This window comes from Scyliorhinus canicula, chromosome 2 (assembly GCF_902713615.1).
Source record: "Scyliorhinus canicula chromosome 2, sScyCan1.1, whole genome shotgun sequence".
In the NCBI taxonomy this organism is placed as follows: Eukaryota; Metazoa; Chordata; class Chondrichthyes; order Carcharhiniformes; family Scyliorhinidae; genus Scyliorhinus; species Scyliorhinus canicula.
The window spans coordinates 95,946,132-96,172,269 of record NC_052147.1 but is presented as its reverse complement, the minus strand read 5'-3'; the positions used below and the strand labels follow the sequence as shown (position 1 = coordinate 96,172,269).

At 48.0% G+C, this 226,138-nt stretch overlaps 1 protein-coding gene across 1 annotated transcript; it reads right to left on the bottom strand.

Annotated features, from left to right (window-relative positions):
• Positions 1–287: 287 nt before the first annotated feature.
• On the bottom strand, positions 288–212,683 carry LOC119956427 (metastasis-associated protein MTA1-like). Its single transcript, XM_038783640.1, has 19 exons — positions 212,561–212,683; positions 187,393–187,486; positions 145,451–145,577; positions 133,804–133,867; positions 125,188–125,305; positions 115,784–115,886; positions 114,744–114,843; positions 98,506–98,694; positions 86,768–86,842; positions 86,030–86,088; positions 76,621–76,751; positions 75,983–76,134; positions 74,845–75,028; positions 71,500–71,589; positions 58,807–58,953; positions 53,936–53,971; positions 52,252–52,283; positions 13,746–13,897; positions 288–2,972 (listed from the first exon to the last, which is right to left on the bottom strand). The coding sequence occupies exons 3-19, from the start codon at positions 145,558–145,560 to the stop codon at positions 2,825–2,827; spliced, it is 1,890 nt and encodes a 629-aa protein (XP_038639568.1). The 5' UTR covers positions 145,561–145,577; positions 187,393–187,486; positions 212,561–212,683; the 3' UTR covers positions 288–2,824.
• Between the last annotated feature and the right edge of the window lie 13,455 nt (positions 212,684–226,138).

The following is a 226,138-nucleotide window of genomic DNA, read 5'->3' as shown; positions in this document are numbered from 1 at the left end:
TTTCAGGACTGTCCCTTAAATCCCACATAAAAGAGACTGCAATGCTAGATTATCCTATGCTCTTTTTTTTCGGAGCTCGTCATAATATCTCAGTCAGTGCCTTTGTGAAAGGATAATTGGCACAGGAAGGACCCTTCCCCATCAAAGCAGCTGCTGGCGGCACACGTGAATCAGGCACTAACTCATCCATTATTCAAATCATATCAATTCCTCTCATAAAATGATACACCCAATTATAGTGCTAATTCCTGCAAATTGTGTTACACAGTAATTGAAGGAGCTCATACTTAACATAAATTCCATCTTTATTCACAAACAGGAAGTTACGCAGTCTTCATTTTCTTGTGGTCAAACTAAAACCTTCTTTAAAAAAAAACAAGAGACAAACACATTTTAAAAACAAACTGCATCCTCTAAGGATAAGACACTTATTGGGGGTTATTGTAATGTGGTGCTGAGCTCTGTCAAACCTTCAGGGTCTTTTTACAAGTAGCCATGTTGTTAGAGATGGAGACTATGATTCAGGGAAAGGTCAGGGGTGAGATTTAGGATTAAAACGATAAAGAGAGATCATAAACTCACTGAGTGAGAAGGAAAGAGGGAAATTAAAACCAGCCAACAGGATGGGAAGGTGAGTGTCTGTAGAGCTTTTTGAACAGGATGAGAAGGTAATACACAATTACACAATAAAATTATCCTCGATCACATTCAAATCCACTGGTCCTGATCTGGGAACCATTTCTAAGACATCTGTATAACACAGGCAGGTGAACAGAGAAGGAACAGGTAGTTGGGTGAGAATTAAATTTGACAGAGAGAGAATGTCAATTATTTTTGTTGCAACACACTCCCCTATACTTTCCTTAGTATTGAGGTTCCCTTTGAGGAAATTTTTTTTTTTTGGTAAAGGTTTAAATTTTTGACCTGCTTTAATCACAGAGTTACTACTGGCTTAGGGTCCCAGACCAGGACCTGGAAAATAACCAGCATGTATTCCTGTCTTGTTCACTATCCTGTTGGAAAGTGCAAGTGCATGGGTGTTGAATGAGGACAGGATCAGGCTTGGCTATGATTCCACCCATGGTCAAATAGGTCGTCACCACGCATTAATTAAGTACACAGGCCATTTCCGTGAGATACATAGAATTTACAGTGCAGAAGGAGGCCATTCGGCCCATCGAGTCTGCACCGGCTCCTGGAAAGAGCACCCTACGCAAGGTTAACACCTATCCCCAGAACCCAGTAACCCCACCCAACACTAAGGGCAATTTTGGACACTAAGGGCAATTTATCATGGCCAATCCACCTAACCTGCACATCTTTGGACTGTGGGAGGAAACCGGAGCACCCGGAGGAAACCCACGCACACACGGGGAGGACGTGCAGACTCCGCACAGAGAGTGACCCAATCCGGAATCGAACCTGGGACCCTGGAGCTGTGAAGCGATTGTGCTATCCGCAATGCTACCGTGCTGCCCGATACTTGAGGATTGCTGGCTTTTGTGGAACTATACCCAGGAAAAGTCCAAAGATGTGAACGTTAGGTGGGTGTTATAACCCTCATGAAGATCCCTGCATCAGGACTATCCGATTCCCATGACCTCCACTGAATATAAACTCCCCTGGTAACGAGGGGGCGAGGTTTCCCCTTAACAGGGGGTTAGACCACTAATATAAAAAACCCAACATTGATGTAGGTTGAAGAGGGTGACTCTTCGGGGAGTGGAGAACTTGTATATCATGTGACCTAACCTTTGTTTCATACCTGCTTGGTTAATGCGTGCTGTTTTAGCGGATTTTACAGTGGGGTTGCGGGGATAGGGTGGAGTGGCCTAGTTAGGATGCTCTTTCAGAGGATCGGTGCAGATTTGATGGACCGAATGGCCTCCTTCAGCACTGTAGGGATTCTATGGAAAAAGCACCTTCAGGAAAAGACTCGCTCCCCCCACCCTTCCTTTCATAACATGAATGTTGGAAATAACCAACTCAGTCAACGTGTGGAACAGGAAAGCATGTCAATGTCTCAGGTGGGACTCTGCACTGTGTCTCAGCTCTGATGTGAAGGAGGGGGATGAGCGCGTGACTGCACATTTTAGCCAGGTCTCCCTGAAACTGTGAGGCAGCATCAGTGAGGAGAAAATGACAAATTCTTGGCTTCCTTCCCCTCTTGAATTGAGCAGGAAGGTGTGAGAGGCTGGCATTTCCAAGTGTACAAAACATTGTCAGGAATACCAAAACACACTGTGTGATGGGTTCAGAGGGCTCATTCCAGTACAATAGACCTCTGCTTTCAGACCAAGTTCTCAGAACCACCCAAAACTGAAAATATAATTTTTGCTTTCTCTCTTGTACCGTGATAATTTAAATTGACGTTATAGCTGGTTAAACAGGTGCTGGGAATTCTCCCTCTCAATATTTATCCCTCAACCAACATCTTCAAAAGCAGAATATCTGGTCACTTAATTAATTTCTCTTTGTGGGGATTCCTTGTGTATTTGGTTACTACATTTCCCTACATACAACAGTGACCACACTTCAAAAAGTAATTCATCGGCTGTAAAACACTTTGAGACATCCTGAGGTCGTGAAAGTTTTATAACTGCAAGTCTTTCTTACTGAAGTTCCATGACAAAAAACAAATAATGGAAGGGCAGATAACCATCAAGTACCATTTGGCCTCAGACTAAGATGAGGGCACTGTTACAAAGATAAAGATCGTTTTAAATATTTAAAAAAAACAGAAAATTCAGTTCCCTTTCTTCCAGGCGAAGCCAACACCGTCAGGATGCTGAGCAGGCGGATGGCTGATGTTGACTTTTCTCAGTTAGTCTTCGATCACAATGGGTTCGTCATTGGGGGGAGGCTTCGGACCTTTTGCAGGGTCTGGGGGACACTGTTCAATGGCGATCTGTGCTTGAGGCCGCCTCCCGCTCCGTCTCCTTTCAAAGGAAGTAAGTAACCTGCGGATCTTCCTGTAAAACAATAAATGGGTGTTTATTCAATATGCCTTTTATATGTATATCCTGACTGAGATGCGCTCAAAATTTAACCTCTGAGTGTTATTGTTTCCCGCACCTTTTCAAATGTGATGCAAGTTCAAGGAAAAAAGGAATTTGCATTTAAATATCACTTTTCATATCCTCAGCAAGTTCAAAAGTGCTTCATTACCATCGGCTTACACAGAGGCAGAATTTTCCAGCTCTTCCAGCCGGTGACATCTTCCAGTCCCGCTGATGTAAATGGAGATTTCAATAGCTCGCTGGCCCGACTGCAGGGGTGGCTGGAAAATTACGGCCACAAAAATAACACCGAAACACACTATTGCCTCAACTTGGTTGAGATGCACTGTAGTATCTCACCCAAGGTTCCTTTGACAGAATCTTCCAAACCCACGACCCCACTACCATCTAGAAGGACAAGAGCAGCAGATACCTGGGTGTGGCTTATGCTCCATACAAGCTTCCTTCAGCTATACTTCATCTAACCTATCAAAGCCCTTCATCATTTTCAAGACTGTTATTAATTTACTGAAGAGCCCAAACCCATTCAGTCTTCCATGATTGTTTTGAAACACAATCACTGCTGGTAATGTGGGCAAACATGGCAACCAATTTGCACATAGGAAACTGCAGTAAACTGCAAGAGAGAAGCATGAAGAGAAGAACTCGGGCGACTCAATGTGCTTTACATAGATTTACATAGAATTTACAGTGCAGAAGGAGGCCATTCGGCCCATCGAGTCTGCACCAGCTCTTGGAAAGAGCATCCTACCCAAAGTCAACACCTCCACCCTATCCCCATAACCCAGTAACCCCACCCAACACTAAGGGCAATTTTGGACACTAAGGGCAATTTAGCATGGCCAATCCACCTAACCTGCACATCTTTGGACTGTGGGAGGAAACCGGAGTACCCGGAGGAAACCCACGCACACACGGGGAGGATGTGCAGACTCCGCACAGACAGTGACCCAAGCCGGAATCGAACCTGGGACCCTGGAGCTGTGAAGCGATTGTGCTATCCACAATGCTACCGTGCTGCCCCTTTACATCCATGAATTACTTTTTGAAATGTAGTCACTGCAGTCATGCAAGAATTATAAAATAGTCTGTTTCAGGGACGTCCAACTGAGGATAAATATTGGACAGGACATTGAAGAAGTTCTCTGCTTTTCTTTGAATGCTGCCGCGGTATCTTTTACACCCACCTGCGAGAACAGAAGGTACTTAGGTTTTACGTCGGCTGGGATTTTCCAGCCCATCCGGATGGATTTTCTGGCGGTGAAGGCGGCACACCATTGGCCCCCGATGGGCTCTTCCGTCCCACCAAAGCCAATGGCCATTTGCTTTGTTCGCTGGCCACGCTGTCAAGGAACCCACCGTGGGGGTCACCTTCAATGGGACTGGAAGATCCCGCCAGTGGGAAGATCTGGAAAATCCTGCCCATCAAATTAGGAGTTCCAGTGCAGAAACAGGCCATTTGGCTTCCACGCCTGTGTATTTTGCTCCACAGAAACCACCTCCCATCTTACTTTAGATCACATTCACAACATACCCTTTATTCCTTCCACCCTCATATGTTAGGGCTCAAAATAGAAGGGCAGTTTAATTTGCTCTTGAAAGCTTCAAAAAGCTCACGAGAAATCAAAGACGAGGCAAAAAATTCAAAATATTGAGATAAAAGTCACCACTGGGACAATTTCCCCCTGAACTTAATATATTTTTATTTTCACAGGGTCTGTCAATTAGGAACTTACCTGAATAGCGTTGCCTGCATTTTTGCTTGTGTGTGGTTCCTGGCACATGCTCAGGGTATCCTTCAAACACTAGAACCTCCTGATTCCACCCCAGGCACCCCCCACTCACCTGTCCTCCTACTTGCCATCTCTTGCGCCCCACCTGCTAGCCCACCCAACCCCCTCCCACTTGCCAGTCCTGTCAACCTCTAGACGCCTATCTGACAACCAGTCCATCCAACCTCTTCCCGTTCAACACTCTCCTGTTCTCTCTCCCATTCACCACCCTTTTTGCTCCCTCCTGCTATTTGCCCCTCATAGAAAGAGTTTGGGAGAAAAGCCTGATCAGAAATTCAGAATGTAACAAGTGGATTGGTGAGCGTGAGGGGTTCTAGTTTCCCCTTTAATGCTTCCATGATATTCAACAACTTATATTTACATTGCATCTTTAATGCAATAAAATGCCCCAAGGCAGCTCAAAGAGACAGTATAGATACATTTTCATTCCTGAGGCGGGATAGTAGGAGTCAGGAAAATTCCTTGCTCTCAAGGGAAAGTGTCCTTAAGGATAGGATTTTCATTGTGGGGACATGAGTGCAGGCTACAGCTGGGCCAGTGGACCTGGGAAAAGAGTCATCCACAGGGACTGCTGGGGGATGGAGGCAGGCTATTTAAAAGGTCTGTCTCGATGCTGTAGGACACAGCAGTTAAAATAAAAACTGAAAGGTCATCCAATCCTCACACACTCATGCTTCGTCGATGCCAACTCATGGCCCTCACTTACCCCCGATAGTTCCTGATGCCCCATGCCAACCCTTTCCCTTCAAACAAGCTCTTTGGCTCCACATGTTCTCCGTGTCAAGCCAGGTTCACTCCAAACACACTCTATGGCCCTTCATCCTCCCAACCACCCAATGCTAGACTACGGAACTTCCATACCCATTCACCGACTGTACACTGTATAGGAGCAATGAACTGTAAAATGACAGTAGGATATATTTTAAAAAAACTATTTGAAAAGGCCATTCATTGATAACGTTCCAATTTCTTAAAAAAGCTATTTTTTACATAGCCTGATACAAGTGTCAATCATCCAGACCCTTTGAAGTAGCAATAGCTGAGTATCAAAAGTATTAATGATATAAACAGGCTAATGGATTTCTGGATGCTCAGCCGAGCCTCATTATGTTTCCTCGGCTGAAAGCCAGACATCCATTAGAGTACTAAACATCTGAGCCCCAGAGAAAACATTGCTTGACTGATAGCTCTGGCTCCCCGATCGCTTATCAATTTCACAATGTTTATTTAGACAAGATTTCATGTGCTTGGAGTTTCAGCTACCAATACTTTAAAGGGTCTGGATGGTTGTCACTAACCAGGTAGATGAGGGTAGAACAGGTGCATGGAAAGACCAACAAGAGGGGGTAGAAAAGAGTGGCATCAAACCAGAAGTCTCACACTGAATCTCCTGATCACGATTCATTTCTTTCATACATGTGAAAGGTTTAGGTACGATAATAGAGTGTACTTATAAATTGCCTTTAACGTGGTAAAATGTCCCGAGCATTTCACAGGAAAAAAAATCTGACATAGAGCCACATAAGGGGATATTAGGACACTGTAGCTGAAATCTTGGTTAGATAGGTTTAAAGGTGTGTCTTAAAGGACTGAGATAGAGAATCAGAGAATTCTAGAGCTTAGAAGCTAGCCATGATGGCTAGTGACAGTGACGGTGATCGATCCTGATAAGATTTATAGTAAGAAGTCTTACAACACCAGGTTAAAGTCCAACAAGTTTGTTTCTAATCACTAGCTTTCGGAGCACAACTCCTTCCTCAGGTGAATTCATACGTGTGAAATTCAACCTGGTGTTGTAAGACTTCTTACTGTGCTCACCCCAGTCCGACGCTGGCATCTCCACGTCATGGGTAAGATTTATGGAAGGCTACAGTACAGAAGGCCACCATTTTGCCCATACCTCCTGAGCTAGCTCTTTCAAACTGCTATTCAATTAGTCCTAATTCACAATAGCCTTGGAAAATATCCCCCTTCAAATATGCATCCAATTCCCTTTTGAAAGTTAATATTGGATCTGCTTCCAGATCCTGTTTCTCAGAATGCAACAATTCACTGTGTAAAAGAAAATTAATTCTCATCTCACCTCTTGTTGCTTTGCCAATTACCGTATATATGTGTCACCTGCTTCCTGATGCTTCTGGCACTGGGAAACATTCCTTCTTATTGATTTTATCAACACCTTTCATAATTTTGAGCACCTCCATTAAATCTTCATTGCTCCATGGAGAATAACCCCAGCTTCTCTAAACAATTGAAGTACGCATGTGCAAGAGGCTAGAATTAGATGAGCAATGAGCGCAGAGATGTCAGAGGGGTGTACAGCCGGAAGAGGTTCCAGAGACAGGAAGGGACAAGACCATGGAGAAACTTGAACACAAGGATGAGAGTATTAAAATCAAGGCATACTGGATCAGACGTTAATGAAGGTCAGCAAGCAGAGGGATGATAGGAGAATGGGATTTGGGAGTTAGAATACGGGGAGAGAAAATGGGGAGAGGGCGGCAAGGTGTCGCAGTGGTTAGCAGATCTGGGTTCGATCCTGGCCTTGGGTCACTGTCCCTGTGGAGCTTGCACATTCTCCCTGTGTCTACGCGGGTCTCACCCCCACAACTCAAAGATGTGCAGGGTAGGTGGATTGGCCACACTAAAATGCCCCTTAATTGGAAAAAAAGAATTGGGTATTCTAAATTTATTTTTTAAAAAGGCTGCAGGTCCAGAGGTTTTGATGACCACAAACCTTTGGATGGTGAAAGATGGGAGCCTACTGGAGGCAATAAAAGCATGGATGAAGGTTTTGGCAAATGTTGAGCTGAGAAGAAACTGAAAATAGGCAATGTTATGGAGGTGGAAGCAGACAGTCTTGGTGCTGTGGAGAATTTGGGATCAGACGCTAAGACCAGGGTCAAATAGGACTGCCTCAGTCAGTGACCAGGGAGTAGGATGGAGTCGGTGGTTAAGGAATAGAGTTTGTGATGAGGATCAGAGACAATGGCTTCATTCATCCCTGTGTTTCACTGGAGGATATTTCTGCTTCCATAATGGATGTGGAATAGGATTGTGAGAAATCAAAAACAATGGAAGGATTGAGAGAAGTGGTGGAGACAGCTGGGTATCATTACTGTAAGTGTGAAAAGTGACAAGTATGTTTATGGATGATGTTGCCGATGGGCAGCCTGTCGGGGACAAATAGGAGGGAGCCAAGAAAAGATACATCAGAGGTAACAGTGTGGGAGCTGGAGGAGAAGACATTAAAGATGATTCTCTGGTTACAACTAGATTGACAGGCATACGTACATCACCAGGTTGCAAAAAAGGTGGTGAATAGTGGGTTTCTAACGTAGAAGACAATTCTCTCAAATAACCGCTGGCAAAAATGAGATTCCTTTATTTCCAAATAATACATGGTAATGTAATCAGTACTGATATCAGCCTGGCAGTGGTAGAAGGGAGTCACTATTACTTCCCCAAATGTTTTTGAAGCTGAAGATACTGAAGTTTAGTGCTGAGCATTTCCCCATTGTATAACGTTACCAATCTCTGTGTTAGACTATGTATGATGTGGAGATGCCGGCGTTGGACTGGGGTGAGCACAGTAAGAAGTCTTACAACACCAGGTTAAAGTCCAACAGGTTTGTTTCAAACACGAGCTTTCGGAGCACGGCTCCTTCTTCAGGTGAATGGAAAGGCTTGTTCCAGAAATGTTTATATAGACACAGTCAGAGATGCCCGGAATGCGAGCACCTGCAGGCAATCAAATCATCAAAGATGCAGAGAGAGAGGTAACTCCAGGTTAAAGAGGTGTGAATTGTCCCAAGCCAGTTCAGTCGGTAGGCCTCTGCAAGTCCAGGCTTGTTGGTGGGGGCCGAATGTAATGCGACATGAATCCCAGATCCCGGTTGAGTCCGCATTCATGCGTGCGGAACTTAGCTATAAGTTTTTGCTCAGCAATTTTGCGTTGTCGCGTCTCCTGAAGGCCTCCTTGTAGAATGCTGACCCGGAGATCAGAGGCTGAATGTCCTTGACTGCTGAAGTGTTCCCCAACTGGAAGGGAACAGTCCTGCCTGTTGATAGTCGCACGATGCCCGTTTATTCGGTGCGACTATCAACAGGCAGGACTGTTCCCTTCCAGTTGGGGAACACTTCAGCAGTCAAGGACATTCAGCCTCTGATCTCCAGCATTCTACAAGGAGGCCTTCAGGAGACGCGACAACGCAAAATTGCTGAGCAAAAACTTATAGCTAAGTTCCGCACGCATGAATGCGGACTCAACCGGGATCTGGGATTCATGTCGCATTACATTCGGCCCCCACCAACAAGCCTGGACTTGCAGAGGCCTACCGACTGAACTGGCTTGGGACAATTCACACCTCTTTAACCTGGAGTTACCTCTCTCTCTGCATCTTTGATGATTTGATTGCCTGCAGGTGCGCGCATTCCGGGCATCTCTGACTGTGTCTATATAAACATTTCTGGAACAAGCCTTTCCATTCACCTGAAGAAGGAGCCGTGCTCCGAAAGCTCGTGTTTGAAACAAACCTGTTGGACTTTAACCTGGTGTTGTAAGACTTCTTACTATTAGACTATGTAGACACACCTATTTGTGTATGAAACTGCATAACTGCACCAATCTGTCCGTTACACTGCATTACTGCAGAACTCTGGAGATGAAACTGCGCAACAGCACCAATATATGTACGACACTGTATAACTGCACCAATATGTGTATGACATTGTGGGCACGATTCAATTAATTGGGAATAAAGTCCCATAGCAAACGCATTTAGCTGTGTGTTCCCGGCGCTCGCAGCGACTTGTGTTGTATAAGCGTCCTCAGCGGGGAACGTGCCCACACATTGCTTTGTTTTGAACATTGAGGAGCTCAGGAACACCCCAGTGTAGTGAGAGATCGGGACGCCATTTTTAAATGGCATCCTGATCTCCAAGGCCTCCAAAGCACCCACTACCTGCGCACATCAGCCCGAACGCACTATGGGAGGTTAGTTCCCCCCCTCCCCAAACCCCCACACAGGACACCGCCGACCGGATGGCGCGCAAAAGTATAAAATGACAGCTTGGTGCCTTGGTCGTGTCAACCTGGCACCGTGGCAGTGCACATGCCAGCTTGCAATGCCTCCTGGGCACCTTGACAGAGCCAGGCAGGCACCCAGGTGGCACTGCAATGGTGCCAGACTGGCAGTGCCAGGGTGCCACCAGCAGTGCCAGGGCACCACCCTGCCATGCAGATGGGGGCCTCCGATCCCTGGGTACCCGTTGTGAAGACCAGTACCAAACAACACTCGCCCAAGGTCCTCAAGACGAAGGGGAGGAATTCTAAAGCCTCAAGTACCTCAGGAATCTGCACATCAAAGGGAGACTAAAGTGAGTCTCGCTTTAATATGCAGATTTGCCAAAACGTATTCCTGCCCACAATGAGTGGAATTTACATCTCAAGGTCTTGTGAGATGGTGTTAGATCGTGCAAGGAGTTGCGAGCCGAGTACCTCCCGGTAGTGGAGTCTCCCGGCTTTATCGGCCCTGCTGCACCGGGGTGAGCTGCACTTCGTGCTCAGTGTGGGCATTGGATCGTGTCCAGTATAATTGCAGCACTCTGTGTATGACACTGTTCAACTGCATCAATCTGTGGATCATACTGTGTAACCGCACCATGCTGTGTATCACACTGTGTAACCTCACCATGCTGTGTATGACACTGTGTAACCGCACCAAGCTGTGTATCACACTGTGTAACCGCACCAAGCTGTGTATCACACTGTGTAACCTCACCAAGCTGTGTATCACACTGTGTAACCTCACCAAGCTGTGTATCACACTGTGTAACTGCACCAAGCTGTGTATCACACTGTGTAACCTCACCATGCTGTGTATCACACTGTGTAACCTCACCATGCTGTGTATCACACTGTGTAACCTCACCAAGCTGTGTATCACACTGTGTAACCTCACCATGCTGTGTATCACACTGTGTAACTGCACCATGCTGTGTATCACACTGTGTAACCTCACCATGCTGTGTATCACACTGTGTAACTGCACCATGCTGTGTATCACACTGTGTAACTGCACCATGCTGTGTATCACACTGTGTAACTGCACCATGCTGTGTATCACACTGTGTAACCTCACCATGCTGTGTATCACACTGTGTAACCGCACCAAGCTGTGTATCACACTGTGTAACCGCACCAAGCTGTGTATCACACTGTGTAACCGCACCAAGCTGTGTATCACACTGTGTAACCTCACCATGCTGTGTATCACACTGTGTAACCTCACCATGCTGTGTATCACACTGTGTAACTGCACCATGCTGTGTATCACACTGTGTAACTGCACCAAGCTGTGTATCACACTGTGTAACCGCACCAAGCTGTGTATCACACTGTGTAACCGCACCAAGCTGTGTATCACACTGTGTAACCTCACCATGCTGTGTATCACACTGTGTAACCGCACCAAGCTGTGTATCACACTGTGTAACCGCACCAAGCTGTGTATCACACTGTGTAACCGCACCAAGCTGTGTATCACACTGTGTAACCTCACCATGCTGTGTATCACACTGTGTAACTGCACCAAGCTGTGTATCACACTGTGTAACCTCACCATGCTGTGTATCACACTGTGTAACCGCACCAAACTGTGTATCACACTGTGTAACCGCACCAAGCTGTGTATCACACTGTGTAACCGCACCATGCTGTGTATCACACTGTGTAACTGCACCAAGCTGTAAATCACACTGTAACGGCACCAAGCTGTGTATCACACTGTGTAACCACCCCAAGCTGTGTATCACACTGTAACGGCACCAAGCTGTGTATCACACTGTGTAACGGCACCAATCTGTATATTGCACTATGTAGCCGCCCCAATCTCTGTATCACACTGTGTAACCACCCCAAGCTGTGTATCACACTGTGTAACTGCACCAAGCTGTGTATCACACTGTGTAACCACCCCAAGCTGTGTATCACACTGTGTAACTGCACCAAGCTGTGTATCACACTGTGTAACGGCACCAAGCTGTGTATCACACTGTGTATCACACTGTGTAACTGCGCCATGCTGTGTATCACACTGTGTAACCACCCCAATCTGTGTATCATACTGTGTTACCGCACCAATTTGTGTATCAGAATGTGTAGCCGCACCAGTGTACCACAATGCATAACCTCACCAATCTGTTGATCACATTGTGTAACTACAACAATTGGCGGGTCACTTTTCATGATTGCATCAATCTATAACTGTTGGAGCAGTGTGGGCCTGTCGCAGCAGATGACACTCTGTTCACACTGATCTTATGCCTCTAAGCATGCATGTTCCCAGTACTTAAAATACAGTCGTACTTTGTGCAAATGCACTCACAGTTAGCTCTGTTCTGTGTTTGCGTACTCATACAGTCAACTACCTGCATCCTGATCTGTGCATTCTTACATGCCACCCTGCCATGTGCAAACTGGAGTACAGTATTACTGGCTATATGATTGCACGAGTAATCCAGAGGCCTGGATCCATTGACGACGGCCTGGTAATTGAAATGAAATATATCGGGAATAAAAAGCTAGCATCAGTAATGGTGACCTTGAAATTGCCAGATTGTGAAATAAAAACATCTAGTTCATTAATATCCTTTAAGAAATAAAATCTGCCATTCTTACCTGGCATGGCTTATCTGTGACTCCATATAGACAACAATGTGGTTGATTCTTAACTGCCCTCTGAAATGATCGAGCAATCCAATCCGGTTTGGGATGGGTACTACATGCTGTCTTTCCCAGTGATGCACCATTCCCATAAATGGATTAAAATAAATAACTTTACACGCAGTCTTCTTCAGTGCACACACTTACGCACAGTCCCATTCATACAGCTCGTCCATGCTGCCCCACTCTGTGCATTCATATGTACAGACAACTCACTCATATAGCTGTTGCATTCTGTTCCTACACACCCACGGAGAGATCCAATTTCCGCTCTCTCATTCCTGTTGACAATTTTTAATGTTAGGGAAAAAGGCAATAACTGAACCCTTTTTAACCTTGTAAATTAGACGCAAGCTTCTCAGCCACTGCAGTTCAGAAGCAGCACAGGTTTTTCGCATCTCCACTATTAGGCCTTTCCCCCGATTCGCGAAGTCATGTTTACGCCACTTCTATCCAGAGTTGATCTCACATTAATTCCAATGTAAACTTTCAATGCAAATCAATTTGATTCTGATTAGCACAGAAATGGCATTAAAGTAGTTCAAGCTCCTTGGGACACTCGACTCATGACTGGCGAATGACGTCGTGAGGTTTTTGTGATGTAGGTTTCATGGTGGATTACATCACAACACCATGTCAGTGGAGAGCTCCAAGTATGTAACAACTCCACCCAGGAATAAACTGCATGAAAGTATCCAAACCCCACTCATGTTATCTTGTGAATGGTTACAATACGAAGGGGTACTGGCCCCCTTAACCACGCCGGAGGTATCTCAATATGACAGCACTCAAATACTAAGTATTATGAACATAACTATCCTCAACCAGCTCAACCATAATTGTGGCAGTTTGAAGTTACTGACCACAGGATGAGGAGCAGAGGTTCATAGCAGGAAGGCAGAGAGAATGAAGAGTTGCACAGTTTGCAGGTCCTGGACCGGATATCAATGTAGTGAGGATAGTGAGCATGTAGGCTGTGTATTTACTGATTTTCACTGCGCTTCCTGATTTATCTCCTCTTCTCTCCTACTCTATTCAATCTTAATGGTGTCTTCACCTTGGTTTCTTAATGAACAAGCCTTATTGTGCCTTTTAAGGGAGAGGGCATGATGGCATTGAAGACTTGACACTGAGACTCTCGTGAAACTTATGGCATCAAGAGTCTATGTTGATCTGCTTAGGGCTGGAAACCTTTAGCAGTCTTACCTGGTTTCATCAGTTGCCATGAAAAAGACGTCGCCAGGGGCATCGATCCAGTTTAGCCGCATACGCTTCACTGGTGGCACCGAGCCTGCTCGTGGAGCTCTGACACTGGCTGGGTAAGACCTCCCATTGACCACAGAGTTTCGAGCAGGTCCCTGCAGGAGGGCAGAGGACAATAATATGGTAACTGGGAAAAAAATAAAATGGCCGTGTGTAGATGGCATTCTTCAGCTAGCCATAATACTATATCCTGCAACAAATTAAAATACCATTAGATGGATCAGAACGGGTCAGAACCATTTCAAATCCAAACCAAGGGCTCCTCATAACTGAGTTAAGATGTTGGAAGATGTAGCACTTCTGCCCTCCAAGAGGATATCTAGCTCTCCATTGGAAAGCTCGGGGCAGACTTCAACATGTTACCCTCATTATCTACCTCTCCCCACCCACCAATGCCACCAGTTAGCATGAAAAGGGACCCTTATCCTCTACTTTCAGATGCATTTCTTTCTCTGGCTGAAGCAGTTATTGATCACAGTTACAGTTGAATTGATGTGAAACTAAAAGGCAAATTCCAATTGGATCTCACTTTACTGATTAGGAAAATGGCAGTCTGATGAAATTCACCAAATTCTGTTGAAAGTTACTCAATTCCACTCAATTTAATCAATTTTCCTAAAGTTCATCAGGTCCTGCTGAAATGCATCAGATTCTTTGGAAAATCAATTGATTCTGCTGAAATTCATTGATTAGCCTGAAATTCACGAGAATCTACTGAAATGAATTACTAAAATATACTGGATTCTCCTGAAATTCACTGGATTCTGGTAAAACATATTGGATTCTGCTGAAATTCACTGGATTCTACTGAAATTCACTGGATCCTGCTGACATTTTACAGATTCTGTCACTACTGAAAGTCACTAGGTTCTGCTAAAATAACCGTAAGACCATAACATAAGAAATAGGTAATTTGAGTCTTCTAGTTGTCACCGAGATCACGGCTGATCTGCTCCCTTAACTCCACCTTCCTACAATCTACCCATATTTCTTGATTCCCCCAGTATCCAAACATTTATTGATCTCTGCCTTGAACATACTGAGCATCCTTCACACTCTGGGGTACAGAATTCCACAGATTCACACCCTTTGAGTGAAGACATTTCTCATCTCGCTCTTAAATGGCCAACCCCTTATTCTGAGATTATGGTCCTTCATTCTTGAATCCTCAACCAGGGCCGCATTTCTCTCATCTATCCCTTAAAGCCTTTTAAGAACTTTGCATGTTTCAATGAGGTCAACTCTACTTTTTCTAAATTCTAGGAAACATTGGCCATGTTGGTTTAAACTCTTCCCAAAGCACAACCCACTCATTCCAGAAATAATTGTATTGAACCTTCAAGGCAAGAATATCCTTCTTTATGTAAGGAGACTGAACTGCAAAGGTACTCCTGGTGTGGTTTCACCCAAGGCACCATATAAATGCAGTTCGACTTCTTAACTCTTGTACTCTTTGTAATCAATACTCATGTACCATCTTCTTTCCTAATCTGCATATTACCGTTGTGATTTATGTACAAGGATAGCCAAGTCCCTCTGAATACCAGGAGTTCACGGTTTCTTACTTTTCAAAAATATTCTGCTTTTCTATGTTTCCTACCAAAGTGAACAATGTAACCTACCATGTTCATACACAATCACTGAACCATCCTATATCCCTTTACAGCCTCATTGCAGCTCCTCATATCTTGCTTTCCCTCCTAACTTTCCATCATCAGCAAACTTGAATGCATTACACACAGTCCCTTCATCTCATCAAAATCACTGATATAGATTGTAAATAGCTGAAGACCAAGCACTAATCCTTGCTGTAGCCCACTCGATATAGCCTGCCAACCCAAAAATGATCCACTTTTTCCCTGCTCTCTGTTTTCTGTCCATCAACCAATCCTCAATCCATGCTAATATATTACTCCCAGTTCCACGAGTTCTGGGTTTGTGCAATCAGCTCATGTGTGGAGCTTTTTGGAATGTGTTTCAAAAGTCCAAATACATTCCATCCGCTGATTCTTTCTCATCTACCTTGCCATTTGCAATCTCAAAAAACTTAACAGATTTTAGAATCATTATTCCCTTTTCATAAATCTGTGTTGACTCTGCCCAATCATATCATAATTTTATAAGTGCCCTATTACCATGTCCCGACAATGTATCCCAACATTTTCGCTTTTCCTGATGTCAGACTAATGAGTCTATATATAGTTCCCATTTTTTAATACCCTTCCTTTCTTGAATTGCAGGTTCTGTTTGCTGCCTTCCAATCCAAGGGATCGGAAGGAAATGCTTATTCATTGTGAATTGAATTAATGCTTTAAACAGTTGTTGATTACCTTATTTTATTGTTTTAAATCCAGTTTCCCAATCCACCTTAGTTATCCTGCCCCCATACTGACTTAGTTCATTTTTGTTCAGATTTTTTAATTTAAATTTTGGAAGTAAATAATTCTCATACTCAATAAATAATTCTATCATGTTATGATCACTCTTTGCCATAAAGTATCCTTTACCAAACTGTTATGAATTAACCATATTGCATTTCACAAAACTAAATCTAAAATAGCCTATAACCTAGTTGGTTCCTCAAAATAATCATGAACTCGTCCTCCATATCAGTATTGCAAATTTGGCTTGGCCAGTGACAGGAGAAGGCCTTTTAGCCCCTCAACCTGCTGCATCATTCAATGGCTGATCTGTGATCCAACTTCATATAAACTTCTTTTCCTTATATCCTTTAATTTCTTTGGTATCAATCTTTAAAACTAACAATTGATCCAGTATCAATTGCTGTTTGCAAAAATAAGTTTGAAACGTGTACCACACTTTGTGTGTGCAGAAGTGTTCCCTAATTTCATTTATGAAAGATTTGGCTCTAATTTTTACACTATTCCACTGAATTCTAGACTCCCCAACTTGCAGAAATAGTTCCTTTCTGTTTATCCTCTGTTTCCCGTAGTATCTTGAAAACTTTGGTCAGGGCCAGATGAAATGTACGAAGCTGTTGCCAGGGAGGACATTATGGACGGTCTGATCATCATTTTTCAATCCTCACTGGATACAAACAAGTCAGGCACTGGAGGATCAGAGGTCTGCTAACATTGCAACCTATTCAAAAAGGAAGCAAGGGACAGACCAAATTATTACAGACCAGTCGGCCTGACCTCAGTAGTGGACAAAGTATTGGAATCAATACTGAGGAACAAGATAAACTGCCACTTAGAAATTAATCAAGGACAGTCAGCATGGATTTATTCGGGAAAAGTCATGTCTGACTAATTTTTTGGGGGGGAAATTTTTTATTATAATTTTAAGTTTTTATGCAAAGCATACAATAACAGAGAATATCAACAAACCAGTAAGAACCTCCACACAACAATATAACATCACCCCGAAACCCCTGCTTACCCACCCTATCCCCCCCCCCCCCCCCCCCCCAAACAGGTAACAGTGACCAAGTCTTAGTCCATTATAAACATCTGCCATCTACGGTAAAACCTTTCCACGACTCTGTCACGGTAAACTTGACTTTCGCGAAGTGCAAAAAACTATATCAAGTCATCCAGCCACGCCGAGGCACCTGGCAGTGTAGCTGACCTCCAAGAAGATCTGCCTCCTTGCCACAAGCAAGGCAAAGGCCAGGACGTCTGCTCCAGCCCCCAGCCGGATGCGAAGGACCTATTTACTTTAGCAGAGAGGTCAGTGACTAGGGGGGGCACAGATTTAAAGTGACTGAAGGAAAAACTTTTTTCTCAAGAGGGTTGTGGGGGTTCTGGAATTCACTGCTTGAAAGAATAATAGAGACAGAAACCCTCAACTGGTTTAAAAGGTGTCTGGATGTGTCACTCAAGTGCTGCAATTTGCAGGGCTACGGACCAAATGCTGGAAAGTGAGATTAGGCTGTGTGGCTCATTTTTCAGCTGGCGCACACATGATGGGCCGAATGGCCTCGACCTGTGCTGTAAAATTTCTGATATTACTTTTTACTGTTTTAAATTCGAGGGAACACAACCCCAGTTTGTGTAATATCTCCTGGTAATCCTCAGAGTCCAGACATCATTCTGCTAAATCTACACTGCAATCGATGTTGAGCTATGATACTCAAAACTGCTCACAGTACTCTACGCATGGTCTAACCAGGACATTATATCATTCAAACACTTCTACCCTTTGTATTGTCCTCTAGATATAAAGGCCAGCATTCCAGTAGCCTTTTGGACTATTTTGTGTATCTTTTTGATCTGACATTTTAAGAATCTGTGCCCCTGAACTCTCAAATCTCTTTGAAAGACAAATATTTCTTGCTTGTCACCATTTAAAAGCATCCTCTTCGATCCCTTTTAGATCCACAGTGGAAGACTTCATATTTGTTTATAATGATATCAATTTGCCACAGTTTTGCCCAATTACTTAATCTATCATTCTGTTGTAACGTTAAGCTTCCATCCCCGGACAGGCGCCGGAATGTGGCGACTAGGGGCTTTTCACAGTAACTTCATTGAAGCCTACTTGTGACAATAAGCGATTTTCATTTTTCATTTCATCTATACTGCTCACAGTGCCTCCTGCCTTTGCGCCATCAGCAAATTCAAATTATGTGACAATTACCCCATTAAATAAGTAATTAATAAATATGGTGAATAGTTGAGGTTTAAACACAGATCCATGTTGGCGCACTCTGATCAGCTGAAAATTTTCATGGTGTTCCGTCATTCTATCCTTAATTGTAGATTCTACTAATTTCCTGGCAACAGTTGTTAGGCTAATTATAGGCCTATACTTCCCTGGAGTCCCTCTCTCACCTTTCTTAAATATCAAAGTGACATGCACAATTGTCTAACCTAAAGCAATCGTTCCTGAATCAAGAGAACGATGAAAGATAATAATTAGAACATCGGAAATGCTCTCACCAATTTCCTTCAAAGTCCCTGAGGTAGAAACCATCCAGTCTCGAAGGCTCGTCACCAATGTCTGTCTAATTTTATTTGGAATGCATGGGTAATTTATTTAAGTGCACAACCCTTGGTTGCGCACATGTGGTAACTTAAAGGGACCAATTTGTGCAGGGCTGCGCAGAAACTCTCTCTTGCCACGCCCCCCCCCCCCCCCCCCCCCCCGCCTCCCCCCTACCACCCACCCCCGCCGCTCAAACTCACTTATTTCCATCCCTATAATAATGCATCTATTTTGTGTTAATGCTTTAGTTTGAACAATGTACTCCCCCACCCTCCCCATCTGAAGTCTTTAATTCCCTATTATGTTTGTTAAGCTCTCTGTTCCTTCCTGGTGCACTCTGCTTACTTTTACGCAAATCGCAACTTTGTTCTAAATCCTTGACATTTCTCTTCTTGGCTTTAATACAACTTCCTGGATCCAGGCAGACAGGTTATTTCATTTAAAGGCCTATTTGCTGCCCTGGATACTTGATTCTCGAGGAACATAGAACAGTTGTCCGACGGTAGTCTCAACTCAGTTTAAGTGGACTCTCTCCCAGCAGAAAAGCTCCCTCTTTCCCCAGTATAAGTGCCAGTGGCCCAACAAATCAACACCCTGCCTCCCTGGTTCTCTTTTCGCCACGCATTTAACTTTCTAATCTGTTTATTTCTCTGGTTCAGTTCATTTTCTTACTGTTCAGGTAAAGAATTGCTCAGATTGTAAGGTTCTGGATCTAAATTTCAACCCCATTGTCCCAAACACTCTCAGCAGAACCTCACTCTTAGTTCTACCCATGTCCTTGGTTCCTGTGGGGATTATGACATCTGGACCCTCCCCCTCCCATTTCAAGTTCTTCCCCAGCCATGGGAAGATGTCCTGAACCTTCAAAGGTCCCAGTCACGTCTGCAGAGAACAGTGTTGATACTCCATAACTATACGGACCCCACCATGACCACATTCTTTTTCACTCTCCCCTTTGAATATTCGCTTGTACCACAGAACCATAGTCAGTTTGCTCAGCCACTCGGCAGACTTTGCTCTCATCCATACAGGTAGCAAGACTCTTGTCCTTATTGGAAAGGGGAAAGGCTGAGGCTATTCCAGCACCGCAAACCTTACCTGCCTGACTGGCAGTTACATCCACCTGTCCCTGGCCTCTAACCACATCTGCATGGTGACCTTACCTACAGGATGTAGCTACCTCCGGGATCAAAGTGTCCAGATAACTCTCATTCCCTGATGCATTGCATTAGATTCTTCTAAATTCTGCTCAGATGGGTTATTGAGCAACTATTCGAAAATATTATTAGCATTAATCCTCTTTTTGTTGCAATTTTGCTGTCTCTCTGATTTATTTACACCAGCATGTATATGGCTATCTGAGCACACTTTTCTAGTTTCTCTTCAGCTGTAACTACCCCGATCCACAGACTCTTTCTCCTTCCAACATCACCATTATGTTGAAGCCAGTTTTTCTTGCACTGTCTGCAACTCTGAAGGAGCTTCAACCCTGGATGTGTCATCTCTCAACACTATCCTCTCATAGAGTCGTAAAGTTTGACAGCACAGAAAGAGCCTTTCGGCCCATCATGTCTGAACCTGCCATCAAGCACCCTTCCATTCTAATCCTATTTTCCAGCACTTGGTCCATAGCCATGTATGCTATGGCATTTCAAATGCTCATTTAAATGCTTCTGAAGTGTTATGAGAGTTCCTGCCTCTATCACCCTTTCAGGTAGTGAGTTCCAGATTCCTGTTATCCCCTGGGTGAAAAGGTTTTTCCTCAAATCCCCTCTAAATCTGCAGCTCCTTATCTATGCTCCTCTACTAAGGGGACAAGTTCCTGCCTATTTATGTCCCTCATAATTTGCTCAGCCTTCTCTGCTTTAAGGTGAACAACCTCAGCCGAACCCGACTCTCTTCATAGCTGAAATGCTCAAGACCAGGCAGCATCCTGGTGAATCTCCTCTGCACCCTCTCTAGTGCAATTACACCCTTCCTGTGGCGGCCAGAACTGCGGGTAGTACTCTAGCTGTGGCCTCACGAGCATTTTATACAGCTCCGTCATAACTCCCCTGTACAATCTCTACGAGGTGCTGATGGATCAGCTGCACTTCATTTTTAAAAAAAACATTGTATTAAGGTATTTATAATTTTGTAATAATAACAGTTAATAATGACACAAATACAGATATAAACATAGTGCCTATGTCCCACCTACCCTAAACAATAATCTAACTCCCCCCCCCCCCCCCCCCCACCACCCCGGACTCTCTCACCTCCTGGACTCCAGGATCTTCCAACACTCCGAATATCGCCACCTCTGGACTCGGCACCACCCTTGTTTTTCGCACTGTGGACATGACGTCTGTAAAACCCTGCCAAAATCCCCTGAGCTTAGGATATGCACCCCCCCCCCCCCCCCCCCCCCGCTCATCTTCCCATTTGCGCTTTAGCTCCGACTCCATGAGTTTCCTCCGACTCCACGAGTTCTTTAGAAATATCCAAAACCTTCCCCTCTCCCACCCCCGTTCTGGAAACTACCCTGTCCTGTATCCCCCATGGCAATAGGAGCGGAAAGGTCGAAACCTGCCTTCACATAAAATCCCGCACCTGCAGATACCCGAATCCATTTCCGGCTGGCAATTCAAATTTCTCCTCTAAATCCTTCAAACAGGGGAAGCTCCCATCTATAAATAGATCCCCCATCTTCACAATCCCTATTCTTTGCCATCTCTGAAACCCCCATCCAGCCTTCCCGGTACAAACTGATGGTTACTGCAAATCGGGGCTCAGACCGATGCTCTCTCCACTCTTATATACTTCCTCCACTGCCCCCAGACTCTCAGGGCCACCTTTACCACCGGGCTTGTGGAGTACCGGGCTGGCGAGAACGTCAGAGGTGCCATTACCAATGCCCCCAAATTTGTGTCCTTACATGATGCCGCCTCTACTCGCTCCCATACCGACCCTCCCCCCACCACTACCCATTTCCTAATCATGGCTATATTTGCCACCCAGTAACATTTGCTGAAGTTCGGCAGCGCCAACCCACCCTTCCCTTGGCCACGCTCCAGCAACACTTTCTTCACTCGTGGGGTTTTACCCGCCCACACAAAACCCCAAATCACCTTCTTTACTCGTTGAAAAAAGGCCTTTGGGATAAAGATAGGGAGGCACTGAAAAACAAACAGAAACCTCGGGAGGACCATCATTTTCACAGTCTGTATCCTCCCCGCCAGTGACAGCGGGAGAATGTCCCACCTTCGAAAGTCCTCCTTCATCTGTTCTACTAGCCGGGTCAAATTTAGTTTATGTAACAGCCTCTAGTCCCGTGCCACCCGAATTTCCAAATAACGAAAGCTCCCTCCCACCACTCTGAACGGCAGCTCCCCCAGTCTCCTCTCCTGCCCCCTTGCCTGGATCACAAACATCTCGCTTTTCCCCATATTCAATTCGTAACCCGAAAACTCCCTTAAATCCTCATAATCTCTCCCATCCCCCCCGAACGGGTCGGAAATATACAGGAGCAGGTCGTCGGCGTACAGCGAGACCCCGTGTTCTGTCCCCCGTCGGACCAACCCTGTCCAGTCCCTTGAAACTCTTAGCGCCATTGCTACTGGCTTTATGGCCAGAGCGAACAGCAGTGGGGAGAGGGGGCATCCCTGTCTAATCCCCAGGTGAAATTTAAAATAGTCCGACGTCAACCGATTCGTTCGGACACGCACCACTGGTGCCTGGTACAACAACCAGACCCAATCAATAAAGCCCCGCCCAACCCCAAACCGCCCCAACACCTCCCACAAATAGTTCCATTCCACCCAGTCGAAGGTCTTTTCTGCGTCCATCATGATCACTACTTCCACTTCCCTCCCCTCTGGGGGCATCATGATCATCTTTAAGAGCCTTCTAACGTTAGCCGTTTGCCCGTAACAAGCCCCGTCTGGTCCTCCCCTATCACCTCTGGGACACAGTCTTCTGTCCTTGAGGCCAAGAATTTAGCCAATAGTTAAGCATCAACATTCAACAGGGAGATTGGCCTGCATGACCCGCAACGCTCAGGGTCCTTCTCCCGCTTCAGGATCAATGAGATTGATGCCTATGACATTGTCGGGGGAAGAGCCCCCCCCCCCCCCGCTCCCTGGCATCATTAAATGTCTTCCCCAGCAGTGGGCCCAGCATTTCTCGAGAACGTATTGTAAAATTCCACTGGGTAGCTATCCGGTCCCATCCACCAACCCTTCCTCCGTCCTCGGAAATTCCAGCCTTCCCAGAAACTGCCTCATCTCTTCCAACCCAGCTGGGGGTTCCGACTCATGTAGCCGGCTGTAAAACTCCTTAAATGCCCCGTTACCCCTGCTGGGTCCAAGACCGTGTTCCCAGCTCTGACCTTCACTCTACCTATCTACCTGGCTGCATCCTTTTTCCTTAGCTGGTGTGCAAGCATTCTGCTGGCCTTCTCTCCATACTCATATATCATCCCCCTCGCCTTCCTCAGCTGCAGACAACAGACCAAACTCCATCTGTAGCTTCCGCCGTTCCTTCAATAACCCTGCCTCCGGGGCCTCCGCATATCTCCTGTCGACCTGGAGTATTTCCCCAACCAACCTATCTATCTCTGCTCTCTCCACCTTCCTCCTGTGAGCCTGTATCGATATTAGCTCCCCTCTAACCACTGCCTTCAGCGCTTCCCAAAACATTGCTGCCGAGACATCCCCCGTGTCGTTTATTTCTAGATAGTTCTGGATGGACTCCCTCACAGGTCCGCACACCCCCTCGTCCGCTAACAGTACTACATCCAATCTCCATTGTGGTCTCTGGCCCCCCCTCCTTGCACACTTGTAAATCCACCCAATGTGGGGCATGGTCTGACACAGCATTGCCGAATACCCGGTATGAACCACCACCACCAGTAGAGCCCTGTTCAGGTTTTTTTTTTGTAAATCGATCCGGGAGTACACTTTATGTACATGTGAAATGAAAGAAAACTCTTTCGCGCTTGGCCGACCAAACCTCCATGGGTCTACCCCACACATCTGCTCCATGAACCCCTTCAGTTCACAAAGCAAAGTGCTGCATTATTCATCACTAATTTTCACCAATTTAAAACAATACCAAATGCAGAGCAGAAGAGCACAGGTGCAGCATACGATAATAGTGATGCAGGAGGGCTGATAGCAACAATATATGAGCACATGAGCTGAACACTCAAAGCCCAAACACAAACCACATGAGTGGCTGGAGAGAGTGGGAAAATTCAAAGCTGCAAGTGGAGGATCACATTGCTCCAATAGTGTGTCAGATACTAACAAGGTACGAGCAGTCACCTACCCATTAGCAGCTGTAACACGCAAAGGGAGGAGGTCACAGAAAGTGGCCTGCAGGACGTTAACATGCCATCATTGTCATTGTCACCCACCACCATTTGACTGGGGTCTTCAAAAGGCCCTGGCCCTGCAGAGGCCACCTGTGCAGGTTGTCAAGTAGCAAGTCACAGGATCAGTACAGCCCTCCCTCATTGCAAAAGGACTCCAGATAGCAATCAGCTTGGAAACCCAATGAACAAAAAATAAAACTGAAACCACATTCTGCTGGGAGGGATCCAGAATTAGGTACAATCCCATGCGAGACAAGAAAAAGGAATACCTCAGGGGATACCACCAATCCTGAGATATATGACTTACTTGGTTCACTGCCTGGTGCAAATCCTTTGAGTCTCCGATTTATAGGTTTCACTGTAGCTTCAACAGCAATCCAATCCTATAACATGTCCACTTAATGCAACAATATCCTCTTACGCAGGCCTGTGCTACACTCAAGGCCAGAAGAGGGTGTGCACAAGGTGCAAAACACAGGGGGTGTGAGGATGAGAGAGAGATAGAGAAAACCCTAAGAATGCAAAAGAGCTAGACACACATGCACACACATATACAGGCTGTTTGGTGTGGACACATATGCTTGGCGGGTGGCGGACACGGACACACACAGACTCCCCCCTCCCCTCATCCCAAAAACCTATCCACACGCCAGGAGAGGAGGAAAACCCACGCGGAAAGGCTTCCAACTTACCACTTTCATATGAATTCCACTGAGCTTAGATCAGAGGGGTGGATGCAAGGTCAGTGTTAGTTAACCCTGTGATGATATGATCTGCATACTCGTCTGCCATTGGGCCAGGACGTCGGCTTACCATTGGCCCTGGTCGGTCATGTGCCTCTCGACCGATTGGCCGAGAGGCTGAGTTAACCACGCCTCTATCAACGAGGTATAAATGCTCAGAAGCCTGACGATCGTCCCTTTCCACTGTAGACGATCGCCAGGCTGTGTTCTAGTTAATTAAAGCCTGACATTGGTAAATCACTCGCCTCACGTGCAATCGATGGTGCATCAAACCCCAACTCCTCAAATTGGTCCCAGTCTCTCTCCCTTTTGTGGTGACCAGAATTTGCAGCCTGGTCTGTCTCTCTCTAGTCCTACTCCTTCAGTTCTACTGTTTGACATTTTATGATTGTCATTTTTGTTAATTACTCATTTAAAAAAGATCAATTCACTGCTTTGGCATTGATTTTTTTCGCTCAATTTTGTTTTCATACTGTCATGCTAAGACAGCATGAAAGGAAATATACACATCAATATCACCCTGGCTATTTTCTAAAACTTAAAAAAAAAAATACATAATGGAGAAAGGCAGAAGCTGTGACTGGCTACAATTTGCACAAAATTAATTTCTAGCCTTCAAAAAACTACAGCAACACCGCTATCTCTAAAGAGGCAATATGTCCCCTGTGACTGCAGAAATCAAATTCCAAGGAAATGCACAAAGGTCTCTTTACATTTCTGAGGAAAAATCCTGGCCTTCGGAGACGAACCATCTGAGAGGGCAAAGGATTTTCAAATCTCTGGTAAACTTATTAATGGGTAAAATATTAACCATCGCAAGAATCCAGACCAGGGCTAGACAGTCTTTGTCTAAACTTAGGTGAAGAAGTGAGAGTTATGTCATGTGACCCTCCTTCCCAAGCTGCTAGAACCAGTAATATTGCCTTGCAAAGCTAAAGGAGGCAGTCTGCTATCTTGCATCAACAAAACAGCAGCAGACCGAGGTAAATTGTCTGGCCCTCACCTACACTGTTACTACTGGAACCTCTCTACCAGTGCCAACTACAGGACTAATTCATCTCTATGTGCTTCTCTCATCATGAAAATCAGTGTTGCTGGAAAAGTAGATTACTCCATATCAGCTTCAGCCTGCTAACCTCTCTAAAGGAACATCCATTGGACCTTTGATTCTAGACTCACATAAAACAATAATTCTGATGCTGTCTGTGGTCTTTGCCCTGTATCTCTTTCTTTCCTTTATCCCCTTGTATTGTATAAACCCAGGTTTGGCCGGGGTGCTGGTGAAGGTTGAAGGCTGGTGAGGGGCAAAATTAGGGTTGTTTTAAATTAAACCACCTCCTCTCTGTCACAATGGGCGCAATCTACTGGCCGCATTATGCCCGAAAGGCAGCATGGTGCAATGCGGCCGGTAGATGCTGGAAGGTCCCTCTTCCAGGATCTACCTGACACGCCACACCTTGCGAGACGTTGCGATGTGAATCCCGTCCATTGTGGGCGGTTCACTTTTTGGCAAATCTGCATATTAGGGTGACATAGCTAGTCTACCCAAGGGTCACGATCTACCCAAGGGTCACGTTGGGCAGTCAGGAGATCGTGACACCATTTGTTCCGGCGGCGGAGCCTCTCAGTGCGGAAAACAGCACTAAGTGTGGCCTCAAAGGGACATTCTCCACTGAGGCCGTGTATCTACGCGAATGACCATTCTAGCGTGGTGTGTCTCGGTGCTCCGAGCGCCGGGAAACACACGGCTAAATACCCTCACTACGGGACTCTTCCCATTTGGGTAGATCGCACCCAATATCTTAACTTTAAGAAAAATTAATGTTGAATGTTGTGCCAAACCAGATTTCAGGAAGCTGCTGCTGAGGTTCTTGCTGAAGGGGAAGGAGAGGCTCACAAGGCGTTTGACTGCTTTTTGGAGGCCTGGCAAATAAAAGGGTTATTTTTGTTGCGATAGAAACGGGAAGTGTTGAATATGTTCAGCACGTCTGGTGGTATCTGTGCAGAGAGAAACAAAAGTCAGCAACCCGTTGTCAGAACTAGTGCAGATTGTGGACCTGAAGCAATGACACTGTTTTTCTCTCTCCACAGATCCTGCCTGGTCTGCTCAGTATTTCCGGCATTTTTTGTTTTCTTGCAGATTTCCAGCACCTGCAGTACTTTACTCTCCTATTTTATGCTCGATGCTGGACATTTGTAAGTGTGGTTAGTTTCAATTTAAAATGAGCAAATATTTATCACTCAATTGAAACTGTATTTTTTTCTGTTAACAAAGAACGAAGAACAAAGAAAATTACAGCACAGGAACAGGCCCTTCGGCCCTCCCAGCCTGCGCCGATCCAGATCCTTTATCTAAACCTGTCTCCTATTTTCCAAGGTCTACTTCCCTCTGTTCCCGCCCATTCATATATCTGTCCAGATGCATCTTAAATGATGCTATCGTGCCCGCCTCTACCACCTCCGCTGGTAAAGCGTTCCAGGCACCCACCACCCTCTGCGTAAAAACTTTCCACGCACATCTCCCTTAAACTTTCCCCCTCTCACCTTGAAATCGTGACCCCTTGTAACTGACACCCCCCACTCTTGGGAAAAGCTTGTTGCTATCCACCCTGTCCATACCTCTCATAATTTTGTAGACCTCAATCAGGTCCCCCCTCAACCTCGGTCTTTCCAACGAAAACAATCTTAATCTACTCAACCTTTCTTCATAGCTAGCACCTTCCATACCAGGCAACATCCTGGTGAACCTCCTCTGAACCCTCTCCAAGGCATCCACATCCTCCTGGTAATGTGGCGACCAGAACTGCACGCAGTATTCCAAATGTGGCCGAACCAAAGTCCTATACAACTGTAACATGACCTGCCAACTCCTGTACTCAGTACCCCGTCCGATGAAGGCAAGCATGCTGTATGCCTTCTTGACCACTCTATTAACCTGCGTTGCCACCTTTTGGGTACAATGGGCCTCAACTCCCAGATCTCTCTGCACATCAATTTTCCCCAAGACCCTTCCATTGACCATATAGTCCGTTCTTGAATTTGATCTTCCAAAATGCATCACCTCGCATTTGCCTGGATTGAACTCCATCTGCCATTTCTCTGCCCAACTCTCCAATCTATCTATATTTTGTTGTATTCTCTGACATTCCTCCTCGCTATCTGCAACTCCACCAATCTTAGTATCATCTGCAAACTTGCTAATCAGACCACCTATACCGTCCTCATTTATGTAGATCACAAACATCAGTGGTCCGAGCACGGATCCCTGTGGAACACCACTAGTCACCCTTCTCCATTTTGAGACACTCCCTTCCACCACTACTCTCTATCTCCTGTTGCCCAGCCAGTTCTTTATCCATCTAGCTAGTACACCCTGAACCCCATACGACTTCACTTTTTCCATCAACCTGCCATGAGAAACCTTTTCATCGCCTTACTAAAGTCCATGTATATGACATCTACAGCCCTTCCCTCATCAATTAACTTTGTCACTTCCTCAAAGAATTCTATTAGGTTTGTAAGACATGACCTTCCCTGCACAAAACCATGCTGCCTATCACTGATAAGTCTATTTTCTTCCAGATGTGAATAGATCCTATCCCTCAGTATCTTCTCCAACAGTTTGCCTACCACTGACGTCAAGCTCACAGGTCTATAATTCCCTGGATTATCCCTGCTACCCTTCTTAAACAAAGGGACAACATTAGCAATTCTCCAGTCCTCCGGGACCTCACCCGTGCTCAAGGATGCTGCAAAGATATCTGTTAAGGCCCCAGCTATTTCGACCCTCGCTTCCCTCAGTAACCTGGGATAGATCCCATCCGGTCCTGGGGACTTGTCCACCTTAATGTCTTTCAGAATACCCAAAACTTCCCCCTTCCGTATGACAACTTGACCGAGAGTATTTAAACATCCATCCCTAGTCTCAACATCCATCTTGTCCCTCTCCTTTGTGAATACCGATGCAAAGTACTCATTAAGAATCTCACCCATTTCCTTTGAGTCCACGCATAAATTCCCTCTTTTGTCTTTAAGTGGGCCAATCCTTTCTCTAGTTACCCTCTTGCTCCTTACATACGAATAAAATGCTTTGGGATTTTCCTTAAGATATTTCATGACCCCTTTTAGCCCTCTTTATTGCGCGTTTGAGATTCGTCCTACTTTCCTGATATTCCTCCAAAGCTTCATCAGTTTTGAGTTGCCTCGATCCTATGTATGCTTCCTTTTTCATCTTAGCTAGTCTCACAATTTCACCCGTCATCCATGGTTCCCTAATCTTGCCATTTCTATCTTTCATTTTCACAGGAACATGTCTGTCCTGCACTCTAATCAACCTTTCCTTAAAAGACTTCCACATTTCAAATGTGGATTTACCCTTAAACAGCTGCTCCCAATCCACATTCCCTAGCTCCTGCCGAATTTTGTTATACTCTGCCTTTCCCCAATTTAGTACTCTTCCTTTCGGACCCCTCTTGTCCTTGTCCATGAGTATTCTAAAACTTACGGAATTGTGATCGCTATTCCCAAAGTAATCACCGACTGAAACATCAACCACCTGTCCGGGATCATTCCCCAATACCACGTCCAGTATGGCCCCTTCCCGAGTTGGACTATTTACATGCTGCTCTAAAAAACTCTCCTGGATGCTCCTTACAAACTCTGCTCCATCTACGCCTCCAACACTACACGAATCCCATTCAATGTTGGGGAAGTTAAAATCTCCCATCACAACCACCCTATTGTTCCTACATTTTTCTATAATCTGTCTGCATATTTGTACCTCTACTTCATGCTCGCTTTTGGGAGTAGTAAAGTCCTGTAGTAAAGTCCCAACAATGTTACTGCACCCTTCCTATTTCTCAGCTCCACCCATATTGCCTCAGTGCTTGAATCCTCCATCGTGCCCTCCTTAATCACAGCTGTGATATCATCTCTGACGAGTAATGCAACTCCTCCACCCCTTCTACCTCCCTCTCTATCCCTCCTGAAGCATCTATACCCTGGGATATTCAGTTGCCAGTCCTGCCCTTCCCTCAACCAAGTCTCAGTAATACCAATAGCATCATATTCCCAGGTACTGATCCAAGCCCTAAGTTCATCTTCCTTACCTGCTACACTTCTCGCATTAAAAGAAATGCACCTTAGACCACCTTTGCGTTCATCATCTCTTCCCTGTCTACTCTTCCCCTTAGTCACATTGTGTTTATTGTCTCGTACCTTACTGGCTTTAGTTGCTGCTTCTTTACTGACCTCTAACTTCCTAATCTGGTTCCCATCCCCCTGCCGCATTAGTTTAAAACAAAGCCCACGTGAGTTGATAAATTGTACTTTATTGCAGGTGCCAATTTACGGAAGGGTTTGACATTTTAAAACTTGGAAGTGAAACCAAAATTCATGCACCAATAGAAAATGTCACCGTTAGTTCAAAATATTCTCATTTGTACGTGGGGTGGTGCTTGTGAGGTTCAAGTCTTTTGGATGTTGCTGTCCAGACATTGTATCGGGCCACGTTCAAAGAAGCAGAATTGGTTACACAATATGAACAACCAAGTTGTGTGTAGTTGCATGACAAAAGTAATTGTTCTGAAGTGTCTCACACTGAAACCTGAGCTTTCGCTGTTTGACCCACATGTGACTATAGTTCTCAATTCTGGGCATCCTGTGAAGAAGAGGGTGAAAGTCTGGGCTGCAGAAACATGAGAAACATCAGTTCCCATGATTTCTCTCACTGGCTCTGGTTATGATCTTACAATATCCCCAGTCACCAGTGTTGTATTATGGAATTTGGAATAACACAAGCTGCCACTTGATGCAGTTATGAGTAAAAGATATGCTCCAGACTTTGAAGTGAGTTCAATGTGTTTTATTGAACTATTAGCACAGTTCTCAATGAGTTTGACTCTCTGCTAATCGAAATGTAGTAACTCAGTCTAACTGAACCAGCCTTGCTCTAAGCCATGTGCTGGGGTGTGATGCTGAGGATACATCCTGTCTCACTCTGTAGATGTTGGTCTGTGGAAAGAGGCGGGGTGTGAGTGCCTCATCCCTTTTATAGTGAGATACCACCCCTGAGTGTCCTGACTGCTCATTGGTCGTGTCCTATTCTATGTGTTCATTAGCTGCATGTTTGCATATCATGACAACCAGCTCATGTTACAATTCAATAATGACACCCATAACACCAGCCTATATTATAGTGCTAAATTATCCATTGGCACCATCCCGTTACTGACTCCTATATTATTGTCTCCTTCAACACTCGTACACATAATAATAATAATTAGTATCTTGATTGTCACAAGTCGGCTTACATTAGCACAATGGGCTAAACAGCTGGCTTGCAATGCAGAACAGTGCCAGCAGCATAGGTTAAATTCCCGTACCGGCCTCCCCGAACAGGCGGACGAATGTGGCGACGAGAGGCTTTTCACAGTAACTTAATTGAAGCCAACTTGTGACAATAAGCAATTATTATTATTATTAACACTGCAATGAAGTTACTGTGAAAAGCCCCTCGTCGCCACATTCCGTTGCCCGTTCCGGTACACAGAGGGAGAATTTAGAATATCCAATTCACGTAACAGCATGTCTTTCGGGACTCGTGGGAGGAAACCCATGCAGACACAGGGAGAACGTGCAGACTCCACACAGAGCGTGACCCAAGCTGGTAATCGAACCTGGGACCCTGGAGCTGTGAAGCAACAGTGCTACCCACTGTGCGACCATGCTGCCCATTGACTGTATTTTAGAGATTAGGAGCCAGGGTGGTGTGATGGTGATGATGAAAAGTCTCAGGTTACAGAACAAGGCTGGCACGTGTTCACAGCCAAATGATTGGTGCATGAGAAAGCCTGTGCACGAGGTAAAAGGGATATAGAGTAGTCTGGCTTCAACTTGGCACAGGGTCTTGGGCAGAGTATGTTTCCAACACGGAACAGGTGGTCACCTCCATCAACACACCTTTGGAACCGAGCAAGATGCAGCATTTGATGGTCTATATCATAGATTCCTTTTCAGCATAAAGAGTTCTGTGGGAAGCCCTGAAGGTGGTCCTTAGGCCGTAAATTATCTCCCATAATGAGCATTTGGTGAGGCCATCGAGAGTGGAGCAGCAGAAGCTGGTGGACTCTACTCTTGAGGTGGACCACTAGTACTCACTTGATCCTACCCCAGAGTTGCTGGCAAGTAGGAAAAAACTGCTGACACAATTCAAACTATTGTCGATCGACTGGGCGGTAAGTCAGTTGCGACGCTCAAGGGGCACATTTTAAGATTACGGGGAGAAGGTTAGTCGTTCTTTGTTTATAAATTTAAAGTACCCAATTCTTTTCCCCCCCAATTAGGTTACATTGTTTCCGCCTGTAGTCAGGTTAATGAGGCTTTTGAATCTTTTTACTGTGATCTTTATAGTCGGAACCTCCTATGAATGGATCCGCCTTGTCGGACTTTTTAGAACGCCAACACATCCAAACTGTGAGGTGGAGAGGAGCGGTGGGTTGGAATCCCCGTTACAATCTGAAGAAAGTTAAAAATGCATTGACTGATGCAATCTGACAAAGCCCCTAGTCCCGATGGCTTTCCGATTGAATTCTATAAAAAGTTCTCAGAATAGCTTGTGTCTTTGATTCTGGACATTTCAATTACTCCTTATCCCGGGGATCATTATCCTCTCCCTTCGCACAGACCTCTATCTCTTTGATTCTTAAGAAGGATAAAGACCCGGCAGGGTATGGTTTGTACTGTCCTATCTCACTGCTGATCACGGACATCAAGCTACTTGCCAAGGTGCTGGCGCTTCGGCTGGAGCCTTGCCTCCCAAATATAATCTCAGAGGATCAGATAGGCTTCGCGAAGGGTTGACAATTGTCGGCCAATATACGTTGCCTGTAAATGTTGTCCTTTCCCCTCCTTGGTGCCCAAACCAGAGACGACTGTTCCTCTGGATGTCAAAAAGGCATTTGGTAGAGTTGATTGAGTGTACTTACTTTAGACTCTTGGGAGGTTTGGCTTCAGCCACAAATTTATTTATTGGATTTGCCTATTGTATAAGGCCCCCACTGCAAGTGTTCATATGAACTGAGGTGGAGCTGCCCATTGACCCCCCTCTTGTTTCCTTTGGCAAGAGAGCCACTTACTATAGCGCTGAGGTCCTCTGTTAAGTGGAGGTGGATAGATCAGGGAGAGATGGAGCATCAGGTTCCCTTTACATGGATGACTCTATATTATAGACCCAGTACCCTCCATGACATAATAAAGATGCTGAGTGCTTTTGATTCCTTTTCTGGATGTAAGCTGAACTTAGACAAGAGTGAACGTTTCCCGATCAAACCCCTGAGGAGAGCCCAACTGGAGAGGTTATCTTTTTGTCTTGCCAAGACTCGCTTTTGTTATCTTGGGGTCCAGGTGACCCACATCTGGGCCTCACTTCATAAATTAAGCTACACCAGTTTGGTGAGCAGTATTAAAACAGACTTTCAAAGGTGGAACAACCTCCCCCTATCCTTGGCGGGTAGGGTTTAGACAATTCAAGTGAATGTGCTCCTGAGATTTTTTTTTTCTCTTTCAGTGTCTCCCCATTTTCTCCTCAAACCTTTTTTTGTGAAGGTCAACAAAGTGATGTCTTCTTTCATTCGGGTCGGTAGGACTCCCAGAATCGGTGGCATTCTGCTCCAAATTGGGGGGCCTGGACCTCCCCAATTTTTTGTTTTACTATTGGGCAGCCAATATTTAGGGCGGCATGGTGGCACAGTGGTTAGCGCTGCTACCTCACAGCACCAGGAACCCAGGTTAGATTCTGACCTTGGGTGTCTGTGTGGAGTTTACACGTTCTCCCTGTGTCTATGTGAGATTCCTCCGGGTGCTCCGGTTTCCATCCACAGTACAAAGATGTGCAGGTTAGGTGGATTGGCTATGATAAATTGCCCCAAGATTGTTAATGCCACAAGGTTAAGTGGGGTTATGGGGTTACAGTATATTGGGTCTCAGTTGGGTGCACGTTTGGAGGGTCAGTGCAAACTCAAAGGGCTAAATGGCCTCCTTCTTCACTGGGCAGATTCCAAATAACATTCAGAAGATATTGTTATGGTTTAGCAATCCGGGTTCCATATGGGGACAAATGGAAGTGAGCTCCTGCACTACTTCTAGACTTCATGCAATAGCACCGCACCAATGTTTTTTTTCCCTATAGATTTCCCTTGAATCCAGTGGTGGCCTCCCTGAGAATTTGGAAGCAGTTTAGGCAACATTTCAAGCTCCTTTCCCCGTCTTCGCCAGCCCCCAATTGCAATAATCACCTTTTCCTACCAGCTGGTTTGGACTCGACATTTAAGTTTTGGGAGGGAAAGGGTCTGGAGAGGTTTCGAGACATGGTCGTGGAGGGGAGGTTTGCTCATTTTGAAGAATTAGCTGAGAAATTCCAACTGCCCTGTTTCAGTCTTTTCAGGTTTTTCAAATTCACAATTTTTTGCGCAAAGCTTTTCTCTCCTTTTTCTCTTCCGGTGGCGTCTGCGAGCTGAGCGGCCGCGTTTGGAAGAAGCTCCCTCCGGTCCGCGATATCGCGGTCTTTTTCGGGGGTTCTCTGCAAAGTTTTTGGGGGGTAAAAAAATAATTAAACCTCTCCAGGGTCGGCCCTGCCTCCCTCGCCCTGTGACAGCATCAAAGTTCCGTTTCACGGAGCTGGGAGGTTGAAAAGGCAGAGGGGAGAGACTGGTCCCGGTGGGTTCAGCGGGGGCGGCTGCACGTGGAGGAGGAGCGGGGATTGTGACTCGTTTCCCCAAGAAGCATCCTGAGAGCTGAAGGCCTCAAAGACCACGAGCAGAAAAGAGAAAGATTTTTCTTTTTCTGTTTTTTACTCTCCTCTGAAAACTGGAAGGTAGCGGTGGGGGCGGAGCCAAGCGGAGGCCAAGGCGGCAGGCCTGAAGCCAGGGCGTGACGTAGGTGAGATGTCCCACTTCGGATGGCTCCCGCCTAGAATGTGGTAAGAAGACTGAGCCTGGTCCCAGGGAAATTCTGGAGGTATACAAAAAAAAGAGAAGCTTTAAAGAAATTGGCGATTGAAGGAGGAAGGAAGAGCGAGAAAAAGGAAAAATAATAAGCCGGTAAAGGATGAGAAAAGCAGCGCGAGGAAGGGAGGAAACGCGGGCTCGTCGTTGAATGAGAAGACGGGCAAAAGGGCTGACAAGATGGCGGAGACCGCATGGTGGGGCTGCACTACTTACAGTGGAGAAGATGACCGAGGTGATGGCTGTGGAGCTGGAAAAGCAGTTTGCGAGGCTTTGAGAAAGGAGATGGCGGTCACATTGAAGTCATTAGTTGAAGAGGCAATCGCCCCGGTGAGAGTAGCTGTGGCAAAGACATCGGCCAAGGTGAGAGAACTGGGCGAGAAGATGAAGGAAGTGGAGGAAGCCGTGTCGCAGCACAGCAACCAGTTCACCTCGATGGGGGACGAGCTGTGGAGAGTGGGGGAGGCCAACAGAGGACTCCGAGCAAAGCTTGAGGATTTGGAGAACTGCTCGAGGCGGCACAATCTGAGAATTGTGGGCTTGCCCGAAGGGACAGAGGGCCCAAGGCCAACAGAATACTTCGCTAAGAAGTTGGCGGAGCTGATGGGGGAGGGGGAGAACCCCTCTCGATACGAACTGGACCGAGCTAATCGGTCGTTAAGGCCGAAGCTCAGAGTGAATGAGCCGCCAAGAGCAGTAATCATCTGTTTCCATAAGTACTGCATGAAAGAGAAGGGGTTAAGCTGGGCGAAGCAGAAGCGCGAGGTGCAGTGGGGTGGTGCCGGAGTTCAGATCTACCAGGACTTGACTGTGGAGCTGGCAGAGAGACGAACGGCGTTCAAGCGAGTGAAGGCGGCACTGTAGAAAAAGGGTGTGTGATTTGGTATGGTGTACCCGGCGAAGCTGAGGGTGACGTATGAGGCCAAAGACTTTTATTTCGAAACAGCGGAGGCGCTGAGGCGTTCGTGAGGGCAGAAGGCTTGGTGAGGAGCGGAGCTGGAAGAGAGACTGTGGACTGTGATTAGGGAGCTGGAAAATGCACAAATGTTATCACTTTCTTTTTATTGACGTGTACTGTAATTTACTTCTCTTCACATTGTTACAGAGTTCAAGTTATTAGTCGGGTTGATTGGCATTCTGTGTTGCGACGGTTATATCTTAGTTTAGTGAATTGTATGGGTTGGATTGTTGTTTTGGTTTTTTCTTTCTCTGGGACTGTGTGGGAGGGGACGGTATAGCATGGCGGGGGAGCCACCCACGCTAGCTAACTGAAGTTGGCTAGTGAACGGAGGTGAGGTGAGAGGAGGGCTGTGGACATTGGAGCCTGATTGGCAGGTTTCGATGGGACTACAAGGCGAGCGAGGGGTGGGGGGAAGGGATTGATGCTGAGAGATGTTTTGTCTAGAGGAAATGTAGGGGGGATTTTTGGGAGGGGGGGGGGAAGGGGTTCGATGTTAATAATGGATAGGGGCGGGTCAGGCTCATGGGGCAGGACCCGGTGGTATGATGATGGTGGATAAGAAGGGTGGGGGGGGGGGGGGGGTGAGAGACCCCCAGTTAGGATAGTCATGTGGAACGTGAGGGGGTTAGGAGGTCCGGTCAAGAGGTCAAGGGTGCTTGCGCATCTTTAAAGTTTGAAAGCCGATGTGGCAATGCTACAGGAGACTCAATTGAGGGTGAAGGACCAGGTGAGACTTAAAAAGGGCTGGGTTAGTCAAGTGTTTCACTCTGGGCTTGATGGAAGGGCTCGAGGGGTAGTGGTGCTGGTCAGCAAAAGAGTACGCTTCCAGATGGAGAAGGTGGTGGCAGATCAGGGGGGTAGATATGTGATTGTGACAGGGGAGATGGAGGGGGGATTAGTGGCGCTGGTAAGTGTATACGGCCCCAATTGGGACGATGTGGGATTCGCAAAGAAGGTGTTTGGGGCTATCCCCGATTTGGACACACACAAACCGATTGTGGGGGGGGGGGGGACTAGAACTTGGTGCAGGAGCCAAGGTTGGACAGATCATGGCCGCGCTCGTTGGTCCAATCGGGGGGGGGGGGGGCAAAGGCGCTGGCTGGGCTAATGGTGGAAATGGGAGGAGTGGACCCTTGGAGGCTCCTGCACCCAAGGGAACGGGAGTACTCGTTTTTCTCAGCAGTCCATAAGGTATACTCGCGGATTGACTATTTTGTGGTGGGGAAGGCTTTGCTGGCTGGAGTCAAGGGGTCGGAATACTCGGCAATTACAGTGTCAGATCACGCTCCACATTGGGTGGATATGGTACTGGAGAAGAGGGTAGCGCAGAGGCCGGGGTGGAAACTGGATGTGGGGCTTTTGGGGGAACCAAGTGTTCTGTGACAAAATTGAAAAGGTAATTAAGTAATATGTTGGTTTCAACTGTATGGGTGAGGTGTCGAAGGCGGTCGTCTGGGAGGCTCTAAAGGCTGTTGTGATGGGGGAGGTGATCTCGTTTAAGGCCAGGGTGGACAAAGAGGAGAGGTTGGAGCGGCAGAGGCTAATAGATGAGATGTTGGAGGTAGATAAGGAATTATGCAGAGGATGGGGACCCAGCAAAGCTGAAAAAGAGGAAGGAGCTACATGCCAGCTTTGACCGACCGAAGGCGGTGCGCCAACTGAGGCGAGCAAGGGGTGCAGTTTACGAACATGGAGATAAGGCTGTCTGTTAGCAGGTCAGCTCCGGGGGGAAGCAGCGGCAAGGGAAATTGTTCAGGTGAGGGATAGGGCAGGGAAGTTGGTGGTGGCGCCAGATCTGATTAAGAAGATTTTTGAGGCATTTTATGAGAGGTTGTTCAGGTCAGAGCCACCTGGCGGGGATTGTGAGATGCAGGAATTTTTAGATGTGTTGGGAGTTCCCGAGGTTAGGGGAGGGGGACAGGGCTACATTAGAAGGAGCGATAGTGGAGCAGGAGATAAAGGATGCGATTGGGAGGATGCAGTTGGAGAAGGTGGCAGGGCCGGATGGGTTCCGGTGGAATATTATGAAAAATTCAAGGATAAGCTGCCACCCCTGATGGTGAGGATGTTTGGAGAGGCGATAGGGAAGGGGGTGTTGCCACAAACCTTGGGGCAGACAGCGATCTCCCTGTTGCTAAAAAAAGATAAGGATCCGACGGAGCGTGGGTCATAGAGCCCCATATCACTTCTGAATGTGGACGCAAAAATATTGGCGAAGGTACTGGCGGGTAGGCTGGAGGAGTGCCTCCCGAAGGTGATAGGTGAAGATCCGACGGGGTTCGGTGAGAGAGAAGCAGATCTTTTCAAACATTAGAAGGGTATTGAACGTCATTATGGCACCGGCAGAGGGGAAGGAAACAGAGGTGGTTGTGGCACTGGACACTGAGAAGGCATTCGACCAGGTAGAATGGGGTACTTGATGGCAGTTCTGGAGTGGTTTGGGATTGGATCAAGATTTGTGAATTGGGTAAAGTTATACAAGGAGCTGAAGGCGAGTGCCCACACAAACAACAGCAGCTTGAGATACTTTTCTCTCCACCGTGGGACTAGGCAGGGATGTCCTATGCCCCCCCTGCTGTTTGCACTCGCGATTGAGCCGTTGGCCATCGCATGAAGAAGTTCGGAGATATGGAAAGGAATAGTGCGGGGAGGGGGGGGGGAGGATAGAGCATAGGGTGTCTTTATATGCCGATGACTTGCTGTTATACATGTCGAAACCAAGTGTGTCGATAGATGGAATATTGGAGCTGCTTCAAGTGTTTGGGTCTTTCTCGGGGTACAAGCTGAATTTAGACAAGAGTGAGTATTTTGTGGTATCTCGGCCGGGGGGGGGGGGGTTATTTAAGCCATACATGATCACAATGGATCAAATACAAGTGGAACAGAGGGCCACCTTCGAATGCAGGAATCATGACTGTTGCCAAGATGGCAGACATGCATATGACATGCTGCCAGTGTTTGCACACCACCTGCACAGTAAGTGAGTAGATAGTGCAAAAGATTTTTAAGCAGAACGTTTCACTGTAACAAATGGCAATTGTGCTTTAATTTGCTTGGCTGCAGGGTGACCAACCAAACCAGATTTAACGGGATTGTCCTGTAATGGAGACAATTGTCCCTTTTGTATGCTGCTGGGCTGCTCGCTACCCTGTATTTCAGGCCGTTTAATCTCGCGCGTGCGCAGCATAGTTCTGCACGTCAGCAGCTTTCGCGGTAGTATGATCTGACAGGTGTGCCAGCACCACCCTCGCCACTCTCTGCTGCATGCTCATATGGACCCCCAAATCAAAATGCCCCCTCAATACTACCTCCCCAACCGAAAGTTTGCCACCAAGCTTGGCAGCCATTTTGAGTGATGGGAGACATTTCAGCAAGCTTACTGGAGCGAGCAAGCCTGACAAAAGATTTTGGTTTAACAACCAGTGTCAAGATCGTATGCACCCATGTCTTGAGCAGCTCACACGTCAGTTAAACAGTTTAAAGCTTTCTCCACTCTGCCTCAACCTGACCTCAGCAGGTCATCAGCTTCCACAGCACTTTCCATTTAATGTGTCAGCCATTGTTTTTTTCTTTAATATTTTTTATTCTCATACTTTTTTACATTTTCTCCCAAATTTACACCCAACAATAAACAATAATGAATGTAATGTCAATTCACATATCAATAACAACGATCCCATCCTCCCACCAAACCCCAGACATTAATCTGCATGTTAACATAAACAAATGACAAAAAGGAATCAGGAATCACCCATAATCACCATTAACACATACAGTCGTCCCCCCCACCAATGCTCGATGTGATCCAATTCTTGAAAGTGCATAATGAATAACGCCCATAAATTGTAGAACCCCTCCATCCTTCCTCTCCGTTCAAATTTGACCTTTTCAAGCGTCAAGAATTCCAGCAGGTCCCCCTGCATAGGGTGGAGAGGTTGATCTCCACCCTAACAGGGATCCACCTTCGGGCGATCAACAAGGCAAAGGCTACAACATCTGCCTCCGCGCCAGTTTCCAACCCCGGCTGGTTGGACACTCCGAATATGGCCTCCCGAGGGCCTGGGTCCAGTTTCACGTGCACCACTTTAGAGATTACCCTAGAAACCTCCTTCCAGTGATCCTCCAGCTTTGGACAGGACCAAAACATATGAACTTGGTTTTTGAGGGGCCCCCCGCAACGTTCACACACATCTTCTACCCCCTCAAAGAGCCGGCTCATCCTCGCCCTTGTAAAGTGCGCTACACCACCTTCAGCTGTATCAGCCCTAACCTCGCACACGAGGTGGAGGCGTTCTCCCTCTCAAGCACCTCACACCAGAACCCCTCCTCCATACCCTCTCCCAACTCTTCCTCCCACTTTGCCTTGATCTCTTCTAGCGGCGCCTTCTCCTCCTCCAAAATAGCCTTGTAAACCGCCGATATTACCACCTTCTCCAGTCCCCCTGTCATCATCTGCACCTCCTCCAGCAATGTGGAAGCCGGCTCTACTGGGAAGCTCTGTATCTCCTTTCTGGTAAAGTCTCGAACCTGTATGTATCTAAATATTTCCCCCTGCTCCAGCCCATACTTCGCTCCCAGCTCCTTCAAACCCGCAAAACGACCACCAAGAAACAAATCTTTTATTGTCCTAATTCCTTTCACCTCCCATCTCCGAAAATTTCCATCCCACTTCCCCGGAATCGGCATTATGTCAGCCATTGCCAAGATTTTGACTGAACAGTTCTGTCTGTACCCTTTGACACAGGTCACCATGTCATCCACCTCCAATGCCTCCCCACTGTTTTCCAGCTGGGGTGATGGATGGCGTTGGGAGACGGGGAGAACTGCATTCACCTGGTTCTATTCCCATCTGAAATGAAATGAAATGAAAATCGCTTATTGTCACGAGTAGGCTTCAATGAAGTTACTGTGAAAAGCCCCTAGTCGCCACATTCCGGCGCCTGTCTGGGAATCGAACCGTGCTGCTGGCCTGCTTGGTCTGCTTTCAAAGCCAGCGATTTAGCCCAGTGAGCTAAACCAGCCCCTGTTTAGGGGACGAAAACCAAAATCTATCCAGTCATAGTGAGAGAATCACCTGCAATTTATTCTGTTCCTGTTCGTGCACCATTACCTCTGGAGTTTCTGGGGAATCCTTGGCCTCCCCCTATTTCTCATTTACATGCATACCTTTGGCGACAACATATGAAAACACAATATCGGATTTCACATGATACTGAAGACACCCAGTTCTACCTCCCCACCTCCTCTCTCGACCCTCATCTCTCGCCAGACTGTCAGACAGTTTGTCTGGAATTCGGTACTGGATGAGAAGAAATTTCCTTCAAGTGCTTATTGGGAAGACCAAAGCTATTGTCTTCTGACCCCACCACAAACTTTGCTCCCGAGCCACTGTCCCCAGCCCTCTCCTGACTTTTATCTGAGGCTGAACCAGATTGTTTACAATCTCAACATCCTAACTGACTTTGAGAGAAACTTCCAACCAAATTCTTCATCACCAAGGCCACCTACCTCTACAACTTTATCTGTGACCACACCTCCAGCCTCATCACAGGTGCTGCTGGAAGTCTCATCCATGTATTTGTTCCCTCTTGACTATACCAACATCCTGGCTGGTCTCCACCGTTCACCATAAACTTGGGGTCACCCAAAACTCTGCTCCGTGTAACCGAACTTGCACGTGTCCTGTTCACCTTCCCTGTGCTCGCTGACCTACACTGGCTCCCAGTCCAGCAACACCTTAATTTTAAAATTGGTATCAAATCCTCCGTGACCTTGTCCCAACCTATCTCTGTAACCTCCTCCTGACTTACGACCCTCTAAGATCTCTGTGCAGTATCCAATCCACACTCATGAATAGCCCGGATTTTCATTGTACCATGCCTTCAGTGCCTAGGTGCCAAGCTCGGGAATCCCCTCCCTAAAGCTCTATAACTTTGACTCTTTCCTCCTTTACCTGAACCCCGACAGTGCAGAAAGAGGCCATTCTGTACTCGCTCGGTACCCCCGCCCCCACCCCCAAATGACCCGCCACACGCAACCCCACCTAACCTTCACATCTTTCGACTGTGGGAGGAAACCTGAGCACCCGGAGGAAACCCACGCAGGCACAGGGAGAATGTGCAAACTCCACAGTCACCCAAGGCCAGAATTGAACCCGGGTACTTGCACTGTGAGACAGCAGTGCTGACTACTGTGCCACAATGCTTCTTAAAACCTACCTCTATGACTATGTTTTTGGTCACCTTTCCTAATATCGGCTTCTGTGCCTCATTTCACAATGTTCCTGTGAAAGCCACTTGGGATGTTTTACTGTGTTAAAGATGCTATGTCAGTGCAAGGTGCTTCTGTTGTTAGTTCCACACCAACTTCACATTATGGAGAGATTACATCATTCTGAGCTGCATTTAAACTAAGGTCTGAGAGGTGGCACGTCAATTTGAAAACCCTGAATTTTCGCAAATACGATCTGAGTCTGAAAATACAACTTGACCTGAACTCTTGATACAATCATAGGTTTGTGCATTGAAGAAATTAATGGGAGTAATCTCAAGTGAATAATGAGGGAAACATTTCCTCATTGTCAGAAATGATTGAAGAAGGGGCAGCACGGTGCACAGTGGTTAGCAATGCTGCCTACGGCGCCGAGGACCTGGGTTCGATCCCGGCCCTGGGTCACTGTCCATGTGGAATTTGCACAGTCTCCCCGTGTCTGTGTGGGTCCAACCCCCATAACCCAAAGATGTGCAGGGTAGGGGATTGGTCACGCTAAATTGCCCTTAATTGGAGAAAAAATTATCGGGTACTCTAAATTTTAATTTTTAAAAAATGATTGAAGAATGCCAACTGCATATTGTGTCAAAGAGCTAAAAGCTAGTAGACACTGCACAATACAAACTGAGGAACTAATCAACAGGAGCAATACTTCATCACATCTGAAAATTAAAATCTCTTCAGTAACAGTTCACTTATCATTCTTTGGCCCATGTCAACATGTTGTTGCCAATGACGAATAAAGATTCATTCTGGATAAATAAAGCAAAACATCCCAGCCTCCATTATCCTTTGACAAAAACATTGTTTGGTGTTTCCTTTTGGCACTTGAAGGGGGAAGTGAATTAAATGTCTGTGTGGAGTCTGCACGTTCTCCCCGTGTGGATGTGGGTTTCCTCCGGGTGCTCCGGTTTCCTCCCACAGACCAAAGATGTGCAGGTCAGGTGGATTGGCCATTCTAAATTGCCCTTAATGTCCAAAAAGGTTAGGTTGGGTTACGGGGATAAAAAGGGGATGGGGTGGAGGCTTGAGTAGGGTGCTCTTTCCAAGACTCGATGGGCTGAATGGCCTCTTTCTGTACCCTAAATTCTATGATTCCATGATAAGACAGTGCATCCTCCACAAGCCTCTTTCTAATCATTGAATATGTATCAACACCGACCAATGGCTGGACACACATATTCCTGAAATCTAATGGTGATCCAGGGAAAATCCTCCACCTTCAGATGGCCCAAACTCAGGTTTAGCTAGCCAACAGACTCTGTTACATAATCACTTTTCACAACACAGTTTGGAAAACAGCATCTTGCATTTCTCACACATTCTGTTTAATCAAGAGGGCCGATTTGAAGAAATTAAAAATGCCACCCCACATCTGGGCATTGACAATCGCACACAAGACCAGATGTTCTGCATAATGAATTGACCACTTTGTCATTTCTATCCTTCAATTTTTTAGACTACTCAATTATTTTTTCCAATTAAGGGCTAAATTAGTGTGGCCAATCCATCTACACTGCACATCTCTATGGGTTGTGGGGGTGACCCACAGACACAGGAAGAATTTGCAAACTCCACGCGGACAGTGACCCAGGGTCGGGATTGAACCCGGGTCTTTGGCGGCATGAGGCAGCAGTGCTAACCACTGCTCCATGGTGTTTCCTTCTCTATCCTTTAAATTAAGCAGACTTTGGGCAGCACGGTGGCACTGTGGTAGCACTGCAGTCTCACAGCGCCGAGGTCCCATGTTCGATCCCAGCTCTGGGTCACCGTCCGTCTGGAGTTTGCACATTCTCCCCGTGTTTGCGTGGGTTTCACCCCCACAACCCAAAGATGTGCAGGGTAGGTGGATTGAACACACTAAATTGCCCCTTAATTGAAAAAAATGGATTGGGTACTCTAAATCTATATTTAAAAAAATTAAGCAGACTCCTTTATTATTTTAAATATGAACTAATTAACAATTCTGTGATTTGAATGATACCGTAGTTATTTTGGAAAGTGGCCTTTTGTTTTAAAGAATCGGTTTTCATGAAGTTTGTGATTAAAAGTCGCCGCTCATTTGAATTGTCCTCCTGGTAATAAGTATTTAATTATGTCCCCCCCCCAAAAAAGAAATAACTCACATTTATACAGCGCCTTCCCTAATTTAAGGCACAACGTAAAACCTACCTCTTTGGCCAGCTGACCGAACATCTTCTTATGTAACCAAGTGTCAGCCATCGTTTAATAATGCTCTGTGAAGCACCTTGGGATGTTTTATTGAATTTAAGTTGTAATTGTTGCTCCCAGTCCTCTCCAATGCCCAATAGGAAAAAATAGTTGGGATCAGTACTGTCATTCTCCAGTTTTTAGTGGTGTTCCATTTGAAGGAATACAAGAACAGTTCAGACCAGTATTCCCATTTCCCAGTTTTTACTGTTTTGTTTTGTTCTGGGAAACAGGATTTCTGCCCAATGGCGTTAGTCCCAACATGGACCACAATTGGATCCTCTCCCTTTCTCTCAAATATCTTTTCAAACTAGTTTGAGATGTCCCTTACCTTGACACCAGGTAGGCAACATTCCACATGGGATTCTTGGTCCTGCTTACAAAGGTTGCTGTCTCCCCAATTATTGAATGCCTACAATTATCACATTACATTTCCCATCTGCTCCCTCACCCCTTTGGACAGCTTTCTTCTCCAAAGCGCCATGATCAAAATTCTGGTTGTACTTCCGGCTGACAGACTATACCCTCATCTTCAAGGGTAGTAAGTGCATTCTACCTGTTGGAATAGAATCAAACTGCAGATCCTTGCTCTCACTTTCCCCTACGTACCCCTGACTCTGCACAATATCAGTCTCACAAATCCTGATCTGAACCTGCACCTCTCTACAACGTGTGACCAAGGTCTGTAATAAACTGGCCGGATGCTGCTTCACATCCCTTATGTGTCAGAGTGTTTCCAATTGGCATCCTCTCAATGGCCCGAATCTTGTAGAGCCAGCAGGGGTTTGCCCTAGAACACCACTTTTCAGGAAGGCTGGTCAGATCCTGTGCCATTTAGACACTTGACAGCCAAGAGACAGGCCTTCTCCTGGGATCATGGACCTTGGAGCTGAATCTCCAGCCACTGAGGGCTGCCAGCTAATCAGAGGTCAGCAGCTCTATTGAATGACAATGCCGCTGGGCAGGCAGGAGCTGCAACCGATATGACACCCACTTGAGGCATAGAATCATACTTGTTCCTAGAGCAGAGGTGACAAATGGCAGAAGGTAGGTTGTTGCATGGGAGTGAAAGAAGGGTTGGCAACAAGAGTGGGGTGGCTCTCAGTAGGCCTCCCATCTTCCTGATGGCAGTTCCCTCAATCATGCATTGATTTGCTTGTCATGGTCCATGCTTAGCGAGCCTCCCCCGCTTTCTGTTGGGTTGATATCAGCAGCTGTGGGATGAGGTTTTTAAATTGGCATTAATTGCCCACTTAAGGGCAATACCCGTCAGCAAGACAGTTCATGGATTTCCAGCCATACATTAATTAGGTGGAGGTGGCAAAGTGGCAGGGTCCCATCTGCCATCCTCCCGCTTGATTTAATGCACCCTTGCCACCAAACATGCCAACGGGAAGGGGACAAGATTTTGTCCACTTGTCTGTGACCTGGAGTGATTGGAGTCAGAGCAACTACTACAGATGTATTCCGTCCGGATAGTCTTGTGGCCACAAAGTCTGACATACTCCAGTAAATGTGGATTCCTCCACAGAATCAAAGGAATACAACATTACAAAAGAAAGACAGACTGCTGAGACACAACTGCTGCCATCAATGTAGTAAACCCAAGCTGCTTCACATAGATGAAATAAAAAAAGATGTCGAGCCAATGACGAATGTATTAGAAGGACTGACTAAAATTGTGGCCAAATGTGTGGGTTATAGGAAGGTTCAAAGGTAGATAATGAAGGGGTTTGGAGAGAGAATTCCAGAGCGTTGTGGGGGGCTAGGTGGCTGAAGACATGACTGGTGAAAGGAGGGGCCAGATGCACCAGAGGTCAGATTGAGATTAATGGAGAGTTGTGAAGAGGATAAGGGTTTGTTAAGTTTACAGAGACAGACAGGGACAAGGCAGAATCCGCTGCTCTCACTTGTGGTAAGCTTGGAAATGGGATAGGCATGTAATTAGGTGGGGTGTTGATGTACCTGAACTTTGTCGCCTTTCTGCCTCCACCTGAATTAAGTTCTGGATGGGAAGGCTCATGATCAACCAACCCAGCCCATCGCCAATTGAGGCCTTTAAGTGCGGAATTAATGACCACTTAAGGGCCTAAACCAGTTGGCGGTGGGCCTGTTGTCATGCGGCGTGCACAACAGGTGAAACTGTGCAGGCTGTTTCACATCTCTGGGGGAAGGGGGGGTCGGTCTTGATCAAAGGCAATCAGTGCCTTATGGAGGGACTGGACATTGGGAAGGGGGGGTGCCGACTGAGAGCCACCCCCTGCCCTTGCTTCTGAATCTCCTGCCCCCTCTCGCCACAACCGCACCCCACAAAATCCTCACAGGACCAACAATGGCATAATAAAATTCTGCTCATGAAAGGATTTAGACATGTGTATAGGAAGTTTAAATTTGAGACAATGGTTGAGTGGGAGCCAATGTAGATCAGTGATGAAGGGGTGATGGATCAGCTGGACGTGATACATGACACAATTATTGCAGCAGAGTTTTGAACGAGTTTATGTAAAGTGGAGGCTGGGGGTTTGGGCAAGTACTGCGATCTTGGAGTCTGGAAGTGACTAAGATATATATGAGATTTCAGCAGTAGGTGTGCAGAGGCAAGGGCAAATGAGATTACGGAGATGGAAGCGATCAATAGGACATCAATTTGGAAAATCAGTCCTTGGTCCAATAGGAGGAGGCCAACAAAGGAAATTGGTAGCAAGAGTACAGTCTCTAGGAGAACTGAAAATAATGGGTTTGACTGTTGTAATCTTTAGCTAAACAGCTACTGTTCCTAGGTCTTGGGTTCTGCAACAGGACATGGGTTTTCTGTGACAGACAACCACGAGGGGAATAGCTATACAGTTAAACAACAAGTTTCACAATTTCAAGTCAAGAGTTTATTCATATGGCTGTATTTTCATGAAATGCCAGCAGATTTGTCGCATAGATCACCTCACGTGAAGCTCAACAGTTAGTTTAAAGGCCCACGGAATTACCTGAATAATCTGACCCTGATCTGCACAGCTGCTCCTCTTCCAGGCTTATTCAGCTGCATCTCAACGTTATCACGATCATCGCTGGAACTTGGGTAAAGTTTATGCAATAAAGATAACAGATCCTCAAGGATAATTGTTCAAAGTTGGGGAAATAGGTCCCAATGAATTACTGAAAGGTGGAGGCTATCCTCAGAATAAGGTTTCTGCTGGTGGGAAGACAGAGAAATGCTTAGATCATGAAAACCTGGAAAGGCTTGTTCATGAGGAACAAGAGAACTGGGTGCTCAATAGAGACTGGACATTGCTTTGAAATAGATGGAAATTCTCTGGCAAGGGCAAGGAAGGTCAAGGATTGCTGTGAAGCTAAGTTGATGAAAAGCAGCTACTTCCTGAACTTCAAAAATCAATGTGAAAGTGGGAGTACTTCTATTTCCTTGTGAAAGACAAAAAGAAATTGCTGGAAAGGTGGATCAGCATTTTGATAGCACCTTTCACAACCGCAGAGTATCCCAAAGCACTTAACAATCAGCGAAAAGCTTTTGAAGCGTAGTCATTTTTGTAAATTAGGCAACACGGCAGTCAATTTACAATTTGCACAGAGCAGGCTCCCACAGATTGCAATTAAATAAATGGCCAAATGTTTGAGGAAATATTGAACCTGCTCTACTGTAAAATAATGCTTTGAGATCTTTTACTTCCAACTGACACAGTAATTGGGTCCTCAGTTCAGCACGTGATCTGAAAACATGGTAACTCAGAGTGCAGCACTCCCATAGTGCTGCACTGGTGTGTCAGCTGACACTTGGCGCTCAAGCTTCTGGTGTTGTATTTGAACCGATGACCTACTGACTCAGATGAAAGAATGAGTCATGGCTAATATAGAAACATAGAAAAATAGGTGCAGGAGTTGGCCATTCAGCCCTTCGATCCTGCACCACCATTCAATATGATCATGGCTGATCATGCAAATTCAGTATCCCACTCCCGCTTTCTCTCCATGCTCCTTGATCCCTTTATCCGCAAGGGTCACGCCAGCTCCCTCTTGAATATATCCAACAAACTGGCCCCAACAGCTTTCTGTGGTACAGAATTCCACAAGTTCACAACTCTCAGAGAAGAAGTTCTTGCTGATCTCAGTCCTGAATGGCTTACCCCTTATTGTTAGGTTATGACCCCGAGTACTGGACATACCCAACATCGGGAACATTCTTAAGGTTAACATCTGAAGTAGTAAAGTAGTGAGCAGTGGAGGAGTCCTATTGACGGTGAACGGGAATCTTGTGACATAAAGCATGGTGTTCAAAATCTTAAAGGGAGCATTTTCCTTTGCTCTAACAGAAAACTGAATAGAAAACCACAACCTTGGAGAGTCAGACAAGAAAAAAATTTGGAAGTCAAACATTAAGTAAACATTTTGCATAGCTCTGCACAGAATAACAAACACACATTTGAGAAACAAAGTAGTCAGATTTTCTGGTGTGTTTTCTTCCCCTCGGTGATGCAAGAGCTGGTGAATAGAACAGCCGGGGCAGTCAGTACCCAGTGTCGGGCATTTCTAGGACAAGGAATGGGCTGATGGGCTTCCGGTGTGGACCATGGAGTAAGTGGTCACACACAAGGCAGCTCCTGCCCAAGGTTACAGAAAAGAGCTCTTTTTTAATCAATACAGGGTGGAATTTTGATGAAAAGACGTAGGTGAATGTTGGAGGAGTACTTTCCCCCAGGAATGGTATGTTTCTTGGTTACCAGACCCGGCAGAAACAGTGAAAGATTTGGCTGAAGCTGCAGCAAAGACAAAAGCCTTTTGCAGCATGCAGGCGGGGGAAGGGCGAGCTTAAGGGCCTAAAGCTGACTTGAGGGCCTTTATTAAAGCTGAATTCTAGCAGCAGAGGGAACAACTGTGAAAATATCTCTCCAAGGCCATTGAAGAAGTGGTGACGAGACTTCTGGAGGAGGCCATGGAGGAGTAGGTCGCGCATTCGGCAGCTCCCATCTGGAACCGACTCTCGGACCTTTCTCAGGAGTTTCCACGGACTTTTTGGGGCAGATTGGTGAAGCGAACACTGCCAAAAGGATTCCCTCTCTGTTGTACGGATTGCTGGACCAGGAGTGGCCGGGTGAAGCGTTTAAGTCCCAACAGACAGAAGCGTGCGGAGCAGGCGCCAAGGTACGTCATGGCGGCTGGTATAGACCAAGATGCATGGGCGCAGTGGGTACAGGAGTTCCTTAGGGGCTGTTTTGCTGATCTTAAAAAGGACATGCTGGCCCCGATGAAGGCATCAATAGACCAAATGATCGCAACTCAGGCAACACAAGGGAAAGCGATTAAGGAGATGGAGAAAAAGCTATCCGACCATGAGGACGAGTTAGTTGTATTGGCCCTTAAGGTGGAGGCGCAGGATGACCTCCACAAGAAGTGGCAGGAGAGGCTGGAGTTCCTAGAAAACAGGTCCAGGAGACAGAACTTGAGAATTGTGGGCCTCCCCGAAGGTGTGGAGGGGTCGGATGCGGGAGCAGTGCACACAGAGCCCTCGCAAGGAAGCCCAAGGCGAATTAACTGCCGAGGGCTATGGTGGTGAGATTTCATCTCGGACAAGGAACTTGTCTTGAGGTGGACAAAAAAAGAACGGAGCAGCAGATGGGAGAACAGCGTGATACGCATCTACCAGGACCTGGGTGCTGCCGAACTTTCGCAACTACTACTGGGCGGCCAATATAGCTATGATTAGGAAGTTGGCGATGGGGAGGGGGGCGGCGTGGGAGCAGCTGGAGGTGGCCTCATGCAAAGGTACTAGTCTAGGAGCTTTGATAACAGCTCCTTTGCCGTTCTCGCCGACTCGTTACTCCACAAGTCCGGTGGTAGTGGCGACACCGTGGATCTGGGGACAGTGGAGGAGGTACAAGAGGGTGGAGGGAGCGTCGGTCTGGACCCCGATATGCAACAGTCACAGGTTTGTCCCGGGTAGGATGGATGGTGGGTTCCAAAGCTGGCAGAGGGCAGGAATCAGAAGGATGGGAGATCTGTTCATAGACGGAAGCTTTCCCAGTTTGAATGCGCTAGAGGACAAATTTAATCTGCCGCCAGGAAACGCCTTTAAATATCTACAAGTAGGAGCCTTCCTGAAAAAACAGGCAGAGGCCTTTCCGACACTGCCACCACTGAGGATACAGGACAGGGTGGTCTCCGACACCTGAGTGGGGGAGGGGAGGGTGTCGGATAGCTACCAGGAACTACAGGAGGTGGAGGAAACCCCGGTGGAGGAGCTCAAGGGCAAGTGGGATGAGAAGCTAGGTGAGGAGTTGGAAGTAGGTCTGTGGGCAGAGGTCCTGGGCAGGGTTAATTCCTCCTCATCATGTGCCAGGCTAAGTCTAATTCAATTTAAGGTGGTCCACCGGGCACACATGATGGCAGAGAGAATGAGCACGTTTTTCAGGGTAGAAGACAGTTGTATGAGGTGCAAGGGAAGCCCTGCAAACCATGTCCACATGTTTTGGGCATGCCCGGAGCTTAGAGAGTTCTGGCAAAGGTTCGTGAGGGCAATGTCCAAGGTGCTTAACACACGGGTGGTGCCGAGTCCAGAGATAGCGATCTTTGGAGTGTCAGAAGACCCGGGAGTTCAGGGAGCGAAAGAGGCCGACGTCGTGGCCTTTGCCTCCCTAGTAGCCCGGAGACCGATTTTATTAATGTGGAGAGACTCGAAGCCCTCGAGTGTAGAGACTTGGGCTACCCACATGGCTGGGTTTCTCAGCTTCGAGAAAATAAAGTAAGAGGGCCTACCCGAGGGTTCTCTCGGAGGTGGCAGCCGTTCATCGACTTTCTCGGGGAAAATGAAAATGTCAGCAGCAGCAGCAATACGTGGCGTTGCTGGGGGGGGGGGGGGAGAGAGGACTGGGTCGCGTGGGGTACTGTCTATTTAATTGTTAATGTATATTCTCTTTTTGCACTATGTTAATGTTCACTCTAGGTTGTTTTGTTGTTATGGTTACTACTGTTTTATTATGAAAAATTCTGTAAAACCTTAATAAAAATACTTTTAAAAAAGGAATGGGCTGATGCAGAGTGAAGCCCACCTCCCCCCTTCCCTATCAAGATACCGCAAACCCAACCCACAAGGAAAGAAAGATTGTCACTCATGTAGTGTCTTCCACCTCCTCATGATGTCCCAAAATATTTTACAGCCGATGGACTACTTTTGCAGTGTAATCATTACTGTAGGAAACATTTGTGCACAACAAGTTCCCACACACTGTAATAAGGGCTGGAATTCTCTGGCTGTTGGGATTTTCTTTTCCTGCCAGTGGCAGCGCACCCCCGCTCATCTATGAAACAGTTTCAGGGGATCTTTTACTTCCATCTGAGGAAGCAGACAGCCCCGGTATTTCTGACAGGGCAACACTCCCTTAACATTGGCAATGGAAAGTCAGCCCAGGTTTGCATGCTCAAATTTCTGCACTGGCACTTGAACACACAACCTTCTGACTCAGCAGTGAATGTGGAATTCATTGAGCTCCAGCTGATACCGATCCAAGTAACCTTCATGAATGAGATTCATTGGCAGGTTTTCCACACTCACTGGGAGCTGGGTAATTTTGCAGAGGGCCCTTACAGCTGACGAGGAGATTTTTCAACCATCAGTTTTCCCTGGACTCAAACATAGAAACTAGCAGTGAATGGACACTATGCCATCCATTGCTCGAGCTCATCTTCCAGAAAGGAATGGCATTATCATGTGTTCTGAACATAAAATAACTTTTAAGATTAAAAAAACTGAACATTATTTTCAAGAGTGACTGAGTAGAAGGACCAACATATTCTCAAGAAAGGTCCCACCATCCTTTCATTTACATTGGGTTGAATAAAATTTTGTTTCAAATGTTTAACGACTGAGTAGTCTGGAGCAATCAGCAAATCACAGTGCATTCCACAGGAAACTATCTCACCACGGTTACCAGTTTCCCAAAGTAAAGTCCCTTACCATCTGTCTCCCTTGTGCGTGGTTCGACATACCTGCAGCAAATAGAAGGATTTATTAACATAAGCCAATGATTATTATTTACTCTCCTTTGCAAGTCCAATGGTACATTTCCCTCTAGCATCCCCAAATAATCACAAGTAGAAAAAATGCATCATCGACACACAAGACAATATCCACCATACCCAGCTGAAAATGAAATGCAACGACCGTTGCTTAACAGGAAGTGTAACTTGCTTATTGTGATATAGATCAATGATTTTGACTTAAATGTAGGGAGCATTTAAATGGCAGACAATACAAAAATTGTCCTTCGTGTCCAGAAAGATTAAATGGGGCTACTGGGTCACGGGGTTAGGGTGGAGGTGTAGGCTTAAGTAGGGTCGGCATGGGGGCGGATGAAGGCGGCTTCGTGTAGGGAAACGAGCTTGAGGCCATTGTTAACAGCACCTGTGCCATTCTCGCTTATCAGGTACTTTGTGAGCCCAGTGGAGGTGTTGACCATGGGGTATGGAGGCAGTGGAGGCAGCATTTGGGACTGGAGGATGATCTGTGATAATCACTGGTTTGCACTGGGAGGGCTAGATGCGAGGTTGAGGGTGGTAGCAAGCAGGGATTGAGCGATTTGCGGATCTGTTTGTCGGGGGCAGTTTTGTGAAATTAGAGGACCTAGAGGAAAAGTATGAGCTGCCCAGTGGAGATGGCTTCAGGTACTTGCAGGTTCGGGATTTTGTGAAGACAGAGGTGCCATCCTTTCCCTGGTTGCTGCCCTTGTGGTTGCAAGACAAGGTGCTGTCGAAGGAGGAGATAGGGGAGGGCAATGTGTCTGAGGTCTACAAGGAGGGGGTGGATTGGGAGGGGGTCCCGGTGGGGGATATAAAACGGAAGTAGGAGGTGGAGCTGGGTGGGGAGGTGGAGGCCGGGATGTGGGCTATGGCCCTGCAGAGGGTGAATGCATCCTCATCGTGTGCAAGGCTAAGCCCTATTCAGTTTAAAGTAATTCACAGGGCACATATGACAGCTGCGCGGGTGAGGATGTTTTTTGAGGGGGTAGAGAATAGGTGTGGGTGGTGTGCGGGGTTAGGGTTAGGGTCATCCACGTGTTTTGGAAATGTCCGAAGCTGAAAGGGTTCTGGCAGAGGTTTGCGGATGTAATTTCTGAGATGTTGGGTATAAAGGTGGCCCCGAGGTAGGAATATTTTGGGTGTCGGAAGACCCGGGAATCCAGGGGACGAGAGAGGACAATGTCTTGGCCTTTGCCTCCCTGATTGGCCAGAGACAGATCTTTCTTGGGTGGAGGGACTCGGAGCTGCCGAAAGCAGGTGTGTGGGTGAGTGACCTGGTGGAATTCCTGAGGCTGGAGAAGGTTAAGTTCGTCTTGAGGGGGTCGGTTGATGGGTTCATCCGGAGGCGGAAGCCGTTCATTTGACTTATTTAAGGAGAATAGAGGTGTCAGCGAAAGAGGGTGAAAATTAGGAAGGCAGGACAGGACGAGGGGGCATGATCCAGGGATTTGGGGGGGGGGGGGGGGGGGGGTGTTGATTATTAAATTTACTTCTGCTTCGGGTTGTTTTTTATGAATATGCCTGAATAAAATATTTGAAAGAAAAGAGAGACCGGGATTGAGAGACTAGTAGATTCACAAAGAGCACATGGTATCACTTTCACTGTAATTCAGATCTCTTACCCCGACAAGGCATCAGCAGGCGTTTCTTTGTGCTGCCTGCAAAGGACAGAAAAGGAAATGTCAATCACGCCATTCCCAGCAATATTATCTTCTGAGACAAAGATCTCTCAACAGTTAACCTTGGTGACAAGGCTTAGTAAATTCACAACACAATGGCAAAATAAAAGGTTCAGCATAGTAAAATTGACTTCTTATCTGTTTCCACATTTGATTCATGGTTTTATTTTGGCATTAAATATGACCAGATTGTCACATGAGACGGTCAAGCTGGTAAAATGACTGGGCCATTCCCTAGAAATTCTCATCTTGTTTTTCAAACCCTCCATGGCCACTTCCCTCTTTATTTCTGTAACATCCCCCAGCCTTACAATCCTCAAGATTTCTACTTTTTCCCATTTCTGACCTCCTGCAAATCCACATCTGCTATTACCCCAGCATTGGAGATCTTGCCTTAAGCTGCCCAGCTCCTAAGTTTTGGAATCTCCTTTCTAAACCTTTCTGCTTCTGTCCTCCTTTAAGAAGCCCTTTTAAAATAACAATAATAATCTTTATTAGTGTCACAAGTAGGCTTACATTAACACTGCAATGAAGCTACTGTGAAAATCCACCACACTCCGGCATCTGTTCGGGTACACTGAGGGAGAATTCAGAATGTCCAATTCACCTAACAAGCACGTCTTTCGGGACTTGTGGGAGGAAACCGGAACATCCGGAGGAAACCCAGGCAGACACAGGGAGAACGTACAGGCTCCGCACAGACAGTGACCCAAGCCAGGAATCGAACCCAGGGCCCTGGCGCTGTGAAGCAACAATACTAACCACTGTGCTAGTTGAAGATCATCTCATGTCTGCACTGTAGGGATTCTATGTCTTAATATCCCCTGATGTGGCTTGTGTCAAATTTTGCTTGATAATGTTCCTGTGAAATAACTTGGGACATAAAATGCACTACATAAATTAAACTTGTCGAAAGGTTAAGCCTGGTAAATGGGACATTACATGAAAGTGTCACAGAAACAAAGAAACACAAGTGGGACAGTTAGCCCCTCAAGCCTGTGGTATAATTTAACTCGATCATTGCTGATCTGCATCTTAATGCCATCTTCCTGCCTTACTTCCATACCACTTAATATCACTGTTGGGTCATTCTTTAATCTTCTATATTATGTATTCAGATACACAGCCAAGCCTATGCAATCTCATGAGTACCCCAATTATTTTTTTTCCAATTAAGGGGCAATTTAGATAGGCCAATCCATCTAATCTGCACAACTTTTGGATTGTTGGGGCAAAACTCACGCAAACACGGAGAGAATGCGTAAACTCCACACGGACAGTGACCAAGGGCCGGGATTTGAACCCGGATTCTCAGCGCCATAGTCCCAGTGCTAACCACTGTGTCACATGTCGCCCTTCAACCTCATAATTTAAGCCTTTTAAACACATTACAATTCCTTCATTTTATAGAACAAAGTAGTTTGCACGAAGGCGCACATTGAGACCGAGTAGAACAAGACCAAGTGCTTAACTCTAGCATTTTGGTAAGTGAGGGAGACGGTACTGTTTTGGCCTTTTACAAAAAGGAATTGCCCAAGAGGGGTTCAATTGCCACCTCAAAAAGCAGGGGGGACAAAGGACACTCTTGCCTCGTCCCTCGGTATAACCGAAAATACCCCGACCTCCTCCTATTCGTGGCCACGCTCGCCATCGGGGCCTCATATAACAGCCTCACCCACCTGACAAACACCTCCCACAAGTACCCCCACTCAACCCTGTCAAAGGCCTTCTCCGCGTCCAACGCCACCCTATCTCCGCCTCCCCTTCTACCGCCGGCATCATTATAACATTCAAGAGCCTCCGTATGTTAGTGTTCAGCTGCCTCCCTTTCACGATCCCCGTTTGATCCTCGTGGATAACCTGCGGCACAGTCCTCTATCCTCGTGGCTAAAATCTTCGCCAACAGCTTGGTGTCTATATTTAAGACTGAGATCGGCCTGTATGACCCACACTGCAGGGGATCCTTGTCCCGCTTAAGGATCAAGGAAATCAGCGCCCGAGACATCGTCGGAGGCAGACTCCCCACTTCCTTGCCTCGTCGAAGGTCCTAACCAACAGGGGGCCCAACAGGTCTGCATACATCTTATAGAATTCGACCGGGAACCCATCCGGCCCCGGCACCTTCCCCGACTGCATGCTCCCTATCCCTTTGACCAGCTCCTCCAGCTCAACCGACGCCCCCAGTCCCTCCACCTGTCCCTCCTCCACCCTCGGGAATCTCAGCCGGTCTAAAAAGCACCCCATCCCCCCCTCCTCCGCTGGGGGTTCGGACCGTATACATTGACCAGCACCACCCGCTCCCCTTGCAGCTTGCCACTTATCATCACATACCTCCCGCCTCATACCTCCCATTCGACACCTCAAACGACACCCTCTTCCCCACCAGGATCGCCACCCCCCGATTTTTTGCACCCAGCCCCGAATGAAACACCTGGCCTACCCATCCCTTCCTCAATCTAACCTGATCCGCCATCTTCAGGTGCGTCTCCTGAAGCATGGCCACATCCGCCTTCAGCCCCTTCAGGTGCTCAAACACGCGGGCCCGTTTGACCAGCCCATTCAGTCCCCTCACATTCCAGGTTATCAGCTGGATCAGAGGGCTACCTGCCCCCCTCCCCCGCTGACGAGCCATTACCCTTCCTCAGCCCGCCACGTGCCTGCGCCCCCCGCTCAGCCCGTTCCCCACGGCGGCAGACCCTCATCCCGACCCCCTCTACATACTCCAGCTCTTTCTTGGCCATTCCAGCAGCAACCCGGTACCCCCCCCCCCCCACCCCCCCCCCCCCCCGGCTAGGACCCCCCCTAGGTGCGTTGCTCCCTCCATTGCACTCCCGCAAGTCAGCTGACTCCTGCTGACCCCGGCCACTCCCGCCACTCCTCCGACCCCTCCCAGCGTGGGGCTTCCCCTCCTTCCCAGCGTCCACCAGCAGGCTTTCCTCCTCCCCCTCTGAAGCAGGAAAAAGCCCGGGCTTCCCAGCTCCGGCCCCGCCCCCTTGAACCCTCAGCGCTGGAAAAAGCCCGCGCTTTCCACCTGCCCCGACCCCACCTCCTCTAAAGCAACTCCCTTTACCGGCCCGGTCCCCTCACGGGGCCCCAACCCCCCTTCACACCATCAGCCCCCCACACTGCAGGTCTGCCCCCCTCCTCGAGCCCATCCAACAAACCCAAGCAGAAAACAGTGCCCCACCCGCCCTGAAAACAACAAAGAACCAACATTAAACAGAGAACCCCCTCCTCAAAATAAAACACAGTTACATGCAGACCCCCGCACCCAACCCTCAGTTTAAGTCCAACTTCTCGGCCTGCACAAAGGCCCACGCCTCCTCCGGGGACTCAAAGTAAAAGTGTTGGTCCTTGTAGATGACCCACAAACGCGCCGGCTGCAGCATGCCGAACTTCACTCCCTTCCTGTGCAGCACCGCCTTCGTCCGATTGTACCCGGCCCTCTTCTTTGCCACCTCCGCACTCCAGTCCTGGTAGATTTTCCTTCTTCTCCAAATATCAAGTATTGGTGTCCAGCCCCGAATGAAAGACCTGACTGACCCAACCCTTCCTTAGCCTGACTTGATCCACCACTTTCAGGTGTGCCTCCTGTAACATTACCACGTCTGCCTTCAGAGCCCTCAGATGCCCTCTTGACTGGCCCATTCAACCCTCTGACATTCCAGGTGTCTAGTTGGGGGGGCACCATGCTTCCCCCCCCTGTCAGCCACCTCCTTTCCTGGGCCCGCGTCCAGCCTGTGCGCCGCGCCTCCATCGCTCCGCCTCCTGGCAGCCCCCACCCCCGACCTCCTCTCTGTCGAAACCTAAGTCCCTCCCTCGTCAGCAGAGTAACTCTCCCCTAACCCCCACCCAGCAACAACACTTTCTAACCTAACCACTGCCAGAGATTCCCTCATAGTTCCCTCACTTCCCTCCCCCCCCCCCCGCCCATCAAAACCACTTCCCTCATCAAACCGACCCCAAACAATCGGCCAATTAACATAAGAGGCAACCCAAAAAGAAAAACACACAGCAAACCCCCCCCCCCCCCCAATAGTGCAAATCAAAGCAATAGAAAGTAAAAAGCCCCACCAGCCACCCCTACCAGAACACCGAAGCCCCACAGAAACCGAATAACATTTACTTCCCCCATCTTCAACTTAAGCAGGATTGCCTTAACTTGATTAAAGCATGCCCTCCTTCTGGCCACCTCCACACTCAGTCCTGATAGACACGCAAAATGCTATTGTCCCATTTGCAGCTCCACGTTCAGGGGGTGGGAGACACTGATGTCTTGGTCTTGGCCTTTGCCTCCCTGATAGCCCGGAGATGGATTTTGCTTGGGTGGAGTGGCTCGGAGCCGCCGAAAGCAGGGGGGTGTGGGTGAGCGACCTGGAAAAATTCCTGAGGCTGGAGAAGGTTAAGTTCGTCCTGAGGGGGTCGGTCGATGGGTTCACTCGGGGGAGCGGGTGTTGGTTGTTTATAATGTTGTTTGGTTGTTCTGCTTTTGCTTGTTTTCATGAAAATGCCTTGAATAAAATATTTTTAAAGAAAAGAATTGGGAGCATGGAAGTCAAATAATTCAAATAAAAAGGGTTAAAGACCAGTAAAAATGTAACCTGTCCTTTTCTCTTCACAGACTTGCTGTATACATCTGTGGAACTCCATTCCAGCACGAGTCAGAAATGTGAGAGAAGGGACGGGCGAGGGGAGAGAAGTCTCAGTGAATACTGCTGAAGCATCAACCACATGAACAAAGTAACAGATATTGTATATGAACATATTTCCCCCGAAACAATAAGGAATTGCACTCTCCCATCTGAAATACTAACCATCTATGCCATTGTGCTGTTCGTAGCTGCGCTTGCCCAGGATGGTTGGAGAGCTGTGATTCAAGATGGGCATCCGCTTGGCAGGTGTCACATTGCTGATGTGCAAACTGGTGTTTGGACGCTCTTGCTTCGGGCATGGATGGGCCTCTGTGAACAAGGACAAGAAGGTCAACATTCAAAAGACTGGCATTTATATAGTGCGTTTCACAACCTCAGGATATTTTGAACTGTTTCACAGCCAATGCAGTATCTTTGAAAAGTAGTCAGTCTTCTTTACAAGAACCCGATGGATCTCCTACGGGGCTGACGTTTGTGAAGGTAAACTTCCATGCAGTACACTGCAAGCAAAGCCGTTCTTCAATCTATACCCAGTTAAATGTGTGCTGACACACTGTGTTGGGTTTGAGCCTTCCCTCAAACATCATCCAGAAACGCATACCTTCGAGCCTGGCTTGCTGGATGGTGCTCAGGACCAGATGCATTGGTCAATACATTAGTGGAACTTCAGTGAGTATAGCCACAGATTACACCACGAGCAAAGTGGGGTGATGAGAATTTGGCATGGGTGGGAAGTCAATGCAGAAGAGGAGTGAGGTGTTCCTTTCTGCCACTTTAATGTGTGGTGACTCGTATAATTTTGGGGTAATAAGTATTAAAACTTTTGTTCAATGTTTTCGAACTTAGTGCAAGATAGTGTGTCATAACTATCAACCGTAACTTCCTGTTGCGGTGATGCGGAGCTAAGCCGCACGTTCGGTAGCTCCCGCTTTTTTCGGTCTTTTGGGCTCTTTTAAGGGCCCGTAGCGGTGCTGGCTGGACTTTTCCCCGTGTGGGAACACTCTCTCTACGATTCTCCGCCAGTGGATGGACTGGACTAGGAGCGGAGTGGTCAAAAAATCGGCTTTGGAGCAGGGAAAGGTGAGAGGCAGAAGAAGCAAGGTGGCGGTGGCGGCGGGCGGGGAATCAGCAGTGTGGCAGCAGTGGGCACGAGAGCAGCAGGAGCTGCTTCAGCGCTCCTTCAGGGAGCTGAAGGCAGAGATTCTGGAGCTGTTTAAGGCTCCCTGGACAAGCTCATGGCGACCCAGTCGGCTCAGGGTGCGGAGATCCGAGAGCTTCAGCAAAAGGCCTCGGAGGGCGAAGACAAACTCCTGGGCCTGGCAGTGAAGGTGGAGTCGCATGAGGCGCTCCATAAGAAGTGGTCAGCGAGGATGGTGGAGATTGAGAACCGGGCCCGTCGGAAGAACCTGCAGATCCTGGGCATTCCAGAGGGTCTGGAAGGTTCGGATTTGGGGGCCTATGTGGCCATGATGCTGAACACGCTACAGGGGGTACCGGGTTGCTGCTGGAATGGCCAAGGCAGAGCTGGAGTATGTAGAGGGGGTCGGGATGGGGGTCTGTCGCTATGGGGAACGGGCTGAGCGGGGGGCATGGGCACGTGGCGGATTGCGGAAGGGTGATGGCTAGTCGACAAGGGAGGGGGGCAGGCGGTCCCCTGATCCGGCTGATCACCTGGAATGTGAGGGGACTGAATGGGCCTGGTCAAACGGGCCCGAGTGTTTGCCCACCTGAAGGCGGATGTGGCCATGCTTCAGGAGACGCACCTGAAGGTGGCGGATCAGGTTAGATTGAGGAAGGGATGGGTGAGCCAAGTGTTTCATTCGGGACTGGATGCACAAAATCGGGGGGTGGCGATACAGTTTAAGGTGCTGCATAGGGCTCACATGACTGGGACAAGGATGAGTCGGTTCTTCGGGTGTGAGGACAGGTGTATCAGGTGCTCAGGGAGCCCAGCAAATCATGCCTGGTGTCATGTGTCTGGTGTGGTTTGGACAAGTTGAGTGAGTGGACAAATGGATGGCACTTGTGGATAAATGCGAGGTTACACACTTTTGTAGTAAAAACAGGATGGCAGATAATTGGGCGGGATTCTCCCCTACCCGGCGTGACAGGAGGTCCCGGCGTAGGGGAGTGGCGCCAACCACTCTGGGGTCGGGCCTCCCCAAAGGTGGGGAATTCTCCGCACCTTTGGGGGCTAGCCCCGCGCCGGAGCGGTTGCCACCAGAAGACTGCCGCAAAAAACCGGCGCCCCCGGCAGCGGGGCTGGCCGAAAGGCCTTTCGCCGGTCGACGGTGACGTCAGCGGCCAGCTGCCGCTGACGTCACCACCGGCGCACGCGCGATGTGGGTTTCTCTTCCGCCTCCGCCATGGCGGAGGCCGTGGCGGCCGTGGAAGAGAAAGAGTGCACCCAGGGCACTGGCCCGGAGTCTGAGCGGGGCGCTCCGATCGCGGGCCTGGCTACCGTGGGGGCACCCCCCGGTGTCCGATCACCCCCCGCCCCCCCCCAGGACCCCGGGGGCCCGCTCGCGCCGCCGATCCCGCCGCCACCAGAGGTGGTTCAAACCTCGGCGGCGGGAGAGGCCTCCCAGCGGCGGGACTTCGGCCCATCGCGGGCCGGAGAATCGCCGCAGGGGCCTCGCCGATCGGAGTGGCGAGATTCCCGCCGCCGCCACTTCCCGGGTGGCGGAGAATCTCTGCCACGGCGGGGGCCGGATTTTCAGCGGCCCCAGGCGATTCTCCGACCCTGCTGGGGGTCGGAGAATTTCGCCCAATTATCTGAATGGCGATAGATTGGGAGAAAGGAACATGCAATGAGATCTGGGTGTCCTTGTACACCAGTCACTGAAGTTAAGAATGTTGGTACAACAGGCGGTAAAGACAAATGGTGTGTTGGCCTTCATAGCAAGAGGATTAGAGTACAGGAGCAGGATTGTCTTGCTGCAGTTATACAGGGCCTTGGTGAGACCACACCTGGAATATTGTCAGCAGTTTTGGTGTCCTTATCTGAGGAAGGGTATTCTTGTTGAGGACGGAGTGTAGCATAGGTTTACTAGACTGATTCCTAGAATTGTGGGGCTGACGTACGAGGAGAGAGTTTTACAATTGTATTTACTGTAGTTTAGAAGAATGAAGGGGGTCTCATAGAAACCTATAAGATTCTAACTGCAAGAAGTATGTTCCCACAGTGAGCAGTGACAATGAGCTTTGCACACAAGCATTGGGACATGCCACGTCAGAGGGAGGCACAGACAGAGGGAACTTTAAACTTGAGAATTTGAAGCAGATTGGGAATACGGTGCAGAGCGGGAAGAGGTGCTCTTTGCCTTTTCTCCTTGTTGTGCAACTTTTAAACCTTCAGACTTCTGGTGGCGGCTATGAAGGAGCAAGTCGCACATTTGGTGGCTCCCTCTCTGGTCGGACTTTTGGACCTTTCCCCCGATTTTCTACCGGACTTGAATTGTAAAACTGATGACAGAGGCAATTGTGTACTGAATTCCCACATCGATGCATGGAGAGAAGGACGAGACGTGCTCGTAAAGGCAGAAACAGAAAGACACAGAAGGCTTGGGCTGAAGCTGCAGCGGGAGACAGCATGGCGGAGGACCGAACCTCTGGTTGTCTACCCAGCGGTCAACGGAACAGCTGATGCAAGTTATTCAGGAAGGCTTTGCGAAGCAGAAACCGGACTGCTTGGACCCGATAAAAGAGTCAATTGAGCGGCTGGAGCTTAGATTGGACGCCCAAGATCGGGCGATCCAGAAGGTAGAGAAGGCGCTGGCTGAGCAGGAGGAACATCAAACTGTGGTGGAGTTGGAGGTGGGGATGCTGAGAGACCAGCAGAAGAAGCTCCTGGAGAAGGTGGAGAATCGGTACCGCCTGCAGAACTTGAGAATCATGGGGCTCCCGGAGGGGTCCGAAGGAGCGGACGTGGGGCATACATTGCAGACATGTTTGAGAAGCTGCTGGGGGATGGGGCATTCTCCTGGCCCTTGGAGGTGGACAGGGCTCACAGAGCACAGAGCACTTGCGAATATAGCCATGATCAGGAGGTGGGTGGTGGGGGAGGGGTCAGCATGGAAGCGTATGGAGGTGGCTTCATGCAAGGGCACCAGTCTGGGGGCATTGGTCCTACCGCTAAGGGGGATTCAGGACAGGGTAGTTTCCAGAGGGTGGGTAGGAGAAGGGAGCGTCTCTGATATTTACAAGGAACTTAAGGGGTCAGAGGAGATGCAGGCCGAGGAACTGAAGCGCAAGTGGGAGGAGGGGCTAGGAGGAGAGATAGAGGATGGTCTATGGGCTGATGCGTTGAGTAGAGTCAACGCGTCCGCAACATGTGCCAGGCTCAGCCTGATACAATTTAAGGTCGTTCACCGGGCTCACATGACAGTGGCCCGGATGAGCAGGTTCTTTGGGGTGGAAGACATATGTACAAAATGTGTGGGAGGACCAGCGAACCACGTCCACATGTTCTGGACATGTCCAAAGCTTAGGTGACTTTGGCAGGAGTTTGCAGATGTCATGTCCACGGTGTTAAAAACAAGGGTGGCACTGAGTCCAGTGGTGGCGATTTTCGGGGTGTCGGAAGACCCGGGAATCCAGGAGGAGAAAGAGGCAGACGTTCTGGCCTTTGCTTCCCTAGTAGCCCGGAGACGGATACTATTAGCTTGGAGGGACTCAAAGCCCCCGAAGTCGGAGACCTGGTTATCGGACCTGGCTAGCTTTCTCTGTTTGGAGAAAATCAAGTTCGCCTTGAGAGGGTCACTGTTCGGGTTCGCCCGGAGGTGGAAACCATTCATCGACTTCTTTGCGGAAAATCAATAGTCAGCGGGGGGCGGAGGGGAGGGTTTAAGCTTAGCTTAGAGTAGGGGGTTAATAAAGGTGGGACCTTTAAGGAAGGGAGACGGCTTCTGCACTATGTTTATAGTTTCATCGGCATTGTTTATTTTGTTGTTGCTATAATACCAAAAAAAACCTCAATAAAATGTTTATTAACCTTCAGAGAGGGGTCTTGCCCCACTGCAGCTGAGGCTAGAAGGGAGAGAGCTGTAGTTGGTAAGGTCGGTAAGTCTTCACAACTTTTATCACTTATAGTTTGAAAATACGTTTCGTGGTTTATAAACTGTAAGGGCTACTGGTTATAAGTTGCTTTCTGACTGATGTAATAAGGAGAGATATTAAAAAAAAGGTTATTTAAAAATTTAATTTAAAAACCGCATCAAAAACAAATGATATAAAATAGAGATGGAGGGTCAAGTGATGTGTTGTTCCTGCATGATGTGGGAGCTGGGGGACTCTGGCTCAGAGTTGATGAGCTGGGTTCTGAGCTTCAGACGCTGCGACACATCAGGGAGGTACCTGGACACTCTGTTCCAGGTGCCAGTCACGCCCCTTAGAATGACTATTTCAAATTTGGTCAGTGGTCAGAGACAGGAGGATGTGGCTGAGTGAGGCAGGTAGAGGGATCCAGGAGGTAGGGTTGCGGGAGCCTCAGCCCTTGTCCCTGTCCAACAGGTTTGAGATTCTTGCTTCCTGTGTGGACGGGAACGGAAACTGCAGGGAGGATGAGCAAACTGACCACAACACCATGGTATAGGGAGCCGTTCAAGTTATGGGTAGGGGGAGGAGAGTAATGTGATCGTAATTGGAGATAGTATAGTTAGGGGCATTGACACTGTTCTCTGTGACCAGGATCGAGAATCCTGAAGTGTTGCCTGCCTGGTACTTGGGTTTGGGATATTTCATCTGGGCTGCAGAGGAACCTGGGAGTGGGAGGGTAAAGATCCAGTTGTCGTGGTCCACATAGGTTCCAACGACATAGGGAGAACAAGGACAGAGGTTCTGCTAAGGGAGTATGAACAGCTAGGAGCTAAATTAAAAAGCAGAACCAAAAAGGTAATAATCTCTGGTTACTACCTGAGGCACGAGCTAATTGGCACAGGGTCAATAAGATTAAGGAGGTAAATCCGTGGCTCAAGGTTTGGTATGGGAGACATATAAATTTAGAGTGCTCAATTCATTTTTTCAATTAAGGGGCAATTTAGCATGGCCAATGCACCTACCCTGCACATCTTTGGGTTGTGGGGGGCGAAACCCACGCAAACACGGGGAGAATGTGCAAACTCCACACAAAGAATAAAGAAAGGTACAGCACAGGAACAGGCTCTTCGGCCCTCCAAGCCTGTGCCGAACATGCTACCCATCAAAACTAAAATCTTCTACACTTCCGGGGTCCGTATCCCTCTATTCCCATCCTATTCATGTATTTGTCAAGATGCCCCTTAAATGTCACTATCGTCCCTGCTTCCACCACCACCTCCTCTGGCAGGGAGTTCCAGGCACCCACTACCCAACACGAACAGTGACCCAGAGCCAGAATCGAACCTGGGACCTCGGCGCCGTGAGGCTGCAGAGCTAACCCACTGCACCACCATGCTGCCTGAGAAAATCAAAGTTAAAGGAGACGGTAGAAGTACAGGTTAATGATGAGGACTTTAAACTAGTTAAAGGGGACGAGGGTTCAGGACAGGTTAGTGAATTTCCAGAAGACGTAATAGAACAGAGAGTATAGAAGGTGGCAGGAATCTAACTTCAGGCAGAGCAAAAATGGGGACAAATATGAGAAGGGGGGCAGTCAATGCAGAACTGAAGGCGTTGTATCCAAATGCGCGCAGTATACGGAACAAGGTAAATGAGCTCATTGCGCACATTGAAAGTGGCCACTACGATGTTGTAGGCATCACAGAGACGCGGCTGCAAGGGGATCAAGGCTGGGATCTAAATATCCAAGGATATGTGTCCTATCGAAAGTACAGGCAGATGGGCAGAGTTGCATTGTTAGTAAGGAGTAAAATGAAATCAATGGCAAGAAGCGATATAGGATAGGAAGGCATAGAATCTCTGTGGGTAGAGTTAAGGAATCGCAAAGGAAAAAATGACCCTGATGGGAGTTATGTACTGGCCCCTAGCAGTAGTCAGGATGTGGGGCAGAAAATAAATCAGGAGATAGAAAAGGCATGTAAAAAATACAATATTGCAATAATCATGGGGGACTTCAATATGCAGGTAGACTGGGAAAATCAGGTTGGTAGTGGATCCCAAGAAAAGGAATTTGTGGAATGTCTGCAAGATAGTTTTTTGGAGCAGCTTGTGACAGAGTCTACGAGGGAACAAGCAATTCTGGATTCTGGAGTTCTCCCAGTGAGCCAGATAAGACACAAACAGAGTGTGGCACAGCGAAGAGCGAGTTTGGGAATTTGAAGCTTGGTGGGAATTCGAAGCTGGGTGGGGTGGAGGTGCTTTTGATCCCTGGTAAGTGACTGGTAAGTAGTTTTTCTTTTCAATTGTCTATTTATTTATTTATTTATTTATTTATTCTTTCATTTTTTGGAATTGTAGTTGTATAAGTTAACCTAAGGTTTAAGACATGGCAGGAGATCCCAGACCCGTGTCATGCTCCTCATGTGCGATGTGGGAGCTCAGGAACACGTCCACTGGCCCTGGCTCTTTCACGATCAAGAAGTGTGTCCAGCTGCAGCTCCTGTTAGACCGTGTGACGGCACTGGAGCTGCGGATGGACTCACTTTGGAGCATCCGCGATGCTGAGGACATTGTGGATAGCATGTTCGCTGAGTTTGTCACACCGCAGGTGAAAATTACTGAGGGAGATAGAACATGGGGGACCAAAAGACAGAGCAAGAGTAGGAAGGCAGTGCAGGTGTCCCCTGCGGTCATCTCCCTGCAAAACAGATATACCGCTTTGGATACTGTTGAGGGAGATGGCTCACCAGGGGAAAGCTACAGCAGCCAGGTTCATGGCATCGTGGCTGGCTCTGCTGCACAGGAGGGCAGGAAGATGAATGGCAGGGCTATAGTGATAGGGGACTCAATCTTAAGGGGAATAGACAGGCGGTCCAGTGGATGCAATAGAGTCTCCAGGATGGTATGTTGCCTCTCTGGTGCAATGGTCAAGGATGTCTCAGAGCGGCTGCAGGACATTCTTGGGGGGGGGGTGCAGTGAACAGCCAGCTGTCGTGGTGTACATAGGCACCAACGGTATAGGTAAGTAACAACGGGATGAGGTCCTACAAGTTGAATTCAGGGAGTTAGGAGTTAAACTAAAAAGTAGGACCTCAAAGGTAGTAATCTCAGGGTTGCTACCTGTGCCACGAGCTCGTCAGAGTAGGAATGTCAGGATAGACAGGATGAATTTGTGGCTCGAGAGATGGTGCAAGAGGAAGGGATTCAAATTCCTGGGGCATTGGAACCATTCTGGGGGAGATGGGACCAGTACAAACCGGACGGTCTGCACCTAGGCAGGACTGGAACCAATGTCCTAGGGTGGGTGTTTGCTAGTGCTGTTGGGGAGGGTTTAAACTAATGTGGCAGGGGGATGGGAACCGATGAAGGAAGCCGGGGGGAAGTAAAACGGTGCCAGAAACAAAAAGCAGTAATGGGGAAAGTGTAAGGCAGAGAAGCCAAAGTCAAAAATCAAAAAGGGCCACAGTACAGCGTACAGTGGCTGAGGAGTGTGTGAAAAGGGAGGTGGCCAATGCAGGATTGAAGGCATTGTACCTAAATGTGCGCAGTATACGGAACAAGGTAAATGAGCTTGTTGCGCACATTGAAATTGGCCGGTACGTTGTTGTGGGCATCACAGAGACGTGGCTGTAAGGGAATCAGGGCTGGGATCTAAATATACAAGGATATATGTCCTATCGAAAGGACAGGCAGATGGGCAAAGGGGGCGGGGTTGCATTGTTAGTAAGGAATGAAGTTAAATCGCTAGCAAGGAGCGATATAGGATCAGACGGCATAGAATTTCTATGGGTACAGTTGATGAATTGCAAAGGTAAAAAGCCCCTGATGGGAGTTATGTACAGGCCCCCTAGCAGTAGTCAGGATGTGGGGCAGAAAATAAATCAGGAGATAGAAAAGGCATGTAAGAAAGGCAATATTACAATAATCATGGGGGACTGGGAAAATCAGGTTGGTAGTGGATCCCAAGAAATGGAATTTGTGGAATGTTTAAGAGATGTTTTTTTGGAGCAGCTTGTGATAGAGCCTACTAGGGAACAGGCAATTCTGGATTTGGTGATGTGTAATGAGGCAGACTTGATTAGGGAACTTAAGGTGAAGGGACCCTTAGGGAGCAGTGACCACAACATGATAGAATGTACCCTGCAGTTTGAGAGGGAGAAGCTAGAGTCAGTGGAACAGCAACGGCAGGTGTTTTGGGGGGTTATTAGGGAAGCACAACAGAAATTCATCCCAAGGAGGAGGAAACATGCTAAGGGGAGGACAAGGCATACATGGCTGACAAGTGATGACAGCATAAAGGCTAAAGAAAAAGCATACTTAGTGGGAAGCGAGAGGATTGGGAAGCCTTTAAAAGCGAGCAGAGGACAACTAAAAAAGCAATCGGGGGGAGAAGATGAAGTATGAGTGCAAGCTGACTAGTAATATAAAGGAAGATTGGAAGAGATTTTTTCAATATATAAAAGGCAAGAGAGAGGCAAAAATAGACATTGGAACAATGGAAAATGTGGCGAGAGAAGAAATAATAGGAAACAAAGAAATGGCAGACGAACTGAATAGTTACTTTGCATCAGTCTTCACGGTGGAAGACAACAGTGGGATGCCAAAGCTCCAGGAGAACCAGGGGGCAGAGGTGAGTGCAGTGACCATTACTAAGGAGAAGGTTCTGGGGAAACTGAAAGGTCTGAAGATGGATAAGTTACCTGGACTGGATGGACGACACCCCAGGGTCCTAAAAGAGATAGCTGAGGAAATTGTGGATACATTGGTGCTGATCTTTCAGGAATCACTTGGAGGCAGGAAAGGTCCCAGAGGACTGGAAGGTGGCTAATGTAACACCACTGTTTAAGAAGGGAGGGAGGCAGAAGACGGGAAATTATAGGCTGGTAAGCCTGGCTTCAGTCATTGGTAAGATTTTAGAGTCTGTTATTAAAGATGAGATCGCAAAGCACTTGGAAGTGCATGGTAAAATAGGACCGAGTCCGCATGGCTTTGTCAAAGGGAGGTCTTGTCTGATAAATCTGGTAGAGTTCTTTGAGGAGGTAACAAGGAAGTTAGACAAAGGAGAACAGTGGACGTGATTTCCCACTTCACCTCACGCCTTTGCATTGACCAACTCAGGACCTTCTCCTTAACGTGAAACTTTTCCACATTGTATTTCATTTGCCACTTCATTGCCCACTCTCCTAGCTTGTCCACGTCCTGCAGCCCCCTTGCTTCCTCAATACTACATGTCCCTCTACAGATCTTTGTATCATCTGCAAACTTAGCAACAGTGCTTCCATTCCTTCTTCCAGATATTAATGTATATTGTGAAAGGTTGTGGTCCCAGCACCGACCCCTGAGGTGCACCACTAGTCACCGGCTGCCATCCTGAAAAAGACTCCTTTATCCCCATTCTCTGCCTTCTGCCAGTCAGCCAATCCTCTATCCATGCCATGATCTTACCCTTAACACCATGGGATTTTAACTTATTTAAAGTCTCCTATGCGGCACCTTGTCAAAGGCCTTCTGGAAATCTAAATAAATCACGTCCACTGGTTCTCCTTTGTGTAACTTCCTTGTTACTTCCTCAAAGATCTCAAAAAGATTTGTCAGACATGACATCCCTTTGACAAAGCCGTGCTGACTCAGTCCTATTTTACCATGCACTTCCAAATACTTTGCGATCTCATCTTTAATAACAGACTCTAAAATCTTACCAATGACTGAAGTCAGGCTAACTAGCCTATAATTTCCCGTCTTCTGCCTCCCTCCCTTCTTAAACAGTGGTGTTACATTAGCCACTTCCCAGTCCTCTGGAACCCTTCCTGCCTCCAAGTGATTCCTGAAAGATCAGCACCAACACAATTTCCTCAGCTATCTCTTTTAGGATCCTGGGTGTCGTCCATCCGGTCCAGGTGACTTATCCACCTTCAGACCTTTTAGTTTCCCCAGAACCTTCTCCTTAGTAATGGTCACTGCACTCACCTCTGCCCCCTGGTTCTCCTGGAGCTCTGGCATCCCACTGGTGCCTTCCACCGTGAAGACTGATGCAAAGTAACTATTCAGTTCCTCTGCCATTTCTTTGTTTCCTATTATTACTTCTCCAGCCACATTTTCCAGTGGTCCAATGTCTATCTTTGCCTCTCTCTTACCTTTTATATATTGAAAAAGACTCTTCCTATCTTCCTTTATTTTACTAGCTAGCTTGCACTCATACTTCATCTTCTCCCTCCTTTTTGCTTTTTTAGTTGTCCTCTGCGCGCTTTTAAAGGCTTCCCGATCCTCTGGCTTCCCATTAATCCTCGCCACTTTGTATGCTTTTTCTTTAGCTTTTATGCTTCCTTGACATCCCTCATCAGCCATTGATGCCTTGTCCTCCTCCTTGGGTTGAATTTCTGTTGTGCCTCCCTTATAACCCGCAAAAACCCCTGCCATTGCTGTTCCACTGTCTTCCCTGCTGGGCTCCTTTTCCAATCAACTCTGGCCAGGTCCTCCCTCATGTCTTTGTAGTTACCCTTATTTAATTTTAATACCGTTACATCTGATTCCAGCTTCTCCCCCTCATACTGCAGGGTAAATTCTATCATAATGTGGTCACTGCTCCCTAAGGGTTCCTTCACCTTAAGTTCCCGAATCAAGTCTGCCTCATCAATCATCACTAAATCCAGAATTGCCAGAATCCCACAGTCCAAAGATGTTCAGGTTTGATGAATTGGCCATGCTAAATTGCACCAAAGTGTCCAATGGTTCGTTGGTGTTCCAGTGTTAGGGCGGGGATTCGGTCTTGTCGGGTTGTCTTTGAAAAAAATGCTTGGTGCAGACTCGATGGGCCGATTGGCCTACTTCTGCATTGTAGAGATTCTGTGAATTCAAAGTGAATCTCATGGAGTCGAAGCAAATTATTGGCCTGGTTAGGAAATTGACTGAGTGGAAGGGAGCTGAGAGTAGGGATAATGTGCAGTTACTCTAATTGGCACGATGTATTGATGGAATATCTCATAGTATATACTGTCCAGTTACCAACACATCCGGCTGTTAGTTTCCACAAAGAGTCTGAAGTGAAAAGTTGGCAATTTTCTTATGTCTTGGAAGTCCGCCAGCGTCCATGTTGGAGCCTCAACTATTCACTATATTCATTAACTATTTAGATGAAGGTTTAGAAAGCCACATATCCAACATTACCAAAGACACAAACATAGGTGGAATTGTCCAAGAGACCACAGGGAAACTTAGGTTACACATTGTGAATTCATTTATGCCCCTGCCAGCACAGCACGTAACATAATTCACTTATGGGGGTTTATGGGTCTCATGCACAGTGAACAAAGCCTCGGTTTTAAAGCAGACAGATATTTAGGGCCATGTTACAATGATTTCTTGCCTCACAGTGCACAGATATTTTGGGGTTTGAGCAGAGTAAACATTTGATTCAGGACGCGTACTTCCTTTTGACAATGGGTTATAAAATAAAGACTAGTTTTAGTCACTTTTACACATCTACAGAATAATGTAACTACTTTTAAATTCTCACAATTGCACATTTTGCTGGCACATATAGCTCAGATTTATACTATTATGCGCCTTATCATGAGTTAAGCAACAGGTTTTGACTATCTGAAAGGGGTTGAGCAAATATTTTATTTGTTTACATTCCTATTATGGTCTGGCTACTGAAATTCTTTTTAGTATATAAGATTATATATATAGAATGATACAGCGCAGTACAGGCCCTTCGGCCCTCGATGTTGCACCGAAATATATGATTAGGTTATTCACAAATATGATTAATTATTCAGAATAAGACTCACTTCACCAGCAGTTTGGGCTGACTCTTACCTAGGTATTCCACAATTGTTTCCAAGGGTTTTCGAACCGTTCGTTTCAATCCTGTGGTTTCATTTGGTGCTGCTGGTAATCGTAAGGTATCTGGTAGATAAAAGAGAGGTAGGTATTTTAGTTATCTCAGTCTTCTGGCACAATCTTCAATTCCCTCAATCCGATTTTTGGGGAACGAGGTGGGCTTACAAATTTCTGATCTCTTAACGTGCCACTATCAGCACCCTTCTTAGTCATTATTTATTTGATTTATTGTCACATGTATTAGTATACAGTGAAAAGTATTGTTTCTTGCATGCTATACAAACAATGCGTACCATACATAGGGAAGGAAGGAGAGACTGCAGAATATAATGCTACAGTCACAGCAAGGTGTAGAGAAAAGATCAACTTAATACAAGGTCTGATGGCAGTAGGGAAGAAGCTGTTCTTGAGTCCGTTGATACGTGACCTCAAACTTTGGTATCTTTTTCCTGACGGAAGGTGGAAGAGAGTATGTCCGGGGTGCGTTGGGTCCTTAATTATGCTGGCTGCCTTTCCGAGGCAGCGGAAATTGTATCACCGCAATTTACATTGCCTTTGTCTTTTGGTCCACGGCATCTTTGTCAATCTCCACCTATCGCTGGTTCTCTACCCAGGCCCACTGCTCCATGAACCCCACCCCCCCAACAGTATAAACTTCATCATATTTCCAGTTCTCTCTAGCTTTGACAAAGAATCATTAAAACTTGAAACGTTAGCTCTATTTGCTCTGTCAGATGCAGTCAGACTGGCTGAAATTGTCCATTTTCTGTTTTTGGGCCTTGGTGGAGTTCGGGGTGACTATGTTGGCTTGCTGAAAGAGCAGGTTAGTTAGTCCCACTCCTCTGACCTATCTCCTTAACCTACACATTTCTTCCACTTTCCCTGTTCCCTTTTGAAAGTTATGACTGAATCTCCTTTAGGTTATGAAGTCCAGACAACCAAAAAATTGTTTCCTCACTTCAATTATTGCCAATTACCTTAAATTTTGTCCTTCGCTCTGGTGGAAACAATTTGTACTTGTATGAAACCAGTTCAAAGCAACTCAGAATTGTCAACAACTGTGTCTCCTGAACACTCCCTGCTCTCAGAGCAACTCCACTTTCCAGTTACATGTAGACACTTGAGACTGAAGACACACATTCCTGGCAACATTCTGGCAAATCTCCTCTGCACGATTGCGAAGACCTTGGCAACCTTACATGCTGCAGTACACTTCTGATATTAGGGCTGAGCCCTATTTTTGAGTCAGATTAAGGAGAACGTTATTCTGTATCTGTGCTATAACTGCTCTTAATGCTGTATGATGTGGCGATACCGGCATTGGACTGGGGTGAGCACAGTAAGAAGTCTTACAACACCAGGTTACAGTCCAACGTGATTCACCTGAGGAAGGAGCAGTGCTCCGAAAGCTAGTGTTTGAAACAAACATGTTAATTTTAACCTGGTGTTGTCAGACTTCTTAATGCTGTAGACCGTTTGTCTATTGTCCAACAGAAATTTGCTAGGTGGTTCACTCATCATTGTCCCAGAAGTGGCAAGGACCCCAGGAAGAGCAGCGCGAGCCACAAGAAGCTGCCTAAGTTAAACTTTTTAAGAATTCATTTGAACGGTCAGGAAGAGCAGGCCTGGTCTAAAAAGCCATAGTAGGACAGTTTAGGCTTCCCCTGTGGGCTATTCCTTTCAACCCAACAACTCCTGCCCTCCATAATTTACCCAATGGTCAAAAACGTCTCTTTGCTGCTAACTTCCGAATTCCTGGCCCTCTTGCCGGTCAGTCATCAGCTGATCAACAACATTCAGCTAAGATTCAGGAGATAAAATCACCCAGGGCTCATGCTAGCAAGATAGGACCAAGAGACCACAAAGCTATTGGACTGCCAGAACATTCCAAGTGATTCACTAATGCCCGAGTCCATGCCCTACACAGGACTTCAATCCCAACCCTGTTTTGACTTTTAACTGCCTTCCAAAGTGGCCGAGCATGCCACTTAGTTATTTCCAACTGATACAAAGAATGACAGCAATGTGAAAGTACCTTCAGCGGTTGAGGAAGATGGCTAACCACCACCTTCTCAAAGACAATTAGGGATGGTCAATAAATGCCAGCCGTTCCAGCACTGCCCACATTCCAAGCTGCATCAGAAGAATGGAGCCAAATGAAAGCTCTCTCAGAAAAATTCCGCAACCAAGATGGGAATGGAATGGTACTGGCAGACCCTAACACAATGATGTCTGTAAATTTGAGTCATTCAAACGCAATACATTCATTTGAATGTCTGTTTATCCTTGAAGATTACCAAGAGGTCAGAATGGATAAAGGAATGCAGAAGATCTGGACTTTAAAATTACAATTAAACTGACTGAGGTAAACTGAGACCAGGGTTTTATTAAGTAGCTAGAGTCCTCCTATAATGAATGGATGCAAAGGGCTCATCAGTCTCCAAGGAGATATCTGCATTCACCTGAAGCATCTCTCCAATGTGGGAAGAGATTTAAAACATAAATGAAATGAAATGAAAATTGCTTATTGTCACAAGTAGGCTTCAGTGAAGTTACTGTGAAAAGCCCCTAGTCGCCACATTCCGGTGCCTGTTCGGGGAGGCTGGTATGGGAATTGAACCGTGCTGCTGGCCTGCTTTAAAAGCCAGCGGATATCCTATTAGCTGGGGTTGGACTGAAATTAGGACTTACGACTGTCAGATATAGTTGATATACAGCGTCAGATATAGATATGTGGTTTGTTTATCTCCAGGTCCTTGGAACGCCAGACTTTGGCTCAAACAGGGAGGAACTAACAACGAAATCTGGCTGGTTCCAGCCTAGGGAAATTTGAGATCTGCTTTTAAATCAAAACCCAGAGAACCTGTTGTCATTACAAGCGACTAGATCAAGGAGAATGAGTCTGAAAAGTGTAGAACCAGTACCTCGTATGTGCAAGTCAACACACAAATTAGCAGCCTTAATGAAAGAAAGAATATGCTTAGATTTATTTCCGCGCCAAACACAGTAGCCAATTTGTGCACAGCAAGAGCCCAACAAATTGCATGAATGTTGTCCATCTGTTTTTTGTGGTCTTCTTTGAGGGATGAATGTTGGCTGGGACACTAGAAGAATTTCTGCCAGGTAAAGAATAGCCTGGGTGTTGGGCTGTGACCAACACACAGGGGGCCTGGACCCAGCAAGAGTGGGACTCAGGGGTGGGGGAATAAGCTCATATGTAAGAAATTATCCTCAACAGTGCACCACTCTGGAGTCTGGTGGAGAACTTACTCACCACTATACAGTATCTGTTTAATGCCCTCATGTTACCTCGGTACTTACACTCTGTCTTGATGGCTGCATTGTTAATTGGCACATGGGGATGTCGTGCTGCCTGCTGCAGAATATCATGACATAAACGCCTCACTATTTTTGTCTGTTTGCTTGTATGCAGATAAAAGGCTTGCCGTGTCTTCAGCGCAAACTTGGGACTGCTGCTGTTCCAAAGCGACAGGCCATGGGCGTTCTATGGGTGGATGGGGAAAAAGCAGACAAGCTATTAGAGCATTCTTTAAAATGTATTCCAGAAAAAAAACAAATAAAAATGTCTGAGGAACCTACACAGATAACTGAGTGGCACCGAGGTGATGCAGCAAGGGATTGTGCCACAGACAATCTCCCGGTGACTGCCCTATAATGAAGGGAAGCACAAAGTAGACACAAGACACTTCCTTGCACAAGAAATCACCCAGGACAGTGTTTGAAGGCTACAATATGGCATCATTCTCAGGGGATTCCATTGTAACATAACTATACCAATACCTGCATTTATATAACACCTCATCACATTACATAGGCAAATGAGACAGCCATTATGTGCATCGTAAGACTACTAACAGCACATTGAGATGAACAACCAGTTAATTTGTTCCAAGAAAATTTTGGTTGAGAGACATTTTCTTTGAATAGATCTTTATCATCCACCCAATGAGACAGATTTAATATGTTGATAGTTTCAGCAACTCCCAACAGTGCAGCGCTCGCTCAGTACTGTAATAAGTGTAAACTGAGATTCTTCACTTCAATCCCTAGAGTGGGGTTTGAACCCATCACCTTCTGACTCTTTGCTACCCAGACTCAGACAAACTTACATTGCGCACTGTTTATTATTGAGTCAGTCTCAGTCAGGTCAGGGTTAGAGGTGCTACAATTATTCCCAGTGTCAAGGGTCAGTGCCTCTACCAAGGTCACTTGTGTGGACATTGGATGGGGATCAGGTCACATCCAAACTCTAAAAAGGCAATGGCATGTGCTATTCGGGCTCACGCTGCAATAATGAGCCTCATGGGTGAGGTGTTGGAGGCCACCCAAAGATCTGGACTGCAACAAAAAGACAATCCCTTCTGGGAGGAAGAGAAGGAGAATAAACTAGTGGAGAACAGCTAAAAGAATGGCATAATGTAAAGAACTTGGCAGTTACCAGGCTACTCCGGTTTGGTCCAGGCCTTTCACCATCCAGCCGGGTTGGCATCTTCAGCCCACCATACTTCTTCCAATAGGCCCAGCAGGCTGCGCAGAGCCGACACTGCATGTTGGGTGGGCCCCACGAGTACCACTGGTATGACTGCGTAGCTAGTGAAAAAGATGCAAGTAAATTGTAAGCTTCCTCTCCTTTCGTTTATCATAGAATCCCGACACTGCAAGAGGCGGGCCATTCCGCCCATCGACTCTGCACCGACCCTTTGAACAAGCACTCTATCCATATCCACTTCCCAACCACCTCTCCCTACCCCCATAACCCCATAATTCTGCTGTATTAATGCCGACCAGTCAGAAGTGCGGCACAGTCTGGTGAAAGACAAATGTGGCATCATGCTCAGGTTCCATGTTTCAATAACTCTATCTTGGTCACTCCCAGCAAAATGGATTTGAAAACCCGGTGTGAATCAAAGAACCCTGTATGGTTAGAATGGGGGCCAGATATTTGCTTCCCAACTGTTTCGGGATCCTCTCACTTTTGTGGCTCAATGACTGGTGGGTGGACCACAGCTCTGAAAATGATGGCCGCGCGAACATGTGGAGACCTTCACAATGCTCCATGATCTCAAGAGTACTTACTGAAACAGCTCTCACAAGCTCGACCCGGTCCTGGCACAGCCACTGCCCCATTTGGTGCCAGCACGCTCCCTCCATTCACCGCTCCAGTCTTTGAGCTGCTTCCATTGATCTGGTTTGGGTTTGGCTTATTACTAAAGAGTACGGTGGTGGAGTTGTGGGGGGCGAGAGAGAGAGAGAGAGAGAGAGAGAGAGACAAAAAAAAAGTCGATTAACAGTAACAATGGGCTGGATTTTCAATCAAGGGTCAGAAAGCAGAAAGGGAGCTGGTTCTGTCTTCCCACCCCACATAGAATGGTAAGATTTAATGTATCAGCGAATTAAAGACCAGGATACAAGCTCTCTGTCCAAACAGTAATTGTGAATGTGCCCCTGTCGCTGGAGAGCCAACGGGAGGCTCTCTAGCATTCAGTGATCAGCACTAAACGAAGAAGATAGGGTATTTCCCCCAGTCAATCAAACTTGCAGGAAGTGACTGGAATTGATTTTGTGTGTAGAATTCATGTTGTGTAACTACCCTCCAATTTGGGGAAATAATCGTACTTTTAACTGTGTTGCAGTTTTGGTAATGAGTCCTGTTTGCTGTTATTCAATGAGGCTCTGCTTAAGTAGACTTTGTTTTTTTCCTCAGTAAATAGGCTCAGCTTGCCATAAACCTTGCCCTGTTACGTACCAGCTCACCCACACTGCGTACCAGCTCGGCAGTGAAAGAAGACCAAATAATTACATTCATATTACAGGTTCACAAGATGTTTCAAAGTATTTGAAAAATAATTATTTACTTTTAGTAGGCAATTACATCACCATGCCCCCCCCCCCAAACAGTAAAGTTGAAGACAATCCACCTTTCTGTTTGTATTGGAGTTGGTTGAGTGACAAACATGAGTCAACACATTTCCCTGTGCCTTAATTAGAGATATGGGATCCGTGGAATCCACTGAAAAAGGCAGATATTGGAAAAATTTAAGCAGAATCCCAAAAGAGGGCCCTCCCTAAATGCCACCCTGAAGAAGGAAGGCAATAGCCCAGAACTTCCACCGAGTAGCAATCACCAACAGATTGCCATTCCAGGTCCTTTTTATTTACCCAGACTGGGAGCTGCACAAGTTTCTCCCATCTTCTGATCCAGACCATGTGAGAAAGCAGCAGCTCCAGAGTCCTTCCTGAGCGGGGTGGCAAGTAGCGACGGGGGAAATTAAGCCATGTTCCCTTTTTACAGCACTCGCTGTAGCAGACACTCAATGCAGAATTGAGGGAGCCTTGCATTGTCAAAGCTGCGATGCTTCAGATGAGATTTCAAATGGATCCCATGGAACTCTTTTGAAGAAGAGCAGAACATTGGTGTTCACGGGACCTTGCTGTTTTTAAACTGAGTGTTGCGTTTCCGACATTGCAACAGTGACTACAGGCTCGATTCACCAGCCTCGTCATGTTCTTGCTCAAGCGAAACGAGGCATGTGAATAGTGGGTGAGGACAAAAACGAGGCCAAAAGCGTCAGGCGTCAAACAGTTTGCGATGCAACCAGCCCGCTCCCACAGGTGAAATCGGAATTTCGCTGTGCCGTGGCAAAAAAACAATTACCACCACTTGAGCCCCATTTTCATACAATTAACGAGAACCACGCCATATCCAACGGCCTCCCGACATTCAGCGGCCGTGAACCTGGTGGAAGGGCTTCTATAGGGAGCCGAGGAGGTGAGTAGCAATCTTTGCTCACAGGCAAAGAGCCCAGGGGCGCTGGGATTGCCACCCCAGTGCTCGGCGGGGGGTGGGGGGGACCCTCCGCAAGGGTAGGCCACCTTGGGAGAATGGGGGGGGGCAGAACCGGGGGGCAACTGCTCGCAGCACCACCATGCCAGACCCTTGATCATACCCGTTCCTGGACAAACCTTGTCCCTGCCCGTCTGCCCCACCGATCACCCCAAACCAGAATCGACTGCCAAGGCTTCTGGTCGTGTGGCTGAAGACTATTGATAACAGGGAATTGGAAAATCTGATTAAGTGAGCACTTCACACAACCCAAGTGGATCCCCATGGGTAGGCATGTGCATGTGGGAGTCATTGCCCAGCATCCCAATCACACCTTGATGCCTTGGCACTGTGCCTGAACACACACACACATGCAGCAGCCAACACCCGAACACCCAGGGGATGGGAAACAGCTCCGGGGACATGTCCAAGGCAGGAGGATGGGTGGGTGCCACGGTGAGAGGAAGATGTCTGGAGAGATGGGCCAAGGGTTCGGAGGTCGGTTTGCATTTTGGAAGAAGGTGACAGAAGAATCATACTGGATGTGCACAAAGGTGTTTATTGTGTTTGACGGTTCCCCACCCTCTCGATAGTGCTGCCCCTCCCCCAACCCAAGTCCCTTCACCCACGGCCTACCCCCAGTGATCTTCAATGTGCTTTGCCCTCCGAGCTCTACCGCTATGTCTAGGTGTGTCCCAGAAGATGCGCATCAGAGGTGGAGGCAGCCATGTGCTTACCGCATCCCGTGCCTTTCGGTGCCCGTGACGGGCGTCCTCTGGGGGCTCTGAGGCCGGAGGGCCCCGGTTCACTTGTTGGCAGCACATTCACAGCCATGCCGCCCTGTCCTGTGCGCTGGCTGCGAGGCGTGGCCTCATCAGAGGGGTGGAATCGGGGGAGGTGGTGGCCACCGTCGCCACTCCATAGGACGGATCCGGGTTGGCGCCCAGTGCCCCCTCCTCCTGCTCAGTGACCATAGGGCCCTGGGGTTCACCTTGGGATGAAGGGGCAGCTGGTTCGAGCACCGGTATCAGTGACTGGGACATGCTCTGCAGCTCCTCGGCAATGATCACCTGCGACTGGGACAAGCTCTGCAGCAACATGGCCATTCCCATCCGAGAGCGGACGTATCCTGCCGAACCTCATCAAGCTCAGCTCGGTACTGAGTGACATCCACCAGTGAGGCGGATATTCGGTCGAGACCCTCAGTCATGGCCGTCACCGAATGTGCAACACTTGGACACCTTCACTAGTAGTGCCAATGTTGTCCACCAGGCTCTCCATTGTGGTCGCCACACTATCTGTGTTGGCCTTGGTGCCACACATTGCCGGCAACATCTCCTGTGCCCGTAGCCTCTGGAACTCCTCCAAGTGGCTATGGATCTGCTGGTGTGTAGCTGATACCTCTCTCTGAATGCCCCAGTTGCACCCTATCATTTCCATCAGCTCGGGTGACCTCTTCCACAGGCTCAGCATCAGGCCGGGATCCTAGCAGACCTCCAACTGCAGTCTCGCCTGGGGGTTCCTGCCTCCGCCTGATATACATCAGCAGCAGTGCTGTCTTCCTGCACTGGAGGCCAGTCCTCCTGGTCACACACCCCGAGCTCACCGGCGTCACCACCTCATTCCAGGCGATACTGGCTGCCCTATGGCTGATCCTTGGGGGAACAGGACATCCCTCCTGGCCTCCACCGTGTCTAGCAGCCTCCCCAGGTCTGCATTCCTGAATCTTGGGGTGCCATTACTGCAAGTTGGCTAGGGTTGGCTGAGCAAGTGCAGCTTAAGTGCTGCTCAACCTTGTTCGCGGGGGGCTGGCGAGCGCGGTCCCGGCGAATCAGCTGGAGAGCCTTCATTTGCGGCAAGAAATCCGTGAGGCCTCGTTAAGAGGACAATTAATGTTGAATAGCGTTGCCGGGAAGCTCGTGGCAATTCCCACTCGCTACAACATTGAGAAATATTTCCGGAGTACTGCAGCCTACACTTCAAAAGTACCTCTTGGGTAATATATGCGTTGAAACAAGGTTCTGAAACGTGCAATATAAATACAAGTCATTCTTTCTTTCAGACCCTTTCTAAAATTCACCTCTGACCCATCAAAAAGCCTCTTTCTTTAACTTTACATTTCCAATTCGGCAATGAAGAATGAATTCAGAGATAAACAAACGGTATATCTTTGACACATTGATCAAAGCAGTGCAAAGGAGTTAAAAAAACAATATTGTCACAAAGGTTTACAATACAGTTGCCTGTAATGGTTGGTCAGAGGGAGAGAAGGAGATAGGGGTTGGGGTATGGATAAAGACCGAGACACAGTCCAATACTGGTCGGGACCGATGCCAACAGTAACGTCAACCAACACTAACAGGGACATGGACCGATATCAACAGTAACATGGACCGACTTCCGGTTGCGGCTATGCGGAGCTAAGCCGCACGTTCGGCAGCTCCCGCCAGGAACGGACTTTTGGCCTCTTTTAAGGGCCCCCAGCGTTACTTGATCGACGGTTCCCGACATGGGAAGGTGTCAACAGCAGATCCCCAGTGTTCTATGGTCTGGACCAGGAGTGGGGCCAGCAAAATAGCGGTGGCAGTGCCTAAGAAAAAGCGTGGGAAGAAAAATAAGATGGCGGCCGGCGGAGGCCTCAGGAATGGAGGCAGTGGGCGCAGGAGCAGCAGGAGACTCTCCAGTGCTGTTTTCGGGAGCTAAAAGTGGAGCTGCTAGACTCGCTGAAGGCTACTACGGACAAGCTGCTGGCGACGCAGACAGCCCAGGGGGTGGAGATCCGGGAGCTCTGACAACAAGCCTCCTGAAAGAGAGGATGAGGACGCGGCCCTCGCAGTAAAGGTGGAGATGCATGAGGCGCTCCATAAGAAATGGCAGGAGCGGTTCGAGGAGATGGAGAACCGGTTGAGGCGGAAACATTTGCGGCCTCACGGAGGGGCTGGAGGGGTCAGACCTGGGGGCCTATGTGGTCGTCTTGCTGAACTCGCTGATGGGAGCTGAATCCTTCCAGGATCCTCCTGGATCTGGAGGGGGGCCACAGAATACTGGCCAGGAGGCCCAAGCCGAATGAGCCGTCACCGGTTCGTTGACCGAGAGTGCGTGCTTAGGTGGGCCAAGAAGGAGCGGAGCAGCAAGTGGGAGAACACGGTGGTGCGGATCTACCAGGACTGGATTGCGGAGGTGGCTAAGCGGAGGGCCAGGTACAACCGGACGGAGGCGGTGCTCCACAGACAGAGTGTGAAGTTTGGCATGTTACAGCCTGCGCGTCTGTGGGTCACCTAAAAGGACCGGCACTTTTATTTTGAGTCCCCAGAGGAGGCGTGGGCCTTTGTGCAGGCCGAGAAGTTGGACTCTAACTGAGGGTCGGGGGTTTGTAAATAACTGTGTTAACTTTTGGTGGGGGGTTCTCCGTTTCATGCTGTTTTAAGCTGGTTGTGTGTTGTTTCTAGGGCGGGTGGGGCGCTGTCTTTTTTGCGTGGGTTCGGTGGATGGGCTCGAGTTGGGGGGTAGACTTGGAGTGTGGGGAGCTGGTGGTGGGGGCCGATAAGGGGGGCTACCCTCGAGGAGGCGGGGTCGGGCAGGGGGAAAGCACGGGCTTTTCTTGTGTTTCCCGCGCTGAGGGTGGATGGGGGCGGGGTCGGAGCTGAGAAGTGCAGGCTTTTTTCCCCGCGCGAGAGCGGGAGGGGGAAGAGGAAGGTCTGCTGCTGGGTATGGGGGAGGAGAAGTAGCCCCAGGTTGGGAGGGGTCGGAGGTGTGGCGGGAGCCGCCGGGGTCAGCAGAAGTTAGCTGGCTCACGGGAGTGCTATGGAGGGAGTAACGCGGCTGGGAGGGGTCCTAGCCTTTTGGGGGGGGGATGATACCGGATTGCTGCTGAAATGGCCAGGAAGGAGATGGAGTATGCAGGGGGGCCGGGGTGGGGGTTTTCCGCCGTGGGGAACGGGCCGAGCAGGGGGCGCTGACCTGAGGTGGGCAGGGGATGGGTTATGGCTAGTCGACAGGGGAGGGGGGCAGGGAGCCCTCTGATCCGGCTGATAACTTGGAATGTGAGGGGGCTGAATGGGCCGGTCAAACTGGCCTGGGTGTTTACGCACCTGAAGGCGGACGTGGCTATGCTCCAGGAGACGCACATGAAGGTGGCGGACCAGGTTAGACTGAGGAAGGGCTGGGTAGGCCAAGTGTTTGAGGGGGGCCTGATATTGGGGGGGGGGGGGACTTTAATACAGTGCTGGATCCCCCATTGGACCGATCCATGTCCAGGACGGGCAGGAGACCCGCGGCGGCTAAGGCGTTGAGGGGGTTTATGGACCAGATGGGAGGGGTGGATCCTTGGAGGTTCGCGAGGCCGAGGGCCAGGGAGTATTCATTTTTCTCCCATGATTTTGAGGGTGGATGATGCCGAGTATTCGGCCATAGTCATTTCGGATCATGCCCCGCACTGGGTGGACCTTGAGCTGGGGGAGGAGAGGGACCAGCGCCCGCTCTGGCGCCTGGAGGCGGGGCTGCTGGCGGATGAGAAGGTGGGCGGGCGGGTTCGGGGGTGTATCAAGAGGTGCTTAGAGGCCAATGATAATGGGGAGGTCCGGGTGGGGACGGTTTGGGAGGCATTGAAGTTTATTTCCATCCGAGCCCACAGGGAGAGGGGAGAGCAAAGAGAGAGGGAGAGGTTGGTGGGGGAGATGGTGAAGGTGGACAGGAGATACGTGGAGGAGGGATAGCTGAGGGAGCGGCGTAACCTCCAGGCCAAGTTCGACTTGCTGACCACCAGAAAGGCGGAAGCTCAGTGGAGGAAAGCACGAGGAGTGGTGTACGAATATGGGGAGAAGGCGAGTAGGATGCTGGCGCATCAGCTCCGTAAGCGGGACGCGGCCAGGGAGATTGGTGGAGTGAAGGATAAGGGAGGAAATGTGGTGCAAAGGGGGGTGGACATTAATGGGGTCCTCAGGGACTTTTATGGGCAATTGTACCGATCCAAGCCCCCGGTGGGGGGGGGGGGGGGGCTTTTTGGACAGGCTGAGATTTCCGAAGGTGGAGGAGGGGCAGGTGGAGGGGCTGGAGGCGCTGATTGAGCTGGAGGAGCTGGTTACTGGGATGATCCTTAAACGGGACAAGGACCCCCTGCAGTGTGGATCATATAGGCCGATCTCGCTGTTAAATGTGGATGCCAAGCTGTTGGCGAAGATCTTGGCCACAAGGATAGAGGACTGTGTGCCGGGGGTCATTCATGAGGACCAGACGGGGTTTGTGAAGGGAAGGCAGCTGAACACCAATATACGTAGGCTTCTGAATGTTATAATGATGCCGGTGGTGGAAGGAGAGGCGGAGATAGTGGTAGCATTAGACGCGGAGAAGGCCTTTGATAGGGTTGAGTGGGGGTACTTGTGGGAGGTGCTGGAAAGGTTTGGGTTCGGGGAAGGGTTTGTCAGTTGGGTGAGGCTGTTATATGAGGCCCCGATGGCGAGCGTAGCCACGAATAGGAGGAGATCGGAGTACCTTCGGCTGCACCGGGGGACGAGACAGGGGTGTCCCCTGTCCCCCTTGCTCTTTTCGGTGGCAATTGAGCCCCTGGCCATGGCGGTGAGGGAGTCGAGGAATTGGAGGGGTCTGGTGCGGGGTGGGGAGGAGCACCGAGTGTCACTTTACGCAGATGACTTGTTGCTATATGTGGCGGGCCCAGTGGGGGGAATGCCGGAGGTGATGAAGATTCTTAGGGCTTTTCAGGGTACAAGCACAACCTGGGTAAGAGTGAGCTGTTCGTCGTGCACCCGGGGGATCAAGAGGAGGGGATTGGTAGGCTCCCACTGAAAAGGGCAGGGAGGAGCTTTAGATACATGGGAGTCCAGGTGGCTAGGAGCTGGGGGGCCCTACACAAACTTAACCTCACTAGGCTGGTGGAGCAAATGGAGGAGGAGTTTAAAAGATGGGACATGTTGCCGCTGTCGCTGGCGGGCAGGGTGCAGTCAGTCAAGATGACGGTGCTCCCGAGATTTTTGTTCCAGTTCCAGTGCCTCCCCATTCTTATCCCGAAGGCCTTTTTTAGGAGGGTCAATAGGAGTATTTGTATGGGCGCATGGGACTCCGAGGGTGATAAGGGTGTTTTTGGAGCGCGGCAGGGATAGGGGGGGGGGGGGGCGTTGCCCAACCTCTGTGGGTACTATTGGGCTGCCAACGCAGCGATGGTGCGTAAGTGGGTAATGGACGGGGCAGGGGCAGCATGGAAGAGGATGGAGATGCTGTCCTGCGTGGACATGAGCCTGGAGGCGCTGGTAATGGCGCCGTTGCCGCTCCCTCCAACGAGGTATACCACGAGCCCGGTGGTGGCGGCTACCCTCAAAATCTGGGGGCAATGGAGACGGCATAGGGGGGAGGTAGGGGGCTCGATGGAGTCCCCGATACGGGGGAACCACCGGTTTGTACCAGGGAGCATCGATGGCGGGTTTCTTGGCTGGCACAGGGTAGGTATTAGGAGGTTGAGGGACCTGTTTGTGGATGAGAGGTTTGCGAGCCTGGGTGAATTAGACGGGAAGTTTGGGCTCCCCTCGGGGAACATGTTTCGGTACATGCAGGTTAGGGCGTTTGCCAGGCGGCAGGTGGAGGGGTTCCCTCTGCTGCCCCCACGTGGGGTACGGGACAGGGTGCTCTCGGGGGTGTGGGTTGGAGGAGGGAGGATTTTGGACATGTACCACGTCATGCAAGAGGTAGATGAGGCCTCGGTGGAGGAGCTGAAGGGTAAATCGGAAGAGGAGCTGGGTGAGGAGATTGAGGAGGGGACGTGGGCAGATGCCCTGGAAAGAGTGAATTCCTCCTCTTCTTGTGTGAGGCTTAGCCTCATACAGTTCAAGGTGCTACATAGGGCCCACATGACCGGGACGAGGATGATAGGTTTTTCGGGGGCGAAGACAGGTGTGCTAGGTGCTCGAGGAGCCCAGCGAACCATGCCCATATGTTCTGGGCATGCCCAGCGCTGGGGGAATTTTGGAAGGGGGTAGCAAGGACGGTGTCGAGGGTGGTAGGATCCAGGGTCAAGCCAGGCTGGGGACTTGCAATTTTTGGGGTTGGGGTGGAGCCGGGAGTGCAGGAGGCGAAAGAGGCCGGTGTTCTGGCCTTTGCTTCCCTAGTAGCCCGGCGGAGGATCTTGCTTCCATGGAAGGATGCGAGGCCCCCAAGCGTGGAGGCCTGGATCAATGATATGGCGGGGTTCATCAAATTGGAGAGGGTGAAATTTGCCCTAAGGGGGTCAGTACAGGGGTTTTTTAGGCGCTGGCAGCCTTTCCTTGACTTCCTGGCAGAACGGTAGGAATATAGGCCGGCAGCAGCAGCAACCCGAGGGTGTGGGAGGGCGGTTTGTTTCGGGGGAGGGGAGAAATGTGTACATGTGTTTATTGAATATGCCGGGTGCTTACCTATTTCTTCTTTTTGTAGTTGCTGGGGTGGGGGGGGGGGGGGGGGGGGGTTGGTTTTGGGGGTTATTGTGTTTTTTCTTTTTTTTTGTTAATACTGTTTTCTTGTTGATTATTTTCTGTTTTTGATATTTTTTGAAAATCTCAATAAAAATTATGTTTAAAAAAAACAGTAACATGGACCGATACAGCGTCGATTGTTTTTTGGCATTGTACAAGCAGCTCAATGGGACACAGATGGAAAGGTGAGAAAAGAAGTGCTTACTAGTTAGGAATGTATACTTGCTTCAGTTTGCTTTCTGCTTCAGCTGCTTTCAACCGTTTCTAAGTGAAAGACAATGAGAGATTAGAGGTAATACTTGGTCAAAAAGATCATTGGTCTGGAGCCTGTAATTTGTAATCAGTTACAACTTGTGTTTCAACAGGCCTGAGCAGTTTATCAGCTGCAATGACCTGGATTTCCCTTAGAGTAGTGGCACAAGAGGCCCACGCCAAGTAGCAGCGAGATATGACATTACCCTTGAACAGATGTCTACTGGTCAATTTTACAGTGCAGGAGGCCATTCGGCCCTCCAGTCTGCACCGGTCCTTCAAAAGAGCGCCCTATCTAAGCCCACACCTCTATCCTATCCCCGTAACCCAGTAACCCCACCCAACGTTTTTGGACACAAAGGTCTATTTCGCATGGCCAATCCACCTAACTTGCACATCTTTGGACTGTAGGAGGAAACCGGAGGAATCCTACGCAGACACCGCACAGTGACCTCAGCCGGGAATCGAACCTGGGACCCTGGAGCTGCGAAGCAACTGTGCTAACCACTGTGCTACCCAAATATATTGCTTAAATTTGGAAAATGCAGAGGTGGCAACACCAGTGGTATTGAGGTAAACACTGATCAAATCAAAATAGCAGCAAATTCTTGTCAGAAACAATACCCACCCGAGTTTACAAAACCTATAATACGATCTTAAAAAAATAAATCAGTAAATTTTTGAAGGTTACCTGCTGTACGTAACGGTCAGTGGTTTTCCACATGTAATAATATTCTATGATGCTGGTTAATGATTTCCAGGGTAACTAGGAAATATGTTAAATAAAAAATGTTGTTAGATTCAAATGTTTGCTCATGTTTCAGATATGATTCCGCAATTGGACAACATTACTAAATAATTCTTAGTGTGCTAAGAACCACGATGGCAACCAATATAAAATTGTCAGTTGGGTTCACAGTGTGGTGTATTTACGTGCACTAGAAGCTACATATATTAGTACACAAGACCCTGTTCTTTGCAGACAGAAAGAACATGTACACACATTGTGCCTGTTTCAGCCAAACAAAATAAGTGACAGTCATTTGCTGATTCATTCCCCAGAGCAATGCCTTGACCAATCAAAATCAAGTGGTTTGATTTAAATTTCAAACAATGCTTGGCAGTTATCTGCCTATCACCATCAACTGTTGCATTCTCTTTGACAATGCCTCTACCAGAGTCCACTAGCCAACCAATCAGCATTCACTTCTCACACACTATCAATTGTTGTTTTCCCCTTATACTGGTGTTCTTGTGGAGTATCCTGATGAGTGCAAGACAAAACCTTTGACATCCCTCTATATTCAGCAATGCTCACTAATATATATTATGAACAGCTGGGGTCCAAATGCTGATCCTTGCGGTACCCCATTAGTCACAGCCTGCCAATGCGAGACTGACCTGTTTATTCCTATTCTCTATTTTTTGTCTGTTAATCGATCCTTAACCTATGCCAGCAATTACCTATCTCATGTGTTTTAATTTTGCTAACCAACCTCTTGTGGGAGACTTTATCGGAAGCCTTCTGAAAATCCTAATATACTACATTCATCAACTTCCCTTTATCAATTCTGTTAGTAACAGCCTCAAAAACTTCAAGAGGTGCGTCAAGCATAATTTGATGTCTATCAACTCGATGTCTATTTCTATGTATTTACATTGTGTATTTATCGTATGTCCTATGCTTTTCATGAATGGAGCAATCTGACTGGACTGTACGCAGAACAATACATTTCACTGTACCTCGGTACACATGACAATAAATTTAAATCAAATCAAAATTCCCCATTCAGAAATCTATATTGACTGTGTCCAATCACATCATTATTATCGAAGTGCCCATTTATCACATCTTTTATACCAGATTTCAGCATTTTTCCTACTATTAATGGAAGGCTAACAAGGTTTCTCATTCTCAGTTTTCATTCCCCCCCTTCTTAAATGGGGTTGGGGGGGGGGGGGGGGGGGGGGGGGTGACACTTTCTACCTTCTGATCTGCAGGAACTGTTCCAAAATTTATAGAATTTTGGATGATGGTCACCAATTCATCTACTTTCTCCCTCGCAACCCTCTCAGATGTCGATCATCGGGTCCCGGGACTCATCAATCTTGATTCCCATTAATATCTTCAATACAACATTCTCACTGATACTAATTTCCCTCAATTCCTCATTCTCCCTAATCCATGGGATCTCTAATTCTGGAAGATTACTTACATCTTCCTCAGTGAAGGCTGGTACGGAGTAATCATTTAGCTTCTCTGCCGCCTCTCTATTCCCCATTATAAATTCTTCTCACTTTGCCTGTCATGGACCCATATTTGTCACAGCCAAACCTTTCCCCTTTAAATATCTGTGGAATCTTTTACAGTCCATTTTTATGTTTTTACAAACAAATTCTATTCTCCCTTTCTTTCAACAGTTCCTTGGTCCTCCTTTGCTGTATTCCAAAATGCTTCCAATCCTTGGTTTACTACTATTTCTGACAACATTATAGGCCTTTTAATCTTGTACAATCCTCAAATTATTTTGTTAGCTGCCTTTAACTTTTTGGGTTTTTAGGCCTGGTGTATCTATCCATTGCCTGTGTACAGTCATACCTTTTGATGTATTTTCCCAATCCACCTCAGCTAATTTGTCCCTCATTCTGTCATAATTTTTTCTATTCGAATTTAACAGAATCAAATTCAGATTGAACTACCTCACTTTCAAACATAACATATTCTTTTCATATTATGGTCACTCATCCCGAAAAGCTCCTTGACTGGCGTTGGAAGAAGTCCAGTGAAGATTCACTAAGTTGATCCTGGATATGGAGGAATTTTCTGATGAGGAGAGATTGAGGCGGTTGGGCCAGTACTTACTGGAGTTTAAAAGAATAAGAGGCAACCTTATTGAGTCATTTGGGATTCTCAGGAGGCGAGAGAGAGAGAGAGAGAGAGAGAGAGAGAGAGAGAGAGAGTGTGTGTTTCCCTTGTGGAAGAGTTTAAGACCAGAAGGCATAACCTCAGAGTGTGGGGTCGCCCATTTAAGACACAGATAAAGAGGAATTTCTTCTCCCAGAGGGTGGTGAATCTGTGGATTTATTTACCGCATGGGGCTATAGATGCTGGGTCTTTAAGAAATGCGAGGCTATGACAGGTGAGGACCTTGAGAGGATTGTTATCACTAAGGAGGTAGTGATGGGCAAGCTAATGGGGCTAAAGGTAGACAAGTCTCCTGGCCCTGATGGAATGCATCCCAGAGTGCTAAAAGAGATGGCTAGGGAAATTGCAGATGCACTAGTGAAAATTTACCGAAATTCACTAGACTCTGGGGTGGTCCCGGTGGATTGGAAATTAGCAAACGTGACACCACTGTTTAAAAAAGGAGGTAGGCAGAAAGCAGGAAATTATAGGCCAGTGAGCTTAACTTCGATAGTAGGGAAGATGCTGGAATCTATCATCAAGGAAGAAATAGCGAGGCATCTGGATAGAAATTGTCCCATTGGGCAGACGCAGCATGGGTTCATAAAGGGCAGGTCATGCCTAACTAATTTAGTGGAATTTTTGAGGACATTACCAGTGCAGTAGATAACGGGGAGCCAATGGCTGTGGTATATCTGGATTTCCAGAAAGCCTTTGACAAGGTGCCACACAAAAGGTTGCTGCATAAGATAAAGATGCATGGTGTTAAGGGTAAAGTAGTAGCATGGATAGAGGATTGGTTAATTAATAGAAAGTAAAGAGTGGGGATTAATGGGTGTTTCTCTGGTTGGCAATCAGTAGCTAGTGGTGTCCCTCAGGGATCCGTGTTGGGCCCACAATTGTTCACAATTTACATAGATGATTTGGAGTTGGGGACCAAAGGCAATGTGTCCAAGTTTGCAGATGACACTAAGATGAGTGGTAAAGCAAAAAGTGCAGAGGATACTGGACGTCTGCAGAGGGATATGGATAGGTTAAGTGAATGGGCTACGGTCTGGCAGATGGAATACAATGTTGACAAATGTGAAGTTATCCATTTTGGTAGGAATAACAGCAAACGGGATTATTATTTAAACGATAAAATATTAAAGCATGCCGCTGTTCAGAGAGACTTGGGTGTGCTAGTGCATGAGTCACAGAAGGTTGGTTTACAGGTGCAACAGGTGATTAAGAAGGCAAATGGAATTTTGTCCTTCATTGCTGGTGGGATGGAGTTTAAGACTAGGGAGGTTATGTTGCAATTGTATAAGGTGTTAGTGAGGCCACACCTGGAGTATTGTGTTCAGTTTTGGTCTCCTTACTTGAGAAAGGACGTACTGGCACTGGAGGGTGTGCAGAGGAGATTCACTAGGTTCATCCCAGAGCTGAAGGGGTTGGATTATGAGGAGAGGTTGAGTAGACTGGGACTGTACTCGTTGGAATTTAGAAGGATGAGGGGGGATCTTATAGAAACATTAAAAATTATGAAGGGAATAGATAGGATAGATGCGGGCAGGTTGTTTCCACTGGCGGCTGAAAGCAGAACTAGGGGACATCGCCTCAAAATAAGGGGAAGTAGATTTAGGACTGAGTTTAGGAGGAACTTCTTCACCCAAAGGGTTGTGAATCTATGGAATTCCTTGCCCAGTGATGCAGTTGAGGCTCCTTCATTACATGTTTTTAAGGTAAAGATAGATAGTTTTTTGAAGAATAAAGGGATTAAGGGTTATGGTGTTCGGGCCGGAAAGTGGAGCTGAGTCCACAAAAGATCAGCCATGATCTAATTGAATGGCGGAGCAGGCTCGAGGGGCCAGATGGCCTACTCCTGCTCCTAGTTCTTATGTTCTTCTTATGTTAAAGGCTGGTGGCATGGTGGCGCAATGGTTCGCACTGCTGCCCCAGCACTGAGGACCCGGGTTCGATCCCGGCCCCGGGCCACTGTCAGTGTGTGCACATTCTCCTTGTGTCTGCGTGGGTCTCACTCCCACAACCCAAAGATGTGCAGGTTAGGTGGATTGGTCATGCTAAATTGCCCCTTAATTGGAAAAAAAATTATTGGGTACTCTAAAATTTAAAAAATAATATTCAAGGCTGAGATAAACAGATTTTTAATCAGTATGGGAATAAAGGGTTATGGGGATAAGGCAGAAAAGTGGAGTTGAGAATTATATCAAATCAGACTTGATCTCATTGAATGGCAGAGCAGACTCAATGGGCAGAATGGCCTATTTATGCTCCTATGTCTTCTGGTCTTTACAACAAAATTATTAGTTAGCCCTTTCTCGTTCCACAATACTTGATCTAAAATAGTCTGTTCCCCAGCTGGTTCCTCAACATACTGTTCTAGAAAACCATCCCTAACCCACTCCAGAAAACCTCCCTTCACAGCATTAGTGCTCATTAGTTTTACCAAGTTTATATACAGTTTGAAGCCACCATGATTCCTGTATTACCCATGCTATATACTTCTCTAATCTCCTGATGAATACCGTGCTCCAGTCTACCACTACAATTTGATGGCCTATAAACAACGCCTCTCAATGTTTGCTGCCCCTTGCTATTCCTTAGCTCCACCCAAACAGATTCCACCTTTGTTTTTCCGATCTGAGATCCTCCCTTACTGATGTTCTGATCCCATCCCGTATTGTCAGCGTAACGCCACCTTGTTTTCCTTTTGCCTGTCCTTCCTAAACGTTAATATCCTTGATTATTCAGTTCCCAGTCTTGGTCACCCTACAACCATATTTCCATAATAGCAATTAGATCATAACCATTTACCTCTATTTTCCATCTACTGTGTTGCGGATGCAGCGTGCATTCTGGTAAAGAGCATTTAACTTCGTCTTTTTTTAGAGTACCCAATTCATTGTTTCCAATTAAGGGGCAATTTAGTGTGGCCAATTCACCTAGCCTGCACATCTTTGGGTTGTGGGGGCGAAACCCACGCAAACACGGGGAGAATGTGCAAACTCCACACGGACAGTGACCCAGAGCAGGAATCGAATCTCGGCGCTGTGAGGCAGCAATGCTAACCACTGCGCCACCATACTGCTCATAACTTCGTCTTTTTGACATTATTCGACATTCTAAGCCGAGTTGATTCTCGCCTTATTTTGCCACTTGCTACTTCATGTTAGCAACATAAGAACTAGGAGCAGGAGTAGGCAATTCAGTCCCTGGAGCCTGTTCTGCCATTCAACATGATCATGGCTGATCTCTTCTCAGCCTCAACTCCACTTTCCTGCCCATTCTCCATAACCCTTCAACCCATTACTAATTAAAAATCAGTCTATCTCCTCCTTAAATTTACTCAATGCCCCGGCATCCACCACATTCTGGTGTAGCGAATTCCACAGATTCACGACTCCTTGAGAGCTTTACTTCCTTCCAATCTGAGCTATCCCTCAGGTTCCCGTCCCCTGAACAGCAAGTTTAAACCCTCACCGAAGGCATTGACAAATCCCCCAACAAGGCTATTAGTCCCGGTCCTGCTAAGGTGTAATCCGTCTATCTTGTAAAAGTCTCACCTGCCCAGAACCAGTCCTAATGCCTCAGAAATCTGAGGCCCACCCTTCTCCACAAATTCTCCAGCCAGGTGTTCAATCACGCAATCCTCCCATGCTCACGAGTACATGGCTCTGGGAGTAATCCTGAGATTACTGCTTTTGAGGTCCTGCTTTTTGCATTTCCTTCCAGCTCTCTAAAATCTGCTTTCAGGATCCCATCCCTTTTTCTACCCATGTCACTGGCACCAAGGGGGACCATGACCCCCCTCTGAAGGATGGCCTGCAGCCACGTCATAACATCCTTGATCCTGATGGTGGCGATGACACTGGGTGCACTGAAGCTCAGATGCCGGTGATTGTATTTGTGGGGTAGGGGGGCATTGAAGCCCCAATGAAGTGGGGGTGGGGCTTACTATCAATTTGAGATCCGGGCGCACTCTGTAAAACCGGATTTGCTGCAATGTTTAGGGCACACCCCTCTCATGCCAGTGCAACCTACCCCTGCCCTCCCCCCAAAAATTCGAAATATCGGTGGATTGCAATCTGGATTGCATCAACCCACTCGGCGGGAATCACACCACATTTCTTGCCGGAAGCCACACTTTGACATTTTTGGTGGGAATTGCGCCTGTTATTTCTTAGGATTTAAGGAGTCAATCTGTTTAGGGAATGTAAATTAGCCCATATCGTTTTGATAGAACAAGAAAGTAACGTTGATTGAGTTTTGGCATTGAAAAATAAATGTTCGTCAGATTCTTCCTCAACATGTCAAGGAATCAGGCCCCTGAAGGGGAAACTGCAAGAAATCAGACATCCTCCCTGTATTACAGTGTGCAGCTGGATGTCAGAACATCACTCTGGGGCCCACAGACTCCACACCTTTGCCGGAAGCCTTCATTAGTTAATTAAGAGCATTATCAACAGGCAGTGCACAGGCACATCGCCTGCCAGCGGGGGCAATATGTTGGATTTCATTGTGCTGAGTCTGACAAGAGTGTCGGGATACATGGCTGCCCCCACTGGCAGCTAGTACTGGTCTCAGCCCTGAGTAGGAAAGGAAAAGAATTGGGAGTCAGCAAATGGAAACAAGGTTATGGAATGCAGAAAGAAAAATCAAATCCTCAATATCGCACTCACAAATACATTTTGAAAATAAATAAAGTTAGAGAATCCAATTCTTTTTTCCAATTGAGGGGCAATTTTAGCATGGTTAATTTGCCTACCCTGCACATCTTTTTGGGTTATGGGGCTAAGACCCACACAGACAGGGGGAGAATGTGCAAATTCCACACCGTCAGTGACCCGGGGCCAGTATCGAACCGGGGTCCTCAGCGCTGTGAGGCAGCAGTGCTAACCACTGAGCTACCATGCTGCCCCACTCACAAATAAATGGCTCTGGCACTGGTACTAATATTGAGACATTCATTAAGTAAAGCTATCAGGAAATATGGATAATGGCTAAAAAATGGAGTTGTGGTGCAAATCAGCCAACCGAATGACGGAGTCAAATAGAGGGACAGAATGACAACATGGGACTTCCGGTAGCGGCCATGACCAGCTAGGTCGCACGCACGGCAGCTCCCGCCAGGACCGGGATTTCGGGCCGTTTAACGGAGCGGCGGCGGCACTTGTAGGGCGGGTACCGGCGTGGGAACGGACACTGGAGAGGTTCTCCCTGGTGCTGTTTGGAGGGAACCAGGAGCGGGGCCGTAAAACGAGCAATTGCGGGGAGGAAGACAGAGCGGGCCCGGGAGGACAAAATGGCGGCCGGCGCAGATCGGAAAGCATACTCCCAGTGGGCCAAAGAGCAGCAGGACTTCTTGAGTAGCTGTTTTGCGGAGCTAAATTCGGAGCTGCTGGCCCCTATGAAGATCTCCATGAAAAAGATGGTGGAGGCACAGGCGAAGGCGATCAAGGAGGTGGAGAGGAAGGTGTCCGAGAACGAGGACGAGATCCTGGGCCTGGTGGTCAGGGTGGAGGCGCACAAGGCCTTACACAAGCGATAGCAGGAGAGGCTGGATGACCTTGAATACAGGTCTCGGAGGAACCTGGGCCTCCCTGAAGGTGTGGAGGGGGCGGACACGAGCACGTATGTGATGCTGGAGACGCTGATGGGCGTGGGAGCTTTCCCGGGGCCCTTGGAGCTGGATGGGACGAATAGGGTCCTCGCCAGGAAGCCGAGGGCAAACGAACCACCGAGGGCGATGGTGGTAAGGTTCCACCGCTTTACAGACAGGGAACGGGTCCTGTGGTGGGCAAAGAAAGAGCGGAGCAGCAAGTGGGAGAACGGCGAGATTCGCATTTACCAGGACTTGGGAGCTGAGCTGGCGAGGAGGCGTGCGGGTTTCAACCGGGCCAAGGCGGTACTCCACAGCAAAGGGGTGAAGTTTGGGCTCCTGCACCCGGCGAGGCTTTGGGTAACGTACCAGGACAGGCACCACTATTTTGACACGCTGGATATTCATTAGACATGAAAACCTGGACTTGAACTAAGGGGCAGCTGCACGTGGGTGAAACACGTTGGCGGGGATGTGTAATCGGGGGTTGGCCTGGTGTAAGTCTATTTGTAGAATTTAAGTTTGTTTACTTCTCCGTTATTGTTTTTTGTTTCAGGGGGCGGGGTAACGCCCGGGCTGTGTTGTCCGGCGCTCGGAAAGGATGGCACTTGCCCTCTTACCCTGCCGGGGGGGGGGGGGGTTTGCTTGGGGGGGGAACACGTGTGGCTGGCCGAAAAAGGGAGATGGTTAGTCGGTGGGGAGGGGGATGGGGGGGGGGGGGGGTCAACCCCCCCCTCCAGGCTGATCACGAGGAATGTGAGGGGCCTGTGTGGGCCGGTCAAGAGGTCCCGCATGTTCTCGCATCTAAAGGGGTTGAAGGTGGACGTGGCCATGTTGCAGGAGACACACTTAAAACTCGCTGACCAGACTAGGTTAAGGAGAGGATGGGTGGGCCAGGTGTTCCACTCGGGGCTAGACTCGAGGACTAGAGGGGTGGCAATTTTGGTGAGTAAAGGGGTGGCGTTTGAAGCAGGGAGCATTGTAGTGGACAAGGGGGTAGGTTCATAATGGTGAGTGGCAGGTTACGGGAGGCCCGGATGCTGTTGGTGAACGTGTATGCCCCGAAGTGGGATGATGCGGAGTTCATGAGGCGCGTGCTGGGTAAGATCACTGGCTTTGGAGTCAAGCAACTTGATTATGGGGAGGGACTTTAATACGGTGTTGGATCCGGCGCTGGACCGGTCTAAGTCCAGGTCGGGAAAGAGACCGGCGGCGGCCAAGGCCCTGTGGGAGTTTATGGATCAGATGGGGGGAGTGGACCCAAGTGATTTGGGCGGCCTAGGGCGAAGGAGTTCTCCTTTTTCTCCCACGTCCATAAAGTCTACTCGCAGATTGACTTCTTTGTGCTGAGCAGGGCTTTAATCCCGACGGTGGAGGGGGCTAAGTATTCGGCCATTGCGGTCTCGGTCCATGCCCCGCATTGGGGGGACCTGCAACTGGGGGCGGAGCGGGGGCGGCGCCCTCTCTGGAGACTGGATGTGGGGCTGATAGCGGATGAAGAGGCGTGTGGGCGGTTAAGGAGGAGCATTCAGGACTATGTGACAACAAATGACACAGGGGAGGTAACAGCGACAGCGGTTTGGGAGGCAATGAAGGCGGTCTCTATTAGGTCCCACAGAGAGAAGAGGAAGAGGGCGGAGAGGGAGAGGCTGGTGGGAAAGATACTTAGGGTGGACAGGAGGTACGCGGAGGCCCCCAAGGGGAGGGCTGCTGAAGGAGCGCCAGAAATTACAGCCAGAGTTCGATTTGCTGACCACGGGGAAGGCGGAGGCACAGCTGAGAAAAATGAAAGGGACAGTCTACGAGTATGGGGAGAAGGCAAGTAGGATGCTGGCGCACCAACTGCACAGGAGGGAGGCGGCCAGGGAGATCGGGGGAGTGAGGGATAAGGAAGGTAACACAGTGTTGAGCCCAGAGAGGATCAATGAAGTCTTCAAGGAGTTTTATGGGAAGCTATACGAGTCAGAACCCCCGAGGGGAGGGGAAGGGATGAAGCAATTTATGGATCGGCTGAGGTTCCCACGGGTGGATGAGGAGCGGGTGGAGGGACTGGGGGCCCCGATTGAGTTGGAGGAGGTAGTTAAGAGGCTGACAAGTTTGCAGTCGGGCAAGGCCCCAGGTCCGGACAGCTTTCCTGTAGAATTTTATAAGAAGTTCTCAGAGCTGCTGAGCCCACTCCTGCTCAGAACCTTTAACGAGGCGAAGGAGAGAGGAGCCCTCCCCCCGACGATGTCGCAGTCATTGATCTCGCTCATTTTGAAGAAGGAGAAGGATCCGCTCCAACGTGGGTCCTATCGGCCGATATAGCTCCCGGATGTAGATGCCAAATTGCCGGCAAGAATTCTGGCCACCAGAATAGAGGACTGTGTACCGGGAGTGATTGAGAAGGACCAGACAGGTTTTGTTAAGGGAAGGCAATTGAACACGAATGTGAGGAGGCTCCTGAATATTATTATGATGCCCTCGGAACGGGAGGGGACGTAGAAGTAGTGACTGCAATGGATGCGGAGAAGGCATTTGACAGGGTGGAGTGGGAATACCTGTGGGAGATGTTAGGTAGGTTTGGATTCGGGGAGGGATTCATAGGGTGGGTCAAGCTACTCTATCAGGCCCCCGTAGCGAGTGTGTCCACGAACCGGCTGAGGTCGGAGTATTTCAGGTTGCACCGAGGGACGAGGCAGGGGTGCCCCCTGTCCCCGTTGCTATTTGCCCTGGCAATTGAGCCATTGGCCATAGCGTTTAGGACTTCAAGGAACTGGAGAGGGCTGGTCCCGGGGGAGTGGGGGGTGGTGGTGGTGGTGGGTCGTCTTTGGAAGCTTCTCGGGGTACAACCTGAACGTGGGCAAAAGTGAGCTCATTGTAATCCACGCCAGGGGCCAGGAGGAGAGACTGGGGGAGCTCCCGCTTAAGATAGTGGAGAGGAGCTTTCGTATTTAGGTATACAGGTGGCTAGGAGCTGGGATGCCCTACACAGGCTCAACTTGTCTCGGCTTGTAGAGCAGATGGAGGGAGACTTTAAAAGGTGGTACATGTTCCCGCTTTCCCTGGCAGGAAGAGTGCAGACTGTGAAGATGACGGTTCTTCCCAGATTCTTGTTCGTTTACAACCATAGATTTGCTCTGGGCAGGATAGACAGGATGTTTCAAGGCTGGCATAGGGCAGGCATTAGAAGGATTGGAGACCTGTTTATAGATGGGACTTTCCCCAGCGTGCAGGCGCTGGAGGAGAAGTTCGGCCTCCCCCTGGGAAATGCTTTCAGATATCTCCAGGTTCGGGGCTTTCTCAAGTAACAGGTGGGGACATTTCCGCTGTTACCCCCGCGAAGGATACAGGACATGGTGGTGTCTGGCATCTAGGTAGGAGAGGGGAAGGTGTCGGACATATAGCAGGAGGCGGAGGAAGCCTCAGTTGAGGAGCTGAACGGCAAGTAGGAGGAGGAGCTGGTCGAGGAGCTGGATGAGGGTCTGTGGGCTGATGCCCTGGGCAGGGTGAATTCGTCCACATCATGTATCAGGCTCAGTTTGATTCAATTTAAGGTGGTGCACCGGGCTCACAAGATGATGGCAAAAATTAGCATGTTTTTTGGGGTAGAGGACAGGTGCGCGGGATGTGCAGGGAGTCCAACGAACCATGTCCATATGTTCTGGGCATGTCCGGAAAAAGCTTTAATAAAAATAATTAAAAATAAAAAGAATGACAACATGGGAACAGACCATATGGCCCAACCGAGATCAATGCTCATCAATGCTGCACACTAGTCTCCTCGTACCCAGCTTTGGCACACGCCATCAACATAACGTTCTATTTCTTTCTTTCTCACTTAGCTTTCTCTTTATTGCACTTGGTGCTAATTTATATCTGAGTTGCTGCCCAGAGTGGGAGAGAAGCCAGCTCAAATCGCTTGCACCTTTGCATTACTTACAAAATCTTGTTGGATGTCATCAAAGTCCTTCCCATACTTCTCCAGTGCTTCTTCGAACATGTTGGCCTCTGAAGCAGACCACTCTTCCATTTCATCCCGACACAGCACTGGACCTCCCTGTGGAACCAGTGCAGAGATGGCCTGCGAAACCTCATAGGTGCTTTTGTACAAGGTATCCATGGCATGAAACTGGCAATTTAGGAGGGGAGAGAACAGACAAGTTAAAGTGGTCTCAAACAAAACGTCACAAATTGCCTGAGTGACCCCCTCCTCTTCACTGTGTACAAGATGGACAGGAGTTTCACAAGATGTCCATACCCTCTTTCAACAATATTTTCAAATGGTTCCTTTCTGTCACTGCTTCTTTCCCACAGACAGGAAGAGAACACATGAAGACTTTATGACAGGAACATAATTTGTCAGCCACGGCTCATCAATAGCATTCTCATAACTTAGGTTCTTTCACACGTTTAAAAGCTGGATAATCTCCAAGAGTAAGGATGGTTTTTTTATTGATTAATTAAATGCTATGAGTACGGTAATTCAGTGTTGTAGAGTTTTATTTATTTCATGAGTGATTTGCACAACTTTGATATTTATTCTTCAACCAATATTTATTCTTCAACCAACGCGATTAAAACAGATTATCTGGTCATGTATTCAATTGCGGTTTGTGGGACATTCATCACTATGATGACCACACTTCAAAAATATTTCATTGGCTGTGAACCACTTTGGGACATCCTGAGGTAGTGAAATACACTATTTAAATGCATATTTATCTACAGCAGTGCCTTAATCCCAATAAATAACTTGATAGGCTGTCTTGTAACTACTGCACAGTGATTCATGCATTGAGCTAACCCATGCCAAACGTCAAGGCCCGGATAACACATGGGTTTGGATTGACATCTCGTAATTGTGCCAAGTACCAGACGCCAATCATCTTAAACAAAATAAGTTGATCATCAGCATCCCTAGTAGCACTAATGACCAGATTCTGAACTGGATCAGCCTCATCAACCATGTGGCTACAAGAGTAGGACAGAGGCCAAGTGCCCTGTGTTGAGTGGCTCACCTCCTGACCCTTTACAGCCTCTCCATTATCCAAAGTCTCAAGAGTGTGATGGAAATTCTCCACTTGACTGCATCGATGCAGCCACAAGAACACGGAGTAACATCAAAACCATCCAAGGCAAAGCAGAAGCCTCGCCAGTGCCTCGTCGCCTACGACTTAAGGACAAATAACGTTTGGCTGAAGTAAAGTTGAGGAGCTGTGGTTAGTGTAGGACAAAGGGGACTCAAGTGGGAACAGCTGGAAGTACCAACTGTCAGGTGTTAGATAATTATAAGTGAGTTATATTTGTATTTTGTGGGTGTTAGGAACAATATATAGCTTTAAGTTTAAGTTATATTTTGATTATTTGTATGTTAAGATAGATGAAACCTGGGTTTGGTTTAGTTTAGAGTTTTGTGAGATGGAGTCAACAAGTCTGGGGCCCTGTTTGTATACATGGTTTTTTAATGAGGTTTTACCACTCTTGAAGTGAAGAGATGGGTTACCAAGAGATCAGTAGTTTAAGGAAATTAAAATAAACTCAAAAAGTAGAAAAAACTGTTGTTGCCTAGCCACAAAGGACCTGAAAAAAGACCCAACCAGAAACTGGGAGAGAAAAGAAAAGCAGTTTAATTTCAGCTGGTGTAGATATATTACAGAGTGAAGACAGAAAGTCTAAGAGTCTCTCTCCAGCTGAAAATGCTGCCAGACTGCAGAGGAAATGAACATATAAACATAAAAACAAGGAGGAGTCGGCCATTCAACCCCTTGAAGCTGCTCCGCCATTTAATAAGATCATGGCTGACCTGATAGTAACCTCAAATCTGCAACCTACCCACTCCATCACCCCCCTGCTTTCAAGAATCTATCTACTTCTGCATTTAAAATAGTCATAGACTCTGCTTCCACTGCCTTTTAAGGAAGAGAGTTCCAAGGATTCACAACCTTCTGAGCGGATAACCTTTCCCTCACTTTTTTATAAATGGGCATTTTAAAACTTTTTTAAACACCTAGAACAGTGACTCCCAGTTGTCCCACAAGAGGAAACATCCTCTCCACATCCACCCTGTCCAGGCCCCTCAGGATATTATGTTTCAATCAAGTCGCCTCTTTCTCTTCTAAACTCCAGCGAATACAAGTCTAGCCTGTCCAACCTTTCCTCATAAGACAGCCGTCCCTCTCCAGGTATTAGTCTGGTCAACCTTCTCTGAAACTGCTTCCAATGCATTGACATCCTTCCTTAAATAAGGTGACCAATTCTTACAAAGTACTCCAGATGTGGTCTCACCAGTGCTCTGGAGCATAACCGTCCCATTTTTCTATTTAATTCCCCTCACAATTAAGGATAACATTCTGTTAACTTTCTTAATTACTTGCTGAACCTGCATTCTAGCCTTTTGTGATTCCTCTGTGCGAAGTATCAAAGATCCGAGGAGCAGCAGATTTGGTTGATACCTATGATATCTCACGCAGACCGTTACATTGAGGAAATGGTCATCTGGGAATGAACAAGGAAACTGGAAGTTTAGAAAATTTGGTGATGGAAAAGGTACTAATTCTAGAAAATAAACAAAAGGACGGCAAAATAATAAAGGAGATAGTGATGGAAAGAAAATAACATGTTCCATTGTAACAAAGGTATGGCGGCACTTGGAATATCGTGTTCAATTTTACACTTGGAACAGTGTCAATTCTCGTTGTCACACTGCCAGAAGGATGTAGAGGCTTTGAAAGGGTACAGAAGAGGTTTACCAGGACGTTGCGTGGCATGAAGGGCATTAGCCATGAGCGAGGTTGGATAAACTCGGTTTGTTCTCACTGGAACAACGGAGGTTGAGGGGCAATCTGACAGAAGTCTACAAAATTACCAGAGGCATGGACACAGTGGATAGTCAGAAGCTTTTTCCCAGGACTTCCGGTGGTGGCCATGGAGGAGTAGGTTGCACATTTGATAGCTCCCGCATGTAACGGACTTTTGGACCTTTTCCCCCCGTTTTTTTTGGATTTTTTGGGATAAATCAGTGAAGAGTGAGACAGTAAGGAGAAATCCCCTCTGGTGTATGGAGAATTGGACCAGAAGTGGCCGTGTGAGATGACAAAGTCCTAGAGGGAGACGCAAGCACAGCTGGTAACGCGGGAAAGCATGGCAGAGAGCCAGGGCTGCGGGGAGACGACACAGTGATCGACGGAGCAGCTGGTGAAGTTTTTCGAGGATTGCTTCGCCAAGCTGAAGAAGGACATGCTGGACCCGATTAAGGCTATGATTGATCAAGTGATTCAGAATCAGGAAACCCAAGGGAGAGCGATCCAGGAGGTGGAACAAAAGTTGTCCGAGCATGAGGAGTATATAACCGTGCTGGAAAGCAAGGTGGGGATGATGAACAACCACCAGAAAGAATGCAGGGAAAGCTGGAGGACCTGGAGAATAGGTCCAGGAGGCAGGATCTCAGAATTGTTGGCCTCCCTGAAGGCAGTGAGGGATCGGATGCGAGGGCCCACGTGACGGATATGTTGGAGAAGTTGATGGGGGCTGGGGCGTTCCCTCAGCCCCTGGAATTGGACAGAGCGCACAGAGCCCTTGTGAGGGAGCCCCGAGCGAGCGAGATGCCGAGGGCCATGGTGGTAGGTTTTCACAATTTCATGGACAAGGAACACGTTTTGCGGTGAGCCAAGAAAGAATGGAGCAGCAAGTGGGAGAACTGTGAGTTGCGCATCTATCAGGACCTGGGAGCAGATTTGGCCAAGAGGCGAGCTGGGTTCAATCGGGCAAAAACGACCCTCTTTAAGAAGGGGGTGAAGTTTGGGATGCTGTACCCAGCCCGTCTGTGGGTCACACATGAGAAACGGGACTTCTACTTTGAAATGCCAGACAAAGTATGGACCTTTATTAAAGAAATGAAGCTGGAGGCAAATTAAAAGACACTGAAGCCTTGGAGACGTACTGTGGCAGCGATTTGTAGTGCTGGATTATATAAATTTAAGTAGCGCTATGTGAAATAATGGGCTGTGTGGATGGTTAAAGGTTACTTTGTCTTGCAGGGACCTTGTTAGGGGGGGATGGGTTTTGAATTTGGTTCTGCTTTTTGGGTGACTATTTTTCTAAAGTGACTGTTTCTTCACTGTTTTTTCTGTTGTTTGTTTACTGGGAATGTGATGCTTTAAAAATGTTTATTCATGTGGGGGGGGGAGAGATGAGAGTACAATAGGGAGACAGACTGCTTGGTGCCAGGGGCGGGAGCTATCGAGTCAGCATGGGTCAGCTGACTCTCGGAAGCGCAGTGGAGGTTGAGCATGTGTTAAACTGGAGTTTGACTTGGGGACTGGGTTTCTAATGTTGTTGCTGGGTTGGGGGGGGGGGGGAATTCAGCGATTATATCTCTTAAAACTGAATCGTTAGCATGAGTAGTTTTACATAAGTTTTTTTATTAAGGATTGAGATGAATTATAGGACTGAGTAATCATTATTAACCATCAAACATGTATTTTTAGGACATAGCAGTAATAAGTACTCAAATGGGATTTAGGATAGCTCACTTGACCAAAAGGGCATTACTTCTGACATCTTGTCTTTCTGTTCTGTTTCTCACAGTCAGCAAGCTGCTGGGATTGTAAGCAGCTGTCAGGATGATGATCAATCATGCGCTGCTTGCGACTCTATTGGGTGAAGTTTATACACTGCTTGCAATTCCATTGAATAAGTTTAAAAGAAGCAGCTTCAGGGATTGGATCGCATTTAACTGGGGTGGGCAATTGATTTTTGAACATTGTATAATTATTGTGCTCGGCTCTTTAATCGGTAGAACAGGTCTTGGCTGATATCCAGTCTGTTCTCCGTGTACACGTAACAAGCTTGATTAAATAGCCGTCATGTCCAGGTTGTGGTGTTTTCGTTTCTCTCTGTACTGAGCTGAGCCACAGGGAATAACCCCTCGTGTAAGCTAACTCAACACACAGGTCTTGAAACCGCTCTGACACAGGGGGGTAGCAATCATGATCAGCAAACGAGTGGCATTCGAGGCAGGGTGAATCGTGTCAGACAAGGGGGGTAGGTACATAATGGTGAGTGGGAAGCTGGAGGGGGTGTGAGTGGCACTTGTGAACATATATGCTCTGAATTGGGACGACGTGGAATTCATGAGGCGGGTGTTAGGTATGACCCCAGGCTTAGAGTCACATAACCTGATCATGGGAAGGGACTTCCACAGTCATTGATCCGGCATTGGACCGGTCAAAATCCAGGAGAGAGAGGAGGCCGGCTGCAGCAAAGGAATTGAAGGGTTTCATGGAACAGATGGGGGGGGTTAGACCCATGGAGGTTTGCACAGCCGAGGACAAAGGAGTTTTCCTTTTTTACCACATGTCCACAAGGTATACTCTCGCATCGACTTTTTTGTTCTGAGCAGGGCGCTAATACCGAAGGTGGTGGATACTGAGTACTCGGCAATTGAAGTGTCGGATCATGCCCCGCACTGGGTGGATCTACTAGTTAGTGTAGAGAGAGGGCAACGCACGCTGTGGAGACTAGCAGACTAAGCGATCTGTGGGCTGGTTAACAAGTCCATCCAGAACTACCTGGAAACAAATGATACGGGGGAGGTCTCTGCAGCAACGGTCTGGGAAGCTTAGAAGGCAGTAGTCAGAGGGGAACTAATCTCGATATGGGCCCACAGAGACAAGGTGGAACGGGCTGAGAGGGATAGATTAGTGGAGGAGATACTCCAGGTGGACAGGAGATACTCGGAGGCCTTGGACGCGGGGCTAATGAGGGAGTGAAGGAGGTTTCAGGTGGAGTTTGGGCTGTTGACGACAGGGAAAGCAGTGGATAAGTTGAGGAAGGCAAGGGAGGCGATCTATGAGTACGGGGAAAAGGCAAACAGAATGTTGGCACATTGGCTCAGGAAAAGAGAGGTGGCCAGGGAGATAGGTAAAGTAAAGAGTAGAGACGGTAATACAGTCCTGGACCCAGCAGGGGTGAACGAGGTGTTTAAGGACTTTTACAGTAACCTACATGAGTCAGCTGGGGTGGAGGGAATGAGGAAATTTCTGGATCCTTTGAGGCTCCCGAGGTTGGAGGAGGACCTTGTGGAGGGGCTGGGAGCCCCAATTGAGATTGAGGAAATAATCAAGGGGCTGGAAGGCATGCAGTCGGGCAAGGCCCCGGGGCTTGAAGGCTACCCGGTGGAATTCTATAAGAAGTTTTCAGAGATATTGAGCCCTCTGCTGGTGAGGACATTTAACGAAGCAAGGAAGAAGGGAGTCCTCCCCCCAACTATGTGGCAGGCCTCGATTTCATTGATCCTGAAACGGGAGAAGGATCCGAAGCAACGCGGGTCATACAGGCCGATTTCTCTACTGAATGTGGATGCCAAACTGCTGGCTAAGATACTGGCCACAAGGATAGAGGACTGTGTCCCGGGGGTGATAGGTGAAGACCAGAAGGGATTTGTTAAGGGCAGGCAACTCATGGCCAATGTTCGAAGGCTTCCCAATGTTATTATGATGCCCTCAGAATGAGAGGAAGCGGAGGTGGTGGGAGCGGTGGATGCGGAGAAGGCTTTTGATCGTGTGGAGTAGAATTACCTGTGGGAGGCGCTGGGAAGGTTTGGGTTTGGTAAGGGCTTTATTGACTGGGCGTGGTTGCTCTATCAGGCACCAGTAGCGAGTGTGCGTACGAACTGGCTGAGATTGGGGTACTTTGAAATACACCGAGGGACGAGGCAAGAGTGCCCCCTCTCCCTGTTACTGTTTGCTCTGGCCATAGAGCCTAGGCCATGGCATTAAGAGCCTCTCGGAATTGGAAAGGGCTGGTTCGGGGGGGGGGGGGGGGGGGGGGGGGGGGGCACCGGGTCTCGCTCGACGCAGATGACCTGCTCTTGCACATTTCAGACCCGTTGGAGGGGATGGGGAAGTAATGCGAATCTTGGGGGAATTTGGCAATTTTTCGGGGTATAAATTGAACATGGAGAAAAGCGAGATGTTTGCGATCCAGGCAAGAGGACAGGAGAAGAGACTGGGAGAGCTGCCGCTTAGAATGGTAGGGAAGGGCGTTCGATATCTGGGAATCCAGGTGGCCCGGAAATGGGAGGTACTACACAAGTTAAACCTATCCCGGTTGGTAGAACAAATGGAATGGGACTTTAAGAGATGGGACATGCTCCCGCTATCACTGGCGGGGAGGGTGCAGACCGTGAAAATTACGTCCCTCCCCAGATTTCTGTTTGCCATTCAGTGCCTCCCCATTTTCATTCCCAAGATCTTTTTCAAACGGGTCAATAAGATTATTTTGGGCTTTGTGTGGGCGGGTAAAACCCCGCGAGTGAAGAAAGTGTTATTGGAGTGCAGTCGGGGGAAGGGTGGGTTGGCGCTGCCGAACTTCTGCAATTACTACTGGGCGGCTAATATAGCCATGATTAGGAAGTGGGTAGTGGGGGAGGGGTCGGCATGGGAGCGGTTGGAGGCGGCGTCATGTAAAGACACCAATTTGGGAGCATTGGTAACGGCACCTCTGCCGTTCCCACCGGCCCGATACTCCACAAGTCCGGTGATAGTGGTGGCTCTAAGGATCTGGGAGCAATGGAGGAGATACAAGAGAGTGGAGGGAGCATCGATTTGGACCCCGATTTATAATAACCACAGGTTTGTACTGGGTAGGCTCGATGGCGGGTTCCAGAGTTGGCAGAGGGCAGGAATTGGAAGGATGCAGGATCTATTAATAGATGGGAGCTTTCCCAGCTTGAAACTTTTGGAGGATAAATTTAAATTGCCAGCAGGGAATGGTTTTAGGTGTTTCTAGGTGCGAGACCTCCTGAGAAAACAGGTGCCGGCCTTTCCGCTGCTGCCGCCACGGGGGATACAGGATAGAGCAATCTCCAGTACCTGGGTGGGAGAGGGGAAGGTATTGGATATTTAGCAGGAGCTTTCGGAGGCGGAGGGAACTCCGGTGGAGGAGCTTAAGGGCAAGTGGGAGGACGAGCTAGGAGGAGAGATAGAGGCGGGGCTATGGGCGGATGCCCTAAGCAGGGTTAATACATCCTCATCATGTTCCAGGCTCAGCCTGATACAATTTAAGGTAGTCCACCGGGCACACATGACAGTGGCTAGGATGAGTAAGTTCTTCGGGGTTGAGGATAGGTGTGCGAGGTGCGAGGGAAGCCCAGCAAATCATGTCCACATGCTTTGGGCATGCCCGAAGCTTAAGAGGGTTTTGGCAGGATTTTCCTGAGGCAATGTCCATGGTACTAAAAACACGGGTGGTGCCGAGTCCGGGGGGAACGATCGGAAGATCCGGGAGTTCAGGGGGCGAAAGAGGGCGACGTCTTGGCCTTTGCCTCCCTGGTAGCCCAGAGATGGATCTTGTTAATGTGGAGGGACTCGAAGCCCCCGAGTGTAGAGACCTGGGTTAGTGACTAGGCTGGGTTTCTCAATCTCGAGAAAATAAAGTTTGCTTTAACAGGGTCAATGTTAGGGTTCTCCTGGAGGTGGCAGCCGTTCGTCGACTTTCCCGGGGACAATTAAAATGTCAGCAGGTGCAGTATTCCGGGGGGTGTCTATTTTACCATGTTGATGTCATTGTTTATGTTACTGTGATAAAAATGTTCAAATACCTTCATAAAATATTATTTTAAAAAAGGTTTTTCCCTGGGTGGAAGAGTCAATTACTAGGAGATATAAGTTGAAGGTATGAGGGGCAAAGTTTAGTGGAGATGAGAGAGGGAAAATTGTATTTTACTTACACAGAGGGTGGTGAGTGCCTGGAACGCCGGGACAGGTGCTGGAAGCAAGTACGATATGTTTAAGGGGTGTCTTGACAAATACATGAATAGGATAAGACAGGGGTGGGCAAACTTTTCCGTGCAAGGGCCACATTCAGAAATTCACAATTCAGAAAGGGCCGCATAGTATATTAAGTAAAATAATTATTTCACCCGGTTATGATTCTGGGCGCCTCATATAGAACATAGAACAGTACAGCACAGAACAGGCCCTTCGGCCCTCGACGCTGTGCCGAGCAATGATCACCCTATGCAAGTCAACGTATCCACCCTGTAAGTAACCCAACAGCCCCCCCCCCCATTAACCTTAAAAAAAAATTAAAAAAAAAAAAAAAAAAAATTTTTTTTTAAAGAAATTTTTTTTTTTTTTTTTAATGACTTGGTGGGCCGCAGAAATACCTTTGGCGGGCCGCATGCGGCCCGCGGGCCGTAGTTTGCCCACCCCTGGGATAAGAATAGAGAGACACAGGCCCCAGAAGTGTAAAGGATTTTAGGTTAGATGGGCAGCATGGTCGGCACAGGCTTGGAGGGCCGAAGGAAGTGCTGTACTTTTCTTTATTCTTAATTTGTTGTAACACTGGACATACTAAAAGTACTTGCAGGAAATTAAAGTCTGCTGGTCTTTTGCAGCAGAAGGAGCGCATTAGGAATCCTCAAGAAAGGTCGTATCAGGAAACAAAATGGGTGTTGAAAACGTAGCAGATGAAACGTGTTCCTTCAGAACCGACGAGGAAGGTGAAAAAGCCTCAGGATGGTCAATAAAAGGGCAGCACGGTGGCCTAGTGGTTAGCACAACCGCCTCACGGCGCTGAGATCCCAGGTTCGATCCCGGCTTTGTGTCACTGTCCGTGTGGAGTTTGCACATTCTCCCCGTGTCTGCGTGGGTTTCGCCCCCACAAACCAAAAATGTGCAGAGTAGGTGGATTGGCCACGCTAAATTGCCCCTTAATTGGAAAAAATAATTGGGTAATCTAAATTTATTTAAAAAAAGGATGGTCAATAAAATCTTTTCTTGATTATGGCTAAAGAGAGCCAGGCTGCTGGAGGTTCTGGATGTTTTATCACAATTGGGCAGCACGGTAGCACAAGTGGATAGCACTGTGGCTTCACAGCGCCAGGGTCCCAGGTTCGATTCCCCGCTGGGCCACTGTCCGTGCAGAGTTCTCCCAGTGTCTGGGTTTTTTCCGGGTACTCCGGTTTCCTCCCACCATCCAAAGACGTGCAGGTTAGGTGGATTGGCCATGATAAATTGCCTTTAGTGACCAAAAAGGTTAGGAGGGGTTATTGGGTTATGGGGATAGGGTGGAAGTGAGGGCTTAAAGTGAGTCGGTGCAGACCCGATGGGCCGAATGGCCTCTTTCTGCACTGTACGTTCTATGTTCTATGAGAAGTGTCCCTTACCCCTCCTATAAAATAAGCAAATAAGTTATGGAAATGTTTAAAGATTTGTTTGCAGAGGAGGTATTCCCTTATTCTTCTGAACAAGTTGGTGAACCAATAAAAAGGTTGAGAGACACTGGAGAAAGTCAGTCACTGATGTTGGCGAATGATACAATTTGTCTAATGATGGAAAAAATATTAATTGGAGGTATACACGGAGGTTAGAAACTCATCCCATTATACAGAGTTGGATAAAAGGATGACTTAGTAAGTTGCAGTTGGAGTAGTAGAGCAAATCCCTATTGAATTTATTGACTTTTCCATAGGGATTGACATGGCTGGTTCAAATATATTAGCTTCACCGAGGCTGTTGGAACAATCAGTGGAAGTGAAAGAAACTGGGATGCTGCAGAAGGAACATCCTGGATTTTCTGACAGTGTCATGGCGAGGTCTCATGGAATTAACCTAGAAATTCGGCTATCCAACACTAATTTTGAAAATTTAAGCAAAAAGGAGGAATGTAAAAAGGATGAGGCTGGTAAGCACAATGGTTAGCACAGTTGCTTCACAGCTCCAGGGTCCCAGGTTCAATTCCCAGCTTGGGTCACTGTCTGTGCAGAGTCTGCACATTCTCCCTGCGTCTGCGTGGGTTTCCTCCGGGTGCTCCGGTTTCCTCCCACTGTCCAAAGATGTGCGGGTTAGGTGGATTGGCCATGCTAAATTGTCCTTAGTGTCCGAAAAGGTTAAGTGGGGGTTACTGGGTTACGGGGATAGGGTAGATACGTGGGCTTGAGTAGGGTGCTCTTTGTAAGGGCTGATGCAGACTCGATGGGCCGAATGGCCTTCTTCTGCACTGTAAATTCTATGATCTATGACATGTTTCGCCCATCTTTTCTTGTAGAAATGCAATAGGCTGATCCAGAGTTGAGAGAGCTGTATCAAACAGCCTGTTTGGAGACTGAGTTAGAACGATTGCCTGAGTGTTGTTATGTAAAAGACTAAGTGCCAATGAGGAAATGGAGACCACCTCAAATACCAGCCGATGAGGAATAGGCAGTAATTCAACAGGTGGTAGTTTCATTCTGAGTATCATAGTGAAATTTTATAAGTGGCTCATGAAATTCCAATGGCAGGTCATTTAACTGATAGGAAAACGCAGGTCAAAATACTGGCCAGGATTGCATAAAGATGTGGTTAAATTCTGGCAGACACGTAATACCATACATGTCAGGTAGCAGTGAAACCCCAATCAATGATTGAACCTGCAGCTTAATTCCAACATCGCCTTTTGAAGAACGGTTTATACAGGGTCTTAAGAGATTGTGTGGAACCCCTACCTAAAACCAGGGGCGGAATTCTCCGACCCCCCCGCAGGGTCGGGGAATCGCCCGGGTCCAGCGTGAATCCCGCCCCCGCCGGAATTCTCCGCCACCCGGAAATCGGCGGGAGCGGGAGTCGCACCCCGCCAATTGGCGGGCCCCCCGCGGTGATTCTCTGGCCCACGATGGGCCAAAGTCCCACCGCTGTCAGGCCGTTCCCGCCGACGTGGTTTAAACCACCTCTGTGCCGGCGGGAGCAGGCGGCGCAAGCGGGCCCCCGGAGTCCTTGGGGGGGGGGGGGGGGGGGGGGGGGGGGGTCACGGGGCGATTGGACCCGGGGGGGTGCCCCCACGATGGCCTGGCCCGCGATCGGGGCCCACCGATCAGCGGGCGGGCCTGTGCCGTGGGGGCACTCTTTTTCTTCCGCCGCCGCCACGGCCTCCACCATGGCGGAGGCGGAAGAGACCCCCTCCACCGCGCATGCGCCGGTGGTGACGTCAGCGGCCACTGACGCTCCAGCGCATGCGCGGACTCACGCCCACCGGTGAAGGCCTTTCGGCCAGCCCCGACGACGGGCGGCGTGGCGCCAAAGGCAGTCGTCGGAATTCCGCACCTTTGGGGAGGCCCGACGCCGGAGTGGTTGGCGCCACTCCGCTACCCTCCGCCCCGCCGGGTAGGGGAGAATTTCGCCCCAGAAGTGGGAATCAGTATCTTTTGCCAATATGAATGTTTGAACAAGATTTCCTGAGGCAGCGTCTTTGGGGAGGATTGTGATGAAAATGGTAATAGAAAAGTTGAAAGCAAGTTACTGCGTATGCTGGAATATGAAATAAAAACAGAAAATACTGGACAATCTCAGCAGGTCTGACAGCACCTGTGGAGAAAGAACGGAGCTAACGTTTCATGTCTGGATGACTCACGGCTGAAGAGAAAAGTTAGTTCAATTCTTTACAAGATATGGATTACCCAAGAAAATACAATCAAATCAAGGCTCAAATTTTTTGTCACTAATATTCAAAGAAACAAAGAATACTTTGGGAATAAAACAATTTAAATCTTCAGCTTTTCATCCACAATTGGAAGGAGTTTTGGAAAGCCGGTTAAAAACTTTAAATACCATGATTAAAGCCGAACACAGCCAGCAGCGCCTGTTCAATTCCCGTACCGGCCTCCCCGAACAGGCGCTGGAATGTGGCGACTTGGGACTTTTCACAGTAACTTCATTGAAGCCTACTTGTGACAATAAGTGATTATTATTATTATTTAATTGTCAAGAATGCCCTAATCATTTGGATAAAGGGATTCCATTTTTACTGTTTGCAATTAGAGATAACCCTTGTGCGTCCACAGGATTCAGTGCATTTGAACTGATACATGGGCATGAATTACCATATTTTTCAATATTTCCCCCATATTCCTTTGGCATTTACTGTGAAACAAGTTTGTATTTGTGTGTATGGGTGTGACTAATTTCATTAGATTGAAGAAAGTTATAAAGAGCAAAAATGGAGCAAGAAGAATGCCGTGATCAAAAGGGACTTGTGTGGAATAGGATTCTTGTGGAAAAATCCTTGTGATGTAAATTGTTACTGCTAAGGTAAAATCTGCATGAGTAAATAAAGGTAATGATAAGAAGAAAAATGAAAATGCCTCTTAAAGATACATTTTCATTATATTTCTGCAAGGAAGTGCTAGGAACTAGTTTAAGTTAATTCCTGGGATGTGGGCATCGCTGGCCAGGCCAGCATTTATTGCCCATCCCTAATTGCCATTTGGAGAATGTTGTTCACCAGTGGCACGGATATGAGGTCCAGCCCTTTAAAATGGTCCGGCTCAACACACTCCCACTCTCCCTCGCAGGGAGAGTCCAAACGATCAAAATGAACCTACTGCCCAGGTTCCTCTTCCTGTTTAGATCCATTCCGATCTACATCCCCAAGGCCTTTTTCAAAGCGCTGGACAAACTAATCATGGCGTTCGTATGGGGGGGGGGGGGGGTAAAAATGCTAGGATCCCAAAGAAGGTCCTACAAAAAACAAAATCCAGAGGGGGGCTAGCCCTCCCAAACCTAACATTCTACCACTGGGCGGCAACAGCCGAGCGAGTAAGGGGATGGATCCAGGAGCCAGAGGCCGAGTGGGTGCATGCGGAGGAGGCCTCCTGCATGGGGACCTCCCTCCGGGCCCTCGCCACGGCAGCACTCCCATCCCCACCCAAAAAACACTCCAGCAGCCCAGTGGTGACAGCCACCCTCCAATCCTGGAACCAACTGCGGCAGCAATTTGGCCTGACCAAAACGTCGGACAAGGCTCCCATCTGCAACAACCTTAGGTTCACACCAGCACTGACTGACGCCACCTTCAAAAGGTGGAGGCAGGACGGAGGGATACTGACAGTCAGGGACCTATACACAGACGGGCAGGATCGCAACACTGGACGAACTGACAGATAAATTTCGGCTAGCCAGGGGGAACGAGCTACGGTATCTGCAGCTCAAAAAACTTCTTACGAAAGGAGACAAGGACGTACCCACAACCGCCACGACAGACACTACTAGAAGACCTACTGGACGCAAGTATCCTAGAGAAAGGGAACTGTAGCGACATGTATGACCGACTGGTAGAAAGGGACGACACCGTACTGGACGCAACAAGAAAGAAATGGGAGGATGACCTGGGGATTGAGATAGGGTGGGGACTCTGGAGCGAAGCACTGCATAGGGTCAACTCCACCTCCACGTGCGCAAGGCTCAGCCTGACGCAACTAAAAGTGGTACATAGAGCCCACTTAACAAGAAACCGTATGAGTAGGTTCTTCCCGGAGGTGGAGGACAGATGTGAACGGTGCCAAAGAGGCCCGGCCAACCACACCCATGTTCTGGTCTTGCCCCAGACTTGTGGAGTACTGGACAGCCTTCTTCGAGGCTATGTCCAAAGTGGTGGGGGTGATGGTGGAGCCATGCCCGATAGTGGCGGTCTTCGGGGTTTCAGACCAGCCAGATCTATTCTTGGGGAGGAGGGCGGACGCCCTTGCCTTTGCCTCCCTGATCGCCCGCCGTAGAATCCTGTTTGGCTGGCGGTCAGTAGCACCACCCAGAGCTGCAGACTGGCTGTCCGACCTCTCGGAATCTCTCCAAATGGAGAAAATCAAATTCGCCATCCGAGGGTCAGACGACGGCTTCCACAGAACGTGGGAGCCATTCATGCAATTGTTCCGGGACCTGTTTGTGGCCAACGAACAAGAGGAAGAATAGTCGGGTGGCCAAGAATCAGGGGAAAATGGACGGGAATTGGGGTAAGGTAGCCGGCGGGGGGGGGGCTACGGGTTCGTTATGGGGGTTTGTTCTCATGGTTTTATGCTTATTTCTTTTTCTTGTTAATTTATTGTTTTTGTATTGGAGGGGAGGAGTTACTGTTTTTCTCTGTTGTGATAAAATTTGTTGTTGAAAACTTGAATAAAAATTATTCCCAAAAAAAAGGAAGGACAAAGCCGCAAGCGACAGTCTGATGGCAAGTAAGTAAATATGGATATAAAATATGGAAACTCAATAAAAAACATTTCCAAAAAAAAAAAAAAAATGGTCCGGCTCTCCCTCTGGTAGGAACAGCTGGCTGTTCTGGTCGCCAGTTCAGAGTCTGACACACTGACCTTTGCCTGTTGCTCAGACTATAAAAACTGCATTTGAATAATGCCTTTCACAACCTCAGGATGTGCCAAAGCACTTTACAGCCAAAGAAGTACTTCAGGAGTGTAGTCACTGTCAGCATGCAAGAAAAGCAGCAGCCAGATTGCAAACAACAAGCTTCCACAAACAGCAATGACACAATGGGCAGATCACCTTCATCTCATTTTAGTGGTGATGATTGAAGAATAAATGAAGACCAGTACATCGGGTGAAATTCCCTGCTCTTCAAAATAGTCCCATGGTCATTTCCATCTATCTACGTGGGGGCTCGATTTAACATCTCATTCCATAGACTGCACCTGTAACAATGCCAGCACTGCCTCGGTACAGTACTGAAGCGTCAACTTAGAGCTCAAGTCATTCATTTCATTTTCAAGTCTTGAAAGTGGAAGTTGAACCCATGACCTTCTGGCTCAGAAGGGAAGAGTGCTACCAACTGAGACATGGCTGATATGATGATTGAGCTGAACACAGTGAAGTTTGACGATAGAAACAAACAAGAAACATTAAAAGAAATAAGTTGCAAGGGACCATTTGGCCTATTGTGTGCATGCCTGCCTAAAAAAAGCTACCCAGTATAATTCCCCCTTCCAGCTCTTCAACTGTAGCCCTTTAGGTGACTTTACCTCAAGTGCATACCCATATGTTTCTAAATGCAAGAAGGCTTTCCATCTCTACCACCCTTTCAAGCAACAAGTTCTAATCCTTCACCACCCTCTTGGTGAAAAACATGACTCCTCAACTCCCCTCTAATTCTTCATCCAATTACTTTAAATCTAAGCCCCTGGCTATTGACCCATCCGCTATTAGAAATCGGTCTTTCCTTGGCCTTTCATAATTTTACACACCAAAATTAAATCTCCCCTCAGCCACCCGTTTAAAAAAAAAACATACCCAGCCTATCCAATTTTTCTATCCCTGCCAATATTCTTGTAAATCTGCCAGATGAGACAGTAGGCAAACAATACAGTCAACATGAAGAGCAGTAGCGGGACACTATACACACTGAGCAGTCATTTCTTACCTGGGTGATATCCCTGGAGGCAGCTGCTGCACTCATGTGTAAACTGGGTTGTCTTACTGAACTGCTGCAGTCTAAAGCACGGGCGAATGTACCTACAGACCTGGAGAGGGCCAAAGATAATTACACATCATTACTTTTCGTTTGAACAAGGCAGTTCCAAGAAAAAAAAGCTTCCCTTGATTTTAATTTACATGTTGATTCCAGGCAGTATGGGCAACTCCAGTCCCACACTCGCATGGCGAACTCTTAACTGCACTCACAAGTGATTCAGCAAGCCACTCAGTTTTATCAAACTTCACATTTTAGCAGCAGTTTCACTATGCAGCCTGCAGTGGTTATGAATGTGCTCCACTTCCACCTTCTCAATGCCAATGAAGGATGGACAATAAATGTTGGCATTGCCAGCAAAACCCACCCGCAAGAACGTATATTATGCGTATATATTCCCATACCAGCCTCCCCGAACAGGTGCCGGAATGTGGCAACTAGGGGCTTTTCACAGTAACTACTTGTGACAATAAGCGATTATTATTATTATGCATCAGGAAAAAACCCAGGGATGTTGAGACTAATTGTAGCACTAGTTGAGATCAATTAAGAAATATATCAAACCCAGACATTCCAGATCTGTACATTAAGGATTGCACTGTACCAGTGCCTGTATTCGCTGTGAGATGCATTCGCACAGGAATCACAACTTAACTTTATTCAAGAACACAGAAACTTGGGAGTACCTTTCTATTTCGTTTGGGTCTCCTTGCCAGAAATGACAAAGGGCACAGAAACCAGCCGCGTTCCTTTTAGTAGACACACAATAAGTTAATTGATTGGCAGAATACTGAAGTTCAACAACATTGTGGAGCAAGGCTCAATATTACTGAGTGACAAAAAGCAACAAGACTTGGAATATGGACACCAGAACTCAGCCTGAAATTCCTCATCAGGCAACCAGACTTCTTTCACCATTGCACCAACATTAAAAACAGTTTTGTGATTAGTTGTTCATACCACATTTTATCGGGTATGTCGTCAGAACTCACCGAGCAACAACTAAAAACTGGTCAATCTGTTTGTCTGTCAGTGGGGTGTCGCCATCCCAGATCTTGGCTTCCATTTTGGACTGATCTCTTCCATCCTCTTCTCCTGTAATACAAGAAAATCAGCGACAATGCTTATCAAACCATAAAGAATGGTGGGAAAATGCCAGGAGTTTAAATAAGTTGATATGTATAAAATCCGAGTGTCTCCAGAACAGTGGTGAAAATATTCAAAAATGCACAATCCAAAGTAATTAGTGTAGGAGAGAATACCCTTCATCGTACAATCCAGGGACCACATCTTGCCCACCTTCCCCTTGACCTTCATTAGTTTTGCTGCTCCTATCTTGTGCCTGGGCCTCCATTTACAGAAGGTGGGAATCACTGCAGCATAAGAAGTAAGGGAAAGCCATACCATGGAATGGGCCATCCCGTTTTATACTGTGAAATCCATGACAGTACTCTCCGTCTATTTATAGACACAGCATAACAGATTATAGAGCCAAGTAAGAGGTTTGTTCTTAAAATTAAGGCAGGTGGCATTCAAGGGAGTGGCTCAGCATTGATTGGAAATTAGTCAAAAGTTCGAATAGATTTAAGCAGTACCCTCAGAGGTCATTGTGGAGATCACTGCGCCTCATACATAGATGATATGGACTTGGAGCTACAACATCTACATCTGGGGACAACTCAAAAAGCAGTGAATTTTAGCAGGGCTTCTCCCATTCACTGAAACAAAGTCAGACAGAAGCCCTCTTTTCAGGCAAAAATGGGAACATTATCAACTATGAACAGCGCTGGAAGTGACAAAAGGATGACATAGATTCATAGGTTGGGGAGATCATTTTTAGATTAAAAAAAATTTTTTTTTTTTTTTTAAAGAGTACCCAATTAATTTTTTCCAATTAAGGGGCAATTTAGCACAGCCAATCCACCTACCCTGTACATCTTCGGGTTGTGGGGGTGAGACCCACACAGACGTGGGGAGAATGTGCAAGCTCCACACAGACAGTGACCCAGAGCCGGGTTCAAACCTGGGTCCTCCACGCCGTGAGACAGCAGTGCTAACCACTGCGCCACCGTGCTATTTTTAGATGATTTTTAAAGCATATGAAATTTTACAATTTGGTAGGAGGAATGGGAGAAATGCTAAACTTTAAGCGGAATAGAGAAACAAAGAGATTTAGGAGATTGACTACTCTAAAAGTAGAAAGGCAGATCATAAAAGCTTTTTTAAAAATGGGATCCTAGGTTTTACAAATAGTTTTGCTCATTTTGGTCGAGATGGGATCTTTGGTTTGAATTATAATACATTTCAGATTACATATCGTTATTGTTAGGCAGTTCTAAGAAAACAAAAGCTTCTCTTGATTTTAACTTATACGTTGCTTCCTGTCAGTATGGGCAATGTGTGAATCCAATTCCACACCCACGTGACAAACTCTTAACTGCACTCACAAGTGATTCAGCAAGCCACTCAGTTGTATCAAACGTCAACATTTTAGCAGCACCTTCGCTACACAGCCTGCAGTGGTTATGAGTGCGCTCCACTTCCACCATCTCAACGCCAATGAATGATGGACAGGTTTAAGATATCGACAATTAATTCCCAAACGTCTTGACAAAGAAAACAGCTGAAGCCACGGGAAGAGTAAGGCCAATCAAGGAAGAAAGAAAGAACTTGCATTTATGTAGCATCTTTTCGCAAACTCAAATCATTTAAAGCACTTCACAACCAATTAAATATTTTTGAAGTGCAGGAAAAGGACACCGAGTTATCCATTGTTGGTCAAATCAGTTTGAGGGGAAATTCGTGGCAGCCATGAAGTGATGGTCGCATATAAGGTAGCTCTGCCTGAGTACTGATTCTTTGGCCCTTTCTCTCCATTTTACAAGGGTGTTGCAGGTGGAAAACATCATATGATCGAAGAACTTGGTATTCTCCTTCGGTGGGTAAGGTCAAAGAGATACCAGACGAGGAGTGTGTCGAATAGGGCACTCTTCGGACCAGGAGGACATGCGTGGCACTGGAGGCGAAAAAGATGGTGGAGGGACCTATGGAATCATTGCCCGCACACTGGAGCAGTTGGTCAAATTTCTCTCGGCTGACTTTAAGAAACAGGGGCTGGTGGTCTCGGAGGACTTGGCGAGCCAATTCGGGCTGCCCTGGATAGAGTGGATCAGAGGCTGGAGGCGCAGAAGACGTGGGTAAGGCGGTGGCTGACCACGAGCATTGGATTGCCTCTTTAGAGGATGTTGGAGGGGCAGAAAAAGGGAAAGGAGGAGGTTGATGACCTGGAAAACTGCTGAAGGAGGCAGAATCTGAGGATCATGGGTCTGCCTGAAGGCATTGAGGAAACAAAGACCAAGGTAAAGTAGCCAAGATATTTGAGAGGCTGGTGGGGGGAGGGGGTCTTTGACCACCCTCCTGAAGTGGATTGGTCACGCCGGTCGTTAAGGAGGAAGCCGAGAGTTGGGGAGCTGCGACGGGCAATCATCGTACGGCTCCATTGGTACCTGGATATGGAAACAAATCCTGGGGGGGGGTGCAAAGGAAACTTGTGAATATACCTGGTAAGGCCACACATTCCGTATTTACCAGGACTTGGGGACAGATCTGGTCAGATTCAACAAGGAAAAGACTGCTCCTATCAGGAGCTCTGTGCGATTTGGCATGACGGACTGTCTCACTTATGAGGCACGCATGGGGGAAAGGATCTTTTAAAAAAATAAATTTAGAGTACCCAATTCATTTTTTCCAATTAAAGGGCAATGTAGCATGGCCGATTCACCTAGCCTGCACATCTTTGAGTTATGGGGGCGAAACCCAGACAAACACAGGGAGAATGTGCAATCTCCACATGGACAGTGACCCAGGGCGGGATCGAACCTGGGACCTCGGCGCCGTTGAGGCAGCAGCACTAACCACTGTGCTACCGTGCTGCCCCTGGAGGAGGATCTTGTTAGATGGCGGGCTCTCGAGCTGCTGAAGGCAGGGGGTTAGGTGAGCGACCTAGTGTAATTCCTGCATTTGGAGAAAATAAAGTTTGTCATTAGGGGGGTCAGAGGAGGGGTTCCACTCGAGGTGGAAGTTGTTCATCTCCTTCTTTAAGGACTGCTAAACGTCAGAAGGTGGGCTGTTGCGTTATTCAATTTTTTCTTTGTTTTTGTGTTGTGTTATTGTATTTTAGCCATAATTTAATTCAAAAGTGGGGTTTATGGTGTACTGGGCAGGGATGAGTTGTTTTGAGAAAATGGTATAGCAATAGCTATGTTGTATTGTGCATTTTGTATATAAAATGAAAATGCCTTGAATAAAAATATATTGTTTGAAACCAGTTTGAGAGACTGAAGAAGTAATTACTACTTTCCAGTGATATTCACATACTTAATGCCAGAACTCATTCATGTAAGCTCAGCAAGGGTTGTTGCCAGAAAAACACAGGACTAGGAGGGCCATAGCTCATTGGATTAACAGCTCATACGGTCAATACCTGGACATGGGGAACTAGGGTGGAGCAGAGGTCAACCCTTTTTCTTCTGGTCCACAGAACAGCTGGAGCAAAAACAGAGCAGTTTTGTCATGTGTCATGGAAGGAACTGAGCCACAATGAGTTCAGGATTTCTCATTCAGTCTCAGCAGAGAAATGCTTCTTCTGGAGTTCTTTGTCTGAAGGCAGGTCTGCTGCGATTATTCGCCAAACCATAAGGGAGGGTGGAGGCAGGTCCTGGGTCTGCCTCAGCTGGAAGGGGGATTGAATCCTGTGCTGTTGGTGATAATCTGGTCACATGCTAACCCTCTAGCCAACTGAGCTAACATTGAATGTAGCCCAACTGGAACAGCTTCACATCCTTTATTTTCTTTGTCTCAAGGAGTGTTATGAAATACATTCAAATTCACTGTTCATGTTATTGTTTATTTAAGCATCAAGCAAAGAATAAATTAGCTTGTTGATTTGTTTGTAATTGCATTTGTCCCAATGAAGTGTCCTCTGTCCACCTTTTAGAAAATAAGAGAAATGACCATGAGGAGTGCATACAATTTTTCTCTGGCTTCAGGTTGCGGCAATGAGTGAGTGAGCCGCACATTCGGGGGCTCTCGCTCCGGCGGGATTTGAGGACCTGGTTCCCCGGTTTTGCGGGACTGTGGAGCGGTGAAAGGACGGCCACGGAGGTGCGGAGGAGCGAGCAGAGCTGCATGGAACCGCGGGAGGGCAGAAAGCAGCGAAAACGGGAGAGGAAGGGACACAGGCAAGGTGCAGGGGAAGCTGACCCGGGAGCCAAGATGGCAGACCTACAGACCTCGGACCAGGCAATCCAGCAAGCGCTGGAAAACATGCTGCAGGTTATTAAAAACAGTTATGAGTCGTTGAAGCGGGATAACTTGGACCCACTTCAGAAGGCAGTGGATCAGCTGAACCAGAGGCTGGATGCCCAGGACGAAAAAGATAAGGAGCTGGGAGAGGCGGTGGAGGAGCAGGCGGACGCACAGACAATTGCTGCGCTAGAAATCGACGAGTTGAAGGAGAGACAGAAGACTGCTGGACAGAGTAGAGGAGTTGGAAAATAGAGCCCGCAGACAAAATCTGAGGATCATTGGCCTCCCGGAGGGGGCTGAGGGAGCTGATGCCACAGCGTTTGTAGCAGACCTGCTGCTGCAGCTGATGGGGGCTGAAGCCTTTCCCCGACCGCCGGAGCTGGAGGGGGCACACAGAGTACAGGCGAGACAGGTGCGTCCGGGGGTCCCCCCCGTCCGATGGTGATTAGGTTCCATAGGTTTGTGGAAAAGGAGCGGTGCTGGAGCCTGTATTGTAACAAAAGGGTGGCCGGTCAGCAATGGGGATTAAGGATGTTGGTTGGGGGTTTTCGTTTCATTTATGTTTATGGTTTTTATGTTTGTTTCGGATGGGTGATGTACGGTTACTGGGTTATTGCGGTGTTATTTTATTAATGCTCAGAAAGTGACGTGGGTTAACACTTTTCTGTGTACACGGCTGGAACTGTATTGTACCTGGAGCAGCCTCGCGGTGCAGTTTGATGTTTACATCTTGTTTGATCTTCCCATTTTAGTGAGATTGCTCCAGTGGGTCGGAGTGGGGTATGGTGTGCTGGGGAGTGGGGAGATGTGAGGGCGGGGAAACAATGGAAGTGAGACAAGTGGGCGCCGGAGCAATGAGTCACCAGGCTAGCAGATTGGCTAGTCAAGGGAGTCAGGTGGTGGGGTGGGGGGGGGGGGGGGGGGGGGGGGGGGGGGGGATGTCAGAGGACAAAATGGGCCAGTTAAAAGGGCATGTGTGTTTGCGCATTTGTGCAATGATGATCAATAAGCGGGTTCAATTTGAAGCGGAAGGCGTAGTTGCAGACGGCGGGGGCAGATTCCTTATGGGAAGGGGCAAACTGGAGGGGAGGAGAGTGGTGCTGGTGAACATATATGCTCCGAACTGGGACGGCGGTGACTTTATCAAAAGAGTGCTGGGGAAGAGCCGGACCCAGACTCACGTAGGTTGATAATGGGGGGGGGGGGGGGGGGGGAGAGACGACACTTTAATACGGTCCTTGACCCGGGGCTGGTCCAGTCGTGTCCCAGAACGGGTAGACTCCCAGCAATGGCAAGGAAGCTGAAAGGGTTCATGGAGTAAATGGGGGCAGTGGACCCCTGGAGAGCCAGACAGCCCATGGGAAGGGGCTACTCATTCTACTCGCATGTTCATAAAGTATATTCTAGGGTTGATTTTTTTATCTTGAGCAGGGACTGTGTAGGGGAGGTAAAGAATACGGAATATTCGGCAATCACTATCTCAGACCATACCCCGCACTGGGTGGACCTGCAAGGGGGGGGGGGGGGGCGCGAATTACCAACGCCCGCAATGGAGGTTAGACGTAGGATTGTTGTCGGAGGAGGGGATATGTGAGAGACTTCGGAGGTGTATGCAAACTACTTGCAGGTGAACGATACGGGGGAGGTTTCAGCAGCGACCCTGTGGGAGGCGTTGAAGGCAGTAGTGGGGGGGGGAGCTGATCTCAATTCGGGCTCACAGGGTCAGGGCGGACAGAGCAGAAATGGACAGATTGGTTAGGAAAAATTATCGGATAGACGAGGAGCATACGGGGTCCCCGGGGGAGGACCTACTCAGGGAGAGTCGTAGATTACAGGTGGAACTCGGGGTGCTATCCACGAGTAGGGCCATGGACCAACTTAGGAAGGCGAGGGGAGTGGTGTATGAGCATGGGGAGAAGGCCAGCAGATTGCTAGCACAGCAACTCAGGAAGAGGGAGGCAGCCAGGGAAATATGTAAAGTGATTGATGGGGAGGGGAGCAGAGTGGAGGACCCGTCAGGGCTGAATAAGGTATTCCGGGACTTCTAGAATAAGCTGTATACTTCAGAACCCCCAGAAGAGCCGGAGGAGATGAAAAGGTTCCTGGACGGACTAACATTCCCAAAAGTAGGCGGGGCACTAGTGGACGGGCTGGGGGCCCCGATTAGAACGGAGGAGGTATTGGGGGGCCTAAAGGCCATGCAGTCGGGGAATGCCCCGGGGCCGGATGGATACCCAGTAGAGTTTTACAAGAAGTTTTCGGAGATAGTGGGACCGGTCTTTTCTAAGGTTTTTAAATGAGGCAAGGGACAGAGGGACCCTGCCGCCGCCAATGTCGCAAGCCACCATCTCGCTGATATTGAAGCAGGACAAGGACCCGGAATCCTGCGGGTCATACAGGCCAATCTCCCTGATCAATGTGGATGCCAAGCTCCTGGCAAAGGTCCTGGCGATTAGAATTGAGGACTGCGTACCGGAGGTGATTGGGGACGATCAGACAGGGTTTGTGAAAGGCAGGCAGCTGACAGCTAACTTGAAAAGATTGCTTAATGTGATCATGATGCCCCGACGGGAAAGGAGGTGGAGGTAGTGATGGCAATGGACCCCGAGAAGGCCTTCGACCGGGTGATCTATTTGTGGGAGGTGCTTGGACGGTTTGATTTCGAGGAGGGACTGGTGAATTGGGTCAGACTACGGGCCAGGCCCCAAAATCTAGCGTTAGGACGAACAGGATAATGTCAGATTATTTCAGACTGCTTCGCGGGACCAGACAGGGATGCCCACTCTCCCCGTTGCTGTTCGCGCTGGCCATAGAGCCGTTGGCGATTGCGTTGAGAGCTGCGGAGGGGTGGAAGGGACTGACATGGGGGGGGGGGGGGGGGGGGGGGGGGGGGGGGGGGGGCGGGGGAGAGAGACAACGACATAGGGTCTCTCTATGCGGACGACCTGCTCCTGTACGTGTCCGACCCACTGGCCGGGATGGAAAATATACTGGAAACATTGAGGAAGTTCGGCCGCTTTTCAGGCTACAAATTAAATATGGCCAAGAGTGAGATGTTTGTGGTGCAGGCAAGGGGCCAAGAGAATAGACTGAAGGAGCTGCCATTTAGGCTGGTTGGGGAAAGTTTCCGGTACTTTGGGATACAGGTGGCACGAGACTGGGGCAGGTTGCACAAGTTAAATTTGACTGGAGTGGTGGAACAAATGAAGAGGGAGTTTCGGAGATGGGAGGCACTCCCGCTGTCACTGGCAGGGAGGGTGCAGACTGTAAGGATGACAATCCTCCCTAGATTCCTGTTCATCTTCCAGTGCCTCCCGATCTTTATCCCACGGTCCTTCTTCAAAAGGACTGGCAAAATCATCATGTGCTGTGTATGGGCGGGAAAATCTCCACGGGTGAAGAAGGCGATGCTTGAAAGGAGCCGCAGCAAGGGAGGGCTGGCATTGCCGAGTCTGATCAACTACTACTGGGCAGCTAACATAGCCATGATAAGGAAGTAGATGGTGGGTACAGGGTCTATCTGGGAGCGGGTGGAGGCGGCTTCGTGCAGGGGCCCTGGTCATGGCTCCCCTACCGCTTTCGCCGGCCAGGTACTCCACCAGCCTGGTAGTGGGGCTGGCCCTGCGGATATGGGGCCAGTGGAGGAAACATGTAGGGGAGGTGGGTGCGTCGGTCTGGGCTCCAATATGTGATAACCATCGATTCGCCCCCGGGAACATGGATGGTGGGTTTCGAACATGGCAACGGGCGGGGGTGAGGAGAGTGGGCGATATGTTCCTGGAGGGGAGCTTTGCGAGTTTGAGGGGCTTGGAGGAGAAATTTGGGCTGGTATGGGGAAATGACTTTAGGTACTTACAGATGCGGGACTTTGTCCGCAGACAGGTCCCATCCTTCCCACGCCTCCCGCCAACAGGGATCCAAGACAGAATAGTCTCTAAAGGAGAAGGAGGAGAGGGTAGAGTCTCGGATATTTACAAGGTGCTCATGAAGGGGGAAAGAGTCCCAGACGGAGGAATTGAAACTCAAATGGGAGGAGGAGCTTGACGGGAGAAGCCCTGAGTAGGGTAAACTCAACCGCAACATGTGCCAGGCTCAGCCTGATTCAATTTAAGGTCGTTCACCGGGCCCACATGACGGTAGCTTGGATGAGCAAATTCTTTGGGGTAGAGGACAAGTGTGCTAGATGCGCGGGAGGACCGGCGAACCACGTTCACATGTTTTGGGCATGTCCTAAGCTTAGGGGGTACTGGGAGGGATTTGCGGGGATCATGTCCCGGGTGCTAAAAACAAGGGTGGTGATGAGTCCAGGGGTGGCAATTTTCGCGGTTTCGGAAGACCCGGGAGTACAGGGGGAGAAAGAGGCCGATGTTCTGGCCTTTGCTTCCCTAATAGCCCGGCGGCAAATACTGCTGGCATGGAGGGACTCAAAACCCCCAAAGACCGAACTATGGCTTACGGACATGTCAAGTTTTCTGGGTATAGAAAAAATTAAGTTCGCCTTGAGGGGATCTGTACTGGGGTTCACTCGAAGGTGGCAACGATTCATCGACTTCTTCGTGGGAGAGAGCGGGGTGGTAGTATGAGAGTAGAGTAGGAGGGATAAATAGGCGGGTAGTGTCTATGGGAGAGGAGCGGGCTTGTGCAGTATGATTTGATTGAAGTATTAGTTTTACGTTGATGTTTGCACATTTTTGTTTTCTTTTGTTATTTATAACTGTTTACAATGCCGAAAAATACTTCAATAAAATTGTTTGTTAAAAAAAAATACAATTTTTCTCCATCACGTTCATGTAACGAAAGCTTTCCATGGGAACACCCCATCATATCATCCAATCATTGGATACTGGGGCAGCGAAGGTGAATTCCTAATCAAAAGGGATCTGCGGTCTACTTACGAGATTTTATGGTGATGCTGGAGCCAAGAGCATATTGAATGGAAATCCAAATTTTATAATGAGGAATAAGTCTGAATGGATAGCCCTTGACGAGCTTAGAGTCCTCTGTCTGTTATGACCCCATAATGATCCACTCACAAGTCTGTGTTGCCATGAATGGAGATATTCACACGTTAAACCTACTGACCATTTACCTTCATTCAGTAAGTCTGTAATGTCTGCCTGGTACTGGGGACCAATACGGATCTCTCCCTTATCTGCCAAGAGAGTCTTCAGTTGTGGATCATAGACGAGCGAATAAAAAAAGGTGTCCTGGAGGGAAAGGAATCAAACATTCAGTGGAAACTCGCATGAAGCATGTCTGCTAACCCTGAAATTTAAATACCAATTGCATCTGAATGAACAAAGACACCAGTACCTGCTGACTTAAACTTTTATAAATGATTGTATCCTTGCTTTCCTGGTGAAAGATTAATGTTGTATCATGGAGTATTTTCTACTTGATGTGCCCAGGACATATACAGCAGTTTAGATACAGAGTGATGCTGTCTTTAAACAGTCCCGTCAAACATTCCCGGAGGAGAAACATCGCAATTAAAAGTAGGCCATTCGGCCCTTTGTGTCTGCTTCGCCATTCGATATCATGGCTGGTCCTCTATCTCAATGCCATATTCCTGCTTTCTCCTCATACCCCTTGATGCCATTAAAATCTAAAACATTATTGACCTCTTTCTTGAATATATTCAGTGACTTGGCCTTCATAGGCTACTGTGTTAGAGAATTCCACAGATTCACTAACCTTTGAGTGAAGAAATCTTTCCTCATCTCAGTCCTAAATAGTCTACCCCGTATCCGAAGACTGTGTCTCCTGGTTCTCGATTCCCCAACCAAACAAACTCCCTGCATCCAGTCTGTCTAGCCCTGTTAGAATTATATAATTTTCAGGTCTCCTCTCATTCTTCTAAATTCTAGTGAACACAGGCCCAGTCAAATCACTCTCTTCACAGAGGACAATCACTCCAATCCCTGTATCAGCCTAGTGAGCCTCCGCTGCACTCCCTCTATGGCAAGTATATATTTCTTAGGCAGGGAGACCAAAATTGCACACAATATTCCAGGTGTGGTCTCACCAAGGACCTGCATAACTACAGTAAGCCATCCCTACTTATAAACTTGAATCTTGGTGCAATGAAGGTCAACACACCATTTGCCTTCCAATTGGTTGCTGAAATGAAAATAAAATGAAAATGGCTTGTCATAAGTAGGCTTCAAATGAAGTTACTGTGAAAAGCCCCTAGTCGCCACATTCCGGCACCTGTTCGGGGAGGCTGGTACGGAAATTGAACCGTGCTGCTGGCCTGCCTCGGTCTGCTTTAAAAGCCAGCTATTTAGCCCAGTGTGCTAAACCAGGTTGCTGCAGCTGCCTCATCATTTTTACTGACTGGTGTACAAGGACACACAGATTCCTTCGTACATCCACACTTCACAATATATCACCATTTAAATAATACTCTTCCTTTCTGTTTTTCACATCAAAGTGTAGAACTTTACATTTCGCCATGTTGTACAGTATCTGCCATGTGTTTGCCTACTCAACTTGCCGAAGTCACCTTGAAGTCTCCTTGTGTCATCCTCACAACTCACAATTCTGCCCCGTTTTATGCTGTCAGCAAACTTAAAAATGCCTGGTTCCCTCATCCAGGTCATTTATATATGTCATAAACTGCTGGGGCCCAAGCACTGGTCCCTGCGGTACGCCACTAGCCATTGCCTGTCACTTGGAAAGACCCATTTATTCCCATTTTATGTTTCCTGTCTGTCAACCTATTCTCAATCCATGCCAGTACTTTACCCCGTATCCAATGTGCTTTAATTTTGCCCACTAACCTCTTATGAGGGACCTTATCAAAAGCCTTCTGAAAGTCCAAATACACCACATCCACCGATTCTCCCTTATCTAACCTCAAAAAACTCCAATAGATTTGTTAAACATGATGCTCCTTTCATAAGCCCATGCTGACTTTGTCCAATCCCATTGATGCTTTTGAAATGTTCTGTTATCACATCTTTTATAATAGACTCTGAACACCTTCCCCACTACCGATGTCAGACTAACTGGTCTGTAATTCTCCCCTTTTTTCCTCACCCTCCTTTTTATAATAATAATAATAATCTTCATTGTCACAAGCAGGCTTGCATCAATACTGCATGAAATTACCGTGAAAAGCCCCAAATCGCCACTCTCTGGCGCCTGTTTGGCTACACAGATAGAGAATTCAGAATGTCCAAATTACCTAGAGGGGCAGCACGGTAGCATGGTGGTTAGCATAAGTGCTTCACAGCTCCAGGGTCCCAGGTTCGATTCCCGGCTGGGTCACTGTCTGTGCGGAGTCTGCATGTCCTCCCCGTGTGTGCTTGGGTTTCCTCCGGGTGCTCCGGTTTCTTCCCACAGTCCAAAGATGTGCGGGTTAGGTGGATTGGCCATGCTAAATTGCCCTTAGTGTCCTAAAAAATAAGGTTAATGATGGGGGGGGTTTACTGGTATAGGGTGGATACGTTGGCTTGAGTGGGGTGATCATTGCTCGGCACAACATCGAGGGCCGAAGGGCCTGTTCTGTGCTGTACTGTTCTAGAAGCACGTCTTTCAACACTTGTGGGAGGAAACCGGAGCACCTGGAGGAATCCCACACAGACATGGTGAGAACGTGCAGAATCTGCACAGCGACCCAAGCTGGGAAATAGTGGGGTTACATTTGCACCCTCCAATCTGTAGGAACTGCCCCAGAGTCTATACAATTTTGGAAGATGATCACCAATGCATCCAATATTTCCAGTGCCACTTCGTTTAATATTCTGGGATGTAAATCATCAGGCCCTGGTGATTTGTCTGCCTTTAACCCCATTGATTTCCACAGCATCATTTTCTTTGTCTCCCTTGCTTCTGACTATAAGGGACCTACATTTGTCTTTACTGAGGTTTCTCTCTTCACATAATTATAGAAGCTTTCATATTTAGATTTGTTACATGTACCGAGGTACAGTGAAAAGTATTGTTCTGTGTACAGTCCCAGCAGATCGTTCCATACATGAAAAACATAGGACATGCAATAAATACACAATGTAAATACTTAGACATATGCATATACATCGGGAGAAGCATACACAATATAGTGCTACAAAGAAAAGATGTGTAGAGAGATCGGTTAGTTTCTACGTTCAGTTTAAGGTCAGTTTCTACGTTCCCTGCAATTTTACTCTCATGCTCTATTGTCTCCCTCTTTATCCGATCTTTTGTCCCCCCTTTGTTGAATTCTGAAATGCTCCCAATCCTCAGACTTTCTGGTTTTTCCTGGCAATTTTATATGCCTCCACTTTGGATTTAATATTATCCTTAATTTCTTTTGTAAGCCATGGTTCAGGCACCTTTCCTCTTTTATTTTGGCATCAGACAGGAACGAATAATTGTTGTAATTCCTGCACGCATTCTTAAAAATGAACCATTGCCTTGTCCACTGTCAACCCCTTTAGTAATGTTCCCCAATCTATACGCGTCAATTTGTGCTTCATACCCTCTTTTATTAAGATTCAGGACCCTAGTTTTGGATTCAACGACTTCACTTTCCATCTTAATGAAGAATTCTATCATATTATGGCCGCTCTTCCCCAAGGGAACAACAAAATTGTTACTTAATCCTTTCTCATTACACTACACCCCCAGTCTAGAATAGCCTGTTCTCTGGTTGGTTTTTCAACGTATTGATCTAAAAAAAAAATCACATACACACTCCAGGAATTCTTCCTCTACTATACCACTGCCCGTTTGGTTTATCCAATCTATGTGTAATTTCAAGGCACCCATGAACTCACTGCCTGAAAGGTTGGTAGATGCGTGAACCCTCACAATATCTAAGAAGTATTCAGATGAGCACATGAATGCCACAACAAACAAGGCTACGGGCCAAGTGCAGAAAAATGGGATGAGAGTAGATAGGTGCTTGATGGTCAGCACAGATACAATGGGCTGAAGGGCCTTTTTCCATGCTGAAAAAACTCTATGATTACAGTCGTACCCTTATTGCATGCATCTGATTTGTTGTTGAATATCTTCCCCAGTATCTCCATTGTTTGGGGCCTATAGACAACCCCCAACAATGTTTTCTGTCCCTCGGTGCTTCTTATTGCTGCCCACACAGTTTCTACACCATGATCTCCTGTGCCAATATCCTTTAAAGTCAAAGTTTTACAGCACAAAAAGAGGCCTCAGCCCACCATGTCTGCGCTGGCCATCAAGCAACTATCTATTCTAATTCCATTTTCTAGCACTAGGTCCATAGTCTTGTATACTATGGCGTTTCAAGTGCTCATCTAAATACTTCTGCAATGTTGTGACGGTTCCTGCCTCTGCCACACTTTCAGGCAGTGAGTTCCAAATTCCCATCACCTTCTTGGTGAAAAGGTTTTTCCTCTAAGTGTCTAAATCTCCTGCTCCTTACCTTAAATCTATGCCCCCTAGTTATTGACCCCTCTACTAAAGGGGAAAGCTAATCATATATCTGTCCTTCATAATTTTGTATACCTCAATCAGATTCCCCTTCAGCCTTCTCTGCTCCAAGGAAAAGAATCCCAGCCTAACCAGGATTTAAGCACAGAGGTAAACCTCACTCAACACTGTACTCAATTAGGGCAGGACAGTGGTCAGCACTGATGCCTCGCAGTGCCTGTGACCTGGGTTCGATTCCAACCTCGAGTGACCGTGTGGAATTTGCACATTCTCGCTGTGTCTGCTTAGGTTTCCTCCGGGTACTCCGGTTTCCTTCTGTAGTTCAAAGAGGTGCAGATTAGGTGGATTGGCCATGCAAAATTGACCCTTAGTGTCCAAAGGTTAGGTGAGGTTATGGGGATGGTGCAGGTGCCAAGGTGGGGTGCTCTTTCAGAGGGTTGGTGCAGACTTGATGGGCCGAATGGCTGCATGATTAGGTTCTATGAAATAAATGTTACACTGACCCATCAAACACTCTCAGGGCTAGAGTTAGATTTCTCAGGGCAGATTTAGAATGGGGAGGAAAAACTTCCTCTGCACCAGGGGAGCTTTTGAGCTCCCATCCGATGATATAAATATCCCAATGACCTTCTGCAACACAACACACGTATTGTTTCTTCCAAAAATTAGTTACACAATTAAACATATTTGGCAGGATTCTCCGTCCTGCCGAACCAGTTTTCTGGTGAAGCACGTCCCCGCCAGAAGCAAGCCATCGGACAGAGCACCCTACTTAAGCCCACACCTCCACCCTATCCCCGTAACTCAACCTAACCTTTTGTGACACTAAGGAACAATTTAGCATGGCCAATCCACCCAACCTGAACATCCCTGGACCGTGAAAGGAAACCGGAGCAACCAGAAGAAACTCATTGCATAATCTCCCACTGCAGGACAGATGGAGGTTGAAACTGGAGGCAGTAGGGCAGAACAATGGTTTGCATTGCTGCCTCACAGCACAAAGGACCTGGGTTCGATCCCGACTCCGGATCAGTGTCTGTGTGGAGTTTGCACATTCTCCCGTGTCTGAATGGGTCTCACCACCACAACCCAACGATGTGCAATGTACGTGGATTGGCCACGCTAAATTGCCCCTTAATTGAAAGAAACTGGAGGCAGCGAGTGAATCATGAGCTTTTTTTGTCCTGCCAACTAGGTGAAGGAGGTCTTAAAAAAAACCTTTCTTTAGACCACTTAGAGACTTGATAAATGTTGTATTGATACATATCAGCTGAGCAGATTTCAAAGCATTGCTGATTAGGACCTGATTAACTTAAGGTAGCAGGTAATTCAGGAAAACAATCTTGAGATAATGCACCAACGTTAGGACATTCAAACAAATTCATTTCAGGACTGTTGAATTTATTCCTTTCAGTGCATTTATTGAGTAGATGATTTGAAACCTGGTCATATGTTAACCCTAACCCCTTTAATCAATAACTAGAAATAGATGGCATTTTATTTTTTTTTACTACTGTCAAGCCAGAAACAATGTAACATAGACATGGTCTGAACCATGGCCCTAAACCCCAACATTACATCAGACTGAGGGGTACAAAGAGGAAGCTCTCCTTTAACGTCTCTATTGTTGCAGCTGGTTATTTATTATTCACTGGCTGCTGCTCCTCAACAAATTAATTGAGGAGCTAAGCTATCTTTTTGATGCTGCGTGATCAACTCAATGTGTTCCTGATGGTCTAGCGCTGATGTATCACTCTGCACCAATCACCTTGCCCTATCATGTCTGAAATCCGACAATGTCTCCATGAACTTATCACACCCGAACTGGGATTGCTGTTCTGATTGCCTTCATGTCACTCATCTAAAGTACAAAATTAATTGAACACTGGATTGGTCACATCTGACCCTGACAGTGTGAAGAACGTGGCAGGAGCACAGCAGATCGATGAGGGTGAGTGAAATAAGTTTCTTTTGGTTATTTTGATTGGGCCCCTTGAAACTCTCTCAGGAACTTGTGGGGACTGTGAACCCTGTTCTATTCCCAAAGCAGATGCAGCTCTAATTAGGTACAGAAAAATACTCTCTTTACATTGTCCTATTAAACAGTCCCAGGGAAGGTAAAAATTGGGTTAGATTGAGAGTAAAGTCCGTTATATTGCCCTGCCTGACATTCCAACACCAAGTACAGTATTGGTTAGACACACAGTGACATTGTCTCGACACCAGGCTTGTCCAACATCTGGCCCACAGGCCAGGTTTGATCTATGAAGCCCCCAGAAATGGCCCCAGAGGTAGCTTTCAACGTGCTGGTAAGTGCAGTGGAAGATGGTTCAATCGTGAGACTATCGGCAGAAAATGTGGAGAGAGAAGCAGTCTGTGATTGCTGAGAACAGCAACAGTGCTCTGAAAATTTGGGAGCAGAGAAGAAAGAGAGACTGTCCTGTACAGAAGGGGAGGGAGAGAGACTGTGGCAGGCTGGGGAAGGAGAGGACTTGCTGCTGGCTGAGTCGGGTGGGGAAGGCGAGACTCGCTCGATTCTAGGCTGGGGCCAGATGAAGGAAGAGACTGGCTACGGGCTGGGCCGGGTCGGGAAAGGAGAGACTCAATGTAGAGCCAGAAGAGGCTGGATGCAATGATACGAGCGGGAGCGGGGTGGATGGTGAGCATGAAAAGACTCGTTGCCCAGGGGTTGTGGAGAGAAAAGCATGCTTGAATGAGTTGTGAGAGTGAGTGTTGGAGGGTGAATGAGGAATGTGGAGAGTGAGTGAGGGAGGGTGGAGAAGGGATGTGAGTGGGCGAGTATGGGGGAGTGAATGAGGGAGTTTTGAGGAGTGAATATGGGATTGTGGAGGAAGAGAATGAGGGAGTGTTTGTATCTAGTTCACTTACAGTGCCAGCATTCCCACTAACCCTCACATACCAATACACAATCGTACCCATGATAGGTGAGGATGAGTTTGTGAGCATCAAAGGTTTGGGAGTGGGCCAAACAAACAGACATTGACCAGTCACACTCTAATGGTAAACTTTATTAATTACTCTTTAATTCTCAATTTACTGCTTTGACATTACTTTATTTTTGCTCAGCAAGTTGCTTCTTTTCTTCAGGCCTCAATTTTATTTTGAAATTCACGTTTAATGTTGTGTTAAACTTGATCTTTCTGAAGTTTGCTCATTGGCCCCTTGAGTGAGAGGACAATGGAAATGCTGTCCCACCTAAGTGGAAAGGTTGGACAATCCTATTTTATACACTGTTCCATCAAACACATTCTCGGTGCAGGTACAGAAAGTGTCTGATACAGAGCAAAGTTCCTTCTACAATGTTCTAGCAAACACTCCCAGGATAGGTACAGCTTGGATTAGATAAAATGGCTTCATTTCCCAAAAATATAGGATGATGACTCCCTCCTAGTGTAGATGGGGGATACAGGAGTGTGGGTGTGGAGTTTGAAGTATTTGAGGACAGTTTTTCCCTCCCACTGAAGGGATACCCTGTTTAGTAAAGACAAAGAAGTCAATCGAGTAAAAATAAAGTACTCATTTATTCACAACAGAAACGTATATTCACACACAGGACCTGGATAAGTTTCGCCAGTTTTTTCTCTCTGGAGGCCTGTTCTAACCAGGCTGACCTTACATACAACAGTCCACTGGCAACCATTCTTCCCAGTGTTTAGGATCCTGTTTAGATCCTCTCCTCCACCGGAATCAGTGACTTAGTTGATGTAGTATCCGACAGGCCAAACACAAGCCCAAGTCCCACCACTCGATTGTGTTGCTCATGTTTTGCCACACAGCCCTTTTATCTCCAGCGTGTATTCCAAGACACTTTGTTGAATTAAAAAAGAAAGCCGTTGGATGTTCTTGAACCATTTTTTCCTGAGGGTGAATCTTAGCCTGAACTTTACAGGCAGGATCGGATTAACTCACTGAAATCTCTCTATCAGCTGCAAGTGAAGAAGAGCAGCATGCTCTGCCCTGACACTGGTCACACTGACCTGTTCCAGTCACTAGGGGCAACAACATCCAGCCTTATTGTCAGCCATGTGAGTTTAGTCTGGTTCTGTAGCCATAGCAGACTGACGGTTACGTGAGTCTTCATATCAGGCGGGTGAGCACACACACACATGCACAACACACAACCACCCGCACAGACACACGCACATACACCGTGGTGTGGCTCGGTGTGAGGCTCTGTGAAACAAGATTAGCAAAGCAAAATAACCTATTGTTAAATAATACAAATAATATGGAGACACCTGCATTAAAACCTAATCGATCACAAACACTTTCAGAAACTTGTCCTTACCTCGCGTTCCAGATAGGATAAAAGCAACTCTGTTTCGTTTAGCAGTGTAACGCTGCACTTACCCCTGAAAGAAAAGCAGAAAAACCTGTAAGGGTCAGATGTCAAACCCCTCTGTTACTCTATTTTAGCCGTCAGCTTGTGGGTTCAAAGTCCCACTCCACAGACTTGGGCCGGGATTCTCCGAAAATACCGGAGTAGGTAGTGTGTACGCCAGCGTCAATGGCCCCTCCTGGCCCAGCAATCACCACTGTTCAGGGGACTAGCACGACACCAGAGAGCTGCGCGCTGCTCCCGGAACCGAAAGATGGCCCTGCACGGCCGTGTGCGGGTCCGCGCATGCGTGTGACGGCCGGCGCGGGTCCGCGCGGTTGCCGGCTCCACGCCCAACCCCCAAAACATCGCAGAGCCCTACAGGGGCCCGGCGCAGGTGGAACATAGGCCAGTGGAACATAAGCCCCTCCTGGAATGAGCGCACCTGCCGATCAGTAGCCCCCGATCGCAGGCCTGGCCACCGTGGAGGCCACCTCCGGAGTTGGATCCCCCACCCCACCACTAGGACGACCCCTGCAGCCAGAACGGCGAGGTCCCGCGGGTGGACCATATGTAACCCGCGCCGGCAGGACTCGGCGGGCACTCGGCCCACCGAGCGCGGAGAACCGCCACGGGGGGGGGGGGGGGGCTTTCAACAGCCCCCGACCGGCGCGCATCGAGAATTGCGGAAGCGGCGTCTCGCCGGATTTACGGAGTCAACGGCTATTCTCTGCCCCCGGGCGCGATTCCGGTGTGGAGGGTCGGAGAATCCGCCCTTGATCATGATCTACATTGACACTCTAGCACTACAGCGGGGTTTCTAAATTGTTGGAAGTGCCATCTTTCAAACGAAGACCATGTCTTCCCTCTCAGGAGGGCATAAAAGACTGCATGGCACTATTTCAAATTAATGCAGGGGAGTTCTTCTGGTCTCTCTTGCGTGTGCGTATGTGTTGTGCGTCCCTATGTGTGTGCACGTGTGTGTTCTGCGTGCGTGGGATAAATTCTATTTTTCTATTTAATCATGCATTCAGTTCGAGTTTCCTGGGTATGGAGAAAATTAAGTTCGCCTTGAGGGGATCTGTGCAGGGGTTCGCCCGGAGGTGGCAACCATTTATTGACTTCTTTGCGGTGAGAGTGAGCGTCAGCAGGGGGTGTGGGGGGGGGGGGGGGGGGGGGGGGGGGGGGGGGTAAGAGTAGAGTAGGAGGGAAAATATGGCAGGTAGTACCGGTGGGAGAGGAGCGGGCTTGTGCAATATGTTATGATTGAAGTATTGAAAGTACATGGATGTTTGCACATTTTTGCCTTTTTTGCTTCCTTTCTGATGATGTCTGTAACTGTTTATAAAGCCAAAAACTACCTCAATAAAATTGTTTATTAAAAAAAATCATGCATTCAGTTGTTTTATATCTGACACCCTCACTAAATCCTTTTATGCCAGCCTCTGCACCCCCTGATCCTAGTACCAAGACCCCAATAATAGTCAGTCTGTTGTGCCTGCAGCCCATAGAATCAGAATAAGCTCGCATGGCTGATAACCAAGGCCATCAACCAACATTGTAAAACCAACCAGATTGTGATTCTCACATTGCTGTGGGAACTTGCAGTGTACGAACCTCATTTTCCACATTACCCCCATGACTATTGTATTTCATTAGCAATAAAGCTTTTTTGGTCTTCCTAACGTCCTGAGTATGTTATGTAAATAAATGCAAGCTTTTGCAATTCGATTTAGGGCTGGATTCTCCCGCCCTTCCCGCCGCAAGAGACGCAACCAATGGAAAATCCATTGACCTCAGGGTGGATTCTCCGGTCACCGGGCGAATGTAGCCGGAGAATCCCGCTCTCGGTTCATGTCTTTGTCTTTTTTGATATATTGGGACAGTGGCAGGGCCAAGGTGTAACAACACCAGAATGTGGGTTGGGTAGTTCCAGAACATTGGGGAAGAAAGTTACTGGGTGCCATTCATAATCATTGTGGCCATGACTTGGTTGTAAGTTGAGGAAAATGTTGTTTATTCTGATCAAAACGCAATAAGTGCATCCGGTGGCCTTATGTACATAGAACATACAGTGCAGAAGGAGGCCATTCGGCCCATCGAGGCTGCACCAACCCACTTAAACCCTTCCTTACACCCTATCCCGCATCCCAATAACCTCTCCTAACTTTTTTGGACACGAAGGGCAATTTAGCATGGTCAATCCACCTAACCTGCACGTCTTTGGACTGTGGGACGAAACCGGAGCACCCGGAGGAAAGCCACACAGACACAGGGAGGACGTGCAGACTCCGCACAGACAGTGACCTAACAGGGAATCGAACCTGGGACCGTGGCGCTGTGAAGCCACAGTGCTAGCCACTTGGAGGGGCAAATCGTGCACATGGTGGCTCCAGCTAGGGTACTGCTGTTTTAGTCCTTTTCACTTAGTTTCAGGGGGTTTTCTGTTTAAAAACCCAGTTGTTTAATTGGATACGGAGAAATGCCTAAAACTCCAGTGGAAAAAAGCCTGAGCGTAGAAGTTCGTCGACTTACTCAGAGGCTTGTCGGTGGAGAAAATGGCAGAGGCAGCTTCTGTGACAAGGACCCTACAGAGTGAGGGTCATACTGACCTATTTTGCTTTTAATTGCGACACTATGTTACTGGCAAAAGTGCTGGCACTGCGATTGGAGCCCAGCCTTCCAGAGATGATCTTGGAAGACCAGACAGGCTTCATCAAGGGTGGGTAATTGTTGGCCAATATATGCCATCTGTTAAATGTTGCCCTCTACCCCTTTCGCTACCTGAACCAGTGGTGATTGCTTCCTTGGACATTCAAAAGGCTTTTGATAGAATGGAATAGGGATATCTCTTTGAGATTCTTGGGAGGTTTGGATTTGAAAATATTTTTGTTTTCTTTTTAACATTTTATCCATAAAACAAAACAAAACGACCCCCCCCCCCCCAATAACTCAAACCGACTCTTTAAAATGAAGAATAAACAGACCCCATCTCTTGTGGAACCCCTCAAGGTAAACTTAACCTTCTCCAAATACAGGAACTACAACAGTCCCCAAACCACACTGAGGAACTGGGCAGAGAGGCTGACCTACAGCCCAATAGGACCCGCCTGTGAGCAATCAACGAGGCGAAGGCTAAAACATCTGACCCCGCTCCCGTCTGCGGCTCCGGCAAGTTCGACACCCCAAAAATGGCCATAAGGGACTGGGCTCCAAATCCAAGTGCAAGATCGCCGACATGGGGCTGAAATAAGGACCAGAAAATATGTACATGATTGCTCGAAGGTCTCCCACGCTGCTCGCAAATGTCCTCCGCCCCCTCAAACAAGCGGTTCATTCTCAGCCTCGTCAGGTGCGCCCTGCTCACCACCTTTAACTGTATTAACCCCAGCCTTGCACAGGTGGTTAAGGCGTTTACCATCGCGATACCTCACACCATAACCCCTCCTCCAATGCCACCCCTAGCTCCTCCTCCCACTTGGTGTTAACCTCCTGCAGCGACACCATATCATGCTCTAAAATCCCCCCATAAATCGCCGAGATGACCCCCCTTTCCAACCCCATCACCGATAACACCCCGTGCAGCAACGAGCAGGGAGGTGTCATCTGAAAAGTCGGGAAATCCTTCCTTGCAAAATCCCAAACCTGCAATATACCCAAAGGCCTCTCCAGCAAAATCCCAAAGTTTTCCAACTCCTCCAAACTGACAAACTGCCCTTCGAAAAATAGGTCCTTCATTTCCATCACCCCCATTCCTCTCATCCCCGAAGCCTAGCATCCAGCCTTGCCAACTCAAACACATGATTCTCTCGAACCAATTTTGACCCTGCCCCCAACTAAAAATGCTGTTGAAATTGCCTCCATATCTTCAGCATGGTTACCACCACCGGACTACCTGAGGATTTTCCTAGGGCAAACGAGAGCGACGCCGTTGCCGGCCCCGTACAACAGCCTGCCTCCATCATCACCCACATCGCCTCCGGCTCCCTACCCCAGCCCCGCACCTTCTCGGTGTTCGCTGCCCAACAATAATACATCAGATTCGGGAGAGGCAGAACCCCCCCACCCAATGTCATTGGCGTGATGAATATCTTGCGGCGATTTTTATTTTTATTCCAGTGCTTGCCAGTATTTTTTGCTAAAAGGGAGTTGAAATGGTTTATTTTGCTATTTGTATGGGTGGGTAACGTGGTGAGGATTCAGAAGATGGTGCTCTAGAGAAAGCGGCAGTTGGGCGGGAATGGCTTAAATCTGCCTTAACCCTACCCACCAGGCTCGTAAAATTCAACTCACGAGGCTGGGCCCAGTCCCGAGCCATCTGCACCGCCAGGTAACCAAAATGGACAATGGCCACACTAAACGGCAATGTCCCCAAGCCAGCTCCCGGTCCGGAGAGGAAATCAAAAAGCACTCGCTCTTCTCCAAATTCAATTAATATTACGAAAAAGATCCAAATCGCCTGAGCAGCCCATTATATGCCCCACCATAGGACCCGGCTTAGAAATATACAACAAACGTTTGTGAGCATACAGGGGTACTGTATGCTCCACCCCACCCCCTATCCTCCTCCACTTATCCGAGCACCTCAATGCAAGGCCAAGGTCTCTATCGCCAGCGCAAACAAGAGCAGGAGCATGGGACACCCCTGTCTCGCTCCCCCAGGTAGCTGAAAATATCCCGGGTGGGGATTTAAATACAGTGCTGCATCCGAAGATTGATCAATCTAAGCCGTGGCAGCATGGTAGCACAGTGGTTATCACTGTCGCTTCATAGCACCAGGGACACGGGTTCAATTCCTGGCTTGGGTGGAGTCTGTGCGGAGTCTGCACGTTCTCCCAGTGTCTGGATGGGTTTCCTCTGGGTGCTCTGGTTTCCTCCTACTAGTCCTGAAAGACATGCTTGTCAGGTGAATTGGAATTCCGAATTCTCCCTCAGTGTACCCGAACAGGCGCCGGAATGTGGCGACTAGGGGATTTTCACAGTAACTTAATTACAGTGTTAATGTAAGCCAACTTGTGGCACAAATAAAGATTATAATATTATATAAAAGACCTGAGAAGTACCCTGCTATTCAACGACGCCTTGCCATTTTTTTGGCTCTGGCGAGGAACTCCCCATCTAGGCCACTCTAAGCCATTTGCTATTCTACTCGCGGAATCGGGTGTCATTAGTAAAGGCAGCCCCAATATTTCAACCCTCTTCTCTGCCCTCACCATGGCCTCAGGACCCCCCCCACCCCCCCCCCCCCCCCCCCCCCCCCCCCCCCCCCCCCCCCCCCCCACCCCCCCCCCCACCTTACCACTTCCGGGGTCGGCCCCAATTTTCCAACCCTCCTTCTGTCATCACTGCGGACTCAGGACCCCTCTGCCCTCCAACCTTACCTCTTCCGGGGTCCCGGAGACCCTCCCTCACTCCACCTCTTCTGACAAGGCCCCAACCCAGGCCCAACCATTGGCACAGGCACCTTAGCACTGCCAGCCTGGTACCCTGGCAGTGCCATGGTGCCCAGGGGCCAAGGTGCCAACCTGCGCAATGATCGACCACCTGGGGGTCTCAACTCCCTAGCATGAACCGCCCCCCCAGGTGCCATCACAACTGGTTCATGACTTTGTGAACCATACCAAAAGGTGCCCGGTGGAGGCCTTGCTGGTGAGGCCGGTGAATCGCAGACCCCAGGTGAACTGGGTGAGTATATATTTAAATGAGCCTAATGGATCATATGCGCACCTGGTTATGCCCCAGCAAGAGCGAGATCCAGATCATACCACAAAATTCCGTTGAATCTCACAAGACGTTTTGAGAGTCGTGAATCTCGATACAGGCATCTCGTGAAACTCAATGTCCTCATCCCGACAAGAAGTCGGGCGTGACGAGGCCGCTGAATCGCACAGGGATGTCTCTCCAGTGCAGGAGTGGGAAGAAAGACAGAACAGGCTGTGGGGCAGGAGCGTGGTGTTGCCACTAGTTGGGCAGGTGTTTCAAAGAGCTGCCACAGGCACAATGATCTAAAAGGACACCACCTACGTTGTATCACTCCAAGGAGGAATCGGCGGAATGCTGGGTGTTTGGCGTGACCCATACCAAGGGCCTCAATCTGCTACACTGTTCTACTAAAATGAGCTTCAGATCAAATATCTGCACCACCACGAAAGCCGCCCACTTCTACTTCCGTTACATTGCAGAACTGCATCCCTGCCCCAGCTCAGCTGCTGCTGAAACCCTCATTCATTCCTTTGTTATCTCTCGACCTAAGTATTCCAACACACACCTGACTGGTTTCCCACATTCTACCATCTATAAAATTAAGGGAATCCAAATCTCTGCTGCCTGTTTTCTAACTGACACCAAATCCCTTTTCCCCCCATCACTCCTCTGCTCACTGACCTACACTGGCTCCTGATAAAGCAACACAATGATTTTAAAGTTCTTGCTTTCAAATCCTTTCATGGCCTTCCCTATCTCTGCAATCTCCTTCAGCCCCATAACCCGCCGAGGTATCTTCACTCACTGGTGAAAGCGGTGGCAGAGCGGTAACCAGAATAGCAATCCAGAAGCCCAGGCAACTTCTCTGGGTACACGGGATCAAATCCCACCATGGCAGCCGGTGGAATTTAAAAATGTAATTAATAAATCTGGAATTATTTTAAAAAGCTGGTCTCGGAAATAGAAACTATTGCTGATTCTCGTAAAAACCCATCTGGTTGACTGATATCAATTAGGAAAAGACCTCTGACATCCTTACCTGGTCTAACCTTAATGTGACTCCATACCCATAGCAATGTGGTTGACCCTTAAATGGCCTACTCAGGTGGATCAAAGTTTACAAGAAAAATAAAAAGAGATGGATCACCCGGCATCGACCTCGTAACTGAAAATTATAACAGCACAGCCCTGCTGACCCTGCAAAGTCCTCCTTACTAACATAATTTGTGACAAGATTGGGAGAGTTGTCCCAAAGACTGGTCAAGCAATCAAAGTGACACAGCCATACTCACAGATAATGTCCCAGATGCCAGCATCACCAGAGGAGGCGGCACAGTGGTATACAGTGGGGAAGGAAACCTCCTGCTCCTTAACACTGACCAACTCCCCCAACTGATGAATCAATCAGTACTCCTCCATGTTGAACACCACCTCGAAGATGTACTGAGGGTGGCAAGGACACAGAATGCAATCTGGGTGGGGGAGCTGGCCGAGTCCTAAAGGGGTCGGCAGCAGCTGGTGAGGGAATCAACAAGAGAGAAAAATCTATTTGACCTCATCTTCATCAATCTACCTGTCCCAGATGCCTCTGAACATGCCTGTATTTGTAGGGCTGACCACAACATAGCCCTTGCAGAGACCAAGTCCCATCTTCACATTGAGGACACCCTCCATCATGTTGTGTAGCACTACCACCATGCTAAATGGGATAGGTTTCAAACAGATTAAGGGCCTGTGGGCTATCAGCAGCAGCAGAATTGTATACATTCACAATCTGTAACCTCATGGTCCACTCCCATTAAGTCAAGGGACCAGCCCCGGTTCAATGAAGAGTGCATACCAGGAGCAGCACAAGGCATTTCTAATAAAAATGAGGTGTCAACCTGATGAAGCTACAATACAGGATTCCTTGCATGCCAAACAGCAGAAGCAGCATGCAATGGACAGAGCTAAGCAATCCCACAACCAACAGATCAGATCTCAGCTCTGCAGACTTGCCACATCAAACATCCCCATCCTCAATGATGGGGGAGCCCAGCACATCAGTACAAAAGACAAGACAGAAGCATTTGCAACCACCTTCAGCCAGAAGTACCGAATGGACAATCCATCTTGGCATCCTCCTGAGGTCCCCAGCATCTTGATTGTTAGTTTTCAGCCAATCTGATTCACTCTATGTTATAACAAGAAACAGCTGAAGGCACTGGATACTGCAAAGGCTATGGGCCCTGGCAATATTCCAGCAACAGTACTGAAGACTTGTGCTCCAGAATTAGTTGCACCCCTAGCCAAGCTGTTCCAGTACAACTGCAAGACTGGAATCTACCCGGCAATGTGGGAAATAGACCAGGTATGTCCTATCCACAAAAAGTAGCACAAATGCAAACCAGCTAATTATTGCCCCATCGTTTGACTCTCAATCATCAACCAAGTGATGGACGGGGTCGTCGCAGTGCTGTCAACAGGTACTTACTCAGCAACAACCTGCTCATTGATGTTCAGTTTGGATTCTGCCAGGACCATTCAGCTCCTGACCTTCTTCCAATCTTAGTTCAAATGTGGACAAAGGGGCTGAAATCAAGAGGCGAGGTGGGAGTGATTGCTTTTGACATAAAGGCAGCATTTGACCAAACATGACATCAAGGGGCCCTAGAAAACTGGGGTCAATTGGAATAAGGGGGAAAATTCACCACTGTTGGAGTCGTACATAGTACAAAGGAAGAGGTTGTGGTTGTTGGAGGTCAATCATCTCAATTCCATGACATCACTGCATGGGTTCCCCAGACTAGTGTCCGAGGTCCACCCATCTTCAGCTGCTTCATCAATGACCTTCCTTCCATCAAAAGGTCAGATATGGGGATGTTCAATGATGAATGCACGGCGTTCAGCACCATTCGTGACTCCTCAGCTACTGAAGCAGTTCATGTCCAAATGCAACTAGACCTGGGCAATGTCCAGTCTCGGGTTGACGTGCGGCAAGTAACATTTGCGCTACGCAAGCCACAAAATGACTATCTCCAGCAAGAGAGAATCTAACCATCTCCCTTTGACATTCAATGGTATTACCATCACTGAATCCTCCACTATCAATATCCTAGGGGCAGCATGGTGACACAGTGGTTAGTACTACTGCTTCACAGCGCCAGGGACCCGGATTCAATTTCAGCTTGGGTGGAGTTTGCACTTTCTGCCAGTGTCTGCATGGGTTTCCTCCGGGTGCTCCAATTTCCTCCCACAGTCCAAAGATGTGCAGGTTAGGTGGATTGGCCATGATAAATTGCCCCTCAGTGTCCAGAAAGGTTGGGTCGGGTTATGGGGGTGGGGTGGAGGCGTGGGCCTAGGTAGGGTGCTCTTCCCAAGGGTCAGTGCAGAATCAATGGGCCAAATGGCCATCTTCTGCACTGTAGGGATTCTATGATTGACCAGAAACGGAACTGGCCATATAAATACGATGGCTACAAGAGCAGGTCAAAGGCTAACAGTCCTGCAGCAACTAATTCAACTCCTGACTCCCCGAAGCCTGTTCACCATCTAGAAGGCTCAAGTCAGGAGTGGGAAGGAATTTTCTCCACTTGCATGCACAAGTGCAGCTCCAACAATACTGAAGACGCTTGACACAAAGCAGCCTGCTTGATTGGCACACCATCTACCATCTTCACCATTCATCCCTTCCACAAGCAACATAAAGTAGCAGCAGTGTGTACCATCTACAAGTTGCACTGCAGCAACTCACCATTGCTCCTTTGACAGCACCTTCCAAACACACAACCTCTACCACCTCGGTCAAGGGCAGCAAATGCATGAGAAAACCATCATCTGCAAGTTCCCCTCCAAGCCACACACGATCCTGATTTGGAAAAATATCGTCGTTCCTTCACTGTCACTCGGTCAAAATCCTGGAACTCCCTTTGTCACAGCATTATGGGTGTACCCGCACCACAGGGAGTGCAGCAATTCAAGGCAGCGGCTCACCACCACCATCTCAAGGGCATTTAAGTATGGGCAGGATATGCTGGCCTTGCCAGTAATGCGCAATTCCTGTGAAAGAATACGAAAAAATAATGATTCTGGTCTCTCGAGTGTCTCCAATTTCACCATTATTGGCCGTGTCTTCTGTTGTCATGGTCCTAAGCTCTGGAATTTCCTCTCGAAAGCTCTCTGCCCCTTTTCTCCTTTGTGACAATCCCTATAAGTTAACACTTTTCATCTGACTGAATAGACCCAAAATGTTAACTTTGTTTCTCTCTCCATGTGCTGCCTGACCAACTGAGTGTTTCCAGCATTTTCTGTTTTTTTCATGCTCGATTGCCAGAGTATTTTGTCTTTTGTGTTGAGGGAACATAGAAATAGACTCAGAGGATTGACAGAACAAAGGGCCGTGTGGCCCCTCATGTCCTTGCCAGCTCTCTTCAAGAATAACTCAGTCCCTCTCCCTCACCCAATTTCTCTTTCTCCGGGTGACTTATCCGATTCCCACCTAAAAGCCAGTTGAACCTGCCTCCACCACAGTCTCAAGCAGTGAATTCCAGATCCTATCTACTTGTTATGAAAAAGGTTTTCCTCATGTTGCTGTTGGTTCTTTTACCATTCACCTTCAATCAATGTCCTCTTGTTCTAAACCTTCCTGCAACCTCCTGTTTTCCAGAACTCAACCAGAGCCGGTTTGAATCAATTCTACCATGTTGTACTCGCCATTGAGAAGCCGCAATGAAAGGCATGTAAAGGCTAAGATTTGGTGCCAATATATTGGATCATTAACCCTCGCCTGTCCCAAATCAAACTACACAGCTCCCCACTGAAATCAATAGGTAAGAAAATCTGTCAAGTATCAGCCATGTCTCAGTGGTGGCACTCGTGCCTCGAAATTAGATTCAAGTCCCACTCCAGAGATCCAAGAAGCTATGCCTCTCTGGTTATCAATCCTCCTGCCAGTGCAACCAGTTTGAAACAACTTTTTTTTTAAAAGGTGGAGAAGACCAGAAAAAGAATATTGAAAGTGTAAATTAAAAGCAAAGGAACATTCATAAAATGAAGCATTGGTTTTCTCTGCCACTTGTGCTTGAATTCATTAAAAACACTGCTGTCCCATATCCTTGTCTGTACCACGACCTGCTCACTCGGAATCCTAATGCTGATCTACATTGGTTCCCGGACCGCACATTTTTAAAAATTCACCTCGCTGTTTATGGACTGACCTGATTAACACTACACGCCTATATCCTTCATCTGATGCCAGTGGTAATGTAGTTACATTGTGCACCTTGTGTTGCCCTATTATGTATTTTCTTTTATTTTCATGTACTTAATGATCTGTTGAGCTGCTCGCAGAAAAATACTTTTCACTGTACCTCGGTACACATGACAATAAACAAATCCAATCCAAATCTCTTTACAGCCTTGCCCGCCCTAACCCTGCAACACTCTCCAGCCCTACAGTCACCCAAGATCCATGCACTCCTCTGATTCTGAACTTGTGGACAGCACACTTCATCAACCCACCACTGGTGGCACGTATTCAGTTGTTTAAACCTTAAAACTCTAGAATTTGTTGTTGATATCTTTCTGCACCTCTCCTTCGGGATGTTCCTCAAAGCCAAACTGTTAACCAAGCTTTAGGTCACCTATTTTAATTTCTTCATATGTGGCTCGGGGTTGAATTTTGATTATGTATCTGTGAAGCGACTTTCGACATTTCATTATGTTACCGGCACAATGTGGATGTAAGTTGGTCTTGTTGCTGCTGCCACCTCTCCAACATGCTTGCATCCAAGCAGGAAGGGGAGGAAATCTTTCACAGGGCTTGATCAAGGCCAGTTAGGGCCAGCCAAGTGTGAACGCCCAATGACTGAGCATCAGAATCTTCCCCAGAATTAAATCTGCAACCACTAATGTGCCGCTGCCTCCCCATGGTTACCTGATGTGGGTTGCTGGTAAAGATTCTAGTTGTCGTGATAGGAAGAGTTCTCGATGTTTTAGCTGGTGTCGCTCATTCTCTGATAGATCCTGTAGTTCTGTGTTCTCCATCTCTTCTTCCACTTCCCCTGCACAAAGATCAAAGATGCTGGGTTAGAGTAATCATCTCCCACCCTACTGCTAATACACAATATTACACACATCAGTCCACATTTATCCAATTAATAACAAACATAAGCTCCAGGTACATCACCACTCCCTTAAGTCCAAAGGACACAGACTTGAACGGATAAGGTGGGCAATTAGTTTAGCCATTCACCACCACATTTGATTGGACCACACGAAGCACTATCGGGCCCAGCTCTCATCTACTAAAACTTCTCACTATTTCAGATCATCCTTGAATGTTCAAATAACCACCGTCTGCTTTTCTCTACTGAAAACTCCCCTGTCATCGCCACCCTCACCTTCAAATAGTGTCAGGAGTTCATGGACCTCTTTGTCACCAATATTGAGGCTATCTGATCAGCTACCCCTTCAGATTCCCTCTCTCCCCACTAACCCACTGGGTCAAACTTCTTCAAGGTTCCCTGCGTCACAGGCCCGAGAAAGGTATTTATCTAGTGTTATGACTGCAATGGGAGAAGTGTGCAGTTGCTCTAGCCCCACTTCAGGTCACACTATTAGTTTAAAAGTTTAATTCATTCACCAAAATGACCAGTTATTTACCTTTGCTGTGGTTAGACCCAGAACAAAATAGACTTTAACCAGGCGTCTTTCAATAAATTCAGAATGATTGATTTGTTGTAAAACAACTTATTTTTCAAAACAAGTTGCAGGAACTGGTTAATGTACTTTGGAAGTACACCTATTTATCCCATTTCAAAGATGCCTTAGCATGCGCACGCATACAAACAACCACGGGATAAATAGATAGGGTCTCTGCAGAGAAGGCTTTGGAGGTTAGGCTTTCTAACATAAAAGATAAAGCTGGCAGTGTTTTGTTCAGGGGTTCCCTCACGTGAAGATAGGCTGGACCCAGGGGATGTCTGGAGGTTCTCACCAATGGAGTTTGGTGTGAAGGAGAACATAGAGATGGATCAGTTCTTTGTGTCTCAAATCTGTAGGTTTCCAAATACAGACAAGTGTAAGGGTCTGTAGTAATCCATGGGAGGCAGGAGTTCCGTCACCACACCAATATTTATTTACAATAACGATATTACAGGAGCAGCTACAAACAGTGCTGCTAGCAGTCCAGTCAACTTAAGACTGCCTCACAAAGCCTACACAGGTGATTATATGGGCCCCCTCAATGAGCTATCATTGAGGGAGCTCATACTCCAATTGGCCAACCAATAAAGCCAATTGGAGTTCATTACAGGGTCCTTCCTGATGATTCACTAATTTCCCTTTTATTTATTTTTGCCATTATCACTTTGATCCATGGATGCTTAATGGACATGTATCTTTAAGTCAAGCAGCGGAGTGAATGAGGAATTCAAAAAGTTGCAATTTAGTACATGGTGCTAGTTTTCGAGCAGCAGAACTGAGTCTTTGTGGCACTTCAGAGATGGGGTGGTACTCAGTTTGGTTGGCTGGTGGCCAATGAATGGGCCAAAAGGCCATATTCTGACCAGTAACAGATAGTTATTGAGTTTTACTACAGTGGGATAATTTCGAGAGATTGAAGGACACCAGAGTTGGAGATCTGAACACAAAGAAACAAGGAACTGTTCTTTCTCTTCTCCCTCTCTCCAGAAATGCTGTGAGCTGCTGTATTTCTGAACCTACAGAGAACCTGAATGAATGAAATCCATAGGAGGTTCACAAGGATGATCCCCGGAATTAAGGACTTGTCATATGAGGAGCAGTTGAGGACTTTGGGTCAGTACTTGAAGGAGCTTAGAAGGATGAGGGGGGGGGGGGATCTCATTGAAACCTACTGGATACTGAGAGGCCTAGATAGAATGAGCGTGGAGAGTATGTTTCCACTGGTAGAAGAAACTGGAACCCGAGGGTACAGCTTCAGACTGAAGAGACCACCCTTTAAAACTGAGATGAGGAAGAATTTCTTCAGTAAAACCTCCTTCCAGTATTCCTCCAGCGTCGGACAGGGCCAAAACATATGAACTTGATTTGCGCCCCCCCCCCCGGGAGACATCACAAAATACTTACTCTTGACTACATTTAATTTGTAGCCCGAGAAAGACCCAAACACCCGAAGCAGCTCCAATATTCCCCTGATTGACACACTCGGTTCCGACATATATAACAAGTCATTGGCATACAAGGACACCCTATGCTCTGTTCCCCCCCCCGCCCCCCCCACCCAACCTCCCGCGCTATCCCTTTCCATACCCTCGAATTTCTTAATGTGATGGCCAATGCCTCAATCGCAAGTGCAAGCCTTTGACATGTTGACCACACCGTTCCCCTCCACCATGGTCCAGCTGAGCTGGTCAACTCCAGCCTGGTTGTAACCAGAGAATAACCTTCTTGTTGTTCCGCTCCCGCACCATTACCACTGGTGTCCCCTAGAATCTATGTTCGGTCCCTTCCTGTTTTTCCATCTCCATGCTGCCCCTCGGTCACATCATCCAAAAACATTGTGCTTGCCCCATGACCAACTCTCTCACTTCTTCACTCTCACTAAATTTTCAGACATCCGACACAAAATGAGCAGAAACCTCATCCAAGTAAATATTGGGAAGACCCAAGCCATAGTCTCTAACACATATCAACCTCTCGCCCTAGTGTCAGGAAGTTGGAATTAAATAAATAGTAAATAATTGGATTTTTCAGAATTGATGTTTTTAACTGCACTGAGGACTTGTGAGATGTAGATTAGTCTGGTAGCAAGGTGAAACAGATACTTTGTTCAGCAAAGTAGATGCTAGCAGTCAAGGGACCTAGATTATAGCCAAGCCCTGTTGCAAAGCAGTGCTCTGGCAGAAAGAAATCAAGCTGTTATGCAGGAAAGAAAGCAGAGAAGTCTGTCTAGTTCTGCCAATGGACCTCAAGTCCTGGGCGGTGGGGTACATTACGTTTTTGATGATGCTGAAGGTGGGCACACCACAGGCTGTTAACAGGATAATGGTCTGGCGTTCACCCTCGATAATGGCCAGAGGCCTACGGAGAGCCGACCAAGTACTGCGGAAATGCCGTTGTCTGCAACTCCAGTTGACCCATCGACAGTGTTGGATCCAAGGAAGCGACCACTCGAGAGCGTAAAGAATACAAAGATTTATTTACAGGTTGTATAAAAACCTTATACACCATCACTCTCTGAAAGGTTTCCCACATACGAGCCAAGGTCTTCATGTCCCGGCTTGTTCCCCATGAAGGAGGATCACAGGGAACCTAAATCGGCCTAGTCCCATGGCTCTCATATAGGTTTTAACAACTGATTTCTTGCTTAGAGATTTAAAAATCAGATTCACTTCCAGGCTCCTAATGGCCCTCTAAGCTGCCAAAGTTACTGTATAGTTGCTGGTCCCATAGCTGATTCCTAGCTCCAGGCAGGTGTTTTCTCTCTGCCTGTCCCAGGCTCTCTGACTGCTGGCTGCTATAAGGCTAAATGCCTTTCACTCAGAAGGCCACTACATATTTCTTCCTCTAGCTTCAAGCTAGGAAAACCTTCCACCTTTTTTTCCTCTCACATGAACTCTTAAGTTTCCAAACCGAGCTTGAGCCCCCAACGATATTCCACATACTGAGCAATAAAGTTCGGAGTTGGTGGTGGCATTAGATGCAGAGAAGGCGTTTGATCGGGTGGAGTTATCTGATTGTGGTGTTGGAGAAATTTAGGTTTGGGCCGAAGTTAGAGGCATGGGTGCAGTTGCTGTATAAGGAGTCAATGGCGAGCTTGCACACAGATGATATGAACTCAGGGTATTGTGCATTGCACCAGGGGATGGAGGCAGGAGTGCCCCATGTCCCCCATTCTATTTGCTATAGAGCCTTTGGCCATAGCATTGAGGAGCTTGGAGTTGTGGAAGGGGATCAAGAGTGGCGCAGTGGAACAAAAGGTATCCTGGTACGCGGTATCCTGGTACGCTGCAGTACATTTTGGAGCCGGGCTCCTCGGTGGGGGACATAATAGGTTTGCTTCAAAGATTTGGGACATTCTCAGGGTACAAGCTGTGTTTGGGGTAAAGTGAGTATTTAGTGGTTTCCTCTCCAGGGGCATGGGCTGCGTGGCTGCCATTCCTTCTGGCAGCATCTCACTTTAGGTATCTGGGGGTACAGGTGGCTCAGGACAGGGCAGGTCTTCTGAATTTGTTGCACTATTATTGGGCGGCAAATGCAGAGAAGGTTCAGGGATGGATTAGGGAGGCAGGTTCATGTAGAGGGTTGGGGATTCGGGTGCTGGCAATGGCGCCACTCCCGTTGGATCCAGTAAGTATTCGGTGAGTCCGGTGGTGGTGGTGGCCACGCAGAAGATTTGGAAGCAGTTTTGGCAACATTTTAGGTTGGGAGCGGGGTCGGGCACGATGCCAATCAGGGGAAATCATGGATTTGAGCCGGGAAGGATGGATGAGAGGTTCCGGGGATGGGGGGAGAGAGGGATCAGGGAGAAAAAGGATTTGTTTCTGGGAGGAGGGTTTGGCAGCTCGGAGGAGCTGAATGAAAAGTTTGGGTTGGCATGAGGGGAGTTTCCGATATGTGCAGGTGCAGGATTTTGCATCAGTTTTAACAACTGATTTCTTGCTTGGAGATTTAAAAATCAGGATCACTTCCTGGCTCCTAATGGCCCTCTAAGCTGCCAAAGTTACTGTACAGTTGCTGGTCCCATAGCTGATTCCTAGCTCCTGGCAGGTGTCTTCTCTCTGCCTGTCCCAGGCTCTCTGACTGCTGGCTGCTATACGGCTAAATGCCTTTCACTCAGAAGGCCACTACATATTTCTTCCTCTAGCTTCAAGCCAGGAAAATCTTCCAGCTTTTTTTCCTCTCACATGAACTCTTAAGTTTCCAAACCGAGCTTGAGCCCTCAACGGTATTCCACATGCTCTTCGTTGTTGGAGGGGTTGTGTCAGCAGGGGTGTTGGGATGTTTGTAATTGATAAAAATTCTTACTGAGTGTTTAGGAGATGGTTTAGCACAGTGGGCTAAACAGCTGGCTTGTAATGCAGAACAATGCCAGCAGCGCAGGGTCAATCCCCGTACCAGCCTCCCCGAACAGGCGCCGGAATGTGGCGACTAGGGGCTTTTACAGTAACTTCATTGAAGCCTACTTGTGACAATAAGCGATTATTATCATTATAAATGCTAACTCAGTTCCTAGAATAAAGCTTATTTGGATTAAAATGTCTGGGGAGACTGTTGAATAACACCTGAAGGTAGGCTCTTATGCTCACCCTAGCCAAATTCAACCTAAAAAGTTATAGGTCAGGTGAACTCCTGAATGCACTTTGGAGTTTTTAAACCCTGACCCAGAACACTTAAGAACATCACCCAGATGATTTTATCTATTCTGCCCAACAGATATAATTAAATTAATCCCTTAAATGTGAAGATATCATGGCCAATCTCAATCTGGTCCTTAATACACACCTGGATAGGGACTTCCGGTGGCGGCGATGCGCAGTTGAGCCGCACATTCGGCGGCTCCTGCGAATAACGGACTTTGGGGCTCTTTTCAGGGCCCCCAACGGAGCTGAGGCGGCGAATCCCAACGGGGGAAGAGCCCAGGAGTCGACCCCAACGGTCCCATGGTCCGGACCAGGAGTGGGGCAGCGATAAAACCGTCGGAAACAGCTAGGAAAAATCTGGGGCAGAAAAACAAAATGGCGGCCGGCGAAGGCTTCGAGGAGCTGAGGAAGTGGGTTCAGGAGCAGCAGACGATTCTGCTGCGCTGCTTCCAGGAGCTGAAGTTGGAGCTGCTGGAGTCCATCAAGGTAACCAACAGGGAACTGATGGAGACCCAGACAGCCCAGGGGGCTGCAATCCGGGAGCTGCAGCAGCAGGCCTCCGAAAGGGAGGACGAGGTCGTGGCCGTGGCGGAGAAGGTGGAGATGCACGAGGCGCTCCATAAAAGATGGCAGGAGCTGTTCGAGGAGCTGGACAACCGGTCGAGGAGGAAGAATTTGCGGATCCTGGGCCTCACGGAGGGGCTGGAGGGGTCGGACCTAGCGGCCTATGTGGTGATGAAGCTAAACTCGTTGACGGGGGCTGGGTCCTTCCAGGGGCCCCTGGATTTGGAGGGGGCCCACAGAATTCTGGCTAGGAGGCCCATGCCGAAGGGTCCTAGCCTGGGGGGGGGTACCGGGTTGCTGCTGAAACGGTCAGAAAGGAGCTGGAGGACGCAGGGGGTGCTGGGGGGGGGGGGGGGGGGGAGTTGCCGCCATGGGAAACGGGCAGAGCATGGGACGCTGGCCAGGGGTGGGCAAGGGGGCAAGGGAGGGGGTATGGCTAATCGGCAGTGGAAGGGGGCAGGGAGCCCTCGGATCCAGCTGATAACTTGGAATGTGAGGGGGCTGAATGGGCCGGTCAAACGGGCCCGAGTATTTGCGCACCTGAAGGCGGATGTGGCCATGCTCCAGGAGACACATCTGAGAGTGGTGGACCAGGTCCGGCTGAGGAAGGGGTGGGTGGGCCAAGTGTTCCACTCAGGGCTGGATGAGAAGAGTAAGGGGGTGGCGATCCTGGTGGGGAAGAAGGTGTCGTTTGAGGCTTTGAAGGTGGTGGCTGACAGTGGCAGAAGGTACGTGATGGTGAGTGGCAAGCTGCAGGGGGAGCGGGTGGTGTTGGTGAATGTCTATGCCCCAAATTCAGACGATCCGGGGTTTATGTGGCGTATGTTGGGCCGCATTCCGGACCTGGAGGCCTGATCATGGGGGGGGGGACTTTAACACAGTACTGGATTACCCCCATTGGATCGATCCAAGTCCTGGATGGGTAGGAGGTCGGCGGCCGCCAAGGTGCTGAGGGGATTCATTGACCAGATTGGGGGGGGTGGACCCCTGGAGGTTTGCGAGGCCAAGGGCCAGGGAATACTCGTTTTTCTCCCATGTACATAAGGCTTACTCGAGGATTGATTTTTTTGTCCTGAGCAGGGGGCTGGTGTCGAGGGTGGAGGATGTGGAATACTCCGCCATTGCCATTTCGGATCATGCCCCGCACTGGATGGACCTCGGGCTGGGGGAAGAGAGGGACCAACATCCGCTCTGGCGCATGGAGGTGGGGCTGCTGGCAGAGGAGGAGGTGGCCGGGAGGGTTCGGGGGTGTATCGAGAGATACCTCGAGGCCAATGATAACGGGGAGGTTCGAGTAGGGACAGTCTGGGAGGCATTGAAGGCGGTGATGAGGGGGGAATTGATCTCCATCCGACCCCATAGGGAGAGGGGGGAGCAGAGGGAGAGGGAGAGACTGATAGGGGAGATGGTGCAGGTGGATAGGAGATATGCGGAGGCCCCAGAGGAGGGATTGCTGGGGGAGAGGCGTAGCCTTCAGGCCAGATTTGACCTACTGACGACCAGAAAGGCGGAAGCTCAGTGGAGGAAAGCACAGGGGGCGGTGTATGAATACGGGGAGAAGGCGAGCAGGATGTTGGCGCACCAGCTCCGGAAGCGAGACGCGGCCAGGGAGATTGGGGGTGTGATGGATAGAGCTGGGAAGGTGGTGCAGAGGGGGGTAGATGTCAATGGGGTCTTCAGGGACTTCTATGGGGAATTGTACCGGTCTGAACCCCGGTGGAGGGGGGTGGAATGGGGCGCTTCTTGGACAAGCTACGATTCCCGAGAGTGGAAGAGGAGCAGGTGGAGGGACTAGGGGCGCCGATCGAGCTGGAGGAGGTGGTCAAAGGGATAGGGAGCATGCAGTCGGGGAAGGCGCCGGGGCCGGACGGGTTTCCGGCGGAATTCTATAAAAAGTATTTGGACCTGTTGGGCCCCCTGTTGGTCCGGACCTTTAACGAGGCCGGGGGGGGGGGGGAGGTGATGAGGATTCTTAGGGAATTCGGGGGTTTCTCGGGGTATAAGTTGAACCTGTGCAAGAGTGAGGTGTTTGTGGTACATCCGGGGATCAAGAGGAGGGGATTGGTAGGCTCCCATTGAAGCAGGCAGGGAAGAGCTTCAGGTACCTAGAGGTCCAGGTGGCGGGGAGCTGGGGGGGCTCTGCACAAGCTCAAACTCACAAGGTTGGTGGAGCAGATGGAGGAGGAGTTTAAGAGGTGGGATATGTTACCGCTGTCACTGGCGGGGAGGGTGCAGTCCGATAAGATGACGGTGCTCCCGAGGTTTTTGTTCCTGTTCCAGTGCCTCCCCATCCTTATCCCAAAGGCTTTTTTTAGGAGGGTCAACAGGAGTATCACGGGATTTGTGTGGGCGCATGGGACTCCGAGGGTTTGAAGAGTGTTCCTGGAACGAGGCAGGGATGGGGGGGGGGGCTGGCGTTGCCCAACCTCTGTGGGTACTATTGGGCTGCCAATGCAGTGATGGTGCGTAAGTGGCTAATGGACGAGGAAAGGGCAACATGGAAGAGGATGGAGGCGGCGTCTTGTGTGGGCACGAGCTTGGAGGCGCTAGTAACGGCGCCGTTGCCGCTCCCTCCAATGAGGTATACCACAAGCCCGGTGGTGGCGGCTACCCTCAAAATTTGGGGGCAATGGAGACGGCACAGGGGAGAAATGGGGGGCTCGATGGAGGCCCCGATACGGGGGGAACCATCGGTTTGTCCCAGGGCGCATTGATGGCGGATTTCTGGGCTGGCACAGGGTAGGGGTTAGGAGGTTGAGGGACCCGTTTGTGGAGGGGAGGTTCGCGAGTTTGGGGGAGTTAGAGGGGAAGTTTGGGCTCCCCCCGGGGAACATGTTTCGGTACATGCAGGTTAGGGCGTTTGCCAGGCGGCAGATGGAGGGGTTCCCTCTGCTGCCCCCACGGGAGATACGGGACAGGGTGCTCTCAGGGGTGTGGGTCGGAGGAGGGAGGATTTCGGACATATACCGGGTAATGCAGGAGGTAGACGAGGCCTCGGTGGAGGAACTGAAGGGTAAATGGGAAGAGGAGCTGGGTGAGGAGATTGAGGAGGGGACGTGGGCGGATGCCCTGGAGAGAGTGAATTGCTCCTCTTCCTGTGCGAGGCTTAGCCTCATACAGTTCAAGGTGCTGCATAGGGCCCACATGACTGGGTCGAGGATGAGCAGGTTTTTCGGGGGAGAGGACAGGTGTGCTAGGTGCTCGGGGAGTCCAGCGAACCACGCCCATATGTTTTGGGTGTGCCCAGCATTGTGGGAGTTTTGGAAGGGGGTAGCAAGGACGGTATCGAGGGTGGTTGGATCCAGGGTCGAACCAGGCTGGGGACTCGCAATTTTTGGGGTTGCAGTGGAGCCGGGAGTGCAGGAGGCGATAGAGGCCGGTGTTCTGGCCTTCGCGTTCCTAGTAGCCCGGCGGAGGATCTTGCTCCAATGGAAGGATGCGAGGCCCCCAAGCGTGGAGGCCTGGATCTCTGATATGGCGGGGTTCATTAAATTGGAGAGGGTGAAATTTGCCCTGAGGGGATCAGTACAAGGGTTTTTCAGGCGGTGGCAGCCTTTTCTGGACTTCCTGGTGGAACGGTAGGGAAATAGGCCGATAGCAGCAACAGCCCGGGGGGGGGGGGGGGGGGGGGGGGGCATTTCTTTCTCCTCGCTAACCCCAAAAGCAATGAGTCTGGCAGTAACCCCCCATTACCTTCTATCACCACAAAAATTACTAATGCACTAGTTGATTTTAGCGAAGTCAGTTCAGACTACAAGTTGGACAAACAAATTATCCCATGTTGTATTTAGCTGCTGTTGGGTCCTGGATTCAAGTCCCATTCCAGAGAACTGAGCACGAAATTAGATTAATACTTATTGTAGTGCTGAGCGAGTGTTGCACTGTCGGAGCCTCCTCGCATAGGTGTTGTTTGAACCAATGCCTTGCTTACCCTCTCAGATGAATGCAAAAGATCCTGTAATCCTCAAGAAAAGCAGGCAAGTTCTCCCTGGGGTCCGAGCCAACATCTTAATCAATTTACTGGAACAGATTATTTCAGTCATTTTTCTCGTTGCTGTTAGTGGGAACTTGCTGTGCACAAATTGGTTCTCACATTTCCTACATTACAACAGTGACTACAATTGAGAAGTACTTCATTGGCTGTAAAGCACATGCGATGACCTGAGTTTGTGCAGGGCACTGTATAAGTGCAAGCTTACTTTGATAAACCCATTGAGAAATCAGGGGAGAACTGCCTCCTTGAGACATCTGGCCTGACATAGGGGTAGTTCTGTCATAATGGTTGGGGAGGTTGAATGGGCAACTCCCTCGTCGAGTAAGTTCTTAAGACCCTTCCTCAAACCCTATCACACACCCACTGCCTGGCTTAACTTACCAAATCTATCACATGAAACATTCATTAATTACAAAGTGCCAGTTCAAAGCTGTACTCAGCGTCAAAATGCCTCGTCATCCTATTAATCAAGCTGACAAACTCCCATCTGTCATTTCTGAAACCTCAGCGAACAACCATGGGCATTCAGTTTTTATTAAAATAAATTGCGTTTTTAAGGGGAAGAATTTCTACAAGAAGCAATAGCTATGAATGACTGGAAATGAAACAAGGGATGGAGGAATGACAGAAAGGGGGAAAAGACAGTACAGCTTCAGATAATGGCAGTTAAAAAACGTAATAAAGATTATCGGGCCTATTTATCCCAATAGCTGCTCTACATGCAATCCTGGACTACTGCCAAGTCTGCAGATGCAACTCTGAACCTAATCAATGCGGCTGATGCCTGAGCACACAAAGGGAACTCAATGAAGACAGCAAGGAAGCTGGGACTAACAGCAGTGCAGACAAGGGGAGGACTGTTGGGCCTGGGGGTGGGGGGGGGGGGGGGGAGGGGCAAATTGGGGGTGCAAAATTGGAAGCTGGTTATCCGCGCACTCCAGCCTCAACAACTGTGTTTCTGGAAAAATTCCCCACATCTCCCTCTGATACTTTTGTCAATTATCATAAACTTGCGTCATCCAATCACCAACCCGCAATGACGAATCTTAAACATAAATCGCCATCAATTTGTACATAAGAGATCCAGGCTCAGAGTGAGGAGAAGTCCTGTAGCGGAGAGGTTTGGGATCCACAAGACGTGGACGCAACCAAAACAATTCACAGCACAGAGTTACCAATTTACACACAACACCGAGAGTGACTAATTTACTAAAATCACCGAATTACCGATGTACACACAGCACCGAGAGTTACCGGTGTACACACAGCTCCAAGTTACCAATTTACAAACAACACCGAGAGATACCGATTTACTTTTATCACCGAGAGTTACCGATTTACACACAGCACCGAGAGTTACCAATTACACACAGCACCGAGTTACCGAATTACACAAATCAGAGTTACCGATTTGCACAAAGCACCGAGTTACCTATTTACACAAAGCACCGAGTTGCCGAATTACACTGTAGCCACGAAGTTGGCTATTCCCTAAATACAAAATGGAGGAACGCAAAGCATATAGGATAAAATGGACAATGTTTGCAGCCCCAGTAGGCTGCACCAAGCAGGTGTGGATTCTGTCTGCTAAGAGAGCAGACAGCACCGAAACGAACATTCCGCATACTAATGAGGCAATCTCCAGGATAGTTAGCATGTTAATGGAACGATTCCAGAGACAATGGACACAAATGGGAAAGTAACTGCAACATTGTATAGAATACCAGACACCCCGGCACCAGCGGGGTTCGAAAACAAAGAACCTGAAAGCCCGCCCAGTAGCCAAGGAACAGCCTCAGTATTGGGGGGATTCAAACATATCGATTGGGAAGGGACCCAATCGATTCCGAGCAGGTAAAAGGGTCCGCCCAAAGGGGCGCGGATCCCTGGGACCTATAAAAGACAGGTCCCACACTTAGTTCGCTCTTCTTGTCCAGCCCACCTTTCTCCTTGACGAGCCCTCCCCTGTGGACCAGCACCTCGACCAGCTTTTGCCAAGAAGACCTTGAACGAGAGAGAGGAGAGGTTTGGGACAGCAGCCGCCAGCAAGTAAGTGTCTCACAACGATCGCTACCAGAGATAGACACTCCTGACCCCTTTTAACTTATACCAACCTGAAGTCTGCAGAGCAGAGCAAGAGGCCTTGTTCCCTGACCCGGCAGTTCCTTCGAGATAAGTATTAGTTTATTTAGCGGTAGGAATAGTTTAATCCTTTTAGCATGTGCATGGGTAGTTATTATAATTGTATTATAATAAACTCAATTGTTTGAACTTACTAATTGGTGTATGGTTTTAGTGGCGGTATCTTAACAATACCTGGCGACTCCAGAGCTAAGTAAAGAAACAGAGCCAAATTGAGTGTTAAGCAGACTCACCCAGAACGAGCAACATTTAGTAGCAACATCCAGACGGGACTCGATTAGAAGTGGCCCCCCCACTCTGAGAGAACCCAGAAATTTGAATTGGAAATCCAATTGGGAAAAGGAAAATCCACAAGTGTTCAAGGAGTTCAAATCAATAATCATAATTCGGAAGCGTGTTTTTGCATGCGTAACTAACAGGGTTGTACGGTTAAACCGAGAGATTTTTGTTGCGTCAAACTGTCGGGAGTTTTATAATCGGAACATAGCGAAAGCCGTACCCGTGTTTTAAAAGCATTACCTTATCATCCCTTGTTCTAAATTAAAGAGAGCATAGAGAAAGAGGAAATGGCCATGCAGGCAATGGAACGCCTCATGAACCCAGAGCAATTCATGGTCGCAGCGACCAACAGGAGCAGAGTAGGCCAGTGTCCCGTATGGGAGCTGGAACTCAGGAAATACCTCAAAGGGAAAGGATGGCCCCTTTGGAGTGAGTTTTGTTTGAATGAGGAGACAGGTCCCGGGAGTATAGGACATACTTGGTGGGAGAACCTATCTCAAATTCATAAAAAGAGTTTATGTAAAGCACGCAAGCCGATGGCAATTGTGTCCTGCTTGGCACAATTGCGAGGCACAGAGGAGGTCGTTCGGATGCTCCGAGCAGAGTTAGAGGAAAAGAATAGGATGAGCAAAGTGGATGTCAGGGACATCGAAAAGGAAAACCTAGGTTTGAGACAACGACTGGCAGAGAAGGATAGAGAGGTGGATGATGCCAAGAGGGCACATCAGTCTTGTCTAGCCCATCTGAGCAGTTCCCAAACCCAGTATGAGAAAGCCTATCAGGATGTGCAGCGCGCAGTTCTGATCAGGGAAAATTCAGAGAAGCAGGTAGAGGCACTGCAAAGGCAATGCTCTGACCTAAAGGCAGCTTTAAGAGCACTCCATGCTGCCACCATTGAGCAAAGGCAAAGCACAGTGGATCATGCAAAATGTAGGAAGCAGATTGCGCAGCTGCAATCTCTGCTTTCTGTACAGAATGGGTTCCAGGAGACATTTGGAACTCAGTTAGATGAGGAAAATGCCCCAGATTGGCAGGAATTAAGCAAAACCGCGCAGTGCTATGTTCAGGGAACATGTGCGCCAGCAGCGCAACAGAAAAGGAAAGCGCCCCAACCCCCCACAGATCAGATAGCACCCGCACCTATGAACCCAGTCACCACCCAAAGAAAGGCAACCACAGAAGGCGCACCCGAGGTCACCTACACCACCCCCTTAACCGTAACACAACTAAGGGACGCGTGTGAGAAAATCACCCCCTTCCTCCCCACTGCAGACCCCACCAATTTTTCGCAAAAGTTAAGCAACAGGCTACCATGTACCATGCCTGGATCAGCGAGAGCAAGTAAAGCTCATAGTGTTGAGTTTAGACTCATCAGTAGTAGCAGCCCTCCCCGACCCACAGAACGTTGGAGGCACACTAGAGGAGATGCATACAGCTATTTTAGACGCGATAGGGTACAACAGAGGAGACCCAGTTGAAGGCCTAAATAAGCGTAGGCAGCAGAGGACAGAACATCCCACAGCATTCGCAGGAAGGGTGTGGATTCATTTCACTCCCGTTTTTGGCGATTTAGACTGCGCTCATTTAACCCGCGACAATATGGTTAAATGGACCCGCACAATCATCTCCCATGCCACAGATGCAGGACAGAATGTCTGCAGCAGTTATGACCCCTCAGAAGAGGCCCATAATAGAAAATGGGTTTTGAAAAGATTGTCCCGCGCTTGGGAACAATCCATCCAAGGCAAGGTTAAAGTTAAGACCCCAGAAGAAGCTCAGGCTACAGCAGATATACAGGCAGTAAGAGCGCACCAAAACCCCGCATGGGTAAACGAAGGAAAGAACAGCCCCCCACAGAAGTCGTAGGAATGTTACAACTGCGGACAGTTAGGGCATTTTGCTAGGGAACGCAACGACCCACAGAAATCTCAGAGAGGCCAGCAGACAGGCACTCTGAACAGGAACAAAGCAAAGCCAATCCATAGTATAGGGACGCAGTCAGGACAGACCAATGTGGACGGAACGGACTGACGGTGTTCGGGTTCCCCCACTTGGGTCTGTGACACCCTCTGGGACCGATCCGGAAGGCCGGTGGTCACAGCAAAGATTCGAGGGAAGCCCATAGAATTACTTTGGGACACAGAAGGGTCCCGCACAACCATTAATTCGTCCACTACATCACAGGCAGACACGTGGCCCACCACATCCACAATTACACTCAGCGGATTTACAGGTCACTCACAGCAGGGACACATTACAGCCCCTGTATCAATTCAGCTAGGGAATATCTCCACCAGACACCCCGTCATTTCAGTTAATCTGCCCCGCACAGCAGAACACATACTGGGTATTGACTTTATGAATGCCCACAGCCTGTCGTTCGATCCAGTCAATCAGTGTGTCTGGCGAATGGCAAAATCGGACAGAGCACCCGCAACTCTCACAATAGGAGAGTATGCAAACAGGATTAGCGCAGTAGGCGACTATTGTTTTGACCCAACCACGCTTAGCACGGACAAACAGGTTAGGGCAGTTTTGGACAGACACAGGACAGCATTTGCCAGTCACCGGCACGACTGCGGCAGAATGACTGGACAAGTTCAAGTTACTGGACCTGACCCGAGACCACAGAGACAGTACCGATTTCCCCTAGAAGCAGAGGGAGAACTTGGAAAGGTTATAGCGAGCTTATTAGAGCAGGGTGTACTTAGGACAGTAGCCTCAACTAATAATGCACCTATTTAGCCAGTGAGGAAGCCTGACGGATCATGGCGTCTGACCATTGATTATCGGGAACTCAACAAAGTAATGCCAGCAGCAGCCCCCACGGTAGCAACAAGTCCCGAGACCATGTTCAAGCAGGGACTCCACTCCAAATATTTCACGGTATTGGACATTAGCAACGGCTTCTGGTCAATCCTATTGGCAAAGGCGTGCCAGTACAAATTTGCCTTCACATTTAAAGGACAGCAGTATACGTGGACATGCCTCCCACAAGGATTCCGCAATTCACCCTCCATTTTCCACCGACAGCTGGCAAATGGATTAGCAAGATTTTCCCGACCCGAATGTCTGGTACAGTATGTGGACGACCTATTACTGCAGACAGATACCAAGGCAGAGCACATCACGCTTCTGTCCGAGCTCCTGGAAATTTTACAAGAGATTGGATGTAAAGTTAGCCACAGAAAGGCCCAGATATTGGAGAATCAAGTGATGTATTTGGGTACAGTCATCACGCACGGCAAACGCGAGATAGAGTTCAAAAGAATTGAATCGATTGTCAAATTGCCCCTTCCCCAGAATGTTTCAGCCCTCCGGTCGTTTTTAGGACTGGTTGGGTACTGTCGGAACCATATCGATGGTTTTGCGACAAAGGCAGCCCCATTTTCAGACCTCCTTAAGAAAGGACCCCCTTGGGAATGGCTTCCGCAGCATACAGAGGCTGTGGAAGAGTTAAAGAAAGCCCTTAGCGCAGCACCCGCGCTACAAGTTCCAGACCAACTCTCCCCCTATGCAATAGAGGTAGCTAGCACCGATCTGACCCTCTCGGCCGTGCTCCTTCAGGAACGGCACGAACAGCTATGACCAGTGGCTTATGCCTCCAGACTTTTAGACCCCGTAGAACAGGGATTTTCAGCCTGCGAGAGGCACCTACTAGCAGTATTTTGGACAGTTCAGTACTTCTCGTACATTACCGGACTCAATCCCATCACCATTTTGACCGAGCACACCCCCACACAGTTACTTTTAGACGGTCGACTGAAGGACGGTTCAGTGAGCCAGATAAGAGCAGCTAGGTGGACACTACTGTTACAAGGACGGGACATAACAGTTAAATGGACCAAGACACACACATTTTTGGCGGACAACCTACAATATCCAGGACAACCCCATGATTGTGAAATAGTAGCACCCCTACACAACACAGGACCATTCATTGCCAAGACGCCCCCCAGGAAGATAGGGAATTCAAGCCAGAGCCCCCAGCACACAGACACGTGTGCCCCTTGAAGATATATGTGGACGGTTCATCCACAGTTTTAGATGGCGAACGCATCACTGAATGCGGGATTTATGTTGAAGATGCGCAGGGTCGCGCACTAGAGGAGTTAGCACTAAAGTTACCAGGTCACTTAGGCGCGCAGGCAGCAGAGCTTGCGGCCATTGCATATATAGTGGACCACCCAATTCGTTCCCCAGCCCAGCAGACATATACTCGGACAGTTTATATGTCTGTAACAGTTTAACAGATTTTCTACCCCTGTGGAGGACAAGAGGTTTTGTCTCCGCGGACGGGAAGCCCCTTCCATCAGCCCCATTGCTCCGCCATATCCTAGAGAAGGCAAAGGATAGGACTTATGGCATCATTAAAGTTAGAAGTCACCATAGGTCATCCCCCCCTGGAAATGTAAAAGCCGACGCACTGGCCAAAGCAGGTTCCAGGCGAGGTCACTTTTGGACACCCCCAGCTAGCGCACCAGCTAGCGCCTCTGTGAGTGCAGTTCAGGTCTCACAGACAGAGATAGAAGATTTAGTACAGGCACAGAAGCAGGACAAAAATCTCCGGGAGATTTTTAAAGGAAACTTTGTGGCCCAGTACAATAAATTCAAACACGCTTTGACCACACATGAGGGTGTGATCATAAAAGATAAATTGTATGTGGTTCCTGAACAGGACAGGAATCAAATGATTGCCTTATTCCATGACAGTCATGGACACCAAGGGATCAACCCTACCACAACACACCTTAGACAGCTCTGTTGGTGGCCCAACTTAAGACAAGATGTAACCCACTATATAGAGAATTGTTTAATTTGTGCGCAGAATAACCCGGAGAGGTATTCAAAGAAGGCACAACTCAGCCACACTCGCCCCGTTAATGGCCCCTGGACAAACCTCCAGATCGATTTTATAGGTCCATTGCCCCCTTGCAGGAATGGCTATAAATATGTTCTGGTGGTCATAGATACCTTTACCAAATGGGTAGAGGCATTCCCTTCACGCACCAACACAGCAAAGACAACGGCAAAAATCCTGACCCACCACATCTTTACGAGATGGGGTCTCCCCAGAAGTATAGAATCAGATCAGGGATCTCATTTTACAGGACGGGTCATGAAGAACGTCCTGACCATATTTGGAATAAAACAGAACTTTCACATTGCGTATCACCCCCAGTCAAGCGGGATAGTAGAACGCATGAAGACCCTAAAATCGACCCTTAGAAAGATGGTACAGGAGAACAATTCAACTTGGGATTCAGTGCTCCCATTCGCTCTAATGTTCATAAGGAATACAGTTTCATCATCTACAGGTTTCACCCCACACACACTCATGACCGGACGCCCTATGAAAGGATCAGAATTCCTTTTAGGACTCGACATGACCAGCCCAGAAGTGACGGCCCTCACACACGAGAAAGCAGTTAAACAACTAGTTGAGACTATGAGGTCTGCACAGTTAGCAGCCGCAGTGAAATTGGGTAAAAGACTGAAACAGAGCAGGGCCTGTTTCAACAAAAATGTACACCCCACAGAATTTCAGGTTGGGCAACAGGTTATGTTATCTGTTTATAACACCAGCACGTTTTTGGCACCAAAAGTTTCCGGCCCGTACTCAATTTCGGACAAAATCAGCCCCTCAGTATACAGAATAAAATACCCAAACGGTAAGACTGCGTGGTTTCATATTAACCAGCTAAAGTCTTATGGAACACAGTTAAACCACGCGCACCATGTCCTGCTAGATGCAGCAGAACACCTCGCTCAGCCCACAAGAGACACATTTCCACCCTCCCCTCACAGACCAGTTCCTCATCGGACTCGACCTCGACTCCGCCCACTGACTCCAGACCACGCCCCGGAACGCCCACAGGCTGCCACAGCAGAGACAGTGACAGTGACTGTGAGACTGAGGACAGCCACAGCACTCCACCCTACAGCCCCCACTTCAGCGACTACGACCCCGACTCCAGTGACCCCATGGAGATCACCTACATTAAAAATCCGGACCCACACCTACACCCACCACCCAACACTGACGACCCCGGCAACACTCCTTCAATTCTAGACCCGACGATTTGGCACAGGGACAATTCTTGGAGACTTGTCCGCAACGATGAGAGTGACCCCCAGTCACACAATGCGAAAATTGCATGCCTGATCCATACAAGGGTATGGGATCCGGGAGAAGAGGAGAACTTGATGTCTGACTCCCGACACGGCAACCCCTTTGCGACCCTGTTCGCAGAGACTGAAGAGAAGTGAGGTGTCCAGATGATGTAAAAAGAGGAACCGCTTGAGAGAAGCGCTGTCCTTTCTGATGGAACCTGCACGTATGTTTATTTGTTTGTATGTTAAATGTTTGATTGGAGATTGGCCACTTATTTTCAGCTGAAAAGCTTGTGACCACCTCACATGCACGTTAGTTTGTCCGCCGATATCTCTGAGAACTTCACTCAGTTGAAATGTCCTCTGCTGAACCGACAATGTTCACGACTTGTCTTCTGTTTACAGATGTTGGAGCATCTTGGCTCCTCCCCTTTTTTTTAGGTGCCCCTCTATTCTGGGAATAGAGGCTGCAATTCCACTATGACTACATTCTTGCCCGTTCATTTCAGATTGCTCAGGCAGTGGAGAAACGGCATTGAGGACCCGCCCTGTCTGAGGACCACCCCTTTGGTCAGCTAAGCTCGGGTACAGCACAGCACGCCCTACCCGGGGATCCCATACAACTCTTACCCGTCGCGGCCCATACGCAACTCAATTCGACCTTTCCTTTCTAAAACTTGGTTTCATTTTGTTTAAGGTAGCCCTTCGGCCGCCACTCCATATGCTAATTGCATCCAGGAACATTTTGGGATGGTAAATTGCAACATTCTGCGAGACGGCTCGCACTGGTTTAATAGATAAGTATATAGAACATAGAACAGTACAGCACAGAACAGGCCCTTCGGCCCTCGATGTTGTGCCGAGCAAATGATCACCCTACTCAAACCCACGTATCCACCCCATACCCATAACCCAACAACCCCCCCCAACCCCACTTTTTTAGGACACTACGGGCAATTTAGCATGGCCAATCCACCTAACCCGCACATCTTTGGACTGTGGGAGGAAACCGGAGCACCCGGAGGAAACCCACGCACACACGGGGAGGACGTGCAGACTCCGCACAGACCACGCACACACGGGGAGGACGTGCAGACTCCGCACAGACAGTGACCCAGCCGGGAACCGAACCTGGGACCCTGGAGCTGTGAAGCATTTATGCTAACCACCATGCTACCGTGCTGCCTAAATATGTCTGGTCCTAAATCCGTTTTTGAAAAAAAAATGAGGGAGTCACATGGAGGTGACCATCATAAAGGGAAAATTGGAACAAGAGGACAGATATACTTAAAGTCAAGATATTAAGCTGAACACTAACAGATAATATGCTTGATCCCCTTAGCTTTCGGACGTTCGGAAAGGAACCGAAGCAACAGCACAGCAAGATCCCAGAAGAGAAGAGAAAAGAAGAGAAGAGAAGATGAAGAGCACTCGAATTGCTTTGTTTATAGCTATTGTGGCATCTGTGTGGTTGTGCCTGGACGCGGACCCCCTTTCCCACAGTACAGAGTTTGCTAACTTCTCCCAAACCCAGACCATCCCCAGCCCAGTCAATGGTAACAGTACCCCAACCTGGTGTACCAAATTTCTGACATGGTACTCCTCGTCATATGTAATAGAATCACTCTTGGTGATTGCAGTCCTATGTATCATAGTCCAGACCCTCAGGATGAGGAAATGGAGAAGGAGAGCCCACCGCTCGCGGGCCTCAACAGTGCACAGAGTACAATCCCCCATTTTCGGATTCCACCAATCCCCCCAACCTCTTGATGTATAATAAAGGATATAATTTTGATACGATCTGTAAGTAAAGATTATTGCGGATGTATTATAATGTTCTGCGCTCGACTGCCGAGTCAAAAAACAAAATGTAAAGATGCTGTTGTATGAATGAGTAAGGGTTTAGAATGTTGTAGAATGTTTTAAATATGAGATGAGAGTAGTTTATTGAGATAGTTAGAGGTTCCTGATTTGAATTGGTAATGTATGCCCCCTTTGACATAGCGTCAATCAGAAATTGTTAGTTAAAATTTTTTTGCCATAGTTGAGGAAAAGATAGAAGCATGGAACTCGCTGAGGTCAGGGGACCCAAAGACACCGTACTTAGGTGATCCTTCATGATTTCTCATGAGGATCACAAGGAGGGAGTGTAGCCACGAAGTTGGCCATTCCCTAAATACAAAATGGAGGAACGCAAAGCATATAGGATAAAATTGACAATGTTTGCAGCACCAGCAGGATGCACCAAGCAGGTGTGGATTCTGTCTGCTGAGAGCAGACAGCACCGAAACGAACATTCCGCATACTAATGAGGCAATCTCCGGGATAGTTAGCATATTAATGGAACGATTCCAGAGACAATGGACACAAATGGGGAAGTAACTGCAACATTGTATAGAATACCAGACACCCCGGCACCAGCGGGGTTTGAAAACAAAGAACCTGAAAGCCCGCCCAGTAGCCAAGGAACAGCCTCAGTATTGGGGGGATTCAAACATTTTTTTTTAATTTAGAGTACCCAATTATTTTATCCAATTAGGGGCAATTTAGCGTGGCCACTCCACCTAGCCTGCACATCTTTTGGGTTGTGGGGGTGAAACCCACGCAGACACAGGGAGAATGTGCAAACTCCACACAGACAGTGACCCAGGGCCGGGATTCGAACCCGGGTCCTCAGCGCCGTAGGCAGCAATGCTAACCACTGTGCCACCGTGCTGCCCCGGGGGGGATTCAAACATATCGATTGGGAAGGGACCCAATCGATTCCGAGCAGGTAAAAGGGTCCGCCCAAAGGGGCGCGGATCCCTGGGACCTATAAAAGACAGGTCCCGCACATAGTTCGCTCTTCTTGTCCAGCCCTCCTCTCTCCTTGACCAGCCCTCCCCTGTGGACCAGCACCTCGACCAGCTTTTGCCAAGAAGACCTTGAACGAGAGAGAGGAGAGGTTTGGGACAGCAGCCGCCAGCAAGTAAGTGTCTCACAACGATCGCTACCAGAGATAGACACTCCTGACCCCTTTTAACTTATACCAACCTGAAGTCTGCAGAGCAGAGCAGAGCAAGAGGCCTTGTTCCCTGACCCGGCAGTTCCTTCGAGATAAGTATTAGTTTATTTAGCGGTAGGAATAGTTTAATCCTTTTAGCGCGTGCATGGTTGGTTATTATAATTTTTTTATTTTTTTTTATAAATTTAGATTACCCAATTATTTTTTCTATTAAGGGGCAATTTAGCGTGGCCAATCCACCTACTCTGCACATTTTTGGGTTGTGGGGACGAAACCCACGCAGACACGGGGAGAATGTGCAAACTCCACATGGACAGTGACCCAGAGCCGGGATCGAACCTGGGACCTCAGCGCCGTTAGGCGGTTGTGCTAACCACTAGGCCACCGCGCTGCCCCGGTAGTTATTATAATTGTATTATAATAAACTCAGTTGTTTGAACTTACTAATTGGTGTATGGTTTTATTGCTTTGAACTTCACCTTGAACTTAACGATACCTGGCGATTCCAGAGCAACAACACACAGCACCGAGTTACTGAATTACACACAGCACCGAGTTACCAAATTACACACGGCACCGAGTTACCGATTTACACAAATCACTGAGTTACCGATTTGCACAAAGCACCGAGTTACCGATTTACACACAGCACCGAGTTACCGATTTACACACAGCACCGAGTTACCGAATTACACAGCACCGAGTTACCAATTTACACACAGCACCGAGTTACCGAATTACACAGCACCGAGTTACCGATTTACACACAGCACCGAGTTACCGAATTACACAGCACCGAGTTACCAATTTACACACAGCACCGAGTTACCAAATTACACAGCATCGAGTTACCAATTTACACACAGCACCGAGTTACCGAATTACACACAACACTGAGAGTTACCGATTTATACACTACACCGAGAGTTACCGATTTATACACAACACCGAGAGTTACCGATTTACACACAGCACCAAGAGTTACCGATTTATACACAACACCGAGAGTTACCGATTTACACACAGCACCAAGAGTTACCGATTTACACACAGCATCGACACAACAGTACGAGAGTTACAGATTTACACACAGCACCCAGAGTTACAGATTTACACACAGTACCGAAAGTTACCAATTTACAACAGTTCCAGAGTTACAGATTTACACACAGGACCAAGAGTTACAGATTTACACACAGTACCGAAAGTTACCAATTTACAACAGTTCCAGAGTTACCGATTGACACACAGCACCCAGAGTTACAATTCACACACAGGACCAAGAGTTACAGGTTTACGCACAGTACCCAGTTACAGATTTACACAGTACCCAGAGTTACAGATTTACACGCAGTACCCAGAGTTACAGATTTACACGCAGTACCCAGAGTTACAGATTTACACGCAGTACCCAGAGTTACAGATTTACACGCAGTACCCAGAGTTACAGATTTACACACAGTACCCAGAGTTACAGGTTTACACGCAGTACCCAAGTTACAGATTTGCACACAGTACCCAGAGTTACAGATTTACACACTGTACCCAGAGTTAGAGATTTACACGCAGTACCCAGAGTTACAGATTTACACGCCGTACCCAGAGTTACAGGTTTACACGCAGTACCCAAGTTACAGATTTACACACAGAACCAAGAGTTACAGATTTACACACAGTACCGAGTTACTGAATTACACACAGCACCGAGTTACCGAATTACACAAAGCACCGAGTTACCAATTTACACACACCGAGTTACCAATTTGCACAAAGCACCGAGTTATCGATGTACACACAGCACCGAGTTACCGAATTACACACAGCACTGAGTTTCCGAATTACACACACACCGAGAGTTACCAATTTACACACAGCTCCAAGTTACAAATTCACACATAACACCGAGAGTTACTGATTTACACACAACACCAAGAGTTACCGATTTACACACAGCACCGACACAACAGTACCCAGAGTTACAGATTTACACACAGTACCCAGAGTTACAGATTTACACACAGTACCCTGAGTTACAGATTTACACACAGGACCAAGAGTTACCGATTTACACACACTACCCAGAGTTACAGGTTTACACACAGCACCCAGAGTTACTGATTTACACACAGTACCCGAGTTACAGATTTACACGCAGCACCCAGTTACCGATTTACACACAGAACCAAGAGTTACAGATTTATGCACAGTACCCAGAGTTACAGATTTATGCACAGCACCCAGAGTTACTGATTTACACACAGTACCCGAGTTACAGATTTACACGCAGTACCCAAGTTACAGATTTACACGCAGAACCAAGAGTTACAGATTTATGCACAGTACCCAGAGTTACAGATTTATGCACAGTACCCAGAGTTACAGATTTACACAGTACCCAGAGTTACAGATTTACACATCCTACCCAGAGTTACATATTTACACACCCTACCCAGAGTTACAGATTTACACACAGCACCCAGAGTTACAGATTTATGCACAGCACCCAGAGTTACAGATTTACACACCCGACCCAGAGTTACAGATTTACACACAGTACCCAGAGTTACAGAATTACACACACTACCCAGAGTTACCGATTTACACACCCCACCCAGAGTTACAGATTTACACACCCTACCCAGAGTTACAGATTTATGCACAGTACCCAGAGTTACAGATTTACACAGTACCCAGAGTTACAGATTTACACACCCTACCCAGAGTTACATATTTACACACCTTACCCAGAGTTACAGATTTACACACAGCACCCAGAGTTACAGATTTACACACCCTACCCAGAGTTACATATTTACACACCTTACCCAGAGTTACAGATTTACACACAGCACCCAGAGTTACAGATTTATGCACAGCACCCAGAGTTACAGATTTACACACCCGACCCAGAGTTACAGATTTACACACCCTACCCAGAGTTACATATTTACACACAGTACCCAGAGTTACAGAATTACGCACACTACCCAGAGTTACAGATTTATGCACAATACCCAGAGTTACAGATTTATGCACAATACCCAGAGTTACAGATTTATGCACAGTACTCAGAGTTACCGATTTACACACCCCACCCAGAGTTACAGATTTACAGACCCTACCCAGAGTTACAAATTTACACATAGTACCTAGAGTTACAGATTTACGCACAGTACCCGAGTTACAGATTTACATACAGTACCCAAAGTTACAGATTTACACAGTACTGCGAGTTACCGATTTACACAATACCGAGAGTTACAGGTTTACACACAATGCTGTCCTAGATTAGTCAGGGTGACAAATAAATTCATATCCACATCACCCAGAAAACCCAGTAATAAAATCTCCTTTTTAAATGGACAACGTTTTCCATGACTAGCCATGACACATGGAAGATAAATTTCAAATCATTAATATCTGTAAGGGCCTGCAAATGTCCTCCATGACTGCTGACAAAAGAATCCCAGAGAAATACATCCACCCTTTTGCATTTCTGAGGCAGAAGTCCAGCCCCTGGGACAGTGCATGTCCCAGCCAACTATGGTCAAAGGTTGTTATTTGTGACTCCTAATATCCCATGGCAGTGTTAACGCCCAACCATTGACTTCTCCCAAACAAAATGGGTTTCAACCATGGGCCTCGTCAGTCAAACCAGTTCGACATGACCAACATTTGAGTTAACCGAATTCCTTTAATTAATAAGCTATTGGAAGTTATCTTCAGTTTCTATTCTGAAAAGAACAGTAACTCCAGGCAGCAGCCTGCATTGTCAACCACCTTACCATCTAACAGTTAGCAGAGAAGGGGCTCTGTCCAAGTAAAATCGCCTGGCCCTCATCTACACTGCTAACTATTGTAACAATGGACTGGTGCCTTCAAGCCTAATTCAACTCGATGTGCCCTCCCTCCGTGGAAGTCTCGATTCTGGAAAGATGCATCACCCTGTAAGTCACCGAACTTTAGCAGTGCTGCCTCACGGCACCGAGGTCCCAGGTTCGATCCCGGCTCTGTGTGGAATTTGCACATTCTCCCCGTGTTTGCGTGGATTTCGTGCCCACAACCCAAAAGATGTGCAGCATGGTGGATTGGCCACACTAAATTGCCCCTTTATAGGAAAAAATGAATTGGGCACTCTAAATTTTTTTTTAACGTTATCCAACCTACCCTCAGAAGAAACCCTCCAGTAGACTTTTAATTCTGGACTCACTTCAAAGCAAATCTTATATCCCATTATTTTACTTATTCCTCTTGTATTGCAGGAGTGCCAGAAAAGGCGGGCATTGAGAAACCCATTTCCATGTCTTCTGCGTGTGTGAAATAACAACCCTTCCAGTTTATCATATTTTGAGTTTGCTGTACACGTTATTCACAGAGGATTGGAACACTGCAAATTTAAGGGTTGGGGAAACTATGCCACCATTTACGCAGCGGGAAATCAAAAATAAAAACATATTTCTGTTTACAGGCAGGTGATAAAAGGAGAATTCAGAGCTGCTTGATTTAATCTCCCTCCTGACCGTAACAATACTGAGAATTACAGATTTACACCCGATACTGAGAGGTGCATTGTTACATACAGTACTGAGTTAGAGTTACGCACAGTACTGATACTGAGAGATAATAGATTTATAGAAAGTACTGACACTAACAGTTCCAGACCACACCGGAACTAGCCAAGGCATCAGAATTATTGCTTCTAACTTCCTACAGTAAGTGACTGGACTGTTATTTGTGGTATTAGTGGTGGGGAAAGCTCAGCACTGTAAAGGAGAGCCTTTCCTCAGATTTGTCATCCTTCTAATCTGCCTTCTCCCTGAAGCAACCCAAATACAAAGATTGTGTTAAAGTAATCACGACTGCTGCCAGGAAGCAAGAACTGACCTACTGTGGTAGTCACCACTGATGTATATATTGTATATATAGGTGCTTTACGCTAAAGCCCCTGTACTACAGGTACGGGGGTAGATTCCTGCCTGCTGGCTCCGCCCAGTAGGCGGAGTATAAATATGTGTGCTCCCTGTACAGCAGCCATTTCATCAGCTGCAGTAGGAGGCCACACATCTCAGTGTAATAAAGCCTCGATTACATCCCACTCTCGTCTTTGCGTAACTTTGTGCATCATCTACTCGATTTGTTGTTCATTTTTGGCATGTGGACATGGCTGACAATTTATGACCCACTCCTAACTGCCCGAGGTGGTGGTAGTGGATCTTCTCCTTGAGGTGCTGAAAACTGTGGCAATGGCATTTCCTAGATGGTGTTTGGTACGGCATTACAAGGTATTGGTAGAACGGTTTTTGTGCTCTTAGTCACTGATTCCCCGACATTAATAGAGAGACATACTTGCTGTTTATGAATGCTACAGCATCCTGTGTAGGGCACTGGCATGTCTTCAGAGCTGCCCTTTATAAAACCCTGGACTTCAGGGAAGACCAGAAAATTGCAGTGGCCCTTTATTCAGCTGCTCCTTTTCCATGTGAAAGCTGATAAAGGTGCTTCCTCTGGAAAACACTGCGCCAGTGATCAGAAAGTACCCTCAGAAAGCTTGGAAAATATCAAAGGCATACAGTTATCATAACTTCAGTCAATCTTATCTGCAGGTCAGGTTCCAGTGATGCTGATAGAGGTAGGCCAGGTGAGGGCTAGGCTAATTATTTTCACAACTTTAAACCTTTCTCAATAGTAAAGGCACCTACATACATTAAAAACAAAAGTCTGAAATATACGCAGGTTCTCAGAGGTTATATTCAGGGCTCGATAGAAACCTACCAAAAAAAACTATACTAACTTTGCATAAGGATGCAGGGTAATAACAGAATTACAATTTGAATGGGTGAACTCAAAGTAAGCCGGATGGTAATGGCACAGTTCTAACATAGAGGTCTCTGGTGCCTCAAGACTAAACCAAAATAAATTGCGGCAAATACTGATACTGAAGTGATATTTGGGTGATGGAACAGCAAAATGATAATATCGCATAAGCACTGACAAAAGGGACTTCGGGTGAAGGCGGGCAGGAGGCAGCCGCACGTTGGAGGGCTCCCGCTCAGGAATAGAATTTTTGGGGTTTTAATGCCCGGTCCCAGATGCTGAAAAAGTTGTAGGAGGACAAAGTGAGGAGAAATGTTCAAGCTTTCGAAAGAAACAGCCGTGAAAAAAAGGGGCTAATGAAAGTCCGCCGGTGAGTGGAAAAGTCGGCGCAGGAACTGTAAGGAAAGCGGAGGCTGGGGCGCCGGGGGAGGCCGCACTGCTCGCTGCAGAAGGAATGACCAAGGCGATGGCCGTGGAACTTGAAAAACAGTTCACAAAGCACATGGAAGCGATGAGGAGGAGATGGGGCGGTATTGAAAATACTGGTGAAGGAGGCGATTTCCCCGGTGAGGGCGGTGGTATCGAGCGCAGCGGCAGGGGTGTGGGAGCAGGGTGAGACACTGAAGGAAGTGGAAGAGGCATTATCGCAGCAGTGATCAACTTACCTCGATGGGGAAGGAGCTGCGGAGGGTAATAGATCCAGGCGGCAGAATTGGAGGATTGTGGGTCTGCCCGAAGGGGTAGAAAGCCCGAGGCCGACGGAGTATTTTGCCACGATGTTGGCGGGGCTGTTTTTTTTGGGGGGGGGGGGGGGGGGGGGGGGGGGGGGGGGGGGGGGGAGAGACCTCTCGATACAAACTGGATCGGGCTTATAGGCCGTGGAGGCCTATACCAAAGGCGAGAGAGCCTCTCTCTTTGTTACTTTTTGTTTCCGTAGGTACAGCGTGAAGGAGAATGTCCTGTGCTGAGCAAAGCAGAAGCGGGTGGTGCAGTGGGCTGGAGCTGGTATACGCATATATCAGGACTTTACGGTGGAGTTGGCGAGGCGGTGGGCGTCCTTCGGCCGGGTGAAGAAGGCACTGTACAACAGCGAGGTGCAGTGCGGCATAGTGTATCCAGCTTAAGTTGAGGGTGACCTACAAATCCAAGGACTTTTATTTTGGGACGGTGGAAGCAGCGGAGGGGGTTGCAAAGGCTGAAGGACTGTGGCAGAATTGAGAAACGGAACTGAGAGTTGGTCTTGGACAGAAACTATAGGACAGTTAGCTTGACATCTGTTGTGGAGAAGGTGCTGGGATTGATAATCAAGAATGTTGCAGGGGGGGCATTTAGTAAAACTCAAGGTAATAGGGAAGCATCAGCAGGGTTTTGTGAAAGGGAAATCATGTTTAACCGATGTATTGGAGTTGTTTGAAGGAGTAACTGCGCTGTGGAAACAAGGGAGCCTGTATACGTGCTGTACTTGGATTTCCAAACGGCATTTGATAAGGAGCCACATCAAAGGATGTTGTGGAAAATAAAAGTTCATGGTGTGGGGGTAACATAATAGCATAGATAGGAGATTGGCTGGCTGGCTCAAAACAGAGTATTGTCATGTGAGAGTACCTTTAAGAAATGGGTGTTTAAGAAATGTACCTTTAAGAAATGGATGTTTATCAGTGATCTCAGTGTGTGGGTGGAGCTGGGCTGTCTGTCAGCTTTTTACTTTCATTTTAGGCTGTTTGCTGCAGGGTGTGTTTTAGTTTTGTTTTCCGCATTGGAGCTGAAGTCAGACAAAGCAGGTGTACTGTTAATCTCTCTGCCATGAAAAGACTATCTCTTGATCATTTGGTGAATTCAGAATTATAAATGTTCTCAGTAGTGAATGTAAACCTAATGTACTTCTGTTAAAAGGTGTTTCTTTTGTCTTCTGGATGTTGTTTGGGAAGTTATTCAGGATTACTTAGTGTTGTATTCTTTGTGGGTTGTATTTGAATTGATGGTTGCTGAGATGTTCACTGTATGTTTTAAAAAGGTTAACTTGAGTTCATAGAATAAACATTGTTTTGCTTTAAAAAGTACTTTTCCATTTCTGTGGTACCACACCTGTAGAGTGGGGCGTGTGCTCCCCATACCACAACCTATTAGAAGTTGTGGATCAGGTGAACTCCATGATACACTTTGGGGTTCTCTAAACCCTGGCCCAGAACAGTATACATAAATGGGTCTTTTTCTCTTTGGCAGGATGTGACAAGTGGAACCGCACAGGGGTCAACTCTGGAGCCTCAACCTTTTACAATTTATATCAATGATTTAGGTGGGGGAGATGATGGCGTAGCGGCATTGTCAACGGATGGATAATTCACAGGCTAATTCTTTGGGGGACAAGAGTTCAAATTCCACCACGGCAACTGGTGGAATTTAAAAGAGCGGCACGGTGGTTAGCACTGCTGTCTCACAGATCGAGAAACCCAGGTTCAATTCCGACCTCGGGTGACTGTCTGTGTGGAATTTGCACTTTCTCCCAGTGTCTGCGTGGGTTTCCTCCGGGTGTTCCGGTTTCTCCCCACAGTCCAAAGATGTGGTTAGGTGGATTGGCATTGATAAATTGCCCTTAGTGTCCAAAAAGTTTAGGTGGGGTTACTGGGTTGCGGGCATAGGGTGGGCTTAAGTAGGGTGCTCTTTACAAGGGCTGGTGCAGACGCAATGGGCCGAATGGACTCCTTCTGCACTGTAAATTCTATGGTTCTATGAGGGTTACGAAGGTACTGTGGCTAAATTTGCAGATGACACAAAAATTGTAAAGAAAGTATGCTGTGAAGAGGACAAAAGGAGATTGCAGATGAATGTAGATAAGTTGAGTGAGTGGCAAAAATCTGGCCGATGGAGTATAATGTGGAAAAATGTGAAGTTTTTCACTTTGGCAGGTAGAATAAAAAGGCATGGTATTATTTAAATGGAGAACAGTTGCAGAATTTGGAGTTGCAGAGGGATCTAGTTGTTGGTATGCATGAATCACAAAAAATTAATATGCTGGACAGCAAGTAATTAAGAGGGTTAATAGAATAGTGGCAGCACGGTAGCATGGTGGTTAGCATAAATGCTTCACAGCTCCAGGGTCCCAGGTTCGATTCCCGGCTGGGTCACTGTCTGTGTGGAGTCTGCACATCCTCCCCGTGTGTGCGTGGGTTTTCTCCGGCTGCTCCGGTTTCCTCCCACAGTCCAAAAATGTGCGGGTTAGGTGGATTGGCAAGGCTAAATTGCCCTTAGTGTCCTAAAAAATAAGGTTAATGGTGGTTGTTGGGTTACTGGTATAGGTATACGTGGGCTTGAGTAGGGTGATCATTGCTCGGCCCAACATCGAGGGCCGAAGGGCCTGTTCTGTGCTGTACTGTTCTAATTCTAATTCTAATGTTGTCCTTTATTACGAGAGGAATTGAAAATATAAGTAAGGCCAAGGAGTGAAAGCAGAGTTAACATTTTGAGTCCTTTAGCTCTTTATCAGAACTGAAGGGACGGAGGTGTTAAGTGTCCTCAGTTCTGACGATGAACCAAAGGTCTCCAAACGTTGGACACGATTCTCCGGAAGAATTTCTAACTTGATTTGTGCTAAGTTTTTCAGGGAGTTTCCTGCCGGCTAGTTCCCCACCGTTATTCAATGACACGTATTCATTTTTTGGGGCCCTGGGGAGTTTCTCACCGGTTTAACCCACACTTAGAATTTGTTTTAGCACTGGGAAGCTGAACTCAGGTCGGGCTGCCATTTTGGAAGGGTGCTCCAAAAAAATTTAGAGTACCCAATTGTTTATTTTTTTCCACTTAAGGGGCAATTTAGCATGGCCAATCCACCTAACCTGCGCATCTTTGGGTTGTCGGGGTGAAGCCTACGCAGACACGGGGAGAATGTGCAAACTCCACACGGACAGTGACCAGGGCCGAGATTCAAAACCGGGTCCTCAGCGCCCTAGGCAGCAATGAGAACCACTGTGCCACCTACCGCCCCCAGGTGCTCCAATCTCTAAGTGAGCTTCTGGGCTCCCCCACAATGTCACCCTCCATACACATGGGCACTACCCCACAACTCCCCAAGTGAGGACACACCTCTATGGGGTCCCTCGGAGCCCTCCCCAAGCCCCCTTACAAGACTCTCTCACTTCCAGCACCCCCATGTGTCAGCCCCCCCAACCTCCCAGAGACCTGCAATCTCCCACCTTCCTTTCATGGACATGCCCCCCCCCCCCCCCAGACCCCTGACCCTTGGCAGTGCCACCATGGTACCCTTGCACTGCCACCCTGGCACTCGTGCAGTGCTCCAGTCAGCTTGGCAGTGCCAGGGTGGCAGTGCCAAGATGCCCACGTTCCAGGCGGAGGGCCGGGAGGCCATCCTGCACTAATCCTGATCATTCAGAGGTCTGCGATGGCACGGAAGAGCACCCAGGTGCCGTTCAGCCTAGTCCATGTTTGTACAGACCAGCACTGATCGGCGCCCAGCTGCAACCTCACTGGGGAGGCCGGTGGATACCACGATGGCGGTGGATACCCAGTAAGTTTGGGTTTAAAACCGGCTTTGACACGCCCCGTTTGGTCCCACAAAACGGGCGGGACTCTGACTCTGACAACGCGGGACTTGGGTGAATCCCGCAAGGCGTGGAAACGTCCAGGAAGCCCGCGAGACGGCTCTCTTGGCATTCACTGGCCGCACCGCGCTCGAGCAAAAGCGCAACACGTCCGTTAACTCTGCTTTCTCTTCTTACAGATGCTGCCAGACCTGCTGAGATTTTCCAGAGTTCTCTGTTCTCGTTTCAGATTTCAGCATCCGTAGTATTTTGCTTATCAAAGGGAGGATGTTCTGCTTCAGTTATACAGGGCACCAGTGAGACCACATCTTGAATACTGTGTGCAGTTTTGGTCTCATGATTTTTTTTAAAAGATCGAATGCATTGGAGGCAGTTCAGAGGAGGTTTACTAGATTGATACCTGGAATGAGCGGAGTGTCTTTTGAGGAAACTTTCTACATTCTCTCTCAGATCCTCAGTCGTACTAACAGAATAGTACTGCTTCACAGGCCCATAACGAGGAGTCACCAGCGTTTGGTTGTCTCCTCTGATCTTCAGACTTCTCGCAAGCCCACTTTGCCTCGATTCTGCTCCCTGCAGCTTTCTCTCATTAATTCGGAGCCTTTTCCTCTGGTCCTGACTTTTACTTCGCTGAACAGGACCTTGTTCAGATTTCTGTTATTGTGCGTTGAGTAGCTTCCTGGGCCTGCCTGTGTCTCTTGTCTCTCTCCCTCACATTCCCTCTACAACATGCAGGAACACAAACATAGTTTCAGACTTGCTGTCTCCCTCTCACAGAGAAAATGCTAAATGAAACGAGACCAGGTTTCGCCTTTTTAATCCACAAATGAAGAATGTAAATTAAACTTAAAGCTATATCTTGTTCCCAACACCCACAAATGGAAATATAAGATACTTAAAACTATTTCTAGTTTCTGATATGATTGCTACCTTAGCCTAGCTTTTGATATCAGCCCTGCAATGTCAAACTCCAGACCTGCATGGTAAATCCAGGACCACTCAGACCTGACCTCTCCCAGAAAATCAAACTTGTCGGTGAGGAACACAACAGCTCCAACTGAGATCAAGTAATGGATAGCACACACTTCACTCCTCACCCACTCCTGTCCTGATTCAATAAAGGCAAGTCCTGGCTGCAGAGGGAAAATAGTGGACTGTTATCTAGTGTGTTTTTGCATGGAGAGATCCTCTGACCATCCCAGCAGCATGTTCCAGTGTCTCTAGAATTGGGACAGCGCTGAAGAGCCATTAAGAATTTAAAAAGTGCCAATGGCATGATTATCCCACCACCATGTGCCTGGTGCTGACCCGGCCATGCCGAGTGCTTCAGGGGAGAGGCCCAAATCGGGCTTTGCGCCGGACGCTAAGCTGCAGGTGAGTCACCCAACCCGCGACGCCCGGCATGATCATATTTAAATAAGCTGTTAGGCCCCATTTAGTACTGATCTCCACAAGCGGAGACCTGGCGCGATGGCCAAGGTCTCGGAAGACTTTGGAGCCCCCCCCCCCCCGGGTGGTTGGGGACAGGGTAGTACTCAAGGGCACTGCCCAAGTGCCAGGCTGGCGTGGCAGACTGCCCAGCTGCCAGGTTGCCACCTGAGGGGGGCCATGCCTAAGAAAGGGGGACATGAAGGGTACTGGGGTGGGTGAAAGGGGTGTATGAAGGGGCTTCATTAAGATTGAAGGGGCTGAAGGCGGGGGGGGTGGGGGGGGGGGGGGGGGGGGTCCTGAAACGGCGTCCCGATTTCGGACGAGTCGGTCTCACCAGGGAGTTCAGCAGTTGTCAAGGCCCAAATAGACGACAAAGTGTGGGTGAAACAGGTCTGGATTACACCCAATAAGCCAGCAGGGAAACACTGCCAAATGCACCCTAAATTACACTCAAGTCATTTTTAGGGAGAATCATTCCCAATTTCTCTGGACAACAAAGACTATTCAGAGTACGCATTGCAGATTGAGCACTGACTATTGCTTGCTCACATCCTGGTCGGCATGATCAATAACAACAGTTGGATTCACTCTGCAGGCTCCTCAGAGCTCCCCCACACCAAACCAGCACAGAGCCCTGCCAGAAGGCAGGACACAACAGGAGGTTTGGTCAGGAAATTCTGACAGATTCCGTCCACTGATAATACAATGAGTGCAAGAGTGTTCAAGATGAAAAACAACCTTAATTCAACAACAACAGCTTATATTTATATAGTCTTTAACGTTATGAAACACCACAAAGTGCATTACAGGAGCAGAATAAAACAAAGTATGACACCAAGCCACAGCAGGTGATATTAGGTCAGGTTGATCAAAGAGAGGGCAGCACGGTGGCGCAGTGGTTAGCACTGATGTCTCACAGCACCGTGGACCCGGGTTCGATCCCAGCACCGGGTCACTGTCCGTGTGGAGTTTGCACATTCTCCCCATGTCTGCGTGAGTCTCACCCCCACAACCCAAAGATGTGCAGAATAGGTTTGGATTTTTTGTTTTTTTTAATGTTGTTAATTTAAAAAACAGTTGGTAAAAGAAGAAGGTTTTAAGGAGTGCCTTAGAGAAGGCAAGTGAGATAGAGAAGCAAAGTGTGGAGGGAGGGGGTCCTACAGCTTCAGGCCTCGGCAACTGATGGCATGCCATAAATGCTGGAAAGGTTATGATTGGGAATACACAACAGGCGAGAATTAGAGCAGCACCAGATATCTTGGAGGCTTGGGGGGGGGTTGGAGGAGATTACTGCAATGGGAAAGAACAAGGTCAGAGGGATTTTGAAACCATGATGGGAACTGCAAATTCAAGACGTTGTTTGACTGAGAGCCAATGTAGGTCAGTGAGCACAGGATGATAGGGGAATGGAACTTGATCCGAGTTAAGACACAGGCAGCAGAGCTTTGGATAACCTCATGGTAGAATGGGGAGACCAGCCAGGAGTGCACTGGAATAGTTGAGTCCAGAGGTAACAAAAGCATGGATGAGAGTTTTCGCAGCAGATGAACAGAGACGGGGCCAGAGAAGGCGGTATTAGAGATGGCCTGAACATGAAGTCAGAAACTCGCCTCAGGATCAAATGCAACACCAAGGATACAAACCAAGGATACTGGATCCAAGATGGCGCCGGAGCATGGCGACTCTCTGCGAGCTCTCTCAACCAGACCCCTTCCTTTTCTCTCATCCCCGTTCTGACCTACTAAACCTCTTTTTCACTTCATATCAATATACTCTGTTGATTATTCTTTTGTCCACTATGTGTACGTTCCCTTGGCTGCAGAAAAATAAGAGCAGTCACAGGGTAGTAGTCATGGGCGACTTCAACTTCCCAAACATTGAGTGGAAACTCTTTAGATCAAATAGTTTGGATGGGGTAGTGTTTGTGCAGTGTGTCCAGGAAGCTTTTTTAACACAGTATGTAGATTGTCCGACCAGAGGGGAGGCCATATTGGATTTAGTACTTGGTAATGAACCAGGGCAGGTGATAGATTTGTTAGTGGGGGAGCATTTTGGAGGTAGTGACCACAATTCTGTGCCTATCACTTTAGTAATGGAGAGGGATAGGTGCGAGCAACAGGGCAAGGTTTATAATTGGGGGAAGGGTAAATACAATGCTGTCAGACAAGAATTGAAGTGCAGAAGTTGGGAACATAGGCTGTCAGGGAAGGACACAAGTGAAATGTGGAACTTGTTCAAGGAACAGGTACTGCGTGTCTTTGATATGTATGTCCCTGTCAGGCAGGGAAGAGATGGTCGAGTGAGGGAACCATGGTTGACAGGAGAGGTTGAATGTCTTGTTAAGAGGAAGAAGGAGACTTACGTAAGGCTGAAGAAACAAGGTTCAGACAGGGCGCTGGAGGGATACAAGATAGCCAGGAGGGAACTGAAGAAAGGGATTAGGAGAGCTAAGAGAGGGCATGAAAAATCTTTGGCGGGTAGGATCAAGGAAAACCCCAAGGCCTTTTACACATATGTGAGAAATATGAGAATGACTAGAGCGAGGGTAGGTCCGATTAAGGACAGTAGCGGGAGATTGTGTATTGAGTCTGAAGAGATAGGAGAGGTCTTGAACAAGTATTTTTCTTCAGTATTTACAACGAGAGGGGCCATATTGTTGGAGAGGACAGCGTGAAGCAGACTGATAAGCTTGAGGAGATACTTGTCAGGAAGGAAGATATGTTGCGCGTTTTGAAAAACTTGAGGATAGACAAGTCCCCCGGGCCTGACGGGATATATCCAAGGATTCTATGGGAAGCAAGAAATGAAATTGCAGAGCCGTTGGCAATGATCTTTTCGTCCTCGCTGTCAACAGGGGTGGTACCAGAGGATTGGAGAGTGGCGAATGTCGTGCCCCTGTTCAAAAAAGGGAATAGGGATAACCCTGGGAATTACAGGCCAGTTAGTCTTACTTCGGTGGTAGGCAAAGTAATGGAAAGGGTACTGAGGGATAGGATTTCTGAGCATCTGGAAAGGCCATTGCTTGATTAGGGATAGTCAGCACGGATTTGTGAGGGGTAGGTCTTGCCTTACAAGTCTTATTGAATTCTTTGAGGAGGTGACCAAGCATGTGGATGAAGGTAAAGCAGTGGATGTAGTGTACATGGATTTTAGTAAGGCATTTGATAAGGTTCCCCATGGTAGGCTTATGCAGAAAGTAAGGAGGCATGGGATAGTGGGAAATTTGGCCAGTTGGATAACGAACTGGCTAACCGATAGAAGACAGAGAGTTGTGGTGGATGGCAAATATTCAGCCTGGAGCCCAGTTATCAGTGGCGTACCGCAGGGATCAGTTCTGGGTCCTCTGCTGTTTGTGATTTTCATTAACGACTTGGATGAGGGAGTTGAAGGGTGGGTCAGTAAATTTGCAGATGATACGAAGATGGTGGAGTTGTGGATAGTGAGGAGGGCTGTTGTCGGCTTCAAAGAGACATAGATAGAATGCAGAGCTGGGCTGAGAAGTGGCAGATGGAGTTTAACCCTGACAAGTGTGAGGTTGTCCATTTTGGAAGGACAAATCTGAATGCGGAATACAGGGTTAATGGTAGGGTTCTTGGCAATGTGGAGGAGCAGAGAGATCTTGGGGTCTATGTTCATAGTTCTCTGAAAGTTGCCACTCAAGTGGATAGAGCTGTGAAGAAGGCCTATGGTGTGCTAGCGTTCATTAGCAGAGGGATTGAATTTAAGAGCCGTGAGGTGATGATGCAGCTGTACAAAACCTTGGTCAGGCCACATTTGGAGTACTGTGTACAGTTCTGGTCACCTCATTTTAGGAAGGATGTGGAAGCTTTGGAAAAGGTGCAAAGGAGATTTACCAGGATGTTGCCTGGAATGGAGAGTAGGTCATACGAGGAAAGGTTGAGGGTGCTAGGCCTTTTCTCATTAGAACGGAGAAGGATGAGGGGCGACTTGATAGAGGTTTATAAGATGATCAGGGGAATAGATAGAGTAGACAGTCAGAGACTTTTTCCCCGGGTGGAACACACCATTACAAGGGTACATAAATTTAAGATAAATGGTGGAAGATATAGAGGGGATGTCAGAGGTAGGTTCTTTACCCAGAGAGTAGTGGGGGCATGGAATGCACTGCCTGTGGTAGTAGTTGAGTCGGAAAATTTATGGACCTTCAAGCGGCTATTGGATAGGTACTTGGATTAGGGTAGAATAAGGGAGTGTACGTTAACTTCTTAAGGGCAGCACGGTAGCATTGTGGATAGCACAATTGCTTCACAGCTCCAGGGTCCCAAGTTCGATTTCGACTTGGGTCACTGTCTGCGTGGAGTCTGCACATCCTCCCCGTGACTGCGTGGGTTTCCTCCGGGTACCCCGGTTTCCTCCCACAGTCCAAAGATGTGCAGGTTGGGTGGATTGGCCATGAAAAATTGTCCAAAATTCTATGATTAACCTAGGACAAAAGTTCGGCGCAGCATCGTGGGCCGAAGGGCCTGTTCTGTGCTGTATTTCTCTATATAAAAATACTTTTCACTGTACTTCGATACATGTGACAATAAAAATCAATCAATCAAACGGACTCCCTTAATCTCAGACAGTTGCCAAGGAGAGGGATAGAGTCAGTCGTCAGAGGAATAGAGTTTGAAGCGGGGATGTGAACAATAGCTTCAGTCTTTCCAATCTTGAATTGGAGAAAAGTTCTGCTGACCCAGTACTGGATGTAGTTTTAGTAGTCTGATAGTTTAGCAACAGTAAAGGGGTCGGGAGATGTGGTGGGGAGGTAGAGCTGGAAGTCACCAGTGTGCAATAGATACAAGAGCATACGAGGAAAACACTTCTTAAAGAAAACATCCCAACAGCACAAATAGATAACTGCGCTGCTCAGTTTAGCACTGAGAACTGAGAGCACAAAGAAAGGCACAAAACAAAGACCAGTGAGAGAGAAATCATGGTACAAAGAAGTAGCTTTGACGACTTGCACCGCAGGAGCTGGAGAAAACAGAAAGAGGATTCTCAGCCTGGAACTGACAACATTTTGAGACATTGTCACAGGTTCTGGGTTTTGCTCCTCTGACAAAACACAAAAACAAGGCATTTACTTCCAACGGATTCCTGCCCTTTCGACATTATTCACTGTTCTGGAGTTCCTCTTTGGTTTTCTATTATCTGATGTCCCTGCCAATTGTCTAAACCCCACATATCCCCCTCCCCCCACATCCTCCCCTCCCTCCCTCCACCCCCCCCCCCCACATCCTCCCTCCCTCCCTCCCCCCCCCCCCACATCCTCCCTCCCCCCCCCCACATCCTCCCTCCCCCCCCCCCCCACATCCTCCCTCCCCCCCCCCCCACATCCTCCCCTCACACCCCCCCCCTCCCATAGTTCTAGTTAACCTGGCTGAGGGGGCATTGATCCCAGTCCTGTTTCTGGTGGGTGGCACGGTAGCCCAGTGCTGAGCATTGTTGCTTCACAGCGCAAGGGTCGCAGGTTCAATTCCTGGCTTGGGTCACTGTCTGTGTGGAGTCTGCACGTTTCCCCAGTGTCTGCGTGGGTTTCCTCCGGGTGCTCCGGTTTCTTCCCAAAGTCCCGAAAGACGAGCTGTTAGGTAATTTGGACATTCTGAATTCTCCCTCAGTGTACCCGAACAGGCGCCGGAATGAGGCGACTAGGGGCTTTTCACAGTAACTTCATTGCAGTGTTAATGTATGAAAAAAAAGGTGGAACTTGTTCGACTATCACAGATTCCTTCTCATCCAGAACATCCCAATGCATGAGGAATTAAAAGCCCTCCCTCTTGCACCACGTCTCCAGCTGCACATTCATCTGCACTGTCTTCCTGTTTCTGTACTCTCTGTGCTTTCCACACTGACCTGGTCCCCAGCATCTAAATGTTGGCAATGTATCTATCCATGACAGCCTTGGTATGAGTGATCACCACACAGTTCTTGATAAGACCAAGTCCAGTCTTCACGCTGGCGGTAGTACTGTGTGGCACAACCACCATGCTAAGGAGGTTAATCAAAAATAGATCTAAGAGGTTCAAAACTGTGCATCCAGAAGGCATTGTGAGCCATCAACATCAGCAGAATTGCAATCATCCACAATCTGCCACCTCATAGTCCAGTTTATCCCTCACACTGCCATTACTATCAAGCCAGGTGACCACCCCTGGGATGATGAGAACAGGTGCGAACCTGCTCAAGTCACAACAAGGGACTACATTCACGCTGAACAATATATAAGCAGTAGTTCATAGACAGAGCCAAGTCATCTCACAACCAATTGATCAGATCAAAGCTCTGAAAGCCTGACATATCTACTGCAAAGGAAGGTGGATCACTAAACAGCTAGCAGGAGGATGAGTATCCATAAACCTCCCTTCCCTCAATGGTGGTGAGTCCAGCAAGTGTCAAAAAGACAAGGCTGAGGAATTTGCAACCACCTTCAGCTGAAAGTATGGAATGGATAATTGATTTCAGCCTGATCCAAAGTTTCGTGCTGTCTCATATACCAGACTTCAGTTGTGCTTATTCACTCCTGGTAATGTGAAGAGATGGCCGAGATAATTTGTTACAGCCACGGCTTCTGGTCCTGACAACATTCTGAAGACCTGTGCTCCTGAACAAGTTGCACCCTCTGCCAAGCTGTTCCAGTACAGCTCCAACTCTGGCATCCACCCAACAATGTGAAAATTTGCCCATTCACAACAACCCGGGCAAATCTAATCTAGTTAATTAGGGCCTCATCAATGTACTCGCTATCATCAGCAAAATGACGGTAGGTGTCATTGGCAATGCTATCAAGTAACACTTAGTCACCAATAACCTGCTCACCAATGTCAGTTTGGGTTCCACCAGGTGCAATTGACTCCAGACCTCATTAGTCTTGCTCCAAACGTGGACAAAAGAACTGAATCCCAGGGACGGGGCAAGAGTCTCTGCCCTTGACATCAAGGCAGCATTTAATCAAGTGAAGCATCAAGGGTCCTTAGCAAAATTGACGTCTACGGGAACTAGGGGGGAAACTCTCCTCTGGTGCAATCATATCGAGCATGAAGGAAGATGGTTATGGTCGTTGGAGGTCAATCATCTCTACCCCAGGATATTGCTGTAAGAGTTCCTCAGGGTAGAATCCTAAGCTAAACATCTTCACCCGTTTCATCATTGACCTTCCCTCCAACAAAAGGTCAGAAGTGGGGATACTGACTGGTGATTGCACAGTGCTCTGTTCCATTTCCAACCCCTCAGATGCTGAAGCAGTCCCTGTCCACATACAGCAAGATTCGAACACCATGCACCCTTGGACTGACAAGTGACAGGTAATATTCACACCACTAATGCAATGTACATCTCCAGCAAGAGGGAGAATATCCTCCCACTAACATTCAGCCAAATTCACCTTCATCAACATCCTCGGGGTATCTACTTACCAGCTGAACTGGATCAGTCACATAAAAGCCTTGGCAACCAGAGCAGGTCAGAGGTACTGACTCGAAACGTCTCTCTTAGGGCACAAGTCAAAAGTGTAATGGAATACTCTCCATGTGCTGAGATGAGTGCAGCTCTCACAACATTCAAGAAGCCGGACATCATTCACGACAAAGCAGTCTGTTTGATCAGCAGTCTAGTTATCACCTTAATTCTCAAGGTTACTATCTGCAGGATGCACTTCAGCAATGCTCAAGTTTCTTCTCACGGGCACCTTGCAAGCCCATGACCTCTATTACCCACTGATTCCCAAACTATTTTCAAATATGACCACATTTTAACATTTGAAACTGAGCATGGCCCCAGACAGCAACAAAAACACATTAGAAATAAAGTTGCAAAACAACTTTTAGTGTATGATTACAGTTTGCATATTGTGGATCAACATTTAATAATACATTATATAAATATGAAAATGTGTTCTTAGAGCACTTGGTAAAAATTATAATATTTTATATATTCATGTCAGCTTCAGCCAAGATTTCTGTATCCCCCCCCCCAAATGACAGGAGATTCAGCGAAGTCACTCTCTTTCTCCCCCATTTATACAAAGTAATCAGCCCCTTTCCCCTTCCCCATGCACGTTGTAATCAGTCACACACACACACCCACACACACACACACACACTCTCCCGGCTTTTGTGCAATCGATCAGTGAGTCATTGAGTTACACTTGCCTATCTCTGTCTGCGCCAATTCGGTGTACCAACATCCCGGCCCAGCTCAGCACTCACCGCTAAGAGTGATTTCTGAGGTTAAATAGCTCTTTGAGTTCACCATCCGCCCCATGCTGTTTGGTGCCAACAGCCAGCGAGCCTAGGGCTGTCCCGCCAGAATCGCCTCTCCACAATCGCCATTAGTGGCCCAGAGAAAGGGGGGGGGGGGAACACATGACCCCAATTGCTATCTGTGTGACCCCATTGGGGTTCACAACCCACAGTTTGGGAACCCCTGACAAAGAACATCAGAATCTCCAGGTACCTCTCTATGTCACACCCATCCTGATTTGGGTGTATATCGTCATTCCGTCACCAACACTAGGTCAAAATTCGAGAATTCTTTACCCATTAGCATTGGACATCTAGAATTGGGCAATAATATCAACTTGGCTAAGAACCGCTATATCAGTGGAATGAGTATATTAAAAGTAACACTTACTCGCATGTTTGTCGGCGAGTGCAATAAGACTGCTTGAAATGTCACGTCTCCGGTAAAAACAAACGCACTTTGCTTCCACATTGCCGTTGACAGTCTGAAATAGTGAAAAAAAGGGCCCTGAGGATAATTGAATCACAATAATTAAATGCTGCAGTGAAATAGTGACGGGACAGGGCTCTGAAGATAACTGGTACAGACAATGTTAGCATTAAACAGTAAGGGAGCAGAGGTCCCCTGGCACACACCAATGTAACCTCCTGCGAACGTACTCAAGTGGCCACTCTTCACAGGTAAGCCTACACATTTGTGAGCTGGTCATTCAACTATGGAGACCACACACTCTGCCCTCACCCCACAGAAGATAGTCCATGAACGAATATTTTTTTTTAAAAATCACAAACAGAGAATATGCCTTATTTGATTTTTTTTCCCCTCACTTTGGAGATACTATTGAGAATTATTCCTTCCCCTCGCCTTGTTCTGCACCGAAACTGGCTGGAATCAGCTAACGCAACAGGACATCAGAACTAGCACATAAAAGGTGATGCTCAAAAGAACGTGAAGCAGGTTTCTCTATCCATCAGGGGCTCAATTAACCCTTGGTATGAAGTGCAGGACATATCAAAATGCGAGAGCTTCAATCTGTGCTGAGTTAATTCTATCACTGGGTGTCGCACCATAACAACAACTTGCAATGATGTGGCACCCTTAATGTAACAAAACATCTCTGGGTACTTCACAGAATTGATTACAGAACAAAATTTGACATTGACAAAGAACAAAGAGATAGGAGCATAAGTAGACCATATAACCCATCGAACCTTTTTCGCCACTCAATACCATCATAGCTGATCTTGGGATTTAATCCACTTTTCCTCCTGCTCCCCATATCCCTTGATACATGAAAGACCAAACATCTGCCCGTCCCAGCCTTAAACGTATGCAACGATGGAGCATCCACAACCCTTGGGAGTGGAGAATACCAAATTTCACATCTACTTGATTGAAGAAATTTCTCCTCATCTCAGTCCTGTAAGATCTGCCCCTTATCCCGAGACTGTGCCCAGTGTTCCCCGACCATTGGAAACAATCTCTCAGCGTCTGCCCTACCAAACCCCCTCAGAATCTTGGATGTTGTACGGCAATTGTCTCGCATTCCCCAGATAATATCGACCCAGTTTACTCAGCCTTTCATCACAGACAAGCTCCTCATCCTAGGGGCCAATTTAGTGAACCTTCATTGCAGTGCCTCCAATGCAAATATACATGGAGATCAAAATTGCACACAGTATAGGGTGTGGACTCTGGAGCGAAGCACTGCATAGGGTCACCTCCACATTTCACCAAAGCCCTGTACAATTTTAACAAGACTTCTTTAATTCGTCACTCCAACAATCTGCAACACAACCTCTACAATAGAGGCCACACGCCATTTGATTCCTAATTGCTTGTGGTATCTGCATGCAACCTACTGTTCTCCTTGTACGAGCCCACCCAAGTCTATCTGGACATTAACACTTACAAGCTTCTCATCTTTCAAACAATGTTTTTCCATTCTTATTTTTTTATAAATGTTTTTTATTGGGTTTTTGAACAAAGTATATTTACAGTTATGCGTCAGGTTTAGCCTTGCGCACGTGGAGGTGGAGTTGACCCTACGCAGTGCTTCGCTCCAGAGTCCCCACCCTATTTCAATCCCCAGGTCTTCGTCCCATTTCTTTCTTGTTGCGTCCAGTATGGTGTCGGCCCTTTCTACCAGTCGCTCATACATGTAGCGACAGTTCCCTTTATCTAGGATGCTTGCGTTCAGTAACTTTTCCAGTAATGTCTGTCATGGCGGTTGTGGGTACGTCCTTGTCTCCTTTCATAGGAAGTTTGAGTTGCAGGTACCTTAGCTCGTTCCCCCTGGCTAGCTGGAATTTCTCCGTCCAGTGTTGCGATCCTGCCGTCCGTATGGGGGATGGGACAATTGGGCGCGGCCGTTTTGGCGCGGCCGTTTGGACGCAGCCGTTTGGACGCAGCCGTTTGGGCGCCATGGGACAATTGGGCGCAGCCAATTTGGCGCAGCCGACAGAAATTCTTGTATTCAGAAAACTATTGTATTTGTTGTTGAAACATTCAATTTACTATTTTGAACTGTCAGTTGTGTCAATTTCAGCGGCCGGCTCACTTTGATCCGGAGAGGGAAGCTGCTGTCACTGAAACAATCAGCCGGCCGCTGAAATTGACACTGCCCACTGCTCTCTCCCTCCAATCCAACTTTTAAGTTTTAATGTTTCTGATTGGAGGGAGAGAGCAGCCGGCAGTGTCAATTTCAGCGGCCGGTTGATTGCTTCAGTGAGAGAGCAGCTTCCCTCTCTGGATCAAAGTGAGCCGTCCGCTGAAATTGACACTGCCGGCTGCTCTCTCCCTCCAATCAGAAACATTAAAACTTAAAAGTTGGATTGGAGGGAGAGAGCAGCGGGCAGTGTCAATTTCAGCGGCCGGCTGATTTCAGTGAGAGCAGCTTCCCTCTCCGGATCAAAGTGAGCCGGCCGCTGAAATTTTAATTGGATCCACGATGGGGGTTTTAAATTTATTTAAAAATCTATGCTAGCGCTTCCCATTGTGAGTCTACGGGGGTCTGACCTCTCCCCCCGCCCCCCCCCCCCCCCCCCCCCCCCCCGTAGACTCACAATGGGAAGCGCATGCATAGATTTTAAAATAAATTTAAAACCCCCATCATGGATATCCGCGGCTCGGATACAACGCGGGTGGCTGTCTTGGACCCCAACACCCGCGTTATAAAGGGGGACTACTGTATCATGTATGAGTAAGAACACTGGTTTTTAAACAAAATGTAACAAAGTTTGTGCGACTACTAAATTTGATGAACACACCTCCCTCATGTTGACGCCAAAACGTCCGGCGCCAAAACAGCCGGCGCCAAAACGGTTGGCGCCAAAACGGCCGCGCCAAAACAGCCGGCGCCAAAACGGTTGGCGCCCAAATGGCTGCGCCAAAACGTACCTAACCCGTCCGTATGTAGGTCCGTAACTGTCCAGTGTCCTTCCGTCCTGTCCCCACCTTTTGAAGGTGGCATCAATCACTGGTGTGAACCTATGGTTGTTGCAGATGGGAGCTTTGTCCTACATTTTGGTCAGGCCAAATTGCTGCCGTAGTTGATTCCAGGACTGGAGGGTGGCTATCACCACATGGCTGCTGGAGTGTTTTTTGGGTGGGGATGGGCTTGCTACCGTGGCAAAGGCCCGGAGGGAGGTCCCCTTATAGGAGGCCTCTTCCGCGCGTACCCACTCAGCTTCTGGCTCCTCGATCCATCCTCTTATTCACTCGGCTGTCGCCCCCCAATGGTAGAATTGTAGGTTTGGGAGGGCTTTCCCCCCCCTGGATGTTGTTTTTTTGTAGGACCTTCTTTGGGATCCTAGCATTCTTCTTCCCCCCCCCCCCCCCCGCATTTTAGAAGGTCTAATGCAGGTAGGGAATATACAATGAATGGTAGAACCGTCAAGAGTATTGACAGTCAGAGAGATCTAGGTGTACAGGTCCACATGCTTGCCTTCATTGGCCGGGGCATCGAGTATAAAAATTGGCAAGTCATGTTGTAGTTGTATTGAACCTTAGTTAGGCAAACTTGGAGTACAGTGTTCAATTCTGGTTGCCACATTACCAGAAGGATGTGGAGGCTTTAGAGAGGATGCAGAAGGGATTTACCAGGATGGTGCCTGGTATGGAGGGCATTAGCTATGAGGAGCGGTTGAATAAACTCGGTTTGTTCTCACTGGAACGATGGAGGTTGAGGGGCGACCTTACAGAGGTCGACAAAATTATGAGGGGATAGACAGAGTGGATAGTCAGAGGCTTTTTCCCGGCGTAGAGGGGTCAATTCCTAGGGGGCATAGGTTTAAGGTGCGAGGGGCAAGGTTTAGAGGAGATGTACGAGGCAAGTTATTTTTACACAGAGGGTAGTAGGTGCCTGGAACTCGTTGCAGGAGGAGGTGGTGGAAGCAGGGATGATAGTGACGTTTCAGGGGCATCCTGACAAATACATGAATAGGATGGGAATAGAGGGATAGGGACCCAGGAAGTGCAGAAGATTTTAGTTTAGAAATCATGAACATAGATTGTAAATAGCTGGGGCCCCAGCACTTGATCCTTACAGAACTCCACAGCCTGCGAACTTGAAAATGCCCTGTTTATGCCCACCCTTTGATTCTTGTCCCGAACCAAACCTATATCCATGCTAATACATTATATCCAACTCCCTGGGTCCTTAACGTACCTATAATTTTTTTGTGTAGCACCTTAGTGAATGAGATTTGGAGATTCGGGTATACAACATCTACTGGCCCCCTTCATCTCCTTCCTTTCTTTAAAACCTGTATTATATTTACCAACTTCCAATTTGATGGGACCATTCCAGAATCGAAGGAGTTTTGGAAAGTTACAGCCAGTGTTTCAACAACTTCTGCAGCTGTCATTGGAGTGCTTTGAAGAAGTCACATGTGCAGTGGATGAAGGGGAACTACTGGATGTAGATTTCCCGAAGTCATTTGATACGGTGCCACATCAAAGGTTATTTATTGTGTAAAATCAAATTTCATGGTGTCAGGGGTAACACATTGGCATGCTTGAAGATTGGTGAGCTAACAGGAAGAGAGGGTTGGCATAATGGATCTTTTTGCAGTTGACAGGATGAGAGGAGAGGAGTGTTGCTTACCACAGGGATCAGTGCTGGGGCCTCAATTTTTTACAATTTATATAAATTACCTGGATGAAGGGATTCAAGGTATGGTGGGTAAATTTGCTGATGACACAAAGATAGGTAGGGAAATAAATTGTGACGAGGAAATAAGGAGGCTACAAAGGGACAGTGTCCTGGTGCATGATTCACAAAAAGCTGGCGTACAGATACAGCAAGTAATTAGGAAAGCTAATAGAATGTTATTGTTTATTGCAATGAAATGCAAATCACTTGTCACAAGTAGGCTTCAAACGAAGTTACTGTGAAAAGCCCCTAGTCGCCACATTCCGGCACCTGTTCGGGAGGCTGTTACGGGAATCGAACCGTGCTGCTGGCCTGCCTTGTTCTGCTTTCAAAGCCAGTGATTTAGCCCTGTGCTAATTGTGAGGGGGATTGAATACAAAAGTAGAAGGGTTATGCTCCAATTGTACAGGGCATTGATGAGACAACAGCTGGAGTATTGGTCTTCTTATTTAAGGAAATATGTAAATGCATTAGAAGCAGTTCAGAGAAGGTTTTCGAACTAATAATTGGAATGGGCAGGTTGTCAGGTTGGAGAAGTTTTGTATCCTCTGGAGTTTAAAAGAGGCGAATTGATTGAAACATGTACAGTCCTGAGGGGTATTGACAGGGTGGATGTGGAGAGGATGGTTCCTCTTGTTGGAGAATCTGGACCCAAGGAATACTGTTCAAAAATAAGGGGTTTCTCACTTAAGACAGAGATGAGGAGAAATGTTTTCTCTCAGATGGGCGCGGTGTTCTGGAACTCTCTTCCTTAAACGGTCGAGGAAGCAGAAATTTTGAATATTTTTTAAGGCAAAGCTAAATAGATTCTTGATTAAAAAGGGGATAAAAGGTTATCGGGGTAGACAGGAAAGTGGGCTTAAAATTACAAGATCAGCCATGATCTCACTGAATGATGGGAAGTCTCGAGGGGCAGAGAGGCTTACTCCTGCTCCTAATTCATACGTTTGTATCGCTTTTGGAACCTTCAAATGTAGGCCATCAGGGGGCAGGGATTTATTGGATGTTAGTCCGTTCAGTGTCACCAATACTTCTTCTATATTGCTTTGAATTACCTTAATTTCTCCCCAATTATCCTCTCGGTTATTCTCCAATTCCAGTATGCAACTTGGGTCTTCTACGTAAAGTATTTGCCGAATGCCTCTGTCATGTCCTCATTCCGCATGATGATTTCTCCTGTCTCTGCTTCTCAGCGACCAATATTTATTTGAGCTACTCTCTTCCTTTTTATATATTTATAAAAGCTCTTACAATCTGTTGTATATATTCCTGGCTAGTTTGCACTCATATTCCAATTTTTCCCTTTTTAGCAACTTTTTGAGGGTCCTTTATTGGTTTCTAAAAAAACTCCCAATCCTCAGACATACTATAATTTTTTTTTTTAGCAACCTTCTCAGCCAACATTCTGAGTACGCCACAGGTGGGTCCGTCTTAAGAGTTTTTGTTTTTCAATGGAATGTATTTTGGTTGAACATTTTGAATTGTTTTTTAAAGATCCCCCAATGTTTATTTACTGCTACACCTCTCAGTCTATTTATCCAATCAACCTTAAACCAGCTCTTCCCTCACATCTATGCAATTGATGTGGAGATGCCGGCATTGGACTGGGGTGAGCACAGTAAGAAGTCTTACAACACCAGGTTAAGTCCAACAGGTTTATTTGGAATCACAAGCTGTCAGAGCACAGCTCCTTCATCAGGGTGAGTGTAGAGGTGGGTTCCACAAACACACAAATAGACAAAGTCAATGATGCAAGATGATACTTTGAATGTGAGTCTTTGCAGGCAATTAAGTCTTTAGGGGTCCAGACAGTGCAACTGGAGAGAGGGATAATCACAGGTTAAAGAGGTCTGAATTGTCGCAAGCCAGGACAGTTGGTAGGATTTCTCAAGCCCAGACCAAAGGAACTTGGCTATCAGTTTCTGCTCGGCGATTCTGTGTCCTGAAGGCCGGCTTGGAGAATGCATACCCGGAGATCAGAGGCTGAATGCCCTTGACTGTTGAAATGTTCCCCAACTGGAAGGGAACATTCCTGCCTGGTGATTGTTGCGCGGCGTCCGTTCATCCGTTGTTGCAGCGTCTGCATGATCTCGCCAATGTAGCACGCTTCAGGATATCCTTTCCTACAGCATATGGCCAAGTCGCACGGGTATGTACCGCATACCTGGTGGGTGATGTTCTCATGTGTAATGGTGGCATCCATGTCGATGATCTGACACGACTTGCAGAGGTTTCCATGACAGGGTTATGTGGTATCGTGGTCACTGTTCTCCTGAAGGCTGGGTAGTTTGCTGCAAACAATGGTCTGTTTGAGGTTGCACAGGCGTGGGGATGGCCTTGGTGAGATGTTCGTCTTCATTAATGACATGTTGAAGGCTCCGAAGAAGGTGCCGTAGTTTCTCTGCTCCAGGAAAGTACTGGATGACGAAGGGTACTCTGTTGGTTCTGTCCCGTGTTTGTCGTCTGAGGAGGTCGGTGCATTTTTTTGTTGTGGCGCATTGGAACTGTCGATCGATGAGTCGAGTGCCATATCCCGTTCTTACGATGGCGTCTTTCAGCATCTCTAGATTTCTGTAATGTTTCTCCTCCTAAGGACTTGTCCATAGGGGATAGCTTCTTTAATCCCACCATCAGACTTACCATGGACCACTCTCCGGAAACAATGTTCCACTTCTCCAGTTTATTTTATAAGCAGTTCGCGATGGAATTAGCAGCCGACTTGTTGGGTATGTTTACCTGAGGCGGTGGAAAGGGGGAACACTGCTGACTACATTGGCGCAGGCGTCAAGCTCATTGATCCTGAAAATGGGGAGGGACCACTGGAATACAGGTGTGAAAATTCTGGCAAAGGTGTTGGCGTGCAGGTTAAAGGGGTGTGTTCCAGAGGTGGTTTTGGAGGACCAAATGGGTTTTGTGAAGGGGAGGCAGCGCTCTAGTAATATTAGGTAGTTGTTAAATATAATTATGAGTCTGTCAGAGGGGCGAGAGCCAGAGGTGATTGTGTCCATGGAGTCAGACAAGACATTTGGTTGGGTAGAGTGGAGGTACTTGTTTGAGGTTCTGGGAAGGTTTGGGTTTGGGCTGAGGTTTGTGGCGTGGGTTCGATTGTTGTATGCGTCCCCCATGGCTGGGGTGCAAACAAAACAAGTTCAGGGTATTTTGGGCTGCATAGGAGGACGAGGCAGGGGTGCCTGCTGTCGCCATTGCTATTCGCGCCGGTGATCGAGCCCTTGGCAACCCCCCTCCAGGCGTCGGCTGAGTGCCGAGGGTTTGTGAGGGGGGTTAAAGGAGCACCAGGTATCACTGCATTCGGCCAATCCGTTGCTGTTTTATGAGTTTGTTGGGATCAATTGAGGAGGCACTTGAAATTGGATCAAATGTCCAATGGATCAATTGGACATTATAGGTTTATGGCGGGGTGGAGGATGGGATGTACAGATGGTGGAGGGAGGTGGTGTTGGAGCGGGTCAGGGATAGGGACGGCACGGTAGCACGGTAGCACAGTGGTTAGCATTGTTGCTTTGCAGCGCTTGGGACTCAGGTTAGATTCCCGGCTTGGGTCACTGTCTGTGCGGAGTTTAGGTTGGATGAGCTGCAGGAGAGGTTCGAGTTATCGAGGGGGAGAGCATTTAGGTACTGGCAGGTGCGGGACTTTGCGCGTTAGGAGCTATCTAACTTCAGGAGTTCCGGTGGCGTCCATGGAGTGAAAGGTCACACTTTTGGCAGCTCCCGCTCATGGTGGTCTTTTTGTGGCTCTGATGCCGGATTGTTGTAGGAATTTTGAGAAGTGAAGGTGTAGAAGCAGGAACAGAAGGAGGGGACCCCTAGTTTATGGAGCTGCCTCACAGAAGTAATCGGAAAAGGAATAATCAGAAGGTGGTGGCGAGTGAGGAGCAGATTTAGAGTGTGGAAATGGCGGATGCGCAGGGTCCGGACCTGTCAGCTCAGTGGTCGATGGACCAATTGGTGAGCTTCTTGAATGAGACGTTCTCCCAACAACAGAGATGGTGTGCAGAGCGCCTGGCCAGGGCGGTGGACCCGATCATGGCGGTGGTTGACCGTGTGGAGGCGAGACTGACGACCCAGAGACAAGCGATCCAGAGGTTGGAGGAGCAGGTGGGGGAGCATGAGGAGCAGTCCACCTCGATGGCAGCGGAGATCGGGATGCTGCAGGACCAGCAGAAGCGACTGCTGGAGAAAGTGGAGGACCTGGAGAACTTTTCTCGGAGGTAGAACATCCAGTCGTGGGTCTGCCGAAGGGGAAAGTAGGATCGGATGCTGGTGCATATGTGGGCGAGATGCTGGAGAAGCTGCTGGGAGAAGGTACATTCGATAAGCCGTTGGAGGTGGACCGGGCCCACAGGGCACTTATACGCAAGTTCCAGGGGCGTGAACACCTGAGGGCGATGGTGGTACGACTCCATCAGTTCTAGATAAGTATTATGAGATGGACCAGGCGCACAAAGAGGTGTGTGTGTGAGAAGATGCCGCGATCCGGGTGTACCAGGACTTGGGAGCAGAACTCACAAAGAGGAGGGCGAGTTTCAATAAGGTCACGTCAGCCCTATATGCGAAAGGAATAAAGTTTGGTCTGCTTTACCCGGCCTGTCTCTGGGTGACCTATGAGGGTTAGGAGCTGTACGTTGCTCGCCAGAAGGCGTGGTGGACTTTATGAAAGACAATAAACTGACGGGAGAATGAAGACCTTAAACTCTAACTGTGGGGAACTGAGCTATGAGCTATGTTTTGTAAAAACTTTAAACTTTCAAAACGTTTAATTAACAAAGTTTAGAACGGCGTTTGAGGCTCTGTATGTATATTTTCTTTCTTTTCCGCTTTTCATTCAGCTCTGTTTGAGGTTAGTTGACTAGATAATACTTTGTTAAGGGAGGAGGGCTGGGCCTTTGTGCTTGGACATTGGGATGGATTTTTTGTTTGTTTTTGCTTCTCGTCATTGTTTTGAGAGTTTGCATTAAGGGGGGTGGTGGTGGAATCAGTAGGGGGTAGGATGCTAGGCGCCAGGGGCGGGGGCTGCCACACTTGCTGGGGGGGCTAATTCATGGAAGCATAGTGGGAGTGATCTGAAGACCAACGTAAGGGGTGGGGGGATGGGAGGGGGATGGGAGGGGGGGGGGGGTAGACTGCTGACGGGGAGGGCACTTTTCGGGTGATGGCAAAGAGGAGCTGATGACGGTAGCTGCCGGAGCGCAGGCCAGGTGAGGTGTGGGGCATGGGCCAAGGGCTGGCCTAGGAGAGGCTATGGTTGATTGACAGGGTAGGGGGTAGGGCACCCCCTGACCAGGTTGGTCACGTGGAATGTTCGTGGACTGAATGAGCCGGTCAAAAGATCCCGTGTATCCGCACACTTATGGCTACTGAAGGCAGACGTGGCCATGCTGCAGGAGATACACTTAAAGCTGGGAGACCAGGTTAGATTGAGGAAGGGATGGGTCGGGCAGGTGTTTCACTCGGGATTTGACTTTAAAACAAGGGGCGTGGCAATTCTGGTCAACAAAAGATGGCATTCGAGGTGGGGAAGATCGAGGCAGACCCGGGGGGTAGATTTATTATGGTTAGCGGGAAGCTGAAGGGAATGTCCGTGGTGCTGGTGAATATATGTGCCCCAAACTGGGATGATGTCAAGTTCGTTAGGAGGATGCTAGGGAAGATTCCGGATCTGGTCTCCCACCTGCTGATTATGGGGGGGGAATTCAACACAGTCCTGGATCCGAGACTGGACCGGTCGAGTCCCAGGTCTGGAAAGGTGTCAGCAATGGCAAAAGAGCTGCGGGAGTTTATGGAGCGCATGGGAGGGGTGGATCCGTGGCGATTCAGAAGGCCCAGAGGTAAGGAGTTTTCATTCTACTCCCATGTGCACAAGGTGTACTTCAGGGTAGACTTTTTTGTGCTGGACAAAACGCTGCTGGCGGAGGTGGTGGATACTGAATATTCAGCAATTCCGGTCTCGGACCATGCCCCACACTGGGTAGGCCTGCGAGCGAGTAAAGGAAAGGCCCAGCGGCCACAATGGAGGAGAGATGTCGGACTACTAGCCAAGGATGAGGTGTGTGAGCGGGCGAGGGAGGCCATTCGGGGATACATAAAGAGTAATGATACGGGTGGGATCTCGGCAGGGGTCGTGTGGGAGGGACTGAAGACGGTTATCAGAGGTGATTTTATCTCGATTCGGGCTGACAGAGAGAAGAACGGGCGGGGTTGGACAGGCTAGCAGGTGAAATTTTACAGGTGGACGGAAGATATGCAGAGTCTCCGGATGAGGGGCTCCTGAAGGAGCGTCAGAGACTGCAGCTAGAATTTGGGCTCCTGTCCACAGGTAAGGCAGAGGGACAGCTGAGAAGGGTAAAAGAGGCGGTGTTTGAATATGGGGAAAAAGCCAGCAGGATGTTGGTGCCTCAGCTGAGGAAACAAGAGGCGGCGAGAGAAATTGGAAAAGTAAAGGATACGAGGGGGAAGGCGGTTGTGGGCTCGGAGGGGGTGAATGATGCGTTTCGGGAATTTTATAGCTGACTTTATAAATCGGAACCCCAGCCGGAGAGGAGGGTATGAAGTGATTCTTGGGAGGGGCTGGAGTTCCCGAGGGTAGACGAGGAGTTGGTAGAAGGCACGAGAGGCCCAATCGGGCTTGGGGATGTGATAGACAGACAGGGGGCGATGCAATCGGTAAGGCTCCGCTGGGTTACTAGGGCCGCTCTTGGTACAGGCCTTTAATGAGTCCAAGGAGCTGGGAGTGCTCCCCCACTCAGTTATCACAGGCACGATTTCACTTATTTTGAAGCGGGATAAGGATCCAGAGAGCTGTGGGTCATATAGGCCGATCTCTCTTTTGAATGTAGATGCGAAGTTGCTGGCAAAGATCCTGGCCACACGTACAGAGGATTGTGTTCCGGAGGTAATAGGGGAGGACCAGATGGGATTTGTGAAGGGACTGCACATGACCTGCAACATTAGACGACTCCTAAATGTAATAATGATGTCAGCAGAGGGGCGCGAGGTCGAGGTGGTAGTAGCCATTGAAGCAGAAAAGGCGTTTGGCCGGGCGGAGTGGAAGTACTTGTGGGATATCTTAGGAAGGTTTGGGATCTGTGGGCTGGGTCCAGTTGCTATATCAGGCATTGGTGGCGAATGTAAGGACCAACCGGGTCCAGTTTGGACGGTTCTCAGGCTACAGGTTAAATATGGGCAAGAGCAAAGTGAAAGAGTTCGTGATCCAGGCATGGGGGCAGGAGAGGAGACTGAATAAGTTACCGTTCAAAGTGGTGGGTAGGAGTTTTAGGTACCTGGGGATTCAGGTGGCTAGGGACTGGGGTCGGGTCCATGAGTTAAATTTGGGCAGGGTGGTCGAGTATATGAAAAGAAACTTCCACGCGGCGATCTCGGGTTTCGAATGGGCTGGTAAGACCCAGAGGGTAAAGAAGGTACTTTTGGATTGGGGGCACAGGGAGGAAGGCTTAGCCCTTCCGAATTTTATGGACTATTACTGGGCGGCCAAATTATCGATGGTGAGAAAGTGGGTAGTGGGGGAGGGTTCGGTGTGGGAGCGAGTAGAGGCGGCATCATGTAAGGGTATGAGTTTGGAGGCTTTGCTAACGGCACCCCTGCCGTTCTCGCTGGCTCGGTACTCCACAAGCCCAGTGGTGGTGGCAGCCCTGAGGGTGTGGGGACAATGAAGACAGCCCATGAGATTGGAGGTGACATCAGTGTGGTCATCGATCTGTGATAATCACCGGTTTGTTCCGGGGGAGGGGGGCTGGACGGAGGCTTTAGGAGGTGGCAGCGGGCAGGGATTGAGAGATTTGGGGCCTTTCCGAGCCTGGAAGCATTAGAGGAGTTTGAGTAGCTGGGTGGGATGGGTTGCGGTATCTTCAGGTACGGGAATTTGTCTGGAGGCAAGTTCCAAGCTTTCCTCACCTCCCCTTGAAGGGACTACAGGATAAGGTGATGTCTAAAACGGGGGTTTAGGAGGGGAGGGTCTCGGAGATAGACAAGGAAGGGGTCCCAATCGGTGAGGTGAAGAGGAAGTGGGAGGAGGAGTTAGGAGGGGGATTAGAAGTCCGACTATGGGAAAAGGCCTTGAAAAGAGTCAATTCATCCTCGTCGTGTGCCAGGCGTAGCCTGATCCAGTTCAAGGCGTTCCATAGGGCCCACATGAAGGTAGCCCGGATGAGTAGGTTTTACGAGGAAGTGGAAGACAGATGTGGGCAGTGTGGGGCAAGCCCAGCAAATCATTTGCATATGTTCTGGGCGTGTCCGAAGTTGAGGGAAATCTGGCAGGGATTTGCGGACGTCATGTCAGAGGTCCTGGAAGGAAGGGTGACTCCAAATCCAGAGTTGGCAATATTTGGGGTATCGGAAGATCCGGGGGCCTGGGGGGGGGAGGGAGGCCGATCTTCTGGCCTTCTCGTCCCTGGTGGCCCGGAGACGGATTTTGCTGGGGTGGAGGGACCCGGAGCCTCCAAAGTCAGGAGTGTGGGCGAGTCACATGGCGGGGTTTCTCAGGCTTGAAAAGATTAAGTTCACCTTGAGAGGTTCAATTCAGGGGTTTGCTCAGAGCTGGCAGTCATTCATTGACTTCTTTAAGGAAAACTGAACGTCAGCAGAGGGGGGGGGGGATAAAATGGGAGGCATGGCAGTGTAAAATAAGGACAGGGATCGAGTATACGAGTAGTTAGGAGCTAGGGTGGGAGGGCAGTTGGGTGTGTTATTGTGATATGGTTGCGTGCGTCGGGCCGCTAGGTTGTTTAGAATGTTAATTTGTTAAATTTGTTAACTGCAAAAATTATAAATGCTTCAATAAATGGGGCTATCGACCTTCCCCCAACTACCGGAAGATTCACTGGTGGAGAAGCAGCTGTTCCCTCATAAGGTGGGGGAGGACAGGATCAGAGACACGTAATGATGGTTGGGACAGCAGGGCAATGAATTAAGTGGAATTGGGAGGAGCAGTTGGGGAGGGAGATGGAATGGGGACTCTGGGGTGAGGCGATGCGGCGGGTGAACTTAACCTCTTCATGTGCCAGAATGAGCTTGATTTAGTTTGACACAGGGTCCACGTGACTTGGGCTCAGATGAGTAGGTTCTTTCCGGGGACCCCATGGTGGCAATCTTTGGGGTTTCAGAGGTGCCGGAGCTGCTGGAGGGGAAGGAGTCCAGTGTCGTGGCCTTCGCCTCTCTGATTGCCCAGCAATCAATTCTTTTCAATTGGAGGTCAGATACGCCACCGAAGGTTGCAGCCTGGGTGGGAGACGTTTCGACTGTACGAGTTTCTCCAAGAGATGGTCCATGATGCTATTTGAGGAGCTGTTCATCACGCGGGAGGGGGCGTTTCATATATTTACCACACTCCTGTAAAAACAACTCGCCTCGCACATCTGTTCTAAACTTTTCCCCTCGCACTTTCAAACTATGTCCCCTAATATTTGACAGGCAGCACAGTTGTCCAGTGGTTAGCACAGTTGCTTCACAGCTCCAGGGTCCCAGGTTCGATTCCCGGCTTGGGTTACTGTCTGTGCGGAGTCTGCACGTTCTCCCCTTGTCTGCGTGGGTTTCCTCCGGGTGCTCCGGTTTCCTCCCACAGTCCAAAGATGTGCAGGTTAGGTGGATTGGCCATGCTAAATTGCTCCTTAGTGACCAAAAAGATCAGGTTGGGTTACTGGGTTATGGGTGTAGGCTTAAGTGGGGTGCCCTCTCCAAGGGCCGGTGCAACTCGATGGGCCGAATGGCCTCCTTCTGCACTGTAAATTCTATGATTATATGACTCTCCTACCCGAGGAAAGAGTATCTGACTATCCACTCTGTCCGTGCCACTCATAATCTTGTAGACCTCTATCAGGTCGCCTCTCAACCTCCGTCGTTCCAGTGAGAACAGACCGATTTTATCTAACCTCTCCTCATAGCTAATGCCCTCCATACCAGGCAAAATCCTAGTAAACCACTTCTGTACACTCTCCAAAGCACCCACATCCTTCTGGTAGTGTGGCAACCAGAATTGTACACAGTATTCCAAATGAGGCCTAAGGAAGGTCCTGTACAGCTGCAACATGACTTGCCAATTTTTATATTCAGTGCCCTGACCGATGACGGCCAGCATGCGTATGCCTCTGGATTACCTTATCCACATGCGTTGCCACTTTCAGTGATCAGTGGACATACACACCCAGATCTCTCTGCCTATCAGTGCTTGCAAGAGTTCCACCATTTATTTTGTAATTCCTACATGCATTGGGCCTTCCAAAGTGCATTACCTCACACTTGTCCGGATTAAACTCCATCTGCCATTTCTCCGCCCAAGACTCCAACCAGTTAATCTCCTGATGTATCCTCTGGCAATCCTCTTCACTATCCGCAACTCCACCAATTTTTGTGTCATCTGCAAACTTACTAATCAGACCAGCTACATTTTCTTCCAAATCACTTATCTACACCACGAACAACAAAGATCCCAGCACTGATCCCTATGGAACATCACTCGTCACAGCCTTCCATTCAGAAAAGCACCCTTCTACTGCTACCCTGTCTTCTGTGCCCAAGCCAGTTCTGTTTCCAACTTGCCAGTGCTCCTCTGATCCCATGTGACTTCAACTTTTGTACCAGTCTACCATGAGGTATCTTGTCCTCATCTATCATATTTGTCACTTCCTCGAAAAATCTCGATCAAATTAGTGAGGTACAACCTCCCCTTCACAAAACCACGCTGTCCATCACTATTAAGTCCATTTGTTTCCAAATGTGAGTAAATCCTATATCTCAGAATCTTTTCTGATAGTTTCCCTACGACTGACGTCAGGTTCACCGGCCTATAATTTCCTGGATTATCCCTGCTGCCCTTCTTAAACAATGGAAAAACATTGGCTACTCTCCAGTCCTCTGGAACTTCACCTGTAGTCAATGAGGATGCAAAGATTACTGTCAAGGCCCCAGCAATTTCCTCCCTTGCCTCCCTCAGTATTCTGGGGTAGATTCCATCAGGCCCTGGTGACTCATCTACTTTAATGAAGGCAATCATGGGTGTCCCTGTACGCAGACGATTTATTATTGTACATCACAGACCCTCTCTCTAATACATAAGAACATAAGAACTAGGAGCAGGAGTAGGCCATCTGGCCCCTCGAGCCTGCTCCGCCATTCAATTAGATCATGGCTGATCTTTTGTGGACTCAGCTCCACTTTCCGGCCCGAACACCACAACCCTTAATCCCTTTATTCTTCAAAAAACTATCTATCTTTACCTTAAAAACATGTAATGAAGGAGCCTCAACTGCTTCACTGGGCAAGGAATTCCATAGATTCACAACCCTTTGGGTGAAGAAGTTCCTCCTAAACTCAGTCCTAAATCTACTTCCCCTTATTTTGAGGCTATGCCCCTAATGTGGGGAAGATGCTGAGAAAGTTTGGCTCCTTCTCAGGATATAGATTGAACGTGGGCAAGAGTAAGGTTTTTCTGGTGAACCCCCCAGGAAATGGAGGTGATCTGGTGAGGCTACCATTTTGGCTGACCAGGACTAGTTTTAGATACCTGGGAATACTGGGGGCGCATGACTGGGTCTCATTATATAAGTTGAATCTGGCTAGTCGGGTAGAAGGGTGAATGCGGGCCTGAAGAGATGGGATATCCTCCCATTGTCCTTGGCGGGAAGGGTTCAGGCGATTAAGATGAACATTCTTGCAAGGTTCTTGATTGTGTTTCAGCGTCTCCCAGTCTTTCTTCCTAAATCTTTCTTCGTCGGGTCAACAAGTCACTTTCGACTTTTGTTTGGGTGGAAAGCCCAGTTCAGAGGGGGGGTTTGGCATTACCTAATTTGATATATCATTACTGAGCAGCAAACATTGAGAAATTACAGGGATTGGTTGTGGATCCGGGGTCAATTTGGGAGCAGATGGAGGAGGCTTCTTGTTTAGGGTCAACTTTGTGGGTACTCGTTCCTGCTCTTCTTCCATTCTCTCTGGCTAGGTTCTCTTTGAGCCCAGTGGTAATAGCCTCTCTGAGAATATTAAACCAATTCAGACAGCACTTTAAATTAGGGTCTATGTCGCTGCTGGCACCGATCTGTGGGAACTATAGGTTTATACTGGCTGTGATGGATACAAGATCTGGGAGAGGGAGGGGGCTTATAGGTTTAAAGATTTGTTCTTCGGTTAGGTTTGCTGGGCTGAAGGAGTTGGTAGAGGAAGTTCCAACTCCCAGGAGGAACTGGTATTTGTAGGTGCGGAACTTTGTGTGAAAGGAACTCTCTTCATTTCCTTGGTTGCTGGTGCCTTCTCTCATAGATAACAGCTGTCATATGAGAGATAGGGAAAGGGAGATATCAGATATATTGGCAAATGATGGAGAGGGAGAAGGCTTCGCTGTAGGAAGTAAAGGGGAAATGGGATGAAGAGTTGGGTTTGACTTTTGAAGGGCGGGTTTGACTTTGGTAGAGTGAGGCTCTGCACAGGGTCAACTTTACATCCTCATGTGCAAGACTGATATTGATTCAGTTTAAAGTGGTACATAGGGCGCACTTGACCAGGACACTTATGGGTGGTTTTTTTCCAGGTGCTGAGGACAGATCTGAACGTTGCTCGAGAGCACCGACGAACCACTCGCATATGTTTTGGTCTTGTTCTAAGTTGGTTAAGTTCTGGGCTTCCTTCTTCGAGACAATGTCGGAAATCCTGGATGTTAGAGTAGAGCAGTGCCCAGTGGTGGCGATCTTTCGAGTGTCGACTTGCCAGGGATGCAGGAAGGGAAGAACGCTAATTGCTTGGCCTTCACCTCTCGAATAGTCCATAGGCGAGTCTTGCTCGGATGGTGTGCATCGGTGCCACCTAAGGTTTCGGGATGGTTGCGGATTTGACCAAATTCCTGCATTTGGAAAAGATAAAGTACGCCACTGTCCACAATTTGTTGGGGGGAGCTTTGGTCAATACGGGCAAATGGAACTGGGTTGTGGGGATATTTTTATAAAAATTGCATAAATTTGTTTGACTTTGTTGTATGTCCACAGTCCAAAGATGTGTGGGTTAGGTGGATTGGCCATGCTAAATTGTCCGTAGTATCCTTAAAAGTAAGGTTAAGGGGGGGGGGTTGTTGGGTTGCGGGTATGGGGTGGATACGTGGGGTTGAGTAGGGTGATCATTGCTCGGCACAACATCGAGGGCCGAAGGGCCTGTTCTGTGCTGTACTGTTCTATGTTCTATGTTATAATTGAAAATTTTCCAAATAAAAAAATATATATTTTTAAAATCATTTTTGTCCCAGCAATGGGGGAGATGCAGTTCCCTGCGTGTGGTTGGAGGTGCAGGACCGGCTGGGGCATGGGTTTTGGGGTATGCTGTATGCCCTGGGAGCTGACTTCAGTAGGTGCTGGGCTAGGCTATGTCGGTGCTGGGATTGGTATCCTGTTGCCCCTTAGATATGGGGATGTTCCTTCTCAAAAGGTACTTATTAGGGACATCCTGAGAAGACTCTTCAGTGCACGGGAGCCTGTGGTTGAGCAGAGCCCTGCACTTCGGCTGATGTCATGTTGCCCTGGCTTCTGGTCGGGATGCTTTCTGAAGTGACTGAGCAGTTTTTTTCTCTTTCTCATTAATGATGGTAAACATGCACCGAGGGAACATGGACCCCATGGTGGGTCCTGATCCTTTGTATCCTCTGATCCATTCCAGGTAGTTTACCATCCCTTTTTTGTTGGGAGGCGTTGACGGCACTGATTATAATCCAAATATATAGCTGCTGGTCCGCTTTGTATAATTGCATGCAATGATGTTGGTTCTGTATTGGGCCTAAGACGGAGGTTATGTTGTGTTGTATCTTTTTAGAACAGGGGTTCTCGCAAATTTTCTTTGCTTTCTTTCTTAAGGGTGGGTAGAAAGAGTCGACAATTGGATCTTGCAGGTATACAGGTTGGTCTCGTGTCTGAAGGAGGTTGCAGTATGTCATTGATGCCTCTGGCGCTACTGGAATCGAGGGGGATGTTGGTTGGTTCGCACCCGAACATGGCGTGAAAGATTTATCCTGAACTCGTGTGGTAATTGCGAGCAATCACCGCTTGGGAAGGTACGCACCGATTACTATGTCTTCATGGCTTTATCCTGTTTCTCCTTTATCTCTGGTGGGGTGTTTAGAGGCATCAAGTTTTGTCTAATGATTGTATGAACTCAGTTGCTGCCCTTCAAAATGAAAAACAACTTCCCCTACAACACCATCTCAAAATTTCAACTTCCTCTTTTCCAGTCCTGATCCCTTCATGACACTGCTGTAGTTTATTTTAATTTGTTCATGGGACGACTCATGGCTGGGCCAGCATTTATTGCCCATTCCCAAGGGAATTGAAGAGTCAACCACATTGCTGTGGATCTGGAGTCACATATAGGCCAGACGAGTCAGGACAACAGTTTTCCTTCCCGACAGGGCGTTAGTGAACAAGATAAACCAACTATCAAAAATGGTTTCATGGTCATCATTGGATCATTCAGATTTTTACTGAATTTAAATTTCACCATCTGCCACGATGGGGTTTGAACCTGGATCCCAAAGGCAATACCCTGGGTATGTGGATTACTAGTTCAGTGAAAATACCCCTACGCCATTGCCTTCCCCGATATAAAAGGGGCTGGTTTAGCTCACTCAGCTAAATCGCTGGCTTTTAAAGCAGACCAAGCAGGCCAGCAGCACGGTTCGATTCCCGTACCAGCCTCCCCGGACAGGGCGCCGGAATGTGGCAACTAGGGGCTTTTCACAGTGACTTCATTGAAGCCTACTCGTGACAATAAGCGATTTTCATTTCATATCCCTGTCCGTTTTTAATCCATTCACAGGATATGGGCATCACTGGCAAGGCCAGCATTATTGCCCATCCCAAAATGGCAATGTGAAGATGATGGTGGGCTGATGCAGCCTTTTGGTGAACAATGCTGTTCTGGAGGGAATTCCAGGGTTTTGACCATTTGACAATGGGGGAACAGCAGTATATTCCAAAATCAGGATGGTGTGTGAATTGGAAGGGAACTTGCAAAAGGTGGTTCCTCTGAAGCCGTCGTCCTTCTAGGTGGCATAGATTGCATGTCTGGGTGGTGCATCTTGTAGATCGTACATACGGCAGCCATTGTACAGAGCAAGTGCTCATTAAAGTGGTTAATCAGGTGCCTATTAAGTGAGCTGATTTGTCTTGTGTGGCGTCTAAATTCTTGACTGCTGTTGCAGGAGAACTCATCCAGGCAAATAGAAAGCATTCCAACACATTTCTAATTTCAGCCTTGTAGATGCTAAAAAGACTCGAGAGTAAGCACGTGAATCACTTGCCCAATTTCTGACCTGCTCTTATAGCCAGAGTTGAGTGAATGTTCTCTGAACAGCTTCCAAAGCATTTATAACCTTTTGCAAATAAGGACAACAAAACAGTACACAGTACTCTAGATGTGGTCTCACCAACACCCTGTACAACTGTAGCAGGACTTCCCCACTTTTATATTCCATTCCCCTTGCAATAAAGGCAAACTTGTCTTCCTAACCACTTGCCATACCTGCATTCTAACTTTTCTTGATTCATGTACCAGATATTCACATCCCTCTGTAGCTCAAAGTCCTGGAAGCTCTCTCCATCGAGATAAAATGCTGTTTTGATATTCTTCCTGCTAAAGAAGACAAGCTCACATTTTCCCACATTATACTTCACCGCCAAATCTTTGTCTACTCACAAGCTATCTATATCCCTTTGCAGACACCTGATGCCCCCTTCATAACCTTCTTTCCCATCTATCTTTTAGAGTCATCAGCAAATTTAGCAATCAGATATTCAGTCCTTTCATCCAAGTCATTGACATAAATGGTAAATAGTTGAGGACCCAGCACTGATCGCTGTGGCACTCCACTCGTTGCGGCTTGCCAACCACAAAACGACCCATTCATGCCTACTCTTTGCTTCCTGCTGGTTAATTAATCCTCTATCTGCACCAACAAGTCCCTACCACAGGAGCTCTGATTTTACACAGAAACTTTTGATGTTGCACCTTGTCAAATGCCTTCTGGTAATCTGAGTATAACACACCCATAGGTTCCCCTTTATTCACCTTGCTTGTTATTTCCTCAAAAGGTCTCCAATAAATTAGTCAAACACGATTTCCCTTTCACAAACCTTGTGATTCTGCTGAACCACATTGAGATTTTCTAGAGATTTTATAACTTCCCCAACAACAATTTTCCATCGATGGATGTTAAGCCAACCAGCCTGAAGTTTCCTGCTTTCTGTTTCTCTACTTCCTTCAATAGAGTCACATTTGCTATTTTCCAATCTGATGGAACTTTCTGGAATCTAGGGAATTTTGGAAAATTAAAACCAATGCATCCACTATCTCAGCAGCCACTTTAAGACCCTAGTTCATCAGACCTAGGACTTGTCAACTTTTAGTTTGAATAATTTTCTCAGTACCCTTTCCCTGTTAACAAATTATTCAAAGTTCCTCCATCTCTTTCACTTCCTGATGCACAAATATTTCTGGGATGTTACTTGCATCCCCCACAGTGAAGACTGATGCAAGAAATCTGTTCAATTCATCCGCCATTTCTTTATTTCTCCATTTTTACTCGCTGGAGGACCAATGCTCACTTACTTTTCTTTTTTAAATATTCTTATTTGTTTATATATTTCTAGCTTTCTCTCGTACCCTAATTTCTCCCTCCTTGTAAATCTTTTAATCATTGTTGATCATTCTATTCTCTCCAATCTCCTGACTTGCTACTCATCTATGCAGAATCATATGCTCTTTCTTTTAATTTGAAATGATCTTTAACTTCTTTATTAGCCACGGGTGGTCTGTCCTTCCCCTCAAGTCTTTCCTTTCTCACTGGAATATATATTTTCTGAGTATTCTGAAATATCTCATTAAATGTCTGCATCTCTACTGACCGATCCCTTAACCTGATTTCCTGTTCATAGTTCTGTCTCATGCCCTCATAAATACCGTACTTAAGTTTAAAACACGAGGCTTAGAGCACCTTGGGGCAACTTCATGAAATTATTAATTGATCCTGTCTCCTTGCACGTCATCAGATCTAGTATAACCCGTTCTCTAGTCGGTGCTAAAATGCGTTGATCTAACAGACTATCCCAAAATTACTCTACGAACTCATCGTCCAGACTATCTTTATTAATCTGATCTATCCAGTCTGTAAATAGATTGAAATCACCCATGATTAACACCATACCTTTCTCACAATCCCCCACTATATCTTCTTGTATACCCCGTTACAGTGTGGCTGCTGCTAGGGGGCCCATAAACCACAAGTGACGTTTACCACTTCTCAACTCTATCCAAACTTGATATCCAGAACTAAGGTCATCTCTCTATACTGTACCAAAGCAGTCCTTAATTAACAGAGCTATTCTTCCAACTTTTTCTGAGTTTCCTATCCTTCCTAAATGCCGTGTATCCTTGAATATTCAGGCCTCAGTCTTTTTTTAAATTTAGAGTACCCAATTAAATTTTTCCAATTAAGGGGCAATTTAGCATGGCCAATCCACCTACCCGGCACATCTTTGGGTTGTGGGAGCGAAACCCACGCAAATAAACTGCAAACTCCACACGGACAGTGACCCAGAGCCTGGATCGAACCTGGGACCTCAGCGCCGTGAGGCAGCTGTGCTAACCACTAGGCCACCGTGCTGCCCAGGCCTCAGTCTTTATTATCCTGCAGCCATGTCTCTGTAATGGCCATCAGATCATGCATTCCTATTTGTTTTTTCAATTAATCTGTTTGATTACAAAAGCTATGTGTAATACAGAGCCATTAGTTCTGTCTTTTTACTTTTTTTGTAACCTGTAGCCTTATCTGCTGGTGCACTCTGAGGTTTGTACGCTCTATCCCTTCCTGCCATACTCTGATCATCATTTCCATTATTCCTATCTTTCATTGCCTTGTCACATCTTCCCAAACTTGATCCCTTGTCTCCACTATATAGTTTCGAACCCATGTGACTCACCAGACCACTGGTCCCAGTACGGTTCAGGTGAAGAACATCCCAACAGTTCACTTCCCACTTTCCCCATCACTGGTGCCAGTGCCCCATGAGTTGAAAGCCATTTCTCCCACACCCATCTTTGAGCCACATAATTAAACTTTCTAATCTGATTTACCCTTCGCCAATTTATCATGGCTCAGGTAGTAATACAGAGCTCATTACTTTATTACCTTCCACTCAGAGTACTGTCTGTACTCTTGCTGTTCTTAGCGCTCCATCCAAGCAGTGTTCAGCATGGAGAAATACTATTCCATCAATTGAGGGAGGGCAAGGGCAGCACAGTGGTGCAGTGGGTAACACTGCAGTCTCACGGCGCCAAGGTCCCAGGTTCGATCCCGGCTCTGGGTCACTGTCCGTGTGGAGTTTGCACATTCTCCCCGTGTTTGCGTGGGTTTCGCCCCCACAACACAAAGAAGTGCAAGGTAGGTGGATTGAACACGCTGAATTGCCCCTTAATTGGAAAAAATTAATTGGGTACTCTAAATTTATTTTACAAAATTGAGGGAGGACAGCAGGTGGTAATCAGCAGGGGGTTTCATAGAATCAGAGAATTTACAGTGCAGAAGGAGGTCATTCGGCCCATCGAGTTTGCACCGGCCCTTGGTAAGAGCACCCTACTGAAGCCTCCACCCTATCCCAGTAACGCCACATAGCCTTCTTTTTGGACACTAAGGGCAATTTAGCATGGCCAATCCACCTAACCGGCGCATCTTTGGACTGTGGGAGGAAACTGGAGCACCTGGAGGAAACCCACACAGACACAGGGAGAACGTGCAGACTCCGCACAGACAGTGATCCAAGCCGGGAATCAAATCTGAGACCCTGGAGCTGTGAAGCCACAGGACTAACAACTGTGCTACCAGGCCATCCATGAGAACACATGGTGTCAAGGGTTAATTTTGAAGACTCCCAAAGTCACACATTCCTGACTATGTACCACTGTACCACCACCGTTGGTGGATCTGTCCTACCATTGGCACAGGGCATAATCATGGATGATGATAGAGGAGTTTAGCTATTGGCTAAAAGGCATGATTGTAAGTCTGACGCGGTCAGGATGTAGCTTGACTAGTTCGTGGAGCAGCTCTCTGAATTTTGGCACCAGTCCCTAAATGAAGAGAATTTGGCACAGTCATCACGGTGGGATTCGGATGCACAGGTCAATGGCAAATGTTCCATCTGGTTTTGTTCTCATGATATATTGTTGTAGCAATTTGATACAATTGTGTGGCTTGCTGGGGCATTTCAGAAGGAAGGTTGCTGAGTCTGGAGTCACACACAGACCAGATCGGTAAGGATGGGAGATTTCCTTCCCCAAACAGATTAGTAAAACAGATGATAACCTGCTAGCTACATGATCAGCATTACTGATACTAGCTCATGGGCGGCACAGTGGCACATTGCTGCCTCACAGTGCCAGGAACACTGGCTCAATTCCGGCCTTGGGCGACTGTTGCGTGGAGTTTGCATGTGGGTTTCTTCTAGGTGCTCCGTTTCCTCCCATAGTCCAGAGATGTGCAGGTTATGTGCATTGGCCATGCAAAATTGCCCCTTCATGTCCAAGGATATGTAGGTTAGGTGGAGTTACGGGGAGAGGGTGTAGGCGGCTGGGTAGGCTGTTCTTTTGGAGGGTTAGTGCAGACTCGATGGGCTGAATGGCCTCCAACTGCTGTCAGAATTTTATGGTACTAAGCTCTTATGCATTTAGCTGAAGTTAGCTGCTATGGTGGGATTTGAAACCATGTCTGCAAATCATTAAACCAGGCCTCTGGACTCCTCGTCCAGTAACATTATCCTAATTTTACTACTGTGAGTGTCCCATGACCATTGCACCTCGGCATAATTTCTATCTGCACAACTTTTGATGGCTGATGGTTTGAGTGCATCCCATTATCCTAGCTGTTCACCATTTAACATCTGGATCACTTCAAGTGATTTCTACCTCCCAGTGCTCGAGGATTATCCTATAGGGTAAGAGCATTCTTTTCTCAACAAGATAGTCAGCATGTGACACAGAAAATAACAAAATCTAGGATGTATTGCACAAAGACTGGGTATATGTTAAACAATTACAAAGGGTGTGTTACAGAGAGAATAAAGTATTCTGTATATCACATTGAGAAGGCAGACTGCTGTGGCATTGTGGCTGTGCAGAACTAATCACGATGCTGCCACTTCGGATGTGCATAGTTGAGGGAATACGCCTAGTAAATCTGATTAAACCTTTTGAAAGTTTAGAGATTTTGTAAATCTTTAAAAGACTACAGTCAAATTCTTGTTCACGTCTGGAATACACAGCACTGAAAGACCAGAACTCTGCACAAACCATCTAAAAGCGGACTGTGAAGCTTGCAAATGTAAGAGAATTTCAATATGCGATCATTACCTTGTTCAGCTCCTCTATCCTTCTTATCAAGAATGGATTGCTCGAAGAGTTTTCAAAAAATACATAATCTGCAAAGTAAAAATAACTGTTACTCTGAGAAAGGCAAAACCATCTACTTGCACATCCAGCTAAACAACTCACTTGCGAACATTAGAAATGCAGCACTATAAGGATTTGCCTGAATAATTTTGTAGAAAATCCCATGTGACAAGAGTCACCATTAGTTTATTCCATCGCAACTTCGATTAAAAGATAAAAACGTCAAAGCATGTCTCATGTCTGTGTGTGTGGGGGGGGGGGCTTCCATCATATCAGTGCTTCAGAATCCAAATGTGGGTTGAGGAAGCATGACCTCAATGCTCAATCATAGAATCACAGAATCCCTATGTAGTGCAGGAGGCCACCATTCGGCCCACTGAGTCTGTACCAGCCCTCTGAAAGAGTACGCTACTTAGGTTCACTCCCCCATTAACCCCACCTTAACTCCGTAACCTAACCTGTACATCTCTGGACACTAAGGGCAATTAAACATGGCCAATCTGCCTAACCTGCACATGTAGCAGTAAACAAAAAGAAAAACTAAACAATTGTGTGCAGCAGCAGGACCTGTCCAAATATCCCATCGGAATTTCCTGTCACTTCTTCATGGGCAAAGAGGACAATGCGGATTGAGGTGGGGAACTGCCAGGTACGAGATGCAACATGGTGTCCCTCAGGGATCAGTGTTGGGCCCACAATTGTTCACAACTTACAGAGATGATTTGGAGTTGGGGACCAACTGCAATGTGTCCAAGTTTGCAGACGACACTAAGATGAGTGGTAAAGCGAAAAGTGCAGAGGATACTGGAAGTCTGCAGAGGAATTTGGATAGGTTAAGTGAATGGGCTAGGGTCTGGCAGATGGAATACAATGTTGACAATTGTGAGGTTATCCATTTTGGTCGGAATAACAGCAAAAGGGATTATTATTTAAATGATCAAATATTAAAACATGCCGCTGTGCAGAGAGACCTGGGTGTGCTAGTGCATGAGTTGCAAAACGTTGGTTTACAGGTGCAACAGATGATTAAGAAGGCAAATGGAATTTTGTCCTTCATTGCTAGAGGGATGGAGTTTAAGACTAGGGAGGTTATGCTGCAATTGTATAAGGTATTAGTGAGGCCACACCTGGAGTATTGTGTTCAGTTTTGGTCTCCTTACCTGAGAAAGGACGTACTGGCACTGGAGGGTGTGCAGAGGAGATTCACTAGGTTAATCCCAGAGCTGAAGGGGTTGGATTAAAAGGAGAGGTTGAGTAGACTGGGACTGTACTCGTTGGAATTTAGAAGGATGAGGGGGAATCTTATAGAAACATATAAAATTATGATGGGAATAGATAGGATAGATGTGGACAGGGTGTTTCCACTGGCAGGTGAAAGCAGAACTAGGGGGCATAGCCTCAAAATAAGGGGAAGTAGATTTAGGACTGAGTTTAGGAGGAACTTCTTCACCCAAAGGGTTGTGAATCTATGGAATTCCTTGCCCAGTGTAGCAGTTGAGGCTCCTTTATTAAATGTTTTTAAGATAGAGATAGATAGTTTTTTGAAGAATAAAGGGATTAAGGGTTATGGTGTTCGGGCCGGAAAGTGGAGCTGAGTCCACAAAAGATCAGCCATGATCTCATTGAATGGCGGAGCAGGCTCGAGGGGCCAGATGGCCTACTCCAGCTCCTAGTTCTTATGTTCTTATGTCCCACTCCACGTGACCATTCTGTTCAGACGGAAATGGGTTTGGTCCTGATTTGAAGCCAACTTGGACAAATGATCTGGATTATTCCAAAAAGTTGGCAACGAAAAAGTATGTTTGGAATACGAAGTAAATGAAAATAAAATGCACCACCTGGAGCTGTAACAGACTGAACCTTGCACAAGAGGACACCTCACTTCACCCACCCCCGCCACGAAGACCAAACCCAGCTTCCCATCCAATTTCCTCTTTACGTCTTCCCGTGCTGCCTGCTCCGTCACCAACAGCTGCCTATAAATATCTGAGGTCCTTTCCTCCCCTCATCCGTCCAAGGACAGAACCCTATCCAAAAGCAAGGGCGCTGGCACTAGAGGAAATGAAGGAAACTTCTTACGCACAGAATCGCAACCTGGAAGTATCTGAATATATTCCTTCTTGGGAGCTGAAACTTCTCCACAATCTCATCTGGACCATCAAACCTACTCTACCAAACCGACCAGAAACGTATCCCTAAACCTCTACAACCCTTCCCTCTCCCATGCCCTGAACGTTCAATCTCAACCAGGTAGCACACACCTATGGTTCCTACAAATCGGCACCAACAATGACAGACTCTAATTTAAAATACTGCCCAAATTGATTCCAAATCTTCAAAGAGGCTATTAACACTGTGCTCAATGAACATTTTGCCAGAAAGATGGGAGTGGAGCAGTAACAAGGGCCCTCAGACTCAATCCTATGCATAAAACCTCCTCCCTCCACCCCCAAAGAGTCTGGATCCTTAAACCACATCCACACCTTATCAATGTTTACAGTCCAGTAATAACACAGATTAGGCAGTAGCGTGACCTCTGTGCCGCCTAATGTACAGAGGACAGATAATGAGTGATCAATTATTGATAGAATCGGAAGGGCAAAGAGAGACAAGAGTAGGACAGAGGGAGAGGCAGCAAAATAAACAATATGAAGGAGAACAGATTATGGAGAGGCATGGAAAGAAATAGCAAGACATGATCAAGGACATACAATGGGTTAATACAAGTTAAGGAGACAAAGCATCAGAAAGACAAACATGAGAGATGAAGCTATTGAAGGAACAATGGAAGATTTAAAAAGATGGACAGAAAATTAATACCAGTAAGATAATGAAAGGAAAACTGTGAAGGAGGGATAGACACAGTGGGGAAAATGGTGAGGTAATGAGGGAGACAAAGATAGATAATCAGGGTCAGAGAGACAATGAAACAAGGAAAATGAGGGGGATGGAAATAATGAGGGATAAGGGAGAATGGCTTTTTGGAGCAGTACAGATCATGCAATAAAGGGCAAGGCAGATGTGAAAAACTGAGAGGATGGAGATTGAACTCAAATATTGAGAGGGGAAAAGAGAAATAATCAGAGAATGAGACATAATGGGCGCGATTCTCCGCAAAGGCGGAGAGTCGTGAAGGCTGCCACGAAAACGGCCGTGTTTCACGGCAGCCTCCGCACCCCCTCCCGGGACCCGATTCTGCTCCCCGGTCGGGGCTAGCATCGCGGCCCCGTGAACTACGGCATCACGGGCTTAACGAATTTCGCCAAAGTTAGCAACGGCTGACGCATATGATGACGTCAGCCGCGCATGCGCGGATTGGACGACTCCAACCCGCGCATGCGCGGATGACATCATCCGCGCATATGCGTCAGACCCACGCATGCGCCTCAGCCACCCTTACCCTGCAGGACGGCGGAGGGAGAAAGAGTGCGCGGGAATCGGACCCACTACCCGCGATCGGTGGCCACCGATCGCGGGCCCATGCCACCCTTGGCACGGCCATGGTGCGGCCGTGCCAATCGGTGGCATGGTTGAGCAGAACGGCACTTTGCCACCGTTTTCACGAACTTGTATAGCAGGTGTATTAAAATTCGTGAAAATGGCCGTAAAGGCCTTGGAAATCGGCCCATCGGCCAGGGGAGAATCGCTGCTCGCCGTAAAAAAACGGCGAGCAGCGATTCGTGTCGGGGGGGCGGGCGTGGTGGGGGGGGGGGGGGAGAATAGCGGGAGGGCATCGGACCAGCGTCGCCGTAAAAATTTGCGCCGACCGCTATTCTCCGCCCTGTCGTGAGTGCAGAGAATCGCGCCCGATGAGAGAGAATGAAGTGGTGACGGAAGCACAGATAATGAGAAATGTATGATCAGGAAACAATTGCTAATTAACTAAAAGGTATTTCAGCAAGGCACACATGTGTAACAGACAGAAAGAGAGCAAGAGGGGAGGAGGTAGAATCTTAAGAATACAGAAGAGGCCCTTTAGCCCATCAAACTGACAAAAAAAACCTACTTTAATTACATTAATTCCACTTCCTAGCACTTGGCCCATAGCCTTGAATGTTATGACCTTTCAAGTGTTCATCCAAGTACTTTTTAAAGGTTATGAGGCTTCCGGGCTCAACTACTCTCCCAGGCAGTGCATTCTTGATTCCCATCACCCTCTGAAATCCCCTCTAAACCTCTTGCCTTATACCTTCAAATTATGCCCCCTTGTATTGACCCTTCAACCAAGGGAACGGCTGCTTTCTATCCATCCTGTCCATGTCCATCGTAAACTTATACACCTCAATCAGGTCCCCTCTCGGCCCTCTATTCTAAAGAAAGCAATCCGGGCCTATCCAGCCTCTCTTCATATTTAACATACTCAATCCTAGGCAACATCCTGGTGAATCTCCTCTGCACCCTCTCAAGTGCAATAACATCCTTCCTCTGGTGCGGTGACCAGAACTGAACACAGTACTCCAGCCGTGGCCTAACCAAAGACCTGTACAGCTCCAACATCACCTCCCTGCTCTTACAATCTATGCCCCAACTGATAAAGGCAAGTGCCCAGTATGCCTTCTTAACTACCCTATTTACCTGTCCTGCCTCCTTCAGGAATCTGTGGAGAAGCAACCAAAGATCCCTGTTCTTCTGAGCTTCCCAGTGTCCTGCCATTCATTGAATACTCCCTTGTCTTGTTACTCCTTCCAAAGTGCATCACCTCATACTATTCAGGGTTAAAGTCCATCTGCTGCTGATCTGCCCACTTGACCAATCCGTCCACATTCTCCTGTAATCCAAGACCTTCTTCACTGTCAACCACCCGGCCAATCTTCGTGTCATCTGCAAACTTACTTATCCCCCACAATTTTCTTCTATATCGTTTATATATATCACAAATAATAAAGGACCCAGCATTGTCCTTGTGGTATGCCCCTGGACACTAGCCTCCAGTGACACAAACAGCCTTTTACCACCACCCGCTGTCTCCTATCACTGAGCCAATTCTCCAACTTGCCACATTACCCTGGATTACATGTGCTTTATCAGTCTCCCATGTGGGACCTTGTGAAAGGCTTTGCTTAAATCCATATTAACTACATGAACAGTACTACCCTTATCTACACACCTGGGGCGACATTCTCCCCTACCCGGCGGGGCGGGGGGTCCCAGAGTAGGGGAGTGGCGCCAACCACTCCGGCGTCGGGCCTCTCCAAAGGTGCGGAATTCTCCACACCTTGGGGGGCTAGGCCCACGCCGGAGCAGTTGGCACCACGCCGACTGGCGCCAAAACCGGCACCAGCGGCCTTTCATGCCCGCCGCCGGGGCTGGCCGAGAGGCCTTCGCCAGTTCACGCATGTGCCGGTGGTGACGTCAGCGACAGCTGCCGCTGACGTCACCACCGGCGCACGCGCGCTGGGGGATTCTCTTCTGCCTCCGCCATGGCAGAGGCCGTGGCGGCGGCGGAAGAGAAGGAGTGCCCGCACTGCACTGGCCCGCCTGCCGATCGGTGGGCACCGATCGCGGGCCTGGCCACCGGGGTCCAATCGCCCCGCGCCCCAGGACCCTGGGGGCCCGCTCATGCCACCGATCCCGCCGCCACCAGAGGTGGTTCAAACCTCGTCGGCGGGAGAGGCCTCCCAGCGGAGGGACTTCGGCCCATCGCGGGCCGGAGAATCACCGCAGGGGCCTCGTCGATCGGAGCGGACGTCACGCCAATCGGCGGGGCATGTTTTCGCCCCCGCCAATTCCCAGGTGGCGGAGAATTTCTGCCACGGCGGGGGCGGGATTTTCGTCGGCCCCAGGCGATTCTCCGACCCTGCTGGGGGTCGGAGAATTTCGCCTCTGGTCACCCCCTCAAAAAGTTCTATCAAATTTGTTAGGCATGACCGCTGACTGACAAAGCCATGCTGACTGTCCCTGATCAAACCTTGCCTCTCAAAATAGAGACTGACTCTGTCCTTCAGGATTTTCTCCAATAGTTTCCCTACCACCGATGCGAGACTCATCGGTCTGTAATTCCTGGTTTGTCACCCTTGTGGAAACGTGGAACCACATTAGCCGTCCTCCAATCCTCTGATACCTCCTCGCGGAGGGGAAGGAGCGATGGACCAGAACCCGCGGAGTGGGTGGGAGGGGGCCCAGAGTCCAGAGCGGTGGGGGCGACATGTGGCGCAGTGGTTAGCACTGGGACTGCAGAGCTGAGGACCCGGGTTCGAATCCCGGCCCTGGTCACTGAACGTGTAGAGTTTGCACATTCTCCCGGTGTCTGCATGGGTTTCAAGCACGGTAGCATTGTGGTTAGCACAGTTGCTTCACAGCTTCAGGGTCCCAGGTACGATTCCCAGCTTGGGTCACTGTCTGTGCTGAGTCTGCATGTTCTCCCAGTGTCTGCATGGGTTTCCTCCGGGTGTTCCGGTTTCCTCCGGGTGTTCCGGTTTCCTCCCACAGTCCAAATATGTGCAGGTTAGGTGGATTGGCCATGCTAAATTGCCCTTAGTGTCCAAAATTGCCCTTAGTGTTGGGTGGGGTTACGGGGTTATGGGATGGGGTGGAGTTGTGGGCTTGGGTAGGGGGCTCTTTCCAAGAGCCGGTGCAGACTCGATGGGCCGAATGGCCTCCTTCTGCACTGTAAATTCTATGATTCAATGAACCGAAAGAAGTGCAGGTTAGGTGGATTTTTTTTTTTAAAAAAGAGTCCAGCGGTAGGGGCGGGGAGGGGAGGGGGAGGGCGGGTGGAGGGCCTGTGAGGGAGGGAGGGGAGGGGGAGGGCGGGTGGAGGGCCTGTGAGGGATGGGTGGCAGAGGGTTTTCAGGGGGAGGGGAGACGGAGGGCCCAAGGGTGGGGAGAGAGCCACAGTGACCACGGGGGAGGAGAACACCTGTGGGGGGCGGCAGAGAGCCCACGGGGGGCGGGGGAGGAGGCATGGGAAATGGAAGGTTGACATCACAGGAGACACAGTGGAGTTCACAATGGAGAAAGAGAACACAAGAGAGGGAGGAGATTGCAAGTGGGGGAGAGGAGAGCAGGTGGGAAGAGCATGGAGTGCAAGCAGGAATGGCCATGGAGCATGCAAGACTCCAGAGGAATCAAGGAGCACAGGGGAGGGCGTTGTTGGAGAGAGCCTCGGAGGCTGTTGTGCTTAGAATGGAACCGTGAGGCAAAGAAAAGACACTGGGAGATATTGATGGATAGCATTAGAGGAATTGAGGTAGAGAACGAGGTGCAAAACCATGATTAATGGACAGAAAAATAAATTAATTTTAAAAAATGTATGAGCTGGAAGAGATATGAAATGTGCAACAAAGATGGTAATCGGATGAAGAGATCGGGAAAATAAAGGACAGCCAGTAAGAGAGAGAAATTATGACGGTGAAACAGATAATAAAATGTGAAATAGTGAGGGAGGGAGCAAGACAGTGATTAAGAGAGGGGCAGACAAGTAGATAATGAGCAAGAGATAGAGATCATTTAAGTTTGCAATGAGATAATGGGAAAGATAATGATGAAGTGAAAGAGCTAAATGGAGAATGAATAGCGATGGAGATAATGAAAGCAGAGAGATAACGAAGGAGGCACACAGAGATAATGCTGGGGGGGCACCAATTCTTGTGAGGATGGTGGCTACTGATGGTGAGTGATAGAACTAAAGATATTGAGGGAAGAGGGAAATAATTCTGGGAAGGGATGGAAAGAAAAGACCAAGGGATGATGGATGCGTGACGGAGAATTTAATAATAATAATCCTCTTTATTATTGTCACAAGTAGGCTTACATGAAGTTACTGTGAAAATTCCCCAGTCGCCACATTCTGGCGCCTCTTCCGGTACACGGAGGGAGAATTCAGAATGTTCAATTCAACGAATAGCACGTCTTTCGGGACTTGTGGGAGGAAACCGGAGCACCCGGAGGAAATCCACGCAAACACAGGGAGAACATGGGGACTCTGCACAGACAGTGACCCAAGCGGGAATCAAACCCGAAGGGCGGGGGCATAGAGATGGGGTGGGCTGACTAGCGAAGAGAAATCCTGGAGGTTTGGGTGTCTGGGGAACAAACACGAAGAAGAGTGTGGGAGGACATGCCAGGAGCAACATCAAGCATACTTAGAAATGAGGTGTCAACCTGGTGAAGTTGCAACACAGGACGACTTGCATGCCAAACAGCAAGAGCTGAGCAATCCATCGACCAATGGATCAGGTCTGAGCTCAGTAGTCCTGCCACATCGAGCCGTGAATGGTGGTGGACAATTTTACAACTCACTGGAGGAGGAGGCTCTACAAATATCCCCATCCTCAATTATGGAGAAGCCGAGCGCATCGGCGCAAAAGATAATGCTGAAGCATTCACAACAGTCCTCAGCCAGACATGCAGAGTGGGTGATTCACCTGAGCACCCCACATGATATCAAGAAACGGCGGAAGATACTGGATACTGCAAAGTCTATGAGTTCTGACAATATTCCAGCAACAGTAGTTGAAGACTTGTGCTCCAGAACTTTGTCATGGCCCCTAGTCAAGCTTTCCAGTATGGCTACAACACTGGAATCTACCCAATAACATGGAAAACTGCCCAGGTATGTCCGAAACAAGAAACTGGACAAATCCAACCCAGCCAATTACCGCCCCAGCAGTCTTGCATTTGACAAGGTCCCACAGCTTTTGACAAGGTCTCACACAAGAGATTAATAATAATCATCATCTTTATTATTATTGTCACAAGTAGGCTTACATTAACACTGCAATGAAGTTCCTGTGAAAATAGTGAGCAGAATTAAAGCTCATGGCAGTGGGGTTAATGTATTGACGTGGATGTGGAACTTGTTGGCAGACAGGGAGCAGGAATAAACAGGTCCTTTTCAGCGTGGCAGGCAGTGACTAGTGGGGTGCCGCAGGGTTCAGTGCTGGGACCCCAGCATTTCACAATATACATTAACGATTTGGAAGGAGGAATTGCATGCAACATCTCCAAATTTGCAGACGACACTAAGCCGGGTGGCAGTGTGAGCTGTGAGGAGGATGCAAAGAGGCTGCAGTGTGACTTGAACAGGCTGGCTGAGTGGGCAAATACAATATAATGTGGGTAAATGGGAGGTTATCGACTTTGGTGGAAATAACAGGAAGGCATATTATCTAAACGGTGGCAGTTTAGGAAAAGGGGAAGTGCAACGAGACCTGGGTGTCTATGGTCTCAATGGTCCCCCCTGTCTCGATAGTGGAACAGTCGCTGAAGGTTGGCATGCAGGTACAGCAGGCGGGGAGGAAAGCTAATGGCATGCTGGCTTCATAGCGACAGGATTTGAGTATAGAGACTACACCTTGCGTATTGTGCGCAGTTTTGGTCTCTTAATTTGAGGAAGGACATTCTTGCTATTGAGAGTGTCCAGCAAAAGTTCACCAGACTAATTTCCGGGATGGCAGGACTGACCAATGAAGAAAGACTGGATCGACTGGGCATGTACTCACTGGAGTTTAGCCTGACCAGACTGGTCTCATGGAATGTGAGGGGACTGAATGGGCCAATTTAAAGATATTGGGTGATCACCCATTTAAAAGGTTTGAAGGCAGACGTGGTCTTCCTACAGGAGACTCACCTGAGGGTTAAGGACCAAACGTGGTTGAGAAAAGGTTGGGTGGGGCAAGTGTTCCATTCGGGGTTGGAGCTGAAGACGAGGGGGGCTGCGGTGCTCATCAAGAAAAGGGTGGCTTTTAAGGTGAAGGATCCAGGGGGAAGATACGTGATGGTGGGTGGAATGGTGGAGGGGACTCCTGTGGTGTTGTGAATGCTAACTGGGAATAATGTCGAATTTATCAAGAAGGTGTTGCCGAGGACTTCCAGCGACAGCTGTGGTGTGGGTGGTTGTACACACAGCAGCTCCTGCTTGAAGGTGTAAAAATGAGCTTTTTTTTTAAACCCAGAATCAGGTGTAACTGACAAAAAAGTGTAACTGAAGATCAGAGGAGAAGTTCCTCCTGGGAGTGGCGTGTCTGCTGGTTGCCAAAGCCGGCAGAAGGTGAAGGTTCTGGCCAAGGAGTTGGAAGAGACCTGTGGCACAGCAGCTATTGGAAAGATGGCGGAGGAGAAAGATCAGTGCACGTTGGAAGGCCCCAGATGGAACAGTTGATGGTCTTCATCAGGGAAGAGTTCTGCCAGCAGAGGAAGGAGATGCAGGAGGATCGCTCGAAGGCCATCGAAGGGGCTGTGGGGCCACTGAAGGGCTTAATGGAGAGGGTGGAGAAACGCTTGAAGGCGCAGATCCAAGAGATGAAGAGGGTGATATCGGACCACAGCAATCGGATGGTGGCTTTGGTGGCGGAGGTGGGATTCTGAGGAGAGCTTTGCAAGATGCTGGGAGCAAAGGTGGAGGAGCAGGAAAACAGCTCGAGGAGGCAGAATCTTCAAACAGTTGGCCTGCCTGAAGGTGCGAGTGCCACGAGGTACGTGTCAAAGATGCTGACGAGGGCAGCACGGTGGCCTAGTGGTTAGCACAACCGCCTCACGGCGCTGAGGTCCCAGGTTCGATCCCGGCTCTGGGTCACTGTCCGTGTGGAGTTTGCACATTCTCCCCGTGTCTGCGTGGGTTTCACCCCCACAACCCAAAAATGTGCAGAGTAGGTAGATTGGCCACGCTAAATTGCCCCTTAATTGGAAAAAATAATTGGGTAATCTAAATTTATAAAAAAAAAAAGAAAAAAAAAAAAAAAAAGATGCTGACGATGCTAGTGGTGGAGGGGGTGCTGGACAAGGCCCCTGACGTGGAGAGAGCACACAGGTCTCCGAGTCAGAAGTCTAGAATGGGGGAGCCGCCGCAGGCGGTGATCGTGAGACTCCATAAGTTTGTGGAGAAAGAGAAGAGCTGAACTGACAAAACGGCACATGGAGTTCAACAGGGCAGTGTTAGATCGACGGCAGTTCAGGTTTGGGGTGCTCTACCCAGCGAAACTATGGGGCCAGCAATATTATTTTGAGACCCCAGAAGTGGCCAATGACTTTATCAAGGAGGGGGTTGTTGACAGCAATCCCAGACTTGGCCACGCACCAGTTGATTATGGGAGGAGATTTTAAACTGTGTCCCAGAGCCGAGGCTGGATCGGTCGAGCCCCAGGTCGATAGGTAGGATACTAATGGCGAAGAAGCTGGGCGGGTTTATAGAAAAGATGGGTATGGTGGACCCGTGTTGCTTCAAGAACCCAGGGGGAAGGGAGTATTCCTTTTTCTCACATGTTTATAGGATGTATTCAAGAATGGACATTTTTGTGGTGAGCCAGGAGATTTTGGTCAGGGTTGAGGGGGCAGAGTGCGCGGGGACAGTTATCTCAGACCATGTGCCCCACTGGCTGGAGATTCGGCTTAGATTGGGATGGGAGCAGAGGTTGGGGTGGAGGCTCGTTTTGGGGATGTTGGCAGATAGGTGTTGCAATAAAGTGCAGGCTGTGATTAAAGATTGTGTAGAATTGAAGCAAAATGGGGAGGTGTCAGCGGCCACATTTTGGGAAGCATGAAAAGCAATGGTCCGGGGGGAGATTATCTCGTTCAAGGCACATGCGGATAGGCAAAGGAGGGAGGAATATGAACGGCGAATGAACGAGATAGTGGAGGTAGAAAGGGAGCCCGCGAGGGCGCCCACCACGGAGAGATTGGCAAGGATGAAAAAATTGCAGGGGCAATTAGATAGGCTGACGACGGGGAGGGCTGGAGGACAGCTGTGTAGGGCAAGGGGACACATACAAATTCAGGGAGAAGGCGAGTCAAATGTTAGCACATCAGCTACGAAGGCACGCCACATCCAGGGAAATACTGAAGATACAGACAGCAGGGGATGTGGTGTCGGAGATGGGGAAGATAAACGAGGCGTTTGGGGATTATTATCGGGAACTGTACGGGGGACGGTGGACAGATGACATGGGATGGTTTTTAGACGAACTGGAATTTCCACAGTTGGAGGAAGAGAAGATGCAGGCGCTAGAGGAGCCCTTGCGGCTTCGGGAGGTATTGACAGTGTAAGAGGTTTGAAGTCGGGGAAGACCCCGGGGCCCGATGGTTAGCAGGCGGAATTCTAGAAGGAGTTCATGACGGTCCTGGCGCCACATCTCTTGGGGGCGTTTAATGGAGATGCGGGAGCTGCTGGAGACGATGACACAGGTAACGATCACATTAATATCAAAGAAGGGGAAAGCGCCATTGAAATGTGGGTCGTATCGGCCCATAATTGATGTTACATATAGACGTGAAAGTGCTGGCTAAGTTGGTGACGGGAAGGATGGAAGGACGTGTCCTGAGGAGGACCAGACAGGTTTCGTAAAGGACAGGCAGCTTTCTAGTAATACAAGGAAGCTGTTAAATGTAGTCATGACCCTGTCGAGAACTCAGGGTACTGGAGGTAGTGGTGTCCATGGACCTGGAGAAGGCATTTGACTGGGTGGAGCGGCTGTTCCCGTTTTGAGGTCCTGGGAAGGTTCGGGTTTGAGCATGGGTATGGGTGCGCCTGTTATATGTGGCACCAGTGGCAAGTGGACCAATGACGTGGGCTCACAGAATTTTGAACTGCACAGGGGAACAAGGCGGGGTGTCCATTGTCGCCGCTGTTGTTTGCGTTAGCGCTAGAACCTTTGGCAATGGCTCTTGCACTCTTGGCCACACTAAATTGCCCCTTAATTGCATAAAAAAATAACTAGATACTTTTTTTAATTGTCACAAATAGGCTCACATTAACATTACAATGAAGTTACTATGAAAATCCCCTAGTCGCCACATTCCGACTCCTGTTTAGATACACAGAGGGAGAATTCAGAATGTCCAATTCATCTAACAGCACTTTCGGAACTTATGGGAGGAAACCAGAGCACCCGGAAGAAACCCACACAGACACGGGGAGAACGTGCAGACTCCGCACAGATAGTGACCCAAGCCGGAATCAAACCTGGGACCCTGGAGGTGTGAAGAAACTGTGCTAACCACTGTGCTACCATGCTGCTGGAAAAGGTACTGCTTCCAGGGGTGGTAGTTCGTAATACTCAGCGACTGTTATATCGATCACTGGCCACAGTTTGTGGATCTGTGCATGGAGCAGGAGGGTTCCCAGCACCACCGTGGAGGTTAGATGTGGGACTTTTCGAGGATAAGTGGGGTGGGGTGATGTGACAGGATTTCGTCAGCTGTAAGCACATCTGTCGAGTTCAATTAAAAAAAACAAGGGAGTCTCTCGATTAAGGCACGGAGGGAGAAGATGGAATTACCAGGTTGGTGGAGGCTATTTTGGGAGTGGACCAGCAGCTTTTGGATGGTTTGGATTTCCCGGTGGTGGAGGGGAAAGTGCTGGGGCTGGGGGCCCCACTTGGGTTGGAGGAGGTAATGAGGTGCATTGGTTCAATGCAGTTTGGGAAGACTCCGTGCCAAGACAGATTCCCAGTGGAATTTTATAAAAAGTCTGCAACAGAGTTGGGGCCTCATCTACTGGAAATGTTAAATGATTCATTAGCACGGGGGGGGGGGGGGGGGGGGGGGGGGGGGGGGGGGGGGGGGGGGGGGGGGGGGGGGGGGGGGGTGTGGGGGGGGGGGGGG

Coding starts and splice junctions, on each gene's coding strand:
- LOC119956427 (XM_038783640.1), bottom strand. CDS start 145,560: ATGGAGAACACAGAACTACAGGATCTATCAGAGAATGAGCGACACCAG. Junction 115,887..125,187: donor TACAGACTTACTGAATGAAG/GTAAATGGTCAG, acceptor CTTGTATTACAG/GAGAAGAGGATGGAAGAGAT. Junction 98,695..114,743: donor CCTCCAGGGATATCACCCAG/GTAAGAAATGAC, acceptor CTAAATTGCCAG/TTTCATGCCATGGATACCTT.